The sequence below is a fragment of the Megalobrama amblycephala genome, linkage group LG2 (genome assembly GCF_018812025.1).
Source record: "Megalobrama amblycephala isolate DHTTF-2021 linkage group LG2, ASM1881202v1, whole genome shotgun sequence".
In the NCBI taxonomy this organism is placed as follows: Eukaryota; Metazoa; Chordata; class Actinopteri; order Cypriniformes; family Xenocyprididae; genus Megalobrama; species Megalobrama amblycephala.
The window spans coordinates 25,353,261-25,641,618 of record NC_063045.1 but is presented as its reverse complement, the minus strand read 5'-3'; the positions used below and the strand labels follow the sequence as shown (position 1 = coordinate 25,641,618).

At 37.1% G+C, this 288,358-nt stretch overlaps 7 protein-coding genes and 1 long non-coding RNA gene across 21 annotated transcripts in view; 4 read left to right on the top strand and 4 right to left on the bottom strand.

The window, feature by feature from the left end:
* Positions 1-65,248, top strand: part of zranb3 (zinc finger, RAN-binding domain containing 3) — a 77,645-nt gene extending 12,397 nt beyond the window's left edge. The window contains exons 4-22 of one of the 2 annotated variants that reach the window (XM_048168173.1): positions 8,549-8,567; positions 8,652-8,830; positions 11,141-11,372; positions 14,747-14,832; positions 18,514-18,685; positions 25,298-25,414; positions 27,693-27,812; positions 30,153-30,272; positions 35,042-35,221; positions 35,539-35,703; positions 36,090-36,498; positions 42,880-43,125; positions 44,152-44,258; positions 49,362-49,463; positions 49,558-49,700; positions 50,760-50,897; positions 58,961-59,300; positions 64,450-64,581; positions 64,881-65,248. In XM_048168173.1, coding sequence (XP_048024130.1) covers positions 8,549-8,567; positions 8,652-8,830; positions 11,141-11,372; positions 14,747-14,832; positions 18,514-18,685; positions 25,298-25,414; positions 27,693-27,812; positions 30,153-30,272; positions 35,042-35,221; positions 35,539-35,703; positions 36,090-36,498; positions 42,880-43,125; positions 44,152-44,258; positions 49,362-49,463; positions 49,558-49,700; positions 50,760-50,897; positions 58,961-59,300; positions 64,450-64,581; positions 64,881-64,979 — 3,106 coding nt within the window. In that variant the 3' untranslated portion in view covers positions 64,980-65,248. The remainder of the gene's footprint in view (positions 1-8,548; positions 8,568-8,651; positions 8,831-11,140; positions 11,373-14,746; positions 14,833-18,513; positions 18,686-25,297; positions 25,415-27,692; positions 27,813-30,152; positions 30,273-35,041; positions 35,222-35,538; positions 35,704-36,089; positions 36,499-42,879; positions 43,126-44,151; positions 44,259-49,361; positions 49,464-49,557; positions 49,701-50,759; positions 50,898-58,960; positions 59,301-64,449; positions 64,582-64,880) is intronic. The other variant, XM_048168178.1, reaches the window with a different exon arrangement.
* Positions 65,249-82,567: 17,319 nt separating this feature from the next.
* On the bottom strand, positions 82,568-96,237 carry ccnt2b (cyclin T2b). Of its 5 annotated transcripts, XM_048168115.1 has the most exons (9): positions 96,077-96,237; positions 95,328-95,409; positions 95,000-95,128; positions 92,269-92,329; positions 92,121-92,183; positions 90,782-90,827; positions 87,885-88,048; positions 85,019-85,089; positions 82,568-84,850 (listed from the first exon to the last, which is right to left on the bottom strand). In XM_048168115.1, exons 1-9 carry the CDS (start codon positions 96,235-96,237, stop codon positions 83,927-83,929), a joined length of 1,701 nt encoding a protein of 566 aa, XP_048024072.1. In that variant the 3' UTR covers positions 82,568-83,926. The 5 variants fall into 5 exon arrangements, 3 of the variants coding, with proteins under 3 accessions (XP_048024072.1, XP_048024089.1, XP_048024081.1); XM_048168132.1 differs by lacking the exons at positions 82,568-84,850; positions 85,019-85,089 and adding an exon at positions 88,144-88,257 and having other exon boundaries at positions 87,908-88,048; XR_007181559.1 differs by lacking the exons at positions 82,568-84,850; positions 85,019-85,089 and having other exon boundaries at positions 87,917-88,048; positions 90,478-90,827.
* tmem163b (transmembrane protein 163b) lies at positions 96,192-132,699 on the top strand. Of its 2 annotated transcripts, XM_048168146.1 has the most exons (9): positions 96,192-96,330; positions 97,785-98,105; positions 98,889-99,008; positions 110,974-111,017; positions 111,113-111,204; positions 117,052-117,148; positions 125,470-125,581; positions 127,081-127,222; positions 130,752-132,699. In XM_048168146.1, the coding sequence occupies exons 2-9, from the start codon at positions 97,919-97,921 to the stop codon at positions 130,810-130,812; spliced, it is 855 nt and encodes a 284-aa protein (XP_048024103.1). In that variant the 5' UTR covers positions 96,192-96,330; positions 97,785-97,918; the 3' UTR covers positions 130,813-132,699. The 2 variants fall into 2 exon arrangements, with proteins under 2 accessions (XP_048024103.1, XP_048024113.1); XM_048168156.1 differs by lacking the exon at positions 96,192-96,330 and having other exon boundaries at positions 97,639-98,105.
* Positions 100,628-117,118, bottom strand: LOC125253908. The gene is made up of 4 exons (XR_007181568.1): positions 117,033-117,118; positions 114,449-114,604; positions 110,065-110,413; positions 100,628-101,296 (listed from the first exon to the last, which is right to left on the bottom strand). It is a non-coding gene; the product is annotated as an uncharacterized LOC125253908 (long non-coding RNA).
* On the bottom strand, positions 132,630-214,575 carry mgat5 (alpha-1,6-mannosylglycoprotein 6-beta-N-acetylglucosaminyltransferase). Its single transcript, XM_048168102.1, has 17 exons — positions 214,393-214,575; positions 203,440-203,862; positions 195,705-195,872; positions 172,271-172,347; positions 169,624-169,713; positions 169,078-169,149; positions 165,937-166,098; positions 163,981-164,150; positions 163,763-163,897; positions 161,375-161,508; positions 150,311-150,444; positions 145,072-145,221; positions 141,200-141,346; positions 140,991-141,107; positions 136,424-136,498; positions 136,102-136,259; positions 132,630-135,304 (listed from the first exon to the last, which is right to left on the bottom strand). Exons 2-17 carry the CDS (start codon positions 203,678-203,680, stop codon positions 135,106-135,108), a joined length of 2,229 nt encoding a protein of 742 aa, XP_048024059.1. The 5' UTR covers positions 203,681-203,862; positions 214,393-214,575; the 3' UTR covers positions 132,630-135,105.
* Positions 214,576-248,408: 33,833 nt separating this feature from the next.
* LOC125262858 lies at positions 248,409-251,130 on the bottom strand. Its single transcript, XM_048181706.1, has 5 exons — positions 250,445-251,130; positions 249,999-250,319; positions 249,621-249,761; positions 249,382-249,491; positions 248,409-249,253 (listed from the first exon to the last, which is right to left on the bottom strand). Exons 1-5 carry the CDS (start codon positions 250,467-250,469, stop codon positions 249,167-249,169), a joined length of 684 nt encoding a protein of 227 aa, XP_048037663.1. The 5' UTR covers positions 250,470-251,130; the 3' UTR covers positions 248,409-249,166.
* A 10,450-nt stretch (positions 251,131-261,580) lies between these two features.
* On the top strand, positions 261,581-270,313 carry LOC125253859 (ICOS ligand-like). 3 transcript variants are annotated; one of them, XR_007181557.1, is made up of 5 exons: positions 261,581-261,595; positions 264,153-264,423; positions 264,539-264,749; positions 267,951-267,991; positions 268,074-268,171. XR_007181557.1 is itself a non-coding variant. In XM_048168073.1 (4 exons), the coding sequence occupies exons 1-4, from the start codon at positions 266,943-266,945 to the stop codon at positions 268,826-268,828; spliced, it is 624 nt and encodes a 207-aa protein (XP_048024030.1). In that variant the 5' UTR covers positions 266,119-266,942; the 3' UTR covers positions 268,829-270,313. The 3 variants fall into 3 exon arrangements, 2 of the variants coding, with proteins under 2 accessions (XP_048024030.1, XP_048024040.1); XM_048168073.1 differs by lacking the exons at positions 261,581-261,595; positions 264,153-264,423; positions 264,539-264,749 and adding exons at positions 266,119-266,953; positions 268,602-270,313 and having other exon boundaries at positions 268,059-268,403; XM_048168083.1 differs by lacking the exons at positions 261,581-261,595; positions 264,153-264,423; positions 264,539-264,749 and adding exons at positions 266,137-266,953; positions 268,602-270,313 and having other exon boundaries at positions 268,074-268,403.
* A 4,506-nt stretch (positions 270,314-274,819) lies between these two features.
* On the top strand, positions 274,820-277,957 carry LOC125253839 (ICOS ligand-like). Of its 6 annotated transcripts, none has more exons than XR_007181554.1 (6): positions 275,108-275,258; positions 275,362-275,465; positions 275,561-275,701; positions 277,162-277,199; positions 277,294-277,620; positions 277,780-277,957. XR_007181554.1 is itself a non-coding variant. In XM_048168041.1 (5 exons), the coding sequence occupies exons 3-5, from the start codon at positions 277,190-277,192 to the stop codon at positions 277,941-277,943; spliced, it is 501 nt and encodes a 166-aa protein (XP_048023998.1). In that variant the 5' UTR covers positions 274,820-275,100; positions 275,362-275,701; positions 277,162-277,189; the 3' UTR covers positions 277,944-277,957. The 6 variants fall into 6 exon arrangements, 4 of the variants coding, with proteins under 4 accessions (XP_048023998.1, XP_048023981.1, XP_048023990.1 ...); XR_007181556.1 differs by having other exon boundaries at positions 275,558-275,701; XM_048168041.1 differs by lacking the exon at positions 275,108-275,258 and adding an exon at positions 274,820-275,100 and having other exon boundaries at positions 275,362-275,701.
* Positions 277,958-288,358: the final 10,401 nt, after the last annotated feature.

Sequence of the window (288,358 nt, the reverse complement as noted above, 5' to 3'; positions counted from 1 at the left end):
GAAAATAAATAAATAAATAAATTATATATATATATATATATATATATATATATATATAAAATATAGTGTAAAGGGCTATTGTTTGCATTTTCTTCTTTGAAAACAAAATAGCAGCGAAATTTCCATGAATGGAAAGCGTTTGTCCCGCGGGCAGCATTGTTTGAACTAGCAGCAGTGATTCAATCTGCGTCCGAGGAGATTGTAGACGGGTGTTATTTGCGCATGCACCAGCGGGTGGCTCGCGTGAGTCATCACTGGCAATAGAACCAGGAAATACTGTATAATCAAGCAGCGCTTAATATGTATTATGGCAAAATAAAGATTTATTTAGTTTTAAATGAAATGATTGTAATCCTGATAGTATCCCCCCCTTTTTTCAAAATGTAACTGTAATCTAATTACTACGCTTTTTTACGTAACTGTAATGAATTACAGTTACTGGATTTTTGTATCCTGATTACGTAATGCCATTACATTTATTCCTTTACTCCCCAACCCTGACTGTAATAACATTAAGGTGTTCATAAAAGTAAAAACAAAGCATTCCCACAATAGTAGAAGTCATCTAGACTGGATATACTGGTACAGCATGTATTATTGCTGTTTATTTTACGATTTTTTTCCCCACAGAATAGACTAGCCAGTTAGCATAATGCTAATTTTGTTCTCTGTGCATCACAAGAGGTAGAAACCCACGTTTATCAATGCCGTGCTAACGCAACACCCTCACGCTACATTAAAGACGCTAGTAAAGCCGTAATGCAGCAGCGTATGGACTATGACTAAATGTTAATTCATCATATTGGATGATGAAATGCTACGCGAGGGCGGATTAGCATATGCCGTGCTGACACAATTATTGCGGTTTAATGAGCCCTGAACTCTGAACCACCAATCAAAGTGCTACACCATGAGCCACCATGTGGCACACAGGAGCTAAGCTATATCTGTCTCTGTATCGAGCGGCGTGGCCGAGACGGTCGATAGACATTGATCTGAGATGGAAGGCTGCAAAGAAGGGATACTGTACAGCCGCTTATAATTGCATCAGAGGTGCAAATGAAGGCATGGAGGAAGATTAAGAGATTATTCAATATTACACTTGTAATGAAAGTGAAATAACAAAGCAAATTAGTGCAAATTAAGTTGTCTTCACTAGTTCATGTCAGGGGTGTGTGGACTGTAGTTTTAAAATGCCTTGAGAAGGTCAAGGATTAAGGTTAAGGATGTGCAGAACTATATATATACATATTTTGATATTTGACTAGTTGCTGGATTTGTGACTTTTAGTCTATGTTGGTTAGCTTTGATGTAACAAATGTATTTTCACTATTGTGAATTAGGAAACTTCACAAGCTGAAGCAGTAACATTTAAAAACATACTAGAATTAAGTTCACGGTGTTGCTGACAGGCAAATCAGACGGGGCCCTCCTTCAAGACACAGCGGTGCGTCGGTTGCAAGCGTCGTTATTTAAAGAACAGTGATTAATGTGTGAAACGACACACGCACACACACCTGAGAGCCACTCGAGGCATGTGAGAGCACATTACACAGCGCTAGCAAGTGCTCCAACAATTTGAAGGCAAAAAAAAAAAAAAAAACACCGTCAGGACAGAGGCTGTTAATCATCCTTTCACAGTAAGGGAGGAGAAAACAAGATGAAGAGGGCATCATAGCTGTCTCTCTCTCTGTCTGTCTCTCACCTCTTTATCTTTATTTGCTCCTCAGTTGCTCCCAGACATTTCAAGTGGTCACTTTATTCTTCTATTGATACTGAAAAAAAAATATCATACGGTTAAATTAGCTTATTTTTATGCCTTATTACCTTTATAAAAAGTATTTGGGCCATTTCATAATACAGTGTCATTAATATTATGGTATTTTTTATATATATATATATTTATATTATATATATAAATAATTTTTTTGTACATAAATAACATATTTCTCTTAAATATATACATTAATTTGTGTGTATTTATATATACATATTAATTACACACATTACTCACACATATATTATACAAACTCAAACTTTTATTTTGTATGCGATTAATCGCGATTAATCGTTTGACAGCCCTATTAATTTTATTATCAGTATTTATATTTATTACTTTATTCAAAAATAAAAGGAATTGTCACAAAATATACATGTTGCTTCCATAATATCACAACAATTCCAGTACTTTCAACATTATGGACTATAATGTCCAAAAAAAAAAAAAAAACAGTAATACTTAATAAATTTTCATACAAATGAATAAATTAAGATGGATTTGTTACTGAAATTGTTACAATACATTTTGCTGCATTAGCCTCCAGTGTAATGTACTATTGTTTGGAAAATACACTGTATTTGTACACTGTATGCAAATATCGAATCAGCATTAGCTAAATGCGCTACTTGTCAAGGGAGCGCATTTATAACGACTGTCCCGTATGTCGTTGCCATCCAAGGCGTTGCTGGAATCCGCATTAATAATAAACCAAAAAGAGCAAATAAACAAAAAAGCCAAAAAAAGATGCAAAGCTCTTTCATTTTGTGTCCCTGCATGTATCTGCTTCATTTGTTCCCAGTAAATCCTTGAACATCGCCTGACGCATGAGCAATTAAATTTTTTCCCCTGAAAGAATCCGCAGAAGATCAGTGTCTCTCGGCATTACTTAAAAAAAGAAAGAAAGAAAGTGAGATGAAAAAGAGGAAACATCTCCCCTCTAATGAGTAGATCCACTGTTTGAACAATGGATACGGGCGACTCGTGGAGCACTGTGACATTTCAGTAACGAAAATGAAAAAAGTCTTGATGCTTTGCTTTCTTACTGGTATCACCAGGATATAGACAAATGTTGTAGGCTGTTTTACTATATTTATTTGCATCCGTCTTCAGGTGGCATTCGAGGAAATTTGAGATCTTAGTAGATTTATCATACACTAAACACTAGGAAAGAGATGACATGTATACAAGATGTTCATAAAACACTTTTATGTGTTATTTTCTTTTGAACAAATGTACTATGTAGAGATATTATAATGATCAGAAAGCTGTCTCAAAAAATGTCTCAGATCATTCATTAAAACTAAACTGCAAAAATTATTTACTCAAAAATGTCAATAATGCAGATATTGGCAACCAAGAAATTATAATGTCTCGGTTACAAAGGTAACCCTCGTTCCTTGAAGGAGGGAATGGAGATGTACGTCGGACAAACTGACGAATAGGAATCTCGCTAGAGAAGCCAATCTGCTTCGAGTGTAACTAAAATGAGCCAATGCACATTGGCATGCAATCATATGCAGCAGCTGCTCGCCTCGCAGCACGGGAATTTAATAAGCAGCAGGTGCATTGCATCTTCAGGTTTTCGATGAGGAGCCGAAGAGGATAGGCGGCAGCATCAGTGGGGTACAGCGACTGTGGCGACGGGACGTATGTCTCCGTTCCCTCCTTCGGGGAATGAGGGTTACCATTGTAACCGAGACGTTCCCATTCAGTCGGTCAAGTTCGACGTACGTCGGACAGACCGACGAATAGGAATCCCTACCAAAGCGCCACAGGAGCTGCCCCCTTCCAGCACTCTGTTGCAAGCCACCTGAACCCCCTTGCCTAAGGATGGTGGGACAGGGCTAACACAGAGAGTGTCGATCACTGCTGTTCCCCAAAACCCACTCAGTGAGACTATTGGATAACATTGGGAAAGCGTACCCTTTCTCTGGAAAAGAATGCTGCGGAGTCACATCCTTCCCCGAAGGAGTTATGTGGAGAAGTACATATGGACTAACCCCGTAGGGCTGTACTACATATGGAAGAACTGGGGTGACTCCAACCCGATGAGAGGTGGGTTCTCCCAGAGGAAAAGACACGGACTTTGCTTAGGAGCAACCGTGGAACTAAACATGTGGGATCCCTGTAGGGTCACATATATGGTACCCAGCCTAAATCCGGTTCTCAAAGATACAACGGATTATAGGCCTGGCTCCAGACGATCCGCCACGTCGGCTGCCAAAGGGAGATCAGAGGACCCAACAGGGTCTGCCTTGTAGGGACTCTCTGGAGTAAAAAGTGCATGTAAGCGCAGCAAGCCGACACTAAGCCGGGGTCTCTCCGTGCCTCTGACCTGAGGTGAGAACACGCGAGGAGACCGGCTCGACATGAAGGCTATAGAATCTAGCGAATGTGTTAGGTGTCACCCAGCCTGCAGCTCTACAAATGTCTGTTAGCGAGGCGCCACGAGCCAGCGCCCAGGAGGATGCAACACCTCTCGTGGAGTGAGCATGCAACCTGAGCGGGCAGTGCTATGGCGTTCACTATCCAGTGGGCCATCCTCTGCTTGGAGACAGCTTTTTCCTTTCTGCTGGCCTCCGTAACAGACAAAGAGCTAGTCTGAGGTCCTGAGGTTTTGAGTCCTTTCATTGTACAGTTGCAAAGTGCGAACTGGACAGAGCAAAGCCAGGGCTGGGTCTGCTTTCTCCGGGGGCAGCGCTTGCAGGCTCAACCGTCTCGCCCCCCTAAGGAACCTGATGACCAGATCGTGCTTACCAACAGACTTGCCATCGATGTGGTCGTGGTATGCTGAAATTGCGGCAGCATGAACTTTGAGGGTGGAGGGAGACAGCCTACACTCCAACCCTTGCTGCAAGAACGAAAGCACGACTCTGATCGAACATCTTTGGGGTTCTGCTTGTCAAGAAGAGCACCATTCGATGAACAGGTTCCACTTCAATTCTCGTAGACTGTGCACGTGCCGAAGTGATGGTTTTAAGTACCTCGGGGGTAAGTCACCTAGAACCTCCGCGTCCTGTCCAGGGACCAGACATGGAGTTTCCAGAGGTCTGGATGCGGGTGCCAAAGAGTGCCCCGTCTCTGAGAAAGAAGGTCCTTCCTCAGAGGAACGTGCCAGGGAGGGGCTGTCGCGAGGAGCGAGAGTTCTGGGTACCAGGTCTGGTTGGGCCAATAGGGCAACTGCTCCTCATCCTCCCTGACTTTGCACAAGGTCTGTGCAAGTAGGCTCACTGGGGGAAACGCATATTTGCGGGGCCAGCTGTGTGCCAGTGCATCTGTACCGAGTGTTCCCTCGGACAGGGAGTAAAACAACGGGCAGCGAGAGGTTTCTGGTAAGGCAAACAGGTCTACCTGAGCCTCTCCGAACTCCCTCCAAATCAGCTGGACCACCTGGCGGTGGAGTCACCGCTCTCCCGGCAGCGCAGCTCGTGAGAGCTTGCCGGCCACACCAGGAACACGAAGCGACCTCCAATGCTTCTGACTCCAAAGGAGGAGATGGTGGACGAGTTGCGACATGTGACGGGAGCGTAGACCACCTTGACGGCTGATGTACGCAACAGTCGCAGTGTTGTCCGTGCGGACCAGCACATGCTTGCCCTGTAACTGCCCTTTCAGGCAGCACAGGGCAAGGCGTACTGCTAGCAACTCAAGGCAGTTGATGTGCCAATGCAGTTGGGGTCCCGTCCATACCCCTGATACTGCATGCCTGTTGTACGTGGCACCCCGGCCGATGGCAGAGGCATCTGTGAACACCACAGCATGCCGGGACACCTGCTCTAGGGGCACTCCTGCCCGATGAAACAAGGGGTCCTACCACGGGCTGAAGGCTTGGCGACACTCCAGAGTGATTGCCACTCAGAGCGTGCCGTGTTGCCACGCCCATCTCGGGACTGGGCCGTGAAGCCAGTGCTGGAGCGGTCTCATATGAAGCAAACCGAGCGGGTTTACTGTCACTGCGGCTGCCATATGCCCCAGGAGCCTCTGAAAGAATTTCAGTGGGACCGCTGTCCTGCCTTTGAACGTATTCAAGCAGTTCAACACCGACTGAGCACATTCCTCTGTGAGGCGTGCTGTCTGTTCTGAAAAGAGATCCTCTGCACAGGGGAGAGTTTGCTCTTTTCCCAGTTGACCTGAAGGCCCAACTGGCTGAGGTGACTGAGCACCAGGTCCCTGTGTTCGCACATCTGATCCTGAGACTGAGCTAGAATAAGCCAGTCATCGAGGTAGTTGAGGATGCGAACACCCTGTTCTTTCATGGAAACAAGGGCTCCCTCCACGACTTTCGTGAAGATGCGAGGAGACATTCGCTTGTACTGAAATGCTCGACCCTCGAACGCAAAGCACAGGAATGGCCTGTGTCGAGGGAGAATCGAGACATGAAAGTACGCGTCCTTCAGGTCGATCGCTGCAAACTAGTCTTGGGGACGGATGCACTCAAATGCGCTTCTGCATGAGCATTTTGAATGGTAGCTTGTGCAGGCTCCGATTCAAAACTCGCAGATCCAAGATCGGTCATATCCCACCACTTTTCTTGGGTACAATGAAGTAGAGACTGTAGAACCCTTCGCCAGAAGGACCGCAATCTCCGCACGCAAGACATGGGCATCGACAGCTTTCACTGCAGTGACGTGGACGCCTCTGAACTTGGGGGGGGACGCCAGGCGAACTGAATCGCATAGCCAAGCCTGATGGTCCAAATGAGCCAGTGAGACGGACTGGGGAGCGCTAACCAGGCTCACAGAGACTGTACAAGCGGGATCAAAGGGACCGTAGGCATACCCGCAGTGGGGCAGCGAGGTGGAATGCAGGGACATGGGTCTGAGTGTGCTGAGGAACACTTACCTGGTTCACAGGAGAGGCTTTGGTTGCCTTCTCGAACCACGCACTGCTGCCCGCTGGCAATAGAAGAGGGGGATGAGAGTGGAGAGGTTCTTGCTCTCTCACTACTCTCCGAGCCCTCTTCGGACCCAGAGATGAAGGAAATTGCTCTTCTTTTGAAAATTTGGGTACTGCTGGCTGTTGAGCCAGCAGTGGAACAGAAACAAAATGAAACAAAGAATTTACCACCTGGCCTCGGTGACGAACAGGCTGAGGTGCTGCCGGTGGCTGACTGCCATATCTTAAAATATGTCAGTCCCATTGTTTTGTCTCAAAATGCACACATTAATGTTTTCTTTTGTTCAAAAAAGCTGCTTAAATATCCTAATTGATCTAAGGCCTAATCCTGGCTTATTCTAAACCCTGTCTGTGAAACCGAGCTATTGTGTTATATTTTAGACACTATTGTCTGTTTTTGTTCAAGTCTGTCAACGAAAATATTATTTATAAAGCCAGAACAAAACTGTTGTGCATCTCATCTCAATTTACCACCACCTACTGGCAGATATTTAGAGTACTCAAATATTTTTAAGTATAATGATGAGGAAAGATAAAGTCTACTGGTTGATTTTGAAAATGGAACTAGGCAGGTTAACCTCTTTTGTGAATTGTCCAGATGCACAGAGTTATCGGTCGATTACGAAATTCTCAAAATGGTCAAATATCTGCCAACTTGTAAAGTAAAGTACAGTAACAAAAACAGCTTGTTTAATTTGAAAAAGCCCCATTCACACTGCCAGCGACAAAGTCACTTGGTCCTATTCATTGTCAGTGGAGAGCTGGCGACACGAGCGACAATGACCATTGCCGTCAGAATGTAGGTGTGTCAAGCGACGAGAGTCACGTAACAAAAGTTCAGAAAAGTTTATGCAAATGAGCAGAAAATTTTATGAGCAACAACCAATATGAGTGAAGATTGTCAGTGGAGCTCACGTCACCGTCTTGAGTGCAGGCAAGACAGGACAGAGTTATGGAGCGATTTCACTGTTTTATATGATTTGACTGTAACCACATATGTGGATATAATAAAATGATGCATGGAAAAGAAACTGTCGGCAGTCTTACTGAGTTTGATTCATACATTGAGAGTTTGTGTTGTTAATTAGCCTATATGATGCAGTGAGTTTTAGCACTGCTGCAGTCCATATTACAGTTTCTCCTGCATTACGTTGATTGTTAGGGACAAGAAAATGTATTATTTGTCAAATTCAAGTGACGTTTTAGTAATTTTTGGCAGTACGAGTGAGTTTAATTCACTGTCACATTGTGAACGGGGCTTAAGGTTTATCGAGCAGTGTAAAATGGTCACATTCTTCACATTTTTGGTTGACAATTATTAAATTAAAATTGTAAGGCTACAAAAGTGTACAATATGGATCTTTTTAACTTCTTGTTGCGGCACTTATTGGGAATCAAGTAGCTCATATCTTCCACGACAACATGCTGAGCTCAGGATGTTGGTTAAATTTAATTTAGAGGAGCAGCTTGATTGATTCAAGGCCTATATTAGTTGTTTATTGGGGTCTTAAATAAATGGCTGTTTTAAATAAACCCCTGTATGCTGCAGTGGGGCTCCACACGGCTCTGCTTTGGGATTGAGTTTTTCTATGCCGTCTGGCTGCCAGTGCGAAATTGGTCGTTGAGTTCAGGTGTGCGGGAAATTATATTGAGCAATGTGCACTGGCTAGGAATCCCAGCTTTCACAATATTGCCTGGATCAATATGTCCCTCTCCAGACAACGGTTTAGGGAAGAAATTAAAAACGTGATACAGAAGGTAATTATTTAGAGCATGACTTGAAGATGTTCTGGTGTCTGGGTAGGTCATCGTCACTGAACTCTGAAACCGTGAGTTCGATATGCCTTATTAGATTTTATTTCTCTTTTGCAGGTGTATGATTGCAGATGAGGTAAGAGTGATTTGCTTTTCTCTACTCTGATCAAATTCGGTTTTACCAGAGACTCCTAAGACCACTAACCATTTTCGCCATCAGATGGGTTTGGGAAAGACGATCCAGGCCATTTCTGTGGCGTATATCTTCAAACAGGAATGGCCTCTGCTGATTGTGGTACCTTCATCTCTAAAATACCCTTGGATTGAAGAGCTGGAGAAGTGGATTCCAGAACTCGACCCCAGAGACATCAACTTGGTGGAAAGCAAGACCGATACAATGTACGACAACTTTAAGTTCAATAGAGTACATTACTTGGGAAGTGAAGTGACAATCACATTTATTTTCTCCATAGAGAAATTCATTCTTAGCGTTAACATCTTAAGTGATTTACATTTATACCTTTAATATATCATTTAAAAAAATTAAAATAAAATAATTAAATATTGAATATTTATTGAATATTTATTACTGAATATATATTATTATTATTATGAAAATGTATTAATTCATTTATTCAACCATTTGCTAAGTGCGCACCATCTGGAAAAAAACATTGCATGCTATTTTTAGTTTAGAGTTATATTTTTGTCCACAGATTAACATACAATCGAAATATTACATGTCACGTAGACATCTTAATGTTGTTAAAGTGAAGAAAGTTTAATGCCTTGTAAATGTTAGCTACATTTTGACAAACACCCAATGGGCATCTTGGGTAATCGATCGGTTAAGTTTGTTTTGCAGTCCCTGAAAAAAAAAAAAAAAAAGAGGACATCGGTTCGTAATTCATTGGGATCCAGTGGACCGTACTAGAAGACGTCTGCACTGGTGGCCGAGAAATTTTTTGCTCAAAATGAAAGATTGATTCTTTCAGACTGTGTGTGAGTTTAATCATAGTGGCAAAATTGATTCATGAAATTTATGACTGAGTATGACTTTGCAGAAGCCTCCGGAAAAGTTAGGAAGAAATCTCTTGATTTATTTTTTTTCCCTCTTTGTGTCACACTTTTATGAGTAGCTTTAGAAAGTTATGAAAACCATTCTTGCAGATTTTCAGCCTGTAGAAATACAAAACAGAAGTAAAATCTCCTGTTCAGTGACTACAAAATTACACCACAATACAAATTACACCCCAGACATATGAAATCAAATCACCTCCCTGGAGAGATATTAAACAAATCCTAAATTATCTCCCCTTTTATGGCTACGAATCTTCCATGACGAATACTTTAGCTCTATCTTAGGATACAGAGAGAGCTTATGAGAGCTGCCCTTCCACAGAGGATGCTGGGATTGATTGTACAGCCCATGCAGTCAGAGGGTCATGTTGTCTTTTTGCCTGTTATTGATGCTTCTAAAAAGAGGCTCACAAATTGCTCTGTTTACCCTGAGAATTCTGGCCCGGGGTTGAGACGACCTGTAAAGTCGTTACCATGGCAACATCTCCCTCCGAGCTTGATGAAGCCCTGTCAGCATGGTGAATGATATTTTAACTCTAATGGCTCATAGTGCACAAACACCATTTCCTCAGCATACGGCTGGTGTATTTACACACTCTGTAACTGAAAACAATGAGGCTAAAAATCACAAAATGCTTTTATGACCTTGTGGTTCCAATAAAAACACTAATATTATGAAGTATTATAAATATGTTTAAGTGTACACAGTTCCTGTTGTGACAGATTTGTAAGTTACGACTTACTAGTGTGTTGTGAGCAAAAATGGGTTTTGTTTTAGACAAAAAGTAATGCAAAGTTCAGCTAACCATATAATAATTTATAGTTATTTTTGACATTTGTTCGCCAAAGCTTTTACGTCCAGCTCCACAGTATTTTGATGCATTTTTACAGGTTTGTTTTTAGAAGCAAGATACATTTTTGTAAACATCAACATGGGGATGTTGCGTGAATTTTTTATTTTTTTTTGCGTTAAATTTTAGCTTAGCTTGTCTTAGTTGTATATATTATGTATAAAAGTGAATTTCACTACGGAATTTCGCAAAACGTCTAACTTGACGCATTTCCAAGTACGTTTGGTATTTTTAAAATAGTCTTAAATAAAGGAAGCTGTGAGGCTACAATGTATTGCAAATTTTCCATTAAAATTTTTCATAATCTTTTTAAGCGTACACAAATCCTACAATTTTTTTTATTCAGTAAATAGTAGATAAAATGATTAAATATTGCTAAGTAAATGACTGTTAGCTGAAAACTTTAGCTATATTTTGTGATATTGTGTATAAAAGCGAGTAGTTAAGTCTTTACAGACAACAGACAATGTACATTCACAACACAATTTTCGTAATGTGACATTTTCAAAATGGAACTGGGTGGGACTTGATCTAATCAGATTGGATTGTGAAAATTTAACCATGATGTTATTGGTTAATATTATTTTTTCCGCATCCGTCACCTTGGTTTCATCGGCAGAAATGTTTTTTTTTTTTAAGAGATGGAGAGCTGCCATTTTGTTTTTTAGCATTACATGCATTGATAACTCATACACAAGAAGACCAGGTACGTTTATTGAGAAAATAAATATAAATTTGTTGCACATTTGAATTAAGTTGTTTTATTTTTGTTTTGCAGGAGTATCAGCACTAGCAAAGTGACAATACTGGGATACGGGCTGCTCACGACAGACGCACGCCCCCTGCTGGAGGCCCTGAACAAGCAACGTTTTGGCGTCGTCCTGGTGGATGAATCCCACTACCTGAAATCTCGCAACGCAGCTCGTAGTAAAATACTAGTGCCAGTCATTCAGAACGCCAAGCGTGCCATCCTTCTAACTGGCACCCCGGCGCTGGGCAGACCAGAGGAGGTACGGTTTCCACCAAATCTGTTTGTCATTTGCTTTGATTTATTAAGCCATTTGGTAATATGCGGCATGGTTTTGTTTGAGCTAAACCAGGAGGAGATCTTGTCATTAGCTGACATATTTCCCATCCTCCAGTCATTAGTCATGTCCCCCAAAATTGCAAGTATGATAATATCATAAACTAAAAGTTTTGATAAGTTCCCCCCTGAATATTATTACTAAGTTATTAAAATCATTTATTTTACAATTGTACTACTACTCACTATAAAATGATCGGATTATTACATGAAGTTCTTGTTCTGTGCGACACATTAGTTTACATTAGGCATAAACATGTATAGTCGTTCTCATTTCTTTTGTAAAGTGACAGCTTGGAATTTGTCACGCAGTTACTATCTCACTGTTCTAATGACCCACTCGCAGTGAAATTAAATTAATCAATCAAACAAGGGATCATTTTCAACGTTTATCCTTTTATATGACACAGCCCAGTAATTTGACACCAGTGACATCCCATTTCATGTGGTTTTGTCCACCTTGTTCTGTTTGCTTCGATATTACGCTGGCGTGGGTGTTTATTTAACCCAGTGACCTCTATTGAGGGGGAATATCAATGCCAAGGGGTGATGTGAGTAAAAATGAGGGAATTTTAAGTGATTTTTAGAGCAACGGCTCTGAATGAGAAGGAAGAAAGTGAGAGAGCTCTCTTTCTGAGGTCTCAAAAGCACAACGCTCATCTCTGCTGTTATTACTCTGTCCAGAGGTGTGCCAGCAATATTTGTAGTTTGCACAAACGCCCTCATCCTTACACTGTCTCGCTCTGTTCCTGTCTCATTCTCTCGCTCCTTTTTTTTTTTCCAATCCCCTTCTCTTTTACATTGTCTGTCTCTTTGCTTTCATGTCCCAATCTTTATTCACAACAGCTTTAGAACTACAAGAATCAGGAATTCTAATAGATTTTAATCAGGGTGGACAATATATTTAAAGTGTCATGAAAAAGACTCAAAAAATTGGCCTGTAAAAATGTGGAAAAGTGGGAGTGTAGAGTGTGGGAAGAGGGGAGACAATCACCAATAAAACACAGACCTGCAACACACTCATTATTCAGATGTATAAATAATATTTTATTCGGAGAAAAAAAACAACAGAGTTGGGGGCACCTTGATGTATTTTTAAAAATATAACCCTATTGCAACAAACTCACAAAAATCTTATCATTAGAAACTACTTACAACTATCATGAACAAATCAAATACTTTTGTTTTTGAATGCAGGCCTTTATTCACATATAAACATTGATCAGCGAACATAAGCAAAAGCTCAACGAACCTGCTTGACGCGCAAGAGCAAACCTCTTGCGGAAGTTTAGACGTGTTGTGTAACACACGAGAATGAACCTCATTGGTTCTCACATGTCAAGTGAACATGCTTGAGGTTCTGTTTAACTTAACTGATGTGTGAGTTGATGAATGTTTTTATGTGAATGTAAGCCTAAATTCAAACTGTCCATCATATAAATCGATCATGTCTCTTCAGAACATTTAAAACCGCTCAATTCATATGGATTAGTTTTACGATCTCTTTATGGACTATTTGAGGCATCAAAGTGTCTGTTGCATAGCTGTCTATGGAGGGACAGAAATCCCTCAGATTTCATTAAAAATGCCTTAATTTGCATTTCGAAGATGAACAAAAGTTTTTTGGTTTGGAATGACTTGAGTGTGAGTAATTAATGACAGAATTTTCATTTTTGGGTTAACTAACCCTTTTAATAATAAACATAATGAGAGTGCGGGTTGTTTTCATTGATGTACAAACGGTACATATCTGTTAACATCTCAAAAAATGTGTTTTAGGGTTTTATGACCCTTTAAAATTGAACCAATCAAAAGTGATGGTACAATAATACGTCACATTGTTTTGAACTTGGATGCCAATCATTCATCTATTGAAAAAATATATTTTTCTATATATTTCAACAGAAAGCATGGCCAATTAATTTTCATAGACTTTGGCCAGGGTCAATGTCATATTTAATTTGAAGTATACGAAAATTATAATTTAACAGCATATCACGTTGTTGCATGCATAGGTGTTGATTGTTAATTAATTTTTTTTTTTTTAAATTTAGCAATTTGTGCAAAATGTTCTGAAGACCATTTTTACAGGCAGAATGAATTTCTTAAATCGTTCGCAAAACCATTCTTACAAGAATGAATTTGTACAAAATGTTCGCAAAACCAATTTTTACGAGTAATGTGAATTTGTGCAATATGTTAGTAATTTTATTCTTATTAGCAGAGCAAATTTATTTGCAAATTGTTCTGGAAACCATTCTGAAGAACATAACAAATCTTTGTGCCAATCATTCACAAAACCATTATGAACTACAAATTCTGTGTGTAAATCATTAAGAAGACACTGTTACAAACAATTTTTTTTGCAAATCGCTCTTAAACCATTATGTAAAATAAATAAATTGCAAATTATTGCATTTGTAAAACCTTTCTTACAAGTAGAACAAATCACTTTACGAACACATTAGAACATTACGAACAGACTGAATTTCTGTATAAATAGTTACTAAAACCATTTTTTATGAAGTGTTTCATTCAGTTGGCAAAAATGGTTTTCATTCTGCTTGTTTTATGAATGAAGCCCACTGAACAAACTGTAATTCCACTCCTAACAGCCTTGGTTTTATTCACGTTATATTACATATTGTGTTTACTCTGACTGTTTTTTTTGTTTGTTTGTTTGTTTAAAGTTGTGCTACCAGTCACTGATGGCCAGTTAATTGACCAATGCTTTATGCAGGAAATACTTAAGGCGTCATTTTGAGGGATGTTGCATTCTGTGTACTTTCCTAGTATACTGTGAGAGCTGCTATTTTTCTTCTTGAAAATGTTCACCAGACAAAAACGTAAAGACATCTCAAGATGACCCTTGTGTGTATATTACGGGAGTCTCAACCTCTATTGCTTCCCTAATTCCCCTAAAAACGTCTTGCTGGACTTCTTATGAAAGACAGTGTTTTCTTAATTCATCAAGATAATCGCTGTTTAGTTTATACTAACTGAGCATAATGTGCACTGTGAGACTTTCTCTTAGAGGAAACACATTTGCATTTTATGAACTTAATACCTGATTTAATCAGCAGAGTATTCGTTTGCACCAGCTATAAACAGAAATTTGCTGACCGATTTTCAATAAACTCATGATTGCAAAGGTCCAAGATCAGAACTATGAAAGTGTCCCTCTTTTTAATGCCATTTGTTCCCATTTGGAAGTTGCTACCGTAAAGTTAGTTTTGTATATGACATTGAGGTTGATGTATGACAATGTTTGATGTTTTGACATCCTGCCCTATCTTTCAGCTCTTCATGCAAATCGAAGCTTTGTATCCACGGAGATTTGGAACCTGGAGCGACTACGCCAAAAAATACTGCAATGCACACTACAAGTAAAAACCTTTCTTTTTTAATGTACAATATAGCATCCAAACGACAAATTAATAAAAATCATGCAGTTTAAGTACTATCCAAACACTAAAACACTAAACATTCCTACATTTATTTAAAGGGGACCTATATTGCCCCTTTCACGAGATGTAATATAAGTCTCTGGTGTCCCCAGAATGTGTCTGTGAAGTTTCAGCTCAAAATACTCCACAGATCATTTATTATAGCTTGTCAAATTTGCTCCTATTTGGGTGTGAGCAAAAACACACCGTTTTTGTTTGTACCCCCTTAACTGCAAATGAGCTGCTGCTCTCGGCCCCTTTCCAGAAGAGGGCGGAGCTTTAACAGCTCGTGCTTCGGTTGCTTACCAACAACAAAGCTGGAGAATCTCACACAGCCAAAATGACAATTGTCAGTACAACGGTGTTCAGCCTTTGTACGAAGTTACAACTTTTAGAATGCAACTGGATGTTTCTGATTGGTTAGTGGATACATTTATGTAGTTGCTGTGGAGTTGATTCAACTCATCGACTAGCATGTGCCGTAATGTTAACCTTTTGTGCAAATCCAGCATTGAATTGACCCTCTTTTGTGAAGCAGTCCAGCTTAAAATGACAGCATGGTAACAACAATCTACTACAACAACTCTTCCTCAGGCCAACCTGGCCTCGCCCCCTCGCCCCCCTCCCAGGGGCAGGGTTTGTGATGTCATCAACTTGGGAAGAAGCTTGTTGTAGTCCTTAAAAAGTGATTTCTGTAAAAGAAAATTAAGAGTTCCATTGCAAAAACTTTATACTTCTGTGTCGGACCTACACCGGAGCCTCTGCACCGTATTCTATGCGTCGGTTTTCATTTATACTTCTGTGTCTGTGTTGTCTGCTTCAACGTGCAACATGCAGACCGCTAGTAGGCAGTGTTCCCAGTCATGTTGAGTATCAAGGCAAAAGCCTAAGAAGCAGCAGCTTGTCATGTACGTTGTCAGAGAAGCTTCAAGGGTTAATTCACCCAAAAATGAAAATTATGTAATTTATTACTCACCCTCATGTCGTTCCACACCCGTAAGACCTTCACTGGTTCATGTAAAACACTGCCACAGTTTGATACACGCTCTGAACCACTGATTCGAAACAAAAGATTTGTAAAGCTTCGAAGCTTCATGAAGCAGTGTTTTGAAATCGCCCATCGCTAGATATTGTGGAATAAAGTCCCTATTTTGTTTTTTTTGGCGCACAAAAAGTATTCTCGTCGCTTTATAATATTAAAGTTGAACCACTGTAGTCACATGAACTGTTTTAAATATGTTTTTAGTAGCTTTCTGGACAATGAAAAAGGGAATGTTATCGCTGGCGATGCAGGCCTTACTGAGTAACCGGATTTTATAAAAAAATTTTTTAATTTGTGTTCCGAAGATGAACTTAAGGCAGGAACACACTAAGCTGACGGTCAGCCGTCAGGCAGTTTTTCTTCGTCGGCCGTGTGTTTTTCTTTTGTCAGTGTGTTCCGCACCGTCGGCTGAAGTTGGTCCTCGTCGGCCTTTTTTCGGCCGATTCGACATGCTAAATCGGCGTTGGAGCTTGTCGGTCCGTCGGGCCATTGGATCATTCTGATTGGCTGTTCAGCTACTGCCGCCTGCTGTTTCGGAAAGGCATTTCATCTCACGCAGGCGCAGAACTGACGTGCTGCTTGGTCATCGGCTGTTTAGCGTCGGTTTGATGTGTCAGGGCAACTTTGGACACAGATGCTGCCGACATGAGCAAACCCCGCAGTCTGCTTTCGTCGCCACTAGTTCGTCGGCGTCGGCTTGGTGTGTTCTGGCCTTTATGGGTGTGGAACGACATGAGGGTGAGTAATAAATTACTTAATTTTGATTTTTGGGTGAACTAACCCTTTCAGCAGTGATGGCGACAAATAGGCAACAACTTTTGCAGCTTGACGGCGTGTGTCCCCTGAAACAAAGCCAAGCGAGTGACCTGAGCGTTTTTTCATTCTTATGGAAGCTGTTTTTTGACATGAGGGCGGGGTTCTAGCAAACCAATCACAGCGCTTGCAGTCCGTGTAGAATTGATGCGTTGTTACATTTTTGGAGAGGTGCACGTCAGGCTACGTAGCTACGACATGTCTGACATGTTGACATGTTTTCTTTTAAATGAGCATTTTTTACCAGGCTCCTATGTTTAGGTTCAGTAATTATACTTTAATGGCAATGAAAAGATTATTAGTCAGTTATTGAAATGCCTTATTTTCATAAATGTCACTTTAGTCAATTAATTGGTATTTAACAAATTGACTGTCTTTTGCTGCAAAACAAGCTAAGTCCATGTGTGTTTTTTGCAAAAACCTCTAAGTCCACCTCTTTGGACAACAAGACATAGTAAAACGTCCGTTTTACAGCAGCAAAAGGAACACTATTGTGTGTACTTGCTACTCGCAAAATCCTGTCATTGCCACTGTAACGATGGACAAAACATGATTAAAAAACTTGGAGCTCGGCAGTTGAGAACAGCGCATACGCATACCGTTATTCATCTTGAAATCATATAATTCGATTCACGTCTTCCAGTTGGTTCTTCTGCGGATTTAGAGGCTTTTTCTGACAAAATGTGAAGTGGCGTTTAGCGGTTTCTGCAAAGAAACGGTATTTCTGAATGGGCTGACGGTAAGATTTAGCGGATTTGAAGAAATATCTCTCTTTGCATTGAACTTTGAGCGTCGTAAATTTTCAGATGTTGTTTATGCTCAAGCAGCAACATTACACACTAACTAAAGTTAAAAAGTACAATCATAATCAAGGACACCTTTAATTAGAAGACATACAAATAGTTGTTTTGCGCTTAATCTATATGCCATTTTATTATTTATTTATTTATTTATTTATTCATCAGGCAACTTTTTACTGAGAATTTAATTAAATTGTGTTTGGTTTTTTTTAAGATTTAGTTGTGGGAATTTTCTGCTGATTTAGTTCCACTCTATGATTTTTCCATGTTGAATATTCCTGATATTTTAATTAATGATATTTTTAAATGTATATTTTATTTTTTTATTATTATTAATTTTAATTATGCTTTTATTGACATTTTTCACTGGTTTTATCACAGTGCGTTCTGGGATTGTTTTCTCTAAGTATACATGCGACTAACTTAAAATTTGGTAAAGAAAATATATATACCTTTTTAAATAGATTTTGCGTTGGTAACACATCTCTATGATGCCTTGAAATGTAGACGGCTGCCTGGGTTTTGGTGCAGAGCTAATTTGTTTACGTGTGTGTGTGTAGTAGCAACATTAATGTGAAGCCAAAATATGAGTTGTGTCATGAAGATGAGTGGTGTTCAGAACATCTGAGAGGAGTTTTGTTCCTCTGTTCTTCTTATCAAATCTACAGTGGAGAAATGAAACGACAGCGATTCACACAAGGGTCTCCGAGTACAAATGAATCTACTGAGGAAAAAGCTCTGCCACTCGAAAGCGTGCGCACAAGTTCCTGTCAATCATTCGTATATGCAGCAGTAAATATAAAATATTCATAATTAAATCTCTCGCACACACGTACACACACACATATTTAGGACTGAAAGGGTCTCATTACAATGGTACTACCTGAGAATTGTGGTGAAATGAGGTGAATATACAGCAAAAGTGTGTTGTATGAATAAGTAAAATGCCTGTGTTTTCTTATGCAGGTTTTTTGGGGCCAGACGGCAGTGGGACTGTCGCGGCGCTTCTCATTTGGACGAGTTACACCAACGTCTGAGTGAGATTATGATTCGCAGACTCAAAAATCAGGTGCTGACTCAACTACCACCCAAAATACGTCAGCGAATTCCCTTCGACCTTCCCAAAGATGCTGCCAAGGTATGCAAAACAAGTTTCTCAAGTTCCCACAGCTATACACTTCAGAATATAAAAACATGTTACCATAGTCAGTACCATGCTTTTTGAATATGTACCATGCTAATACAATTTTTTTTTTTTTTTATTAATATTATTTTTATTTATTTACTTTTTTGACCAGACCAGTTTTTCATTGTAACATTACGGTAGTCTTGGAAGTCACTATCACAGTTCATGAATTTCAGTGGCATGGTATTTATCAAAGTAACCAATATTACAGTTTTTCTAGTGTTAATTATACTAAATTAACACATTCAGTTGATAGCCCCAAAAATAATTATTATTTTATTTTTATTTATTAATTTATTCATTGACTTTTATACATACTATTTTTTAGATTTTAGATATTTTTACTTTAATTACTGCTAAAATGTTTGAAGGAAAACTTGCATAAAACAAAATAAAAAAGAAAAACATTAAGGATTATTTTTATGTAGTTTCTGTATAGTTTTATGTATGCATTAATTTTTCTAGCAGTTCAATTAATAATACCTTAAATAATAATAATTAAAAAAATATTTTAATGGAAAAACTTGCATAAAACAAACAAACAAAAAACATTGATTACAAAAACATTTTTAAATAATTTATTAATTGATTTTTTAATAAAATAATTTAACTTGCATAAAACAAAATAAAAATAAACAATAATATCTGCATAGTATGCATTAATTTTTTCTAGTAATTTTTTTATTTTTTTATTTTCTAGTAATTCAAATAATACATTAAATCTAAAAATAGTTTGAAGAAAAAACTTTTAATTTATTAATCGATTTTTTTATTTATATACATTAATTTTATTACTAATTAAATTAATAATTCCTTAAAAAATAGTTAGAAGGAAACATTAGAATAAAATGAAATAAAAAGAAAAACAATAATAATTACATTAAAAAAATTATCATCTCTGAATCGTTTTTATGTAAACATTAATTTTGCTAGTAATAAATGAATACCTTAAAGGTGCAATATGTAAAATATCCAAAAACCACTAGGCCAGTGTTGTATATTTTGTTCACTTGAGTACTTACAATATCCCAAATGTTTCCAACTATTTGTAAATCATGAGAAAATTGCAATTTTAACCAAGGCTCCGGGACTATGGAAGCACATGTGTAGCAATAATATTCAATTTAAAATATAATATGTAAAATGGCAATGAATTTCTTTATTTAAATTTACATTTTCCATATTATATGTGCAGTGTTTGGAGCAAAATGATCATTCAAATTCAATAATATAATTTACATTTGCTGTTTCCTGCACTAGTTTTAAAATATAATTTAAACATATATTTTAAAGCTTTATAAGTTGCAAAATTAAAATTAAAATGAATTACAGAAATGATTATATATGTTTAAAATGTTCAAGCAAAAATTGTAGCAAAATGACCATTTTATAAACAATAATCAGAACAATAATCAGAATAAACATGAATAAACAATAATCAGAACGATAAAAAGAAAAAAACATACAACCATACTGATACTTCATCTGCCAGTTTATGCCTCGCTCTTCTTAGCTCTGCTGCTGCCATGTTTTCAACACCTGGCCCCGCCTTGACACAGTGATTGGCAGGGCGGAAACGTGATCGGCTCAGAATGCATTTTCAAATCCACATTGAATTTTGCTACATTCATTGAAGGGACATTTAATGAAAATGCAATCGCAAGTGTCTTAACTGTAAGTGCAAATTGCAATTAAAAAAATAACATTTAACTGGTAATTTTGCTATAATTTTTGCTTGAACATTTTAAACATATATAATCATTTCTGTAATACACTTTAATTTTAATTTTGCAAATTATAAATCATTAAAATGTTTAAATTATATTTTTAAAACTAGTGTAGGAAACAGCAAATGTAAATTATATTATTGAATTTGAATGATCATTTTGCTCCAAACATTGCACATATAATATGGAAAATGTAAATTTAAATACATAAATGCATTGCCATTTTACATATTGCATTGCCATTTCGAATATTACATTTTAAATTGATTATTACACATGTTATTATTATTATCATGTTATGATTATTATCTCATGTCCATACGGGACGTGTGAAGAGTCTCCTGTCAATTGCGTCATACCTGCGTTACCCTCGGTTTCCGGTTTTATTTTGTAGAAACCATGGAAACCCCAAAGACGCTTTAATATTTACATTTTAATAGACAAGGGAACAACTGTTTGGTTACACTTATAGACAGAAAACTAATTGTTGTTATATAGCTCAACACGTTTAGTCATGACCGGAAAAGCGGAAACGGCCACTGTGTCATAATAAAAGTCCCGCTGCTCGCGGCGTGTGTTGCGCAATCACTCCAGGGGCCTCGTTCAGCTCCCACAACACTCGGTCCTGCTCTGCTTCATACTACAGTAACGTTAATAATCGCATCCATGAACATGATTTCTTCCCGAGTCCTATCCCGATTATTTCCACCGGCTGTGAGGTGAAGACCACATGTCCCAAGATTACGTGCTCAAAGTTAGCGTCATCAAGCTACGCCTTTGTTTTGAATAGGCCTCTAACGAACAGAAAATATTACATATTGCACCTTTAAATCTAAAAATAGTTTGAAAAACACTTTAATAAAATAAAAAAGGGAAAACAACAATGGTTACATTAAAGAACAACAGGCGAAAGAACAAACAAATATAATTAGCAGTTTTTCATGTTATAAATGGCATTATCATCCTTTCCAAGTAGTTTTTTTGCTCTCTCTCTCTCTCTCCTTTACACTTTTTTTTCTATCACTTGTTCTGAACTAACAGAACAAAAGCAGTTAAATATAGTGATTTACCCCAGTATAACCGCCCCATGCCTGTTGCTAGGCAATAGTATCCGATTAACACAAATTATCATTTCATCTCACTTGTCTCTGATCACTCTCTTTTATTTCCACATCTTTTTTTTCTCCTTTGGCAGCCGAACAAGCTGCCAGCGTGTTATTCAAAGAGGAATGGACGTTAGTAATCATCACATTCTGTTCCGAGCCGTCGCGTTTAGCAAGGCTCGGCTTATAATTGCTGTGTCGTCTACAAAAAAAAAAAAAAAATTCAGAGGTGCTTGTTCCTCTGTTATTTCATTTTCATGTGAACTTTCTGTGGACCGGGCCAGCATTGTGTGAGAATCCTTCAGTCTGGCTGAAGATAAAGCCATTTTTTCCCTCTATGTATCTTGCTGCCTCTTTTTCCTTGTGATTATTTCGTCTGTCTGTCTCTCTCACTGTCTCTCTCTCCAAGTAATGAGTGTGTGTGGGCAGGAGTGCTTGTACAGCAAGTTTTGAGTGTGTGTGTCAGATTTCAGAAACACAAAGAGCAGCTCACCTGCTGTAGGACCTCATAAATCATCTGCTGTCAGCACACTCTCTCTCACACACACACACACACACACACACTCACACAATCTAACTAGTTTACACACACAGATCCAGGGGACAGATGTTCAACTTCAGCTACCACCATAACCCAGATCTCACCCAGATCACTTTTAAAATTAACGACCTGTGTTTTAACGAACAGTTGGGCCGAGCAAACACACACCATGTGACTTGTTTGCTAGCTGACCTCACAGCTGAATTTACACATTTATATTTATAAACACGCTAGCTGTTCATCCATCTATCTATCTATCTAACTGTCTATCTATCCTTCTGTCTATGCTTCTGTCTCTATAACTGTCTATCCTTCTGTCGGTCTATCTATCTATCTATCTATCTATCTATCTATCTATCTATCTATCTATCTATCTATCTATCTATCCTTCTGTCTCTATATCTATCTATCTATCTATCTATCTATCTATCTATCTATCTATCCTTCTGTCTGTCTATCTATCTATCTCTCTATCATTCTGTCTGTCTATCTGTCTATCCTTCTGTCTATCCTTCTGTCTGTCTGTCTGTCTGTCTATCCTTCTGTCTCTATATCTATCTATCTATCTATCTATCTATCTATCTATCTATCTATCCTTCTGTCTGTATGTCTGTCTATCCTTCTGTCTATCTATCCTTCTGCCTGTATATTTGTCTATCCTTCTGTCTGTCTATCCTTGTCTCTGTATCTGTCTATCCTTCTGTCTGTGCTTCTGTCTCTATAACTGTCTATCCTTCTGTCTGTCTATCCTTCTGTCTCTATAACTGTCTATCCTTCTGTCTGTCTATCCTTCTGTCTCTATCTATCTATCTATCCTTCTGTCTGTCTGTCTATCTATCTATCTATCTATCTATCCTTCTGTCTGTCTATCTGTCTGTCTGTCCTTCTGTCTGTCTGTCTATCCTTCTGTCTATCTATCTATCTATCTATCTATCTATCTATCTATCTATCTATCCTTCTGTCTGTATGTCTGTCTATCCTTCTGTCTGTATATCTGTCTATCCTTCTGTCTATCTATCCTTCTGCCTGTATATTTGTCTATCCTTCTGTCTGTCTATCCTTCTGTCTCTATATCTGTCTATCCTTCTGTCTCTATATCTGTCTATCTATCTATCTATCTATCTATCTATCTATCTATCTATCTATCTATCTATCTATCTATCCTTCTGTCTGTCTGTCCTTCTATCTATCTATCTATCTATCTATCTATCTATCTATCTATCTATCTATCTATCTATCTATCTATCTATCCATCCTTCTGTCTGTCTATCCTTCTGTCTGCCTGTCTGTCCTTCTGTCTGCCTGTCTATCCTTCTGTCTGTCTATCTATCTATCTATCTATCTATCTATCTATCTATCTATCTATCTATCTATCTATCTATCTATCTATCCTTCTGTCTGTCTATCCTTCTGTCTGTCTGTCTGTCCTTCTGTCTGACTATCTATCTATCTATCTATCTATCTATCTATCTATCTATCTTCTGTCTGTCTATCCTTCTGTCTGTCTGTCTGTCCTTCTGTCTGACTATCTATCTATCTATCTATCTATCTATCTATCTATCTATCTATCTATCTATCTATCTATCTATCTATCTATCTATCTATCTGTCTGTCTGTCTGTCTGTCTGTCTGTCTATCTATCCTTCTGTCTATCTACAGTGCTCAGCGTAAATGAGTACACCCCCTTTGAAAAGTAACATTTTAAACAATATCTCAATGAACACAAAAACAATTTCCAAATGTTGACAAGACTAAGTTTAATATAACATCTGTTTAACTTATAACATGAAAATAAGGTTAATTATATAACTTAGATTACACATTTTTCAGTTTTACTCAAATTAGGGTGATGCAAAAATGAGTACACCCCACAACAAAAACTACTACATCTAGTACTTTGTATGGCCTCCATGATTTTTAATGACAGCACCAATTCTTCTAGGCATGGAATGAGCAAGTTGGTGACATTTTGCAACATCTATCTTTTTCCATTCATCAAGAATGACCTCTTTTAGAGACTGGATGCTGGATGGAGAGTGATGCTCAACTTGTCTCTTCAGAATTCCCCATAGGTGTTCGATTGGGTTCAGATCAGGAGCCACTGAATCACTTTCACCCTGTTCTTCTTCAGAAATCCAACAGTGGCTGAGATGTGTGTTTATGAAATGCAGCTCCCCGACACCAGCAGCACTCATGCAGCCCCACATAAGGACACGGGCCACCATGTTTCACTGTAGGCACCATGCATTTTTCTTTGTATTCCTCACCTTCGCGACACCATACAGTTTTGAAGCCATCAGTTCCAAAAATATTTATCTTGGTCTCATCACTCCAGAGTATAGAGTCGCAGTGGTTTTCATCTATCTATCTATCTATCTATCTATCTATCTATCTATCTATCTATCTATCTATCTATCTATCTATCTATCTATCTATCTATCTATCTATCTATCTATCTATCTATCTATCTATCTATCTATCTATCTATCCTTTTGTCTGACTATATATCCATCTATCTATCTATCTATCTATCTATCTATCTATCTATCTATCTATCTATCTATCTATCTATCTATCTATCTATCTATCTATCTATCTATCTATCTATCTATCTATCTATCCTTCTGTGTGACTATCTATCTATTTACATTTCTCACCTCAATATTACTGCCATGCTATACAATGTGAAGCTTATAAAAGAGCTCTGGGGTGAATAATGGTTGTGTGTCTTTTACATGCTCTGTTTGCTTCATTCACTGCTTGACTTCCTGTCAGTCTGATGTCCAAACCATGGCAGCACCTCTCGGGTACTGCAGGAGTGTTTGTGGGAAGGGAGACGGTGAGGATCTGCATTTGTTTTAGGGGCAGAGCAGGACTCAGTGTGTGTGCGCGCACAGGAGATTTATAGCGCCGGTACGGTGTGTTTCCATCTTCCACTGCTGCTGTCACTGTAGCGCTATAATTGGGCAGGTCACATGACCCAAGAAGTCGTTCTGCAACTTCAGGGAATTGTGTCTCCTTCCTCTCGCTCCCTCTACCCCTCACTTTCTCTAGTTCACACTTCATCTTTCTATATTTTCTGTTTTTCTTGCTGCTTTTTGCCAAACACAGGGAAAGTAGGACAGTTTACGATATCATTAATTGTGCTGCCCTTTATGGATTCACTCTCTTTCTCTCTCTCTCTTTCTCACAGGAAGCAAGTGCTAGTTTTGAGCAGTGGGAGAAACTGATGAGCTCTGAGAGTGAGAATCAGTTTGTGGAGGTGATGAGTCTCATCACACACATGTATAAGCAGACTGCCGTTGCCAAGGTAAAGCATGTGTGTAAAATCCTCAAGATGTTTATTTCTCGTTTCACGTCGCCCTAAATGTCTAAAATGGTTGTAGATCTTGATGCTGTAGGAATGTCTGTGTATTTGTTTGTATCTTTACAGGGTTGTATAAGAGTTTTTTTGTTCCTTTGGGCTTCAAAACACTGTGTGGGATAGATTTAGAACCAGAATTTTTTTTTTTTTTACAACAATTGAGCACATTTCTCCGCAATTCTCATTACTATGGCTTGGGTCCCTCCTTCAATGTTAGATTAAGAAATGTATCATCCATCAGGCAAAAATCAGCAAAAATCTAATCACTTAAAAAGTAATATCATGCCTTTCCTCAACAAACCTTCCTTTAAAACTAAACATTAATGTATTATATCTACCTCGGATCTGTTATTTACAGTTTCTGTGTAAATGGAAAAGGACGTCAGTCCTCATTTCAGCTTCAGCTCTTTTTCTGAATGCCATCAGAATAACGGCCATCTGCAGTGAGTTTCCCTCTCTCTCGTTCCCTCTCTAACGATGAGGGACAGCGTGATATCGCCGCTAACGACCACCATGGCAACCAGCCCTTCTGTTCTCCACATCAAACACCGCGGCATTGCCATGGGAACGAGCTCCAGGGGGGCCGGTCCAGTGCTGAGCCGACCTTAATGCTGACCTTTTTGATTGCCCGACATCTTTTCCTGCAGATCTCGCTGTTTCAGAGACTTAACAAGGTGTTTTTATGAGCTCCAGACGAGACCTGCCGTAACTTTTTGTGATTTTTGCATCACTCGGGGAACTTTAACGTCACAGTTCGGACAATAAAGTGACTTCGCACAGTTTTGTCATAAAAAAAGAAGACTACCAACACGTTTGCTTTCAACCAGGAGTATTGGACGTTCTTTCTTCTCAAACTACAACCACTTTATATCATCCTCCTGAGCACAGCGTGTGTCTTGAATGAAGCTTTCCACTGTGTGTGTGCATCAAACCAGCCCATGTGTGAAAGCAGTGTGCGTCCCCGACGTGCCACCGTGAGCGTGTGTGTTTTTTTTTTTTTTTTTAATTTGTCAAACCAGTGTGTTCTGGTCCCTGCTGCTCTTGTCCTCCTCACTCTTTCATTTATTGTTTGCCGCTGAGATTATATCCTTTCGCTCTCTCAGGGCAGAAATGTGCGGTGTCAGGAATGGTGTCACTTTTTGAAATCGCTGTTTTTGCCAAGTGAAAATGAGTGAACCGGAGCCACCACACACACGTACACTTGAAGCTGTAAAAAAAAGCCTTTGCGCTCCTTCACAGACAGTTTTGGGCGCCAATTAGGCGATATTAAAAAGGCAAAACTCTTCAGTAATGAGAAACCGGAGCGCAGCTTTGAAACTCAGGAAAAGAGGACTGGCTTCCGGCAAATGACTCGATACACTGTTCGTTTAACAACTACGCTAGTCATAACGGGCATTAGCCATCGAGTTCATCTCAAAGTTAGGGATTTTGAGGGGTTTCATGTTTTTTTTTGGAGAGGGAAAAGCAGGTAAAGGAGGATAAAAGGAGATCTGTGATTAAACTGGCAAAACAGCACCCCTTTAAATGTGGTAAAATAACAGTAACACACATAGCATACTGCAGTTATGAAGTGTGGCAACTAAAATGTTTTTAAAAAAAAAACACCAGTGTCTTATAAATAATTACATTAATGACTATATTTTTACAAAAGCTCCTAGGAAGATTGCCAGGGCATTGCTATGCAGTTGCTAGGGTGTGCTGGATTTTATATACACACAATTTTATAATGTTACAAAATATTTCTATTTTAATTCTTTAACTTTCTATTTATCAAAAGATAAAATGTATCAGGGTTTTCACAAAAATATTAAACGGCATTGTTTTCAGAATTGATAATAAAAATAAATTCTTGAGCATCATATTATCATAATAGAATGATTCCTGAAGGAACAAGTGGTGCTGAAGACTGGAATAATGATGCTGAACATTCAAAGGGAAATCATAGGAATAAATTACCTTCAAAATATGTTATGATAGAAAACTGTTACATTTTGGTTTCACATTATTTTTTACTGTAGTTTTGGTCGTATAAATGCAGCTTTGTTGAGCAGGATCTTAAAAAAAATCTTACTGACCCCAAACATTTAAATGGTATTGTACATAAATTATCTATTTTATAATTAATTTTGTGTCACATTAGTTGGAATTCCTAAACGGCATTACCTGGCTGAATCACAATGTGTTTTTATATCCTTATTTTTCTCTTTCTTTCCGTCTCTCTCAGGCCGGAGCGGTGAAGGACTATATAAAGATGATGTTGGAGACCGAACAGCTGAAGTTTCTGGTCTTTGCTCATCATCTCAGCATGCTGCAGGCGTGTACCGAGGCTGTCATCGAGGCCAAGGTAGGGGTGTGTGTGTGTTTGTGTGTGTGTGTGTGTGTGTGTGAGTGTGCTGAGACTCCAGTGAAAGCAAAAGTATGTCAGCACCTCAACACTGTTCATTAAATCAGTAGCAGCAAAGCCTGTCACACTGCCTTCCCAACACACACACTGACCCATTCAGAGAGAGAAAGAGAGGTGTGTGTTTATGTGTGTGTGTGTGTGTGTGTGTGTGTGTGTGTGAGCTGAATGAGAGATAAGGCTGAAGAAAGTGTTTGTGTGAAAGAAAAAAAAACAGAATGAAAGGGCTTGACAGGACTAAAGGAGGTGAAGGAGAGTGTGTTGATTCCCTGGGTAGAGTTTATTCTTTGCTTTAACACATTCCCTCAGTAGGGCACTGGTTCATTCTTACGGGAAAAGAATGGGTCAGAGTCTTGCTGTCAATCAGTTGAGTGTGTGTATTTGAACTACTACTTTAAAGTTATATTTAAATAAAAATTCATTAGAAAACAAAAAACAAAAGTCAATTCTGTCTTTATTTACTCACCCCTGTTGTTTAAAACTAAATGACTTTCTTTATTCTGATGAACAAAATTATAGACATTTTGAATATTGTGCCATTGTAAAGATTTGGAAAAATTCATAAAAGTGTAATAAAAATCGTCCATTCGGCTCGTGCATTATATTTCCAGTCTTATGAAATCATCTTGGCTTCTTGCACTATGTCTGATTTATGAATGAAACATTCTCTTGCGTTTGATCTTTGAGTCAGTGAGTTGAATTTGAGAACCTAAGTCAGATTTTTAAATGAATCGTATTTTGTGAACTGGATCAAATGATTCAATATTTTTTCTATTGTTAAAAAGTGAGTTGAGTTCGAGAACCAGAAAAGTCTGGTTGGAAATTAATCATTCAAACTTGTTTTGTGAATTAGATCAAGTGATTCAGTAATATTTCCTTCATTAAAATTTAGTTGAGTTCAAGAACCTGATTAGTCTGATCTATAAAATTATAAATTATTTAGAGTGATTTTTTTGTTTTTGTTTTTTGCTTTTTAAACTAGATCAAATGATTCAGGATCTCTCTTTTTTATATTTTTAAGTATATAAATTTATATTTAAAAAAAAAAAAAGTACTTTCAAGGATAAAAGTGACTTCAAGGCCTGGAAAAGTCATGGAAATTTATTCAATTTATAAGATTCTGAAAACAGCATAAATATATAAACTATGGTTTATTTAAATTTTTATAGTTTTGCTCCATTTAAAAGTATTTCTTTGGCTTAGATCTTTAGATTGAATCAGTTGGTCCAGAACTGAATGGTTAATTTACAAGTCCTCAAATTCAACTCACTGACTCCAGGTCTGACAAATCCATCATAAACTTTGGTATGACTCAGACTTGGGTGCACTTCTAATTCGTATCAGCCCAAAACTTGCATTGCATCACTTGACAAATCCATTTTTGTTGCCTAACAGACATTTCATCAGAGCTGTCGATTCATCTTTTACCACGATCCGTTCTTTTTGTCCCTGTTCACACAGCGGCACGCTAAAAACACTTTGCACCCTAAAGAGCACGGCTGGTTGCCGACACGGTGTCTTCACAGATGTCTCACTGTTTTAATGAGAGCTTGTTTTGTCAATTTCCTCTTCTTTTTGGCCCCCAGCCCCCTATCTTTTCCTCCATCTCTCTCACTTTCTTGTTTTGCTGCTCTCTGGCCAGACGTTTGATCCCAGACACTGTGAAAATTTTCTTCCTTTTTTATCCATCCTGCCGTTAATTGGTGCTTATGAATCTCATAAGGAAGAGGGGGCCTCGCACCAGCAGGTGTGATCGCATGCAAACGGGGCAGCGTATGCGCTCCCTACATTCTCACACCTGTCATGCTCCTTGCACCCCGAGCGAGAGATGGGAAGAAACGTTAGGCAGGAAGCTAAAATTAACACGGGTGAGAAAAGTTCTGAAGTTCTGCCAGGCGGAGAGAGAGAAAGGTGTTGTACACTGCTTCACCTGTGTTTTACAGCTGTCAGATGATGGTAGGAAGAGGCTAATGCCCAAAATGTACTTCAAACGCACTAAAAAGTTGACAACTCTGGATGTCACTTTGCTGCAAGTTTTGACTTGAGTGCGCTAATCCTCTCTGAACAACCACAGATCTGCAAAACTCAGTCTATATGGCATTGATCGATAGTTATGAAGGGTTTTGATACTCCTTACAATGCTTTGAGTTGGAAGGCATTTTGATTTATGCTGTTGGTGCTCTTAGTAATTTTTTCTTTTACACATAAAAAAAAAAATAATAATAAAAAATGTTTCAAATCAAAATTTACTTTGGACTGTCTCTTTTCCACGTTCTTTTATAGGCTAGTTATATCCGCATCGATGGCAGTGTTCCATCTGCAGAGAGGATCCAACTGGTGCATCGTTTTCAAAATGATCCAGATACGCGTGTGGCCATACTAAGTATACAGGCAGCTGGACAGGTACGGAGTACTCAACCTTATAAACAATGTTGTAACACCTCAACTTCATGTACATTGTACTGCTCTTCACACAACCATGCAATACCCCAGTTTTGTAAACAACGGATTGTTCTTCTTTATACTTCACGCAAGCTCATAACACCTCAATCTCGTAATCATTGTAAGTCTTTTTGAAATGCTTCACACAACCTTGTAACATCTCCACCTCGTAAACATTGTAACATTCCTCTATACAGTATGTCATACAACCTTGTAACACTCAACCTTGTAAAGTCCCCCTGTAGTCAATTATTTTATCCCTTAAAACTCATCTTTGATCACCAAAATGACATTTAAAAAAAAAAATTATACATTAATATACATGGATCAATAAATATTCAAATTAGCCCTGCCTAGTGGCTTAGTGACAAGCAATTTGTTGTTTGTGCTGTGGATATTTAAGAAAAAAGCTTGCTTCGCTTCGTATATTCAGTTTAATTTCTGACACTTAAATTGTGTTTTAAATTATGAATTGGTAAAACAACTTTGCAAAACGGTCTGAATCTACTTGCATTTCTTTGGACTGCTCTCTCACTGAATCACCTGAAGCGATTTCTCAGTAAAACAGACAGTATCGAGAGAACAAGCAGCTGTTTTCCTCTGTGAACATGCGTTTAAATGGATGTTTGACAATTTCGTTTCTTTTTGGAGTTCAGATTTAAAAAAACTTTCAGATGAAATCCTGCAGGCTCCCGTGCCTTCTCCGTACATGAAATCAATGCACATCCTTGAATGAGCGCGGATTTCCAGCGTATTTACTTGAACTTATCAGGTAGGCTAACATCTATGGTTTGATCCATTCCAGAGGCGGCCAAAATCAGAATTTATAATGGAATGAATAACTCTCTCAGAACTTGACGTGCGAGGACACACCGACTGACATATGCACATGAATCACGCTCACACCCACATGCCCAGAGCAATGTTGTTTTAGTTATGTTTTATAGTATTAAAATTCGAAGGACAAAAACATGAACTTTATTGGCTTTACTTCAAGTCAGCTGTCACTTTACTTTGGCGCGAGCCTCTATGTGCCCTTGCGTCGGTTCTGTCATTAATTAATATGAATTAATATAGATAGCCTTTTGCTTGATTATGTTATAAAACAGCTTTAATGTGTTGCTAATGTTACACACACCGTTCCTGTTCTTTATCTCAGAGTCAGACAGCTGCCTTCTAACAATCAGTATCCTTACAAATGCTTTGAACAACTCAGAACGTCAGTGAAGAAAGGCATATAGTTCATCATAACATCGTAATAGACTCGCTATATTGCTAAATCTACACAATAGTTCAGATCAACAGAAAATTTACCAGGGTAACCTGGCTTCTCTCTTCTGCTTCAGAGCGGTCATAGTTAATGATATGCTAAAGCCTGCCGGCACGTTGTTGTGATTGGTTACAAGGTAGTCTGTGACGTCACAAACACCCATGATTTCACACCGCGGGTTTTAGACTGTCTTTGGTTTACTGCAGTTTCAAACATAAAATACTCAGCAATGGTGCTGACTTATGAATTTGCACATGGTTTGTCTTAAAGCATATTAAAAACACTACATAGACATATAAACAACATTAAAAACTTGATTTTCACCACAGGGGGTCTTTAATAGTAGTACATCACAACCTCATAACAATCAACCATGTAATCATTTTAACATTCCTCTATACAGTACATCACAACCATGTAACACTCAAACTTGTAAACATTGTATTGTTATTCTTTACACTTCACACAACCTTGTAACACCTCAACATTCAAAAAATTGTTATGCCCCCATTATACGTCACACAGTCTTGTAACATTCAACATTGTATAGATTGTACTGTTCTTCTTTATAGGGCTGCCCCCCAAAGATTTTTCTAGTCGACTAGTAGTCGTTTATTTAAGCAATTAGTCGACTAATCACACGTTTATATAAATAAACCATGTAAATCATAATAATGAGCCCTTAATCACCTATATACTGTATAATACATAGCCTAATCAATGCTCAAACACACTTAAAGCCTGCAGCAGCACACCGGCAAACGTAATGATTATGAATGTGGCATGAAAAAACAGAAGGAGACTGTCTGAATATTTTAATAATTTATTGATAAACTGGTGTTTTGTGTGTTTTCAGCTGCAGAGATGAAGTCAACGATGCTGACTCATGATCTCTGCAGTAGTGGACGATATAGGTTTCATAGGGATTACATAATCTGAGGATATCTATTTTAGATTTGAATCGGTTCAATTAAAAGTAGACATTTCAATACATTTCATTTCAATAGTTTTCCATAGATATATTTCTCATGTCTGTGAGGCAAGTATATGCTGAGTTTTGGTTCATTTTTGTGGCGCGCTCAAGTTCACTTGAGACCAAGACGGCAGAAAATGCATCCTGTTTGTTTTCATTATTTTACAAAAGCACAACGTTTTGTTGTTATTGTGAGTTTACAGAAATAAATGCGAAATTATTCTTATCTGTATGACCAAAATGACAGAGTATTTTAAGTTAAATGCAAGTGATCGCAGATCATCGCACTTGCTCCTCCAAGTCATGCAGTAAGCGCACTCTCCACACAAACAGTTGGATATGCGTCAAGCACATTTATCTAGGTTAACGTTAGAGCGAGCGGAATTGTAAAGTTGGTACTACTCACATATTTCAAGTGATAAGCCATACTTGAGGTCGATGAATGATGAATGATAGGCGATTGTTTGGATTTCCTGCCGTTAACAATCTGTTCGTCACAGACTGCGTGATTTCTCCACTTCCTGTGGAGTTTTTTTTTTTTCTGCGACTAAACGACTAATACCAATTTTTGATGACTAATGGTGATGATACACAGGGCAACATTTTGAGTAATGTTGTCTAGCGATGTTGCCGAGCAATGTTGCTTGGGCACTTTCCCATTGAGAATGGGCAATTAATTTCGATCTAAAGTATCCAGATAGAAATGTGTTGCCCATTCTCAATGGAAAAGTGCCCAAGCAACATCGTTAGGCAACAATGCCTGTATACCGTATGTATAATTGCCCCGTATATCATCGCCTTAAGCCTTTTCTAGATGAATAATGGTTAGTCGACTATTAGGGGGCAGCCCTACTTCTTTATAATCAATGCAAATTTGTAATAGTATCCTTAAGAGCATAAACATTGTAATGTTCCTGTTGGCACATCACACAGCCTCGGACAAATTGTAATGTAGGGCTGTCAAACAATTAATCGCGATTAATCGCATACAAAATAAAAGTTTGAGTTTGCATAATATATGCGTGAGTAATGTGTGTAAATAATATGTATATATAAATACACACAAATTAATGTATATATTAAAGAGAAATATGTTATTTATGTACAAAAAAAAATATTTATATATAATATAAATTATATAAAAATATAAATAAATACATATACTTATAAATATTTCTCAAATATATACATGGATGTGTTTGTATTTATATATACATAATAATTACACACAGTACACCCACATATATTAGGCAAACTCAAACTTTTATTTTGTATGCGATTAATCGCGATTAATTGTTTGACAGCCCTACATTACAATTTGTCCGAGGCTGTGTGATGTGCCAACAGGAACATTACAATGTTTATGCTCTTAAGGATACTATTACAAATTTGCATTGATTATAAAGAAGTAGGGCTGCCCATTATTCATCTAGAAAAGGCTTAAGGTGATGATATACGGGGCAATTATATATATATATATATATATATATATATATATATATATATATATATATATATATATATATATATATATATATAAATTTATCATACAAGCAGACTGATTTCATGGCAAAAGTTTAGAGATCGTTTAGTGATTGTCGAAGATGACTGAATGAATTCAAGGCGTACATTTTCATTACGCAAAACTGTTTGAACTTTACTAAACAAATGTTCGTGTGCCACTCAAACCAGCAACAGATAAAGGAGCAATCGATCATTTAATTCAGATTGTACTTTGTTGTTTGATGATCGTGCAAAAACAAACTAAGATTACAGTTGTAAACCGATGTCTCAGAGGTGAATATATGCTGCAGTGATTGATTTCCATATTTTTTTACCTGAGAAGTGTGACCCATGTGAATTGAAATTGTGAAAAGACCTCAAACAATTACTAAATAAACTACAAAAAGTACTAAATAAACTACATTTTCTTAAATTTACTTCATGCATGAGTTGCTTCCGACAGCGCCACACGAGTTCGCTGCGCCATCTGCGGGACACGATGTTAGCCAGGGTTCAAAGCACCAAACTCGTTGCGGCCAATAAGCCTGATGAAGGCTCATTGGCTGCAACGCGTCAGTGTGCGGTTACTTGTTACCTGTTCTTAAATGACTAAGCCATGATTGAATAAAGGCTGTATATTTTTTTTTTTTTTTTTAATTCTTGAGTGCCTTGGGTTGATATGTTTTTTATCGTAAACACTGTACTTTGTACTTCACACAGCCTCAATACACCATAACTTTGTAAACAGTGAACTGTTCGTTTATACTTCACACTGATGTTCACACAACTTCGTAAAACCTCAACCTTAAAAACTTAATTTAAAACTGTAATTTTTCACACAATCTCGTAACCAATGCACTGTTCTTCTTTATTCTTCACGCAACCTCGTAACACTCTCAAGCATGTCAACCTAAATAGCTTCACATTTTTGGATGACATGCAAATATTGCTGTAAAACTGTATGATGTGTCCATTTGCTCTCAGGGTTTGACATTTACAGCAGCGTCTCACGTGGTCTTTGCCGAACTCTACTGGAACCCAGGACACATCAAACAAGCAGAGGACAGAGCACATCGCATAGGGCAGACCACGACCGTACACATCCACTACCTAATTGCCAAAGGAACCTTTGACACCGTCATGTGGGCCATGCTCAACAGAAAGGTACAGTAGATTGGCTGTCTCTTAGCTTCAGATAAGGAAAAATGTTTCCTTCAGTATTCATAGACACACTCAAAAAGTTTCACAGTCTTTTTGTGAACATTTTTATAGATTACCTTAAATTTATACATTTGAATTGGTAAGAACTTAGTTTCCAGACTTTCCAAACGACAGTACTCTTAAAATAATTGATATATAACGTCTTGGGACTAAATAAAGAGGCAACACAATAACTACTGTAAGCTTTGGTGTGTAAAATAAGGGCTTGTTTGGAAAATTTGCTTTCATTTGTTGACATTCTTACAAATGATATTGGACAGGAAACAGTTACGGGCAGTGCTCTGAATGGAAAGAAAGAGTATTTGAAGGCTGAGGTGGGAGACCAAGAGAAATGGGACTTTCTGAACTTTGCTCAGGCATGGACGCCAAGCGAGACCGTGAAGGGTGACTCTGAGGATGACAAAGACGGAATTTTCTTCTCTCACGTACGTAAAATTTTCATTGCCACAAATTAAACGTAAAACGTGACTAAAACTCGGTCACGTTCGCACAGCAAAAATGAATATGCTATATGCAAAAATTCAAAAATATACATGAAAATTCACAAATTACACTAAAACAATGTGCTGCAAAATTCATTGTTTCCATTATCGCTATCTTTTTTGATTGAATCGACATTGTTAGTGACAGAACTGGTACGTTTGACACCCCTAAACATGACTAGGCTTCCGATCTTCCAATCCTGAACCTCACAAAGTGCTTTTCTTTCAGAAGTGTCTGTGGTTTCATCACTTTGCTGTCATGAGATGAAGTTTCACTTTGTGTGTCACAAAAAGCATTCTTTTTGTACTTTTCTCCCTATCTACCACAGTTTGAAAGGGACAAGCAGCACGACATCCGATCATTCTTTTCCCCCTCTGTGAACAAAGAAAAGAAGAGGAAACGATCTGGGGATTTACCCTCCGACGGATCTCCTCTCCCCCAATTACCAAAGGAGGCGGAGCCTGTTCAGACACCGGAGATCCAGAGTTCTGATTTGAAGGCCGACCAGGCGGAGGATTTTTCCCCGCAGGTGAAGCGCATTAGGCAGGTTAGCCCCTTGTTGCGACGTGGGGGTAAGAAGAGCTCCCTGTCGCCCTTGTCTGCCCCCCGCAGGCTCTCGGCGGGACTGCAGGCTCCGCGCCACAATCAGAAGTGGAACTGTTCAGCGTGTACGTTCTCCAACAGCGGACTGCTGCTACGCTGTGAGATGTGTGAAAGTCCACGAAATGTGCAGAAAGGTGATATCTACAAACAAACCATGTCCATATGTGTTTACATTCATTTTATTTTACATGTCAAAGCAGCATCCTGTATTTAGACAAACTTATGTGCTTAATCCGTTCCCCACCGTTCATGATACAGACGTGGATAATCGCTTGTTGACGTTCAGCTTGTTGGATTTACACCTGGTGTAAATCACAAGGAGAGATTAGAGCCATTGTTTAACTTGCAGTGACTTCTTTTTAATTGGGTCAATAAGCTATCACCCCTAGCAACCTCATAGCAACGACCTGACAACCTCCTCGAACTCCTTAGAGACCAAATAGCAACATGCTCAAAGCCTCTCAGAACAATTTAGCAAGTGCATAGCAACATCCCTGGCAACCACCCATAGTATCCTAGAAACCACAATATACTAAAACTATTCTGAATACCTTGACAACTGCTTAGCAACGTTCTAGAATAGAGTGCCTCAGGGATGACGCATTTTTGTAGGCAAAACCCGGAAGCGAGTTAGCATTTTAGGACTTCCGGTTCCAACGCCGTAAAGTCTATGGGTTTTTTGAATGGGTTTTTGCTAAATCGCCTGAAATAAGGTCTGTGGTTAACAAAGCCTCTAAATACTTTCACGTTTTGATCTATGACATAAAACACGCCAGTTATAACCCACTTGTGATTTTTTTTAAACTTTTACTGTGTCTTAAAATCGGCGGTTGCTAACAAATTGCTAAAAGGGACTACTTCCTTTGGCGGGGACTTTAGACGTCATCATTAAAAACGGGACATTTGGACAGCATTTCTCATAAAAAAGTGGAAAAGTATTCATAACAGCACAGATCATAATCAGCGAGCATGTTTATAAATAAAGTTGTTTTTTTAAATACAGTTTGAGGAAGCTTGGTGGTGACGACGTTGATCCGCGACCATGGTGTGCTGTAGTCCGTTTATAGTCTACTGTTAGCTTTTTATATCTGACGACTTTATTTATGTTGTTTTAACTTGTAAAGATTATCTTGATAGACAAAACGTGTAAGTGTCATAACCCTTTGTTAAACACAGAGCTTATTTTCTGCGATTTTCCAAAAGTCTATGGGAAAAATGCATAGGCTTTCAACCGAGGGAACCCGTGCGCCACTAACTTCCGGGTTGGCCTACAAAAACGCGTCATCCCTGGGGCACTCTATTATGTCGGTGAGTTTTGAGACTACTCACATTTTCTTTGTTTATAATGAGGTCTAAAAGTCAGAGACAGTGAAAATGTTTCTATTTGCCTTTTTTATTTAAAAAGAAAAAATTAATTTGTCGAATAATCATATCTAACAAAGTTTTTATGCAGTATATATTTGTGTGTATATTTATATATACATAAATATTTATAAACTTTTATGTTTTTATGTTAGATGCAAATCGATTTTACAGCACAAATTAAATATGTGTGTGTGTGTGTGTGTGTGTATACACATACATACTGTATAAACTAAACATAATTTAAATAATTTGAATTATGTATATTTTATGCATAATATATTTTCATTATATTTTATTTTTTGTTTTATTCTTAAGCTTCAGTTTGTCAGCATAATAGTTTTAATGAGAAGTTCAACTATTTTAAAGAGTTTAAGAATGTCTTAGAATTTGTATTCTTCTTTTGTGTTAGTGACAGCAGCACTCAAATCCTAAAACATTGTTTATTTCCAGGTTTAAATTAGATTTTGAACCCCAGATTTTCAGTTTGGTCTCAGACTTTTGGACCCCTTTGTATTTGATCGGCTTTATAAAGGCACGGCTGATCCAAGGCCCTGATCCTTAGTAAAGCGGCGTCGAAACCTTCTTCTCCTCTGTTGCAGAAGTTATGAGAGAATTCAAATGCGAAAGAACAACAGGCAGAAATGTTTTGACGACAAAAGAGGAGGTGTGCACGGTGAACGACAGGAATAGATCAGATTGAAAATGATTCATTATCACGGCCACGGTGAGGCAGAATGGATTTTGGCACCTGTCAAATCAAGAATGCCGCTTTCATTCAGTGTCACCGCTGGAAAAGTTTGTGAAATCTTCGTAAGCTTTGTTTTCGCCATCAACTCCAATGCCATCGATCAGATCATCAGCCTGTCCTCTGACAACAGTCTGGTGATGCAAAATCAAACACAGAGATATAAGCACATACCAGGCCAGCTGCTGCTGTCTTATTACATCTGTGTGTGTTTGAAAACCACAATCTGCACACACATACAGTTAAAACACACTGTTTATTATATGTTTTATTTGTTCTTTAAAGGAATAGTTCAACTAAAAGAGAAAATTGTGATGATTTATTCACCCTCATGTCAATCCTAACCTTCATGACTTTTTCTTTCATGGAACACCAAAAAGAGATGTTTAGCAACATTCTCGCTGCTCTTTTATCATTTAATGAAAGTGAAAGGGGACTTGAACATTAATTATAATAATCATTTTAAAATGTGCATATTATAAAAAAATATATAAATGTACAAAAAACATACATTTAAAAACGTATATATTTTAAAAATATACATATATATTATTTATTAGTATTTATATTTTATCTATTATAATCTTTCTCTTTTTTCATTAATATGATTTTTCTATAACTGGATACATTTTAAAAATATATATAAATAAATAAAAACTAATTTCTAAAATGTATATATTTTAAATATGTTATAATCTTTCAATTTTTTTTCCCAATCTTTTTACTAGATTTTTTTTTTTTTTTTACAAAATATGTACCCGTTTTATTATTATTGTTAGTTAGTATTATTATTATTATTATTATTATTATCATCCTTATTTTGTATTTTTAGACTATAGTGAAGTGGCATTTAACTGTTTGCCCTGTACTTTTATAGATCTGCAGATCACAAGTTTGCAGAAATGTATCATTTATATTATATTATTATATTATATTATATTATATTATATTATATTATATTATATTATATTATATTATATTATATTATATTATATTATATATTATATTATATTATATTATATTATATTATGCTAGATGTTTTTAACAAAAATGTGGTTGGTGCCATGCAAAACTCAACACCATAATGTCAAGGCATTGCTAATCAGTTGCTAAGGTGTTCTAAATAGCTTTAACATGTTGCTATGTGGTTGCTAGGACGTTACTATGCGGTTGCTAGGGTGTTACTATGCAGATCAGTGACTGCGGCAAAATTAACAACTGTAAAGCCTATAAATATGAATTATATTTGCTTAAAAAGTAGGACTGTCAATAGATAAAAAATGTTTTAGCCGTGATTGATTGCACCCTTTTTGTGCGATTAATCACATACTTATCATGAAATTAAGCATATATCATTTATCTTGTTTAACACATTTATTTTGTTCTCATTTGCTGTATCCAGCAAAGTAAATGATCAGATTGAAGGAAACTCACAAAACTGTAGTTTCTGCAAGCTTTTAGGTAAAGGTAAATTTAGATGTCTTTACAAAAATAGGACACCAAATAACCAAATTATATAAGGATCGTTGGACTGAAAGAGTTTAGCGGCTTAAAATAACCTGATCACAAAGAGAGAAGTGAAATCGGGTTAAAGGGTTTGAATAGAAATTTCCACCTACCAGGGTTACAGGTATTGCACCATTGTAGATGCTCTCGACTTCTAAGATCATCTAACTGCGTGACGTAAATTACATTAATGACACAATTTCACATGCTTAAGGAATTTATTTGCTTTAAATTGTTTTAATGCCTTAAGGATTTTGAATTAATCACATGCATTAACGTTGACAACCATATTAAAAATAATAAAAACATTGACTCGTATGAATAATTAAACACTCACTTTCTCACTCTCACAGCAATTGCTTGCACACACAGAAACAGACCCAACTCTGACACCACATCATCATAGATCAATCATTTGCAGCAAATATCTGATTCTCTGTGACTATCTGCTTAATTTGAAGCGTAAAACAAACATGCGGTGCGCTGTGTCTCTGTCAACTCAACACACACCCATCAAAGCACAAGTGAAAGGCTGTGATTTGAAAACAACAGCGACGGTATGTCAAGACTTCACTCAAAATTTGTTTTCTGAGAGAAGCCAGACAACATTCAAACTCGCAAAATCAGACACCAGGAATATTGATCTAAATGCTGTCATTGGCAAATAGCGCATATAAGTGTTTACGCTTTCAAAAATTTCAGTATGTTCTGCATATCATTCACAGGAGTCCTCTGAAACCTCTCATCATACATCAGCTTGGCCTTTGGATATTTGATAAACATTTCTTTCTTTCTTTCTTTCTTTCTTTCTTTCTTTCTTTCTTTCTTTCTTTCTTTCTTTCTTTCTTTCTTTCTTTCTTTCTTTTTTTCTTTCTGTCTTTCTGTCTTTCTTTCTTTCTTTCTTTCTTTCTTTCTTTCTTTCTTTGTATTTTTAGACTATAGTGAAGTGGCATTTAGCTGTTTGCCCTGTACTTTTATAGACCTGAGTCACAAGTTTGCAAAAGGTTTTTTTTTTTCTTTTTCTTTTTTGACCGTTTGCCTGCACTGTAAAACCGAACAGTGAAATTAATTAAATTAAATGAGTTTGTTTCACTCAAATAATAATGAAAGTTCATTGTACTTAATAGGAAAAAGTTACATGAACTCAAAATTTCATTGTAGTAAGCTGAACTTAATATGATTGAGTTGAGCTGCAGCAGATTTCTAATTCCCAGAATTGTTAGTGAAAGACACCTGTGCACCACACTGGCCTTGATCCGCTTCCATGGCTCTCAGCCCTGCCCCACTTGTCACAAAAATTTTAAGTTCTACCAACTTAAAAAAAAAATGAGTTAGTTTACTTAAATGTTTTGAGGTAATAAGTTTCCTCAAATGTTTTGAGTATTCTGAACTTGTTGGGTTTTACAGTGTGGTTATATGATCACAAATGTTGTAGATTTGCAGAAAAATATTCTTTCATGTACTGCTGTCCTCATAAAAATCCCATCCAGTCCCATCGGTTTATTCATTTAGACCTTTAGTAAACCTTTTTTTCCTTCCATTTGATAAAGAAAAAAACGAAACCACGAAGGTGGTCGTTTACGAATACAGCACTTTTTACCTGTTTGGCCTTGACTTTTGCAGATATATGGTCATAAATCTGGCGTCAAAGTAAATTGCCCCAATATACACAACTCATCCAAATATCATCCACTTTCATGTTTCGAAAACGGAGCATGATCTGCATATTATTCACAGCAGTCCTCAGTTTGATCGTTTGCACCTTTGAACAACCTTTCTGCTTTTCGTTTTTCCGAATGAATGCAGCGAGTTTATGAATACAGGACTTTTTATCCTTCCGTCCTGGACTGTTACAGATCCGCGGCCACAAAGGTGGAACCTTAGAGCACTCCAGACAGTGATAAGGGTTCAGATACACAGCGGGAGTTGTTTTCTGCTAGTGTCTGGCTTTCTTTCTGCAAGCCCGCTCGTTAAGAGACAGCACAGCAGTGAAGCTTTTATTCAGCTTCTCACAAATTCAGCTGACATTTTAGAAGATCCATACGAGACCTTTCAGTGAGAGCGAGAGTGAGAAGGAGAGGGCGAGAAAGAAAGAAAGGGTAACGCAAAGCTCGGAGGGGATGGTGTGAAAAAGGAGCGATAGAATCCGAAAAAAGAAGGCAAATGAGCGAATCAGAGGTGTGGAAATTCATTAGCGGCCTCGAAGGAAGACAATCGCAATTATCAAACTCCTCCACAGCCTCGCAGATCCAAATAAACTGCATCAAAACTTCGTCATTACGGTCGAAGCGCCGTCACGTTTTTGAAGATCGTCCCCTTGGGGAGACGGTGAGACAACAGCTACGAGACAGATAATGCATTTCAGCGCCTCAACATCATAAAGATGCTTTTCTGAGATGGAAGGGCACAAGGGAGGTTTTAAATGTAGATCGTATTTTTTTTCCCGTGTGTCCCGTGGCGCCATATGGCAGAGAGATGTGAAACTGCTGGTCTGAGGGAAGGAAATCAGTCAAACGCAAAACAGACAGCATCTGTTCCTCGCTCAGCGTGCTCGACGTTAACGTCGGCGTGTGTTCATGTCCTTCACATCAGACGACTGAGGAGAACTGTGACGCCCCTCTCTGGGTATGAACTCATCAGCCAAAGGCCCAAAGTAAAAGGAATGGTTTGTGAGATAATAGAAAAATTTGGTCATTCAAACGCTCCCAAAACGAGAACTTTTGAATTCTGTCCTGAATTTTCATTTTTAGGTGAAGTATCAGTTTAACCAGACTAGTTTTATGTCATAAAATGTGGTTAATTGGCTTATGAATGTTGTTTACGACAGTGGGCCAAGATTGACTCCATCAATGCAACTTATCCTCTATTTCTCTCTCTCTCTCTCTCTCTTCTCTGTTAGCTCTCAGCCCACCTTCCTCATTATCGGACCACCCCTCATCCTCCTCGTCCACATCGCTCACTACCATCTGCATCTCCGATTCAGACCATGAAAGTGAACCAACCACCCCCAGCACCCCACAAACTCTACGCGCGCGTCCGAGCCAACGGGCCAATCAGGATGTGGCGGAAACGCACCTGGATGTATCTCAAGAAATGGAACAAAGTGACGAATTAACCCCACAAACACTCTCTAGCAGTAATCCAGGTCTGTTCCAAACACACTGATGTCACTTTCAGTACTTGTTGCTAAGATGTTAAAGAAATAATTCACCCCTAAATGTAAATTCTATTATTATTTACCTCAGATTGACAGATATTGTTTGTTTGTGACCGAAACTGTGCCGATACTGTTTTGATTTTTTTTTTTTTTTTTTTTTTTTTTTAATTGCCCAATAACCAATATGAAGAACATAACTGAACTAAAGCACTGATCACTACATAGACAGATAGATAGACAGATAGATAGTAAATTGGATATTAAAAAATTTATACAAATTTAAGTAGCAGCTTGGACATTTTGCAAAACATCTCCTGTTGCGTTTTCCGTTACGCTTTAAGAACAAGTATTAGCCCTCGATGACAAAAATACCTTCTAAGAACAATTTTACAGTTGCGTCACTGCAGCTAAGAGAACGACTATATGAAATATGGATAATAACAGGCCATTTTAAAGCTAGACAATCGACATGCATTCACCTTTCTTATAAAGAGTGCAATTTTCAGACACTGCTGGGTTTGTCTTAACACCCACCTTTACGGTACCACACACACACACACACACACACACACACACACACAATCCTTGCTTCCCACCAGCATACAGTAAGCATAATGGCTCTTTAATAACATGGTGTGATTGGCCAGCCGGCGACGGCTCGGCTATTTTAGTCCACAGTAGGGTTCTGGTAACTAAGCCTCATGGGGTGCCTTTACAGCAAGCCTGACCCAAATGAATGTAGAACAGCTCTGTGGGACGAATACTGGACAAATCTGATTTCTTAGAACAGCAGGATCGTTTCAGGTCACTCCGTACCTGGTGAATATAGTGTTCGTTAGCGTCGTTAGAGCGCTCGTTTCTGCTGCGCTCCATCTGACCTTTATCAGTCGTCGGTACGGAGCATAATGATCATCCGCTCTTCTCGTCCTCTCATTGCCCTCTTCTCTTTTTTCTTCCTTCTATTAGTCATTCCGACTTTCTCATCATGTCTCCCTCCCTCTCTTTCTCTGATAGCTAATGAAGATCAAACTCAAAAGGAGTCGGACGACTCTGTTCGCGTGTACGACTGTCTGAAGTTCTGTGCCAGCAAAAACACGGACAGGATCTACATCTACGACAAGGTACAGAGGACTATAAAACCAAACACCCCTAGAGCTGAAGTATATTGAATATATTTGTGATATATTCTCAATGATTTTGCTCTCAAACCTCATGAATATTGAGGTAAAGCATCTAATTTGGCGGCACTTCCTTGTTTGGTAATTCGTGAGCATTAGGGGTGTAACAATACACTCAGCTCACATTTCGATAAGTATCACGATACTGGGTTCACGGTACAATATGTATTGTGATATTTTAAACAAAATTTAAAAAATTAAACAGATTTATTTCCAAAACAATTTACATACAACTTAATAAAGAATTTACAAAATTTCAAGATTTAATTGAACCTTTTGTATGTAGGCTAAATTAACAATTGACTAAGTGTGTCACAGAACAATAAAACAATTTTAACATGAAATTAGAATTAGGATAGCTGAAACCTAAGCTAACCTAACTTCTTTAATCAGTAAAACAATGTGATGGTGACACCAGAATAAAAATATTCATGATTCTGAATCTGAAAATACAAAATTATACTTTATATACTGTATTAGTAATGTAAGCCCTTTTTTACTGGTAAAATCAGACATTTGGTAGGACCCACAAATTTTGCCCCATTGCATTATTATACATTATATTCAACATTAAATATAGTAGTTTATTGTTTTTTCTAATGCATCACACGCGCGTTCAATGCAGGAATTCGTTGAATCTCTTTTACACAGCCACCCGTGCAGATTATACGCTTACATGATGAGAATAAACAATCTAAAACGCTTTGAATCATCATACTACCAAATCTAAATACGTGATACGGTGAGTTAAATTATGCTTTCACTTCAAAGAGTGCCGCTTTAAATGTTTGCGCTTTCACTTTTAGGAGCGCTGCACGCGTATGCACTTCAGATGGTCAGTTCTAATCGCAAAGCGGTTCAAAATGAATATTCCCAAACTTTGTTCATCCAAAAAATTTAAATTCTCTCATTTACTCACCCTCATGTAATTTTCACGTGTCACGCACACACGTACATTTGAACATCTTTGTTTACTACAGTATGTGTGTTGTAAATCTGTTCATCATATAAAGCCAACGTGTCTCCTCAGAAGACTTGGATTTGGATTAGACTGCTCTAAAATAATTGATTATTTTTATGATGCCTCTATGACCCTTTTTAGAGCTTTTAAGTTTTAGGGGAATCAAATTTAAATGGAGGGGCAGAAATCTCTCAGATTTCATAAAAAATATCTTCATTTGTATTTGGAAGATGAACGAAAATCTTATTTAAATGACACGAGGGTGAGTAGATGATGACAGAACTTACATTTTTGGGTGAATTATACTTTATAAATACAGTATGCTGAGTCTTGGATAAAACTCTGTATCGTGATTCATATCATTTACATCAACGGTACATATCGTCACATTTTTATATTTCGTTATCTCAATGTAATGAAGTTTTAATAGTGTATATTATTCAAACTTAAGTAGCCAAATGGCATCTCATCTCTGTGAATCAGTTCAAATGAATTGTGCGTTTCAGTGAATCGTATTAAATGTTTTGATTCAATGATTCTTTTGCTGTATGTAGAGATTTTCAACTTTTCAGAGAATATTTGTTGCATACTAATAGTTGTAAGTTACTTTTAGACTGTCTGAATGAATAGTTTGATCTAAATTTAAACCCCTTTTAAAAAAAACTAGATAAACTCGTTGCTTTCACTAGTAAGGATTTTTAATAAGGATTACACTAAAGTAAAGAGCAAAGATGTTTTCTGCTGTCTCGGCTGAGCCAAGAATTCAGATTTATACTTTCCATTTTTTATTTAAATATTTTTGTATTTATTATTATTATTATTTTTATTTAATTTTATGTACAGAAATTCATAATTTTTTATATTTTTACAGTATAATACATTTAAATGTATAATTTCACATATATTGTTTAACACTGTATTAAAAAGATTACTTTTTATTTAAAAAATAAATAAAAAGCATTTTAATAATATCTTTAAAATAATATACAGTACTGTGCAAAAGTCTTAGGCACGTCAGTATTTTCACCCCCCAAAAAAGGTTTTAAGCCAGTTATTTATATCTTTTGCTGTAGTGTGTCAATAGGAAATATCCGTTCACATTTCCAAACATTCATTTTGCCATTAATTGTAATAATCCAGTGAGATTTTTGAATACACAAGGAGTCTGACAACAGCCGGTGCTCCTCACAGTGATCTGATCTCACCATCATCGAATCCGACTGTGATTACATGAAGAAACAGATGAAACTGAGACAAACCAAATCCAGGCGAACTGTGGCCGTGTCTCTAAGATGCTTGAAGAAACCTGCCTGCAAAGATACAGTACTGTGAAGAGTTTTAGGCACTTGTGTAAAAATGCTGTAAAGTGAGGATGTTTTTAAAATATACTGTTATAAATAGATTTTATTTATCAATTAACTTATATTAACTAAATCAACAGCTCTTGTCCAGGTACACTTGGTCATCATTTTTCAGGTAGCTTTGGAGGCAGGTTTCTTAAAATCTCTTGGAGACACGGCCACAGTTCTTCTGGATTTGGTTTGTCTCAGTTTCATATGTTTCTTCATGTAATCACAGATGGATTTGATGATGGTGAGCTCTGATCTCCATGTGGAGCACCGGCTGTTATCAGTCTTATTGTGTATTCAAAAATCTCTCTGGATTATTACAATTAATGGCAAAATGAATGTTTGGAAATGTGAACGGATATTTCCTATTGACACACTACAGCAAAAGATATAAATAACTGGCTTAAAACCTTTTTTGGGGGGTGAAAATACTGATGTGCCTAAGACTTTGCACAGTACTGTAATTTTAAAACAAATGTACAATAATAGCTGAACATTATAGAATTCATATAATTATATGGAAACTCCAAGACACACACACACACACACACACACACAGTACATGCTGGTTTGACAGTACGAGCTGGAAGGCCTGCCAAGAGAGCATTACAATAGTCCAGACTGGACAGTACAAGAGCTTGGACAAGGAGTTGTGTAGCATGCTCCAATAGGAAAGGCCTGATCTTCCTAATTTTGTACAAGTCAAATATGCAGGACCGGGTGAGTCTAGCATTGTGGTCTATGAAGTTTAACTGGTCGTCAACTCCAAGGTTCCTGGCTGTCCTGGAAGTAGTTATGGTTGATGAACCTAACTGAATGGAGAAGTTGTGGTAAATTGTTAGGTTGGCTGAGACCACAAGCAGTCCTGTCTTTTTAAGGTTGAGTTGAAGGCAATGGTCCTTCATCCAGTCAAAAATGTCTGTCAGGCAGGCTGAGATGCGAGCAGCTACCATCGGATCACCTGGATGGAATGAGAGGTAGAGTTGTGTGTCATCAGCATAGCCATGTTTCTGAATGACAGATCCTAGTGATGACATGTAGATGGAGAAGAGAAATGGTTCAAGCACTGAGCCCTGAGGCACCCCAGTAGCTAGATGTTGTGACTTACCTCACCCCTCCAAGACACCCTGAAGGACCTACCTGAGAGGTAAGACTTGAACCACTGGAGTGTCATTCTTGAGATGCCCTTTGTCATGAGGGTTGACAGGAGGATCTGGTGATTATTACATTCAGAAATATTGTAAAATACTGTTAAATAAAATAAACTCCTTACAACCATAAAAACTATAATCACATATTTTAGTTCCCTTCACTCCACAAAAAAATCTTAAATTTAACAGTATTCAGAACAGGAATTATATAAGTATGAAACAAAGATAAATTACAGTGGCATTCATTATAAACAACATTTAGTATAAATGGCAGATGATAAAAAAGACCAGGGACAGAATAATGGATGTGCCCAGGACACTAGACTAGAGGGGTTCCCAGATGTGGGGGCAGGCCTGGCACTGTGGCATTATATCCCTCCAACCCAAGCAATTGGGAATCTGAGAATTCGTATGGATTTCTTTCATACTTAACTCACTCAGATCTGCACCAGTAGCTCTAGTGTGAAAACAGCCTTAAATATTAACTTGATCCAGAGTCCTGAACGCACGCTTGGATGGCCAGAGTTTCCAGTGTTAATCTGAGGGCAAATAAAGTGTTGAAATCTCACAGTCCTCGTTTGTACAGCGTAACACTGGGATTCTTATAGTTCTCTCCAACTGTATTAAATGGAAGCAGATATAAGCAGGGGGCCCCTAATTGACTTTGATTGAGAAATATTATCCAGGTTCATTTTTAATAAGAGCTTTTCCTGAGGCGATTTCAGCCGAGCAGTGATGAATGGTGGAGTTTAGTAAGAAGGCAGAGGAAGAGCTGGAAAAGAGGCCTGCCGTAGGCTGGTAATGTAATATTTTCTAAAGGGCCGAGTGGTTCCCTGTGGACAGACGTTGGGGGATGGAGGTCCAGCTGGTGTATAAGGACTGGACCAGTGCCTATAAGGGCCGTACTTGTGATTGGCAGCTCTTTAACGAACATCTCCAATTGGTCGACCACAGCTTGCTGTCATCATGACCTTGAGCGACGACCTTTAGGTGTTCATATTCGTCATTTCTCACTTAAAGAAACGGCCATGTTGAAATTATTTTAGATTCTCTAACTGTACTGTACTGACTGTATAATAATAATAATAGGTATTAGATTTGTGGTATAGTGTAGTAATATTGTTCAGTCTAAAAGTAACTTTTTAATAAAAGAAATTTAAATGTTGAGATCAAAATGTTAAATAAAAATTGTTGGGCATATTTTCTTTATTAACGCCCCACAGAGGCTTCTCTGAACACTTTTGAGTGAAGACTCAAATGAATCACTGAATCATTTTGCACCAATTCATTGAATCTAGCAGTTTGAAAGAAAGATTCACAGAAATCAAATTTCTAAACAATATTGGCCCACAGGTGCTGGGCCCGAAACTAGTCCACTAGCACAAGTCTTGAGGAAACTTTAAAAAAAGAAGAAAAAAAAAAGTTAAAATAGCTCACAATATTCACAGTGTTGGTTAATTTTATATCATCAACAAAATAATAAATTGTAAATATTCAATATATATGGTCGCTTTGAATGGAGTTTGATGAATCACTTGTGTGTGTGTGTGTGTGTGTGTGTGTGTGTGTGTGTTTCTCTGTACAGGACGGCCTCCCACTCCACTGTAACTTCATTCCCTTGGATATCAGACTGCAGAACTGGGAGGAACTGCCACCAGAATTCAATCACAGCGAGAACAGGAGACAGGTGTGTGTGTGTGTGTGTGTGTGTGTGTGTGACGGGATCTTCAAGTACTATTTCATCAGATTTCTTGAAACACATCTGTGTGTGTGTGTGTCAGGTTGTGCGATTCGTGCGTGAGTGGAGCTCTCTGACTGCGATGAGGCAGAGGATGGTGAGGAAGAGTGGAAGAGTGTTTCACAGCTCCATCCTGCTGCTGGAGGAACTCACACAATCACAGCGACGGCACAGCAGCACCTCCAGGCAAGACAACACACATACACCATCAAAGCTGGTGAGGATTGGGACATGTGGGCGGATCTCAATCTGATTGGCTCACATGTGGATGTCAATCAAATTAAGCTGTTTCTGTTTATTTAGTTTTGCCCCACACTCAAACGTTTTAAACTTCAGAGTCATGGAACCTTTATTTTATTTAGAATGTATGTATTTTATTTAGTTAAAAATGTAATAGGTAATGAATTATTTATTTTCACTTGTAATGCAAAATTTTTTAAATGTAATTTATCCCTGTGATCAAAGCTGAATTTTCAGCTTCTTTATTTTTTCCAGTCTTCAGTGTCACATGATCCTTCAGAAATCATTCTAATATGCTGATTTGCTGCTCAAGAAACATTTATTCACATTTATTCTTATTATCAATGTTGAAAACAGTTATATTTTAGTAATATTTTTCAGGATTCTTTGATGAATAGAAAGTTCAAAAGAGCAGCATTTATTTGAAATATACATTTTTGTAAACACTACAAATATCTTTATTGTCACTTTTTGATCAATTTAATGCATCCTTGCTAAAGAAAAGTACTAATAAACACTATCATGCAATAGTTAAGGGTCAGTGATTTTTAATTTTTATTTTTTAATTTTAATTCTATTTTTTTTTTTTATTGTATTTGATTTGAAATGATTTATACTTCTTTTTTAATTATTTAAAAAATATGTAAAATGAAAAAATATATGTATAAATAAGTATTTTTTTTTTACCACCCTTTGTGAATCATGTATTGGTTTGGTGGTTTTGATTTTATTTTCACTTTTTTTTTATATTTTTTGGTGGGTTGAAAATACTAACGTGAGTATTGCACAGCATGTCATAAGGTTGTGAATCATATGAGATTATTGGTGATGAGGTTTTTAATTTGAGTTTTATTTGAGGATTACACTGAGTCAGTTTGTTGTTCTGTTATACAAACATCAGCTCTGAGTTTTGTATGGTAGCAGATACGGTACTGCCCTTTATTAGCACCATGATGTTCCCTTTATGGTACTCAGAGTTTCACTCTGGCTTGCTCTCTCTTTCAGGTATCTCTCCAAACAGGATGTAGCTCAGACCTCTATTGCTGTGGCCCAGAAAGAGGGCGGAGCCCTCCGCATCATCAACAAGGACAACGTTGCCTCGAACAGAAGATCCACATCCAAACCTACTGACCACACCAACAGGTTTCAGTATTGAATGTTATCGCAATGCCCTCAAGAATGTTATAGCAGTTAAGAATGTTAAACTCCCACAGAATCGTTTAGTACACAATCGTTTTGTGCGATCGTTTTGTGCCATGTTCTGCTTTGTAACTTTGTGAAACTTTAGTAAACTTTAGAAAATCACACATCTTTATGAAGAGCAGGTTGTCTCGATTCAAACGAACCCATGCACAACAACATGATGCGTAGATCTTGAGAAAATCCTCGCAGAGTGACATGACATGCTGCTTGGCTAAAGCTATAGCACTTCCGGGATCTGATCACATCGCGATAATTGCGCAGCATTTTCAAATATCATTTCAAATTTCAACCAATGGAAACTGGATCTCGGGTATGGTGGCAAGAGATGATGTGTTGAGACCAAGCGTGCCTTACAAGTCCTGAAAAGTGAAGCCAAAGCGTCTCAATTGCCCCCAGGTGGCTGGTCCCAGTATAGGTCATAAAACCCGCCCTTTCCAAGTATTCCAACAGGACGCGAGACAAACTAAACAATTAAATTACACCTCAAATACATATTTTCGGAAGATTATTTCTGTCATTTTATTTAGTTTTTATCATGTTGATGTACGTTCAAGTGTTCATTTTTTTTAAATAAGTTCGATTTTATTTAGTTATTTGATCCTATAAAAAAGGGAGTGTGACATCATGATTGACAGCTGAGAATGACAGCTTCTCTGAGCGAACCGAGGCGCCAACTGACTTTTTTCGGGAGGAGATTGGAGCTATGATTTTAATTTATACATTTTCCATAACTCTTTATTTCACACTGAATAATAATGGGTAGTTCTGCAGTAATTTTGTGCTTACGATTGTGGGAGTGTGGGCGGGACCTTGATCCCGTGGCTCCACTTCGCTCACTACTGCTCAGACCAGGGTCCTGAATCAGCGCAAGATAACTTTTGAGTGTTTTGAGATAACAACACAATATTTGCCCACATGCAGTTGACATGATTGTGAGCAAGCCCAAGCTTCATTTTATGACATATCATATATAATTCTAATAGTTTTCTAATAGTCATGTCAAGCATGAATAATAACTAGTTCTGTCAATCGATTAAAAAAAAAATTAACTAATTAATCACACATTTTCTCTGTAATTAATCGCGATTAATCATAATTAAAAACATTGGAGTTTTTATTATTTTTATATTATAATAATTTCACAGTTAGTTGCTCTCCAAATTAATCTAGAAATAACTTAAAGACAGTATATTTTAAATATTTGTTTAATGGCACCTTTTTATGAATGAAGGCCAGTATTTTTTAAACATTAATTCTAGACATTCAACATTACAGTATAACTGAAAGCTATCAATTTATCAACATTAATTAGGCTTAAAAAATAACTTTTAATTTAAGTGAACTTCAAACAATCTTCACATAAACCCATTATAATAAATGTCATATTTACCTGTGGCCTTACCTGTCTAACAGGTAGGAAATATACAGAAGTTGAATAAAGTTATCAAACACTTTAAAGTTTTCACTGCATAAATTATAAATTAAATATAAATTAATCCTTATTAAAGCTACAATTTTCTGTTACCTTTGTTCTTTGATTAAGATTAATGACAGACATCACAGCAACTGGTTTATTAGGATGCTGTCACTTTAAGAGCTGGCATAATTCTGCGTGTTATTGTTTGTTCAAGCGTGAAAGAGAACTCGATACTGGCATGCGTCTTTTTGAGCACACAAGTCGTGTGTGTCACAGACACAACATTCACAGACTTGTATGGTTTAAAAGCATTTGCATAAATAATAGCATGATCATATGATGTAACGCTAGCCAAATTATGATGGAAAAAAGGAATGCTGCATTAATTGCATTAAATTTTTTTTTTTTTTTTTTAATTTTTGAAAAAAATTAATTGCATGCGTTAAAGGTGCAATATGTAAGAATTTTGCAGAAAAATATCCAAAAACCACTAGGCCAGTGTTATATATTTTGTTCACTTGAGTACTTACAATATCCCAAATGTTTCCAACTCTTTGTAAATCGTGAGAAAATTGCAATTTTAACCCTTTGAGCGGTACGGTCCCACATATGGGATTTTTATTTCTGTGCCCCTGGGCGTACGGTACCACATATGGGATTTCGAACGTTCAGCGACGTCACATAACTGCCAGATTCAAACTGTGCTTTCGCGCTCTGGCTGCGAGACGGACGCGCGCAGCTCTTGTCATATATCACAGCTATGCAGCGTTTTCAGCCACATAATGTTTCTTTTAAGGTTTCAGACATTTAAATATGCATAAGCACCATTAAAACAATACATTAAGAGTTTTATAAAATACACACTGATGTCCGACATCAGTGGAAGCAGCAATAACAAATATAATTTGCCGACATTTATTCATATCAGACGCACATAATGGGCCTAAGTAACTATAAAGTTTACTCTATTATTCTTCCAGTTCACCAGCCACTTACTTGCATATATTTCGGGAGAAATTGATGAATTCACCTGCTGTAAATCTGACTGACAGGACTCTGTGAACTGCAGCGCAAACTAAGATGGCGGCGCCCATCTCGCATTATAGATCAAGATAAAGATCATTTATAAAGGTTTTAAAACGACAAAGCACACTCACTTACACATATTTGAGAATCGGAATATCATATAGTTGATGACATGGTAAGCAATTTTGCGAATATTTTAAATATAAAAGGAAAAACTAAATAATAGCGATCCATCTGTCATACAGTGTTATTGTTGCTGCGTTCAGCGCTCGTGACACGCAAGACGCGTCGCCATGGAAACATTAAAGGCAAACGTTCTAAAATAACGGTCGCCTTAAAAAAACTCACTCTGGGGGGACAGTTAGAATATTTTAAACTCACGATCGAAAGGGTTAACCAAGGCTCCGGGACGTGTGAGGAGTCGCCTGTCAATTGCGTCATACCCGCGTTACCCTCGGTTTCCAGTTTTATTTTGTAGAAACCATGGAAACAGCAAAGACGCTTTAAAATATTACACATTTTAATAGACAAGGGAACAACTGTTTTGATATATTTATATAGCTCAACACGTTTAGTCTTATTGTTTAAATCTAATTTTCTTGATTTTTTTTGCGAGTACCATGCTTTACCATGCCTCAGAGAAAAGCACTATTTTGTGAAGTAGCTAACATAGCATAATCAGATGCAGCTTTATTTTTAGTAACAGTAATACAGCATTTTCTCCATCATACAATACGTTTTAAAATGTATTGCATGCCATTTATCAACACAAGCCATCCAGCATTTAATATGATATTCTAATATCAGTCTATCTTACTGCAGTGTGTAACAGTGTCTCACAGCAGCCGCAGTGTGAACGCACATAGTAACGTTATAACATCATTTTCAACACTCTCAAATGTATCTAATATGATAAACAGAGCTGCGTTACCTCATACTCATGACTGGAAAAGCAGCGCCTGTGCGACTGTGACATAATAAAAGTTCTGCTGCTCGCGGCGTGTGTTGCGCAATCGCTCCAGCGGCCTCGTTCAGCTCCCACAACACTCGGCCCTGCTCTGCTTCATACTACAGTAACGTTAATAATCTCATCCATGAACAAGATTTGTTCCCGAGTCCTATCCCTATTCTTTTGCACCGTCCGTTGAGATGGAGACCACATGTCCCAAGATTCCTCTCTAAAACTTGGCTTTTGTTTTGAATAGGCTTCTAGCAACCTCTAGCGGCCAAAATTATTACATATTGTACCTTTAACGTGCTAATTTTGACTAGGGTGAACATACGTCCTCTTTTTTCCGGACAGGTCTAAATGTCCTAGTTTTGGCTTTGTTTTCATACTTGCTGAATGTAATGACTTAAAAGTAATTTGACCAATAGCATGCAGGCAATGTACATAATCAACCAGTCGTGGCTTGCGAGAAGGCGGGATCTACAGAGAACAAAGCATTGCAAAACAACATTTTAATGCATAAGGACTGTCGACAGGAACATTGGCGTGCACAGACCTCCGCATAGAAAACGCGTTCCAAAATCATGTTCCGGGGGCACCCCGATACGACCACTTTCACGATTAAAGGGCCATTTTAGGCTATTTAGAAATCCTGGACTTGTCTGGGAAAAAGAGAACATATGGTCACCCTTATTTTGACAACACTAATAATAACAAAATAAATCAATAAATTGCATCACTTTTTCTGGTTTTTCAGCGTTGTAACATAAGAACATCTAAACATGATCAAAATCTATTTTCTTCAAAATGGATTTTCTATTTAAAAAAAAAAAGGTTTTCTGTCAAATGAGACCAAGTACTTGATAATACCTGTTGTTGTTGTTTTGTAGAGTTATAAACCATTACTTTTAAGTATGCCACTTAGATGTGAAATCATTAAAATTGCCTTCAGGGTGTAAGGGGTAAACAGGGACAGTCAACAGAGAGCTTACATATCTTATATAAAGATTGAATGATCGGGATCAGTATCGGCTGATCATGATGACAAGAAATCGTTAGTCTGTATCAGCTGCAAAAATTCTGATTGGAGCATCCCTAATGACAACATCATAGCAATGCAGTAAAAACCACTCATAACACCCTAGCAACCACATAGCAACACCCACTTAGCAAATATTGAGTACTTCAAACATGAAATCTTTTGTAAAATGGAAAAACCCTCTAAACCTTCTCCACATTGAGTTTGATGAAGCGACCACACAAATGACACAATCTCAGCGAGTTCTCGACGGCGCCGCTCTGACAGGAACAAGAGAATAACGCCGCAATCGCTGATGAAGTCATCAACACGCTCACACACACACACACACACACACACCCTGTCAGCCACGCCGTGGCTTTTTGATCATATGTGACAGCTGTTTCCTCTCGTACTTTGTTGGTATGTGCAAAAGTCATCAGACTTTGTTCTTGTGCGATGAGATCTCGCGCTCAGACCTCAAACCACGATGGCTGCTACCCCAGGTGTATCTAATCCAGAAATGGAAATGAAAATATATATATTTTTTTTTTTTTTTTTTTTTCACTTGGCTTTTGGATCATCAAATTACTTTCCCCCCATGGTCAGGGTGGAGACTGTCGCTGACAGATACATATTTATGAATTTGCATCGCTCTTGGAAAAATACATATATATATATATATATATATATATATATATATATATATATATTGCACAGCAAGTGACAATTTATTTTGAAAGTGCATTTCCGCATGTAATTATGTGTGTAGTAGCGAACGGTTAACCTTGTAAACCTGGGATATGAGTGTGTGTGTGTGTGTGTGTGTGTGTGTGTGTGTGTGTGTAGAGTGTGCTCAAGAATGCTTAGTGCAGAGGATAAGAGCTTAATCCACACACATGCGAGTGCTGCGGCGTCGCCATGGTAACCGCGGGAGGAAAAATTGCGACGTACTGAGCGCTGTCTGGGGCTGGATATTTTTAGGAGATGGAGAGAAAAGAAAAAGAAACCAGAGAGAGAAAGTGAGAACTAATGGAGTACTAGAGAGAAAGTCTTTCCAGATGAACTTTAGACTAGTTAGTGTGGTGAAGACTAGTCTCATACATACACACTTGATCACACACTTATTATATTTGGGAGACAAGAAATTAGTCGGTGAAAGAAGGGCTTGGATGTTTTGCCCAACTGGTTGGATGTGGTGATGCCAACCTTTGTGGTAAAGTCAAATGATGCTGGAGCCGAGGCGTTTTGAGATGGACAGATTTTTTAATGACCTATATGACAGATTATTTGGGTTTTCGTGACTGAAAACGTATTCAGAGGTGATTTTTATGTATAGCTTTTTGATCAATAATTATAATTATTATTATCAGCAGTAGTAGTGCCATGTTTATGCAGTTTTTTTTGTTTGTTTGTTTATTTTCATAGTTAAAAATGACAAATAATTATGCATTTTTGTATCATTTTATGCGTTTTGGAACAATACAATTGTATAATAATAATAATAATAATACTTTTTTTAAGTCCATGTAGTTTTTTTGCAAATCTAAATAGTTATAAATTATTATGTTTTAAGTGTCCAATTACTGTTTTGTATAACCAATTTTTATTTGTGGTATTATTTCTGCTTTTTTAAAAACAATAACTGCATTTATATAATAATAACTTATTATTATTATTATTATTATTATTATTATTAAAGCTATTGTTATTTATGCATTTTTTGCAATATAATTAGTCACAAATTACATATTATTGTTATGGTTTATGTTCTGATCATTAATGCAAAATTTGTCATTTTTACATTTGCTTTTTAAAACAATAACTACATAATTATATAATAATGATATGTGCCATATTAATGCATTTTTTGCATCATAAATGGTCACAAATTAGATATTTGATGTTTTTGATAACTGGTGCAGAAATTACTTTCTATTTGTCATTTTGTTTCTGCTTTTTGAAACAGTATTTAATAAATAATTATTTTGCATATTTATGAGTTTTTTGCGATCAAAATAAATTTAGATACATTTATTTTAATCTTTGAGGTAAAAGTGCAGATATAGTGGTCAAACATTCTCATTTCTCACAACAGACATTCCCATTTATCATTTTCCATCAAAAATTTATATTCAAATGATTAATATATTATTGAATTTTGAATTATTTTTCATATTGAATGTTGTGGCAACACCCTGTCACCAGCCAAAACACCCTAGCAACCATGTAGGCAACCATCAAGAACATCATAGCAACTGCATAGCAATGCTGTAAAAACCACTGCTGAACACCCTAGTAAAGGCCCGGGTATACTTAAAGGTGCCCAAGAATGCTTTTTCACAAGAGGTAATATAAGTCTAAGGTGTCTCCTGAATGTGTCTGTGAAGTTTCAGCTCAAAATACCCCATAGATTTTTTTTAACTGCCTATTTTGGGGCATCATTAACTATACACTGATTTTTTTCAGCGCGCCGCCCCTTTAAATCGTGTGCTCCCTGCCACACGAGCTCTCGACTATATTACAGCGCATTTACAAAGTTCACACAGCTAATATAACCCTCAAATGGATCTTTACAAGATGTTCGTCATGCATGCTGTGTGCATACATCGAATCATGTGAGTTAAGTATTTATTTTGATGTTTACATTTGATTCTCTATGAGTTTGAGGCTATGCTCTGTGGCTAACGGCTAATGCTACACTGTTGGAGAGATTTATAAAGAATGAAGTTGTGTTTATGAATTATACAGACTGCAAGTGTTTAAAAATGAAAATAGCGACGGCTCTTGTCTCCGTGAATACAGTAAGAAACGATGGTAAATTTAACCTCATTTAACAGTACATTAGCAACATGCTAACGAAACATTTAGATAGACAATTTACAAATATCAGTAAAAATATCATGCTATCATGGATCATGTCAGTTATTATTGCTCCATCTGCCATTTTTCGCTGTTGTTCTTGCTTGCTTACCTTGTCTGTGCACAGATCCAGACGTTAATACAGCCTTTCCTTGTCTAATGCTCGAACATGGGCTGGCATATATGCAAATATTGGGGGCGTACATATTAATGATCCCGACTGTTGCGTAACAGTCGTGTTATGCTGAGATCTGCGTGTTTTCCGGAAGTCTTTTAAACAAATGATATTTACATAAGAAAGAGGAAGCAATGGGGTTTGAAACTCAATGTATGTTTTTTCCATGCACTGAACTCTTGCTATTCAACCATGCCAAGATAAATTCAATTTTTCATTCGAGGGCACCTTTAATTTTTCACGTTCCGCTTCGTCTCGCGCACAGTTGAGCCCACAAGCCCTTCAAAAGTATACTTTGACCATGAATGTGGAAAGACACATTCAGCGCATGCGCACTATCTAGTGAATTTTGTTTTCAAGTGTTCAAGTCACTCGCACATGTGCTGTTGTATTCGCACCGTCCACACAGTCACAAAAATTGGGCTGCACATTGAGCGCGGACGGCCGAAGTATACTTTGGGCTTAACGGTAGAGCAGTGTTTTTACTGACCATCACCAGTGATATATCTTCAGAAAATGTACAAATTTGCTTTATAATGTGTGTTTTTGTCCGCAGCAAAGCTGAGAGCTCCGTGCATATTGAGACAAACACTACGGCCGGTTACCTGCAGGCTGTGGACTCGGCAGGTACCCCCCTGTGTCTGTCCTGCCAGAAGCCCAGCGGGGAGCACCGTGGCTGGGCAGGAGGGTTCTGCAGCCCTGCCTGTATGGAAGACTTCCAGCTGCGCTCCAATCAGGGCTACATGCGCGCCCGTGTGCTGGAGACGGAGCAAGGTGTGTGTCAGCACTGCGGACTGAACGCCCACCAGCTGTACATGCAGGTCCGGGATGCCCCGCACACACACCGCAAGGAGATGCTGGACAACACCTGGCTGGCACAACTTCCTCTCAAGCAGGTTGAGCACATTTCTAGGATCCTCATGCCCTCATCTGCATATTTGGCCAGAAATATTACCAGCAATACTATAGCTGCATTTTACATTGGCCTATGGTTTCTTTTTCTTTTTTTACACTGAAATATTGCATACTAAACTTGCTCAAATGCTTAGTGAATTCACTCAACATGCTTATTCTGGTCTGTTTTAAAACTGCAATGCAATGCTCTCTACATTTTCCATATTCTTTAACCTTAAAGCAATCACTGCACTCTCCCAGCTACTAGGTGTCAAGACCAAAATAATTAATAAATAAATAAACAAACAAACAATCAATAAATAAAGGCACCCTACACTATAATTTTTTTATTATCCCTATTGTGAATTGTATAAATTGTGAATTATAAATAAAAATAGAGTACAGACCATCATTATTATTATTTTTTTAGTATCAAAATGTATTGCTTGCATAAATATGCAACAATTATTATTATTTGTTGTTAGTAATAATAATAATAGCTATTATTTTTATTATTATTGTTAAAATAATATTAATGATCATAATAATAATAATATTTGTGGAATATTTTTATTATTGTTAGTTGTTAATAATAGTAATTATTATTATTATTATTATTATCCGTAGTTATTATTATTCGTTGTTGTCATTGTTGTTAATAATAACAGTTATTGTAATTAACAACAAATAATAATAAATACGCCACAAATAATAATGATATAATAATAACAATTATATTGTCATTAATGTTAATAATAAAACAAATAATAATGTTGGAAAAATAAAATAAAAATTTTATCAAATATGCCACAATTATTATTATTAATCTTGTTGTTTTTGTTGTTAATAATAATAATTATAATTATTATTATTATTATTATTTTTATTTTTTTTTATTATTGTAATGATGAAGTGGAGAGAGAATCAACATGCAAGCACTACTTTATTAACAATACAAAGAGAGAATCGAGGGCAAACAAAGAAACTCAGGACAAGAGCATATTACAGCAAACAATAACTGAAAAAAATACAAGAGAAACACAAGGGCAATTTATACACAATGTAACAATACGGTGTGGTAAATTGTCATGGGAACACACGGGGGTAACTAAGGGAACTAACAAGTAGGACTGGGTATTGCCACAAATTTCACGATTCGATTTGATTTGGATTCACAGGCTTGCGATTCGATTCGATTCAAATCAATATTGATTAATTTGGATATATATCAGGTACAGTACATGGCAAATTTTCTTAAGGAAAAAAAACCTCAGCTAATGCTGTAAACTATACATGTTAAAATTAACTGATTTGTACTTACATTACACTCAATTAAGTTTTTATAATAATAAACGTATAATACTAACTTTACTATCACAATTATATTTTCTAACCTACTTCAATTAGTTTTTTTTGAAATATAAACATTTAAATGGTGGCTGTCATAAAAACTTTATGGATTTATTCAAACATCCATTAAATATTGAAGAACATTAAAAAATTATAATGAATATGTAATATGGTGCATATATTTAGCAAAATGCTCCTCTCTAGAGTTAATTTTTCAAGCTGACCAACGAGTTTATGGCCACTGAATATGGTTTTCCTGAGGTAAATGTGACGTGACATATTGTCTTATTATCGACGTCTTTCCGTGGTTGAAACACTGGTTGAGCTATTACATGAGACAATACGGATTTCGGTAAGTTGTACTGTATCTTTTAACATACCTTCAGATGTTCATTCATGTTTATTTCACGCTGTAACTGGTGTTAAAGCGCAGGAGATGATCAGTTCACGTGCGCTTCTCGCTGCCTCTTCGCTTGAAGTGAAGCACTACAGTGATCTGTCACGCCACATTAAACTGCCAAAATGCTATTTATTTTTCGTAATAAAATGGACAGAATGAAATCTGAGACTGTTTCATATTAAATGTAACAATGCACAAAGCTTATTGCGATTTATTGGACGGGAGGCGCACTACATTGTTCCGTTCATTCATTCAAGTGAAAACAGGATAGACTAATCAATTCTTGGGATTTAAGAATCGATATCGGTTCGTAAAAATGAGAATCGATTAAAATCGAGAAATCGATATGGGGAGACTAATCAACTTGGAAAAACCACGAAGAACTACAAAACATGGCACAAGACAGGAAATAACACAAAAAGTTTTCACACAAGACAGGGGAACACAGGCTGGGATCATGACTATTATTATTATTATTATTAAGCAGAAGAATAAGAATCATCAACGTCATTATCTGCTCTCCAGAGAGAAACAGAGATATTAACAAGATCACAATTGTTTTTTTTTTTCCTCGGAATTTCAAAAACTTCCTCTAGAAGGATCTGCGTGAGGTGTACAACTAGGACTCATTTTGTCTGGGAAGTTGGCCAGGGTTTCCGAAAATTGTGCATTAGTTGCTTCCAAAAGCACATTAGCCAGAATTATCCCCAAACATTTGAAAGAAGCTCGGCAGACGCTGCATTTTATTGAAAAAATATTGCTTACAGAGAAAGATAAATAAAGATGGCCTGTTTAGCTTGCAGAGGCAATAAGAGCTTAGCGGCCTTGGGCGTCTGCTCTCTGACTCTCTCTATAGAGTTATCAGTGGCGTTCACACTCACACACACACACAAACCTGGCCTCATAGTGTAGCACACAAACACCCGCCGTCCTTTCCTCCCAGGAGCATCCAGCCTTAACACAACGCCTAGTCTGTCAGATTGCCATTGATTTTTCCCACAGTGCATTGCTACGAGGTGCAGGTTTGATTTTTGTTTGGCTTTTCTGTTAGAGCCCCGAGCGGCAGCGGTCTGATCAATAACGCGCTTTAAGCTCCAAGTGCCCTCGACGCACAAACAAGCTCGCTGTCATACATACGAAGGATTGTTACGGAGACACGTTTGTGTGCATTTGCCGTTTCCTTGTATTAGCATGTGTACATGTTGACTTATCGACTTCCGAGGTCTACTAAGGAAACTTCCCACTCTCGTACTGGGAGGTTATCGTCCGTGCCGCGACCCCCAGGGCTCCTGAGAGATTTAGGATAATTATTGGCTGACTCTGTTGAGAGGGAAGGAGAGGATTGATTCCTAGCGCTGCGTTTTTTTCCCCAGAGACCGCGAGTCTAAAAACAGACGCAGACTGAAATGCCAGCACTTTGGCTTCGGCCTCCTCACGTTCCCACCGCTGATCTTCCACTTGTGATTCCCGCTTATTTCCACTCGAGCTTTAATCCTGGTGAAACACCTGAAGTCCTTCGCCACTGCTGAGCGGTTTGGAATGGGGGAATTATGTTTCGTAGAGTTCCCGATGGGCTATTCAGAGTACTTTCATGTAGCTGTTCAATAAAACAATAGGAATAAAAAGGATTTACACACAACAATGACACTTTTAAGACACTTGACAATTTTAAGACTCTCTTGGGTGGTGGTGACTTTCAAGTGACAAAACGACAACTGGTTTGACTGATATTTGTAATCAGCATTCATACTTTTGCTGCATTCACGCCACCGCGTAATTACCGTAATCTTGAGATGACAACACGTGACATTATATTCGGAACTCTTCACATCCTCGGACTGGGCATTATGCGTTTCTATGGGACCACTGTCAACGCCTAAATGAATCTACAGCGGTCAGATGGTACAGTGGCCATGTGGTACACATGGTAACTTTAAGAAAACTCCCAGCTTGCAAACTGTAATTACAAGCTCTACAAGGACGTGAGCCAGCATCTCGTAGTTACAGTAATTACGATATTAGAAGGTGAACGCACCTTTTTTTACTTAATCGATTATTGGTTCTTCCGTTTTCAACAAGACACAACATTAACTGATATAGAGGGTATGCATTAACGTCACTTTCCCGCCAGAACACGCTCTCTGAGCTGGACTGAGTGGCAAAAGAACCTGCGGCATGACTGGATTTAATAGGGGAAACTGCGAAAACACGAGTAAAAAAAACGATTACACTAAAGGTTGGGCTCAAAAGCATTCGTTATAACATGTCAAATAAACCTAATCCATGGATATTGACATGCAGCCAGGAGTCGTGTTTACTGACATTTATATGTGCCTGATTTCGACGCCGAGGAAATACATAAAGCAAATCTGCCTGTGAACGCTTTATATAACTACAATAGGTCTAAATCCGAGTGATCGTTTATATCAATGTTATATATATATATATAAAACTTGTATAGTTTTTGTCAGTGTTTATTCAAAAACGCCTAATTATGCAGAATATAAGATGGTAAATATTTAATTGATGAGTTGTCAACACAATATATAACAATACAATATATATAGGGTATGATTTTACCCCAAAATCCATCGTTTCGACACAAAATGATAACTGCAAATCCATGTTTCTCTGCCTAGGGTCCAGCTGTTTCTCTGAATTTCAGCGATCCATTTGCTTCTTTTTTTCTGTAGCTTTTGGCAGTCTGTAAAAATATAAGTCAGATTTCTTAACAAATCTATTTGTACAGTCAATTGCAAAGCTCTTTCCCGTTTTGTATGTGTTTTGTATGTTTTTCATGGCATTCACGCTGAAAACCAATGCTGCCACTCAGTGGGCGTAACCGCAGTCATAACGGTCGACGGTGACGTCATGTGCATACCCTCTGTAGCCCAAAAATTATATATATATATATATATATATATATATATATATATATATATATATATATATATATATAAAAAATATTATTATTCAAATATTTTTATTATTAATAATGATTAAAATAATGATTAAATATTTTTATTAAAAATGATTATTTTTGGTGGTTAATATTGTTAATGAAAAAAACACTTATTATCATTATTACTGATGGATTCCAACAATATTTGTATTGTTGTTAATAATTATAATAATATTTCAATTCAAATTAATAATATTAGAATATTTTTATTATTATGGGTGATGGTTTAGTTATTGTTTTAAGAAGCCGCAAATAAAATCAGTAAATAAAAACCGATTTCTCATATCGTTATCAGAAATGATCTGCATTATATCGGTCATGAAAAATAAATATTTGTACTTGTATTTTCCATTTTAGGCTGAATTCAAACTCGAATTTGATCATGTTGTGTTATCTGATGCCAAAACAGCTGTTTGATTTGTCTGATGTTGTGTTGCAGCTGAATGAGATGATTCAGAGTCCCATGGAAGGACAGTTTTGGCAGGTGGACCACATTAACCCTGTGTACAGAGGAGGAGGACAGTGTTCCCTGGAGAACCTTCAAACCCTTTGTACCGTCTGCCATCGTATGGTACAGTATCTCATCCACGCAAACACGTATACACTAATATTTATGTATTTATTCCATTAAAAAAAAAAAAAAACAATTTTAAATATAAACATACATGTTAAATAAACATGTATTTATTATATACATAAATACATTTTAAATGTTTTATAGATAATATTTATGTAAATAATAATAATTTTATATTACATTAGTTTGTTATATACTGTTAAGTGGAATTGAATTACCTTTTTTATTTAGGATTTAAAAAAATAAAATAAAATAAGATTTGGTGGTGAATTTGTGGATGGTTTATTTTGCAGAGGACCGCACAGCAGGCCAAAGACAGAAGTCAGATGAAACGACACCAAGCTGCCTCCAAACTGGCCTCTGACATCACAAGATTCTTCGTTAAGAAATGAGACGCACTGTCTGTAACTATTAAAAACATATTCTGAGCAGAAAGAGCCGTTGCCTTGGAAATGAGCCAATTGCGTGTTACATGTCACAGGCGTTATTTACAAACATCTGCAGTTTTTGAGAATTGTTATTTCTGTGAAAACGAGTTAGTTGATCAAATGGCTGTTTTTAAATCACTGGTCTCAGCATCAACTTTTGAAACTTTTATATTTGATGTATATAACGATACATTTAAATAAAATCACCAAATAAACATGCTATATTTAAAGCACAGATCTCATGCACTCATGAAGTTTTCGTGGTGTAGTGTTATTACTCATGCTCTGACACTGAGCTGTGCTGCTCATCGCGGGCTTTGCAAGTTCTGGCGGTGATCAGTGATCCTGTTACACATTTAAACATTCAAAGAACTGAAATTCTAAGAATTTGCTGATGATTTACTTTAGAGTGAATGTTCTTTTCGTGGAAGGTTCTTTTGGAACATGCATAACTTTTTTTTTGGATTGCAAAATATTTGTGTTGCAGGTAAAAGGGTTAGGCTCTTCAGACCACCGCAGGATTTGTTGGCATGAGATGTTTCCCAGTGTCCTGTTGGGTTTTTTTCGGGTCAGTGCAGAGATAGAAGGATGTGTGGAGCAGGCTGGACAGGACATTTTGCAGGCCGCATCACTTTCATGAGTGCCTATACAGCGGGATAAAGCTTATCTCTCCCACTCAACAGAGTACAAGACAGATTGGCTTGAGACACAGGGTAGGTTATTCTTATACTGCTGAATACACTTAGAGGAAACTGCTATGGTAGTTACATGGACATTTTAGAGGTCTGCAAAGGCTTTAAACTGAAGCCCCTACCAGAGATTGTTAAACCCGACCCAACGGTATAGTTACATTTAAAGCCCAAATCCAGCCCAAACCCGAAATCCATTTCTCACAGAAAATACCTTTTTGCAATGCATCTATCAATAAACGAATACATGTAAACAAACACAGTTTCATCAAGACACAGCAGCCCGCTCGGGTTTCTTTAGTTACAAACCCAAACCCGACCCTAAGCTAATTATAAAACACTGACCCAAACGTGACCCGAAACCCACAGGACCCATCTAGCACATTTGTGATGTTTTCACATTTTTTTAAATTGTAACCTCTCGATAGTGTTTCGAATTTTATCAAATTTAAATGGAGGAAAAATAAGGCCGACTGAATGAGTGAAATAAAAGCTTTCTATATTTTATGTACATAAAATATATTTTTAATCATTTATAGTATGATTTTATAATTACACACAATCAGGCATAACATTATGACCACCTTCCTAATATTGTGTTGGTCCCCCTTTTGCTGCCAAAACAGCCCTGACACATCGAGGCATGAACTCCACTAGACCCCTGAAGGTGTGCTGTGGTATCTGGCACCAAGATGTTAGCAGCAGATCCTTTTAGTCCTGTAAGTTGTGAGGTGGGGCCTCCATGGATCGGACTTGTTTGTTCAACACATCCCACAGATGCTCAATTGGGTTGAGATCTGGGGAATTTGGAGGCCAAGTCAACACCTTAAACTTGTTGCTGTGCTCCTCAAACCATTCCTGAACCATTTTTGCTTTGTGGCAGGGCGTATTATCCTGCTGAAAGAGGCCACAGCCACCAGGGAATACCGTTTCCATGAAAGGGTGTACATGGTCTGCAACAATGCTTAGGTAGGTGGTACGTGTCAAAGTAACATCCACATGGATGGCAGGACCCAAGGTTTCCCAGCAGAACATTGCCCAAAGCATCACACTGCCTCCGCTGGCTTGCCTTCTTCCCATAGTGCATCCTGGTGCCATGTGACGCACCCGACCATCCACGTGATGTAAAAGTAAATCTGATTCATCAGACCAGGCCACCTTCTTCCATTGCTCCGTGGTCCAGTTCTGATGCTCACGTGCCCACTGTTAGCGCTTTCGGCGGTGGACAGGGGTCAGCATGGGCACCCTGACTGTTCTGCGGCTATGCAGCCCCATACGCAACAAACTGCAATGCACTGTGTATTCTGACACCTTTCTATCAGAACCAGCATTAACTTCTTGAGAAATTTGAGCTACAGTAGCTCTTCTGTTGGATCGGACCACACCGGCCAGCCTTCACTCCCCAAGTGCATCAATGAGCCTTGGCTGCCCGTGACCCTGTCGCCGGTTCACCACTGTTCCTTCCTTGGACCACTTTTGATAGATACTGACCACTGCAGACCGGAAACACCCCACAAGAGCTGCAGTTTTGGAGATGCTCTGACCCAGTCGTCTAGCCATCACAGTTTGGCCCTTGTCAAACTCACTCAAATCCTTATACTTGCCCATTTTTTCTGCTTCTAACAAACTCATCTACTTTGAGGACAAAATGTTCACTTGCTGCCTAATATATCCCACCCACTAACAGGTGCTGTGATGAAGAGATAATCAGTGTTATTCACTTCACCTGTCTGTGCTCATAATGTTATGCCTGATCGGTGTATATAAACAATATTGTTCAAACAATGATCAATTATATTATATTATATTATATTCTGAACTATTTATTCTGATTAATATATTCCAAGGTAGATACATATAGTGAAATTTCAACTATATATTAAATGTATATAATTTAAATGCACATACAATTCAAAATATATATTTTATTTAATAAATAAAAAAATTGTTACATAATTTATATATTAAAAAAATTATTATTAATAATTATTTTATATCTTTTTACTATTTGGTCCAACTAATGCTTAAAAAAATGAATAAACAAATATTTTAGTTTTGTAAAGACAATTCGTTTGTTAGTTTTATACTTGTCTACAAAATTGATTTCAAGAATTTAAACAAAAGTTTAAATGTTTATAGATGAAAATGATGAATCTTCGAATAGAAGTATGAGTGTTCTGAAGATTTGTGTGTGTGTGTGTATATATATATATATATATATATATATATATATATATATATATATATATATATATATATATATATATATATATTATGAAAATATAGTCATAAATCCTGATTATGTAGTTGTGTATGTTAAATATATCTTTGTCGCATGTGTTGAGTTGTGAAATGAGATGTAATCCTTCTTCAGGCATCACAGAAAAGAAATTGTGCTGCACCAAAACTTTGTGTTATTTTAATCTGTCTCTCAGGAGTAAACTCAATAAAGGCTGGGGGAGGGAGGACAATACTTCCGTCGCCACGGCAACAGACTTGAGTGATGCATATTGCCAAGGAGATAGGGGCATTTTTACAATTCGACTGTCTGTTCACAGTGATGCTGCCAGACAAATTAGCCGCTTAAAACCCATCTCCCGAACACTCCTCTGCCATCAGCGTTGTTACCCTCTGACCAAATCACTCGCTCAGAAATGACGCACCTTTCATTATCACGAGACAATGGAATAAATAAACTCAGGTATGATGAGGAGGGAAAACGTTTGTTTAGAAAAGATTAGGTTTTCAAAATCTGATGTCGACCATGCCGTTCAACTAGGCGTTTGTTTGGAGAACTTCCACACGTAAGAGACGTTTCAGAGTATGATTAACACAGTGATACAGTGTTTCCAAAGTAGACAGAAACATGGTAATTAGTGTGATATTCTCTGGGAAAAGTTGAATGTTGGCATGTTACTTAGAGCGTTATGTTCGTGTAGACATAACAAGCTAATATTTTATTTTAAGACACGTGCAAATTGCATTGGTTGGCTTATGAAAGTACCTGTTTGGATAATCATGATGTTCTCTGTCTCGTTCGGCACCTCTGAGTCTCATTTCGCTCAGGTGTGAGATACGCTCGAGTTTACGAGTTAATGAGGCACAACCAAAAACTTTTTTTTTGTCTGCCACAGCTTATATAGACACAGCTGTGTGCTTTTATTCTCTTTACATCTCCGTTTTATGAGTAGCCAGGCAGTCTTGAATGGACCAGAGACTGAATTTAGAATAACAAGGACACACAAAAACAGGCAACCAATCATGGGTGATTCCCTTGGTTTCCTGTCCTTTGAATCCCGTTTATTTGATCTTCAGAGAAAATGTAGCCTCTGACGTCTGAAGCCTTAACAAACCACGCGTAGTGTGAACTCCTAAATTTACACATCACTGATGATGAGCCTGGAAACGCATCACTGTCATAGGAAAAAAAAATGGATCATAATGGCAACAATAACAAGTACATTTGGTCTCCACTTTTATCTCTCATAACCCAAGACGTACGTCAAACATAACAACTAGCAGGTTAGCATGCAGTATTTCAGCAACATCTTATTGACTAAACACTTGTGTATATATACATAAACATTTGTGGTCAGAATTATTGGCACCCTTGGTAAATATGATCAAAGATGACTATAGAAATACATCTGCATTGTTTATCCTTTTGATCTTTAATTCATAAAATTAGCAAAAATCTAACCTTTCATTGAAGGAAAAGAATTGAAAGTGGGGGGAAAATCACATTATGAAATTAATTTTTTTCTTCAAAACACGTTGGCCACAATTATTGGCACCCCTAGAATTTTTTATGAGTAAAATATCTCTGAAATATATTCCCATTCATATTTACATTTTTTTTTTTACAGTTTAGGGTGATCATGAACATGAAATTGTCCAGCCATGACTTCCTGTTCCACAGGAGTATAAACATGAGGAAACACAAAGGCCAAATTCCCTTAATCATTCATCACAATGAGTAAAACCAAAAAAATATAGTTCTGATGTGCAGCAAGAGATCGTTGAGCTTCACAAAATAGAAAGTGGCTGTAAGAAAATAGCTAAAGCATTGAAAATCCCCATTTACACCATCAGGGCAATAATTAAGAAGTTCCAATCAACTAAAGATGTTACAAATCTGCCTGGAAGAGGACGTGTCTAAATCGTCCTAATGCACAGTGAGGAGGAAAGTTTGAGTGGCCAAAGACTCTCCAAGAGTCACAGCTGGAGAATTGCAGAGATTAGTTGAGTCTTGAGTCTCAGAAAGCCTAAAAATAAATTATCAAACAGCACCTACATCCCCACAAGTTGTTCGGGAGGGTTTCAAGAAAAATCATCTGCCCACAGTAACAATCTCCAGCATATTCAAACAAGACTGGACTGGTTTCTATGGTCAGATGAAACTAAAAAAATAGCTTTTTGGTAGCAAACCCACCAGATGGGTTTGGTGCACACATGGATAAAAAGTACCCCATGCCCACGGTTAAATATACTGCTGGATCTTTAATGTTGTGGGCCTATTTTTCTGCTGGAGGTCCTGGACATCTTGTTCAGATACATGGCATCATGGATTCAAATCAAATACCAACAGATAAAAAAAAAATCAAAACCTGCTTCTGCTAGAAATCCAATAATGGGCCGTGGTAGGATCTTCCATCAGGACAATGATCCAAAACAAACATCAAAACCAACACAAAAATGGGTCACTGAGCACAAAATTAAGCTTCTGCCATGGCCATCCAAGTCCCATGACCTGAACCCTAAAGAAAATGAGTGGAGTGAACTGAAGAGAAGGAGCTGGAATCTGAAGGATCTGGAGAGATTCTGTATGAAGGAATGATCTCTGATCTCGTCAGATGTTCTCCAAACTCATCAGGCATTATAGGTGAAGACTCAGAGCTGTTATCTTGGCAAAAGGAGGTTGCAAAAAATATTGAATAAAAGGGTGCCAATAATTGTGGCCAACGTGTTTTGGAGAAAAACATTTAATTGATAATGTGATTTTGAATCATATTTACCAAGGGTGCCAATAATTCTGACCACAATTGTATATATATGTGTGTGTGTGTGTGTGTGTAACCTTATTAAACATATATATCATAATATAATAAAAATATGATATTCAATCTTGGAAACAGATAATTAATTTTATCAGGCGTTACACTGTATATCTTGCCTTTAAGTATTTTTATGCACTTGTGATAATGGCCCTCAATGGTGAGACAATAAGTAGAGGATGTGGCAAAACAAGTACACTCATACAGCTATAAAGGACAGGTATGCGCTGACTTTGAAAGAGCTCTTGGGTCATTGAAGGGTTGTTGTGTCCGCCATCTCTCTGTAATAAGGCACTGCTGTCAATACGCTACAGCCCCGGTGAGTAATGGCCATTACTTCTCTGCCTGTCAAAGAAATCAGAGTTCACACCTGCGTACGTGGACCTATGCCACCACCGGCACGTCTGCGCAACTTTATTACCGACGAGAACAAAAGACTAGCCGCAACACAACAACTTTAATAATGCAGAGACTGAGAGATATTGAGTGGACATCAAATGAAGGCACGCGTCTCGACGGCCCCGGGGGATCTCTGAAGGAGGCCGGATTCAAATGACTTATTGTGTTTCTTGTCGGGCAAACACGGCAAGGGAGAAATGCGGACTAAACAATAAAACAGAAGAAGGTAATAAAGTAAGTGACGTTGGGCAGAAGTAGCGCTCCGGGGTAGGAGACCAGCTACTGTCTGTCAAAGTCAAGGATGTGCGAGAAACCGCTTCTATGTCAGATGGAAGTTGATCCGCATGGAAACTTGTTTCCGCCACTGAATAAAAAAAAGGTAATTGTGACTTTTTATCTCACAATTCTAGATTTTTGTCCTCTCCATTGTGAGATCTGTGAGACTAAACTCAGAAATGCGAGGTATAAACGGAGAATTCTTAGGAAAAAAAGTCAGAATTGTAAGATTAAAAAGTCACAATTACCAGTTTTTTACTTTCTTATTTTTTTCCGTGCCAGAAACAATCTCCGTACCGTCCTCGTCCTTGAATGAGTTTCTGTTTTTTGAGGGTATTTTTGCCACCAGGTGTCAGTCAGGTATAGTAACATAGAAACCGTTATGAAAGAATGTGATCTGTAAAGATGAATTGCAGTGATCTGAAGGATGGTGTCTGTTTCTAAGGGAACGCAAAGCATCTTGGCACATTCTCAAACTTTTCTCTGTGCATCAAGTATTTGCCCTTTAGCTACTGACTGAAGATCAAGTTATTCAGAGCTAAATTCTTAAGTAACACAGCACAAGGTTTTTTTTATTACTAGCTGTCGTCTGGAAGTGTAGCATTGAAATGAAAGCTAAATCAAGACAAGACTAAATGGAATAATTATAGCAGAACCGTGGTTCAGTGATGGTATCAGATGCTAATACCATGTTAAATGGGATGGGTTGCAGTGGTTAACTAGTCATCCAACAAGTTTAGTGAGGTCAAATAATAACATAATAATAACATTTTAGCAGCAATGCTGTAAGAGAATAAATGTAGAGACGCAACTAAATTTGGCTGGAATTTCCAGCGTCTCGCTTGTTTGGGAGGGAGAATGAAGAATCATTTTCACACATGAATTGGCACCTCTTGAGTCCAGACCTTAAATTCATTGAAAGTGTTTGGGATGTGCTGGAGCAGACTTTGCAGAGTGCTCACCTCTTGCATTGTCAGTACAAGATCTTGACCAATGAATATAAGGTCTGGACTCAAGAGGTGCCAATTCATGTGTGAAAATGATTCTTCATGATCCCTCCCAAACATTATTTCACAATTTGAGCCTGATAAATCTTGGCTTTGTCATCCTGGAATATGGCCATGATGTGTCTTCCTACACACTCCATCAGTTAGGCTTAGAAGAATAATAATCTGCAATATAGACACTTAATATCCAAATATTGCCCCCCCCCCCTTTTATTTGGAGGGGGGGATTGTGAATTTTGCATACAAAATTCACAAATTTTGTATATATGCAAATTGTATAATATCCATACACAATTCTAGTAATTGTGCAGTTAATTCTCGTATTGTATTTTCAGACAGTTATATTATTTTTATTATATATTTATTATATTATAATATTTTTCATCTCCCCAAATTGGTCACTACCAAAACACTATAATATATAATTTAATAATAAGGGTTATATTGACCTATTAAGATTTTGTTTACATCTACCTAAATATGTTTTGCTATTTTATTTGAAAAAGTTTTCTCAGATAAATCAATAACAATTAAAATGTTAACAATATTTCAAGTGTAATTTATGAGGTTTGTTGTATTTTGAATCCAATCTTTGTAAAAGGCATAAAGTTAATTGCATACTCAAATTATGAAAAAAATGGAACTGGCATCGTGTCAGTTAAGCTTTTTCCGTAAGTTGAATGGGAAAGGTGTAGGACGTAGCTTAAGCTTTTTGAACTGCAAGAGTTTTACACTTTCTTCGTAAGTAGAATTCGGAAGGCGGTCTGGCAGGAGCTAGATATTTTACTTCATAACTTGTTAAATATGGATTTTTTTTTTTTACACACAAACGCATCCCTTCGCTTCTGAAGGCCTTTATTAACCTCCGGAGCCGTGTGGAGTACAAGTTTATGATGGATGGATGTGGATGGAGACTTCAGCTCATACTTGTTGATCCTTGCTCACTGCCATTATACAGCTCAGATGCGTCAGGATATTTATTAATATTTCTCTGATTGTGTTCATCAGAAAGAAGAAAGTCATATACACCTAGAATGGCTTGAGGTTGAGTAAAGCTTGGGGTAATTTTTCATTTGAAAGTGAACTAATCCTTTAATTGCAGAAAAAATGTGTTAGCTAGTGATGTTCCTTAAAGTTATACACAGATTTCAGACGTTTGAACATAGGTCCCATCATTTTGAGGCAAATATCTACTTACCGGCTGCACCCGAAAACAGCAGCTGACTTGTTGCCTCGCTGCCTTATAGGCAGTGACTCTGCAGTCAGCGTTTGCACATGAAGGCACTGATTTCGGACAGACCAAGCTTTGGTAAGAACTAATCAAATATTTAATTACTACAGTAATAGTTTCTCAGAAATTAAATCAGAAGTGGAAAACGTTGACACAAACTGACCAGAAACCACAACTTTCAGAAGCCATCTTTCTTTTTCTAGCAAACTGTCACAAATGGAATGCAGGATTGTAGGATATCAAAGGCAGTGAAGGACACATCTATGCTGCCTTCAAAAATCGATCAGATGAAGGTATCTCAGGAGACGGGAAGTGAAGCTAACATTGGATTAGGATGTGCCTTGATGCCTTCCTACCTTGGAATGCGTCCTCTGAAGGCAGCATTTTTAAGTTTTTGGGTGCAGCCATGTAGCTAGAGAGGGTTAAAATCAGTCTCAGTCAATAGACTAAAATATACACTGTTTCGGCAGTGACATGAAAATGCGGGACATTCTTTTTTAACTTCACTTTTTTTAAAAATCCAAAAGATATTTTTAAAAACAACAATGGAATAAAATGCAAAAATTATTTAAATCAATAGATAATGGAAGGATCTTAGTAAACATCTAAGATTTGAATACTTAAATGCTTTTTAAATGTGTTTTTTGGTTGTGGGACAGCAGTTTGCACCAATTCTGTAGAATATATATTTGTATACACACTGATCCAGAAACAGTCTTCACTGCCCCAATCCCAAACCTCTCTGATAATCAGACAATGTCTAGAACTGATCCCAGAACAGCACGACAGGAGAATACTCCCCTCCATCCAATTAATTACAGTAATCACTGCGGAGAGCGTCGAGCGTCCCTGCAGGCGCCAAACCGACACACAAAACAAGCGATCGAGGAAAGGGGCAGGAATAAAAAGCATTAAAAAAGGATGGACGTTGGGTTTTAGGAAGACAGGAACGGCAGGTGTGCAGCCTCTGGTGTTTGGGATGAGTTTTTTTTGGGGGGGGGAGGGGGGAGATACGCACATAATTTGTTCTTCTGATACCTCGTTCCCTGCGTAAACCATTAATCTTCCTTAAACTCCCATGCAGAGGAGAACTCATTAGTTAACCAAAAAAACAGGCGAAATTTGCTGCGCTAAGCACATTATCTCTCACACGCACACACAAACATGGAAATTTGGAGGCCAGTTCTCACTAAATGAGTTTCTAATGACATCCAGCACACGGTTGGGGAAGCATCGTGTTGCGGACGCCAGCGTCCGCCCCGAGGAATAAAAAAAGACTCTGCGATGTGTTCAAAAACTGCCTAATGGGTGTCATTTGCTAATGTGATTATATTTACAACAGGATGACTGCCGTTTCTTTACAACACTGGTGGTGGTCTCTGTTTATTTTACACGCTCAGATGTTTGCGCGCAGTATGCGTGGCTTTTGCTAGATAATGACCAAAAACACAATCAGTCCTATCGGTGGGGATTATACACGAAAATAAGGCTGTTTATGATTCACGCTACCTGCGGCCGCTTAATGGATAAGGCTCCGGCTGTTTTTCTTATGCGTCGTATTATAAATTTACACTTCAATTACGTCTCGCCACAGACCGTATTAGGGGCGGAAAGGACGTTTTTGACAGCTCAAAAGCCCCATGACGGTGCTGAGAAGGTGTCTGTGAGTGTGAAAGAGAATATGGTTTTGCATTGATTTATGAAGCTGGCAATTCTGCCACAGAAAACAGCCATTTACTACAAAATGGCCAGCTGAACTGAACTGCAGCGGTGGATGGATAATTGCGTGATGAAATTCACTGGCTGTTGTTTTAAGGTGTATCACTATTAATATTGCTCATAATAGGCTATATGCACGGTTACTTTCTGGTTGTCGTCAAGCCAGCTCGGGCATTTCCGGTGAACTGTTAGCTGTTCATTCTGTACTCGCTGTACATCGACACAAAACCATCAATGGTTGACTTTTTAATGCTGTATTCATATTTTAATGCAGTTATCACATTTATCAATTTTCTGGATTTTTTTGTGAGTACCATGCCTCAGAGAAAAACACTATTTTGTGAAGTAGCTAACATAACATAGCATAATCAGATGCAGCTTTATTTTTAGTAACAGTAATACAGCATTTTCTCCATCATACAATACGTTTTAAAATTAATTGCATGTCATTTATCAACACAAGCCATCCAGCATTTAATATATTTTAAAATCGATCTATCTTACTGCAATGTGCAACAAGTGTCTCACAGCAGCCACCGAGTGAACGCACAGAGTAATGTTATAACATTTTCAACACACCCAAATGTATCTAATATGATAAACAGAGCTGTGTTACCTCATACTCATGACCGGAAAAGTGGAAGCGGCGCCAGTTTCGCCGCTCGCGGCGTGCTTTGCGCAATCGCTCCAGTGGCCTAGTTCAGCTCCCACAACACTCGGTCCTGCTCTGCTTCATACTACAGTAATGTTAATAATCGCATCCATGAACATGATTTCTTCCTGAGTCCTCTCCCGATTATTTCCACTGGCTGTGAGGTGTAGACCACATGTCCCAAGATTCCGTGCTCAAACTTGGCGTCATCAAGCTACGCCTTTGATTTGAATGTAAAATATTACATATTACACATTCAAAGATCAGACCAAACCTCTAACCTGAAGTTGTCCTCCACTGTTTGTGCTAGATCGGACATGAATGAGGCTTCAAATCATGTGGTTTGTTGAGAAGAGTGATTTTTATTTACAAGTGGTTGAACTTACAATTTTCAACAGGCAGATAAGTCAGGCCAGAAATCCTACAGAATAGCTAAATGCTCATTCACATGAAGAATGGTCATTTTATTTGCATCCACTCCAATGCACAATAAAGTTCTGTCTATTAGTTTTGTCATCTGCCATTTTTAATTGGGGGTTCTGCGCAACAATAATAATTTAATTTGTTACATTTATATAGCGCTTTTCCGGGTACCCAAAGCGCTTTACATATGGAAGGGGGAATCTCCTCAACCACCACCAATGTTCAGCATCCACCTGGATGATGCAATGGCAGCAGAGGAGACAGAGTGATGAAGCCAATCAGTAGCCTATATGGGGATGATTAGGAGACCATGATGATGGACAGAGGCCAATGGGCAAATTTGGCCAGGATGCCAGGGTTACACCCCTACTCTTTTTCAAAGGACATCATGGGATTTTTCATGACCACAGAGAGTCAGGACCTCAGTTTAACATCTCATCCAAAGGACGGTGCTTTTTGATAGTATAGTGTTCCCATCACTATACTTGGGTGTTAGGACCCACACAGTGCCGGCCTCAGCACCCCGTGCTGGCCTCACTAACACCTCTTCCAGCAGCAACCTAGTTTTCCAAGGAGGTCTCCCATTCAGGTACTGACCAAACTCAACCCTGCTTAGCTTCAGTGGGCAAACATGCAGTCTTGGGCTACAGGGTGATAAAACTTCCGTATTCTGTAAAACTGGTCGCATTGCTTCTGGTTCAGGTGTTTTATATGTGCTTTGTTAAACATAGAGCCATTTTACTCTAGATACCTTCAAAGGAGCGAGCAAAGATAAGCATAACCGATGTCCATCACATATGCAGATTGATATCTATGTTGTAGTGTTGAGTTTGGGACATTCATATTTTCTTCAATAAAACATGCAAATCAACTTTTTGTCGTTTTCTATATACAGTAGTTTGTCCCTTCAAGGAAACCGCCACTGGAGTTGGTGGTAAATTTTGTAGCTGTGGTAGCATTTTTCAGCGTAAGCTGGCTGCCAAATTTACACGGCAAAGGTGGCACAGAAGCACTTCTGAGCTGGCATTTAGGTGTCTTTACACAGACTGTTTATATATAGACTACTGCTCAGAGGTGGCATAAATGCATTTACACAGCAATTTCGACTGCATAATTTTATATAGAGGTTGAGGTGAGTCAGAGCAGGCATAATTTGGTCTGGCTTTTATGCAGCATTGTCTTTACACAGAATTTTGAGCAGGCACAGAGCAGCCTTAACTCATCTGTGTAGAAGCCATTATTAAGCTTAATCTCCAGCTGCGGAAATTGTATAGTTTATTTTTATGATATATTACTTTTTAAATGTATTTTTACAACATTAATCAATATTAATAATAATTAGCTGTCATTATTTTCATCTCTCTCATTTCTCCTTGTCTGGACTCTAGAGATTAACGCAATAAGATGTGGCACATCTTACCCCACTCTCTCCTATCACAGCACCAGATGTGCCTCAACCAATAGTGGAAAAGTTCAACTTGAAAGAGTTTTCCAGGTTATTGAGTTCTTGATGTTCTGTGGTTGAGCACATCACACATGTACCTTCTTCTCTCCTCAGAGTGTTCGCTTTAGTTTTGTTCCACACTCAGAATTAGTTTGAGAGTCATCGCAGCTGTTTCGGGGTTCAAACCCCCTGGAGTCGTCGCTACGGGAGGGATGTGTCTCTCTGCAGAGCACAAGATGAACTAAATGGGTCAGTCTCTTAGCCATAATTAGTTCAAACGTCAATGCCTCTGAATTATGGATGAGACAGGAAGTCAATCAAATTTTTTTGGAAGTTTAACCACCTTTTTTTTTTTTTTTTTAATTGGAGAATCACTTCCATGACCTGATTTGACTAAACTCTGCATGTACCATAATGACAAATAATAAAGTGCATTTTCATGACATAATTGTGTAAATATATATGATAAAAAATATTTCACTTCAAATTTTTAAAGACAGAAATCAAAATATTTTGTTAACCACAATTAAGTGAACTTAAGTGTAGATGAATAATTTCACTACTTTAGTTTGATGTTGCTATTTTTATCAAGTCCCATGGTACTGCACTAACTTGAAAAACAGTTTATTAAGAAATATTCCAGGTTTATCTTCAGTTTTTTCTTTCTCTAATGAAAATGTTTTGTGGGAACTTTTCATAGTCTTTTGTAAAATCTCTAACTACAAAAGCCAGTTCCTTAATGACAACTTCCTGCAGTGGAAGTGACAGCATTTTCACAGGAAAACAAGTATTGGTAATGGATTTAGTGACTTCTGTCACTTATGTTTTGTGGTTAGTTTGTTTGTGTCACTCTAAAACACATGGATACTCACACACACTCACCATGGTACACCTTGTACCAGGTTGGTCCCTTCAGAACTGCCTTAATTCTTCACGGCACAGATTCAACAAGGTGCTGGAAACATTCCTCAGAGATTTTTGTTCGTATTGACATGATAGCATCACGCAGTTGCTGCAGATTTGTCGGCTGCACATCCATGATGTGAATCTCCTGAAAAACTGCTCTGGATTGAGATCTGATGTCTGTAGAGGCCATTTGAGTATAGGGAACTCATTGTCATGTTCAAGAAACCAGTTAGAGATGATTTGAGCTTTGTGACATCGTGCATTTTCCTGCTGGAAGTAGCCATCAGAAGATGGGTACACTGTGGTCATAAAGGGATGGATATGGTCAGCAACAATACTCAGGTAGGCTGTGGTGTTTAAACGATGCTCAATTGGTACTAAGGGGCCCAGAGTGTACCACGAAAATACCCCACACACCATTACACCACCACCAGCAGACCCATTGATACAAGGCAGGATGGATCCATGCTTTCCTGTTGTTTACGCCAAATTCTGACCCTACCATCTAAATGTTGCAGCAGAAATCAAGACTCAGCAGACCAGGCAATGTTTTTCCAATCTCCTATTGTCCTATTTTGGCAAGCCTGTATGAATTATAGCCTCAGTTTCCTGTTCTTGGCTGACAGGTGTTGCCCATGGTGTGTTTGTACGTTTGTTTGATGTATCAATATACAATGGGTTTTTGTTAAGCAGTAACAAATGATAGGTATTTTATCATTTAAATAGTGTTTTTGTTAATGTTAAGTACTGTAGCGTTTGATGTAAAAAATACTTAAAATTATACTAATTGTGGGTGATGTAATAGTGTCAGTATAGCTTCAGTAATTGTTGTAATCTGGCAGAAACTACCATGGTAATTCCTATTAATCCTATCAGGGTAAAACATTTTGGAGTGGGATTGCAGATCCAGAATATTTTCAACCTGTCTACGTTTGTTGATTCAGCAGGGACAAAGCGAAAACTGAGCTCGGATCAGCATATTGGCTCTAATATACTGGTTAAATATGAGCTCAGCAGGTCCCAGAGCAAAGCTTTGATTAAATCAGCGTCCACAGAGAGGCTGTGTTTTCACACAAATCTGATTTCTTCCCTCCAACTCCTTTTTCCGTATCGCCGGGGCAAGAAAACCACCAACATTGTGAAAAGATTATCTCAAACCTCATTCCTAAACAAAACTCCGCTCGAAAAGTTCAAATCTCAGGAGGAGAGCTGCTCGAAGAGGCTTCCAAGACATATGAGAAAAATGACGACCGTGGATCCAACTCCGTCTAAATTCAATATAAATTCTTATTTTAGACAAACTGATGAACAACAACGCGGCGTCTGTCACGTGACGCCACGTACGAAATGTACTATAATTCTCCGGCAGAGCGGAACAATGACATATTTACGCTTTATTTCCGAAGACGGAGTAATAATTTGTTTCCTTTTACAGTCTGAAATCTCTCTGTACTGTCACCAAACTGTCTTGTCACATATATCAAAACTAGATCTTTGACTAATGGTACTTCAGACTTGACAGAAATGGTTTTAAATTGCTGTGTAACGCAATTTGCGAGTACTTAAGGTCAGGAACCGCGAAACTCGTTCTCGGTCTGACAGAACAAGAAAATGTCTACTCTGCCTACCATTAGGAGGAACAGAAGAAACCGCTTTCAATGGAGCTGTCAGTCAAAATCTATCTGCAGAGGGTATTATGAACATAATCAGTGCTGAGTAAGTTGTCCAGCACTACCACACACACACACACACACACACACACACACACACACACACACATGACTTTACAGACATATATAAACACACACACATCATTGCCGTTTCAATCAAGGCACCTTGACAGCTCAATATTGTACTGAAATGTTCCCATCTCCATTCATCGACAAGGAAGGTAGAAATGGTGAGGGGGGAAAGGGAGAAAGGAAATGACAAAAAGAAAAGGAAGGGAAGCATAGAAATGAAAAAGCTAGGAGATGTTAAATTAAATCAAAAGAGAATTTTCTTACTTTCTTAAAGGGCCCATGAAATTCACGATTTAGGAGTGCATTATTTCAGCCTCAAAGCTAACACATAAGGCTATAGGCCTTAGTTCAATTGGGATATTTACGTAACTTTTATGAACGTACACTTGAAAAAAAGAAAAGAAAAAACATTACTGGTGTGCATCTTGAGATAAATCATTGGCACTGATATATTTTAAGATATGTCAATACAAGTTTCTTTCAGGTAAAACAGCTCAAACATGCATTTTAGTCTATGACTAGCTTAAGCCTTGTCTGTGAAACTGGGGGAAAGAGTCTGAATGTTGTCTTAACAAAATACACCAACTTTCACTGCCTTTGAAACAAGTGCTAATGTGTTGGTGGGGCACGTTATATTAGCTAATAATATGTTATGCTAACTTTTCACAGTCCAATCAATTTCTGAGGCTAAAATTATAGTGGCTAGTGGTTAGCAATCTCCAGATATTATTGATGTCTTTAAAACCCCAAATACGCAAAACTATTAGCTTGCTCTACAGGAGGAGTGAGTTATAAGTGTGTAAAATGATGAAATTGCATTTTGAGGTTAGAAGCTGATGGGGTGTATGCTAACAGGCGTGCGCGTCAAAACACCGGTTTGTTATTTTCTTTTTCAAAAGACCTGCCTGCCACATTCAAATGATTTAACGTAAAAAAAAAAAAAAAAAAAAAAAAAAATTGACGTTCTTCAATAAACCAGTTTGAGAACGAGGCCGTTTTTTTATGTCTGGATCAACCTTCGGACCACATATCTGAACCACTGGATGCTGGAGACACGCGACTCAGGAGCTCCATCTGGTGGTCAGGAGAGGAATTGTACTGGTTCTACTGGCAGCTGCTGCTGAATTCAACACATTGGATATATTTCAAAATGGCATACCATACTACTATTTGTATAGTATGCATGTTTTCTCCATGTATATAAAAAATGACCTACTACATTTGCCAAAATGTGCAGTATGCAAAATAAAAAGCAATTGACCTACTGATTGCTTATCAGCAAAAGCCTGTATGCTTATATTGCAGTTTAAACATGTCAGTTTTGAGCCTCCTCTGTGCTTTGGGATAAGGAAAGCTGGTAGGATATGACATCATGATTTAACAGAGCTGTTTTACTGGGACTGCAATCTTATAGCAGATATGCTGATCTTCAAAACGTCGTTCATAGGGAGCTGTGTAAGCATATGGTGTGCGCGCACCAACAAAATCCTGCAGTTATTTTTTCTTTTGAATGACCAGGGTGATATTTTCATTTTTTTGCAATTATGTAATCAGTGTAGTTTCATACAAAATTAATAATAGTGATTATAAAAGGGAACAATATAAACTTTGGTCAAGCATTAACCGATAACTACTAATAAAATTAACTATGGCCAATATGACATTTTATATAAGTATATATATCATAAGCATCACATGCATGCTCATGTAAAATCAGGCATCAAACATTTAACATGCATCACAAAAATAGAAAACTCTTCAGTACAAAAAAAAAAAAAAGAATTAAAAAAAACAAAAAGGAAATCCAGCATACAAGTTGACTCAATAGGTCATTTTAAATTTATTAAAATAAATTAAAATCAGCAGTAATACTAGCTTACTTAGATCAAGACCAATTTTGTTTTTTTTTGTTTTTTTTAAAGAATAGTTATTTCATTAAACTTTTAAACCACCATAAAAAAAAAAAAAAAAAAAAAGGACATAGGCAAAAAAAAAAAAGACAAAGCAATATTTGATATGCAATTTTCTTGGATGTTTATTACACGATCCAAAACATCATCCATACAGACTCATATCTAATACTATAATAAGAACTGTGGCATTCCAAATAAAATAAAATAAAAAGATGGAAACGCATAAGTTTCATACAGTTCCAACTGTGGGCAAACACTGAGGCACAAACCTTTGGTATCTGGTGAAAGGAGGTTATAACAGCACAACAGAGTCTAGGCCACATCTAGAGCGAATGTCTCCTCTTTATCCCCATCAAATTGGTCTCAAAGCCGAGAACATGAAGTTGACCGTTGATTCATTTGAATGGCAGCCCACTTATTAGCCAATCATAAACAGCAGCCAAAAAGGGGAGAAGTCAGGAACAGAAATCAAATCTTAAATACTGAGATCATAGAAAATGGGACAGATACACACAGGCAGCTAAAATCTCTATCATACAGTTTTAAGGCTCAATGTACACCGCGATGAACAGATCAGCTGAGAATTCTGGGATGCCATCTTGACCGTTCAAATCTGGCACACAAAAAAAAAAAAAAAAAAAACACCCACTTCTTGCCAAAAAAGGCATTTTGCTTTCCACTACTGTAAAGGGTAATAATAAAAAAAGGAATTGCAAGAATAACATCTTCAAAATCATAAGACATAACGTTACTAAGCAAGGGACCCTGGGTACGATGATGTCATCAGTTCAGCTTTCTAACAGAATAACAAAATAGATAACTTAACAGTACATTAAAATTTACAATATATGGAAAGCAATATAAATGGAATCTGTGTACAGGCATTTTTGTGAAATTTCAGTTATATTTCTCAGTTATGTTTCGACTGATGTTTTTTCACTTTTAATAACCTCCAAACCTGAGCATTCGTGAAGTATAATTATACATAGATATAGCGATACAAATAACAGTGAACAGATATCTGCACCTTCCTTTTGTAAACAGTCACACATTGTTATTTTCATCCCTTTGATTAACGAAAAAACAAAAAAAAACATTGTGAATCAAGCATGAAAAACATATACATTTTCACATCACATTGCGTTGCGTTTTTCCAACTAAAACAAGTTAAAATTGCCAGAGGCATTTTGCAATCTCTCTTTAGCAAGCTCTACGACTCTAAGAAAGTTTTAAAATCGTAAATACACAATTGTTGTTTACACGTTTACACTAAAACGCCATTACAACCTTCACTTTGTAGTTTTTTTTCCTTTAAATTCAGTGATAAAACATGATTAAATCAAAGAGAGAATATGACATGTAACGGACGAGTGATTCTTGCATAAAATTAGCTCGAGAATGAAAATCAGCTTTTTTTGAGGTTTTATGTAAAATGTTAGATTTTTTTTCCGCTAGTTTAGAAGTTGTGTGCATTTAATAGGGAATCAAGCATATTAAAAGTGTCTTCATAATCCATGTGTGGACCGTTATTTATTAAAGCAGCATTGGGCTCAGAACTCTGCCCCTCCCCCAGCCTCCTGTCAATCTTCGCCAAATGAGCATGGCCTATCGGTTGATTGACAGAGACAGAGGCAGAGGAGGAGTGGCTCTTGGAAGATCGGTGAGATTTGGATGAATGGTGGTGATGGTGGTGGTGGCTACCGTGTGAATGCGAGGAGTCGTGTCTCGGCGCTTTGTGTGACGAATGCTCGCGATGCTTTTCGCGGCTGGAGCGCGGACTGTGACGGCTCTTACCGCTGCCACTACTACTTTCTGATGAAACCTTGATCTTCATTTTCAACTCTTCTTGACTAGAGGAACCGTTCTCCGATGAGGAAGGGTGGCGTCGTTTGAGCGAGCCGCTCTTCAGCGGTCGCTCCTGTACCTGTTGGGAATACTTCACCCTGATTGATGTAGACGGTTCGGACGATAAATGTCCGTGCTTTCGATGCTGGTCGCTTTCCTCCTCTTCATGTCGGCGTCTATGCTCTAATTCGGCTGCATGTTTTTCACGGTATTTCTCTAGAGTTAGTTTCTGAGGGGCGAGAGTTGCTGAGCCATGTCCGTGTTTGCTTGCCGGCGCCCCCTGGAGCGCAAGAAAAGGATCTGCGCTCTGGGAAATCTGTGCAGGAAAGCTGAAAGCGGAACTTGTCAAGTTCGATAAGCCGTTGAGTGACATTGATGCCCCATCCAACGGGAAAGAGGTGGAAGGTTCAGAATACATGCCCCCTCTGATGTCACACATGCCTCCCATCAATGAGCTGTCCTGGCTCAGAGCTGTCTGGAAGGAACCGTCTAGTGATTGGTTGTCGAGTTTTGGTTTCTTGGCAGCTTGCGTGGCCTAAAGCAAGAACAAAACTAAGTAAACCTTAATTTGTCCAATACTTGACTGTTTGCAATCAAATATTTATCCCAAATCTAAACAGACGTGTTTTATTTTGGGTTGAAGCTGTAGGTTTCTGGCTTAGCATATGCTTTTTTTAATACAAACAAAAGTATTTGTACATACCCGCCAGTTTCGGATTCTTTTTAATCTGCTTGGTGTTTTTTCCAGGATCTGTAAAAACTCGTGAGTCAGGTCTACAAAAACAAGAGACAAACTTAATATATAAAAACCTTTGCTAAACGCAGCAATTATTTTTTAAATATGATGGAAATATTAGGGGTGTAACAGTACATGTATTCACCCCAAACCGCCATAGTCAGGGCCAGGGCGTGCCTATAGGTGAACTAGGCAGCCTCCTAGGGCACCAGCACAGTCAGGGCGGCAAGAAAGAGTGGGATTTAGTTTTTAATTAATTTATTTTTTTGGAAATTCGTTTGGAATTATTTCACTTGTATCAAAAAGTTATCACCTGATTAGTTATTCTAAATCTAAATGAACTTCATTCTATCAAATATCACAACCCGCCCCGCCCCCTCCCAAGACTGGCATATGCAAAACATCCTGATGTACAGTGCACAGCATAAATGAATGCACCCCCTCTGAACAAATACAAAATATGTATTTTCTTTATGATCACTAATACAATTCAAGGAAAGATGGCAAATCTAAAATATATTAAACATATACGTAATAAAAACTGAGAAATATGTCATTAATAGCCATCTTCTGTTTGTGTATTAAATTACACAGTGGGAATTCATGACAACATTGATAAAGCACAACTCCCTCACACCTTCAGCACTCATACTCCCTATATAAGAGCTTCACTACCACTGAACTTTACTGTGGGAACCAGGCACTTCTCACTGTACTCCTCCTCTAGCAACACCATAACATTTTGGATGCTGTTAGATCCAAAACAATTGATTTGGTCTCATGAGACTAGAGTATTGATTCCCGGAATCTATATTTTGTAAATATGGGGTTTGGAAATGGCTAACTGACTTTATTGTGCTTTGGCTACAGTAGGTAGTTCCAGTGAGAACAACCACCATGCATGTCATTTCTGCAGGCTGCATCTTTGTGAGATAAACAGTCACTCTTTTCATAGCTTTTGCTGGCTCTGAGACACTCGCTTGGTATTTCTCCTGCTCTTTGTCTAGCAAAAGATCCCTCATCACTAAATGAAAGCTTAAAATGAAGGCCTGATTATTTTAGGGGCCTTGTCACAAGTCCATTGTTTTTGAATTTCTGTGTTACTTTTGCTATATTTTTTTTCACACTTAAAACAATGATTTGGTAATCCTCTTGTACCACAGTCCTCTTTTGTGCTAAGAAATAAGGCTTCTGACAGTTCTCTCCCAAGTGCTTCCATTGTTGTCAGCATGAAGTCTGAGAATGAGTCAGTGGGCTATATAACACTTTTAATAGTCGAGAACATACTTACCTGTTGATCAAACATTGCTTTAAACTTACACCAGAAAAATTTTATTTCGATTTAGTAAGTAACTTTTAGGAGGGTGTACTCATTTTTGCTACACAACATTTTATCTCCTTGATAAGAAAATCCTATTTTCCTGAATAATTTTGACATTCATCTTTGGCAATTGATTAAGCAGACTTGCTGGAACATTATATCTCTAAAGAACCCTAACATGTCTTCTAAGTAATTGAGTAATTGCTGACTTTCAGAAGTTTCAGAGGGGGTGCACTCATTTATGCTGTACATTGTACATCCAAAAATGTCATCAAAACAAATAAACCTACACAGACATGAATACAAAAGATGACAACTTTTACTGCCGAAGATGACTAAACAGCCTACTATTGAGACGCAGACACTGTCTTTACAGCACACGGAGTGTGATAATGCACAAACGTGCCAAACAGACACGAAGAATATAACCAATTTAAGTGCCATCACTTCAAATTGGTTCATAAATTTAGCTCTTAATGAAAACTCTGTAGTCTCACCAATAAATCACCAAGACCGTTTAAATATTTTCATGACATTTAATTTGTAAAAAGATTGATTCCCAAACTGGTTCTTAGGCTTGGCTATCTATAACTGTTACGGGAAATACTTTTACCCAACGTGGGTCATTCCGGAAGCCAAATACCCGGTAGTGTAAAAGGCTAATGCGAGCACTGTGTGCTCAGGCTCTGGCTGACCTGTTCTCAGCACCGTCAAAATAAAAGTCACAACAAGTGCAGTTTACGTCACTTCAGGCCCTAGTTCCTATATCTAATATCTGTATCTATTGCCTGGCTAGTTCCTATATCTATGTTCTAAGAACAACCCGGCGCAAAAGCACCTATACCATGCATGTGTTTACTTTTTTTTATTATTTAAAGAAGAAACCAAACCAATGTATAGTTGATATTTGAGGCTTAATGCTATAGAAAAGCAATAAAAAAAATTCAGGAAGAGTGTTTTCAGCTTGTTTATTTTTATATAAAAATATGGCATGCAGTTGCTTCAAACAATGGTATAAAGCTATTCAAAACATCATTCAATGCAAATTGTGATAATTAATAATCGCAATTACAATATCTTTCTTTCTTCGTTTGTTTGCAAAGAGACCATGTACAATTTAACAAATGTTTTCATTCCATGCATTGTACCGGATTTAGCCAAAGGCTAATTTTCATCCGCAGTCCCATAATTACATGCACAGTTATGACAATTCCCTTGAAATAATTGACAATTATGATTGTCATAACTGTGCAGCCCTACCTAGCACTGGGGATTAGTTGCTTTTTCTTGTTGTACCAAACTCGTATATAACTGTGACCCCAAAACCGAGGTACATACTGAACAGTGACTTCTGTGTACTGTTACATCCCTAGAGTGTGTGTGTATAATTTTATATATATAAACTAGTATCTTGGTTTGATACTAGTATCAAAATATTTGAATGAACAATTGTGAACTATCTATTGACAGGGTTGTTCCACTAAATGTGATGTCAAGTTGTGTTTGACTGACCGTCAAGCAACTGCAGAGTCACAGCCCGGTCCACATATTCCCACCAGTGTTTCCCATCTGAAGAAACAGGAATCTCCCAGTTGGACCACTTGCAGGCCAGGTGAATACAGACACACGCCACCACTGTGGGTTTGTGCTGCAGACAGAAGGTGGTCAGGTGCAGACTGCAAGAGAAAGAAGAAAAGAGAAAAGACAAAACACTTAATTACAAACAGAGGACACAAGAAATGCTTCCCTAAGAACCTAATTCAATAAATACTTCAGTTAATTTCCATTCTTCTTAGTTCATCATAATAATCAGGATTATTTCATGTCAAAGCTGATCATAGTCCAGTCGGATGCATGTTTGCTAGAATGTTGTTTGTCTGGTCGGCTGTAAAACAAAATGGTATGTAATGCATGAAACGGATTCAGTCAAAAAAAACAAAATATAACTTAATTGACACTTGGCATCAAATGCACAACACTCAAATGGTAGAGCATGACACCAGCAAGTGTTTTCCACTCAAAAGCTTCATTTACAACCTCTCAGTGAGTGGGCATTAACAGCAACTCAACTTCCTGCTTTAATGACCAAACCAGCTCAAAGTCATCTGACTAGCTTGAAATGATCTTTTATGCCTCGTTTCCACCAAACAGTTCGGTACAGTACAGTTCAGTATGGTATGCAATTTTTGCTGTTTCCATTGTCAGAAATTGTGAATGGTACCCTAATACCAAACCGCACCACTTTTTTGGGACCCTTCCGTTGGGGTACCTAGCACAGTAGTCCGCTACTAAAGGGTAGAGCTAGACTCACTGCAGAACGTTGACTGGTTGGCAGAGAATCATCACTTACGCATACTACAAGGGTAATGACAACACAAGATGCGCTATTTTTTAATAAAGTTCATACACAATACCATTTCTTCTTGTGACAGCCACATATCGAGAAGCTCTAACAAGATCTGCTGTGTGTCCTCCATTGTTGTTTACAGTATCGCGTTCTTCTTTGCACGAGAATGACATCGTAAGGGCATGTTGTTGGTGGTGGAAATGCAAGCCAGATCAGAGTTTACCGTCCCAATTTGTACTCAATTGTACTGTACCGCTCAGTGGAAACAAAGCATAAGACATTTCCATTTAATCAATTACCAGACGCTTTTATCCAAAGCGACTTATGAGAATAGAAGCAATCAAACCAACAACAGTGCAACAATATGTAAGTGCTATATCTATTTAGTCTAGCACAGTACAAGTAGCTAGTTTTTATATATATATATATATATATATATATATATATATATATATATATATATATATATATATATATATATATATATATATATATATATATAAAAAAATAGAAATATAATAGTGAATGTTAGTATTAACAGGTCAACAAAAAAGTTGCATCTTTAGCCATTTCTTAGAAATAGCTAAAGACTCAACAGCTCAGGTTGATTTAGGCAGGTCAGTCCACCAGCAGGGTACAGTCAAGGTAAAGGTCCATGAGAGTGATTTTGTGCCTCTTTGGGATCGCACCACAAGGCTCTGCTCACTTGCAGAACGCAAGCTTCTGGAGGGCACACAAGTCTGCAGTAGTGAATTTAGGTACAGGGGTGCAGAGTCAGTGGTTGTTCTGTAGACAAACATCAGTGCCTTAAATTTAATCCGAGCGGCAATTGGCAACCAGTGCAAGTTTTTGAAGAGAGGTGTGATGTGCGCTCTCTTCGGCTCGTTAAAGACCACTCTCACTGCTGCATTCTGGATCAGTTGCAGAAGATTGATAGTACATGCTGGAAGGCCTGCCAAGAAAGCATTACAAGAGTCCAGACTGGACAGAACAATAGCGTGGACAAGGAGTTGTGCAGCATGCTCCGACAGGAAGGGCCTGGTCTTCCTATTATAGTCGCTAAATCGGTGACAGAAGAGGATGAGACTTCAGCACAATTGAGTTGTTTTAGGATGGATAATGAGATGCCATCTGATTGATTAAAGATTCAAGCTGCTAATACAAAGACTGCAGGTTGGATCTTAAAAAGGGAGCTGAGGCTACGTCTACACTAATCCAGATACATTTTAAAACGCATCTTTTTCTTTACGTTTTTGCCTTCCGTCACACTGAGATGCCATTTTTGTCCTGCAAAAACAGGGCTTTTTAAAGATGCTCTGAAATTACAATAATAGTGTGCTGGAGGCAAGCCAAAGTGCAGTACAGGACCTTCCCTAAATTAAGTTGCCAAAGATAAAAAGCACTGGAAATAATTACAATACAGGAGAAATTAAGTTTTAATGTTAAGTCAATATTAACGGTGCCTAAGACCAACAAAACATATTGTAAACATAACGAAGTCGTTCACAAACCATAAATATATAAATTGTAGATCAATTCTAAATTTCTTTCAAGAATTATTCTATAAATCCATACGTCAAAACAACAAACCCTCTCTAAAAAAAATACTGTAAAGTTGGTATTATGCTGTATCATCCTAAATAAATAAATAGAATATCTACGCTTAATTTTTATATTTAAAATCTTTAAAAAAAAATTTTAAATAAAGTTTAGAGCAAAAATTCAACATGAAAAAGAAATGTGGTCTTTGGTACTTACCGTGACAATCTCTAGTCAAGTTTACACCTTTGAACTCTGAGCTGATATTCAGGCTACCAATTGAGTTATTGACCTATGCACTCAATCAAGATATCTCTATTAGCACCTCTACACTCCAGGCTGCGTATTCAACCTTCTGCGCCAACAGCAAGCCCTCCGTACATTACACCGCACTGCGCCAGGCCAGGCAGACAATCGCCCCGCCCAGGCGCGAGAGGGCGTTGGACACAGGAAGGAGAACCCTGCCTAATAGGAAGTCATAGGGTGCCATGGCAGTGCAATAAATAGGGGTCAGGGTAACAACCTGTTGGTAGCCATGAAATAGGAGGTCTGGGCCAAGTCCTTGCTCGCTGTGAGGAGAAAGAGAGAAGACGTCGTATTCAGATGAAATATGGTAAAAGTCTTCAGTGACTAATGATCCTTCAAAAAATCATTCTGATATACAAATTTGCTGCTCAGGTAACATTTATCATTATCAATGTTGAAAACAGTCATGCTGCTTCATATTTTTGTGGAAACTCTGCTACTTTAAGATTCTTTGATGAATACAATGTTAAAAAAAACCAAAAAACAACAGCATTTATTTGAAAGAAATCTTTGTCTTTACTGTCACTTTAAATCAATTTAACTTCACCCTTGCTGGAGCATTACTATTAAAGGATTAGTCCACTTTTAAATAAACTTTTCCTGATAATTTACTAATTAATTGTTAGACTATTGAACTAGCATATTGCATCTAAAAATTAGTTCAAACTTTGACCTGTGGAGGGCAGTAATACACTTAGCAGCGTCTACACTGCTGGAATTATAATAGAGAAGAAGAGAGCTAGTTCAAGATGAGCATTTCTGGTTAAATTGTATAAAATTTTACTTATTTTTTTTTTAGAAAATGAGTGATTGTTTCTCTAAATAAGACCATTATTTCTCGTCTGGGATTGTATAGAACAATTTGAAGCTGCAGTGAAATTAATTTTGACCTTCAACTGTTTGGTGCCCACTGAAGTCCACTATATGGAGAAAAATCCTGGAATATTTTCATCAAAAACTTTAATTTCTTTTCAACTGAAGAAAGAAAGACATGGACATCTTGGATGACATGGGGGTGTGTAAATTATCAGGAAGTTTATTTAAAAGTGGACTAATCCTTTAAATATATATATATATATATATATATATATATTTTTTTTTTTTTTTAAAGCAAACATACTGACTTAAACTTTTGAATGGCAGCATATTATCACTTATATAAGATATAATAAATGTAAACATTTGAATGTAATTTCTGCAAAGAAAAAAAAAAAAAAAATCTGTCCCAAAATTGCCACCTACAGAGAAATTGGCACAAAAATAGAAAGACAAGTTGTAGTTTAAATGTAAAATTATTTAGTCTAAAAGGTAAAGTCAAGTACTTTTTTCTAGGAATATACTGAGTAAATGTGCTTCCACTGCAGTTTATGCATTATCTTACAGAATAAAACATTTAACTTAAAAAAAAAAATACAAATCTTGAATGCACATTTTGGGTTTTCCATACAGTACATCATCTACAATGCAAAGCCAAAAAGGCAGAATGAAGTTGTGAGTTTCCATATATGAGGCAGTAAAAAGAGAGAAAGAGATGAAGAAAGACTGGAAGCATCTACCTCGCACTAGCTGGGAACATCTGACCACATCTGTGTGTGGATGCTCTATAGTTATCTCAAACCCTGAAACAAAACCATCGATTAGACAAGACTCATGTGTTCACCATCAGGCACAAAGACACATTTTAATAACGGACTTGCCACTTACCAAGTGTCTGCAGCACTATGGTTTCCAACAGCACCAGCTCTTGGGCCTGCTGGAGGTACATCTGCGGTTCAACACAATCACACCAGCTCAATGTTTATGATGATGGCATAACATCAAAACTAACCAAATAATAAGTCAATTAAACGTTTATATAACTTATGTTCAATTCACATAATTTTGTATAACGTTATAGGGCTGGGTGATAAAGCGATAATTACCGCAATATAATTTTCCCAAATTCGAACAGAAGTTTGATAAATGTTCAATATAATGTTTATGCACCAAAAGCAGAATGAAACAGTGCTGCTCGTTTGAACCAAGCCACACAGACCATTTACCCGCTCAGCTTAAACGGCAGCGCGAGCTTACTTGAGCAGATGTGTTTACTTGCTGATCGGTCTCGATCACGTGACCACTAAACAACACTGTGAGATCCAATGAGAAGCGGCTAAACTCAACGAAGAACAAATGCCTCTGTGATTCAAACTAGTTTAAACCAGATGAAACAGCACTGACAAACATGAGAAACACTGTCATGAACAATACAGTTAGAAGGCTTTTCAGTCTACAAATCACCCTCATTTACCATGGATTTACTGTAGTAACAACTGGCTGGCCCACATTGTATAGCGGCCCAGCGGGTGTTTCAGATGGCCAGTCCACCCCTGAACTACACCACTGTTTTGTGAAATGTGGTATATAATAAATCAGTTAGTATTACATTACTGTAGACATGTATTAAAGGAGTAATGGAATATACAGTATTTTTTGTTATTAAAAGGTGCAATGTGTAAACTTTGAGAGGATCCATTGACAGAAATGCAATATAATACATAATTGTTTTCAGTTGTGTAAAAAGACCTTACATAATGAACTTATGTTTTTATAACCTTAGAATGAGCCATTTATATCTACATACACTGCAGGTCCTCGTTCATGTAAAGTCATCATTTTGCTCCAGCATGTTAACCCTAAACGGACAAACACTCTACAGAGTGTAAATCATTCATGTTTTTAGTGCCAGCTTGCATCGTCACTATGTTGAATACACACAAAGTAGTAGTAGTAGTTGTGGTTTGGTTTATTAGAAGCAGAGATCGTTCTTTGTTAGAAGTAAGAAGAAACCTCATTGCTTGACTGGCTAATGTACTCTCTGCTGTCTCAGATGACGACATCTTTGTCTTGTGTCGGCCAGACGGCCACCGTAGCTTCTCAAATCACACAAAGGGGAGGGGTGAGCTGCCGTTGGTTGTAGTTCGCAACCTCACCACTAGATGCCACTAAAATTTACACACTGCACCTTTAAAGGGATAGTTCACCCATAAATGAAAATTTGACATTTATCTGCTTACCCCCAGCGCATCCAAGATGTAGGTGACTTTGTTTCTTCAGTAGAACACAAATGATGATTTTTAACTCCAACCGTATAAACCTCAAATAATGCTAGTGGATGGGAACTTCTACTATAAGAGTAAATAAAACTTGCATAGACAAGTCCAAATTAAACCCTGCGGCTCGGTTTGTGCGAGAAACCGAACAGTATTTATATAATTTTTTACCTCTAATACACCACTATGTCCAACTGCATTCATCACTCGATTCGTTTGGTCTGATCGCGCTCTGACATCAGCAGTGATGTCTCGCGCATATACTTCAATAAGAGCGAGACATCACTGCCGCTGTCAGAGCGCGATCAGACCTTACTAACGAGTGCTGAACGCAGTTGGACATAGTGGTGTATTAGAGTTTAAAAATGATATAAATACTGTTTGGTTTCTCGCACAAACCGATCGTTTCGTGTCTTAGGACATCAATGTGTCGTCACGAGCCGCAGGGTTTAATTTGGACTTGTCTATGCAAGTTATTTACTCTTATAGTAGAAGTTCCCATCCACTAGCATTATTTGACTGACAGACGGCAACGGTTGGAGTTAAAAATCATCATTTGTGTTCAACTGAAGAAACAAAGTCACCTACATCTTGGATGCACTGGGGGTAAGCAGATAAACATCAAATTTTCATTTTTGGGTGAACTATCCCTTTAAGCTAAAGCATTTGGATTTATAGTCAAAACTGTAAAAAGTTGTAGTCTGTTTTTCATAAATACCATCGAAAAAGTTACATTTTACCATGGTAGTGAGGTGCTATATGTGTGTGTGGTTTTTACCTGTGGTTATCATGATCTAAATGTATGATACTATGGATGACGAATGATTAATTTTAATGGTAACAGTAGAATCATTACTCAGAATATTTGAATTTTACCCTATGAGGTTGTTTCAATTTTTACAGATATTACTGTTTTTGTTAATAAACATTTACATCTGCACCTCAACTCAAGCTTCCTGGGCACGATATTTCTTTTGTTAAGTAAAAAAGACTGCAAAAGGATTTTACTTAAGTTAACTTAAGGATATTTTGATGTAGAAAAAATATATTATAAATATTTCTACCTCAGATTTGTGAAACGTTCACCTGTTTGGCAAGTGTTTGTCATGTTCTGACAATAAGGAGTCGTTTAAAACCACAATCAACTGTCTGGTTTCTACAACTTTCAATCAGGAGCAAAAATCTGCCTTTAAACATGATAGAAAAAGATGAAATTTTTTAATGTTAATTATCAGTATCAACTGATAGGGAAAAAAGTTATCGTGATTATTTTTTGGCCATATCGCCCAGCCCTAGAATAAAGTAGAGTGAGAAACTAGATTACCCATAAGCATCACACTCACATTGCTCTTGGTGTCCAGCGGAGGGTCTTGAGGGTTCAGGCAAGCATGTGCTACTTTAATAACATGTTCAAGTTTCCTGGGCTGCTCCTCCACTTTAGCAGCCAGAAACAAAGTGGTGGGAGAGATGATCTGATCGAAGACAGCAAAGAATTAATATACCTTTCAAAATATGACAAAAGTCAAACAATCAGGTCACGTATGGGACTAGTGCTACCAATTAAATTCCAGTGAAATCCTAAAATTCTTGTGCATAAGCAGGTCAACAAACACAAATAAATATGAAAATTAAGTGTGATCAAAAATCAATAAATCAAAAATGCATACTCACATTTCTATGGAATTTCGTAAAGGAATTAAGCATGTAAAATCGGTGCATATAGACGATGGCTGTGTTGATCGTAAGCTGGGATCTGCACAGTTTGATCAAGGAAGAAAAACACTGCAAAATAACCTATTATATGCAGCACAATACACAAAAATAAAATCGGCTACTATTAATATATAACTACTTTCAAAAGTATCAATCAAAACCAAACCAAAATAGCTAAGTGCCAAATTACACTAATATATGTGATGGCACTGAGTAATATAGTAAAACTATTAAATATTAAAAGCAAAAAAAAAAAAAAAGACATTCAATAACATTTATATTAAATAAGACAACGTACAACGAAACATCTTGTTTAGCCATTATATTACACTAATTATATCTCAAAATCAATCTTAAACCCGCAAAATACACAAAACAGCCCTACTATTATAGTTATAATCAGATTAAATTAGGCAAAAATAATATTAATCCAGAAATACTGTTTAGATAAAGCATAAAGAAACTGAATCACCTTCCTGTCATTCACACAAGCCTGTTTCACACAATTACTCATGTTATACCCCCCAAAAACACTTTATTATGCATTTAAAACGCGAACTATGAAAAATATCTGGTGTTTTGTGTACATTTTAACGCATAAAACACCGTATTTTATCCGCCACATTTTCCACTTGATCAAAAGCGGCAGCGTGCTAATGTGCTAACGGCTAACTCTGTCACATCTCTGCTGTTTTAGTGAAGGATACACGTTTAACCTCTGTCCCATGTCCTGAATTAGGTTGGCGGCTTGCTGTCGGTATGAGAGCTCGCGGTCGGGCTCGACTCCGCAGCGGCGGGACGGCGTGTTTTCGAGCTGTTCTCGGGTGAAGAGCCATTTGCTGGAGCCCCGCTGCACCGCCGCCATCATCCCACCCGCTTCCGCCCGCACTGCGCTCTACATCACTATGACGTCACTCAACGCGAGACCAAGCGCTGCAGCGACACGAGCTGGATGGAGGCGGTACGTGACATTTTAAACCTTTACTGAATCCATACATACATATATATATATTGATAGCATTATAATATTTGATATTATTTTCTTCTATTATACAGATGTTTTTATTATTGTTTTATGTATGCTTTGGCAATATTGTATGATTTACAGTCATGCCAATAAAGCAATTTTGAATTTATATATATTTATATATATATATATATATATATATATATCACAAAAGACAATAGGAGAACTGCACATCTCTATCTGAAGCAACTAAATCCATATATATATATATATATATATATATATATATATATATATATATATATATACAGCTATGGAAAAAAATAAGAGACCACTTAACATTGATTTCTGAACTTGGAGTGGTCTCTTAATTTTTTCCATAGCTGTATATGTGTGTGTGTGTGTGTGTGTGTGTGTGTGTGTGTGTGTGTGTGTGTGTGTGTGTGTGTGTGTGTGTGTGTGCAAAAAAAATCAAAATGAGCCATACCTTATTGTGCACGACTCTACAGAAAAAAAGTTTATTTTTAAAATCTATTAATGTAATAAATTTCTTTGAAAAAATCGTATAGATATGTAATTTGACAGACCTGGTGTAGTGTTTAGTAAACTGCAGTAATGACTTTTTCACACAAGATGTCGCTAATGCACTACTACTGAATTGATTTGATTTGTAATTACTTTCAATTTGAAATACACACATAAGGAATCTATCTATCTATCCATCCTTCTGTCTGTCTGTCATCTATCTATCTATCTATCTATCTGTCTATCCATCCGTCTGTCTGTCTGTCTGTCATCTATCTATCTATCTATCTATCTATCTATCTATCTATCCATCCATCCTTCTGTCTGTCTGTCATCTATCTATCTATCTATCTATCTATCTGTCTATCTATCTGTCTATCCATCCGTCTGTCTGTCTGTCATCTATCTATCTATCTATCTATCTATCTATCTATCTATCTATCTATCTATCTGTCTATCCATCCGTCTGTCTGTCTGTCATCTATCTATCTATCTATCTATCTATCTATCTATCTATCTATCTATCTATCTATCTATCTGTCTATCTATCTATCTATCTATCTATCTATCATATTTTGCCAAATAAAATCCATCCCAATTTATCCTAAGTTTGATGAACACTTAAAATTGAAAAATAATGCCAAAATTAACTAGCCTTTTTCCTTTTTTTTTCATTTATTTTCTTTCTATTTGTTCCTTCAGATGTATTCAAATAAGTGGTTTCTGAATGAATTGAAGTGTGAAGTGAGACGTGTTTGTTTAATATGAACAAATATGTTAGGTCACATGTCACCAGATCTCCCAGATGGATTCTCCATATTTTCACTACTTTTATTTAATGATAATAGTGTTGAATTATTTTAAAGAGCAACCTTTGTTTGTAAAGTGTACGAGGTGCTTCACACGTGTGTGTTTTTAATTAGAGTGTGTGTGCGTGCGCGCGCGCTCGCGTGAGTGATGCGCTGAGGCTCTCCAGCAGTGCGCATCTTCTCCGCTCGCGTCCAGGTGTCACATTCTTCGGATGCTTCTGACCATTTGAACCCGGGACCGAATCATCATGACGGACCATTCCTCTGCTGCTGACCCCACTGCTGGTCCTGTAGACCCCGGTCCAGGTCCTGCTCCTGTCCCTGATCCAGCGGTAGTGGAACCAGCATCGATTCCCTCAAACGGACACCATTCGAACCAAGCAGATACTTTCAACATGGAGCAGCAGATGAAAATAGGAGAGCCGGAAGACAACGGTACGAGTCCTGGTTTAAAAAGCATACTTTGAATAGAGTTTATTTGCATTAAAAAAACATATAGGCTAAAGCGGAGCACGGGGCAAGTTGTCACACGTTTACTCCAGTGAAAAATTATCAGGGTGGGTTTATTTTTGAAAGTCAGTTTCTGTATTGACACAATCATTAAAGTCTTGGCTACAAAATTATATTAAATAAAGCATGTTCCACAACATATTAAATTTCTTTTTCAATGGCTAAAATGTTTTACATTATAGCCTATTTTATTACAGAATTTTTAAAAATGAAAAGAAAAAAAAAAAAAAAACTATTCAGCAAAAATATAGTGAACATAAAACACAAACATAAAATCAAACTATTTTTTTGCATAAAGTGCAATTAATTCATTGGTGAAGTAACAACATATTAATCGCGTGTGACAACTTGCCCCGACCATATTCTGTAAACACAGATTCATTCATTTACTGGTATATAGCGCTGGTTATTTTCTGAATGAATTCTTCAGTGATTTTATTGTGCTCACTTGTCAAATTTGTAGTTTGGAGAACAAAATTACCAAAAATATCCTAATTTAAGATATTTTCGAACAATGGATGCTTTAAAGTCGGCATGAACCGGAAATTGCGGTCGACTTTTGAACCTTTGAACCAGACTTTTCGTCTGTTTCATAAACTTTATGGACTTATTTGAGAATAAATGACATTAAAGTTCTCTGAGACACATGTAGGATGTTTAGATGTGAGGAAATATGACGTAATTTAACCGAGCGCTGTCCCTCAGCAGGTCTTCTGGAGAGCAGTATGCGTCTGAAACCCCACGAGGCTCAGAGTTACAGAAAAAAGGCATTATGGGTATCGTGGGTCTCCATTGTGGTGACGATGATCTTAGCCATCGCTGCGTTCAGTGAGTATCCGGCCCCTCGTCTCTAGAGCATCATGCATCTCTTGATGATACATACCATATATCCTGTTTTCAAGATGAGCTCTTCATTCTTTTGGGACTTTGTGATGCAGTTTTAAAGGACGAGTTCAGAGTAGTTTCTGTAGCTGTTTGATTTTTTTAAATCTTATTTTCTATCTATACTGTATATATATATATATATATATATATATATATATATATATATATATATATATATACACACATTTTTCTTACACATTTTTTTCTGGGTTATACAGCCATCTAACCCACAGCTGTGTTGTTTGGTTCAGTGCCACAAGCTTGATACACAAGATCAGGTTTGACTAGTTTCTTTATGGTTGTTCTACAAGATTACTCTGGTAATCGTCACTGAAAGAAGTTGCACAGGATAAACACAGACAGACAGAACAGTGACAAAAAATATTTATAGCACACTTTATTCTCAGCTACAAATACAGAATATTCTCAGAGGTGCAAAACTGTGAGACTGTAAAAATAGTCATGGAAACATGATTTTTCTTGTTTGTTTTTTTTTTTCTTGGATTTTTCTTTTCAAAAGAGTTTAATATACTGTAGAGGCCTTTTTATGTTCTCAACAGCATACTGGCATACTATCCTTATTTCTGTAGTATATAGTATACTGTGAATTTTCAGTATGCATGGAATACCTACAGTTGCCGTTTTCTGGAATACTGTATCATAAATTGCAGTGCACTTAACTTGACCTTCCATTTCCAAAAAGATCTGAGAGACGTTTTAGGTTTTAATCAGCATTATACCACAAATGCTTTTGATAGAGCTTAACTTGAACCTGGAATATTCCCTTAACTCTTTAAGCTGGGATTCTCAAGTTTGGCATTACGCAGACTATTGTTGTTTTCTCAACAAAAAGTGTGGTTAATCATTGTGTAGACCGCTTCCAGGCCATGTGGTTTAATTTTGGAGTAGCTGGTTTTAAGCTAACAGAAGCCCTGCACTGGATTTGATGTATGATTTTGAAGGAATGGTTTCTTACTCGGTTCTCCATCCCTCGGGAACTAAATGACTCACCTTACACTTCCAGAGTTGGACGGGGACCCTGGGACTCACGTTGCCAGGCTGTGAAGATCCCGTCACATAGCAACTCCAGAACAACGACGCCTGAGAGATGCTGTCATTTAAACTCCCCTCTATTAGTAATGGCAACAATTTAGCGGAAATGATTGTAGACAGCTTGTGAGGGCAAATGATTGAGATGAATTAATGTGTGAAAAACACAAAATATTTTGATTTATTCTACATTTATTCATGGTGCTTGCTAAGGGCTTTTTGACTTGAGCCATTAAGCAACCACCTAGCAACACCCTAGAAACCAGCCAGAACAGCATAACATCCACATAGCATTAACAGTCACTCAGGCCTTGTTTCGACTCGGTATTAAAATGCGTTTTGGTCGATCTGATCACAAGTGGACGAGGGAAACACATGCTTATTTCCACCTGGTATTTTAATCTGTCTCTTTTGTTCACTTTCAACCACTTCTGTCCTGATTTCTTTGAGGGGAGGGTCTATGGGCGGGTAAATTAATGGTTTTTTTCAGATCTTTGGATCTAATGGACAAAATAAGCTTGTGCAATTTACATATGAATGCGCCCGGATACAATGCAAAAAAATACGAAGAGCATCAGCTTTAGTTTCTGCTCTGACAGCCGCAATACCATGCCGAACGCCATGTAGAAATCAGAATGGTGAGAGAACATTGTGTTTCGTACGTTTTTCGTCTTGAAACCAAACGGTCTTGGGTCCTATAAAGTGTAAATCCCGTCTGGCTAGTGCACTTTCCATGTTTACATATTAGGTCAGTAGGCAGAGAGAAGGCGGTCTTTAGCGGCTGTTCGAAAACATTCGACCACATGAGCGTTTCCTCTATGAAAGCAATCCAGTCTAATGCTTTTTCAACTCTGGAAGTGGTCGAAAGTGGACAAGCTCAAAACTTTTCACACCCTGTTTACACCTGTATTTAGCGTCGTTCACTTGGGATCCGATCGATCGATTGTTTGCCAATTTTATTTTGTGATGAGCAGTTGACTTATCCTACATAGTTACAAAATAATTAAATAAATAAATAGACATAAATATTTATTTGAGTTGAAATGATTTTATTTTGTGAGAGGAGTGCAGAAAGAGTACAGTTTAGTGTTAGCATTAGCATTTAGCATAATTCTATAAAAATGCTTGACAGAAAGCCTCACTTCACTCGCCAGCACACTCGCTTCCTGTTCTTCATTCTTCTGCACATGTAAACACAGAAAATTGAGAACTCCTAGCAAATATTGATATGTGAACACATTGGAAAACAAAATATTTGACTGTTAAACAAAATGTTTAAGGAATGGTTTGACAAGATGAGGTATCCTATTGATATCCTGAACAGCAAGTTGACGCATAAAAAAGTGGGTCAAACTTCTATGCTGAGTTAAGTAATTGTTGCTGTTAGATTGATATGTTAGCATGTGAAAAAGTCAATGCCACAGTGCTACAGTGTTGTAGGTGTCTGCTATAACATTGCAATGTGGTTCCTGGGGTGTTCTGGGTGGTTGCTAAGATGTTTGTATGTGGTTTTATACTTGTCCATGTCCACCCCCAAGTCTCTGTGATACTGTACTCTCTAGATATGACTCTCACCCCTCTTTAATGTAAGTCTGTGTGATTTGTTTCGCCCATTTTTTCGTCCGTCTCACATAAGGACGCTTAAACACCACTTAGTGCTCTAGCATACAGAAACCTCAAAGTTACTAAACATGCACTAAAAGCCATGAAAATCCCATCTCGACTTCCACATCTTCAAGAGCATCAGCGTTATGTTTGGGTAGCGTGCATTTGGGTCAGTATGGGTTTTGAGAAGATCAAATCTATATTTGATGTGTGGATTATGGTTTTAACCGAATTATCCTCGAATCTGTTCAGATAAAGTGTCTGATCAGTTTACCGCCGGGCGATCTGAGTCTCCCTATCTTCGCTGAAGCGCTTGTGAGGTTACGCTATCTGAAGTGTAAGCGGGACGGCTCATTTTTCATTAACAGCTGCGCTACTCCTGTCAGCCTAAAGGGACCAAAAAGGCGTGTGTGCGGCGAGAGTTTAAGTTTTAGAGAAAGGGAAGGCATTTGGAAACTGATGAAGGCAGAAAAAAAGAAGGAAGGAAGAAAGAGAGAAGAAGAAGAGAAATGGCCTAATATATGCCAGACTGTGAGATCTGTATTCCCAGATGTCTCACGGCTTCCAGTGCAGCCAATTAACACGCTCTCAGCGACAGAGTGTCTTCTGCTTCACACACATGCACAAATGTGCTCGCATACCTCCAAACCTAATAAACATGTCCAGAAATTCCTCTGCTGCAGGGATGTAAGCGCTATTCGCTGCAACAAAATTTGTATAAATGTCTGTTCTAGGAGGATTAACTGACTTCAAACTGAAGAAAAGTAAATTAGTATGTGTGTGTGTGTGTATGGAAGATTTTCTTGCGGCACAGAATGTAAATATCACACCGAGGAGAGGTCACAGATAGAGGAGGGGTAGTTCACTCTCATATTAATGCATTCAGCACTACCAGCCTGTAAAAGCCAGCATGCCAACTCCCATAGAGCCCCGAGTCTAAAAATAAAAGATGGAAGACAGATAGAGAGAGGAGAGAGGTGGAGGGTGCTTTGCCCTCTCTGCACCTCCTCTGTTTTTTTAAAACATCAACACAGTGAGTCAAGTAAACGGGTTTGTGAAAACAACTAAGCTAAAAAAAAGTCACTGTCTCATGGATTGCAGTTCAGAGTTGGTAAACAGTCTGATGAATATCTGGAATACTGGAATAGAATAACTTAATATATTAGCTTTAACATGTTAGTTTTAGCATTAACATTACAATTAGCATCAGTGTAAGCAATAGGCTATATAAGGTTTTATAGTACAACGGGGCTAATGGCACACCTTAAGAAAAATGTGCTTTTTACTCCCATAGTGCATGATTGCTGAAAAAAAAAAAAAAGTAATACATTTTGTATTACTTTGTTTTGTTTAAAATCTTAAAGGTGCCCTAGAATTAAATATTGAATTTATCTTGGCATAGTTGAATAACAAGAGTTCAGTACATGGAAAAAACATACACTGAGTTTCAAACTCCATTGTTTCCTCCTTCTTATATAAATCTCATTTGTTTAAAAGACCTCCGAAGAACAGGCGAATCTCAACATAACACTGACTGTTACGTAACAGTCGGGGTGTACGCCCCCAATATTTGCATATGCCAGCTCATGATCGAGCATTAGACAAGGGCAGGACGTCTGGATCTGTGCACAGCTGAATCATCAGACTAGGTAAGCAAGCAAGAACAATAGCGAAAAATGGCAGATGGAGCGATAATAACTGACATGATCCATGATAACATGATATTTTTAGTGATATTTGTGAATTGTCTTTCTAAATGTTTCGTTAGCATGTTGCTAATGTACTGTTAAATGTGGTTAAAGTTACCATCGTTTCTTACTGTATTCACGGAGACAAGAGCCATCGCTATTTTCATTTTTAAACACTTGCAGTCTGTATAATTCATAAGCAAAACTTCATTCTTTATAAATCTCTCCAACAGTGTGTAATGTTAGCTTTAGCCACAGAGCATATTATCAAACTCATTCAGAATCAAATGTAAACATCCAAATAAATACTATACTCACATGATCCGATGTATGCATGCAGCATGCATGACGAACATCTTGTAAAGATCCATTTTGAGGGTTATATTAGCTGTGTAAACTGTGTTTATGCTGTTCAAGGCAAGCGCGAGCTCCGGGGGCGGGGGAGCACGAGAATTAAAGGGGCCGCAACCTATATATCGGTGCATAGTTAATGATGCCCCAAAATAGGCAGTTAAAAAAATGAATTTAAAAAATCTATGGGGTATTTTGAGCTGAAACTTCACAGACACATTCAGGGGACACCTTAGACTTATATTACATCTTTTAAAAAGAAGTTCTAGGGCACCTTTAAAAATGTATCACCGTTGATTAATATCACATTGTTTAAATATGATGGTTTCATTATAAATATGGTGATTATCTCTAAGATGGACACTCAACTTAATATATGATATTTACCATCTGAATCTTACCATGACCTGTCAACAAATGGAAAAGTCAGCCAGCTTTTAATTATCATGTTAATTATTGTGCCTTTAGCCCAACAACAGGGGCGCTTTTTACCCCAAATTTCATTCTTTTACATATTCTTCCATTATTGAAAAACTGTTGCTTTAATTAACTTGGAACAAAACCATTAAAATCATTAACAAGACCTTCTCAAAATATATTCAATAGTTTTTGCGATTCTCATTTGCTACTTAAATCTACAAATTAAAAAACATCAAATATTAGATCAAATTAGCACAGAATCAACTTTGCTGTTGCCCGCAATCGCGTCAAGGATCTGCCAAATTTCCACGTGCATTTTGGAAAGTGCTGCGGCAAGTTTTTGTGGCATCTAGTGGTTTAGAAGAAAATAAAATCAAATGCGGCTTTTACCAAGGTGTACCCTATTAACAATAGTACTTTTATTAAAATTTGTTGTAGTATCTGATATCAACTAAAATATACTCATTCATTAGCTTAAACATATTAGTGTCACAGTGGGTGGTAGAGAGTGCACAACAAAACAAGGGAGTATCCAAAATAAACAGTCTTCCACAAATCCACAAGAACAATCAAGAGATCGCAGGAGCTTAAGAAAACACAACCAAGTTTCATAGATACCAGACACAGAACTGTACACAGAACTAAAGAAACTCAGGACTCAGGACTTATAATTGTAAATTATAATTAACACAACCAGGAACATGTGTGAGCTAGTGTTGTCACGATACCAAAATTTTGACTTCGATACGATACCCAACTTAAATATCACGATACCGATACTTAAATGATACTATGGCAAAAACCTAAAACAGCAGGAAAAGTAAATAAATAACATATGACAGAACTTCTTTCTTCACCAGTGTGCAGGCTGTTAATTCTGGATTTGAGCTTCATTGCCATGAAGTTAGAGTTAGATTTAATATATATATATTTTTTTATTTTCATGCTCAATAAAATTGTAAATTATTTGCTGTTACGCTTTTTTACTTTTTTTTTTTTATACATTTAGGTGTTTTTGACAGTAAGATTATTATAAAAATGATATTACTGTAAATAATTAGAGCAATGTTATAAAAGCATAAATTGGTTTAAAATAACTGTATATACCCTTCACATATTTATATATTTTTAAATTAATTTTATTTTTGCAACCAAATATCACTTATTAAAGTAAGACTCAATAATACACCTCTTTGCGGAGATCTGCTTGCACGAGTAAAATAAATAAAAAACAGTCATTTAATGTTTGAGAGCATAAACATAATGCTGGTATCACACTAACCTGCCGCTCTTTAATTTTTTTGTACAAATCGGAATGTTTGACAGCAAGATGCTTTTGACTCCCTTCGCTTGCGTCATTTTGTAACATCTGTGGTGTCCGTGGGCTTGCCCTGGCTGTCGGCAATGTAAGCAAAATAATGCCATATTTCGCTTTGTGCATCTGCTTTCTCAACAATTTGTGGACGGTCTGCAAGAGCACCTGTATTTGCAACCATACCTCTCGTTTCGTCACCATAAAAGCCGTTGCGCAGTTGAGAGGAATAAACACGCACTCAATGTGCCTTAGAAGCAGTGCGCTGCACGCACACTGCCCCCTGCTGTCGCACATTGGGAAATACAGCTGGCACTCAAAGTACCGGTACTAATAAAATGAAGAACCGGACTGTTTTTAAAAGCAGGGTATCACGATACCTTTCTAGTACCGGTATATCGTGCAACACTAGTGTGAACTCAATCAAAAACCATAGAGACAAACTAACAAAGGGAACACAGGCAAACAGGAACAGAACACAGAGAAAACAAAATCAAAACTGACTGTACACATTACATTACACACCCTCTCCACCCCGGGAAGGCACATCCTAAATGAGTCTAACTGAACAGGGAGGGCGGAGGCTCTGGAGGAAGACAAAGGGTTGGTTAAGAACAGGGAACCAGAGGAGTTGGTGGCAGGAGAGACCAGGGCAGCGCTGACAGTGGGAGGAGACAGGAGCAAGAGGAACCAGGTAGGAACCCAGAGCGCAGCCAGGAAGATGGCCCACGGCGGAGTCGAGGGAGGGAGGAGCCATGGTGGAAGCTAGGCTGTCAACACAAAGGGGATGATGGATGGAGATAGCAGAGCGACATCTAACCAAGGTGGAGCTGGAGGGACGAGAAAGCCCGGTGGAGCTTTAAGGCCAATGGTCTCTGGTGGAGCCGAGGTAGGGAGGAGCCAAGGCGGTGCCGAACAGATCAACGGGCTGAGATAAAGTGATGGGATCCGCTGCTGGAGGTGGTGCCGGGGATCCTCTTTACTAGGCGGAGCTGGAGACTGGAAGACCAGGGGCAGTTGCACACTGTAGAGGGGCGTCAGATGTGAAGCTGACCTTGGAAGAGGAGGCGGGAGAGGGAGGCTGGGGAGGAACTCTGGAGACACAGGAGACTTTTAGCTGGACGGGACCAGTGGGAACGCAGGAGACTTTGAGCTGGGTGGAACCAGCCGAAACACAGGAAACCTTGAGCTGGACAGTACCAGCAGGGATGGGAGATTCAGGTAAACATCCTCTTCAAAATAGTCATAAGATGCAGAAAGCTTCAGAGGTCAGCTTCAGCTCACCCTCAGTAGTGGCAGTGTGGGTGGGGTCTTCCTCCATTTCCTCAACCTCTATTAGCATCTCATGGTGGGACATGAAGTTGCCTGCTCGCACACCTGGTCAGACTCACCATGGGGCTCAGGCTCCAGGGCGATGTTTGGCTCAGTCCTCATGTCTGACTCGTTCATCACAGCAGGCTTGAGCTCTCCTTCTGCGATGGGCTCTGGCATCGAATGGGTGATGGCTGGCTGGGCTCTGGGTTCGGAGTGGGAGTATCCAAAATAAACCGTCTTTATTCAATCTACAAAGAACAATCAGGAGATCACAGAAGCTTAAGAAAACACAAACTCAATCAAAAACCACTGAGACAGACTGTTTTTTTATTTAACTATTACTATTAACCATGTTACAGCTATGTTAGTTGCTACAGGTATTAGCAATACCATTCGTTTTTGTAGACTAGTATCATAACAACGACTGACCAGTCAAAAGTCTTTCTGACTGCAGAATTGTTTCTTGAAAACGTCCTGTAAGTGATAACAACATGCAAATTTATTCACCAACTCTGACACAGAAACTAGATCACATTCCCTGTTTTGGTTTGTGTGTGTGTGTGTGTCAAAAAGACAGACCGAGCGGAAGACAGGTTTTTCAGAGCAGCTGTTGTGTTGGATTTCAACATTCTGCAACTCACCATCTATAAAGATTCTGCCCTATTTTCACAGAAGAAACACCTAAAAAAAAGCACATAAGACTAGCAAAAAGGCTTCCTTACGCAGTCAAGGACAAGATCTTCAAAGAGTTTTATACATCATGCACCACTGATACATCTGAGAATAACTGTCACAACACAGTACTTGCTGCATAGCAGTTACCAGACCAATATTGTGGTGCCGCAGCTTTATGAGCTACGATAAATTGCACAATAGCTATGGACAAAAAGGTAATTGTGATTTTTTTAATTCCCTGGCAGAAACAAGCTTCTGTGAATAGTAGGTGACTTGTGTAACTCATAAGCTCCTGTAATGAAAAATATTGCAACATTGACTTTGCAACAATTTTCTAATGCTGAAAATCACGCTGCGCATACAACAATTTTAGTTTAATACCAAACAAAAAATAAAACTCACATTAAATGCAAATACATCTGAAGATAAAGTGTTACAAAATTGTAATATGTCCTACTTACATAAGTTTAGTTTAAGTTAGCGATAATCTTTGGAACAAAATTGCATTTTGTGATATGTTGATGGAATTCATTGTCCGTTTAAAGTGTTTTCCAACAAAATAACAGTAAAAAAATGCTAAACAAATTTACACTGTAAAATAATGTTTTCCATAAAATATACCAAAAAAAAAAAAAAAATGCATTCTGGGTAATATTTGTCATTTTAAGAAAAGAGGACTATAAGATACTTTCTCAAAAATGACAAATAATATTACCCAGAATGCATTGTAATATACAGAATGCATTGTAATATACTGAAGTAATATACTGTGAAAACAATGCATGCTGGGTAATATTTGTAATTTTCAAGAAAGTAGCCTATAGGTTACTTTCTCAAAAACAACAAATAATATCACCCAGAATGCATTGTTTTACGGTATATTACTGTTTCAATGGAAAACTGTATTTTACTGTATACATTTCTTTAGTGTTTTTACAGATATTTTTTAGAGTGCAGCTAACAAAAATACGTCTCTGAACATTCAAAACATCCATTGTTTTAAAAATGTTTTAAAAACTTTTTTTTCCCCCTTGGTAATATGAATGATAAGGGCACATTTCATTTTCTAATTTTGCAAACATTATGGGAACGTTACTTTTGAATGTTCTCTGAACAAGTTTTAACATTTAAAAAATGTTAGATGAACATCCATAAATGATGTATGTTTTTGTGCTAATGTTTTGAGAGCATTATTAAAGACCCAATAACTTTAAACAAATGTTCAATTAATGTTACTAGAAGAACGTTTGTTCATAACTTTGAGAGGATATTTCCAGAACGTTAGACAAAGTTCTGAGAACATTCCCTGTTAGCTGGCTTGTTAGTTAAGTCTGCATCTGTGACAGACTGAAGCTGATTTACCCAGTAATCCTGCATACACTCAATACGTCATTGTGATCCTACGATATCCTACGGTTTTACAAGCTTCATAATTTTCATGATCGGCTTGGGCCGCAGTATCAGCACTCCTTGTAGAAGCTGCTGACTTCACATGAATATCAGCATAAATATGACTTCCTAATGAGCAGGGAATGGTTTCGGCTTTCCGCAGATACACAACTCTCCATAAATCCTTTCCCATTACCCACGATGCACTGCATGTGGTACAGCTAAACTCCTGCAAACGTTGTTCACAAGACAATGTGTGTGGTTCTTTTGAGCGTGTCCGATTGGATTCTGTAGGACAATAAATGACTGCACAGATTATTTATTGGCAATGTCGATGTTTCTTGAGTTTGGCCTCTTGAGGACTTGAAATCGGCTGGCACAAGTCATCTAAAACAGAGTGGATTTCACTAAAAGGAACAGAATTTATATTTAGAAACTGCTAAATCTTTAATCTCATGCCGCAGCAGCTCCGTTATTCATTTTTAACAGTGTTCCTGAGGAACAGAGTGTGTGCGTTTGTTTTTGAGTAATGACTTTTGCCATTTGAATGTGTGTGCAAACTTTAGCTAAAGACTTTTAACTTTGGCTAAAGACCCGTTCTCATCATGGACGATAACTATACAGTAAATATCGTTTTAAAAATCATCCTAAATTTAACACAATTATAACAACAACAGCACAGAGGAACAATATCATTTGAATCACTTTCAAAACCATTTTTTCCAGGTGCTGAATGATAAAAACATTGACAGCCAATCAGAATCCAGCATTGAAAGTGGGAGACTACACTTATAATAAAGAGAACATTGTCCGTTGGTGTGGACGCTAATATAGTTATCGTTCTTGGTGTAAAAAGGCCTAATGTGATTATTTGCACTATATTTCAGAACTCTGGCAAGACTGGACATTTGTGACATCACCTTAATTTCATCCCTACTAACAATTTGTGGTTCCCAATTCATGGTTACAAAAAATAGAACCTAAAGAGAACATTTTTAGAACATCATTTTCAGAATCATATGCTAACGTTAGGGGACCATTCTGATACTTCTGCACCACATTTTAAACTATACTGTCCCATACTACACTCGAAATTATTATACTTCACCATACTGTAGTGTATTCTATAGTGTTGTACTGTACAATCAATTGAAAAATAGAAGCACAAACAGTCCTGAAATGCAGATCTGGGTACCTTTGAGAGTTTGGCTGACCCTGTAGAGGTGGATGGAATATCTCAGATCGCTCATCCAGTCTCGGGATAGAGGATTCAGGTGCATTAGAGGTCAATATTAGGTCGATAACTGGACACGAGCCACAGTGTCGTTTGGGTAGCTCAGATCCACAGCATGTGCTGACATCACAGTGTGAAGAGATGAAATCTGATCCCGGACACTTTAGCTGCTGGAAATCATTCAATGCAGTTTTACAGCAGAGGAATGCATATTATATATAATGTTTAGATGTATATTTGAGACAAACACTTATCAAAATCAATATTAACAACATACACTTGCCTGAATGCTGGAGTGGATGGGCACAGGCTGTGAAAAGTGAAGAGAAATTAAAATGTTCATTAATTCATAACATTTTCATATATCTATCTATCTGTCTACTTCACATTTAATGAACTACTAATTTGTAAACTATATGAAATTATTTTAAATAATTTTTTTTTAAAAAAAGATTAACTAATTAACTATTTTAATAGAAAAAAATTATTTATTTGTTCATTCATTCATTCACTTTTTATTTATCATTATTGTTAAATAAATATATATATATATATTTTTTTTTTTAAAGTTGACCAACTAATGAACTATTTTATGTATTTAATTAAATAAAAATATATTTTAATAAACACTTCACATTTAAAGATAAACTGATGAACTATGTAAAGGTAATTATTTATATAAATGTAATTATTTAGTATGTTCTTTTTAAATAAAAAATATATATAAAAAAATTACACTACACATTTAAAGTTTGTCCAACTAATTTTTAAATGGCGAAACTTATTTATTTAAAAAAAAAAAAAAACATTAAACGCTTTAAATTTGAAATCTTCTTCATTTGAACTAACATTTTCTCATTTCTTTTGCAGCTGTTTCTGTAATGCGGCATAGTGCATCAGCATTTGGGTTTGCTGTAAGTCTTACACTTCATATAATTAAATGGTCATTATTTAATAGTCTTTAATGTTTTAATGCTCCTCTTTATCACTGTTGTTCATTTGTTTGCAGTTTGACGCCACTCTCGACGTCCTGTCCTCCATTATTGTGATTTGGCGATACAGTAACGCCGCAGCCGTCCATTCAGCACACAGAGAATACATGTGAGTACATGTGATCCTTCCTTGTTTAAAGAAAACATGGGCAATGCGGCGTGACTGCATGGAACTGCATTTGAAATCACATACTCTCTTGAGTAGGTTCTTATTTTGAATAATAATAATAATTGAGGTAATTCAAGACCGCTAAAAAGTATGTTCTATTAGAGTAGTATGAATGTGTGTAGTATCATGTGACCTACCGGGGTCAGTTGTGTCACTTTACTGCCATTCACAAATCTTCTGGCCGTGGCCTCATGGGATAGTAAAGTGTCCATAGTATGCACTTTTCAGAATCTCGCAGAAAGAAGTAGGTCTTCCGGGTACTTTTTGCCTACTCTTTTATACTGTGAATTCTGACATACAGGTGCTGGTCATATAATTAGAATATCATCAAAAAGTTGATTTATTTCACTAATTCCATTCAAAAAGTGAAACTTGTATATTATATTCATTCATTACACACAGACTGATATATTTCAAATGCTTATTTCTTTTAATTTTGACGATTATAACTGACAACTAAGGAAAATCCCAAATTCAGTATCTCAGAAAATTAGAATATTGTGAAAAGGTTTAATATTGAAGACACCCGGTGCCACACTCTAATCAGCTAATTAACTCAAAACACCTGCAAAGGCCTTTAAATGGTCTTTCAGTCTAGTTCTGTAGGCTACACAATCATGGGGAAGACTGCTGACTTGACAGTTGTCCAAAAGATGACCATTGCCACCTTGCACAAGGAGGGCAAGACACAAAAGATCATTGCAAAAGAGGCTGGCTGTTCACAGAGCTCTGTGTCCAAGCACATTAATAGAGAGGTGAAGGGAAGGAAAAGATGTGGTAGAAAAAAGTGTACAAGCAATAGGGATAGCCGCACCCTGGAAAGGATTGTGAAACAAAACCCATTCAAAAATGTGGGGGAGATTCAAAAAGAGTGGACTGCAACTGGAGTCAGTGCTTCAAGAACCACTACGCACAGACGTATGCAAGACATGGGTTTCAGCTGTCGCATTCCTTGTGTCAAGCCACTCTTGAACAACAGACAGCATCAGAAGTGTCTCGCCTGGGCTAAAGACAAAAAGGACTGGACTGCTGCTGAGTGGTCCAAAGTTATGTTCTCTGATGAAAGTAAATTTTGCATTTCCTTTGGAAATCAGGGTCCCAGAGTCTGGAGGAAGAGAGGAGAGGCACACAATCCACGTTGCTTGAGGTCCAGTGTAAAGTTTCCACAGTCAGTGATGGTTTGGGGTGCCATGTCATCTACTGGTGTTGGTTCACTGTGTTTTCTGAGGTCCAAGGTCAACGCAGCCGTATACCAGGAAGTTTTAGAGCACTTCATGCTTCCTGCTGCTGACCAACTTTATGGAGATGCAGATTTCATTTTCCAACAGGACTTGGCACCTGCACACAGTGCCAAAGCTACCAGTACCTGGTTTAAGGGCCATGGTATCCCTGTTCTTAATTGGCCAGCAAACTCGCCTGACCTTTACCCCATAGAAAATCTATGGGGTATTGCGAAATGCCAGACCCAACAATGCAGAAGAGCTGAAGGCCACTATCAGAGCAACCTGGGCTCTCATAACACCTGAGCAGTGCCACAGACTGATCTACTCCATGCCACGCCGCATTGCTGCAGTAATTCAGGCAAAAGGAGCCCCAACTAAGTATTGAGTGCTGTACATGCTCATACTTTTCATGTTCATACTTTTCAGTTGGCCAAGATTTCTAAAAATCCTTTCTTTGTATTTGGTCTTAAGTAATATTCTAATTTTCTGAGATACTGAATTTGGGATTTTCCTTAGTTGTCAGTTATAATCATCAAAATTAAAAGAAATAAACATTTGAAATATATCAGTCTGTGTGTAATGAATGAATATCATATACAAGTTTCACTTTTTGAATAAATGAATATTATTGAATAAATGAATTTATTTTGAATAAATTTGAAATAAATAAACTTTTTGATGATATTCTAATTATATGACCAGCACCTGTACTTCTGTCACATACAGTTTTTCGCCTACTATATAGTATAAGTATGTGATTTTGGATGCAGCCATTGTTTGTGCTCTGTTGGGATTCTGGGTAGTTTCAGTTGCCAGTTAGATGTTGTTTCTGGGCAACAAGGAGAGCAGAAGGTCAGACTGATCTTTCAAGGTCCTGATGTTGCGATTTTGACATGTTCCTCAGCTGAAGTAGAACATTAGTGGGTTTTTTGTATTCAAACAAGCACACAACTAATTACCTAACCAAACCATAGTCATTAAAATGATAATTTAAGGATTGTTTTCAGATGCGCTGTTCCTTTAAAGCTGCAGTCTGTAAGTTGTGCCTCTTTGTCGCCATCTCTGTTTGAATCCTGAAATTGCAGTTATTTGCGGAATTATTATTTTACATGGGCTGTGCATCGGCACAAGCAAGTAACATGTCTGCCGCTTTTGTTCTGACCAACTGAGAAAAAAAAAAAAAGTTTTACAATAAATCTAATGGTGATTAAATCTAACGATCACAAAGTTAGCTCATATCATGTTAAACCGTGCAAATTATTATTATTGTAATACTTTGTTCTCAAATTGTTAATGTTAACAATATCAACATTGCATGACTATGTGGATTTAGTGTGTATTAGCGTTATCTAATCAACATTATCTACCCAATAAACCATTAAAATGTCTTACCTGTCCAGCAGAAAAAACAATCTCTGTGTCCATTTTTAACCCGTTCAAAACAGAGTTCATGCCACCTTTCAAAAGCCCTGCCGGTATTTTTATTCTTGTTTTGCACGGGCCTGGTCGTATTCCCTTTTTTTGCTGTTAGCCACTCCGCAATCCGAACTCCGAAGTCTTTTTTACTAGGCCTACTGGTGATTCACCATTTGTCAATGATGATGGTCATCTTTACCGTTCTTGATTACAATCCGCCATCAAAATGACAAGCTTAATTATTACAGCTGCTGTAAAAGAGTCTTAAAATGATCCGTCACCTGCAGCATCCGGTACTCCTTCTTTATGTATACAGACATGACGTAATGACACAAAGGCAAACTTGTATTTCCCGTGAAAACCTACCAGCTCCTCTCATATTAAAAAACATAATTATAAGCTTACCGTTGTGAATCGGGCTAAAGTAAGGAGATCATTTTGAACACTGGCTGGTTATGTACTTGTTTAAAAAATTGATTTTGGATCATTTTTAACTAACAAAAAGTTACACACTGCAGCTTTAAAACAAACTTAGCATAATTTACCTCAGCAGGTTAAAGTTTCCTAAAGACCACCAGGTTTGATGGATGGAGGCCAGGCAGACAGACTCTCTAGTCCCTTGAGAAGTGGCCCCGCTCTGGGTTTCATGTCTAAAGAGGGTCCTTAGACAGTCTCGCCTTGTGTTCGTCATCCCTTATCGACTGAAAGACAGAATAGAGATGGCAGAAGGGCTTTGTGAAGGGAATGAAAGAAGAGGAAGCCGAGAGAGAGACAGGACAAAGGCAGAAGTGTGCTAGACAGCAGCACACTCAGACCTGTAGCATACGTACAGTACAGACACACACACACACACACACACACACACACACACACACACACACACATAATGAATCCATTTCTAATGCGCAGGCCAGTGAAGAATCTGTGAGCCGGGGCCCTAGGGGAATCTGCTGGGATGTGGATCGCCGTGGAGACAGATTACATCATAACGCAGACTGCATTAGTGAGATGACATATCTACTGGACTAGTAGAGTCTAAGACTGTAAAACACTACAGACTCTCACTGTTTGAGAATATAATGACTTACAGATAGATTCTGCATTTTGAAGAACATCAGTGGTGCTAAAATGTTGCTAGGTGGATGTTATTGTGTTCTTCATGGTTTCTAGGGCATTGCTAAGTGGTTTCTTGGGTGTTTTGAGTTGCTATGTGGTCACTAATGCTAGAATGCTAGGGAGTTGCTATGAGGTTACTAAAGTGTTCTGAGTGGTTGCTAGGTGGTTGTTAGGGTGTTGATATAGATCAATTTTGTGTTTGCAAACAGCAATGACATTTTTGTTTGCGGAGCCTACCTGGTGGTAGAAAATGGCAGTTGTGCAGTAGCAGGCTGTGAAGCAATGGAATAAAAGAACCAAAAATTGATTTCATGTTTATATCTCACACAATTCTGACTTTTTTTCCCCTCACAAATCCAAGTTTATATCCCACAATTCTCAGAAAGAAAAGAATTGTCAGATATACTCGTTATTCTAACTTTTTTCCTCAGAATTACGATTTTATATCTCGCAATTCTGACTTTTTTCCCCTCAGAATTGTGATATAAACTCACAATTGCAAGTTATAAAGTCTGAACTGGTTGATATAAACATGCAAATGCAAGAAAAAGAGTCAAACCTATTGTTAGGTATAGGTTTAAATATTATTTCGTGCTATAACTGCTATGTATGTATGTCCCCTATGAACTGCATATGTGAATATTATGTAGACTTACTGTTTACATCAAATTCATGTTTTAATAGAAGACTAATCATTTCAGGTTTCATCAGTCCAGTCTGTGACTTGCAAAATAAACATCTGCATTTAGCTTCAAAGGCCGTCTTCAATGACAGTATTCAATAAAAATTAAGACTATATTTTTTGCATTCCGATTCTGACATCCAACGGCACAACAAAACATTTTTCCATTATTCTGTGGATTTTGCCCATTTTCCTCCACTTGTTACCACTATTTTTCTGCCACCACTATGTGTGCTCAGGTGCAAGTGACGTAACTGTGACATCTGCTCTAAATTGGTCTATATGCTGTTATTAAAGTGGATGCTAGGATATTGCTAGGTAGTTGCTATTGCTAGGTAGCTACATTAGATTATTGCTAGGTGGTGTTCTGAGTGATTTCCAGAAGGTGTTCTAAGTGGTTGCTAGGGAGTTGGTATGGAGTTCTTAAAGTGTTCAGAGAATGTTGCTAAGTGGTAGTTAGTGTGTTTCTATGCGGTTACTAAGGTGTTCTGTGTGATTGCTAGACCAATGTTAGCGAGTTGCTATGTGGTTACTAAAGTGTTGCTAGGGGATTGCTATGGAGTTGTTATGCAGTTACTAAGGTGTACTGAGTGGATGCTAGGACATTCTTTAAAAAAAACAACCCCAAATTAGCAGTTAGCTTGCAGATAGCATGGTTGTCAGTCAGAACCTGAAAATAAACATTTCATTAAGTTTCTAATAAAATGCAAATTCACAGCTTTCTAGATTGAACTTGGATTGAATTTTTTAATGTATGTATGTATTGATAAAAATATTTGGAACACACTAAATATTAAATTCAGTCGACCATCAAAACAAACATGATTAACCTAGCACACAAACGTCAGCATCAGTGGGGATCTTCCTTGGCCTGATTACTAGATAAACTAGATTAAATTAATCTGCATGTCTTAATTTCATTCTAATTTGATCTCCGGAGACTGTAGCTGTTTGTGTTTGTTTGTTTGTTTGGTTTGACTAATTAATCACTAACCAAAAAAGAAGATTTAACAGACTGAGCTCGTTACGATCCGTGTGTGAGAAACAGAGCACACAGAACAGAGACACTAAAACTTTAACCAAACTACCTCTGTGCCTGAGTAAATAGTGGAACAGATCTTGCCTATTAACCAGGCTTAATTAGACAACCACAGCCCTCGCCGCCTTCATTTATAAACTGAGAGCTTGACAGGCCTAATGGGAATGAGGCACTAAATCGAGCGGAAGGTTCAGAGTCGTGTTTTATTAACTGACTCAGACACAGGAGGGGAATTAGACCGTGAACTCAATAAAGCACCAGTTGAATTGATGCTGTGGGTTACTTAATGTACCTGTGTGTATGTTTTCCAGAGCATGTGTTATCCTTGGGGTCGTGTTCATCTTGTCGGCCATCACTATCCTGGGGAAAGCGATCCATGATCTTGCCACAAAAATGCAACCAGAAGTGGTAAGAAAACAACAAACACACAATTGACTCAATGATTTATTCATGGCTTTAGTTGATTCCTTAGTTTGTTTGTTTGTTCATTCACTCACCGAATCATTCATTGGATTTGTTGATTGATGGGCTGTGTCCGAAATCGCCCCCATACCCTCATTCGCTATTCCCTACGTTACTCCACTAATATAGTTCACTTCAAGGAGTGAATGAAAACGAGTGAGTGAATTCGGACACTGAGTGTGCCGGACAGTCTCTTTTGCATCGTTTTGCATTGCAAGTAATGAAAAGATTTATCTTGAACTCTGTCTTGGAAACTATGTGTAAGCCTTAATTAAACTATTTAACAATCAATTAAAAAGGAATGGAAAATGGATGGATGATTCAGCTGCGAGCGCCATCTTCTGGCGAGACACAGGAATTCATTGCTGTGTGACTCTCACAGTGCATTATGGGTATTCTCTATCTGTTGAACATACATCAGTTGTACACTTGTTATTGTGGTGCTGTAGTGCCATTGGACAATAGTGCCCTATTTAAGGGTATATGGGGCGATTTTGGACACAGCCTTGGTTCCAGTGGTTGATTTACAGTATTTGTTCATTCATTCACTCACTGATTCATTCATTGGATTGGTTGATTGATTGTTTCAGTGGTTGATTCTTTAAAGGTGCTAAAGAGGATGTTTTGTTTTATACATTTTTGCAATATTACTTGAAACTGTCTTTACTAACTGATAAAAGACTATTTATTAGGTGCACTGAAAGGAATAATATTAATATACATCATCTGTGCACGAGGTAGGGCCTTAAAAACATCAGCCAATCATTTACGCGATCATTGCGTAAACGATTGGCCCTCTGGCTTGTCAATCACTGCCATGACATTCCTTGTGAGAGACGTGCGGCTGCACGCTCCAGTAACTTTCCACACTCCACAGGCGCCGCATGCAATGTTTTTGTCAGGAGACAGGAGTAACAACTGCAGATTATGAGTTACCTGCGGTGAGTCCGACATAATGAATCCAAAAAACATGACACAGCGAATGCTGGTGGTAAACACTCGTGTTCCAATACTCGTGCACGAGTTTTGGGAGGCGTTCCCTCGAAATGAGTTGTGAAGGAGGGGGGTTGTTCTTACGCATGCGCTCATTTCAAAAACTCACTAACAGTCTTTGGTTTCTCAGTCGACGAAAAGATCCTCTTTAGCACCTTTAATTTGTTCTTTCACTGACTCATTGATTTATTCATTACATTGGCTGATTGATTGTTCCACTGATTGATTCATTTGTTCATTCTCTCACTGAATCATTCATTAGATTTGTTGATTGACGGTGTGTTCTAAATGGTATATATCGCCCTCCGAAGGGCACTTCGGAGTGATAATAATCATGGCCGTCATATTGAAGGGTCGTTCCAAACCGAAGTGCTCAAAACTGGCCACTTTAAAGGGCCCTTCGGAATGAAGGATTTTGAAGGGTACAACTGATGGACACTTCGGACCCCCATGATCCTTTGCACAGGGAAGTTGTTTGACGTCACAGAATGGGTACAGGAGGCTCGGAGTTCGATTTTAATTATAAATGTAGCCTATGTATAATATTTTTCTGTATATTACTGTAATATTTATACGAGTTAGATTTGGTACATTATTATGGTCAAAATGACATTGTACTTCAACAAAAATACTTTACAGCTCCCTTATCAGTCCAATCAAATGTTTCAAATACATAGACACAATATAAATTATATTTAACGCAAAAGACCGGCAGTAGCTTATAATGTTACTACAGTAAATTAATGCGTATTAATACAAAGACTAAACCAGGGGAAAAAAGACGAAGATGCCTCCTTGATTGTCTTGTTAAGATGATGCAGAAATGCATTCCAAAAAAATAGTTTTTTTGAACCCTACACCCTTCATCCCTGCGAAGCTGTCAATCCCTTTGAAGGGATTAGGGCATAGGGATGAGCCCTTCCGAATGGAACGCGGGTTGATAGTTCCAGCAGTTGATTCATTAATTCTTTTGTTCATTCATTCACTCTCTAATTCATTCATTGGATTGGTTGGTTGATTGATTGTTGCGACCAACTCTTATTCTATATTCTAAGTGCCTAATTGATTCAATTTTGTCATTTTCTAAATATATTTCCATGTTTATTTGCTCTAAGCATTCATACTCTCGCATCTTATTTCCCCGCTGACTTTTTATTGACTGTAAACTCCATTCAAGAGTCTCTCAGAAAAAGGACGCCACACGCAAACACAACACTTCATCTTTTCATGTCGCTGGTTGTGTGAGTTTTCCCTAACGGCGCCTGCTAAACAGCACAAGTGTAAAGCTGAATGAACACGACGGAGACGAGGTGTGAAGTCACAGACGAGATTAGAATAGTCTGATATCGCTGTTGCCAGGCAACATCAAGAGGGGAAATAGTTTTCCCTAAACCAGTTACCCCTCCACTATCACTCACTCTCTTTCTCAATCTATTTCTCCATCCATCTTCCTGTGATGAAATGAGACACCTAAAGCCTCGGTCTGGTACTGCATCTGTGGTGTAAAGATTCCACTTCTTCACTCTTTAAAATAAAGGTTCTTTATTGACGTGTGTTTCCATGAAGAACCTTTAACATTCATGGAACCTTTCCAGTGCACAAAAGGTTCTTTATAGTGGAAAAAGGTACTTTTTTAGATTATTTAAATACTCTTTACACTAAGACAAAAAATGGTTCTTTTAAGTACTGTTCACTAAAAGGTGGAACCTTTTAGTCCCTTTGGAACCTTAATTTTTAAGAGTGTACATTCATAAAAGTTAAGGAAATAACCCTCTTTTTGATCAAGAACCAAACATAGCACATTATGAACTTTGTTAATGAGCCATGCTTCTAGTTTTAAAAATGAAATTTTCTTGGGTTCTTGAAATAAGTGCATACATGTTCTAAAAAACTATTTTGGCGTGACAGGAACTTAAAAAGGGGCACAATTGGTACTAAAAATGGTTCTATGACAATGGGAACAAAAAAAAAATGTCTATGATGACATAATGAGAACTAAAAAAGGTTCTATCATGATATAATGAGAAATAAAAAATATTCTATCATGACATAACTGAAAAAAGGTTCTACTTAATGTATGACATAACAAGAACTAAGAAAGGACTGAAAATGGTTCTATTATGATATGTGAACTAAAAAAATTCCATAAGGACATTATGGGAAATAAAAAAGGTTCTATTGATGACGGAACTTTAAAAGATTCTTTTAATACTGTGGGAACATAAAAAGGTGACATTTGAGAAGTTAAAAAGGTTCCGCCATGTAATTTTCTGAAAGGCATGAGACTGTAAACCTTTATTTTAAGTGTGTAGCAAACATAATTAGAGTGTAGAAGAGAAGACGATAACCAGATGAGAGATACAGAGGAATAGGAGGAAGCAGAGAGAGAGTGAGACGCTGTGCTGATGTTTTAATCAGGACTCTGGCTTCTCTCTGGAGGATTCCTGTTCCTGTCTCAGCGTGTAAAGCTTGGTTTTGGCGCATACAAGCGCAGCCTAAAAATAGATCCAATATTTCTCCCTCTCTTCATCTGCTGCTGATGTCAGAAACACTTCCCCCTTCTTTTCTCTCTCATTTTTTTTCTCACATACTCTCTCTCTCATGCTCTTTCATTCTCTAATTAAATGTTAATAAGCTGTTCTTGAACAAGGTGTTTGAGATTGACTGCCCCCTTTTGCAATTCCATGCATGTTTCTGAGAAAGACTGACCGTTTTTCAGGTGCCATAAAATCAATACAACAATCTTCCACTGAATTCCTGTAATAGTCCTCATCTGAGCCATTTCCACTTCCTATCGTGAACCTGTAAAATTAAGGCAAGCCACTACAGATGAATAGGGGAAACATTTTAACCCAAGTTAATTAATCACAGTACAGTACCACATTAAATTTTGTATTACAAGTTTTCTGAAATGTTGTTTACATATGCAAATGAGGCATTATCAGATACTTGTTTTTAAAGGTGCCCTAGAATCAGAATTTGAATTTACCTCGGCATAGCTGAATAACAAGAGTTCAGTACATGGAAAAGACATACATTGAGTTTCAAACCCCATTGTTTCCTCCTTCTTATGTAAATCTCATTTGTTTAAAAGACTTCCGGAAAGCACTCGGATCTCAACATAACACCGACTGTTACGTAACAGTCGGGATCATTAATATGTATGACCCCAATATTTGCATAATGCCAGCCCATTCGACGCATTAGACAAGGAAAGGCAGTATTAACGGCTGGATCTGTGCACAGACAAGGTAAGCAAGCAAGAACAACAGCGAAAAATGGCAGATGGAGCAATAATAACTGACATGATCCATGATATCATGATATTTTTAGTGATATTTGTAAATTGTTTTTCTAAATGTTTCATTAGCATGTTGCTAATATACTGTTAAATGTGGTTAAAGTTACCATCGTTTCTTACTGTATTCACGGAGATGAGAGTCGTTGCTATTTTCATTTTTAAACACGTGCAGTCTGTATAATGCATAAACACAACTTCATTCTTTATAAATCTCTCCAACAGTGTGTAATGTTAGATTTGGTTTAGCCACAGAGCATAGCCTCAAACTCACACAGAATCAAACGTAACCATCTAAATAAATACTTTACTCACATGATTCGATGTATGCACACAGCATGCATGACGAACATCTTGTAAAGATCCATTTGAGGGTTATATTAGCTGTGTGAACTTTGTTTATGCGATGTATATATAGTCGAGAGCTCGTGGGGCAGAGGGAGCGCATCTCTTAAAGGGGCCGTGCTGAAAAAATCAGTGCATAGTTAATGATGCCCCAAAATAGGCAGTTAAAAAAATTAATTAAAAAAAATCTATGGGGTATTTTGAGCTGAAACTTCACAGACACATTCAGGGGACACCTAGGACTTATATTACATCTTGTAAAAAAACAATCTAGGGCACCTTTAAAGAAATCTTGTTTTATTTTGTTGACATATTAGAGTTGAAGGTTGATTTTGAATATCTCTTTTTATCACTCAGAAATATTGTCAACTGCCAGAAATAAAATACATTTTCACCATGTTTTTAGGAATAAAATGTTGTATAAAATTAGGCAAATGATAAATGATCAAACCCTTAAGTAAAAACCCTCAGAATATAGAGAGGAATAACTATTTGGTGTAAGTGCTGCTGAAATGGAGATAAAAACTCATTTTGAAAAAACAAAAAGATTAAAGATTTGTATTGTTATTGAAATCTAAAATATTAAGTAAGCCCAAAATCAAAAAACAAACAAACCCAAAAAAAAAATAAAAATAATTTTTGCCTGTAGACAAAATAAAATAAACATCTCACATAAATGGACTGTTCAGATTATCTAGGCAGCTAACCTCTGTGAAAGTGATAAAAACGACTCAAAAATAAAGCCCTAAATGATGTTTACAGGTTTTATTAAAGGCACACAACCATAAAAAAATGTTGATAGTGCAACTGCTACCAAATCCCTGATTTCTCACTGAAATGGATAATCAGAGACGTCTCAGAGAGAGACATTGTAGGATGTTTGTGGGCAGACAGACAGCGTTTGTGATAAATGCGAGGGCATGTGGTTGTTTTTAAACCCTTCTAAGAGGGTTAGAGTTGTTCGACACTTTCCGTGAGACACAAACCTCATTGTTTTCTGCTTTCTTGACATCAATATTGATGAGGTTTTCTCGCCAGAAGATCCATCATACCGTTTTATACGGAGGGAATAAATGATGCATTGACTGACCGTTTGTGTGTGCGTGTTTGTGTTGGACGTTATGTTTGATGGTGGGAACCTTGCAGCGTTGCATTTTTTCACGTCTGCAAGGCCAGCGCACAATTTTAATGATTCTGCTCAGGCTGAGAAGGCAACTCTATTCATCTTTTTTTGCATCCTTTTATTGTCTCTGCGCTCCTTATTTCCATTCATATTTACTTTCTAACATATCTATAGGTGCTTCTCATACAAGTTTTGCAGTATGCATACTATAATTACTTGCATGCATGGAATACCCAGATTTGGACTTAGCATACCATTTACTGCACACTGTGAAGTATGTACTATGTACTGAAACTGTATGAAATATGCAGCAATAAACATTTCAACCGTAGTATGCTACATTATCATCAAAAGACCGGATTACCTTGCATGTCAGCAAGTGTGCAGTATGCAAAGATTTACAATACAGTACAACAGTAGTATATACATTTTTGTATGTATAAAATAATGTGGCAACAATTTAGTATGCTACAGTTTGAAATGTATATTGCATTCTGTTTTTTTTATATAGGAAACAGTATGCAAGTATTCCATTCTAAACGTATCCCATAACTTTGACTGTGTTCTGAATACTAATGTACTACTTATTGCATACTGCACAGTATAACGTATGCTGATAGAATATGTATTATGCAGCAATGGACTGCAGCAAACTTTACTGTCAAAACATCCCATTACTGTGCATGTTTATTACTTTGGCAAGTGTGCGGTATGCACATTTGTATGCCTGAGATAACTGAAAACATGCACTTAATGTGACAAAAATTTAGTATGCTACTATCTGAAATGTTTACTTATGCTTACTGCATACTGTTTTTAATAGGAAACAGTAGGCCTACTCTAGTATTCAGTTCTGAACATAGCCCATAACTTTGTCCCGGAATAATAATAATGTACTACTTACTGCATACAGCGCAGTATATACTGTATACTGAAACAGTATTAAGCAGTTTAAGACTTTTCAAACAGTAGTACACTACATTATTGTCAAAAAACCTCATGTTCACCGCGGCAAGTGCACAGTATGCAACTTTTTTTCTTAGCAATCGACCCTTCGCCGGGAGTTTGATTGACAAGCGATCTAACCAATCATAATGCAGAATCCGCAATTTTGTCAGACAAAGCGCTCATGAATTAGAAGATTAACCTCAGTGGACTTGAACTTAAAAAATGGTGTGTATTTACGTCTTTCCGCGTTTTAAACAACATTTCTTCCGATGTTCATTCATGTTTATTTAATGCTATAAATTAATTGGTAGGAAGAGATGATCGGTTCACGAGCCTCTTGAGCTGAGGCACTACAGCAATCTGTCACAACACGTTAAAGAGCCACAAAACGGTTCGAATTTCTTTAAAAAATTACAAATTTTAAAAGCTGGGACTTTGTTTAATATCATAAGTAACCTGCTCTGTCTTGTCTGTCGACGTATTGTCAGTGTCCTCTTTGCTCCGCGATGTATTTTTCACTCTGTGTGGCGTGACAGTGCCACGGCTTGTCGGACAAAGCAACAGTAACTATAGACCTTATGTAGCCCCGCCCCTTTTCAGCGCTGCGCTCGTTGTCTTTTGACTTCCGGCTTGTATTTCCACAGCTATCTTATGTATTTATGAATGAACTGCTCATTTTAAAATCTTCCCGGTCTACTGACATTTGTTAAGACATCTGCTTTAAACATAACAATGCTCATGATAACTTTCATTAACTCTACAACACGTAAATCCACTTCAACAGCGATGCCATAGAAATATACAGGGCTACCGCAAAAACGGAAGTTCAAAGACAATATTCTAAAGATGGCGGCGCGCATGTTTCTCTGGAAAATAATGTCTATAGGGGGACGGGTCTTTACGAAGGGTCAATTTTATGCGAGGAATAATGTCACAATTTAGTATGCTACAGTTAAAAATGTTTACTGTTGCATACAGTTTATAAATAACAAACAAACAGTATAGTATTCTATTCTGAACATATTCCACAACCTTTGCTAGGTTCAGAATACTAGCATACTTCACTACTAGCATTTTACACTTTAAAAACAGATCCTATATTACATGGTATGTACTGCATACTAGACAGTACTGTATTTATGCAGTAAGAAACACTTCAAACAGTAGTACGCTACATTATTATCAGAACATTTGGCTACCAACATGTTAAGTTCAGCGAGTGCACAAGTATACATACTATAGACTGCTGAAATAGTAAGAATAGTATGGTTGTATGCTATTCTGAATATATCTCATGACTCATTATTTGATCAAAATTTTCATTTTTTACACAAAATTGAATTAAAGATACAAAAATGCTGTATTGACCATGCACTATAATGAGGTAATGTGACAACAATGTAGTCCTGTTACCCATTTAGTATACCTAAACGCAGCTCTTTTCCCATGATTTGTTCTACAGTGATTATATAAATTACTGTTGAATAAAACAGTGCACTTGACCTTTGAACATCATGTCTTGCTCAGTATGATAACGTCTCAATCTTTCTCTTTCTCCAGGATGACTTCCTGTACAGCGTATCTATTATCAGCGGGGTGGTGTGCACGATTCTGTCCATCTGTAAGTTCATGCTGGGGAAAGTCCTCACCAGCAGGGCCCTCATCACTGATGGTACGTTTCCCCGGAAACCCACCGGGTTACCGTGGTGATGGCCAGCCTGATTTATTATTCACAGTGCCATGGCAACGTGTCTGGTCTTATTTCACCTTAGCTCCTCCCTTTTTAACTTCTTATGAGCTAGAAGGAGCAGGATTTTACATCTGACCATATTGGCTTAAAAGCCAATTCAATCAACTCCCAAAAATTATTTAATTCCCACTGAATTTAAGATTAAATACATTAAGTTTACGCTTAAAGGGATAGTTCACCAAAAAAATAATCATCATTTACTATGGTAGTCATTGAGATCTCTTTGGTTACTGACATTCTTCCAAATATCTTCCTTTGTGTTCAGCAGACAAAGAAATTTATACAGGTTTGAAACTAATTGAGGGTGAGTAAATGATGACACAATTTTCATTTGTGAGTGAACTATCCCTTTAACAAATCACATTATGGATGTACTTTTTTTTTTAACAGATGTTTAGTAGAATGTGTTTTTTTTCCATGTATTGAAAGATGGAAAGATGGTCAAGCTTCAAAATGATAACAAATATGATTTTATGACTTAAGACAACATTAAATACATTTCACACGTGGCATGGCCGCCTTTTAGGGTAGTTTTATGGCATTTTTGTTTGAAAAAAAAAAAACACTGAAAAAGAAAATGCGACAGACGAGTAGATAGACAGATGAGCAGATGGGAGTGCAGAGACAGACATATATATATATAGACAGATATGAACAGATGGACATGTACACACACACGCACGCACACACACAGTTAAAATTAAATCATGTGGCTTTGCTAACTGAGCAAACTTTTGTTTGTAATTTTTGTAATCGATATCACACACACACAAACATAATTTAAACGCCCTTGGTGTAGGATTTACTTTGAAACAATTTTCACTAAGGAATTGCTAGTCAATTTCACAAATAATTACAAAAAGTAGAAACTAGAAATGGTATTTTCTTGTAAAAAAATACTCCAATAATCTTAATTTACAACTTCGTTAACATTAAATGGAGCAAACAGTGTACAATACTTTTGCATGTTTAACTGGGATTGGTTAATATCTGTCACACGGTGTGACAGTAATTGCTAATGTCAAGCAACGCTCTTCTGTGTACACCAACCGTCTCAGTAGCGCAAACACACACCCATCGTGGAGCCGCTGAATCGTACGCGAGATAAACACATGTGAAATTCACCATCTGTCCAAACATCCAAGACTGCTGCTACATCAGCTAGTTATCACATAAACTACTGATTATCTTAAAACAGAATGTCAAGATTTATAATCTGTAAAGATAAGGAATTGTTTTTGTTTAATAGTAAAGTTTGCTTAAAAAAAAAAAGGAGAACATATTGTCAATTTATTCATTCTTATGCTGTTCCAAACCTGTATGACTTTCTTTTTCCTGTGGAACACAAAAGTAGAAATTTAGCAGAATGTTCATGCTGCTCTTTCTGATATTTTTACATTTACGTAATTATTTATTTCCAGGTTTTAACTCCCTAGTTGGAGGTGTCATGGGATTCTCCATCCTAATCAGCGCCGAGGTGTTCAAACATGAACCTAGCGTCTGGTTCCTGGACGCGTCCATCGGGGTTCTGATCGGACTGATCATTCTCGCCTATGGAGTCAAGTAAGAGTCCCAATCCAGCTCAAATATGAAAACTTCAAGGTGCACTAATACATTTTGAGTAGTTAAGTGTAAAAAGGGAAACGTTACTTTAACATTTAACTCTTTTTTTTTTTTTTTGCCAGTCACCACCAGCATTTTTGATAATTTTCCAAAAAATTTCATGGCCCCCAGAATATTTTTTTGTAAGAATATCTGAACATGCAATATATCAAAAGAAAGAACAGAGCCTCTGCTTTTAAACAAAGAAAAGCCGTTTTATTCTAGCTGCATGCATTCTTTTTTTATCAACACTTGAATGTGGATAAGTTTTTTAAAAAAAAGCAACATTTTGAACAAAAAGCTGAGAAAATCGTGTTTTTTTTCTTTCTTTCCAAAGACTACAAAATGCAAAAGCAATGTTTTTATCACAAATGTCTGCTCTTTTTTTTTGCCTGTGTTTTGATCTGGAGATTCTCTACTCTTTCTGAAGATAGTAATAGCGCCTCCTACCGTATAACAGAGAAAACATGGAAAGCTGGAAAATTACATCAATGGCGGGGAAAGAGTTAAAAGACATAAAACAACATTGTGTTACTCCCAAATGAATTGTACCTGTAGCTAGTTTACTGAAAATTCTCTCAGGATAAGAAAACAGCTAAAATCAGTTAAATTAAACTAAAACTACTAAAAACTATTTTCATTACTTGAAATACAATAAACATTATTTAAATAAAATATAAAAACTTATACTTATTTTTTATTTCAGCTAGTTCAGAAAAGTCAACATTTCTTATTGTCATTTAGTTTAAGTTGAAGTACTAAAGTAGCCTAACTAAAACAAAAACTAAAAAACTTTTTACTTTTTTTTTTTTTTTTTTTAAAACAAAATAACTTTAACTAAAATGAAAATGAAAACAGAAAACAAAAATAAGACCTAATTCAAAATATTAACAAAAACTATAATGGTATACAAATAGTAGTATATAATTATACACCTATGATGCTAATACAAATATTTTTGAAAAGTAGGCTACCATGTTTCTTCAACAGCACAAAGGGGTTTTATAAACAGTCATTTAATAATGTACTTGCTCACTTGAGGGATTTCAGGCATGACTCTGTTTGTCTTTGGTGCAACTGTAAATATGCTTGAGGGTTTAACTAAAGCCTCTGATAGGGAAGCTAATTATGTAGCATTTTGGTGGTTAAATAGCACATTATGCCAGTTAACGTAATTTCAAGCAGTTATTATAATATCATAGCCTAGAGACTGTAATTAGTGTTTGACTTATTGTAATGGAAATGAAGACGTAACACGTACACACCAAACATTCAGGGAATTGTATGCGTATACATCTGGAACATTTCCCACTGAAAATCGAATGACTTGTTGACAGAACTTTGAGTGTAAATGCAAATATATAAGCTGTAAAATTCCACCTGCTGTGTCTCCTTTCCTAAAAGCACACAGTGTTCCATTAAGCGGAGGTCATTTAGTTTGAAGTGACAGGTTCGTCCTTGAGAGGTCCAGAGCTGTATGCTGAGTTTAGCCGTGTCATTGTGGCATACTATGTCAGTGTTACATTTACAGTTTATTGTAACTTGCACACAGAAATTTTTAGACTTTCATCATGCATCATGTATCATTAAAGGATTAGTCCACTTTTAAATAAAAATTTTCGGATAATTTACTCACCCCCATGTCATCCAAGATGTTCATGTCTTTCTTTCGTCAGTCGAAAAGAAATGAAGGTTTTTGATGAAAACATTCCAGGATTATTCTCCTTATAGTGGACTTCAATGGGCACCAGATGGTTGAAGGCCAAAATTACAGTTTCAGTGCAGCTTCAAAGGGCTTTAAACGATACCAGACGAGGAATAAGGGTCTTATCTAGCGAAACCATCGGTCATTTTCGAAAAAAATACAACTGTATATGTTATATATAAACAGATGATCGTCTTGCACGTGTTTCTGCTTTCCGCATTCTTCAAAACACTTACGCCGTATATCCTACGCCTTCCCTATTTAACTTACGGAACGAACGCGGCGCCAGTTTCATTAATGTATGATGGACAAATATGCATCACATTAAGTTTATTAGTTTATGTATGTTAAAACTGAGTAATCCAAATGAATGGAAATTTTATATGCAATTCAAATACATAAATCTTAAATTTAAGATATGTATTGAGGCCTAAATTATAGGAAATAACAGGATTTAAACGTTGCAAACCAGTTGCACTAATTACTAGATTTTACATCCAAATGTAGATTTCAATGAAATTTCACAATTGAAAAGCCAAACATATAGAAAATGAAGTGGATCACGCTGAATGTGCACAAATTGAAGTTATGTTGAAACAATTTTACTAAAAAGTCCATTTAATAAATTGAAGAGGTGTTTAAATTAAATTTAGATATCTTATTTTTTTTTCATGTGAAAATATTTTTTGATAAACCAACTTAATGTCCACATGAACATTAAAGTACACTCAAAAAAAGATTTTTTGATGCTGTTCAGTTTAAGCTATTTATTTTGATTCAACACCATTGTATCTGGTGTCTGTTTTAAATGTGATTCATTCATGTTAAATTGACTTGAAACGATTACTCTTTGACTTAACTTGATGTTTTCATATTGGAATAACATGTTTAAATCAAGTAAACCCAACCAGGACTCAATCAAACAGGATTTTCACTTCCCATCATGCTTTGCAAAGGGGCTGAACTAGGAAATAAAGTGTTATTTTAAGCAGTTTTTAGGAAGATGAGAAAATGGAAAGACTTTTTAATGTTTACTGTTCTATTATGTTGGTATTTAAAAGTTTCTGTTAATTACTAGTTTTAGGGTTACCATTGTGGTGAATTGTTGCACTTGTGCTTGGGTTGAGGACCTGCTAACAAACTTTCAAATTACTTTAATAAGAACGTAATCACTGTGGTAGTGCTCTGGGTTGCATTTCCCAAAAACATTGTAAGCCTATGTTGATTGTAAAACCGTTGCCACCAATGGACTTGATGATCAATTTAGGCTTTACAGTGTTTTTGGTTAAGGCAATTTAGGATGAATCCAGTATCACATCTAGATTTCTAATACAGAACATCACAAAAGTTATATAAATCACAAAATTAAACAAGAAGAATTAATTGTAAAAATCAATGTATATGAAAACAATTTATTTTTAATTTTTTTTATTTATTTTCCAAAACATTGCAAATTAGTTGGGCTGACACTATTAAATTAACCTGTGCCCAACCATAGTAAATAAGTTGAATCAACCTTAATAAATTAAGTTGACCCAACGTAAGTACATTAAATTGGAATAACAGAATTGCATAATGCTGAAATAAAGCAACTTAATCATGTGGAAATCCTTTCCATGATTTTTTTATGTTCGTTCAAAGAGTTATTTTTTTGAGTGTTTAATATTATTTAATATTACCAAAAACACACTAATTATCAGGCCATGGCTCTGACCTCTAAACTTAGTAAGTTTTTTTTCTGGTCTGACATGAGAATGAGTGACACTTGTCTTTTTTCTTTGCCAGGTTGTTAAAGGACATGGTCCCGCGCGTCAGGCAGACGAGACATTACGAGCGCTTCGAGTAGGATTCTGATTCTGGACAACTCAACACACATAAACACTCGTGTGGAGATTCTCCTGAGTGGGAAAACACAACACATACACACACTTGTCCTTGCCTCAGGGCAGACGCAACCACAAACTCCCCCTGTAAATATGGATTTGAAAGGGAAAACTGACAATTGCATATATAAAATGTGTATTACTGTATTGTTGGAACTGGCAATGAGCCGTGGAGCTGAATCAAGACATCTCAGAATGTGGCAACCAATTTGACATCTGATATTTTAAACCCAGATTAAATCACATTCAGTATGTGTCTCTGAAGAAAAAGGGATTTATGGATTATGATTTGTGCAGATTATCAAAAGGAAAAAAAAATATTTAACATCTTTAATTGTTCAGGTTATGGGGGGGGAAGAGGTTTATCAGGTAAACTTAACACAGATTGTAGTTTTTGATTCGTTTGTTTTATTTATTTAAGTTTATTTATTTTATCTCGTAGTTCTTTAGTAGAAAAGAAAGGTTTGCCACGTTTGTGGAAACCTGTAAAAAGTAATAGACAATTCATTAGCTGTCTAACATATGATTTCAAAATTTTTAACTTTTACATTCAAACTTAGATTTCAATAGTTTCACAATAGAAAAGCCAATCATATGACTAAAAAACCAAGTATAGATGCACAAATTTAAGTCATGCCAAAATAATTTTGCTAAAATGTTAAATTAATATATTGGAAGAGGTGGTGAAACTACATTTTTACAGGTTTTTTCTTTATGGGGACCTTGTTAAAACTTAAATTTGTTTAGTTTTTCCTTGTTAAAAACGTGCCATCTGATTGCCTACATAAACTTTAAAGTATAATATTACTCAACACGGCATTTTCATATCTAATACTTTAATATTTATTGTAACGTACTTGTCAATGTCAAAACATAATACATGAAGAAACTTTCAATACTTAAAGAGCACTAGTCTTAGACTACAAATCAACTGCTATCATTAGAATAAAAACATGCCGTTTTAGAAACGCTTCATTTGCTAGAATAATGTCATTTCATCTTCCGCACTCCATTGAAACAGTAAAGTTCTGTGAAGTTCAGTTGTTATAGCTTAATCCAGCCTCGCATTTAGCTTTTGGTGAAACGTGTAACTATTAAATGGCACACGAACGCGTTACTCACAGTAACAAAGCCTTAAAACTTGACCCTTCATGATGTGAAGTTATAAGTTCTGAAGTATTACATAGACTGTTGTAATTTTGCCACAAAATTTGGCTATTTAAATGTGTATTTGGGACAAGCCAAGTTTCTAAGCATTTTATGTAGCAAATATACCGTAGCTCCGCGGAGCAGATGTACGTAACAGTGACGTTACAACCAGTCAGATTACGTATGTGCTATCCAGTGGCAGTTCGTAGTTCGATTGTAGGTGAAAAGCACATTTCCGCTTTAACGTTTGTGCTTTTTTTGAGAACTGTATGACTTACGCTGTTTTTTCAGGTGTGTGGTCGAATTTACCGCTCTGTTATTTATTGACATGTTAAATACCTTGAGCCCTTGTCAGAGGTACTTGGCACAAGCACACGCCCTTGCAGATGGGACTTTTTCTTTGCACAGTTTCTAAAACCACATGTAGAAGTGTGCTGAGGACTTAAAACAGAGGCCCAAAAATAAACAAAAGATCGGGGCCACTATTTGCATCATCGCTCGAACAAAACGCTGGCAAAAGCCGATGTCAATCCACGCCGGGGCACCGTGGAATCCGAATGTCATGTGATACATGAATGTATATACAACTGTGTTGCTGTGGAGTACACATGTATATTTACACAGACATGTCTGTTGTCACAGAAAAAAACTTTATTTGAAAAATAAAGATATATCCTACTGATTCCTCAATGAAAAACAAATTATGTCAGTTTATTTATTTTTTGAATGTCTTAAAATCTTCCATAACCTATGTAAAATCACCCCCCAAAACAAATCAATTTACAAATCAGTCTGATGTGTGAATGCATTTCAGTTTAAAACAAAATAAAAGCGACCATTATTAACAGCAAAGTAAACCAGAACAGTTGTAAAAAAAAAAAAATAATTTGTGTTTCATTCCAATTTTTCCAATATAAATGGAATTACTGGCCACGATTTTCATTAAAGTAATCATTTGAGACCGTCATTAATATGAAGACCACAGCTACAGCTAATCCGTACGAACACAAACACTCTTAAAACGGTGGCATACGGTCCTTCATACTGTAAACCAAGTGTAACGACTTCAGTCAGCTAAATACATTTGTTTAATTGTGTGATTTTGCGTGTCAACAACCACGAAACGTTTGGCAAAACTATCTCATGCTAAATGCCGACTCTACTTCAGCTATTCGACTACTATTTCGGCTTTTAGCTAGCTAGCGTTCCGCCTTCAACGCTTTTTATTTCGTAAAGGAAAACAAACCAGACAGTTCTAGTAACCATCAGAAGGCACATCATGTAACGAGAGGAAACAATAGCTTGGCTGAAGACCATCATTTTCACGTACAAACGTACAGATCTCGACAAAGAGCGGAAACGCAAACGTAAAACTATCGTATAAGTTAAGAGTGGAAAACTAGAAGAGAACCATCTATATTTACAAATGTGCAAATGTTTACAGAAATCATACACTGGATAAAAACATCAAATGAGGTTTTTGCTGGCTTTTGCAATTAAACTGTGTTCGCAGTGCTTGTCCAGAGTATCTACAATAAAGGGAATTATGATATGCTTTGCTGTACTATATTTATATGATGTTAAGTAAAATTTTACAGCTAAACTTTACGTTTTATAGTTTTCAAAAACAAATCGAAATGTACTCTTTTGTACTCTGGACAAGCATATGCGCTTACATTTAAATTAGTCTGATAAATAAAATTTCCCTCTATAAAGAATTTTGTTTTCTATAAATAGTCACATAAAAATCAACAGGCAGAGATAAAGATCTGTATACAAAATAAATTAAAAAACAAACTTTAAAACAATTGTACAGTGTGTTGTAATATCTGGTGTCAAACCTTCGCTATAGTGCATTTTCATTCCAAAACACAACTAATACATTTGTTGTCCTTATAATAGGCAGGCAAATTCAAGAATATAGGCATTTTAAAATAAAAACCAAGGCGGCCAATCTGTTTTTAAACATAAAATAAAAATAAAATCAAAGAAAAGAAAAGAAAAAGTATTCTATACTTGTAATGTACACTTTGCTTTTATACAGATATCTTTTTTATACAAATAAAGATAAAATTTTACACAAAATTTCTGCGATCCTATTGGGTATTTACTTTATCCACATATATTCGGGTAAACTGAGCCTCTTTTTGGCAACTCGATAGCAAAAAGTGACCCAATTTAGTGGAACTCAATCTACTAGCTTGTTCAGCTGTTAGTTTGGTCAACTGGTGTGTGTTCTAATTTATACTGGCTGGTTTGCGATGTGCGTAATTCACCAAAACATCTAACCTGGCAGTTCTCCGGTGCAGTACTGCGATATTTACCGTGAATAGTGACCAACACTGAAAACTCCCAGTGTTAGCATGTGCTGTTACAAGTTGCCGTTTGCGTCACAGGAAATAAACTACCATGCAGAATAAAGCGGTATCTGTTATTTACATAACTGTTATAGCCAATAAGTGGAACGTCCGTTACAGTGTTAAACTCAGGAGGTTTCTTCACGAAGTCTGCTTCCCTATGACTTTAAAACTACAATTGCATTCTCACACACAAACACACGCACAAACGCACTGCAAGTTTTCACTCTTCAAAAGGGTGAAGTTTGTCAAAGAGTCAGACCGTCCGACTTGGAAACTTGGTCCAATGATAAAAGTCGTTCTTCAGAGAGAGAAGAAAAACAGAACGAAAAAGCAAAACAGCAGAACGATGAACTGGGGAAATAAATGTCAGTACAGTGTTTCCTCCATGCCTGCAGGTGGCAGTGTAAGGTTCTGATTCCCTGCACTCCGCTTCAAGTATGCCAGGCAGAAACTTGTTTAAGTTCACGCAAAAAATAAATCCAGCAAAATAAATGGTTTTCTCCTCTCTCCATCCGTCGTTATTTCGGCGAGATTGATTTCTCTTAGCCGAGAGCTGCCGCGCTCCAGCGTTTCCGTTCGAGATGCCTGTTTGTGTGTGTATGGGAATAAAACAAGAGTTAAATTACTCTGAATTCTTTAATTGCATCACCGCGCATTAAAACACTGGCACTGTCCGCAATGCACAATGTAACAGTCCGATCCTGTCCAGTACGGCGGGTTTCGAACACCGCGTCTGGTGTGCGTGTGTTATAAGCAGTCCTTGCACAGCGCCACCTGGCCCTTCATGTAGTCTCTGCAGGGACAGATGCGTGTGAGGGACTGATGAGCCCCCGCGCAGCTGAAGAGCAGCAAGTCGGACTGGAACACGCAATGCTGCGCTGATTCGCTGAAGGCGGGGACCACGATATCGCTGGCGGACTCCACCGTCTTACACACCACACCATACCTGCCACAAGAAATGGAAAGAGGGAACGTCTGAAGATATGAAATGCCAATAAGTACAGTACCATGGTTTATAGAAAGATACCATGGTAATGTCATGGTGTTTCAGACATGCCGCAAGATAATTCTTTTTTTTTGGACATTGTATGCGATAATACCATGTTTTTATGTGTCATATAAATAACATGGTACTCTTTGCAGCATCTTACAGAACCATGAAATCATCATGTTTTTAATTAATGCAATATCATAGAAAATATACAACAAATATGCATATAATAAATATAATCAAATATTAAAATAAATGTAAATATATACAACAAAATATTTTATAGTTATCTAATAAAGTATATATATATATATATATATATATATATATATATATATATATATATATATAATATATAAAAATAAAATCTGCATCTAATACATAATATTTATAATTAAATATTAAAATAATATTTAACATTATAAAATATATGAATTTAGTAAAAAATACATATTTAAAGTATATAAATTGCATTTATGGAAGATAAAGGAAAACTACATTAAATAGGTAATCTAATGGTAGATGCCTATGGAAATATATATTTAATAATGGACATTTTTACAATGAAATCCATGTTCAATTTGTTTACAAAAATAGTCCAAATCTAATGCAAATTTTACGCAAATCCCACCACAACCTCAGCAGGAGCAATTAAATTCTGATTTTTAATTCTAAAGCAGAAAGTCAATAAAAGCCATGTGAAAAACAACATTGCCCTCTGCTGTTTGGATGGAGAACTGTGGTGTCTGTACCTGGCCAGATCCTTGTCTTTATTGAGATGCTGGAAGAAGGAGGGTTCACAGATCAGCTGCTCTTCCTGACACACCTGTTTGCAGGATTTCCCTGCCGGAGCGAACTTCACCTGCATAGCGCTCAGAGGAGGCCACATCACCTGACCGTGACAGAAATCCTACAGACAGAGTTTAAACAAGGGCGTACCTTAACAGATCAAGCGTGCATTCTTTACAGTTACAAACATGTCAAGTCTAATGTCATCTCGTGTGTTTTCAGCTGAGGTGGAGCAAATCACGCTCTCACGCGAACCTTGTATTTCCACTAACACTCAAAAGGTACCTGGTTCTCGATGAAAGCGTTGACCCGCTGTAACATCCCCTCACACGTGAACTCATACGGCAGATACGGCTCAATCTGAAACAAAATATAAAGAAAAACATCAGAATTGACTGAGATATAATGATAGGGACACTACTGCCCTCAGAAGTGAGCTAAATATGACCTAACCTCCAGTTCTGATCTCCTGAACAGTAAAAATAATTAACGTATAAAGTAAATTATGCTTAAAAAAAATACTACAATGTGTGTACGTACATTTGTAACCTGGCCAGGGATGGGCAAAAATACATCAAAATGTATTTTAAAATAAAATACCAAAAATACGTTCATTTTAAATGTATCAAAATTAAATACAAAATACAGCAGCCACACCATGTATCAAAATAAACTATTTTGAAAATACTACAAAATACTTTTACAAGGGAGCATGAAATTTCTTCGCAAACCTTCCATCAGTTGGCCCATTTGATCCATCCCTTCATCATTACACTGACTTTATCAAGTAAACAATGTTTGATAGCAACAGCTTTTCTTTGCCCGAGTCATGCAATAAATCTGACATATGCATCCAGTTAAAGGCACAAATATGTAGGATTTTTAGATTAAAATATTCAAAAAACACTAAAACAATGTTATATTTTTTGTTGACTTGTGTACTTACATTATCCCAAATGTTTCCAAGAAATTCTAAATCCAGAGAAATAAGCAATTTTAACCATGACACACACCGTGTCCGTTTGTCACCTATCAATGACATCATTACCCTCGATTTCCCATTTTATTTTGTCGAAAAACCATGGAAACATCAAAGACACTTTAGTACATAATATTATGAGTTTTATCAGACAGGGGAGCAACTGTTTGGATACATTCATCGACAGAAAACTCATCATGTTATATCGCTTAACACATTAAGGGCCAGATTTACTAAACGGGAAAAAATAGCGTGAGAGCACAATTCCACAAACGTGTTGATGGGAGTGGCAAGTTTTGCACATGATCTGCTGACATGCAAATTAAAGAACACAGACACAGTCAGATCATTTACATAATGACTATCTGCCAAGAGCAGTGCAAATTAGAGTTGGGTCGTAAATAAACAGAGCTGAATCCTGATGCTGATGTTCTCATCAGGTGTGGGTCAACACAGGCGCAACTTAACATGTAATCTGACAAACACATACACATACACTGTATAATATAGTTTGCCAAGCCACGATGCCCTATAGATATAGGCAAATGATATGTTTGGATAAGGTCTTACTCTGGAATTTCAAAGAAATTAATAATCCTTCTATCATGTGCTCTCTGTTCTCTGCGGTGTCTCCTCCTAACAGCAACAATTGCAACCATGTCACAAAATGGGTTCAGACATGCTTTTTAGCGCGTTAAATAATGGTGTAAATACCAGTAAATTGACTAGCGCAAACATTAGTAAATCGCATTGTGTGATTCATTTAAATACTCTCCTCCCATAAATTTTGCATCTGAAAGGGAAACTCCTAAAAATGCATATGTAATAAGGTCAGCCGCAAACACAACTCAGTCCACGCGTTTTCAGCGTTAATTTTACACTGCGTGTCTTTAGTAAATCCCAACACTAGTTTTTTGTGCGCTGGCACAAGCTGTTAGTGAATCTGGCCCTAAGTCTTTTTGTTTCAATCTCATTTTCTTGATTTGTCTTGAGTACCATGTTTTACCATGACTAATATCGATCTAGCTTACTGCAGTGTGCAACAAGTGTCTCATAGTAGCCGCTGAGCACAGAGCAGCACTATACCAACTTTCAACACACAAATGCATCTAATATGATAAGCAGCGCTGCTTTACCCTACGTGCACATGACCAAAAGAAGCGGAAGCAGCGACTGTGGCATAATAAAAGATCTGCTGCTGTCGAGCCGTGTGTCGCACTCGTCTCTCGTTAGTAATCGCTCCAGTGGGCTCGTTACTGCTCTGCTTAATGTAACGTTAATAATCTCATCCATGAACATGATTCCTGTCTGAGTCCCATCCGATTCTTTTCCACCGGCTGTAGACGTGAAGACAATACATCCCATCGTTACGTGAAATAAAGGTGTCAACGTGCTTCGCCTTTTTGAATTAGCGATCTTTAGAGGCAAACATTTACATATTGTGGCTTTAACAGATCAAATATTCATATATCCCTGTGATCTCCCAGATGAAGGTTAGTTTTAAAGTAACCAACAGTATAATGTTTGCAAATGACTCCTAATATATGTATCCTAATTTAGTTACTTGGTGTTTGGTAACAAAGGGCCTACTTTGCATCAGCAACACTGACTCAATGACAACAACTCATTTATAAGAAGACAACTGATGGCACCTGTATTCATAGCAACTAGTTTTTAACCAATTAATCATTTGATTGTTAATCATAAACATAGGGGGCTACTGCTCGGTAATGTTTTCAAGAACATTATGTAAACTGGTATACTATTTAGCCTAGGCTACCAAAATGAACACCAAAACTTAACACGAACTGTTAAAATTTATAGCAGTTCATGCTAAAAATTGATGGAAAGCTGTCAGCCTGCACGTTTCTTGACCACCTTCTTCCACATGGATCAATTTTCTGTTCTGATCGCAAGTCTCAGCAAACTATTGAGTATAGACCTCTTTGGAGCAGATGTCACAATTACGTCACTTGCAGCTGCGCGCGCATAGTGGTTGCAGAAAAATAGCGGTAGCAATTGGAGGAAAATGTGCAAAATCCACAGAATAAGAGAAAAACGTTTTGTTGTGCCTCTGGATGTTGGAATCGGAATGCAAAAAATATAGTCTTCATTTTTAAAGAAAACCATCGTTGAAAACGTCCTTTGAAGCTAAACTGAGACGTTTCACAGACTGGACTGATGACACCTGCAAGGATTAATCTACTATTAAAGCAGGAATTTGAAGTAAACAGTAAGTCTACATAATATTCACATATGCAGTTCAGAGGACATACATACATAGAAGTTACAGCATGAAATAATATTTAAACCTATAACATTTTACATAGATAACTTTTAAACATAGTCTATAAAATTTTTATTTCACAATTCTGACTTTTTTTCTTGCATTTGCGTGTTTATGACTCCCAGTTCGGCCATTATAACTCGCAATTGTGAGTTTATTTTACAATTCTGAGGGGAAAAAAGTCAGAATTGCGGGATAAATTGCAATTCAGAAAAGACAGGATAACGAGTAGGCTATATATCACAATTCTGTTTTTCTTTGTAAGAAATGTGAGATATAAACTCAGGTTTGCGAGAAATAAAAGTCAGAATTCTGAGACATAAACTCGAAATTAACTTTTTTTTATTCTTTTATTTCGTGGCTTCCATAGACTGCTACTGCTCAACTGTCATTTTCTGCAACCAGGTAGGCTCCGCCCATAAAAAAAAACGTCATCGCTGTTTGCAAACACCAAATTGGTCTATAGGCACCAATCAGAGGCCGCAATTTTATGATGTCATCATGTAGACTTCTTACAAATTACTATTTTACAGTATTTTAAAAATACAAAAATACAAAACACTAAAGTATTTTGATACAAAATACAAAGCCATTTGCATCAACCCTATCAAATACTAATTATAAAATACTATTTTGTATTTGAAATACATGTATCATAAATACTGCCCATCCCTGAACCTGGCCATACTTACAGGACAAATTTGCTGAAAAATGTCCACATAATTGACAAAAACTCCTTTAAAAAGTGTCCTCATTGAGAAAATGGCTCAAATGAAGTAAACAATATTTAAAGTAATATTTTGACACTTAAAATTCCTTATATTTATGATAAACATGATTTATAGATATTATATAATATTACTTAAAAAAATTTATATGAACATTATTTATGAATACATAATTTATTACTAAATGTAAAACAAAATCAATATATCTGTTTTATTCCTTATATTATTATTAATAATACTATTATAATACATTATATTATATTAGCTAAATATTATGTAAAAGCCTATATCAAATTTGTTTTTATATTAATATATACTTTATTATTCATCATGTAAAACAAAATATGAATATATTGATTTTTATTTTTATTTTTAAGATTATTATATTAAATATTATGTAAAATAAAAGTAAAAGAATGTACTTTCATTTCTGGGGACTAAAACATGTATTTATGTGATATTCAATGTGTACATGTAGCTAAAGCCTATATTAAATTATTGCAATATTAATACATAATTTATTATTCATAATGTAAAACAAAATAGTAATTGGACATTTTTTATATTCCTTATATTTATAATAAATATGATTATTTTTGGATTATATTATATTATATGTACAATAAAAGTAACAAAGAATGTACTTTTATTTATGAGGACTAAAACATGTATTTTATGTGATGATCAATGTGTAAATTGAGCTCAAGCCTATATTAAATGTACCCGTGATGTGATTCTCTGTCGAATGTTGGATTTTGGCAAGAATTGGTCCTAATCTGTGACCGTTTGTGCATTTTTTGACAAAGATAATCAGAAAGTGCAAGAGACTGTCCAGTGACGGTATGTGTGTGGATGTACCTTCTGACTGAGAATTGCTTTAATGGCGTTCTCCACCTCTGCAGGATCATCTATGTTCACAGTCCAGACGTGTGGCCGTCCGATGTACACCTCAGCATAGGGGTGCTGGGAGGTCAGCTGGGGTCAAAGGTCAAACGGACATCAGATTCGACCAATGGGGAACAGTAAAGACTCAGCAATATAATGATAAATGAAGAAGAATGAAGTACCTCTCTGAGCGTGGGTTTGCCCTTGAAGAAATCAGTGTTTTTGCTGCTTTTAGACGGGTCGAACCTTGGGTTCAGGAAAGCGCAGCCATTGGCTATGGCCTCCAGAGGGGCGGGGCCCTCGTAAGGAAAGGAAAGCCCGACAAAAAGCTGGAAAAGAAACAGAGAATTGCAGTCAAATGAAGTCTAGTCATTTAAACCTTATCGGTATGATAAAACATTGTTATATTATATAATAAATATCACATAAATTAAAGTATCAAATAATTCTTTGACTTCTGAGAACTGAAACATGTAATTTATGAGATGTTTAATATGTAAGTTTAATATGTAAAAAAAATCATATTAATATACAATGAAAATGATTAAAAAAATTAATAAGCTATAGAGTATATATATATATATATATATATATATATATATATATATATATATATATATATATATATATATATATATGCTTCAAATTACCAATTACTTTATTAATAAAGAGTTATTAAATTGTTATATAATTTCATCATCCCGAGCTTATAAATTACTATTATTATTATTGTAATTATATTAATATACAATTTAATTAATAACAAAAATATTTAAATATGTTGTTAAACATACTGATATAGCATTAATATTATTAGATTAATATACAGGTATTTATAAATGTAAAAAAATAAATAAATTAATATCTATCAATATCTATATATATCTATATCTATCTATATCTCTATATTTATCTATATCTATCTATCTATCTATCTATCTATCTATCTATATATATACTTCAAATTACCAATTACTTTATTAATAAAGAGTTATTCAATTGTTATATAATCACTCTTATCAATAATAATAATAATAATCATCATCCCGAGCTTATAAATTACTATTATTATTATTATTATTGTAATTATATTAATATACAATTTAATTAATAACAAAAATATTTAAATATGTTGTTAAACATACTGATATAGCATTAATATTATTAGATTAATATACAGGTATTTATAATGTAAAAAAAAAAAATTAATATCTATATCTATCTATCTATCTATCTATCTATCTATCTATCTATATATATATATATATATATATATATATATATCTATCTATATATATAGAATTTAAATGCCACAACAAAGAATTCACTTCCACTTCTGAGGACTGAAATATGATAATGAATAAGGAAATGCAGACCAAGCCTATTTTAAATTATTATTATATTATTAATATACAATTTTTTATTCATAATGTAAAAAAAAAAATTAATATATTGATATTGTCTTTACAGTATGTGTTAAATAAACAATGATTTTGAGCATGTGCAATGTGTTTCTGTTCAAACGATTTAACATTAATGTTCGTGTGAACATTAATTTTGATACTTAAATTTAACACAGATTTAAACAAAATCCATAAGCACAAGTATGAGCGATAATAATAGTGATGCTAGATTAGCAAACACCACTAACAAACACATTTACACGCTCTTGAGGATGTAAATGTGATTTTGTGGTATTTACGGTGAAATTTAAGTCTGAGCGAATCAAAGTTGCTTGGTTTTCTCATTAATAAGACCTGATTTCCATCTATAACTCTCAGCATCTCAGCATGAACAGGTCTGTTTTTAGACAGATAGATGTATTAAGTTGATTCTTGGGAGGGAATTCAGGGACTTCTGGGATACTTTAAACAAGCTCGCAGAGGGAAACATCAAACAAACGATCCATTGATGGAAACTTGACAGCTGATTCCCAGAGCCAGTGGCGGCAAAGCAAATCTGCCAGCAATAAACTCTCATTTGAAGAGCTGCATTGCAGCAACCACTGTAAAACTAATCAGAACCTCAAAACGCCAGCTCTAATAATAATAATCAACAGTGAGAACAGGTGGAATAACGTCCTCCTCAGATCTTTCTCTCAGGCCGGGTCGCTGGCTTCTCTTTGATACACAATCCCACTCTCAAGCCGCCGTACAATAGTGTTGTATTCAGCTAGATGACTTAAGCAAATGTTTCCATGTGGCGAGCAGAGGCAGTGCGGCCCATCGAGACTTTCACAATAATGTGTTTGTGGAAGTGTGTCGCTTCACCGGACAGACAATGGCTGATCTGTGCTGCGGCGGACAGATGACCACGCGCTTCAGTCGCTTGTGTTAACCAATCAAATTAACCCCTCGTGCACCGTTCACGGAATCATTTCATTTATGAATAACGTTAGTTTAACCTCATTTACTTCGTAAAAAAGAGCTTAAAAGGAGTGTAAATATACTGTTTTACTTCTAAAATTACAGTTATTCAGAATTAGCTAACAAAAATAACATTAAATATATAAAATAATAATGTATAATATGACTTTTAATCTTAATAAAACACAACAAATATTTTAATTATTTAATACAATATTTTATTTATTTGTAATATAAAATTACAAATTATATACTTTATTAATTTGTTATCAAAATGATCAAAGAAATATATAACATTATTGTTAATATTAAAAATTAATTACAAAATTTATTACGAACATTACTAATTACTTTATTATTAAAGTGGTATTAAATTGTTATCTTATCAAAATTATCAATAATAATAATAACAACATTAATAAAAAGTAAAGTTTAAAATATGAACTTTGATATTACTATTAATATGAACAAAACACTAATTAGGAGAATTACAGTTAGTCTTTAGTATTCATAATTATCTTCATTTGCAAAATTTAACATTAAATATATACTAATGTAATGTTAAATAATAATGTATGCTATTACTACTAACACGAATAAAACACTAATTCTAAAAAAGTTTTATTTAAATTACTTAAAATAATAATAACAAAATAACTAACAAAAAAGCAATAAATATATAAAATATGAAGTTTATTATATATAATATTACAATTAATATTAACAAAACTAATTATAACAAATATTTTTATAATTATTTATTTGTATTATAAATTCCTAACTAAATTGTTATTTAATCAAAATGATTGATAATAATACTAAAGTAACAATAATAATAAAAAGTTACATTAAATATACAGAATATAATAATGTATATTATTAATATTAAAACACTAATTATGAAATTACTACTATTATTTATATGTATTATAAAATACTCATTACAATTGTTATATAATCACTTTTTTATAATAACAACAATTATAATATAATATATTAACAATATAAATCATCATTGTTATTTATAATTTTGATTTATTATGATTATTATGTATAAAAAAAAGTGTAAAAGATTTATGTTTACGGTTTACGGTTTACTTCTATGGTTTACCAACAGGAGGCAGCAGAGAGGTATATAAAAAAAACATGCTCAAAGCATGCCAGAGGAAGACGGAAATTTGACTTCTTTAATGTGGTAGAAGCAGCAGTCGGCGAGGTTAGCCAACATTTGCATGTCTGATGAGCTGCCGGGTGACTTTGCTTATTTGTAAATCTGAAGACGAGTTCACTCTCCCTGTTCACTGGATGTAAATGAAGCGGCCTCGCTCTCTTTGGGACTTGATATATGAAGTAGGAACAAGAGGAAAGTTAAAATTCAAGCTCCTCAAAGTGAGGAAAAGGGCTGAGGCCAGAGGAAAAAAAGAGCTGATAGAGACTTAGAGAAACAGAAGCACAAGCACATCCTCTTCATGTCTGGCACTGGCCACAAAGTGGTGAATGTCACCATGCAAGTGAAGTGAAGCCTTCACACAAGTTTCAAGCAACAAGTGGGACGTGCTTGAGCTATACAACCTGAGCTGCAAACACAAGGTAGAAAGTCCTAATAAACAATAGTAGATGCCACATACAAATCTACCAGTCTAGTTTAGTGAAAACGTGGAGTTTGTTTGTTGTTCACATTTTCTAACCTTGGTCTCGCGCAGGAGGAATTGGAGGTCGCGTCCGCTGAGGATGCCGTGGTTCTTCACGTAACCCGGCAGGTGGACCGTACTGGTGCCGTGGACTGTGCCGTGCACTTCCATGTATGAATGAATGATGTCCAGGTATTTCTTTTTATCCTAAAACACAAATAAAGACACATACATGTGAGAAATGAGCAACATTGGTAGATAAAATGGAATTAAAATGGTCTTGTTGTGCACAGTTTAAATACACTGAAACTATTTTTCTTTTCTGCTGATGTAAGCAAGATCATGTGGGTGGGGCTAAATATTTTTGAACTTTTATATATATAAAAAAATCAATAATAATAAGAACAATAATAAAATAAACTAACATTAAAATTATCATTAACAATATATAAAATATGAAGTATAATTTAAAAAAATAAAATAATTTTTTTTTTTTTCTGCTGATGTAAGCAAGATCATGTGGGTGGGGCTAAATATTTTTGAACTTTTATATATATAAAAAAATCAATAATAATAAGAACAATAATAAAATAAACTAACATTAAAATTATCATTAACAATATATAAAATATGAAGTATAATTTAAAAAAATAAAATATATTTTTTTTAATTTTCTGCTGATGTAAGCAAGATCATGTGGGTGGGGCTAAATATTTTTGAACTTTTATATATATAAAAAAATCAATAATAATAATAAGAACAATAATAAAATAAACTAACATTAAAATTATCATTAACAATAAATAAAATATGAAGTATAATTTAAAAAAATAAAATATATTTTTTTTTATTTTCTGCTGATGTAAGCAAGACCTTGTAGGCGGGGCTAAATATTTTTAAACTCTGAATTCAATCATAGTACAGAAGTAAAATGTGTTGCGAAAATCAGTTTTAATAGTAATATTGTACAATCTTATTGGAAGCCATGAAATAAAGATTTCTGCAGGGATATTTTGCCTGCACTTCACTGATTCAGATGATCTGAATCATACTGAGTTATCCTGTCACCAGATACTGTGATTTCACAGGCTCAGCCATCGAAAAAAAAAGAGCACAGGAAGCTTAAAACACACACACGTAAAGGCGTTTTTTTTTTTTTTTCAGCTCTCAATGTGAACTTTTTTCACTTGAGCAGAAGTGCTAAAGCAGACAGGAACAGTCAAAAAGGACTCTAGGGGGAAAACCATGAGATCAAGAGGATAAAATGAAGCTTTTTCTTTACAAACGCTGAAAGAATACAAAGACGCCTACTTCCTGTCAGAGAGGGTGGAAACAGAAATACAGCCACTGGATTTGTGTGTGTGTGTTTCACAAGGTCGCAAGAACAAATGAGAGTGAAAACACTATCAACAAAATATTTATAAAACAAAATAAACCATAATCATCATTAAATAAATAAAAACCTAATATATATATATATATATATATATATATATATATATATATATATATATATATATATATATATATATATATATATATATATATATATATATATATATATATACACACACACATACATATATACATTTGAATTTAAATATTTAATACTTTCACAACAAAAATTATGTATGCGATTAATTTAGATTAATTAATCACAGAGTATGTAATTAATTAGATTCAAATTTTTAATCGATTGACAGCCCTAATATATATATATATATAGCCATTCTCGTGCGCGCGAGCTATATATATATATATATATATATATATATATATATATATATATATATATATATATATATATATATATATATATATATATATATATATATCAATGGCATACATTTAAGTAATGAATAAAACATAAATGTAGTTCCCGAATCAACGTAATAACTGAAATTATGAAAAATACATAATTAGAACCAAAAATATGAAATATTAAAAAGTATTATTTAAAAATAGATAGATTTGGGAATAAATCATTTGAATACATAAAATACTACTACTAATAATTAATTAATTAAAAAAAAAATCAATTACATGAAAAATCTGTATTTTCAAATTCTATTCTTTAGTCTCATTGTTTAGCTGGATTCATGTCTGAGTTATCAGAACACAAACTACCAAACAGATTATCAATGATCTCCTTGTTTAATCAATTAATTCCTTCTTTCATCGACTAACACACATGCAACGATAAGATCATGGGAGCTATGAACAGGAAATGCCAAGACAGCATGCAAACACTGTGTTACTGACAAAGAGATACTGACAAAGAGATCGGGAACTACAAAGTGTTAAATGTGCATTGTTCAGGTGTTTAATTCATGTAGTGCACCAAGTTTTCATCTCAAATGCAAGCCGTTAACATACTTAAACACCGTTAACATCTGTGTTTGAGAGAAAATAAATGCATATAGATGCAATACATGTGAACTTGTAGTAATAATGCTATGAATGTATTTGTGTGTGTGTAAAGACAGCCAAGACTTTATTTGCATTTCAAAAGCCTATACACATATCCTCTGATCTCTAGACGACATACACACACACACACACACACACACACACACACACACACACACACACACACACACACACACACACACACACACACACACACACACACACACACACACACACATTCCCTGATTCAGGGTCTATGCTCAAGTTTGTTTCCATGGAAACCAGTACTTGAGAGGCTGTGCAATAACAGGAGCCTTTCTCTCCTTTCTCTCGCTGGGTGAAGAACGGCATCAGTGAAATTGCATGAGGTTAAATGCGAATGCACCATCACTGTAAATGCCTCCATCCCCTTTCTGACCCTTTGAATTTAACATAAGATTTTTTTGATACTGTACCTTTAAGATATGTAACTGAGCATTGTTGCAATTAGCTAAAGTCTTCATTTCATGTCCACGAGAGAAAGAAAATATATCTTGTTATCCGTATTGTAATATGACCCTTTCATACCACATTGTATGCCAAATATGCAAAATCTTTCCTGAGGTTAAATGCAAATTCATTGTCTTTAGCTACGTTTCCATCCAAATTTGCGGATTTAACTTGTGCACAAAATTGGAATATTGCATGAAACATTTGCGAATAGAGCTCCGTTTTCATCCCATGTGTTCAAGAGAACAAAATCGTCACTTCCTGAGAAAATTGGCACAAAATAACTGTAATAAAAAGTTGCTGCAATCAGAGAAGAAACTGGCTCTTTTTTTTCTCCATCATAAATGACTTGCGCCTCAGAGCGCACAGACAAAACTTAAACACTTTCAGGTTACCTTGCATTCGGAGGCAGATGCCTGGTGTTTGGGAACGCAATTGTGTAATGCCCGAGATACACTGCACGATTTTAGCAATCCTATAAGATCATTACAAATCACATTGTGCGACATGGATCTACTAAACTTGGGTACGACATGCATGTAGGCTGTACGATGATGGAACCTATTGATTCGTAGGCTACGATGCAAGTGTCTATAGAAGAATAAAATGTCATCAGTATGCACTAGAGGTAAACAAAAAGACCATGTTGAATCACAGTTGCAGTTTCTATGTGTGCTGAAAAAAAAAGGAAACGGCAAAGGAAGAAGGGAAAAGAGCTTGAGGTAAGCAGTTTTAAGTTTTAGCGCCATGTCAAGTTGATTTCATGTCGCATTTTTATTGGCTGGTCAGTAGACGTAGGTCGCAGCAGCAAACAGACTGTGAGATGATCGTGCTGAATTTCTGACACTGCCAGAAAATTATCGTAGGCTATCTTTTATCGCAAGACCGGGAAACCGGCCGTCTTTGAACCTCTCTCACTGTATGACATAGGACCATTGATTAAGAGCCACGATCCCATCGTTTCACGATGGCAGTCTTTCGTCTGGGACAGCCAAAAATCATGCCGTGTATCCCGGGTTTAAGACAGTTCTGGGCGGTCATTATACAGTACCAAACCAATTTGATGATAGACTTTGGCTTAGGCTTTTTAAGAATGATCAAAAAAACATATGAGATGCTGTGCAATCGGTCCACTGATTATCCAGTTATCCAATCCAAGTCATGTGAGATTTTGTTGTGCATTGAAGAATTATCCGGTAAACGTGTTTCCATTGAAGTTTATGCACGTCTTCTTATCAGATAAAAAAAAAAGAAAGATCCATTTCGACTGAGAGGATACATTCTTTATACACATTTTTTTTAAATTTATGCGCATCTTGGCATTTCCATCTGGTAAACCAAAATATGTGAATGGAAACATAGCTACTGTAAATTCATCAATCTTTCGCAACTTTTTGCAGAACCTATTTTTAGTTACTTTATCTTTAAGATCTATAAATGAGCTTTTGTGCGATTAGCTAATGTCTGTGTACTGGCAAACTTTCGTTTCATGTCAATGAGAGCATGAAAAAAAAACTTGTTATTATGTGTAATATGACTCTTTTCATACCACATTTTATGGAAAAACATGAAAACTTTACCTGAGGTTAATTGTGAATGCCATGGTGTCATAAACGCATCCATCTTTCGCAGACTCTTGCTGACCCTTGCAATTAAACAGGCTGTTTTTTTGTTACTTTACCTTTAAGATATGTAAATCAGCTATTTTGTGATTAGCTAACATCAGTGTATTGGAAAACTATATGTAATATGAGGATTCATACAGCGTTGTATGGGAAAAATGCAAAAAGTTTTCCTGAGGTTAATTGTGAATGCACCGTCGCTGTAAATGCATCTATTTTTTGCAACCTTTTGCTGACCCTTAGAATTAAACAAGCTGTTTTTTTGTTACTGTACCTTTAAGATATGTAAATTAGCTCCATTGTGATTAACTAATATCTGTGTAATGGCAAATTTCATGTGGAAACTTCCTTCCATAATATGACTCTACATTCCACGTTGCATGCCAAAAAACGTGAAAACTTTCCCTGACGGGCATTGTAGAAATGGATTGAGAATTCAAAATAAGGTCCCTTCTGGGAGAAGTGTGTGGGATTAAATGTCCAGAACTGTGAGAGCATACAGAGGGATTCGTTTTTCATGTGCGCTCTCTGTCTCTCTCATCACACCATCCAGATGGGCAGCGAAACCGTCTCTGCAGGAACATCTTAGAAGCGGAACCGGCCTTGACCTTGCGAAGGGGAAACGTTGAAGTCATCGTCGTCGAATTGAAAACACTTTTGCTGGCGTGCAAAGTCGGAAAACGTGGCAAAGCAATTTGGCATATAAACACAACAGAGTTTCACATGTAAACAGCCAAAAAACGTTGGATGTGACTGTTGTTTGACTAAGAACTCACCTTCCAGAAGTTGTCCACCTTGCCATAAACTAGCGACTGGTTTTGTCGTTTGATGTCGTCGATGTGCTTGACGTCACTGGCGTTCAGGTGCTGTTCCACCACAAAGCCCAGGAAGCTGTTATCTGGAGTGTGAGCTGCAGGGTAAACAGAACAACCAATCAGAAATCAAGCCAATCAATATAAACTTGAAGGGTTAGTTCACCCAACAATGAAAATTCTGTCATCATTTACTCACCCTCAAGTTGTTCCAAACCTGTATGAGTTTCTTTCTTATGTTGAACATAAAAAGAAGATATTTTGAAGAATGACTACGGTCAACTGTCTGGTTACCTACATTCTTCAAAATATCTTCTTTTGTCAACCTGACAGTGACTAAATGATGACAGATTTTTGATTTTTTGGGTGAACTATCCCTTTAAGAAACCCACCATTAGAAATAGTCATATAGAGATGTAAGAGGAAGTGGAATAAAAACAATATGCATTATAATACACACTTCCCCACATAAAAAATAAACTCAAATCAATATTTTATGTACATTTATTTATTTGCTTGCATACTCTTGCAACAAGCAGAGAAATTCACAGTTAGATGGTCATTATCATAAAATAAACCCATTCAAGATGATATAAGACCAGATGACTGTACTTTATCCCTTGCATATTAATTATCTAGTTCAGTCATGAAACTCTAGAGGGCGCAGGCTGATAGGTCCTTTAAAATCCGCAAGCAATCACATCATTATCACATGGCACAAGCTGATTGGCCAATGAGATTGCTTGCTTAACATTTAAATAGTCTGGTTCATTGTTTGCTGTAAGCCAGATTTAAGATTTCCTCTGAACCCCTCCACCTCCCCCAGCTCCACCTGCCTAGATCTGCAGCAATAATCAACAGCAGCAGTGGAGCAGATTTAGTCCAACAAGACCTAATACATTAAAATGTCCAAATTCAACAACATGCTAAATCTATTCTGAGTGCTGACATGATTGATTATGGCTAATTTTTAAAGCAAGAACAAATAACTCTTTGTAAATATGAATATGAATGTATTAAAATAGCAAATAAACAAACTCACACCTTAAAGGTGCTAAAGAGGATCTTTTCGTCGACTGAGAAACCAAAGACTGTTACTGAGTTTTTGAAATGAGCGCATGTGTAAGAATTGAGGGAACGCCTCCCAAAACTCGCGCACGAGTATTGGAACACAAGTGTTTACCACCGGCATTCGCTGTGTCGTGTTAGTGGATTCATTATGTCGGACTCACCGCAGGTAACTCATAATCTGCAGTTGTTACTCCTGTCTCCTGACAAAAACATTGCATGCGGCGCCTGTGGAGTGTGGAAAGTTACTGGAGCGCGCAGCCACGCTCGTCTCTCACAAGGAACGTCATGGCAGTGATTGACAAGCCAGAGGGCCAATCGTTTACGCAATGATCGCGTACACGATAGGCTGATGTTTTTAAGGCCCTACCTCGTGCACAGATGATGTATATTAATATTATTCCTTTCAGTGCACCTAATAAATAGTCTTTTATCAGTTAGTAAAGACAGTTTCAAGTAATATTGCAAAAATGTATAAGAGCAAAACATCCTCTTTAGCACCTTTAAGGCAAGTCAATTATATAATTAAACTTGATTTAAAATGAAAAATTACATTTGTGACTCGTGCTGGCAAAATGAGTCGGAATGTGCACTGGCTAATTTCGAGCTACAGGCAAAACAAGTGAAAAATGTAAATTCTGGTTGAAATTAAGGTTTTTACAAAAATTAGTTCATTAAGCCCTGTCTAGCGAACACAATGCTCCAAATAGCAATTAAAGGGGACTCAGTGATATTTCAAATCCACTGTTTGGAAGTCGGGCCTAGTCCAAAACAAACGTCTAACCAATCAGCATTAGGGGGCGCATGACGGTTGAGGAGAGAGAACGAGCAAGAGGGAGATTTGAAAATAAGAAAAAAGAAGAAAAAAAAAAACTGCAGAACAAGAAATGGGACACAATATAAAACAGCTCAAAAGAATATCACTGGGATGAAGGTTTATGCCTGGGCAAGTGCTTTAGGACCCAGTTATATTAGAAAAGCTTTCCAGCTCTGGAGAGAGCTAAGAGGGAAGGCCTGAAAACTGCTTTGATCCCGCTTATCATGTAAGTAACACTGGGTTTTGATTGTCTGGAGCTGCTGTGCTGTTTGCGACTAACAACAAACACTTTGTATTTACTCGTGTGTACTGTATGTTCATTTTTTGCAGGGTGGTTAGAATTGGAGTGTGAGTTTTGGAGGCGGAGCAATGAAGATAGGGGTGTGTTTGTTGTCCAACAGCGTAGTTCAAATACTACTTACTGCACCTTTAAACATCTAAAAGCATCTTTATTTGTATGTTTTCTGAGAGGAGTACCCTTCCTTTGACCATGAAAAATGCCATTTTTCTCTGCTTACTTTTGGACGACTGCCGCTTCCCCTCAGCACAAGTTTGGTATTGTTGTAAAACGCAGCATTCCAACTTTGTGAATATTCATAGGGAATTCGCGATGGTCTGAGTCTGAACCAATGAAATTTGATTTTCAAACTCATGCTGAACAAAACAATCTTACTCGCGCTGACTGACAGATCAGAAGCGCGCGCACAAAGACACCGAGATCGTGATATACACACATATATTCACGCAAACATTATCTGTTATATCTTAAGTGAATGTTTGGTTAACTGTTGGAGAAAAACATCTGATGTTTAACATTATATTATTAATATAGCCTATATCTTAATATATAGGCTGTCTGTTTCATTAATATTAATCAAACAATTGTGGAATCATTGAAAAAATGTTGATATGGGTTTTCACTTGGTTTGGTGGTATTACCAGGGATTTTAAGGTTTGGTTGCTGGTGATTTTGTTTTGGAACTTTCAGAAAACTAACTTGATTTTTCACAAAATTGGCTTTTCTGACTATTGACTTCAAACAGGTGTAGCTCAGTCAATTTTTGTCGAATTCCAACAAATCAAACATTATTTTGAAGATTTTTTAATAGAGATTGTGAAAATAACAACTCAAATTTGCCCTCATTTTGCCAGCACGGGGTCACACTTTTTTGTTTTTTTTACAAATGTCAAGTTTGGGCAAGATATCAGATGGTGAAGATTTAAAGCATGTTTTATAAAGAAACTGACATGAAAAATAAAATAAATTATTAACAAAACGAAAAAGAATAAAGTTTTATTAAATACTGAAGTATTATTTCGGTAACAATTTTCACTTGTTCCATTTGTTAACATTAGTTAACTACATTAGTTAACATGAACGAACAATGAAAAATACTTCTAATGCATGTATTAATCTTAATAAATGTTAATTTCGGCATTTACTAATTCATTATTAAAGTCAAAAATATTATTTAATGGACCTGAAATAACATGAACTAACAATGATCAGCTGTATTTTTATTAGCGGACATTAGCAACGATTATTAAATACTGTAACAAATGTACAGCTCACTGTTTATTATATTATACATTAACAAAAGGAAAGTGTTTGCATTTTTTCTTTCCAAAACAAGAACATCTATTATCTAGCACTGAACATCAGGACTGTAGTGCCTGAAGGAAAGATGTTCAGATTAATTGTGTACGAGAAAGATCCGTGTGGGTGTCCACGTTGCCAAGCGAGGAGTTGTTACCACGACAACGGTAGTCCAAGAGGTCGCCAAGGCAACGAGGCTTGGCAGAGAAACACCTGAATGCCATCTGTCCGAAAAATTCAATCCTGAGATTAAGAATTCTTATTTAAACACACACATGCACACACACCTCAAACGCGAGGCTTAGAGTGAGTGAGTGTGTGTGGTTATTGCCTGTGGGAGCAGCTGTAGTGTGTTGTCACGGTTACCCGTCAATTCCAATGAGAGTGCAGGATGAAATTCAGAACCCAGGCGGCCCATAATGCAATTTGCGCAATTTTGCAGAAACCATAAATGGAGTTTAAATGGAACACAGGCCTCTTTCTCTCCTCCTCGCTATAGTTACTGTAAATAGCGCAGATTTGTAAGAGAAAATGCACACACATACACTCTAATGTCACCTGTCAATCACAGCAATCACAGTTATCGGCTTGAACAACATTCTTTTTGTAATTCTGCACATACAAGATCTGTTCTGAACGATAAAAAAAGAGGAAGGTTTGTGATTTAATTGTGAAATACAAGTCTAGACCTTACAAACAAGCACCTACGTCCTTCAGAAGACCGTTTCAAAACAAGCAGCAACAACACACAGAAATGCTGAAGAGACACATTACACGGTTTGCAGGCGGCGTCATGAAGATGTTGTCAGTAATACCTAGGAATGCGGGGAGTTTGTGTGTGTGAGAGAGAGTTTATTAAGTCTAGTAGTGGAAGTATAGGAGTGGAAAAAAAAACAAAACCTCAGCATATTTCAAAATACACACACACAGTAATTCTCCAGTCACTGCAGCGGCTTTAATCGGAGATAGACATCTTATCCTGATGAGTTTCATACACTAATGTGCTTAGTTTGAGTGTGGATTAGTTTCTGAAAGCCAAAGCTTTGTTCTTATATAAAAATTACAGAACAAAATGATCTCAGGACAAAATAAGTGTGTTGGGGTTTTTATATATATATAAAAATGAATTAAATATAAATAAAAATGAATTAAACTTACATAACATATTTTCACATTAAAATAATTATATTTATTATAAATAACTACACATATATACAGTGTCCTCCATAAATATTGGCACCCTTAGTATATATGAGCAAAGGTGGCTGTGAAAATAAATCTGCATTGTTTATCTTTTTGATCTTTCATTCAAAAAAATTCACAAAATTCTAACCTTTCATTCACGTAAAACAATTGAAAATGGGTGGAAAAGCTCATTATGAAATAAATGTTTTTCTCTAGTTCATGTTGGCCACAATTATTGGCACCCAATTATTGCAATGTCCTTTTCCCAAGATAATAGCTCCGAGTCGTCTTCTATAATGCCTGATGAGTCTGGAGAACACCTGAGGAGAGATCAGAGACCATTCCTCCATACAGAATCTCTCCAGATCCTTCAGATTCCCAGCTCCATGTTGGTGCTTCTTCTCTTCAGTTCACTCCACTCATTTTCTTTAGGTTTCAGGTCAGAGAGCTGGGAAGACCATGGCAGAAGCTTCATTTCGTGCTCAGTGACACATTTTTGTGTTGGTTTTGATGTTTGTTTTGGATCATTGTCCTGATGGGCGATCCAACCACAGCCCATTATTGGATTTCTAGCGGAAGAGGTCAGGTTTTGATTTTTTTATCTGTTAGCATTTGATAGAATCCATGATGCCATGTATCTGAACAAGATGTCCAGGACCTCCAGCAGAAAAATAGGCTCACAGCATTAAAGATCCAGCAGTATATTTAACCGTGGGCATGGGGTACTTTTTATCCATGTGTGCACCAAACCCATCTGGTGGGTTTGCTGCCAAAAAGCTATTTTTTTTAGTTTCATCTGACCATAGAAGCCGGTCCCATTTGAAGTTCCAGCCTTGTCTGACAACTGAATATGCTGGAGTTTGTTTTTGGATGTGCAAAGAAGGATTTTTCTTGAAACCCTTCCGAACAAGTTGTGGGGATGTAGGTGCTGTTTGGTAATTTTTTTTAGGCTTTCTGGAGACTCAAGACTCAACTAATCTCTGCAATTCTCCAGCTGTGATCCTTGGGGAGTCTTTGGCCACTCAAACTTTCCTCCTCACCGCACATTAGGACGATTTAGACACACATCCTCTTCCAGGCAGATTTGTAACATCTTTAGTTGATTGAAACTTCTTAATGCCTTGATGGTGGAAATGGGGATTTTCAATGCGTTAGCTTTTTTCTTATACCCATTTTCTATTTTGTGAAGCTCAACGATTTTTTGCTGCATATCAGAACTATATCATTTGTTTTTTCTCATTATGATGAATGATTACGGGAATTTGGCCTTTGTGTTTCCTCATGTTTATATTCCTGTGGAACAGGAAGTCATGGCTGCACAATTTCATGCTCCTAGTCACCCTGGTGTGCTAAAAAATGTAAATGTGAATGGGAATATACTTCAGAGATATTTTATGCAGAAGAATTTCTAGGGATGCCAATAATTGTGGCAAACATGTATTGGAGAAAAACATTTATTTCATAATGAGCTTTTCCCCCCATTTTCAATTCTTTTCCTTCCATGAAATGTTAGAATTTTTTGAATTTTTTGAATGAAAGATCAAAAAGATAAACAATGCAGATTTTTTTTCACAGCCACCTTTGCTCATATTTACCAAGTATGCCAATATTTGTGGAGGGCACTGTATACTGTGTATATGCATTCAAATAATTATAATAAATATAAAAGGTGAACAATTTGCGTATCTGGGAAGTACTCTCACTTCCAGCTATGATCTATCTTATGAAATTCAACATTGAATTAAACAATCCTCTTCCTCTTTTGGTCTGATGCAGTGGTGCATGTCAACAAGAGGCGGGATTTATCTCACAAACCAATCATATCCAATCATAACCAATTACATCCAATCATAGCGCGATGGAGACATTGCCTCCTCTCACGTGACTTTCCCCCATTTATTCTCAATTACCCCCCACAAAACCCACTGCACGCCAATGCTCTAATGAGTGGAAAGGGAGGCATGACTCCTGCTGTAACTTTACCTGCAGGTGTCGCTGTTGGGCAGTGTTCCTTAAGAAATACGAGTGACTTGCGCTCTTTTTAACGTCATAATTTGTAATATGTGTGTTGTTTTATATGTAATATGGATTATTTTCTCATCCTATTTTTTTGAGGAGGCACTGTTTTTAAAAATCTGATGCACCGGGTGTTCCTAAATCGCAACTTGGTCTTGTCAACCAAGATTGGAGTGTACAAATCAATTTGCCTATCAGCTCTTTGGTATGGCTAGACACCCAATCGCCACTATATCAAAGCACTAGAAGCCTTCCATACCCATTGCCTTCAAAACATGCCAAGCCAACATTGCCGCTTTGGAATATATTCTTTAGCAGAGACAACTGTGCTGGGTCGGTCACGTTATTAGATTGTCCTCTGACCGGATGCCACTGCAACTGCTGTATGGTGAGCTCTTGCAAGGACAGTGACCTGCGGGCCGTCCTAAAAAACATTATGCAGACCATCTGAAATTTATACTGAAGGCCTGTGGCATAACAGGAATGTCCCTCGAAGTTCTAGCGGCTGACAGAGTTGCCTGGAAGTCCACCTGTAAGACCGGTTTTAAGGCCCGTTCACACCAAGAATGACAACTATAAAGATAACCATAACAATAACTATATTTGCGTCCACACCAACGAACGATAACGGTCTGTTTATTAAGCTCACGCGCTGCAGTTTCAAAGTGTGTAGAACATGTTTCTGCTGTTCTTGTTGGATTTTGAAAGATTATGTGTTTTTTCATTATCTTTAGTTAGATGCATTTACATTGTGACTGTGCCTCAGATGCAATCAACTCTGTGTTTGTGTTTGTAAAGGTGTGAACCAAATGGCCCATACAGATGTATGGCCCACAGAAACTGATGGGTGTGAATGACAAACAAACAGCATTGCTCAGAGTAGATCGCAGGGTAGATCGATCTCCTGTGGGAGGTCCTAACAGTGTTCTATTGTTTGTAGCCCTTTTGATGTCATGTATAAAGTTCTGTCCCACAGACAGAACTTTGGGTTAAGATGTTTTGAAGGCCGACACGCTGACATCACTGCTGAAGAACTGTGCTACACTATTACCTTCAATAAAATCTTCTCCCCATAAGAACTCTGGTCAAGCTTACTTATTTTATGTATTAGAGAAATCTAATACATTGGCGAGCCAGCCAAACGACTGCACAGCCAAATACAGCAAAATCTAACAATTTACACGGCTTTAACCAGCAAATGTCCTCTGTTTTGAGTGAATAGCTAGTGTAATCGATCTAATCTAACAGTGAATTTAGCTGACAAAGTCAATATAGTGGAATAAAAACAATGCCTACTCTTTTTCACTCCAAAGTCAAACGAAGCAAGACACAGTGGTCGAAACTAGAAAACTAAACATTTTTTATGTTACACTTTTTGCTAGCCTGGCATAATGATCTTATCGTTAATACTTCTCACTATTTATGCTGAGGGTATGACCGATTGATTTCCTTATATCCATTTTCTTTAAAGTATCCTTGAAAAGAGGGATACTTTAAAAAAAAACTCTTAAAAAAAAAAAAAAATGTGAATACATTATACAAATGTAACTAATATATATATATATATATATATATATATACATACACACACACACACACACACACACACACACACACACACACACACACACACACACACAGTATACAAATACATACACACACATCTTTTTTTTTTTTTTTCAGGCCAACTCCCTACCTCCTCTTGAATTAATAATTCAACAGCACAAACAGATGACTGTGAAATACTGACTGTGAGGGAAGCTCTTAATTAGGCCAAACGCTAAAGGAGAAGTGCTTTTAAATGCACATTGTGAAACAAGACACAGACTGACCCTCCTACTGACTCTAAATTTAAGTGTTCATATTTTATGCATTAAGACTTTAATATTTATATTCATATTAATGGTTATTCCTCTCAGTAGCCAGGGGCATTTTGTTTTTTGTTTATGAACGGTATCTATACAAGTGAACAGGAAAGAAAACAAAACTTTTCTCAGTTCGCATGTGGCGGCACCAGTGTCATGCAAACGAGAGGAAGTTGGTTAGTTTCGAAAGAGAGTGAATGTTAGTGTGTTTTTTCAAGCAAATGATTCTAGTGTAAGGGCGTGCGTGAAATTGTCTCTCAGTTTTACTCTGGAAACGGGAACTTTCTGCCATGACAGCAAACCACAAAGCAGCCGCAATGACGTCATCTTTGCTTAGCAAACTTTGAAAAGCGAAACAAATGATATCAAATGGGAACTGAATTATTCCAGGAGCATAATGCTATAATGAAAGCGACTTCCTCCCTCGGTCTCGAAGCGCGCCGGCAATTCCCTCATCTGATATGTGTGGGAAGTGTTGAGAACAATATCACCTGCAGGACGGGCGGCCCGGAGGACGTTTAACTGTAAAGAAACCGGGCATGTCATTATGGTCTGTCATACAGACAATTTATGAGGTCAACAGAGAGCGCCGAGATTTTTATCAGCTGTCATTTTGTGTGCAATGAGATATCGCAGTGCATTGTGGGATGCGTCTTGGGGACAACAGAATAAAGAGTTTTGACTGACAGCGTTAAGAATGGAGGGCGTATACGCACACGTGCACATGCATCTGATGTAACCGGGTCGCAATATTTGAAGCGTGCGGTTTCAGAATTGCTTGAGTTTACTAATGCGTCTGAATCCCGAATTGACTGACAAGACAGACAGGTTATGTGTCACTCTGCTGTCAACGTTCATGTTCTCAGAGTAGTTTAGATGCCTGTGGACTCACGCCAGGGTCAATTACACACACCTGTCAAGGCTCCGTCTTCTCCAAATCGAACACCAGGAGATCAGATACACAATACCACACACACACCACACTATCAAATATGTAGTTGAACTCGGATGTCGAGAACATGTACAGGTCATATTTAACTTGAAAATCCAATGAAAAACAAAGAAATCATATTTGGCATTAAGATGTTTTGCAATTTAACAGTTTTTGCATATTGCGCCACAAATTGTCATTACCGTAATCCAAAACAATGAAATATTATTATTTTGTCAAATATTAATATATTAATTTGTACTGGCTTTAAATTTTTGATGATTGTAATAAAGATATTTTTAAAAATATCGTTTATTATTATTATTATTATTATTACTTAATTTCAATCATTTTTAACAATTACAAAAACTCACAATGGCAATGAGCTTAATTGAAATGAAAAATGTCAAAATGTAAAACAAAACAATTATATAATTTATTTATATGTAATTATTTTCATGCCATTTGCGTATAATTCCCCATAAACTGTCATTACCATAATGCAAACCAATGATATATTATACATCAAGTTCTACAATTTATTTTTAAGTCTTCAATTTATCATGATAATTTTATAAGAATTACAAAAACAAAAGCAAATTGCTGGTTGTGTTATGGTAATAAGAATATGGTGGGAAAATGAGCTTAATTGTCATGAAAAAAAAAAAAAATACATTTACAAATATTTTTGTTTTGCATTTTTAATTTTTTTTCAGTCTTTTTTTTAAGGACTATCAAAAACGCATTAAAACTATTAAAGGTCTATTAAAAACATTACTTTCAAGACAAATTATGTTAATGAGAAAAAGGAAGAAAACGGTACAAAATGGAACAACCCTAACAACATTAATAATTATAAAATTAACAATAATGATAATAATCTGCATTTTGGCTTTTTTATTCGAACAATTAGGTACATTTTTCCAGCCACTATAACTTTACTTTTTGTGAACAAATTTGGTATTTTTGGTTTTAAAAACATTGTAGTTAAAAAAATTACCTGAAATGATAAAATACTATAATATAATATTTTTGCTAATATTTTTATTTTATCTAATTAATTATTTTATCTAATCAATTTTTATTTTTGCATTTTTTGTAATTAAAATAATGACTGAAATTTAAAAAAAAATACTATAAAACTATAGTTTTCTTATCTTTTTTTTTTGTGGCAAAATAATAATAATAATAATAATAATTTAATTATTATTATACTAATTAAAAGCCCCTCAGCTGAAATCAGCAGGTACAGCTCTGCTTCACTACACTGCAGAAACACTTCAAACATGTGTTCTCTGTGAAACTAACCTCTGCTCTCAAACAGGCTTAATCAGAAATAAGAGCAGTTCTGCTTGGAAAGCTGCGAGTGTTATGAGAATGTCAAAGTCTGTTGGTAAACAAAAGAGCTATTCAGAGGCCGAGACGATCGGAGACGCCACCCAAAACCCCCGGAACCCTGATGCAGTCCGGATAAAGTTTCCATGTCCAAAGGGTAAAGCAGAAAAGTTAAACACACACATAACAAAAAGCCTCTCTCATGCACACTTACGAAACATGGTGTTGAACTGTTGGGGGTTCAGGTTCCACTTGCCCCACGGAGTTTTGTGACCTTTCGACTGGGCGTAGTGGGCGTGGTTAAACTCCGGCTCGGTCCCGAAGGAGTCCAGGACCCTCAGCATGCACCTGAAACAAATGATCAAAGCTTGAGTGTTGGCAAATAACAGCAGCGCACACGCTAGATACATAGAGCTGACGTCTGTACATGAAAAACAAGACAAATCAGAAAAGAATATTTACATATATTTAAATAAATAAACCATAAATAAATAAGAAAAAGCTCAAAAGTAAAACAAACAAACAAACAAAAAAAACTCAGACACATTTTGTTAATGAGTATATGGCAAAAAATTGTGCTAAATTGTCATTGAAAAAATAGGTCAAAATTGAATAATAAAGATAGCAATAATAACACTAATAATATTGAATAATAATCAGCATTTTGGAATTTTCCCATGGGAGTTAAGCACATTTTTTCCACCAAAAATCTTACTTTTGATAGAAAAATGAATTATTTTTCTGACTGAAAAAAATATATATAATACACTATTTTTTATATTTTGGTAATTTTACAAGTTTTATTTTTGAGTATTTTTGTATTTTAAAAAATTGTATAATTATTATTATTATATGATTTTATATATATATATATATATATATATATATATATATATATATATATATATATATATATATATATATATATATATACACACATATATATATATATATATACACAGTACAGTCCAAAAGTTTGGAACCACTAAGATTTTTAATGTTTTTAAAAGAAGTTTCGTCTGCTCACCAAGGCTACATTTATTTAATTTAAAATACAGTATAAACAGTAATATTGTGAAATATTATTACAATTTAAAATAACTGTTTTCTATTTGAATATATTTCACAAAGTAATTTATTCCTGTGATGCAAAGCTGAATTTTCAGCATCATTACTCCCGTCTTCAGTGTCACATGATCCTTCAGAAATCATTCTAATATGCTGATCTGCTGCTCAAGAAACATTTAATGTGTACAATGTGTATTTGTGTACATAATTTTTTTTCAGGATTATTTGATGAATAGAAAGTTCAAAAGAACAGTGTTTATCTGAAATCTAATCTTTTGTAACATTATAAATGTATTTACTGCCACTTTTGATTGATTTAATGCATCCTTGCTGAATAAAAGTATTCATTTCTTTAATTTCTTTTCAAAAAAATAAAAATAAAAATTCTTACTGACCCCAAACTTTTGAACGGTAGTGTATAATGCTACAGAAGCTTTGTATTTCAGATAAATGCTGAAGACTGGAGTAACGATGCTGAAAATTCAGCTTTGCATCACAGGAATAAATTACTTTGTCAAATATATTCAAATAGAAAACAGTTATTTTAAATTGTAATAATATTTCACAATATTACTGTTTTTCACTGTATTTTTAATTAAATAAATGTAGCCTTGGTGAGCAGACGAAACTTCTTTTAAAAACATTAAAAATCTTAGTGGTTCCAAACTTTTGGACTGTACTATATATATATATATATATATATATATATATATATATATATATATATATATATATATATATATATATATATACACACACACAATAATAATATTAATTTACTTTCATATTTTTTTAATTTGACTGAAGTTTTATTTTTGAGTATTTTTGTATTTAAAAAACGAGTAAAATTAAAGCAAAACAAATATATACATAATAATTATTATTATTATTTGTGTGTATATGTATGCGTTTATTATATACATAAACAGACATACTTATACACAATAATAATAACAGTAATAATAATAATGAGCATTTTGGCATTTTTTTCATGACAATTAAGTAGATTTTCCACCGAAAGCATAACTTGAGTATTCAGGAAAAATTACTAAATTAAAAAAAAAATGAAAAACATTATAATACAACAAACACTGTATCATAAATTCATAAATATCTTTTTCAAAAGACGTGGCCAAATCTGTACTTACACACAGAGGTTATAAACAGTAAAATAAAGGCGGTCTATAACCCTAGAGGAGGTTATCCATTAGCAAACAATAGTGTTCAGTAACAGCTAACAGATCTGGACAGACGACCCTGATTACTCCATAATAACAGCTCGATTTCACTTCGGCGCGTCAGGACGAGATCGACCCCGAGGATCTGTCTCGCTGTCTAAAGGAGACTGAAGATGGAGATAAAATCAGGATCTCATTTATAACGGCTTTACTTGGTCTATAATGACCCGCCGTCTCAAATGAGTCTCAATTTCTCAACCGGGCTGAAGAAAACGTGACAGGGGAAGGTCACGGCCACATATGGAAGTTATTAATCAAATACTTCATACTAAAACACAAATAGGATGTGAACGTACTGGTAATGGACCCAGGACGGACCCAGAGTCTTCTTGAACTGAGCCAGACCAACGATGTCTATGTAGATGAGCTCCACAATTTTATCACCCTTTGTGGGGCAGCTGGACTTGTTGCCCATAACCTTCTTCATGATCCTGGAGAGAGACAGAGCTGAATTAAATTGAACTGAACTAAACTGAATCGATACTTGAGTACACAGAGGGAGGCAGTGACTCACTCCTTAAGCTCGGCGAGAGACGCTGAGATGCGGATGTCGTGTCCGAGCAGGTACAGGGTGGTGATGAGGTCACTCCACTGAACCAGCTCCCCCAGAGGACCCCCGCTGAACGCGTTCTCCGCTATTTTAAAACCGGACTCCTTCGTCAGGAGACCCAAGTGCACCAGGATCTAAAAAAGAAAAAAATATATTATTTGTCTAACATAAACTGAGTTTAAACATTTAAAATTAATATATATATTAAATAAAATCACTCTAAAGTGGGCAATTAATTAAATGATATGGTGAGTAAGTGATCATCAATATATACATTTTTATTAGAAAATATAAATTCTTTATTAGAAAGAATTGATTATTATTATTATTATTAAGATTATTAAAGGATTAGTTCACTTTCAAATAAAATTTTCCTGATCATTTACTCACCCCCATGTCATCCAAGATGTCCATGTCCTTCTTTCTTCAGTCAAAAAGAAATTAAGGTTTTTGATGAAAACATTCCAGGATTTCTTCTCCATATAGTGGACTTCAATGGGCACCAAATGGTTGAAGGTCAAAATTACAGTTTCAGTGCAGCTTCAAAGCATTCTACACGATCCCAGATGAGGAATAAGGGTCTTATCTAGAGAAACCATCACTCATTTTCCAAAAAAAAAAAAAAAAAAAAAAAAAAATGCTCATCTTGAACTAGCTCTCTCTATTAGAATTCTGGCAGTGTAGACACTGCTAAGTGTATTACTGCCCTCCACAGGTCAAAGTTTGAACTAATTGTTATATACTTGCACTAGCATATTGAATATGACAATATAGTTCAAACTTTGACCTGTAGAGGGCAGTAATACACTTAGCAGCGTCTACACTGCTGGAAATTAAATAGAGAAGAAGAGGAGAGCTAGTTCAAGATGAGCATTTATGGTTAAAACGTATAAATTAAAAAAAAAAAAATTTGAAAATGAGTGATGGTTTCTCTAGATAAGACCCTTATTTCTCATCTGGGATCACGTAGAAAGCTTTGAAGCTGCACTGAAACTGTAATTTTGACCTTTAACTGTCTGGAGGCCATTGAAGTCCACTATATGGAGAAAAATCCTAGAATGTTTTCATCAAAAACCTTAATTTCTTTTCAACTGAAGAAAGAAGGACATGGACATCTTGGATGACATGGGGGTGAGTAAATTATCAGGAAATTTTAATTTGAAAGTGAACTAATCCTTTAATGCAATAAAAATGCAATGCAATTCATCTTTTATTTGCTTTATTCATTAATCCACAAATGAATATTTTTAAAAAATATAAAACTTTTAATATTAATATTACAAATATATTATTTTCTAAAACATTGATATATGTGATTAATGAATAAAGCAAATAAAAGAGTAATTGCCTTGCATAATCTTAATAATAATAATAATAATCACACCAAATGAATTAAACGTTCCATGAAATTGAATGGCTAATATCAGCCTTAAATGTGTTTTTTACGGTCTTAAATATCAGATATGCTTATTGTGAAGGAGTAAATGGAAAGAGAAGTTTGAAAAAAAAAAAAAAAAACTGGGTTGCTATATCCTAAATTCTCGTTATGCCAGTATCTGCAGTCTTCTATTTTTTTATTCATAGCATTTGTTTTAATATTAATTTGTCAAGGGACTCATACACACTCACATTTTTGTGGTGGATAAGTATCACCAGAGGATAATGGGTAACAGTGACATGCTTTTAAGCTCTAAACAACTGAGGCTATTTAAGGTTTGACATCAGGCGATCTCTAGAGAGACTTGCACGTGTGGTTTTGGGTCCCGCTGCGCCGCCTGACTGCAGGTGACAGAGAAAGTCAAAGACGCTCTTGGGAAAGTGTATCTGCAGTTGTGTGAATTATTCATTCGGAAACATGGGCTGCATTATTAAAGGCTGCCATGTAGAGTCAATACCTAGATTCCCACATTTCTTACCCACCTTTTTGCGCTTGTGGTTGGCGAGGTTCTGTTTGGAGGCGAGGGAGCGAACGGCACTGACCCACGGCTCCTCCATGCGCTTGATCCGCAGCATCATCCAGCGAAACTCCTCGCGCCGTGACATCACACGATACAGCTCCTCGAAACTCGTGCGGATCTCCGTCTGCGCAAAAAATAAATAAATCACTCTGTGAGTTGACATGTCGAGCATCACGTAAAGCTTTCTCTTTCTGTTTCCTTTCTCTGAATCAGAGCCCATTACTGTACACTGTGGTTAAACCTCTGAAAACAGCTACAAAAATCACATAGATAATACAGTTAGCTGGCTGAATGAGGACATGTTTTTATGGAAAGCTAATTTTAATGACAAAAGACTAATCCAACCACTATCCCTAAAGAACTTTTTATTTTTTAATTTTATTTTTAGTAAATAATTTATTATTTTTATTTTTAGCTTATTTACTTTTAATTTTTTGTTATTTATATGGATGTATTTATGGACGTTTTGTCATATAACTGGATTTAATTTTAAAGACACTACACCTAAAATTAACATTTTAAATATATATATATATATATATATATATATAATATATATATATATATATATATATATATATACATTTAATTTTTTTATTTTTTATGGATGCATTTGTGGAAGTTTTATCATATTCTAGAGACTATTTTATCCCCAAACCCTAGCAATTTAATTTTAAAGGGGACCTATTATGCAAAATTCACTTTTGCATGGTGTTTGGACATAAATGTGTGTTGGCAGTGTGTTTACACAACCACCCTATAGTGATAAAAATCCACCCACTCCTTTTTTTTTTTTTTAATGACCATAAAGGCCAGAACACATCAAGCCGACGCAGACGAACTAGTGGCGATGAAAGCAGACTGCAGGGTTGGCTCACATCGGCAGCGTCTGTGTCCAAAGTTGCTCTGACACACCAAACCGCCACTCGACAGCCGACGGCCAAGTAGCATGTCAGTTCTGCGCCTGCGTGAGATGAAATGCCTTTCCGTACCAGCAGATGGCAGTATCTGAACAGCCAATCAGAATGATCAGATGGCCCAACGGACCGACAAGCTCCGACGCCGATTCAACATTTCGAATCGGCTGAAAAAAAGCCGACGAGGACCAACTTCAGCCGACGGTGTGGAACACACTGAAAAAAACTTAGTCGGCCGACGAAAAAAAAACTGCCCGACGGCCGACCGTCGGCTTGGTGTGTTCATGCCTTAAATCATAAGCAGTGTCTCCAAATGACCAGCCACGGTGCTAATGTGACATCACATTAGCCACAGGCCCCGCCCACGACCGCTGACTGACAGTCCTGCATTACCACAGTTTCCGCCCTCAGCGAGCTGTACGCTGTCCGCCATTTTCTCCGCGCTCGAGCAGCTGTAGCGACAACAATGTCTGATAAGTAATTGAGATGTTTTGTTGTTGGATGTAAGAGTGAACATAACAGTCTTCATTTACTGATTCACTGCGAACGCAGCGGATTAGTTTTATTTTTGAAGGGAATGCGCCACAGATCTAATATACACATACGATTTCTGTAACCTTGCCTGCTATTTACATTCACAGACATAACTGACTGTGTTTATGTGAACTGTGTGTGTTTTTGACAGAACCTTGTGTGTATTTGACAGTTTAAACAAAACAAAAAATGTGAAAGAGAAGTCACTCATGAGACTTGACGTCTGACAGCCAGCTGTCTGTGTGTGTGCTTCAGCTAAGTGCGCTCAGAAAACGATACATTAGATGTTTAAACTGATATAGCTTTAAAACGTGTGGAAATAATAAACTTTAATGATGAAAGAAGAACTATGCTATCCGTGAGAGTGATCGCGATATAGATGATAATCAAAACCAAGCAGATGTCTTGTTAATAGTTGGCAGAGAATCCGATTGAAGCAGGAACTGTGATTGTAGAGAGTGGGCGGGGCACAGCAGCTCATTTGCATTTAAAGGCACATGCACGAAAACAGCCTGTTCTTGATTGTAGTCAGAAATGGGTAATTACAACATGGATTTATAAATGATCTGTGAGGTATTTTAAGATGAAACTTCACAGACACATTCGGGGGACACCTGAGATGTGTAAAAATGGGCATAATATGTCCCCTTTAATGATGACAGCCTAATTCAGCCACTACACCTAAAATATAACATTGAATCTATAATTTAATTTATTAAAACACAAATTTGTTTAATGAACAATTTTTCTTATTCTGAAGAGTATTTTATCCAAAAACTATAATTTCATTTTAATAACAACAGAATAATCCAACCACTGCTCCTAAAAGAATACCCTTTTTAAAAATTTTTAAAAATATGTTTTTGAATTTTATTTTTAGTATACATTTTTAAAATTAAATTTACTTTTAATTTTTTTCTTTTTATTATTTATATGGATGTATTTATGGACATTATATTGTACTGGATTGTATTTTAAAGTCACTACACCTAAAGTAAAACATTTTAAAAAGGTTTAAAATATATGTATTTTTATTAAATAATTTATTCATTTATAATTTTTTAATTACATTTTTTTTTGATGTTTTTAATCAACATTTCATCATATTCTGAAGGCATTTTTATCCCCAAACTATAATTTAATTGTAATGATACAGTTAAAAATTAAAGTGCATTTATTTTTTTTTTAATGTTTATTTAATTCATTTTTTATGGATGTACTTGTGGAAGTTTTGTCATATTCTGGAGACTATTAATCCCCAAACCAGAGTAATATTAAATATTTAAAATAATATAAATATATATAGATTTTGTATATGAATTTTAATCACTACAGACTAATCACACCACTACCCTTAAAAGAACATATTTTAAATGTTTACAATTTTATTTTTATTAAATCATTTATGAAATATGTTTTTTTTTTACAAATGTTTAAAAAGATATGTATAATTTTATTTTTAGTAAATTATTTATTTTATTTATTTTTATTTTTATTTTATTATTTTTATTTTTTATTTTTATTTTTTTATTTTTAATTAATTTAGATAAATTTGTATTTACACACACACACACACACACACACACACACACACACACACACACACACACACACACACACACACACACACACACACACACACACACACTGACCTGTGTATTCCTGTCTATTTCATCAGCAATATTCTTGATCCTCCACAGCAGGCGAGGGCACCAGTTTTCAACCTAGCACACACAGAAACAGCGAGTTAGCGTGCGTCCGAGCTAATGATCAGACATAAACCGAGTGTGGAAACAGACATCTCGCTGCTGCTCTACATTCCATTTCTCCAAGTAGCCTTGGGTATTTACATATCAGTCAGGTGTTTAACTATCTAAACAATATTTAAATTACACATCAGCTGCTAAGAGAGAAAGAGACATGGAAAGATATGGAAATGTATGCATGTCACCATGGCGACTCGGTGTGTAGCACTTTCTAATGAAATTCACACGAATGCTCAGATGGCAAGTATCTTAAAATACTATCAAAATATTATGGTACATGAATATGACAACCATTTAGTATTGTGGTTTATATCAAAGTACCATATTACCCCCTCCCCACAAAAAAAAAGATGAAATCTATATATATAAAAATTAAAAATCATAATTTTGTGGGTCTGTAACAATTAGGCCAACGTTTCTGTCACGTCTTACCTCACTCAGATAAATAAAGAACGAACAGGTGGATCCATCCACTCCATAGTTTCCGTAACAGGGGTCCGAACGCCACATGTCCTTCATCCACTGAAGATGAGGAAAAAAAAAAAAAAAGAGGAAAAAAAAAGAAGAGTATGTTAGATCAGATAAAAACAAAGTTACCCGAGTCTTAAGGAAATTTAGCGGTTTTGAAAAACTACTACGTATACAAAATCCACAGTTGATCTGATAAGCAGTTGTGCAGGAAGCTGTGTGTCAAGTACGCAGTTTTATTTCCTGTCAAAGTTGGGTCTTCTCCAGGATATTATTGAACTTCTTAGATCAGCCTGACCTTCAGAAAAAAACATTGGTTTCCTCTTCCTGTATCTAATTTCTTCTCACAGTGACACTCTAGCACAGAGAGGGACTTATTGATCGCAGTGTGTGGTTCAGATCACACTTATCGATCTGGATTTCTGAAAAATATGGCACCTATGCATGATTAATGAGTCAGCACTTGATATTTTACATTGTCGATGTAAAAAAAGTAGAAAATGCATAATTGAGTCCACACAAGTGAGTCCACACTTGAAAAATCTTTTTTTTTGAGAACAAAAAACTCAGATTAGCATGAAGACAAAATATTTTACATGGTCTATGTACAAAAAAATTAGAAAATAAGCAATTGTACTGTGCTTAATTTACATACGTTTGCATATTTACATTTGTTTTTAATGAGACAGCATGTGATGACAAAAAACTTGGATTCGTATGAAGACATTTTACATTGTCTATGTAAAAAAAGCAAGTTGAAAATATGTAATCATATTGCATTTAATTTGCATACATTTGCATGTTAACATTTGTTTTTTAATTAATCAGCATTTGATGTCAAAAAGCTCAGATTCGCAAGATGACGAAACATTTTACATTTTCTATGTACAAAAAAATAAAAAATAAGCAATTGTATTGTGCTTAAATTGCATACTTTACATATATTTACATTTGTTTTGGTGCATAAATAGCCAAATAAGTCACATTAATCACAGAAAGTTGATTGAAAAAGAGTTTATCATATGGTTTTACCAAATGATTCGGGATGGCTTTTGACTTTCAAACTAAACATTTAAACACACATTATCCTGATATCACCCTCTTTTGTTTTGTTTTTCATTTGCACTTTGGTTTAATGGATAAACAAAACTGTTTTTAGACCTTCTAAGCTTCAAAGTCAAACTAGAGTCAGGCTAAAGTCAAACAACTTGGTTAGGCTGTTCTCACTGCTACTGTAGCCACATTTTTGTTTTAATTCTACATGATTTTAAGAGGATTTCCATATCTCAGGAATTTCCATGAGTTCTAGGACCTGTGATTGTTGTGACGGAAGCCAAGCTCAGGTCTGATCTGGCTGAAAAGGCCAACGTGATTGGCCGACTAGCTTCAGTGTGCTCTGCTTGATGCTAAATCCCACCTAATTGGCCCCTTCTGGCTGCTACATCAACGTGCTGTAAAAAACCCAGAGGGACTCGTTCTGAGTATCAGGTGAGGTCATTAAGAAAAGTGGCGTTCCAGGAAGGAAAAAGCATTTTCACATGGTAACACTCGACTCTGAATTCTTTAAGGGATTTTAAAAATGAGGTTAAGTAATGTGAGAGAACACATTTTAAAACGTTAAAAACACAATCTATTTCTGTACAATTAAATTTTCAGTTAAATTAAAGTGTTCCTATTATGCTTTTTCAAATACTATCCTTTCATGTTATCATGTTTAATATAGTTGTTTGTGAATATAAAAGGTCTGCAAAGCTTTAAAGGTCAAAGCGCACAAAAGCTATTGTCTCCTAAAAGAAAGAATAGATTCTGAACTGCCAAAACGAGTTATCAGATTTGCATAATGCCAGACGCTTTTTTCTGCACTGCGAAAGAAAAAATCCACCTTGCATTCATTTACCAAGGATGAGGACTCGATCTCGAATTGATACGGTAAAACTGACACCGTCATTACTTCTCATATCACTGTGTGTCATGTGCTGAAGACGATCCGGAGCTCAAATTCAGATATGGTAATGGGCATTTGGTTTCTGACACGCACTGTAAGCAGTAGACCAATCACAACAGACATAATATATAACATAATAATTTATTATTATAAATAATAACATATTTATAAATTAACAACAAAAAACTGAAAGTTGAATAAAATTACAAACCTAAGCAATGTTAGCTTTTTCGGCACATGTGCACTTAGCCAGAGAAAGATATCAATAATCCAGTTAACACGCCAAATTAACACAGTATGAAATTAACACTAGGCCCAAAAACCCACATCCATACAGTCTGTAAACCACATTTTCCAAAAAAATCCAAAAGAAAATTCTTTTCTAACCTTTCTCAAAGCCCACGATTCTTGTAGTACTCTGCTCATTAATAACACAATAGCAGTTAAAAGCTTTCAAATATGTCTCAAAACAAATCAATATCTTGCTGTTAATGTTTGTAAGGGGAACGTCCCACAGAGAGCCTTTAATTTTGGATTGTCTGTATTCGGGATGAAAATGGTTTCTAAATAAAGAAAGCCATCATGGGACAGCAGCAACCCAAAGTAATGAAAGAGCAACTCCAACAAGTTTCAGATCGAGAAGCTTTCCTCAGCAAGTACACTTACCTTCAATTTGCCTTCACAATGCGGAAACCCATCAAGCGAGGGTAGTTCGCATTTCTCCTGTGCTCCGTTCAGCAAGTCTGGACACAGAGAAAAAGAGAGAAAAAAAAAAACATAATGAACACACAACAGTCCCAAAACTGTACAAATCACAGCTGAAAATCAACAAGCTTGTTCAGCACACCGGCATTCGACTGATAGATCAATACCATCCAATTATCACACAATCCACTCTCAAATTAACTTAAATTAAATTAAACCCCAAAACCACATTGTGATTTCAAAGCATTCAAGCCGTCTCTAATAAGCAGTGTTGCCTCATTTGAACTTATAAAAACAAACCTATGTTAGCCAAGTCATCAAGTTTTGCGTAGATGTTTTTTTGATACAATGGGCCTTAATCATGAAACACAAGCATAACAAATTTGCTTGTAATTTGTGAGTCAAGCCATTCCTATGTAAATGTTCCCATTTATGCATAAAAGTAGATGCGAAACTTATGTAAAACATCATGAAAAATGAGATTCATGAATGATTTGCACACAAATTTGTTCTGCTTATGTTTCATGAAAAGGGCCCAATGTGTGATTGTTTTTTAATAATAAGTACATCTTGTTATTTTTTTTTATAGCAATAACATCTTGTTTATTAATGTAAATGATAAACTAAATATACTGCCAACTTCAGACTGAATACTACACGATGACAACTGAAAATCAACAAGCTTTTTCGGCAAATGGGCACTTGGCCGGAGAAAGAGATCAATAATCCAGTTAACACGGCAAATTAACACAGTGTGAAATTAACACTAGGCCCAAACACCCACATCTTGCCAAGTGCATTCAAACTATCTTCAAATAAGTTCTGTTGTCGCTTTGCACTGCAGGAGAGAGAGAGAGAGAGAGAGAGAGAGAGAGAGAAAGAAATCGATGCACAAAACAAAAAAAAAATCTTAAGTCACACACTTAACCTATGTATAATACATAATAATGCATGCATTTTTTTTTTTAAAAGTAATTAAGGCTGATAATATCAGGACTTACTGGCATCTTACAACTGTTGTTACATCATAGTTGTTTGTCTTTTTTACGAGAAATCTACAATCTTTTTTCCGGTTGTATCGAGCAAGCAAAACAACTTTACAACAAAGTTATACCAGTGAAATCAACTAAAGAAAGTGATAAAATAAAGCAAGGAAGTCTGTAGTTCATTTCAAAATTTACTTCAAATAAGTTTCTGTTTGCAAGTTTTAAAACATAAGAATACATTAAACAAAACCTTGTCAGACAGAAAGTCGTAAGTTTCGTAATTTTTGTGTAAAAGTCTTTCATCTAATTTTAAGGGTGATGAGATTAAGGTCAATTTTACGATTGTTTTTTTGTTTTTTTTGTTTTTTCATTCCTGTTTTTGAAGCAAGGTGTTTACAATAAAAAAAAAAAAAAAATCGGACTTCTAGCTGTTGTTAACGATAATATAGGAGGTAATTACATGTAACAAATCATAAAAATGTATCATCTTTTATTGGAAAATTAAACAACGTTTTATCAAATTTTGATAATTGCCTTTGTTTTTTAAACTACAATGATATTATCAAACTACATTTTATAAAACTTACCTGTCAAGTTTATAATATATATTACATCAGCATATGAGAGTCAAATTGGACGACTACAGGGGCTCATCTCAAGATCATTCATTTAACAGTTCATCTATTGCCAAAATTATGGAAAAAAGATCAGTCAAGAATAGTAAATTATTGAAAATATTAATCAGAATCAGAAAAAATGTCAGTCAAAACCAACACATGTTGAACGATGTTCACTAACCCGGCGAAGTAGGGCTGCAACGATTAATCACGATTAATCGTTTGTAAAATAATATAATAAATAATTACCTAATATATATGTGTGTGTTCTGTGTATATATATATATATTTATTAAAAAATACACACACATTCATGTATATATTTAAGAAAAATGTTATATTTATATATAAAATATTTATGTTTATATGTAATATAAAATATATATAAATATATATATTTATAATACATGCATATATTTCTAAACTTTATACCTGTATGTGTGTGTATTTATATATACATAATTATTATACACAGAACACACACATATATATTACGTAAACACAGACTTTTATTTTGCAAACGATTAATCGCGATTAATCGTTGCAGCCCTACGGCAAAGTATTTCAATTGGATTGGTGTTTATTCTCTTTAGCATGCGGTGTGAAGTATTTCACTCAGTTCCCTGATGATTCAATTTCAGCGAGTGAAGAACAAATTTATACTCATGGACATGCTTTATGTATTATGCATGTTTTTGTTTCTAACAGACAGCATGTTGAATCCACTCAGGCAGCCATTTTCTTCTCGGAAAGCAATGACGTAGTCAAAACATCCGGTAGTGTGGATTTTCCAGGAAATGCGTGTACTCCCTAGACCTCTTCTCGTAAATACAACCGTGTATTGAGCACGTTATTTTTTGACAGACATGGATGTCATGATATTCAAATGTGGATTTGAAAACAAATGGATCGTAAGGTAATAATTATTTATTTCCTGGCCGGTAAGTATTCATTCAATGTAGTGATTGATGCTCATGAGTGCGTTTGTGTTTTTAGTTTTAATATTTCAACCGTCAGCCAGCTTAAGTTTTTGACGGACATGATAACGTGCATAAGGGGTGAACTATGTTGGATTTTTGGGTAATTATAAAACGTGCTGGAGACATTCTAAATGCTTTTTGCATAGTTTATTATACTTATTTTATGGAATGAGGTTTATTTTGTGGGTTAAAAAAATTGCATGTTACTCAGAGACTGACATGTTTGGCTTGTCAAAAATGTTACATTCAACTTTTTTTTTTTTTTTTTTAACCAGAAAAGGAGTGTTCTGACACACAGTTTTTTTTTTAAATTGTCTCTTACAACAGAAATCTTTTATTTAAAACCATGACAATGCAGATCCTATTGTAAATAATAAATGCTGTTCCATTATTACCCCTTAGCAGATTTTGACTCCTATCTGACAGCTGCCTTTTGTTCAACTACAATCTGCACTGTTTGCACATGGTATTTTATATATATATATAAAAGATCATAAAAAGGGTTAGAATGAGGACTCATCAGCTTTTAAATAACGATGGCACAGCTTTGTACTTTGAACTTTCACTTCTAACTTCCCTTTAGGGGCAAACAAACACAATCAAACCTTGCTTTTTCCTTTCTCTCTGTCACAATTTCTGTCTAGCCATCAAATTCCTAAATCTCCTTCCTTCTGTGAAACTACTGATATGGATTTAGTCAACAAATATGTCATGAAAGAACCTTGGAGCATGAATGCACTATATGCACATTCAAAAGTAACAAATCTTTAGGGACATGAGGTGCAGCGGAAAGTAGGCACACATAATCTACTGTGCAAGCAAATGTGTCTCTTTCTAGAGACAAACCCTGATCCAAGTACACTTTCACGGTCAGTACAATCGCTCAGGTGGTCCCAGAAGTAAAGTGCCATACTCAAGGGCATAATGGAGATAAGAAATCTCAGTGACTCAAGTTACAGAGTTTAAACTGCTAACCAATGTAGAATATCAAGCGCAAGGCTGAGTATATGACGTCATCCTGCGGTGATGCCATTTGTCAGGTCCGCATGTAAGTGTTTGAAACATTGCAATGTTTTAGGCTTAAACAGCTATTCATATTTTACAGCTATTTGAGGTCATTTAAATCATAATATCATAACAGAAAGAACCACAGAGACTTTTGTAATTTAACTTGAAGTCACATGATTCTAGCATTCGACTTTAATGCGACCCTGACATTTTTGCCACTGATAATATTCTCCTGTCTGTATTAGCTCTAAAATCCTCGAGGAGATTAACAGGATCCATAGACCCGGATGTCAGAAGAAGATTCTTGAAGCTTGAGGAGAGAAGAGGAGAGGAGACGAGAGGAGAGGAGAGGCGAGGAGATGAGAGGCGAGATGAGAAGATTAGGGTTGCAAAATTCCAGGAATTTTCAAAGCTAGACACTTTCCATGGAAATTAACTGAGAATTAGACTATAACAGGGTACGTACATGTAGTTGGAAAAAAAAAACATCTTGCAGCATAATTTTGGTTAAAACAACCAGATTGAATGCAATTTCAGTTTAATTTTTACACTGCACATTCCTCAATCACATTCACACAGAACACTACTTACTGCAGGGCTATTGAGGCCACACCCCCTGAATGCACTGTGCATTCCCCCAGTCCATAACATTCACATTTGATCAAAAATACAGAAAAAAAACTGTAATATTGTGAAATATAACAACAAATTAAAATAATATTTTTCTATTTTAATATACAATAAAATATGAATTATTTCTGTGATGCAAAGCTGAATTTTCAGTGTCACATGATCCTTCAGAAGTCATTCTAATGTTAATTTGATACTTAATTATCAATTTTGGAAACAGTTGTACTGCTTAATATTTTTTTTTAACCTGTGGTACTTTTTTCAGGATTCTTTAATGAATAAAAATGTAAAGAACAGCATTTATTTGAAATAGAAATCTTTTGTAACAATATACACTACCATTCAAAATTTTGGGATCAGTAATTTTTTCCTTTTTTTTAAAGAAATTAATTCTTTTATTTAGAAAGGATGTGTGAAATTGATAAAAAGTGATATTAAAGTGATATTGTTAGAAAAGATTTCTATTTTGAATCAATGCTGTGGTTTTTTACTTTTTATTCATCAATGAATCCTGAAAAAAGTATTACAAGTTCCAAAAAAAAATATTAAACAGCACAACTGTTTCCAACATTGATAATAACGGAGCATCAAATCAGCATATTAGAATGATTGCTGAAGGATCTTGTGATACTGAAATAAATAACATAATTGCTGCAATAAAAAATATATTTATTTTACATATTTACTGAATTAGAATTAATTAAATGCGAAAAAGAAATGTTATTTCATGCTATGACCAAACAAAATGTTTGTATTTATGTTTGTATATGATACATTTTATATAAATCTCATAAATTTATATAAATTTCCCCAAATTTCCAATTAATTCCCATAAATTCCCTTAAATTCCTGTTAAGTTTCCAAATTGGAATATTTCCAAAATTCTCCAGGTTAAGTTTCCATGGAAAGTTTCTGGAAAATTACCGGAAACTTTCCACCCCTTTGCAACCCTAGACAAGATGAGGCGAGACAAAAGATGTAAGATCATGAGGTAAGGAAACAAGATGAGGTGATATGAAAGGAGAAAAGACAAGATGACATTAGAGAAGATGAAATGAGGAATCCAGGTGAGTTGAGATGAGAGGAGATGATACAAAATGAAAGGAGAGGGATCCAGGTGAAGTAAGAAGAGTGGAAAAGAGTTGAGATGAGTTGAGAAGAGAAGAGCTGGAATGAGAAGAGTTGAGAGGTGATGCAGAGGAAAGGAATTTGGGTGATCAGTTGAGATGAGTTTATAAAGATGAAGGGAGAGGACAGAAATACAGGTGGGATGAGGACAATTGAGATGAGATGAGGAGAATTGAGATGAGTTGAGGAGAATTGAGATGAGATGAGATGAGTTGAGGAGAATTGAGAGGAGAATTGAGATGAGATGAGATGAGATGAGTTGAGGAGAATTGAGAGGAGAATTGAGATGAGGAGAGATGAGATGAGGAGAGATAAGATGAGGAGAATTGAGATGAGGAGAGATGAGATGAGATAAGAATTGAGAGGAGATGAGATGAGGATAATTGAGAGGAGAGGAGCTGAGGAGAATTTAGAGGAGAATTGAGATGAGTTGAGGAGAATTGAGAGGAGAATTGAGATGAGATGAGGATAATTGAGAGGAGAGGAGATGACGAGAATTTAGAGGAGAACTGAGATGAGGTGAAATGAGATGAGGAGAACTGAGATGAGTTGAGGAGAATTGAGAGGAGAATTGAGAGGAGAATTGAGATGAGGAGAATTAAGATGAGGGGAGATGAGATGATGAGAATTGAGAGGAGATGAGATGAAATGAGATGAGGAGAAATCAGAGGAGATGAGATGAGGAGAATTGAGAGGAGATGAGATGAAGAGAATTGAGAGGAGAATTGAGATGAGGAGAGATGAGATGAGGAGAGATGAGGAGAATTGAGATGAGGTGAGGAGAATTGAGATGAGATGAAATGAGGAGAATTGAGAGGAGATAAGATGAGGAGAATTGAGATGAGGAGAGATGAGATGAAATGAGATGAGGAGAATTGAATTGAGATGAGATGAGATGAGATGAGATGAGATGAGGAGAAATCAGAGGAGATGAGATGGAGAATTGAGAGGAGATGAGATGAAGAGAATTGAGAGGAGAATTGAGATGAGATGAGATGAAATGAGATGAGGAGAATTGAATTGAGATGAGATGAGATGAGATGAGATGAGATGAGATGAGATGAAATGAAATGAGATGAGGAGAAATCAGAGGAGATGAGATGGAGAATTGAGAGGAGATTAGATGAAGAGAATTGAGAGGAGAATTGAGATGAGGAGAGATGAGGAGAATTGAAATGAGGTGAGGAGAATTGAGATGAGGAGAGATGAGATGATGATGATGAAATGAGATGAGGAGAATTGAAATGAGGAGAGATCTGATGAGGAGAATTGAGAGGAGATGGGATGAGGAGAATTGAGAGGAGATGGGATGAGGAGAATTGAGATGAGGAGAGATGAGATGAGATGAAATGAGATGAGGAGAATTGAAATGAGGATAGATGAGATGAGGAGAGATAAGCTTAGATGAGATCTGATGAGGAGAATTGAGATGAGATGAGATGTGATGAAAGGAGGGGAAACTAGGTGAGATGAGATGAGATGATGAGATGAGTGGAGAGGAAACAAGGTGATGTGAGATGAGACAAGTATAGACAGGACTAATAGAGGCCAGCAAGATAAGATAAAAGGAGAAAAGAGGAAAGAGCAGACAAGAAGAGATTAGATGAGAGGAGACAAGTGGAGAAGAAACCAGATAAGATGAGATGATATAAAAGGAGAGGAGATGAGATGAGAGGAGACAAGGTGAGATGAGAAGAAACAAAACTATAAGAGAGGAAACAAGATAAAATGAAAGGAGAGAAGAAAAGAGAGGAGACGAGGAGTAGAAACAAGATAAGGTGAGATGAAAGCAGATGAGACAAGGATACAGGACGAGATGAGATTGAATGGAGGGGAAAAGAGATAAGCAGAGAGGAGACAATATGAGCGTATTGGAGATAGATAAGCAGAGACAAGACGAGTCTAGAAGAGCGAGGAGAAAAGGAGATGGAGGGAAAGACGAGATGAGAGGAGACAAGATGAGATGAAGGGAGAGGAGACAAGGACACAAACTGCAGCAATGAGAAGGGTGTTAGCCGTGTAATTTCCAATAATTTGATTTGAAAGTATTGGATCATCTTTCTGCTCTCTTTCTCTCTTTCATAAAGCATAAGACATGATGGCGCTGTAGAACAATGGCTGGCCGCAACCTAAATAGAACAGCAAACATTAAGAGCACATCCTGTAAACTAACACCCCGCTGAGGGAACACCAAACTGTAAAGGATGTACGTGCCATTCACAAATCCACATCATTTAAGGTCACATGCTAACAAAGAATTTAGACCATTTTGTGAGTCACATGACACAAATAACACAATGGTCGTGGGGGAAACGACCAAAATGGCTCAATGAAGGACATCAGCACTAGCCGAAATACAGCTGAAAAACAGAAAAAGAAGGATGACTATGAAGAGAAGACAAAAACAAGCTGTGAAATTGGTCTCCGTTCAGCATGATCATGTCATGAACACCAACTCAATCGGCTGGTTGGGTGTGTTTAACAAACAAACACAATTTAGAGCTAAATTAGACCTTAATCATGCCTTAATTCGACTTAATTTGACATGAATTTACAAACAAACCCTGATCTGTTTCACATACACACTGGACATACTCATCTACCGCAGAGGGATTGTTTTGCAAGACAGAATCGAATAACATGAAGGCCTATGCAAGGCATTATGGGATGCAGTGAAGCCATCAGTACTGATACCAAGTTTAAATCTAGGCTAAATTTGAATAACCACATGCTACTTATATATATATATATATATATACACACACACACACCATCTTTTTATAGTACTACTATTCCAATATTCTATTCTGTATTGAGCCCTAATTTGCATTGTAAGAATAATAAATAATTTGCACTACTGGAATTGGAGTCCCAAATCATAACACATTAGAAAAAGTACACCAACATTGCTTGGATGGTGCACGATGTTACCCACAATCGCTTAATACAATTTGTTTGCAGTGGTTTTCTATTGACTTTTTCTGATAAGAAAATGAAAAGAAATGAGATTAGACAAGACAAGGCATTCTGGGATGCGGTGACATCATCTGTACTGATATTAGCTAAACCCAATTTAAAATTTCGCATGCTGTCCATACAAAACAGTATTTGATATTGAAAATAGCATGCCAAAAATCATATATTTTTTTTTAACAGTTGAAATAGTACGCCAAACTTACTTGGGTGGCATACTATTTCCGATGGATAATATTACCCACAATCCTTTCAGTGCTACCAAAGTGGACTAGGTTGTGGTGGTTTTTGGGACCTTTTCTGTTACAGAAACACATTAGGAATTCAAGATCCAACCCAAAGTTTTATGATAATTAACATCAATATAACAAAAGTAAACAGAACATGATAAAGAAGTCCAGAAGTCCATATTTAAGACACTAGATTATGGCATCAAAATCACATCATCACGTTTAATAATTGTTTGGCTGATACCGTTACCGTTAGACATACCGATACCGTTAGACATATCAGTAGTTGCGCAATTTCTTTTCTTTCATGAACTTTATTGAACTTCCTTATTACTGTCAGATGCAAAAACAATGATTAGCTGAGAGGAAGGGGGGGGGAGGGGAGAGAGAGAAAGAAACAATTTCGACTATTTCTTCAACATGTGCCACTACATAGAGTGGAAAAACAGCTGTGCTTGACACAGGCTTAACATACACCCTTGTAAACCCTCAATCTCATAAACACACACACAGATGGGCGTTTTCAGTCACATACTCCTCCGGGCTAAAAGACCCTGCATGGAAAACACAACAATCATCAAGCAGACAATGAGTGTGTCTTTCAACGAGATAAAAACAGCAAGAAATGTAGGAGCGAGAGAGGAAAAGCACCCAGGAGAGCTGTCTCTCTCTCTTTTGCGCTTCAGTGAGACACATTTGCCTCAGAGCAGTGAGTGTTTGTCTCTCTCACGCCAGAAAACACACACCGAGGGCACTTCTATGGAGCGTGAATGTACAGTGCTGTGTGTGTATAATCTCTGTTCTAGGCGATTTCTGCCAAGCAGGAAGGGTTTTACTGAAGCTTTCAAATGGATGTGACTCACACACGTTTAATTTTAAATGAGGACAGATCATAGATGATTGCTGTTTAAATAAAGGTGAATCTCATGTAAACAAGTCCAGGCCACATTGCACATACTGTATAATGTATATAAAGAGACTTTATTTTTATTAAAATTCTAACAGATTTCAAACTATCGCAATCCATCAAAATATGCTTCAGTAATTATGGATTCTGGCACAAGGGGCATGAAGGAGGATCTTCTAGGTATGTAGGTAGGTTGGTATTTGGTAGAAAAGCGAAGTCCAAGAAGTGAGCTCAGTAATGCTGTGTGGTGATCCGGAATGGCCGTTTCAAGCAACACATCCCAAAAATACATGAGCTGAACAGTTCTGGACAGAGAAATGGGTCAAAATTACCCCACGTCGCTGCTGTAGGTCTGATTTGCAGATAAAGAAAAGGTTTGGATGAAGGTAAACTAATTCAAAAAATGCTAACTTGCTAATTTGCTAGCATGTTAACAACAGCATGGTATAGCACTTGCTGAATGAGTACAGCAATAAAAAGCAGTTAACATACTTGCTCTCAAACCAAACCGCATACACCGCTTGTCACCATGATGATATCTCTCCAAAAACACACATTAACAGAAACTCTTCTAAATTAGCATCATAAAACATTAAATCACTATTAAATCTCCCATTTAACAATAATCTGGCACAAAAAACCATTATATAACACTTAATTTTAGCATTTACTCTGCCTTTCGAGTTCCATGGGAAAAGCATGCTGGGAAATAGAAATCCCAGCTCAGTTTCAGTTAAACTTAAGTTCGTCTAAATGAAAAGAAATAAGTTCATAAAACTCAAAACAATGAAACAGTTCAGTTTACTGAAAATATATCAGTTCTGTGAACTTTAAAGAATACTCATAAAAGTTAATTTGACTTAACTAATTTGTTTAATTTAAGTGTGTCCTTCTCAAACCAATTATTTATTTTCAGAGGAGGTTAAAGTAGGCTATACAAACGTTGTGCGCAATGGCGCACACGCACTAAAGCCTGTTTCACACATACTCTGTTTGCAGTGCGCATTTTTGTTCTGTGCCCATATTAACGGATTAGAGCGTTCACACTGCATGCGGATGCGGTCTGGCAGTGCGTTCCAGGAGCGGTGCGTCTGCAGCAGTGCAGCGATCGATCGTTTCCGCGTCGAGTCTATTTTTGCTGTGCTGCACAGCGCTGAATTAAAATGATAGCGCATTGTTCGCATTAAAATAAACGTATTGACGCGTACTAGTAATTTCTAGTAAAAACTAGTAATTTCACCATAGATGCATATAATTGAAAGTCTCTGTAACACAGTTACACATGGCTTTTTTTAGTTCGGGTAAAGCAAGGAAAATGACACCTTACCAGGCATTTAGTTGAACAAGGAAATATAAACGATAGCACTCGTCTCTTCGTGAAGGTGGAAAAAAATGACCTAAGGGATTTCTTGTAAAAAGATTTAAAAGGAAAGACGAGTCTTGCCAGTTTTTGTCATTTTTAAGTTTTAATTTAAAATGTTTGTGATTTTAACATAAAGCTTATGTTTAAATGTTTTGCCACTTGTGTGAGCAACATAATATATAAATCTAAAGTATTACTTTATATAAATATAAAGTAATGAAATTAATAAAACGTTTAAATGTAGTGCATTTAAATGTGACATTATGAAATATAGTGTAGCTATTCAAAGAGAATCGCAATTGCTGACACGTCATGTTCAGTAACAACTTTTGGATTTGAAATAAAAATAAGTAAATGTCGTGTTTGTGTTATACAGCCATGGATCAGTTGCGCACTGCAAACGCTGCATATGTGAAAACAATAGCGCGTGCTGCATATTATGTACTGCAAAGGCATGACGGTGGTGCTTCTCCGCTATCCTTCGCTGGCCTCCCTGCGTTGTCTTTTTTGGTTGATATTAACCAACGTTTCTTTTCGACAAAAATAATATCCAAAGCTTAAAGCCTAAAGAATTACCTGTGTGCACGTCTGAATGTTTAACAAGGTGCTGTAAATTGACCTGCTGCATATGATGCTGTTGCTAATATGTCGTTAATCTGTCGTAATCACCTCAGGAGTCACGGTCGAGGGGAAGGAAAATCGAAAGGTTAATGGCTTTTTTTATTTGCATGGTTTTTAATTTAACTACTATTTTTAGTATTTTGTTGCAATTATTGATAAATATGCTATTTATAATTGTTTAAAAAAATGTTTTTATTTTTTTATTTCTGGAAATCATCTTGCGACCCCCTGGGGGGGTCGCAACCCCCACTTTGGGAACCACTGGTTTAGAGTGCAGAAAGCATTTATTTATTTATTTATTTTTTCACTTTTTACATAGGGATTACTAAAACAGTAACCAGACAAACCTTTATTTTACATTTTGGGCCCTTAATTAAGTTCCACTGTTTGCTGGCCATCTCTCTGAATCGGATCATTGCCCCACAGGAGAAAAGTCCAACACAATAGGTCTTTCAGTACCTTGCAATAACTATCACTATCACATTTCTGACTACACAAGAGCTGAAGACTCCAACAATGTGACTGACAGACAATTAGTTACACACACATGGAGACAACAGAGGTGTGCTCTCTTTATCAGCAACATACTGCTTCATGACACTGCACAACAGCATCAAAAACGACAGATGAAACTCAAAACCAGACCCTCCGGGACCACACACACAGACCGAAGACAAGTTTGTGTGTGAGCCTTTCTCTTAAGTGCCATTTGTTCATTGCCATGAATTGCCAAAGTGGATCCCAATGAGGTAACAGACACAAAATCAATCTATCAGTTTGTACATCAGATAGAAGCAGGGCCGTAGCTGGGGTATCCGGGGCCCCCCTAAGGCCAGGGTGCCTAGAATCTTCAACCCCTTTCGCTCCACTAGCAACTGTCCTGGATTGAACTGTGTTTGTGATGTACTCACAATTATGGGAAAAAAAAATTGCTAAAAACATCTCCAAAAAATGGTCCATAAGCTGACTGACTAAAATACTATCTTTAATCATTTCTAAACATGCTAAACATAATTTATTTCAAAATCTAGAATGTCTTCTTTCAAATACAAAACAGGAAGTCCCCATCGTGGTTGGCTTGTATGGTGGCAGAGAAGAGCTTTTGCGCTCAGCTAGTTGTGGTTAGTGTCACTGGTTCAGCTTGTTCTCTAAAGGAAGAAGCCACATCCGCCCCGGACGTATGAAACCAAGAGCAGGGACGCTCCACACCCAAACACGGCCTCTCTGGAGACCTCCAGTTCTGCAAAAACAGGTGAAAAACATCCAGAACTGGGAAGTTATGAGCAAATGTGTGAATCTGCTCTCTACATTGACTAAATAATCCGAACCACCAAATAATCAGAAACTTTTTCACAACAATATGTTCACTCTAACCGAGATGACAGTTTCCAAATTACAATGGTATGGGAAAACAAATGTTAAATATTTAAAATTATCACTGTTGCTTAGAAATGAATGGTATATCAGTACTATATTGTTTTTGAAGAGATTTTTAAATTGAACCTACCAGTAGGGCTGGGCGATATATCGCATGCGATTGTCACACGCATTTTGTCAGTAAAGCCGGTTCCCTGATTACCGCTAAATCGCCATCACCTGCTTTCAAATGGAGCGGCATTTAATAGACAGAGCTGTAGATCACTGACAAGCTACGCAATATCGCGTTCATTATCGAAGGCGATCATCTGCAATAATGAACGCGATATTGCGTATCTTGTCAGTGAACTACGGCTCTGTCTATTAAATGCCGCTCCATCTGAAAGCAGGTGACGAAATGCGCGTGACAATCGCATGCGATATATCGCCCAGCCCTACCTACCAGTATTGGTTAATATTGGTTGAGTTCTGTTTCCCTTGTAGAATTTAAAACAATTGATTTAGCTTACAATATTTTATTTTGTTTTCATTCAGTCAAAAATTATAACTTTTAATATCACCCATTTATCACTCAAAACATGAACATAATCATCGGCCAGAATTTTAATATTGGCGCAAACCCTAAGTGGGTTAAAAAAGATAAAAAGAAACCCAAACTAGTACTTTGGTCAGACATTATCTGAAGAAAGTGACAAAACTTGGCAACCTTGAAGTTAAACTGAGCAGGACATAAAATTTGATGTTTCATTCATGTCTGTTTAGCAAACATGTCAGATGAATTTACTTTAACACTTGGTGATAGAGATAAGCGTTAAAGCTAGGGCTGCACGATTTGGGGAAAATGTCATATTGCGATTATTGAGGTCAATATTGCGATTGCGATTGCGATAGCGATAGCGATATAATAAACAAATAGTATCATGAGTCATCTTGCTTGGTTCTCTATGAAAATGCACACACAGATTACTGATAATGCTGAAATGTGTATTTCTTAACTCAAACTAGCAACAACAACAAATAAATGCACAGTGTTTTCAAATTAAAATATTTTTACAAAATTAAATAATAACACCTTTGCATTACTGCAAACTTGTTATAATTCCATTTAAGATGTTTGTTTCTTTACTAATCTGTGGTTCAACGGATCACAAAACTCACGGTTCGGATCACATCACGGTTATGACGTCACGGATCGGATCATTTTTCGGATCAGCACAAAAAAAAAAAAATTGGGGGATGGGGGTAACTTAACTTTGCATGTATTACTTAGCCCACTTAAACTACTCTGATACCACAGCATAAACTACTAGCCTAAGTAATACATTATTAAAGGCAAGTGAACAGACTGTAAAAAGAACAAATACTGTACACCAATTACAACAAGCATAGATAAATACTACATAAAGTTACAAATAAGGTCTAACTGTAGTATTAATTTTCATGCACAGAAATGTAATAATTAAATGTAAAATGACACTGGTCACTGTATAAATTTAACCCTCTACAGCACAGCGTTGCCCTCAGGCAATGGAAAGTTGTCTTAAGCCCTATGTTTAGTAAATATTTCTTTAAATGATATCAACCAATTAGAAAGGTAGAGAAAGTACCAAATAACAGTTCAGTAAGGTGTTGGAGTCAATATCAAGCACCATTTAAAGGTGGGACGTCCTGTTCTGACACATGGTCACAGGAGCACATGGTGTGAGAAGAAGGCAATATTATTTGCTTTAGTAATCTTATTTAAAACGACATGAACTGTACATAAAAAATATGTGTGTGTGTTTGAAGGTGTAGAGAAGCCTTTTGTCAGGTTTTATGAAGTTTTTTTTATTTTGCATGTTCAGAAATTCAGTTTTTCTTTTCGTTGTGCGATAAGGGGTACTTTTTGAGGAGGTTTTAGACAGTACCTCTCATTGGCAACAATGTATTATAAGAAGGGAAGATGCAAGATTCCTGGGTGTGCAGGAACACCCAAAGTGATGTGCAAAAATTGTAACATACACCACTATGTCACAGCAGAGAAGAAGTGCTTTTTGAAGTTCCGTACAGAGTGAAATCTTATTACATGAAGTACATTATATTGCATAGCACACTACATGATACAGACCTATGCATGTATCAAATTCAATACATCAATGTCTTTCAAGTGTTTTTCCCTTTTTACTTAATGATTTCTTGAATTTTTTTTACAAAAAAAAATGTATTTTGATGATAATTTTCTCTATGACTCTGTACCATTGTCGCACAACGTTGCCCTGAGGCAACGAAAAAATATTTTTTTTAATCAATAAAATGTTCCCAAAAGAACCAACAAATTATGTGGAATATTTTTTTTCATTTGCCATCAACATGTGTGCAGTAGGGGGTTAATATAGATTAATCTTTGTTAAAGCTGTGTTTTGTTGTTTGATTTACATGACAGACAACAGCAGATATTTATAGGTTGCTGTCACTTTAAGAGTAAGACATGCACGCACACATCAGATAGATACACATCTGAATTCTCACCTCCTTCACTTAAGAAATTAACCGAAAGTGTTTACGAGAAGACTTGCTGAGAGAGGTATTTTGACTGACATAATGCGTGTATGTGACCATCCAAGTGCATTGAGGACGCGAAAGAGAAATCAATTTGGAGCTATAACGCGACTCTCTCTCTCTCTGTGCGCGTGAGCCTTGTATGTATGTGCGTCATGTGCGCACCGATAACAGCGCTGCGTGCGATACCGAATTAAATCCTTTTGCCTCTTCTAGCGCGCTGGAATGGTTTTATTATATCTATTTAATGTGTAAACTAGCAAGACAAACACGTTCAAATGATAACCTTTTACTCTATTGCGGTTAAAGTTGCAATTGATCCGCGAAACACATGCGTCCCGAACCGTGGGCCTTGGTCCGTACGGATCACGGATCAACAACGATCCGTTTAACCACTGCTAATCTGGGTTTATAATCTTATAGCCAAAATATCGCCATGCTACCATACAGAGGTAGCATTTTTTCTTGCCACCAGTTCAGTGACCGTTTGCTCCGCATCCATCTACCCGTTCTCTGCGCTGCACACCGGAAAAAGTCATGACATGACCATGCGCGCCACACGTGCCACTGCTTAAACTGAAACTGACTGGTCTTCTTTTTGTTAGCGGTGTATAAAATGGGCAAACGGCTCTCAGAGAATGGGTTGTCGTGTCCACACATGTATTTATTTATTTATTAAATTATTATTATTATTTTATTTCATAAAATCGCAGCATTTTGCGTCATATAATCGCACAAGCTTGACATCGCGATTGCGACTGCGATATGATTAATCGTGCAGCTCTAGTTAAAGCACTAAATAAAATAAAGATACAAAATAAAGAGCCATTCACATCAAGGACAAAAACTATAACAATTACTATAACAATAAAGTTTTAATAAGCCTTCTAATTCATTAAGACATGGGAAGTCCACAACATAACTATAATGATAACGATATAAAGGAACAATATCGTTGGAATCACTTTCAGAATGATTTTTTTCCAATTGATGAATGATAAAAACAGCCAATCAGAAACCACCAACTTTAAATAGCTTGACCATTTAAAGTGGCAGACCCATAACTGCAGCAGTATAACTGCACATATAATAAACAGAACTTAATTGTGCGTTGGTGTGGATGCTAGTATAGCTATCTTTCAAGTTAAAATTCTTGGTGTGAACAGGCCTTAACTAACTTTAGCTTTACGTCTCTTCTAGCTAGCAAGGATGAACGTTGTCTTTGTGTTACTGTTCCTAGCCTGCAAGTGTTTAGCTTATTAATTACACGTTGGCCTTGCGTCCACTTTATTGTCCATTGGTGTGGATGCTAATACAGTTATCTTTATAGTTAGCGTTCTTAGTGTGAACAGGCCTTAACTGTAACTTTAGCTTTATGTCTCTTCTAGCTAGCACGGATGAACGTTGTCTTTGTGCTATTGTTCCTAGCCTGCAAGTGTTTAGCTTATTAATTACACGTCGGCCTTGCGTCCACCAGCGGCATCTACAAGCACAATAAGGCAAGCCATTCTGTTTGCTAACAGTGGGTATCTCTGTCTGTGTCTCTCGTTCTCCCTCGCTCTCCGAGGAGTCTCTAGTCAAGAGCCAGAATCGTAGAGCGTGCCAGCGGCGTCATTTCAGCAGTGTCCAGAGAGATGGTAACAGACACCGCTGGCGCAAACAAACGCACACACATAGACACACAAGCCACAGGCCGCACGAACACCTGGGCTCTCTTGGCTGCTGGCACGCGAAACCGATAACCTCTGAGAAAGAGAAAGCCTGGGTGAAACGTGCTATGTTTGGATAGATAAAATCGGCGGGCGACGGTTCAATGGTTTTAATCGGGTGAATCCACAGACACAGATGTGAGATAATGCCAATCCAGGTCTGATGTTATTCTGAAAGTGAAGACAGTGGGAATCATTTATAACAGGATCAAAAATTAACCTATTACGGGTGCCAAGTGTGTCATTTTTGAGCTAGCACTAGTGTCACTAAATTTTCCAAACAAGTCTCCCAAACATCCCTGCCATCTTCTGTATATTTAGGCATAGTCAGGATTCTCAAACAAACAGAGCAATATTTTGTGCAATAGTGTTTATATTTCAGCAAAACAGCCTACTATGGGCTTGCTTCTGCATATTTTTGAAAAAAATAAACACACTTCACCTTTAAGGTTTCTTTAATCTTCGTCCGTGTATGTACTGAAAGTTCACAGATAATTTCAACAGATCTCTTAAATGTAGCCAACTGACATACTTATATTAACCTTCCACACTAAAACTATTATATATTATATATAATATTTTCTTCTATTTGGCGCTAGTTTCTGGTGACAAAGCCATTTTAACTGTGTTTTACTATTGTTAAAAACAACAAAGAATTTGGTAAAAATGGTTCTAGCTTGTGTTGAGCTTGCGGCATTGAAAATAAGTTATTTTCTTTCATGACAACTCTCGGAGTGTTTGGATGTATATGAAATGTATATAATATGTTTGGTATTGTCAGAATAGATCTGTTTTGCTGCTGATGCTGCAGAGCAACTATGGGACTTTCTATTGTCAATACATACACTCTGCTGTTAGCAAGTAAGACATGCTGCTGCTGTACAATATAGCATACATGAATTACCATAGAAGGTCTATACAGGTGGAGCTGGGGAAGGTGGAGGGTTTCTGAAAGCATGCTGCAATTGCTACAGCAAATGCTGATCAAGTATCGAGCTCACTGGCTACTGATATAGCAGAAACAATCAGCTGTGCCCTATAGAGAATGCAAGCAACTTGAGTTAAGGACCTGTCAGCCTGCGCAATCTAGAGTTTCATAAGAGAACTTTGTATTTCTAGTATCAGGTGGCACTTATCATATTTGTTGATGCAAATGTAACATGCTAATCCAACTCTGAAAGAGACAAGAGTGAGAATCCTACACAAGAAAAAGGACAATCTTCACATTTAAAAAAAAAATGATATTGAAGAAAATATAAACAGAAAATAGCTGGCTGAATATTCATACAAATAATAGATTCTTTCAATGTAGCTGGGTAATCTTTCTATGCTGAAAATAATATTTTTTATCCTTTCTGTGATAACTACAAGCTTCAGTTTGTTGTGACAAATATTATTATTCATGTTTACGAAAAAAAACAGCTAAGCTAACAGGCTGTTAGGCTGTTAACAGGCTAAGCTAACAGTTAAAACAACTGTATGCTCCCAAAACAAACTCAACAAAAGGTCTCTCTGATCTTTTAATAAACATTTTTTTTTTCAGCCAAACAGAAGATGAATTCAATCGTACGTTGGTTGTCAACTGAGAGAAAAAAAAACAAACATAAAAAAAAAAAAAAAAAAAAGTGTCAAACACTGCAGCAAAGAGACTTAAGGTGTACTGCCAGACAAAAAAAACCCTTCCATTTGTTCAAGCATTAAACGCACCCATTGAGAGGAACTCAGCAAGAACGAGCAGAGGGAGAATGTTCTCTGGTGTGGGTGTTAGAGTTCACACGTACATTCGCCGTTTTACAGTTCCAACATCAAGACCACAATGAGTCTTTGTGCAGGTCTCTCAGACGGTATTGCTTAGATTTGTCATCATGTTGATGGAGTATAAAGAGTCGTTTGATAGTTTTGAGAAGCAGGACTTTTCTTTCTTTTCTTCACTAGCTGCCAGACCCACTCTGTCATTCGTCAGGAAATAATAGCGCTTTAGAGAGCTTGGGACTGCATGTAAAGATTCAAGTTGCTGTCATCCTGAACTATGACTTACATCTGAAAGTGTTGGTTTGAGTTCTTAGAAACATCTAAAGCACGTCGACCATGTCGTGTAGTCTTAATAGGTCTTGTCTGTTAAGAAAACAGAGACCTAATAGACGTTTCAACACTTTGCTAATTCATTTGAAAACTCGGTTATAAAACTAGCATCTTCTAGGTGGTTTTAGCACATTGGTAAGTGATGAATTGGATTTTTCTGGTTGTTTAAATGTGTTGTTCAGAAGTTGGTAAAGTGTTGTGGTTTAGTTTAGTGCGTCGTTTTGCGGCTGCTAGTGTGGCCTGGATGGTTTTAGCACATTGTTATGCAGTTGCTACAGTGTTTTTAGTATTTTTAAGGGCCGTTCACACCAAGAATGATAACTATAACAGTAACAATAACTATAAAGTTTTAATAATTGTTCTAATTCTATGAGAATAGGGTAGTCCACAACACAACTATAACAATAATGACATGGAGAAACTATATCATTGGAATCACTTTCAGAACAATTATTTCCAGCTGATGAACAATAATAATAAAAAAAGAACAGCCAATCAGAAGCCACCGAAATTTAAGGACCTCAAGCACTTAAAGCAGTAGATGATGTAACTGTAGCTTGTGCTTATAATAAACAGATTACTGCCGTACTTTGATGTAGATCTTTATAGTTATTCTTGCTGTGAACAGCCCTTTAACATGTTGCTTACAAGTAGGGATGTCAATTTACATAAATTCACATAATCGATCGCTGTTTAAATGAACGATTAATCAATTAACCTTAACCTATTAAATCTGAAGCAGGGCACTATCATCACATTACTTAAACACTTTGCTTAACTAACACAAAATAGGTCAAGTATAAAAGCTTTGTTTACAGTTATTTGTTTCAGTTAGGGACCAAACTATACCAAGAATTTGTATGAAAAAGTGCCGCCAACGCACATGTAAACAGTATACACATGATGTTTTTGAGCCACATTCTGTAACTTCACAAAACATTAGTGAACCATAGCAGATCACATATCTTTATTTAGAGCAGATGGTCATGAATGAGCCAAATAAAACATAAGACAATGCATAGATCATGGAGTGATGTGACATGATGCTTGGATAAAGCTATAGGACTTCCGGGATCTGATCGCGTCGCAGTTCATGGTGCAGTGTTTTTCAATGTCAATGTAATGTTCAGTAAAATCACTTGTTTGTAGGGTTTTTTGAACCCTTGGTTAATTATGTTTCAAAATAAATGGCTAGTTTAGAACACGTAACTACCTCAAAACTAGCATTTTAATGATGACCTTCGATTTAATCTTCAATTAATTGTTAGCATCTCTACTTAAGCCCGAAACACACCAAGCCGACGCCAACGAACTAGTGGCGACAAAAGCAGAGTGCGGGTTCGGCCCGCGTTGGCAGCATCTAGGTCCAAAGTTGCCCTGACACACCAAACCGACACTCGACACCTGACACCCGACGGCCAAGTAGCGCATCTGTTCTGCGCCTGTGTAAGAAGAAATGCCTTTCTGTACCAGCAGGTGGCAGCAGCTGAACACCCAATCAGAATGATCAGATGGTCCGACTGACTGACAAACTCCGACGCCGATTCAACATGTTGAATTGGCCGAAAGCTGACAACGGCCAACTTCAGCCGATGGTGCGGAACACACTGAGAAAACTTAGTCAGCCGACGAACAAAAACTGCCCAACACCGACCGTCGGCTTGGTGTGTTCCGGGATTTATAAGTCAAAAAAGGTATATGCTACAGCAAGTTCTTTTGCCAGTTTTATCATCTGCCAGCAAAACTCACAAATGTGTTACTACTGAATATGTTACTACTTTACAAGGTGCCGATTTTGTATGAATTTTACGATTTTCAGAAAAAAATTAAGTATGAAGGTACTCCTCTATCCCCACCCCTAACCTAATTAGCAGATCTTACAAAACCAAACAAATGATATTGTACAAAGTCATACTAACTCGACACCAATTTGCCAAAAAGTAAAATAGTTACGAATTGCCAAGAGATTGTGTTGTTTGTTCACATCTTTAACCCCAATTATGACAGTAATTCTTTGCTTATCAAGTGCTGTTTATAATGGTGAAAAGAGCTAAATTATTTATGTTCTGTGTAATCTTCGTAAATCAAGTTAGCATTGACAGGAAAGTAAGTGATACATAACCTAATGCTATAATAACACACCATATTATTCATCCCATATTGTAATTTTAACCTGTCTTTGCTGCTTAATGTGCCTTATAAAGCAATTTAGCTCAGTTTGAGATATAAACAAAGATTGTCACCAGAACTGTTATCACAGTGGGTCTGTCAAAAAAGCAGTCAGAGAAAGAGAGAGTTAGCGATATCCAGGCGCTGTCGAGCACCACGACTCAACAGGGGTTTGGCCTATATTAAGCATAGTGAGTCAGAAGCGATTATCACATCCGCACACACATCAAGTCGAGCGACGGAGAAATCACACACACACACAACCTTTACAGAAAAGCACAGGCGGTACCATGTTACAATGAATGCATCAGATGGTAATACCATAGTATTTTTTATATTAGCACGGAACTTGTTGATTACCACATTTTACATGGTAGCTACCTCAAGGTACTTCTAACACTATTGTAGGTTTCCCAAAAACATTTTTACCATAGCAAATGTCCAGTGATACACAGTGATACTACAATTGTAAATGCACAAAAAATAGCATTACTATGGTAACTGTCCAAAAAACATATTACTTAACCAAATACTTTGACATTAATGTGACCATGTCCAAATAATGGTATTATTACTGTATATGTACAAGAAAACATGCTATTGCTGTGGTAAATATCCTAAGGCAATGGATGGCAGTGCTTCCCACACATAGACTTTACTTGGGCGGGCCGCCCACATATAATAACGGCCGCCCAAGTATATTCGGAGACACATTTTTGCATTTATTATTTTTATCCTCTTATACTTTTATATCCGCGCAAGATAATGAAACCATCCGCGATCGATTAACTAGTCGTTTCGTACCTGCTCGTTATGTGTGCGTCAGAACTGTTTCAAACGGGCGCTGCATTTTGCAAAGTCACAAGGGGGCGCTGTTGCGAGTTCAAAAACAGAGTATTCAAAAACATGGTAATACTGTGGCAAATGTCCAAAACCACTGTATTTTAGTTGGACATGTATAAAAAAAGCATTTAATTGCTGTGGTAAATACCCAGAAATCTTTTTACAATAGCAACAATAGTTCAACTATAGTATTTTTAGTGAAACCAATCTGACTAAACAAAACATGGCTACTAGAGTTTAACTATAATATAACACCATGATTAACTGTCATGTTCTAAAACATGGTATTACTGTGTGAAATGTACAAAATGATATTGATACCCTTAAAAAAATGACTGTGATGTTACCGGTACAGTACTGGTACAAACTGTGATAGTACGGTGATTGCAACAGTTGGTAATACGGTTGTATTTTGGTATATTCCATGGTACTAAATGATAAGAGAATACCATAGTTTTGCCATGGCAGATGTCCAAATAACCATAGTATTACATTCACATCATTCATTTGGTCAATGACAGTTTCCCAGATGGCAGTGTGCCTACAGGAACACACACACAATCATCAAACTTCAATGCTGCCAAGCCAAACTTCGCTTTAGTGACAAAGTCAAGCTACATTGACTCTCAGCTGTCTCACTACAACCTGAAACAACACTACATCAGTGGATTAATAAACACAGATGTAGTAATAATCAACTAGCGTAACTGCAAATCACAAAAACCACCTAAGCAGAAAACCTCATAGAGGTGCACGTGATCCTAAAGAAAATTACTTCTTTTAATGAAAAAAATCACATAAAAATGAACAAAGCGAAGCCCCATCCTAGATTTTTTGCTGATGAATATCCCATTGTCTTTAAATACAAAGCTACCACCCATATAACCAAGCCCTTTCTTTCTAGCAAACACTTGATGGTGAAACTACAAATAGTTTGTTTTCTAACATGGTCATTAATCATCTTGGAACTGAAGGAAAATCAATGGAATCCAATAAAGAGGGCAGGAACTGTGAAAGAAAACCATGTATGTGTGTGTGTGTGTGATGCATCCAAGAGTGTGTGCTGTGATGTGTAAAGAGTGCCGTGTTTTCTCAGAGGTCTGCGGAGGGACACTGACTTTGGAAACTGGGGGGTGGTCAAGGAGAAACAGAAGTGCTGAACTGCTCAATAGGAAGATTAGCAGAAAATATATCAGTGCAAAAAGTAGAGTATGATGAGAAAGACAATCTGTACCTGCCACATTGACTTTCTCTGGGTTGACAGGGTTCGGTCCAGGTGTCCCGGTTCCATTGGTCAGGTTAGTACTTGTTCCGTTGTAGATGATATTGTCCACCTTAGACTCCAGCTTTGATAATCTCTGCATTATATTATCCAGAAGAACAGCTAGAGTCTTCTTCAGATCTGCACAACAGAATATGATATACATATGATTAACTTAAAAGATTATATATATATTAATTTCAAAAATGAAACGTGTGGCAATTGGATGCAAAAATAAATGAAATGAAATGAAATGAAATGAAATGAAATGAAATGAAATGAAATGAAATGAAATGAAATATATATATATATATATATATAATATATATATATATATATATATATATATATATATATATATATATATATATATATATATATATATATATATATATATATATATATATATATATATATATATATATTTATTATATTATATTTTTATTTTATTTTTTTTGCATTCAATTGCCACACGTTTCAGGCTAACATTTATCCATCTTGTCTTCTGAGAATAGAATCGAATCGAACATAATAGATCATTATGATGAAGAAAAAGGCATGGTGCCCATTTATATTTTCAATCCTCACACACCTAACCGAATGAGGTCAACACACCTCCAGCATTTCAAACAGGCTTTATTATGACTTCAGCTGAAACACAAGCTTCCTGCAGAACAGTGGGATTAAGAACCACCCATATGCTCAATAACTCAATAACCTGGAGTTTCATCTTGATAACACACTGTAAAAGATGATTATGTTCAAATGCAGAGAGAGTCAGAGAGGACGAGTGGGGCGTGGAATGATCCAAATATAATTATGAATCAAAATCCTGAGATTCATTTAGTAGAGATTGATTGTTGATTCAGTGATTCAGTTTTAAAGAATGTAATAAACAAACAAACCACATGTAATAGGCAAGGCAAGTTTATTTATATAGCACATTTCATACACAATGGTAATTCAGAGTGCTTTAAACCATAACAATATAGAAGAAGGACGGATAAGCATCATTCTTTTACCATGTCCATTTTTCCTCTCAAGGAGGACACTTCTGTCATTAACTAGATTCCTTTCAAATACAATTCATGGCGACTACTTGAATGAAGAACAAATATGTTTTTTTTCCAGTGACGTAATTCACAAAACCTTGAACTACTTGTTCCTGTTTCTAACTCAGAAAAGAAATGTACTTCTCACAATGCATGACTAGTGAGAACTTGCCCAATCCCCTCAAATCCCAAATGATTTTTCATGCAGAAATGTGTCACATTATGAAAGTTAAACTTGTTGCGGATGTCTAACTCATTTCATCTCTTTCTCTCTGGCTCAAAAAAAAAATAGTCCAAATCCGGTCGGATTTTCTCTGACAGATGGAGACGAGAGAATAATCCATATTTCTATGTCACCAAGTGCCACTGCTCTCAATGATGATGACGTCATGACATCATCACACTTCCCAGGACTAAATCCCTCAGAGAGCAGTAAACCCTTCGGGGCCAGTCGCATTCGTATAACCGGCATGTGACACTAAAATGTGTTGTATGTCACTTTTTTGACCGTAGTAAAGCATAAAAATACCATAATATGTTTTCAGATATTTAGGAAACATTTTAAGTTCAAATACTTGGGTAACACTTTACAATAAGGTTCATTAGTTAAACATTAGTTAATGTATTAACTAACATGAACAACACATTTGTTACTGTATTTACTAATCTTTGTTAAGGTTAGTTAATGAAAATACAGTTGTTCATTGTTTGTCCATGTTAGTTCACAGTGCATTAACTAATGTTAACAAGATTTTAATAATGTATTAGTAAATGTTGAAATTAACAAATGTGTAGGAATGTCTGTTTTCTTGTTTGTTTGTTTTTTTAGTAGAGATGCACCGGTCGACTGGCCATAAATCAGAACCGGCCGGTTCTTGCTCCAAACACACAGTCAGCAACCGGTTTTTAGTTTTACATTTTGGCTGGTCTTTATTTGCATTCAAACTGCATTGCAATCATTTCCTAAAATGTAATTTGTGTGGAAATATTACGAAGTCTGTAAACAGGATGTTAACAGAGGCCAGAGACGGAACACGCTGAAGACGGACACAAAGAAGAGAACAGATCAAATACTGTATCAGGCACAACAAGCTCACTGTTCGTGATGCTCAAAATATTAATATAAATAGAATTTTTGAATTGGGGTGGGCGTTTATATGAATGCATCTCTTAAGGGAACTGCCTGTCTTCAGAAAAGTTTCAATGGCATTTTCTTTTTCTCTTACTTCCGTATTAAGTAGTGTTTATAAGCGTAGCACTGCTTTGCGTACAAAGGTACCTAAAGAAACCTGCTGTTTCATAAGCGCCATCTACTGTTAGAGAATGAATTTGCATTTTCATTCAGTGGTTTTTGATTTGTGCAGGTGTGTCTAATCTAATTTAAATCAAAAACAACTGCTTATGCTACATGTGTGTAGCATCTTTTGTTTGGATCGCAATTAAATGCAGTGCTTGCCTCTAATTTCAAATAGCTATAGATATTTTTTTTGTTTAAGGCCAGTTTGCCAAGCCAATTTGGTTGTTAAAAAGAAAAGAAACATACTTTAACATTAAACAAAGAATGATACAATAAAAACATTAATAGAAATAAATGCTACAAAGGCATACAAAATTTTCATACAGGAAGGAATCTTAATAATTTTCAGTATTTCAAAGCTTTTACCATTCTAACATCAAACCACCTCTGAGGACCATCATTACAGTTTAGAGCAAGGGTCTCCAAACTCAGTCCTGGAGGGCCACTGTCCTGCAGAGTTTAGCTCCAACTTTCCTCAACACACGTGCCTGGAAGTTTCTAGTATGCCTAATAAGACCATGATTAGCTGGTTCAGATGTGTTTAACTGAGCTTGGGTTATTCCAGGATTGAGTTTCGAGACCCCTGGTTTAGAGGGTAAGATGGCACACAAAAATGTTGACACTGCATGTTTACATGCAACCAAATAATCTGTTAGTAATCAGATTGACAGCTCAATCGGACTAAAAAGCCTTCATGTAAACACCTTAATCGATCCAATTGAGCTCGATCCAAATTAAATTTCGATCGGATTAAAGGGGCGTTTTATTCCTTTTTTTAATCTGATAAAGAGAACATGTAAACACCTGATCGGATTAAAAACGGAAACTGGAAAGGACTGCGCATGTGCAATGATGTAGAAATGGCGTAATAACATATGATGCAAGGAACTCGTGTTAATCTAAAATTCTCCTAGCACTCATCGTCTGTGAAGTGGAGCAGAATCCCGTTAGTCCATACTTCATAATCTAGTCACAGGCACACTATTCTGGGGCGTTTTTACTGTTTGTTAAATATAAGCAAAACGCGGCACAGCATAACAGTTCATGTGCTCATCGCCGCTAATCAGGACACGAAATCGATTAATATTAAGTCTGCTCTTTAAAACAAACATTAATAAAAATAAAGAAGCAATGTAGGAAAATAGTATGTGCAAACAGTAGGAAACTGTATATTCGTGCACTGTGGGCATTGTCAAAAAAATCAATTCTGATTGTTCTGATTGATTTAAACAAAAGGTGTGCATGTAAACATAGCCACCGTTTCCAATGTAAAGTAAGGCGACCTTTAGATGAGCCAAACCCAGATCTGAAAGATAGGGCTGGATTTGTGATTTTACCCATCATATTACTGCAGTGAGTCATATGTGACCTTACATCTACCATTTTTGTCTTCTTCTCTAGCTCTCTTTATAACTTTCACTCACAAAGGATAATGCAAATTGATCTTTCGCTTCAGCCTGGTTTAATCATTTCTGGGTGTCTGTAATTCTCTCCTCGCTTGTCTGTCTGTCTGTCTGTCTGTCTCACTTGTGAACTGCAAACGGGATGCATTAATGGAATGCATTTCCTGGAGCTTTAGCAAGATGCGATGTAGACAGGAGACAATATACTGACCAAGATTAGATTATCGAGAGCAAAAAGCCACAGTTCTGGTTTACAGGAAAAGCAGAAAGTGGACCAGAATACAATACTTGGACATACAGGAAACTAACTACAGATGCAAAATTATACATGGAGACCAGATACATTTTTGTTCCTTGTTTTAAGAGAAACCAGATTCCATCACAGATGGCACAGTGATTGAATTTAATAGGTCAAACAGGAACAGATCAGGTTGAGACAGGAATCTGTTCTTACAATGAACCAAGGTTCATAGCAGTTCACAGCCAAACCACTAAGAATGATAAACTGTCGTTTGTGCTCGACAAACGTGTTTAACACTTGCAGATGATTTCTTATAGAAATGGACTTCACTTAATGTAAAACCCTGATTTGTTTTTCTTTTTGCCCGCATTCTCCACCAAGTGAAAACCGCAATTACTTGGCAAAGATTGTTTTCTTGTTTCAGAATTTTTTTAAATTCTATATCATTGTGTCTAAATACATTAAAAATAAAAAGAATAAACACTAATTTTAAAAAAGAAATTTAGGCATCACAACATTATAATGTATAATTTGTAGAAAAACAGGGCTGCTCCCTACTAATCGACAAAAAGAGGCTTAGTCAACCAAAATATTACTAGTCGGTTAGTCGCAGAAAAAAAAAAAAAAAAAAAAAAAACAACCTTCAGGAAGATTCGGAGCACAAATGAATCAGAGTATCGAATCTGCTGTTCGGAGCACCGTTGGCTGTTTGACACGCGATCTGAATCATGATTCGATACGTTGATTCATTTGTGCTCCGAATCTTCCTGAAGCAGTGTTTTGAAATCGGCCATCACTAAATAAGTTGTTATTTTGTTTTTTTTGGCGCACCAAAAATATTCTCGTCGCTTTATAATATTAATATTGAACCACTGTACTCACATGAACCGATTTAAATATGTTTTTAGTACCTTTATGGATCTTGAGAGAGGAAAGTCAGTCCGCCCTCCGTCGCGATTCGAGTCAACTCCAAACCGTACCATGCAATCAGATTCGTTTATTTTAGTGACGCAAACAGCGTCACTCTAGTGCGGCGAAAGTCCCTTCAATATCAACAAAGATTGCGCATGGGAGACCCGAGAGTTTGTTCTATTCAGCCGTGAATTCAGTTTTAAATGACCAAAAACACATTAATTATTTACTTTTCGCTGTTGACTCTCTTGTCGCTTTGCTAACGTCATATCCGCCCTTTTCTGATTGGTTTACTCCACTTCCTGTTTGCTCGGATTTGCTCCGCCCTAGAAATCGAATTGATTCAATGGCCGACCAGACTCATCCGCTGGTACAGTGAAGCTGGATTTTCCAGGTAAGCCTCACGGAGCCATCGGATTTCAACTAAAATATCTTAATTTGTGTTCCGAAGATTAACGAAGGTCTTACGGGTGTGGAACGGCATGAGGGTAAGTAATAAATGACAGAATTTTCGTTTTAGGGTGAACTAACCCTTTAATAGCAACTTTATGTGGCCACTTGCTCTAACGTTAACCTAGATAAATAACCAATCCAACAATAATTGTCCAGATCTTCTGCAACACCAGAGCCATTTTATCTACCAAGTGAAAACCACAATTACAATCACTACACAAACAACTAATTCTATACTACTGTGTCTAAATATATAAAAAATAAAAGACTTGTTTTAAAGCAAAAATCAGTTTAGAAAGCACAACATTATAATGTACAATATGCAAAATGTATATTCCTTTAGAGATTAGCCAAAGATAGCGGTTTCTGCAAAAATAAAATGTTGAGATCATACAATAATTGTCAGACCCCCTGCAACACAATCACGGATCCCCTGTTGAAGACCCCTGCCTTGAGAAAATGAAGTGCTTCCTCACACTGGTTGAGTTACCTCTAAAAGCATGGGCCTTATCACCAACCGACTAAGACTAATTCGTTAATGATAATGTTACCACGGCTACATCTTACACGTCTGACATTCACCTGCACGATATGCTATCGAGGTCAACTCTCCTACACAAAAAACTCAAAAGATACGTGTGTTTACTTGCGCCACACACCTCTGAATGTATCTTGAACCTGATAAATATATCAACAAATTGCAACCTCACCTGTAAAAGAAGCCATTTAGCACAAGAAACGGTGGGCGTATTGTTTGAAAGAAGCCGTGTGGTGTGTGTCTTTGCTTCTGGATCGATAGTCATCCGTGGGCCGTAATGAGGCCTCTTGCCCAACGGAGCGCCTCTATTAGCAGCATGAATAAGTTATCGACGGATGTATGCTGTGCTCTGAGAGAAAGGCTAAAACAGACACCGTTACGGCTTTCTTCTGTTTAAGAATGATGACATTGTCTCTTTAAACATAAGCTGTTATGGTTGCGGCCCATCACAAATGCATCTTCCGCATGGCATGGCTTATCAACTGCAGCCTCAGGTCATCATGGGAGCTAAATATAGGTTAAAACATGCAGTGGAAGAAAAAAAAACACTGGGAAAGACAAAGCCAGAGGAGGTGAGATATAAAAGCCGTAGTGCTGCAGCAGTGCAGCAGCCGTGTCGGTTTATATGACTGATATGAAAAACGGACTTCAAACTGACTGCTGGATTCAAATTGCACAACTGCAGTGTTCCCATCTCCCGCAGTTTCTTGGATTCCCGCAGCTTTTCTTCACAGTACAGCTATCTATTCCTCACACCATCGTCAAATTAATTAAAATGAAGGTTACAGGTTGTTTACGGAGCCGTATATGAGCAGAAAATGTTCTGAACTTCTGAAAGTAGCTTCAACGGTTGTGACTGAACACAAAGATCTTCAATGCTCCCAAGCAAAAAATGAGAAAAACCAGTGATGGGATGTCAACTAAGAAATAAATCTTACAATTGCAGTTCTCAGTTATTCAGGTCATAGGTCTGTAACTCAAAATGTTCACCACTCATTTAGGAGGCTTCAATAGTTGCGACTGACGATGAAGATCTTCGAGGTTTCCAACCAAACAAAAAAGAAATACGAATGATGAAATATCAACTACAAAACTTTGTGGTCAAAATTGACATTAAAGGATTAGTTCACTTTCAACTAAAATTTGCCTGATAATTTACTCACCCCCATGTCATCCAAGATGTTCATGTCTTTCTTTCTTCAGTTGAAAAGAAATTAAGGTTTTTGATGAAAACATTCCAGGATGTTTCTCTATAGTGGACTTCAATGGAGCCCAAACGGTTGAAGGTCAAAATTACAGTTTCAGTGCAGCTTTAAAGGGCTTTACACTATACCAGACAAGGAACAAGGGTCTTATCTAGCGAAACGATTGGTCATTTTCTAAAAAAATTTAAATGTATATGCTTTATATAAACAAATGATCGCCTTCCAAGTGCTTCCGCCAAAACCGTATTTTCGTACTCTTCAAAAAGCTTACACTGTATGTCTGTAAGGCGATCTTTTTTATTTGAAAGTGAACTAATCCTTTAATACATCAAGAATGGATCTTTTTTGTTAATTTTGAGAATATTACAATCTAGCGGGTACAATTCTTAGTTATCTAGGTTATAGTAGAATGTTCTAGAGGATGTATTCTGGATAACTGGATGTATTTCTGTAGCTCAAGATGTTCACTACACATCCAAATGGCTTCATCTTTGCAACTCGAAATGAAGATCTCTGACATTCGCAAACAAAGAGAAAAAAACTGATGAGATGTCAACCCACGAAACTACTAGACAGTATGCAATTTTGGATACAGCTAAGGACTCACCGTATGCCGTCATGGTGCCTACGTAGGGTCCGTCCATCACGCTCTGGTTCTCCTCAGCGAGGGCTTTGATATATCGCTTGCTGAGATCCAATATCTGCATGCGTAGCTGTGCACTGCTTTCGTGCGTCGCCCGCTGCTGGATTGTGAAATGAAGCAGCATCATCCCCCAAATGAAGCCGAAACTCACAAGAAAGAATCCCAGCTTTTGGGAGGACAACTTCCACAAGTAAACGGAGCCCATGGTGAGGAAGTTCGTTTGAGTGTGTGGAGTGTGTGTGTGATTCAGGATGAGTTGAGCCTCATGGTGCTCAGGGGGGTGCGGTCTCTAGTCTTTCTTTTCCTCACTGCAGTCCATTCCTTTTAGCTCAAGCTGTCAATCACACCAGAGACATGCCCACCAGAAGCTCCATCACAATGAAGACACTGTAAGAAACAAGGAAAGTCAAAATTAGTCTTGGACAAAATTAGTCTTAGGACTTGACTTGGGCCAGTAAGAAACCTGGTCTGCTGATAGACGCTTTCAAACACTTCTGTGTGCTTTCAAACGCTCCCGTGTGTTGATCATTGAAGCCAATCACAGACATATATGTTGAGTGCGTGAACACAATGGCCAATCAGAGGTGTTCAACAGCGTTCAAAGCGTCACATTTTCAAAATTTCAGTACCGACTTGGTATCAAAGTCTGTACTTTTGACAACACTACCCAGATGACCCTAGCAACCACTCAGAAGACCTTAGCAACCACCCAAAAGACCCAAGAAAACACCCAGATAACAGTAGCAACAGCATGCAAATGAAACACCATGTTCTGTCAGGCAATGTGACTACAACTGTGACATCATAATGGATGACCACATAACCAGGGTCACAATATGGTCTCTAGTGTTTCACATTGTTTGAATAGACGTAACAGATCGTGCGGTGGCATTTCAATGAGGGGATTGAGTCACAGCAAATGATGAAAATGTTAAGCAAACCTCGACTGAAAGGCATCCAGAGAACGAAAGATAAACAGTTAGGCCCATTTTATATGAACACAAATATACTTATTTGCGTTGGGGCACAGATTTAAATATAGTCAGCAGAAATGTAAGCCACTGACAATATGGGCACAAAGGCTGAATACACACTAACTGTTGACCTTCTGATGTGGTTGAAACATTGATGACCGTATAATTCCAGCGCAACCAGTTTTAGAAATGTTGCCCAATCACTTTACTCTCCTTTCAGACCTACTGTAAGTGACCTTTGATATTTAATAAGTTGTCATGAATGTTATTAAAGTAGAAAGCCACTTGATGTCAAGGCGTGAAGCAGTTCTTACAAACCTATTAAAATCACTGTAACGCACACCCTTGAGTAACAGTAACAGGATAAAGTTATAACCTAAATAGTTGTAGCTTACAGCTAAGCTTAATGTGAGACTATAGCTAGAATATATGTTATATTGTTTTTAACGTGACATTTTCTTTACCTAATATAGCAGATATTGTGCTGCTCTGTGAAATTTCGTTAGCAAAAATTCAACAGGAATCTGCGCGTTCAGGAGTTTCATGTGATTAACGAAATCTGCATTGGGAACATTTTCACCCTGTTCAATAATGTGTCACGCTGACCAACAGAAAGCTGTTTGGTTCTCTGTTGAGCTGTGCTTAAGCAAAATATTGCGTAAAAATATTGTAGCGATGTATGACTTTACTTTACTTTACTTTATTTGTCCCTGTTAAGGGAAAATTGTCTTGGGCAATACAGGTAAATTTTCCCTTAACAGGGACAAATAAAGTAAAGTTAAGTAAAGTCATACATCACTAAGATATTTTCACACAATATTTTGCTTAAATTTCACTAATGTGACCGCATCCTAAGTGTGATATTGCAACTGACATAAACATCATCGAAGCCCAGCCAATCAAACTATTCGATCTGCGTATCCACATTCTGATGAACAATGTTTTTTTGTTTTTTTTAACAATTCAAAGGGAATAAAATTTACATATAAGTAACTTATGAACGAATGTTATTGACATTGTTTGCTTACACTGTAAAAAATTTGTTGTGAATAAAACAAAGATTACTGGAGTATCAGTTTTCTACTTAAAAATTCATGTTAAATTCAATTTTCTAGTGACATTTAATAGGAGTTTGAGTGAAAATTTCTACACACAAAAAAAATTCTGTCGACAGAACTATAAACTTTAAAACTGTCATATTGAGGAATTGTTCACAACTCAAAAGTTTGCCGAAAGAGAATAACGCATATTTCGCTTTAAAGGCAGAACAACTCAAAAATCAATTATTCACAAGTGGTCGAAGTGTCAAATAAAATGCAAAAAGATAAGGGAAACAAAGGCATGTTTCATGATGCGGTCATGAAATACAACAAAAAGAGAAAGAGTTTATTTTTTAATGCTACAGTTCAAGAACGCACACACACATCAGCATGGTAAAATCGTTCCCTGACAACAACTGCCTTTCTTTGCGAAAAGAGACATGTTGGATGCACATGCAACCTCCCACACACACTCTCTCCCCAATGTACTCTTGTACAAAATATCAATGAATCTTAGATACAATTATTACACATATAACTTTAACCCTTAAAAAATGCATACCTCGGGTCTTTAGTGACCCGGGATGTCATTCACTACCCTCCTCCTCGTTCATTTTTTAAAGTAAGACATCAACCTTCTTGGTATTCCTCAATCAATTCATTATAAAGAATATAACAAGAAAAAAAAATCATAAACTGATAAAAGAATGCCTATTTTTGTATTCATTTTTTGTAAAAACTGTATAGGGTCACTAACGACCCGAGGTGTGTATCAGTGTACATATATTTTTTCTGCACAACAATAATTGAATCTTAGATGACGGAATAAGTACAATTCACCTTTATACCACAAGGTGGCAATGTCTGATACACAATGATGAAGTGACGATTCATTCAGACAAAAAACGAAAAAAGAAAAACATGAAATGGCTCAGCGATTTACTGCGGGGCAAGTACTAAACGCAATCAAATATGACTGTAACTGTCACTGGATGGATCTGGTGAAGCTGTTAGCGATCGAAATATTGATTTTGAAGATGGTGAAAATTATATAGTTTTGAGAATATGTTTGAGATCGCGAATGGGCTCATATTTGTGACCTCAAACATAAAACTAGCCCGTTATTTGCTGAATTTACTGGGAAATGAGCTCTGAGGGACAGTGATGATGGCATACAATATCTGCTCAAACTGAGCCCTTTTCAAGCTCCAAAAGGTAACAAAATATGATTTTATTGTTACTCTAATAACAAAGGAGTTTTATATTGTCGTGACAGGTAGAGATCCATCAGTGTTAGATATAGATCCGGGTCGATAAAGACCCGAATATGTAAGAATGATTGATGAAACAGTAATGCATTTAAGGGTTAATTTAAAAAAAAAAAAAAAACCTAAAAATCCACACTACAGTTGACGTGTATCGTGGTAAACAAGAATACATTTAGCAAAAAGCAACAAAAAGCAAAAGATGCCACATGACCACAAAGAAACCAGGTCAAGACCTATTTTTCCATTAGGTTAACAAATCTTACTAAATTTGATACTGATGAGAAGCAGGGGTAGATACAACCCCCAGGGCAAAACACATAAATACAAAACTACCCTACTCATATCACATCACATTTAATAATTACCAAACAATGACTAGTGCCCCGGAAAAATTATACATTACATAATTTGCTGCTAAAATTATCTATAAGAAAGTTACACCCTTCTATCGGTATTATGTTGGTATTAAGAGTAGGTGTAACACTAAACTTGCAGAGCATGTTTTATGTTTTACTATTGTGGTTTTACAGAATAGCAAACAAATACGGTTACTTTTTTTTTTTAAATAAAATGTTTTGTTCCTTATCCAGACTTGTATATCTGTTCAAATATTGCCTAAATAGGACAAAGCATAACGTAGGATGTTTTGTAATTGTTGTTAAGCAACAAACTTTATTAAGTATTGCTTAAAAAATTGTGAAAGGCGTTGAAAAATCAAGTCAAGTCAAGTCACCTTCATTTATATAGCGCTTTTTACAATGCAGATTGTGTCAAAGCAGCTTTACATTGATAATTGGTATATAATTTTTCCTTTTAAAGAATAGTGTCAATGCAGGCAGATCAAAAGTCAAGTCAATATCAAATGTCAAGTCAAATTAAATTAAATTAGGGCTGCACGATTAATCGTATTTTATCACGATAACGATATCTGCTTCTCTCGATTGATTTTAAATAATCGTCACGATATTGGCCCGCTCTATGAAAATGAACATAATGTGGAAATATTGGAAGTAATATTAGGAATTTCGCTGTTTTATCTTTTGAAGTTCCTAAAGGTTTTACCAGTTTTCATAATGTTGATCAGCTAGAAATGATTTTTCTTTGCTTTACGAATTTGCCGGGCAATTTGAATCTGGTTTGTCTTATTGCAAACGAAAAATCACAGAAAATTACTAGTAGGTGTGTGCAAAACTACATAATTTTAATTTATAATTTAGTCTTAGTTCAGGCTAAAGTGTCAGGGAGCAAACTCTGCTGTTCTTGTATAAACTACATTGTTGTTTTGCAAAACAAATTCTGTTTGCAATCAAATTACACATTTTTCAAACAATTGAAAGATGCTTTTAATAGATATTTTTTAAATTATAATTACAAATATCTATTAAATATAATTACATTGTCTTATATTATACCGATTTATAATTTGTAATTATAGACTTGCAAATATTGAAAAAATATGAAAAAATATCTTCCTGAGAGGAGAATATAACATTGAAAAAACTTTTTGACCTTTGTACATACTACCTTGAGATAAGCAAACATATGTTGTTATCTTATAAGCAGTATCTTAGAAAGAGCAGAAGGCGACCTAGGCTTAAATGCCTCTAGAATTCCTCAATTACATCATGATTATATTTAAACCTAAGCTGCACAGTATTGCAAATGGGTTAAAAAAATGACAGCACCTTTTTTGTTTTACAGAGAGAACTTTGCTCAAATTATATAAAACCACGATCATGGCCGACATAACTATCAGGCTAATTATTAATCTACACAACAAATGCATCTGCAAACACAAGGCTGAACTTTAGTTCTCAAATTCGGTTTAGTTGATTCTTCGTCAGACTTTGAATTGAATCATTTTGCCTATAAAGTAAATTTTCTATATGTTGCTTCTTGGAATTACAACATTATCAGAACTTTCAGAAATTCACACCCCCTTTCTTTGGAGTTCCTGACATCTTGTATCAAGACATCTTTTTTTTTTAACACAATCAGTGTTGAAATGCTGAACCGAAAAACTAAAATTCCTGCACTTCAGAGGAACCCTGCAGGGCGCAAGTGCCTGAAACAGAGTGGAACAGCATTCACAGAGAAGTGCCTTTTCCCTCGGAAACTTACGTAACCATAGGACAGCTATGGAAAACGCTGATGAATAATTTACAATAGGTTGAAACATTTTAAACAGTAGTTGGTCAAAGAGGATATTGAACAGTACTGAGAACATTCAAAAGGGTTAATCTGTTGTTCTGACAGAATTTAGTTCATCTAACTTGGGTGGTCAACACTCAAGAACTGATAGTAAAGTACTTTAGTAGTTGCAAATTAGTCCTGATTAAATTTGCACATGATAGGTTTTATTGCTTGTCAAACTACTAAAACTTTGCCCACACCTTAATGAAATTCTATAATAAAATTGTGTCAATATTTTCAGTCATCTTAATTTAATCACACTCACTGCAGAGAAATTACAATATCCTACGAATTCCAGCTGTAAGGATTCCTTTTAATTCATACTGTATGTATTGAGTAAACATAGGCAACTAAAGTAAATATCATCTGTTGAAGTAATCAATGGTTAGTAGTGTTGTGCCAACAATAGTTATACACTCAGTCTGTACTTAAACATCACAAGTAACATTGACTTTCATGCAAATTAATGTTATTTGCATCTAATTACATTTTGTAATAAAATGATGTACTATTTTTTATTTGTATTCTAGTTAACTCATTTTAATTTAATTACCGACTTCTAGGAATCGTGCTTGTTTACTGAATAAACATTGCTATAATACATATACCTGATACCATCTGTGAAAATAGTTAACAGAGTCGGGCCACATCACTGTATTTGTGCTTAAACATCACATGGAGGCGAGTTAATAAAACTGAGTGCTGTTAACATTTCAGGATTTGTTGATTTAGAATTGTAATATAACCCTATAGTTCAGAAGCAGAGCATTTAAAGTACATAATGGGCACGTACACACTACAGCTAAAATCGGCTGTCAGTTCACCTTTTAGTGCTTAATGGCGTTCTGTACACACACAGTTCAGTAAAATACGAGAGGGACAACCGCATTCTACAACCGTATTAACTCCCGAAAAATACAGGTAGTGACAACCGCATTTACAGAAATTCTATGCAGTGTGTACGGAACCGAACTGAACAACTAGTTGTTAATGACGTTTACGTGCACCGGTAACGTGTGTCTCTCGTGTATGCGCGGCGAATCACAGGGAAAGCACAAGCCTATCCAAATGCTTTATGCTGAAAATCGCGATTCATGTTTGCTCACTTTAATAACTCCATAAACCCGTTTGCCTTATGAGACGAGCTTAAACAACAAGCCCAAAAACGTTTATAGTGAGTGACCATGGCAACACAGAAAGAGCGCGCGCTGTGTGAAACAGGCTGTCCAAGCATAAAACACGACGCCTCCGTCGACAGTGTTAGTGTGTTTAAATTGCTGAAAATAACGAGTGTTTTGTCACTTTAACATTACTTTGGTCACGATAACGGATACCAAACATGAGAGACGCCAGAACGTCGCTATGGTTTCCAAGCTGTCAATCATCGCAGTTTCGAGAGTGAGTCGTGTTCCGTACACACATGTAACGATAATTTAGGGGATTCACTCCCGCATTTAAATGCGGTTGTCACTCCTGAAACTTACAGTGTGTACGTGGTCAATGATGCTGCCAAACGTCAAGGATTCAATTTTCATTTTTTTTTCTTGCAAATGTTTTGTTTTCATATCTTAGCATTTACTGTTCACTGTTCTTCCTGTTGGTCTTATTTCAGGCTTTTCATGTAAGTAAAGTTTGTTTGTTTTTTGTTTTTCCTTGATACAGTCACTGATGCCAGAAACATTCTCAAAGAAATTAACTATATCTCGCAAAAACTTGCAAATTACGCAAGCAAAAATCTGTCAGAAGAATTTAGTTTTGCTTTAGAGAATTGCTAATAAACACATCTCATTAAAAGAGTTATGTATACAACCATGCTGTTAATAATAAGTAATTTCCAATGCATAGAACATGTCTATCCACACTGGAACATGACAGGGAAATGCCTTTAGAACATTCTAAAACATGCTAATAACATTCTAGAACAGTTAAAGGATTAGTTCACTTTCAAATAAATTTTTCCTGATAATTTACTTACCCCATGTCATCCAATGTCTTACTTTCTTCAGTCGAAAATAAATGAAGGTTTTTGATGAAAACATTCCAGGATTATTCTCCTTATAGTGGACTTCAATGGAGCCCAAATGGTTGAAGGTCAAAATGACAGTTTCAGGGCAGCTTCAAAGGGCTTTAAAAAATACCAGATGAGGAATAAGGGTCTTATCTACAGAAACCATCGGTCATTTTCTAAAAAAAACTTTATATGCTTTATAAACACAAATGATCGCATTGCACGTGCTTCCAATTTCCGTATTCTTCAAAAAGCTTACGCTGGATGTCCTAACGAACGCGGCGCCAGTTTCGTTTTTTCCTGTAAGTAGAATAGGGAAGGCATAGGACATACAGCGTAGCTTTTTGAAGAATACGGAAAGCGGAAGCATGTGCAATGCGATCATTTGTGTTTATAAAGCATATACAGTTGTATTTTTTCAAAAATAGCCAATCGTTTCGCTAGATAAGACCCTTATTCCTTGTCTGGTATAGTGTAAAGCCCTTTGAAGCTGCACTGAAACTGTAATTTTGACCTTTAACCTGTCTGGAGGCCATTGAAGTCCACTATAAGGAGAATAATCCTGGAATGTTTTCATCAAAAACCTTAATTTCTTTTCGACTGAAGAAAGAAAGACATGAACATCTTAGATGACGTGGGGGTGAGTAAATTACCAGGAACATTTTATTTGAAAGTGGTCTAATCCTTTAAGTAAAAATATACAATGCACTTTTAAAATTTGCAGTCTTTCTCTTAAAATGAAACAAAACTATTGATGACATCATCCTGAACTACACAGCTTGTTGTCCAATCCAATCAAATTATTACTATTCAGAATAAAAATGTCCCAACTCTAGAAAATACATGGCTTTTAAGTTAAGACCTGACAAGTTTACTAACTGAAATCGCCATTAGTTACTAAACATATAATATAGGATTTTAGAATTGAGAAGTTTTTGTAATATGGCCCCAGGGCACGGATAACATCCTAAAAAAACATCAAAATACAGAACACAGCCTTTATGCAATCAGGAAGTTTTTAAAGGATTTTGCAACTGATATTTGACAGCCAAACACCGCAAAAGTTGATCCCAGTGAGCGAGCCCTTTACTCTGGGCAAAAAAGGCCTTCTTGGAACTCAAGAAGGCCTTTTTTGCCCACAACTTTTTGCGGTGCAGGCGAAATTATCCCTGTCAGAGCAATTTTTTTCTGAATATGAAATGTGTTTTGTTTGCTTCCACATTTTTTTTTAAAAAAACATACGGTTAGTGTCAGAAACATAGGTTCAGAAGCCATTACATAATTCAAAATTACAAGTTTTTTTTTTTTTTTTTTTATAGAGCTACCAGCTTTCCAGTGATTTTTTTTAAGAAACATCTACCAGCTTATCAACGTAACTGCCACAGAAATCCATTCTGGGGCAGGTAGTTTTAACTCTACCAGGGGAAAACAGGTTCTGAAGAAATGTGGTGTTTTCAGTGTAAACTTATTGCTGATGATCAGGTTTTCAAGACAATGCCAATAAACGTCAACTAAACTTAATCTTGACATTAAAATAAAGGCCAACAAGGGAAAACAAGTTAACATAATAGTTAGTTAATCTGGCTCATTCTGATAGGATGACATGTCATTTACATTAATAAAAAAAACACACATTAAACCTCCTAAACTGGTAAAACAGTCAATCTTCTCATACCTGAAAATCAGTCGCTATTTATATATAGTTCACACCCACTTTCCAGCTACCTAAAGCAACCCACACATCCGTTCCACAAATTAGCTTGCATAAAGGTTCTCTTATACAGATTTCAGCAGTCTGAACATAAAGAACGCATTGTGAAATACAGCAAACAGGGTGGAAAGGTAGGCGGTGCAGTCGAGAAGGAGGCAATATCGACTTGAAGTGAATGGTCAAGGTCAACGGCTATTTATTGATACCACCGATTAGATACTGTTCTGACGGTCTATTTACAGACCATCACATGTGAGATCATGCTCAGTTCAAGAACAGGAAGTTATAAAGATATTTACAGCAATAAATCACTTTTTAAGAAGATTTCTGGGACTGATACAACATGGATATTGTGCAAGTTATCGCAGTGTTTCTCTATCCTGTGAGGTCAACTTATTTAGACGTGGTGCTCGGAGTATAATTAATAGTCATTAACTGAATTTGAAAATAATTTATTTTGTCTCACAACAACAACAACCATAAAAAGTATTGACAAGTATGCACTTAAACTGGAAACTGATGGGGTAAGTGCACAATGGTGACTTTGAAGTGACTTAACATAGGCTGACATTGTTAGAAATACACCAGATTACTGTCTTTCCGTGTGGTGGGACAGAAGACTAAACACATAAATATTAGTGTTACAAAACAAACACTTCAACTACACATTATTACATTTTGCAGTGTGTTCTGTGAAATCCAGAGAAAGACAGTGATATTTGATGCAGAACAGGCAGTTATTCTTCATAACTGACAATGACATCTCAAAAAACTCTGTACTACAATACGCTCTAACTGATGTCTATAGGCTTTATGAATACCTCTGGGACTCAACCCTAAAACCTTCAGTTCATCACCTCAGCTTTCTAACTACTTCACCAAACGACCCAAAAATTACAATTAAAACTAGTATCAACAGCAGACCAAACCTAATACAGCTTAATTTTTAAAGGTCTAGGCTGGCAATCCAAAGGTTGAAGGTTTGAACCCCATAAGGTGGATCCAATCACCACTGTACAGCAAGACACTTAGCCTCAGGTTACTCCATAATACGATTTTAAAGGCTGTACCATGGTAAAATGATCATGAACTTACTTTTTAACCATTTAAACTAAATTAATATTACATTCTAATATCATAGTATTTACATGGTACTCCAATGTACTTCAAATAATACAATAGCATACGTTAATAAATAAAAAACATGCTAATGCGGAGTAATTTGTTGTATGTGTACATTTACAAAAATGTACAACCTGCGTATCAATGTACCAGAGTATTCTAATGTAATGAACCACATCTGATATAAAACACAGAAAAGTACGTTACCATGATGCGACCAGGATTGTTTGGTGTTATGGTGCTATGTCTTTTTAAACACTTACCATTTTACTACCATGGTATTCTCGGAAGTACCTAGAGTACAATGTCAATAGCATGGTACAGGAATTTCAACACCATGGTACATCAAAGTACGCTAGTATTGCCATCACTTTACGACAGATAAGACACATTATGTTCCTTTAAGGGTTATTTGTAAATTTATAATCAAATCACTGATAAAACACCTAACTGATTTGTGATCGCTAGATTTTAGTGAATAAATAACACAAATAAACACGTTTAACACATATGCGCGTGTTCCGCAGTGGACTGCAGCGCACCAAACGCGCCCCGCTTTCATTTCATACGCATTTATAAGGCAAACCAAACAAACACTCACCTGATTAAAGATTTAACGTGATGATATGTATGTTAAAGGCTGTAGAAAAGCCGGTGGTGGTGCTGTGATCGGCGTCGGTGTGGTTCCAGGCACCTGACAACGGTCTGTGTGTTTCGCTACGCTGTCTGATCACATTCAACACAAAGAGCGTAGAGACGCACAAGACACCGCAGGGAGCGGGGAGATTTTACCTACTAGGTTGAAAAACGTAAAACTGCGCTCGCTCTCGAAGGATCCCTAGCTTTGTAGGTGTAGGCCTAATCCTTTTTTTTTTTCTTTTTTAAATTAATTATTTAAATTATTTTGTAAATTGATTTCAAATAACATAAAACTAAATTAATCTCACCATGATGTTCAAGACTGTTTTTCCCCAAATATAATAACAGTAAATGGCTGAAAAATGCCCCCAACATGACATACATTCACAATAAAAGTATCATAATAATAGTATCATAAAAGTGGTTCACGTGACTCCAAATCTTTTGAAATAATATCGATCTTTTTGAACAAAATCGATTTTGTCCGAAGTCATGTTAGAGTATGGGCTACGCGAGAAAAGTGAATTAAGATTAATCTGAGTCTCATCTTTGCGATGACTCGCTCTGAAGGTGAATTATTTTTTTGCCTAATAACTGATGATCCGGGTCTCGAATTCAACTCACTTGTCCGATTTCAAGTTCAACGGTCAACCGCCCATTTAAAGGGAAGATTATCAGAGCATAATGACTTAGGGCCTAAATATCGACCCGTTCCTAACACAAAACTTTGTATGATTTCTGAGGACTTGAAATATAGTCATATGGACTACTTTTTGGACTTGACATCTTCAGTCCATTCATTGTCGTCGACATTCCACAGGGTTTCTCCTTTTGTATTCCACATAATAAAGAAAGTCATACGGGCCTGTAACAACTGGGGGGTAAGAAGGCTAAATGATGACAGTGTCATCATCATTTTGTGGTAAAATAAACATTTATTGTTAGTTTTGACATATGAGTTAGTGTTGGTGTATTCTGCCATCTACTGGAAATTCAATGGACTTGCAGCTTTGGATTGCCATTTTGGATTGACCTCCAAATATAATGATTAAAATCAATCTTGTGAAATCATTTAAATATAATGAGATAAAAAAAAAAATGACAATTGATTTCTTAAAGGATTTGTTCAGATTCATTTACTCACTGTCCAAAACCACAACTATTTTTCTTCCGTGGAACTTCAAGTTAACGTTGAACGAAATGAGGGTAAGTAGACTAAACTGTGACGGAATAGTAATTTTGGAGTCCCTTTAAGACTGAATTTTGGGCTTAAATTGAGGCCAATTTAAAAGTTAAAGGATTAGTCCACTTTCAAATAAAATTTTCCTGATAATTTACTCACGTCATCCAAGATGTCCATATCTTTCTTTCTTCAGTCGAAAAGAAATTAAGGTTTTTGATGAAAACATTCCAGGATTATTCTCAAAATTAGGTCAAAATTACAGTTTCAGTGCAGTTTCAAAGGGCTTCAAACGATACCAGATGAGGAATAAGGGTCTTATCTAGAAATGATCGGTCATTTTCTAAAAAAATAAAAATACAACTGTATATGCTTTATAAACACAAATGATCGCCTTGCAAGTGGTTCCACCATTCCGCTTTCCATATTCTTCAAAAAGCTTATGCTGTATGCCTTCCCTAATCAATTTATGGCAAAAAATGGAACTGGGCTGCATTCGTTTCGTAAGTAGAATAGGGAAAGGCGTAGGACATACAGCGTAAACTTTAACTGTAATTTTGACCTTGTAAAAATCTTGTAATGTTTTCATCAAAAACCTTCATTTCTTTTCGACTGACGAAAGAAGGACATGAACATCTTGGATGACATGGGGGTGAGTAAATTATCAGGAAAATTTTATTTGAAAGTGGACTAATCCTTTAATTCATGCTTTGGACGTCTAAATGTCTGCTCAAGCTGAAGTACTGCACCTTTCAGAAAAAATAAATAAACTCGAACAACGTGCTTTTGAAAAAAAAAAATCTATTTAAAACGGACATTGTTACTATGAAAAGTAGGCCTACTTCATGGTCCAACAATTCAGTCTGTTTCTTTTCTTCACAAATACAAAGAGGACATCCAGCGTTCCTTGAATGTCATAAGACAAGGGCAAAAGTTTAAACAAAGTAGAAATAAAATACATTCGCTGAAAAATGATTAATGAAAACTGGCCCGTGAGACACGGAATTCGGTCTCGAATGGAAAACTATCGTGTTGTTTCTCCCAGTTTCTATTTCTGTTTCTCTCTCACTTCCTTTCAGCATGAAAAAACACTCACATATATTAATCTCCCTCCTCTTCTTAACAGGTAACGGTCTGGACAAGTTCTGCAGAAGCATAATTACACATTTCACTGAAAATTATAGCTCCATTCCCAGACAGCCCACAATTCTGTGCACAACACACTTAGAGGACGTTACAGACCCTCAACATGGATCCAATTCTACTAGAACATGTTTGTACAAGGCTGCATGTCATATGATTTCATGTATGTTACAATCAGATATGTAAAATGTGTGGAAATGGCCATTGAACTCACAGTATCCTCCTGTATATTTATTAGTTTCCGTATTTAATGATACGCGTGCATGACTTCAAAGATGTGTGTGTGTGTGAGAGAGAGATAAGCTTTAGGTTTACAGTAAGGAATGAAGGAACCAGTCAGTCTTTTTTGGTGGTTTTGTTGCTGTGGAAATGGACAGTGAACACTTGGGCGAGTCTCCAAATCAAGCAGATTGTGCATACTTGCACTTTTGCATAGTATGAGATCTCATAAAAATGCTGGTATTTTCCTGGGGGTCATTTTAAAGTCTAAATATCTTCATTTAGTGAGGACTGTGGCCAAAATTTAATGCCAATCTGCTGTTTACTATTTAATTAGACAGATTATTCACTTTTTAGAGCTAAAATTTCATGTAATTGACACTTTTACGTCAATCTCTCTTCCTGTGCACCCCTATGGAGCATTTTATTGCTCAGGGGACTTAATGAAGTTCTCTGCTAAATATCAGCTCTGTTTCAGGTCTAAAATACCTCATGAAAAATAAAATAGACACAACTGTCGATGTAGAGTTTGAGTAGAGAGCTAAAAAATGTGGATATCAGATCAAATCATTTGGTCTTTTGACAAAACCTAATGAGAAATGCTTGAAATCATAATGAGAAATATGAGCACAGTTTGAGACGTTGTCAAGATGTCTTCTCTGTGAGAACTCTGTGAGATTACCGGAGTCTTTTTCTCAGAATAAACATGTTTTACAATGAATCTCATTGTGATTGATGAGAAGCTATTAAAGATATTAAAGAGATCTCATTTGTGTTTTTGTTCCCAGCAGAATGAGAAAATCAGCACCAAATCAGAAATAAAACATTAAAATGTTATTGCTCAGAAGCTGCTCTTTTGTAGCTCAGGAGATTTAACGGAGACCTCAGTTATGCATGCAAGTATACACTTTGTTTTAGATGTTTCTCCTCAAATACCTTTAGAGAGAAAAAAAAAAAAAATCAAATCAATTGATGAGAAATGTTTTCATGAGTTCATAGTGAGATCTCTGTCTTTTGATATCAGACTTTGGTACCTTGATGATCTGAGCACAATTTGAGATTCTGATGAGAAACATCTAAGCAGAAAACTTGCACAGAATTCTTTACTGTGCTCTCCATTTAATTTCATCAGTTAAGCCACCATATCAACATCATCATTGGTATGGGGAAACAAATTCCGACAGCTGGATTTCCATGTAAAAGATGCTGATTCTATCTTGTATGTGGGTGACTTATCCAGCATCAGTTTGATAAATATCAGAACATCTGTGTGTAAGAAACATGGGGGGAACAGAATCCGATGACAAGCAATACATCTGTCGGAATCGTCAAGTGCAAAGACCACAAGTGTGGGCATTGAGACAAGTGGTGTTCAGGTGTGTTTGGATTGGAGCTGTACTTTTGCAGAAAGGTAGATCTTCAGGGAATAGGATTGCTCACCAGTGGAATAGTGCTTTTGTCTCACTGCTGTGTTGCGCCCTCTATTGGATAAACACCATTTTTTTTAATCTGTGACACAGTGAACCAAAAATTATCTGGACACTTGAGCCACATTTAAAAATCACTTTTCATTATGTAACAAAATATCAACCCTAGTGCCATTTTTAAGCGAATTATAGCATGATCAAACCGTAAGTGGTAAGTGCCATGCAATTTGGTTTTCCAGAACATCACAGCATCATCCAGTTTAACTTTACTCAAATATATAGAGCAAACTGCAACTAAATACCAAAGACTCAAAGCAAAACAATTCCACTAATGCCACCAGAGGTAAACAGGTAAACAAGAGCTTGCTTCGAGTTTATGTCATCACCACTTCCCATTTCCTCTGCATTAATATTCAAGCTAGCCTTAAGGCCACTTCACACTTAAGAACAATAGTTTATTGCCGTTTGCACAGGTATATTACAGTACAGGTACAATTGGAATTCGTCATGTGTTTCTTCAGAGTCAGCTTTTGTAAAAGTTACAAGATAGAATAAAAATAATTTAAAAGAAAACAGAAGCAGCAAACATTTTCAAAAGTGCAAAAAAGAGACAATATGTACAAACAGACTTTCTAATTAAAATAGATACACATTATAAAAAGTAGTAAACTAAATAAATAATATTACTCATTGTAGACCTATACATAAGCAATTATTGCCACATATTGGATCGAGCATGATAATGAATGATGAAATTAGATGAATAATAATAATGCACATAGATTAATACACTGTTGTACATGATTGTGCATGATCGGTCACAGAACAAGACATTATATATGGGGATTGGGGGAGAAAGTGATCAGTGAGGTTATTTAACTGTCCAAAGTGTGAATGGGTTGTGGGATGAGAAATGTTAATTGTCCATAGGAATGAGGAGTGAGAAATATAAATTTTCCTGAGTGGGAGAGGATTGTGGAATAGGGTATTTCTTTCCCTCCTTAATGTCCTGTTCCACTAACTTAACTGTGGCTGGAAAGAAGCTGTTTTATAGACGGGCCTTGTGAGTGCTGATGCTCACAGACCTGCAGGTGTCTCAGGTTTGTAGCCTGTGTCCACCCACTTAAACTGAGCATAAACTGGGTGGTATTTGTCCCTGAGGATGCTCTGTGCTTTCTTCCTTGTAGCGCTGGGTGTATATAGTGTCCATGCAGGAGGAGGTCAGAGCCTATAGGCCAGTTATACACCAAGTTAGACAAAATAAAGTTATATAGGCTATATAGAAGGAATGAATAGGTGAAATGAAAGAAAAAATGCTATATTTGCACATGTAAAACTAACAAATTGAATTCTAATTTAACATAGCCTAATCTTGTCGGTCAGTTATCGTGTTGGTTCGGTCAGGAAAACCCCCCGAAAAGATCATCCTTATTTAATACCAAGGCAACATTTCCAATTTTTCTTTATTTTAAGTTTTTTTTCAGCTAATATTTTATTTCAGCTTTATTTCTATTAACAGAAATGTTTTAATTGTTTTAGTTTGCCTGTCTGAAAGTCAAAACATCAATAGAACTGCACACTGTCAATTTTCCAGCTGTTTATATTCAATAATATAATGCTATTGTGGGACACAATTTCAGGCAGGAAGTCTCATACCCATCCAGGCCACTCCATAAACCTTTACATTATCCTACTTATAAGAATAATGATACAAATGTTGGGAAAGTGATAACAAGGCTACCTTTTGTGTATAAATTGTCTCCACTTTCTTTTATCAGTTTTATTTTGATAAACATTCTGTAGCATTAATGTTACATGAAAAAAGTTTTTACTCTTATAAAAGCATTTTATGAGCATTAGTGGAATTGACCCTTTGCAGGGAGTTTGATTGACAAGCGATCTAACCAGTCAGAATGCCGAATCCGCCATTTTGTCCGACAAAGCAGTCAGCAGGTAGAAGATTAACCTCGGTGGACTTGAACTTGAAAAATGGTGTGTATTGACGTCTTTCCACATTTGAAACAACATTCCTTCTCATGTTCATTCATGTTTATTTGATGCTATTAATTAACTAGTAAGAAGAGATGATCGGTTTACTAGCCTCTTGAGCTGAGGCGCTACAGCAATCTGTGACGACACATTAAAGAGCCACAAAACGTTTTTTATTGTTTGAATTTCTTAAAAAACTACACAGTTTGAAAGCTGGGACTTTGTTTAATATCATAAGTAACCTGCTTTGTCTTGTCTGTCGACGTGTTGTCAGTATCCTCTTTGCTTTGCGATGTATTTTTCACTCTGTGTGGTGTGACAGCGTCATGACTTGTCGGACAAAGCAACAGTAACTAAGGGGGGCGGGTCTTTGCGAAGAGTCAGAATAAATTGTGAGTCTGTGAGTCTGTCAATCATTAATTAGCTGTCGTCATCAGAGCTCGTGCAGCCACCCTGGAGAAACCGCTAGACTGTAATCAGTCATCTGCTCGTGAACCGCTCTGATGGCATGCACTGCTTCAAGACAGGTGCTGATCGGTCTGCGCTGCGGCATATGAAGTCGAACACACCTTATGAATTAGCTGCACTCAGATGGAACGCACGTGATCCGCCAACTATTTATCTGTTAATGGTTTAAATAATTCACATTTGTTAAGAAAACTGGGGTCACAAATTATATCTTGGGGAAATAAACGCCGTAATGCCGGGCCTGCCCCCATGTATGGGCCCCCCTCAAGTCTAGTGCCGGTAGGCCCATGCATTAATCCGTCCCTGCTCTCCATAGACGGTGAGCATGTGAACCAGATCCCTGTATGATGACTCATACCACCCTCTAATGAGCTCAAGAATGGTTGTATCATCTGCATACTTAATGATGATATTATTGTCCAGGGTGGAGGCACAGTCATTGACAGTCATGTGTGTTCAGTAAGAAGAGTTTGGGGCTGAGGCAGCAGTACTGTGGGGCTCCTGTGCGCACTGTGAGCTCAGCGGAGACTTTCTTTCCCATCCTCACCACTTGTGGCGTGTCTGTAAGGAAGTTCAGAATCCAGTTACAGGTGGGTGTTGGTACTCCCAGGTCTGCCAGCTTAACGGTCAGCTTCACTGGCATGATCATATTAAAGGCGGAGCTGTAATCCAGGAACATTAGCCGTGCTATTGTGAGTGTCCAGGTGCTGCAGGATGTAGCGAAGTGCCAGTGCCACTGCTTCGTCCACTGATCTGTTTGAGTGGTAGGCAAACTGAGAAGGGTCCACTGTGTCTGGTACCACAGAATTTATGTGTTGTAGGACCAACTTCTCCAGACTCTTTATGTCAACCTGTGTAAGTGCCATGGGTCTGTGTACACCCCCACCAGCTGTTCTGCACAGGCCTTTAGAACACTCTGAGTCACACGATCAGGTCCCATGGCCTTGTAGGGGGTACACCGTCCTCAGAGCTAAGGACCTGTAAGTGTGTCACCTGGAGTGCAGTTTCCTCTAAGTTGTGAGCTTCTTGTTGTAGGTGGGCTGTAGCAGAATAGCAAGGTGATCACATTTCCCAAAATGAGGCTTGGAGACAACAGTATGCATTTCTAATGTTGCTATAGCATTTGTCTAAAGTGCTGTTTTCCCAGGTGGGGAAGTTAACAAAGTGGTGGAATTTAGGGATGCTTTTCCAGAGATCACCATGGTTAAAGTCTTCTAAGATAACAATAGCAGCATCTGGGCATGAGTTCTCGTGCCTTCTGATCATGTTGTGCAATTCTTTAGGTGATGATACGCGGGGTTTGTCTGGCTATCACCAGACCAAGCTCAATTTAAAATTGAACATTGGTCTGGGGAGTTTGCTATGTATTTCCTACTGCACAAGAGGTGTGATCAACGAGCATTAGTCACGCAATTGGATAGTCCTTCAACCAATCAGATCAACAATCTAGGTGATGTACTTTTGCAGAGCGATGTGAAAACTCCAGACAGGTTTAGTTTGTATTGGTTTGCAGCATTGATCATCGGTTTGCAGAAGCAGCAATGGCATCGAGCGATTTTTGCAGGTTGTGCAAAAAAAAAACTTGAAAGTGAGTGGTATTTACACCCAGTCAAGCGATTTGTTTGCTAAACTAAAGAAGTTATTTAGCATCGTTGAGAGGTTAAAAGGAATTGGATTGACTGTCATGCGAGAGACGTCATCGTGTTATACCCGCCCAGAGCCATAGAAAGAGCTCTGTACCCGCCAATAGCGAGCAAGGTGGATAAGCTAGTCTGTGATTGGTTCCCGCAAAAGTGTAACAGATGCAGCAGAAATGAATGTACGGGTTTCCAGACTGAGTTGCCGGGTGAAATCAAATCGCTGGCAGATCAGGCTGGGTTTACCCAGCAATGTTTGAGCAATGTTGCTGGGAAATGTTGCCGTCAACGGGCAACCTGATGAAACACAGGGCAACTAATTAGGGCAACGAAGAGTTGGCAGCAACCAATCAGAGAGGAGTAAATCTATTGCCAACCCAATAAATATTTTATTAATAAACACTTGTGAGGCACTTTATTTCAACTTTTCAAATATTTTCTTAATTTTTATTAAATATAAATGCCTTTCTAATCTGATTTGTGACAAGAAAAAGGAGAAGAGCGAGTTTGGCAAAAGGCGGATTCGAACCCGGTTTGATTACGTAAAAAGCTACTTTCATGTGCCATACTCTCTACGGCCTATGCCTATGTTAAACAGAATGCGTTCGATAGACAAATTACAGCCTATGTATATTCAATTGGATACTTGTTGGTATTTTAAGCATTAAATGAGGTAAATTCCCTGTTTTGGGTTGACACATGACAACTTACCAGCATAAAAAGATATAAGTCCACGCTCCTTTTCTTCGCTCCACTGCCGCTGAGAGGCCACCATCTCGTTTACATTTTTTTCTGAAATCTCCAAGCCGTTCACATGATCAGCTGCTAGCATTCTGATTGGAGGATCTCAGAAAATTGCCCACTACCTATCTAAAGTATCCAGATAGAAATTTGTTGCTCATTCTCAATGGGAAAGTGCCCAAGCAACATTGCTCGGCAACATTGCTCAAAAAGTTGCCATGTGTATCATCACCTTTTGAGTGTCTTGTCCTACATGGCTGTATGTTTCGATGTATTCTTTCTGTTCACTGTTTTTTTCTGTTGGATTTATTTTTCTGTTATTTTTTTCTGTTATTAAATTAAACTGCATATCTGGGGCGTAGAATTTATTAGGGACGCTAGGGACATGTCCCTACCATATCCAGTGACACTGATTTATTCCTAGCAATTGTAGCATATGCACACGTATCAGGATAATCAATAAACTTGGGAATGTTCAGAACGCTTTTAGCATGCTGGACTGGGTTGTAAAACCATCTCGGCTCCGAATAGTCTGCCATAAGATGAGCCCACTTGACACTTTTGTGGACCTGCGATGGTAAACAGTAAAGTCCAACTTCCTCTCTTTGGTGACTTCAAAAGGAGCACCCCCCCCAGAGACTGACCAGATCCACATTCCAACACCCCACACACACAGGAACACACAAAAGCACACACACAGGCACGTACAGAAACACACAATCATACATTTTTAACTGTATATGTGAACTACCACTATGCTGGAATATATATATGATATATTTTAGAGCCTATGCATGTTTCCTAGTGTTTAAATGAGTGTATTTGTGCTAGTGTGCATTTTAACAATATAATTTTGTCTGTAAACCATAACTTAGTTTCTATGCCTTTCTGACCTATCGAGTTTGATCTCGTTTCAAAGCTCCGGACTTGAGCCATTCATTGAGACATGTCACAAAACGGACAAATGCATTTTTCTATGTGTTTAATGATCCTGTGAAGAACACACCCCATCTCGAAATCCGATCTGATAGCCATTAAGTATGCAAATTCAGCTAGGAGACCAAACAAAGCAACTTTGCCCGCCAAATAGTGCTGCGCCTCTATTGGCTGCTACAATTCAGGAGGTGTGTTAGCTTGGGTTTCCATAAAGACAATGACACACACCTTCGCTCACTCTCTTGTTTTTCTCTTCGCGCCCTCTCTTCTTCTCCTTTGTCTCCCGACTGACTCACGAGCACCTCGTGCACGGACGCCTCAGGTGACCGCGCTTCCCAACCACGCGCGCAGCTCGGGAGGACCACTTCTTTAGACTCTCTCTCTCTTCGGCTAAGTTACTTAAGCTTAAACCTCTTTTGAAAACCCCGCCGGAGAAACCCTCTCTGAAAGGACCAACCCAGCCAGGCGCATTGAAACTGCTACACACGGACTTGAACCAATAAGCAAGTATTATAATTTACCTGAAATGTGTTTAAACTGATTTCTGTGCTGGCTCTCGCGAAAAGGTTTGACTGTGTAATTTGCCATTCTTTGATCATCTTTCTTTCCATGTCTTTTCTTCATTCTCACTCTTGTGTATATATATGTGTATACTTCTGTATATATTTTAGACGTATAATCTCGGTAGCCGTAGCTGCATATATTAAACACATAATTCATGCTCGATTGTTCTGTTGTTCTTTCAACTGAAGACCAAGTCACTTTAACGTTTTTCGATCGCTTTATGCTTTAGTTATTTTCATGGCCAGAAAATAACTCTGTTTATAATATTCTGTGAGGGACTTAGTTTGCTGGACAAACGAACAGTTTCTCTAGATAATTATTAAACCAGAACTAATCATATATGTAATTGATTATAATTCGTTGTAATTGATTCACAATATATGTTTAATTCCCCGTTGGGTTGATATATGAATCATAATTTATTCATAACCTTATGAATTATTATATTCATATTTCATCCATAAATTAATTAATAACTGTACGAACCGCTACATTCGTTACATATATTATTTGGTGGAGAATGCGGGCAACGTTTTAAACTTGGTTTTCGGTAAAAGAGCAATGTAGAATAGTTTTGTATGATGTAATGTGCATGCGCGCTTTATTTCAGTGAGACGACGCACGGGTCCTCACTACGCACCGTTAACAAGCTGCTGTTTGTGTCTAAAAACACTGCAGGCCTAGCCTTGGTTGACCGTGAAATACACTGCAGTCTATTGATATTTCAAGCTCGTATCTGTGAAGGACGACAATCTTTGCAGTAAGTTACAGTTTTGAATATTAATTTCCGCTTGAATAAACGAATTGAGTCGTATTCAGCGCTTTGAAAGATTTGTGGGACGAGTTTCTCCCACCTATCTCTAAAAAGGCCTTATTATTATCTGCCACTATTAAATCTGAATTAATTGTGTCGTCCAAATAATTCACAATAGTTGGCGCTCCTGGGTTACGTCGTTCGGCCTAGCTAACCAAACCACGTGATCCCCCTTACAAATCTAATCGGAGAGCAGTTCATCTGCTTTAACGATTGATGTGTGAGAGTTTGGAGCTATATCAGCATCCTGATCCAATGTTGATTTGTAACAGCGGCGAAGGAATCCCGCAAAAGTTACATATTCGCGTGCATTAAAGTTGCACCAAAGGGACTGATTCCCAGAGTTGTGTACCCGTGAGTAAGGAACGTGCATGTTTAGTGTCCAGTATTGGCATATTTCTATTAGTTGTAATCGTGATCGTGCAGTTAAAACAGCGTAAGGGCCAGAACCCCCACAAGCGCGTTGGTTTTTATATCACGAATTAAAGAAAGGGGATGCAGTAACTCTGACCAGACGCCAGAGGGCAGTCTGCTCAGGTGTGCCACCCCTCCCTACTTATTGGTTGTGTGGACTCAGTGACGCCACCGCGTGGACGTTCTGAGTTAAAGCCGCTCCATACTTTGAACTGAAATTATCTCCAAGTTATCTTTGCTTCTCTATACTGCGGGGAGTTGTAAAAGTAATTTGCTTTTGGTGGTTATGCTTTCCAATCATTGTTGGAATGTGGTTTACTGATTTAAATTTAATTTAAACACGTTTAAATTTTTAATTTAAATTAAGTTTCCCTTCCAACAAGGGAATTCACTTTCTGAGAGTGCGCCCCCTGGTGGACACTGCCAGATAAGTCAATTCTCTTTTCCTTGATTCTTTCCCTGTGTTCACCGATCTACTCTTATTTTATTCTAGTTTATTTTATTCTACTTTATTTTATTTCATCTATTCCCTTTTTGTCTGTTCTCTCTCTTCCTCTCAAGTTATTTCTTTATTTTTACTTTGGAAATTCATTCCCTTTTATTACTTAATGTTTTATTTTATTCACTCTTAGCCCTGTGTCCTGTTTGTTATTGCCTAAGTAATAACATTCACGCACACCCAAGCCTCCCTTATTTCATACACTTATTTTAAATTTAATTAAATAACATTTAATTGAATTTTAAAATTAAGTAGTGTCAATCAGTTGGCATTTTGCTCATAAAAGAAGCAATTCTCTTCAAGGAAACTTACAAATAGGGAAGGCTTTCTCCTTTCTTTTTCCCGTTCTGTTATTCTATGCACTCATTTAAATTTGACTGAAAAAGATTTCATTCAAATTTGAATCAAATGCATCTGAATTATCCTCGTTGCTTTCTCTTTTCCCATTCTGCTATTCGGCGCACTCGTTTAATGCAAATTTGAATCAAGTGCATCTGAACTATTTTGTTTTTGTTTTACCCCCTCTGCTCATTTCAGTTCTAGTTTAACTAGTTCATTCTGACTGTCATTGTAGGCTCATTTTCTTTTGTCATACACACTTAATTATTTAAATTTGGTTTAAACAAGAGTTAAACTGAGATTTAAATTTACAATTAAGCTGTGTTTGTGTGACCACTTGTGTATTTGCAGATAAGGCCCTTTGCCGCCTGGTGGTGAGCTGACGGTTGCTCCAGTGAGTTCCAGTGAGTGGAACTGCCTAGCCTAGCGTGTCTTACACTAACCGTGTGTGAATCGGGACATTCTGACCTCGTATCACGGGCAACACGCAAGGACATCGGCGAGTTGTGTATCAGGTACAGGGAGGCAACGAGACCCGGGGTGACAACAAACGGCAATTTTGTTTAATTTCCCTGCTCAGGCTTCTGCACGACAGAACCGCCCGTTTGGAGTAACTGCCCGTAAAGGGGACAGACTCTGAGTTCAGGGAAAACTCAATTTTGACTGGTCACTCGGGCCGTTGGCGCAAATACCTTACCGAAGTGCGCAATTGTGCCGATGTTCCCTGTTTGAGAGGTTGCACCGTGTTACAAAGGGGACAGGTGACCACGGACACCGCAGTGGAGTGTTTGAACGTCGAGGAAAGGTTGCCTGCCATTGAGTTCTTGTCTGAGCACCCACAATTCACCCAGGCCTAAATTAGTGACATACAGTCACTTCACCTAATTGAAAGCCACAGAATATTACATATTCTTTGATTATTCAGGTGCGGGCCAACCCTTATACTCTTGAGCCATACCATCCCTCTAGGTTTTATGACACAACAGTGCACTCGCCTGACACTGTCATAAACCCAGCTGGAATAGGAAATTTAAGTTTCACTTCTCCCCTCTAGCCCTTCTGTTTTAGTTTATTGCTATTCTATTTTTATTCCTTTCTATTTGTCTACTGCTCTATTTCTCATTTAATTGCATCCACCCTGTTCTGTTTTGCTTCTATACTGTGTTTGTTTCTTTCAGTTCATGTAAAAGCAGAGCCTGTGAGAGCCATCACGGAAAACTGAGTAATAGATAGACGACCAAGCAGCGAGAGTCATCAAAGGACTCTTAGGTCTACCGCCTGTCAAATTCTTTGTTTAAATCCGGCACTCACCCACACAAATTGACCCGTGGTCCTTTTGGCTATTGACAATTAAGTGTCTAGCCTACATTCCACTAACTGTCTGCACCAGTTAACTGGAACCAAACCAAAGAATTATATAATCATGCATTATTATAAGTCGTTAGTTCTGCGCGTGCTTGCATTGGTTCTGTTTGTGCTGTCTTTCTCTCGCCAACAGCAAGCTAACGTGTTCAGAGCAGCCAGCCCCAGCACCCACGGGGACCGACTCAAGACCTGGTTGGGCTCCCTGACCAGCACGTTCCTGCCCAACGCCGCTGTAGATCCCCAGCACCCAAGCAACGAGCAGCTGGACGACAACCTGAAACGACTGATGGCCCACGATCCGACGCCGAGCTACAAAGAATGGGCGAAAGTCATCCGAGCCATCGCCCACAACCTCAAGCTCCAGGCGGAGGATGCCCGGCGGAATCAGGCCCAGATTCATCGTCACCACGATCAGCGACTCGTCGAGACCCAGGACCAGCGTTGGACAGCGGATGAATCCAAACCCGAGCTACAGGAGGAGCTGCAAAGACTTCAAAAAGCCCTTGCAGAACTCCACCTGGAGGTGGAGCGTAGAGAACTGACTGAAAACTCCAACACAGCAAAGCTCCCCTAGCCAAAGCAGAGACTAAGCTGAAAGACAGACACACTAAAGCCCTGACCTGTGAAAATCATCTCAAACAGGCCCAGAAAGGAGCTATGGCTCCGAAACAACAAAGAGACTATGTGAATGAACTTGACACTGGTTACAGAGTACTGAAAAGTGGCATGGGAGGGGAAACACACATCACAGAGTTTCCCCTAACCAGTCAAGAAGCCCTAATTCCAAATGGGGTTAAAAGTCCACTGCCCAAAACGTCCAACGGCCAGGAAACTTTGCCAGCAGCTGTCACATCCAACTGCCAGCACCTGCAACAGGCTCTGATCCAAAAGCTTTCTGACCCTGCATCAGATCAAGGGCTCCCTGCTGCCATGGACCTAAAACGGGGCAGACTGAAAAAACCATACACTTGCTACAGCCGACTGCAAACGGCCTACTTCCAGAGCACGTGGTCAGCCAGCAATGGAGGAAGATTTCATCTTCAAAACTCTGTTTCTCCCAGAACTGCACCCTGCGGTGAGTGATCATCTGGCAGCCTTGGCCTGCTCATGCAGTATGTCTACTCAGCAGCTGCAAAACTTGGTCGATGAAGCTCACTCCAAGCAGAACACTGCTCCTGAAAAGACTGTAGAAAATCAAACCAGTTACACAGTCTCTGATCACTGCCCAGAAACCTGTCCTTACCTTGTTGAAAGACTGAGAAATGAAGCTGAAAGCCAAAATCAGACTCTCAAGTCACAAAGATGTGAGCTGAATGTGCAGTCGCACAGTCCAAATGAGGTCCATCTTGAACACACAGCTCCCACGCACCACACCATTGGTCGAGTGAGCCCGGTACCTCCTGTGTGCGTAGCGCAAATGGACACGTTTCTCTGTTTCACCCACAAAGACCCGCTAGACTGTTTTGAGCCCTTATTGAACGCCAGACCGCTGAAAATCTGGGCTCAAGTGTGTGAACTTCTGCCTTCCCAGTCACCCAGACCACCTGAGCCAGACGGTCAGGTCACAGAGGTCGCGGGAAATCTCCCAGCTAACCGCGGGAACCCCGTCTCAGAGCACGGTTCAAGTTCGCTACCCAGTGTACTTCAACTCACCATAGACTGTAACCCCCTCTGCTCCAAGGTCACGACAGACTCACAGCTGAATGATGTAACTACAACAGACATTATTCTCACACTGTGGGCAGACAACTCAGCCTTCAGCCACACGCTGTTAAGTGCTCTCAGTGAAGGGACACCGGACCTCCCATCTGTCAACATGCAAACACGCTTCCCATTGGACTTTCGTCTGTCAACCACGATGACCGTCAAGGCCACCTGTGTTGTGAACTTCAAATGGAACAACCGGCATTTAACCCATCACTTCCTGGTCCGTCCAGACCTCCTGATGCACTCTAATGCTCATACGGACAATGCAAATGAGTTGTTGTGGGCCCCAATGACTGTACAGCTTCCTGTTGTTCCTGTCAACACTGCCAACTTCCTGTCAGGCCAGACCACCCAACAGGTCTGCATCCTGATCAACATACAGGAACCTGTAGTACCACCTTACACCAAAGGGGGTGCTATTTGGATCAACATACAGGAAATTGTAGTACCACCTTACACCAAAGGGGGTGCTGTTTGGCTCCACACACAGGAAACTGTAGTACCACTTTACACCAAAGGGGGTGCTGTTTGGCTCAACAGGCAATGTGGTCAAACCCTAAGCCACATGCTGGGCTCCTTCACACTTTCACCTGAAGGCGTGGAACTTGGACTCACTCTAAAAGCCACACTGCTAACTGAAGTGTCACCCTACGTAGTTCACAGTTGGCTCAACGAATGCATGGTCACAGACAGCAGGCATTCCCAAAGCCTACCATCTAGACTGGATAGTGGACCACGGCCTCTATGACTTTAAACTCAGGTTAACAGTCATTAACTTAATACCAGCTGCCATGGTCCCAGAAGGAAGCTTAAGACACACAAGTTTCACAGCATCCTTCAAGAGCATCTCCATCACTTCCATCAAACTGGTACCCACAGAACAGGTGCACAGAACGGAGCTGATGGAGGACAAACACCTTGCAGTACCCACAGTCTCTAAACAGCCTGCCTGGGAAACTCAGGAAAGCGCTGCACCTCTGATAGCCAATCTGACAGCTAACACCACAACAGAGGAGCCATTCCCAAGGTTTGAGCCTAAAGGCCAACAGATCCAGAAAGATGCAAGTGCCCTAAAGAATGAAGCAGACTGTCAAAGACTCAGAAACGTCTTGCACAAATTCAAAGTGACATTTGACAAAGACCTTTTATGCTGTGGTCTCACTAAACTTCACACAGTGCATAGTGCAGCACACCCAAATGCTCCTCCCACCTTCATCAGGCAGTACGAAGGTCACATCGCCCCACATGACCCAGTGCAGGAGTTTGTTCATTCAACAGAAGGAAAAGGTGTTATCTGCCCATGCAACAGCACCTATTCAGTCCCTACCTGGTCCACTGTCAAGCCAGACAACAAGTGGCGACCCACCAGCGACTTCAGGAAGCTGAACCAGCAAGTGCCACTGCCACAACGTGCCAGAAAGCACAAGTCTGCACAGAGCAGAGATTCAGCTGCCTGCCAAAACGGCTATAACAGCACACCAGCATTGACACTGGAGATAATGGTACCCCAACAACAGCGACCAGCCTGTCACAGATACCTCAAAGAGAATGCGTGCCAAGGAATGCCCACGGCCTACGTCAATGGACGTTTCTACACCCATAAGGGCATCCCACAGGCAAATGCAGGGGTACGATGGTTAAGAAACCAACCCTGCCAACCACAGAACAGCAGGTGGGGTCCCCAGTCATGTCAGTATGGTGAAGCAGCAGCTACCCTCATAACCCTTCAAGTCTCCTCTGTCCATAACATCAGAGATCTCATGTGCACAGACTCACACTATGCTAGATCTCGTTTCACATGCCATCTTCTGGGCTGGAAACAAACTGGTGTCAAGACTGAATGCAACAAGCAGGTGGAACATCAACACCTGTTCCAGACACGTGATCACCTCACCCAAGCACACGACACGATCGCTTACGGGGAAAAGGTGAAAAGATGCTTAAAGCAACCAGGGCGTGACAAAGGCGTGAACGACCAAACTAATGCCCTTGCCAAGACTGGCACCCTGCATAACAAACTATGGTCACACCCACCCCAGTCACCCACCCTTAGTGTGGCAACAACTACCCGCAGCCAGCGGACTGTTCCCGCAACATTTCCCGCCTTACTGCCACTGCCACTGACAACCAAACTTGCCAACACTTCCATGCGAAATGCTTTGCACCACCACTCATACCCCTCCAACCTCCCGTTCACGGCATCTGGTCCCACGACGGCCCCTGGCCACAAACAACTACATGAGACCAACCACATGCTGCGTGTGGGAGTGAACTTTCTAAAATATGTCCCTGATGCCCTCACAGCGCCAAAGCTTGTACTGCCACAGGGCCAAAAGGGGGGTGAACGGATATACACCCACGACACACCATGCGCCAAACACCATGGCACCAGAACTATTTATGAGACTTTGGAACAAGTGGCGTACTGGCCCAGCATGCAGAAAGATGTGGCAGAGTATGTCAGAGAATGTCAGGTTTGCTGTCAAGTCCAAACTGTAAACCCAAATCACAGAGCTCCACTGCAAAACGCAGAGGAGTCACGTTTCCACGGTCAGTCGACCAGAAAGACTGGACTGTAAAACCTCATCTGATGCTCATGGCCATCACAGACACCATACAGGAGTCAACTCAGGTGTTCCCCACGGAACTACTGATGGCACGGCAGGTGCCACTGCCGTTGCACCTGTACCAACCAGGAGGCTCGGGTCTCATCCCAGCCTACCCCACTCATCAGCATCGCAACAAGCTCCGCCTACAGCTGAGAGAACCACTCGCAACACAGAGCCAAACCCTGCAAATCACCTGCAAATCCCGGAAAGGTATTGTGATGGTTCTCTGTAATCACAGCTTCCTGCTGATCCAAACGGCGAACTCAATGAAGCAACTGTTTACAGCCTTCCCAAATGACTTTGCCCAAAAGCAGCTGGTCATAGCTCTGATGACAGACCTGCTGCGAGAAGTTAGCTTCTCTATGGACAGAGTGGCTATGAATAGGATCCCTCAGTATCCTACACAAAGTGTGCTGGACTTTGCTACTGGCAGACCCACCAAGACTGTTCCAGCCCACCTCACTGACTCCCTGGGTGCTGCCATCCTACTGCACGTCGACCCTGAGCAGAATGAGTTGGCTGTCCTTCTCAATCTACCCAGCGGTGAACGAGATAACCTCTCCAGACCCAAAGACAAGGTCAATATCAGGTGGTGGCAACATAACACCCATGCCAAGAAATACACCTCAGATGTGGTAGCCCACCACAACAGCAACCCACGGCTGTGTCCTGGCTCCCCACTTTCGCAGGTGTGGTTTCACCAAAGACTTGCTGTACTTCTGCCCAAACCAGCTCTTCCTCAGAAACCACACTGAAGGAATGGGCCGGTTGCAGCTTATGACCAGCAACACACGCTGCCCTGCCGAGGCCAAGCCTCGCACCCCAGTCAGCAGAGCACAAGCCGAGATTGTGGGTGATCGACTGCTCGTCCACACCCCCACTCATGCTGCCATCCTAATCTACAATCAGCACAACACCGCCACTCGTGTCGGCCTGCCCATTCCAAGTAAGAGGATCCAGGTACCCCTGAGTCCCATCCTTCATCGCAGCCATCTGGCAGTGCACTGTCTCTCAAGCAAAGAGGACCAGTCAGAACTGGAAATCCCAGCTTCCTCCAGGGATCACCATCACACCTTAGATCCAGGAATGGAACTGAGGATTGACAAAGGGGGGTCCCAGCTAAGTGACAGTACTCCTATTGATGCAGCCCTCCAAGCACTCTCACGACTGCCTGTCCTGCCCAGCTCACCTAAAGCCCAAGCTTGGACTGCTGTCAACACAGTCCGTCGCTTCTCCATGGTAATCAAGTACACACTCGCCCTGGGCCTGGCCTTCATCCTATCCCAAGGGATCAAAGGGATGCAAGAGTCCATGAACAAGTGCTTATCGGCCCTCCCTCAAGGACCAGTAGGAACCACCTGCTGCGTGACCATCCGGATCCATGTGCCGTCGAACTTGGTTACCGTCCAACGAAGTCCGCACGGGGACTTCGTTGGCCGAAGGGGGGTCTGTAGCATATGCACACGTATCAGGATAATCAATAAACTTGGGAATGTTCAGAACGCTTTTAGCATGCTGGACTGGGTTGTAAAACCATCTCGGCTCCGAATAGTCTGCCATAAGATGAGCCCACTTGACACTTTTGTGGACCTGCGATGGTAAACAGTAAAGTCCAACTTCCTCTCTTTGGTGACTTCAAAAGGAGCACCCCCCCAGAGAGACTGACCAGATCCACATTCCAACACCCCACACACGCAGGAACACACAAAAGCACACACACAGGCACGTACAGAAACACACAATCATACATTTTTAACTGTATATGTGAACTACCACTATGCTGGAATATATATATGATATATTTTAGAGCCTATGCATGTTTCCTAGTGTTTAAATGAGTGTATTTGTGCTAGTGTGCATTTTAACGATATAATTTTGTCTGTAAACCATAACTTGGTTTCTATGCCTTTCTGACCTATCGAGTTTGATCTCGTTTCAAAGCTCCGGACTTGAGCTATTCATTGAGACATGTCACAAAACGGACAAATGCATTTTTCTATGTGTTTAATGATCCTGTGAAGAACACACCCCATCTCGAAATCCGATCTGATAGCCATTAAGTATGCAAATTCAGCTAGGAGACCAAACAAAGCAACTTTGCCCGCCAAATAGTGCTGCGCCTCTATTGGCTGCTACAATTCAGGAGGTGTGTTAGCTTGGGTTTCCATAAAGACAATGACACACACCTTCGCTCACTCTCTTGTTTTTCTCTTCGCGCCCTCTCTTCTTCTCCTTTGTCTCCCGACTGACTCACGAGCACCTCGTGCACGGACGCCTCAGGTGACCGCGCTTCCCAACCACGCGAGCAGCTCGGGAGGACAACTTCTTTAGACTCTCTCTCTCTTCGGCTAAGTTACTTAAGCTTAAACCTCTTTTGAAAACCCCGCCGGAGAAACCCTCTCTGAAAGGACCAACCCAGCCAGGCGCATTGAAACTGCTACACACGGACTTGAACCAATAAGCAAGTATTATAATTTACCTGAAATGTGTTTAAACTGATTTCTGTGCTGGCTCTCGCGAAAAGGTTTGACTGTGTAATTTGCCATTCTTTGATCATCTTTCTTTCCATGTCTTTTCTTCATTCTCACTCTTGTGTATATATATGTGTATACTTCTGTATATATTTTAGACGTATAATCTCGGTGGCCGTAGCTGCATATATTAAACACATAATTCATGCTCGATTGTTCTGTTGTTCTTTCAACTGAAGACCAAGTCACTTTAACGTTTTTCGATCGCTTTATGCTTTAGTTATTTTCATGGCCAGAAAATAACTCTGTTTATAATATTCTGTGAGGGACTTAGTTTGCTGGACAAACGAACAGTTTCTCTTGATAATTATTAAACCAGAACTAATCATATATGTAATTGATTATAATTTGTTGTAATTGATTCACAATATATGTTTAATTCCCCGTTGGGTTGATATATGAATCATAATTTATTCATAACCTTATGAATTATTATATTCATATTTCATCCATAAATTAATTAATAACTGTACGAACCGCTACATTCGTTATACAATAATTATATAAAATATATTTATATATAACCACTGTTGTTCGATTGTGTCTTGAGGTTTTATGTATTATTTTATTAAACCAGGAAACATCCCATTTAGACTAAAAATCTCTTACAAGAGGTTAATAGATCTGAGTCCTGCCTCCTGAACCAGTGTTGTCAAGTCCGCTGTTTCCTGCGGAATTGGGCTACTTCAAATCCTCCTCAGCCTCCTTCATACCCTCTTGGGACCAAACACGTTTGCTAGATTATATAGCCTTCATGTTGAGCTGGTATCCTCCTGCCTTCTCACCTCAAACAGGTAGAGGCACTGAGAGGTCCTGGCCTAGTGTCAGCTTGCTGCACCTTAATGTGTGCTTATTTTGCTCCAGAGGGCAAACCCTGTAAGTTCCTCCATTACCCTCAGCAGCCTGATGTGGCGGAGCATCCAACACTCAATGTATTCTTAAAAGCCGGTGTTAGGCTGGGTGCCCATATGTAGTGACCCTGAGAGGATCCCATATGTGTATTTGTACATGGTATAGCTCCTAATCGGAAGCCCGTGTCTTTCCCTTGGCAGAGTCCGCTCTGTCTTCTCTGCCACATGTAGCCTCCTCCCAATCTGGGTGAAAGCCACATGTTAGAACCTCCAAAGGAGGATGTGGCCTCTGCAGCATCCTTTTTCCTATGGTCTTTGACACCTTTTCCTATGAGAAAGCCTTTTCCTATGCTTTCTTAGTGTTGTCAAAGTTCACTGAGTGGCAGTGATTGCCTTCTCTGTGTAAGCCCTGTCCCATCTCCCAAAGGCACGGAGGGATCAGGAGGCTTATGCTGGGCACTGGAAGGGGCAGCATCAATGATGCTTTGGTAGGGATTCCCAATTCGTCTGTCTTCTCCGACGTGACGTCGAGAGTGACAGACAGAAAGGGAACATCTCGGTTACATATGGAAAGTGAGTCGCCAGCAAAGGAGAGTCAGTCATCCGCCGTGTGATGAAAGTGATTCCCTCATTAATTACTCACCCTCATGTCGTTCCACACCAGTAAGACCTCCGTTCATCTTCAGAACACAAATTAAGATATTTTTGATAAAATCCGGAGTGGTTTGGAGCGTGAAAGTCACAATTTCAGTAAACGAGGCTTTGTTACGTCATAAGTGTTTCGAAATTTCACCACTGGGGGGCATGAATTTGGCAGTTTAATACACGCTCCGAACCACTGATTCGAAACAAAAGATTTGTAAAGCTTCGAAGCTTCATGAAGCAGTGTTTTAAAATCGGCCATCACTATATATTGTTGAATAAAGTCGTTATTTTGTTTTTTTGGTGCACAAAATGTATTCTCGTTGCTTCATAACATTAAGGTTGAACCACTGTAATCAAATGAACTGTTTTAAATATGCCTTTAGTAGCTTTCTGGGCATTGAAAGTGTTAATTATCTTGCTGGCAATAGAGGCCTTACTGAGCCATCGGATTTTATCAAAAATATCTTAATTTGTGTTCCGAAGATGAACAAAGGTGAACTAAGGTGAACTTGTTTAAGGTGTAATTTTTTTAACTGCCTATTTTGGGGCATCATTAACAATGCACTGATTTACACTCGGCGCCGCCCCCTTAAATCGCATGCTCCCTTCCACATGAGCTGTCGACTATATTACAGCGCATTTACACAGTTCACACAGCTAATATAACCCTCAAATGGATCTTTACAAGATGTTCGTCATGCATGCTGTATGCATGCTTCGAATTATGTGAGTAAAGTATTTATTTGGATGTTAAAGTTTTATTCTGAGTGAATTTGAGGCTATGCTCCGTGGCTAACGGCTAATGCTACACTGTTGGAGAGATTTATAAAGAATGAAGTTGTGTTTATACATTATACAGACTGCAAGTGTTTAAAAAATGAAAAATAGCGACGGCTCTTGTCTCCGTGAATACAGTAAGAAACGATGGTAACTTTAACCTCATTTAACAGTATATTAGCAACATACTAACGAAACATTTAGAAAGACAATTTACAAATATCAGTAAAAATATCATGCTATCATGGATTATGTCAGTTATTATTGCTCCATCTGCCATTTTTCGCTGTTGTTCTTGCTTACCTAGTCTGATGATTCGGCTGTGTGCAGCTCCAGACGTTAACTGGCTGCCCTTGTGTAATCCCTTTCATAATGTTGGGAACATGGGCTGGCATTATGCAAATATTGGGGCGTACACCCCGACTGTTACGTGACAGTCGGTGTTATGTTGAGATTCGCCTGTTCTTTTTATATAAGATTTATATAAGAAGGAGGAAACAATGGGGTTTGAGACTCACTGTATGTCTTTTCCATGTACTGAACTCTTGTTATTTAACTATGCCAAGGTAAATTCAATTTTTGAATCTAGGGCACCTTTAACAGAAGCCACATGATCTGTGTATTCAAAAAGAGCAGCTTAGTTGTTCTTTTACTTCTAGAAGTGGTTTGCCTAGTTTTATATTAATATCTACAATGTTCATATAATACAATAATAAAAAAACAAATCAACAAATAAATCAAAATGCTGTGAGTGTTAGTTCAGCTCGTTCTCTATGTGGTTAAGGTGTCATTTACAGCTCTGTGGTGTTTCCAGTCAGAAAGAGATGTTTGCTGGGTAACTGCATAGAGGAAATAAGTCTAGGTTGAAGAATGATTGTACAGCTTTAGATCAGTTTCTCACATTTGAAAAGATTTGATTGGTTCAGTCATCAGTTTTCTTTTGATTATACATCTTAATAAATGTGTTTTTATTAGTGCTGTTAACTGGTTAACAAAAAATAATTAAACACACATTTTTCTGTACTTAATCATCAATAGAAACATTGAAGTTTTTAATATTTTTATATTGTAATAATTTCACAGTTGTTCTCCATATTAATGTAGAAACAACTTACAGAATATAAAAAAAAAAAAAGAATAACTAAAAGCAACTTGTACTGACATGTCTTAAAATATGTCAGTGCCATTGTTTTGTCTCAAGATGCACACCAGTGATGTTATTTTCTAGTGTACGTTTATAAAATCTACTTAAAGGGTCAGTTCACCCAAAAATGAAAATTCTGTCATTTATTACTCACCCTCATGCTGTTCCACATTCGTAAGACCTTTGTTCATCTTCGGAACACAAATTAAGATATTTTAGTTGAAATCCAATGGCTCAGTGAGACCTCCATAGGGAGCAATGAAATTTCCTCTCTCAAGATCCATAAAGGTACTAAAAACATTTAAATCAGTTCATGTGAGTACAGTGGTTCAATATTAATATTATAAAGCGACAAGAATATTTTTTGTGTGCCATAAAAACAAAAATAACGACTTATTTAGTGATGGCCGATTTCAAAACACTGCTTCAGGAAGCATCGGAGCACAAATGAATCAGTGTGTCGGATCTGCTGTTCGGAGCGCCAAAGTCATGTGATTTCAGCCGTTGGCGGTTTGACATGAACTTCTTTGACTTGTTCGATGCTTCCTGAAGCAGTGTTTTGAAATCGGCCATCACTAAATAAGTTGTTATTTTGTTTTTTTTTTGGCGCACCAAAAATATTCTCGTAGCTTTATAATATTAATATTGAACCACTGTACTCACATGAACTGATTTAAATATGTTTTTAATACCTTTATGGATCTTGAGAGAGGAAATGTCATTTCTCCCTATGAAGGCCTCACTGAGCCATCGGATTTCAACTAAAATATGTTAATTTGTGTTCCGAAGATGAACGAAGGTCTCACGGGTGTGGAACGGCATGAGGGTGAGTAATAAATGACAGAATTTTTGGGTGAACTAACCCTTTAAATATCCTAATTGAACTAAGGCCTAATCCTGGTTTAGGCTAAGCCCCGTCTGTGAAACCAGGCCATTATAATAAATGTCAAATTTACCTGTGTCTAAAAGGTAGGAAATATACAGAAATTGATTAAAGTAATCAAACACTTTACAGTCTTTACTGCATAAATTATAAATTAAATATAGAATAATCCTTATTTTCTCTGTTACCTTTGTTCTTTGATTAACATTAATAACAGACATTACAGCAACTGGTTTATCAGGCTGCTGTGACTTTAAGCTCTGCTGCTGCCAATTATGACACGGATCAGACACGCATCTCATTTTCTCACATCTCTTTAAGGTCATTTAACTAATGAGGATAATCAACAAAACTGACATTTTGGCATAATTCTTTGGTATTGTTTGTGCAAACGTGAAAAAGAACTTGATACTGGCATGCATCTTTCTGTGCACACGAGTCATCTTGTATGACTTAAGTGTTTCGTCACTTTCCCGGGGATTCGGAGTTCGCCACGAAAAGGGAGGCTGCCCTGAGATCGTGAGTGTGCTGCGCCATCGATCAACAGCATTGTTTACCGGGTAAACCACCTTTTCGGAAGACATCATTTTACACTGCCATCGGACGACAATGATTCGACACGAGTAAGATGTTTCCTTGTTTATTCATAAACCTGCGGATTAAGTAAAAGCAGAATGGAAATTTGAATAAACGGGAGAGATTGAACTGAAACACTTGTTACACATTTGAAGTGTTCTACAACTGGACTGCGTTGGATTTAACTGAATTAACTGAAATACAGAAAGCTGTGAGATTTGAAAATTGTTTTTCTTTTAAAGAAATAGAGAAATGTTCATTTGAATTGGGTGAAATTTGTTATGTGATTGTGTTATAGAGATTTATTTTTTTTATGTTTTCTAAAATGTTGAAATGTTTTCTTTAAGGGAATGTTTATTCCAAACTTTGAAAAGAAGTTGAATTAGCCCCAAGTGTGCATACATTGTTTACTTAAAAGCTTTCAAGAGCTGTATCTTTAATACATTTGTCATTATTTTCTTTGTTTCTATTGGTTGCTTGTGTTGTGAGTAGGCCTATTTGCAGCGCATTTCTGTATTTGCTTGAGTTGTGAACCGTTGCAGGCGTTTCTGTATTTGCTTGAGTTGTGAACCTTTGCAGGCGTTTCTGTATTTGCTTGTGTTGTGAACCTTTGCAGCGCGTTTCTGTATTTGCTTGAGTTGTGAACCTTTGCAGGCGTTACTGTATTTGCTTGTGTTGTGAACCTTTGCAGGCGTTTCTGTATTTGCTTGCATTGTGAACCTTTGCAGCGCGTTTCTGTATTTGCTTGAGTTGTGAACCTTTGCAGGCGTTTCTGTATTTGCTTGTGTTGTGAACCTTTGCAGGCGTTTCTGTATTTGCTTGCATTGTGGACCTTTGCAGCGCGTTTCTGTATTTGCTTGAGTTGTGAACCTTTGCAGGCGTTACTGTATATGCTTGAGTTGTGAACCTTTGCAGGCGTTTCTGTATTTGCTTGAGTTGTGAACTTTTGCAGCACGTGTTGTAAAACTGATGAAGATGTTTTCTTTATTTGCTGGTGTTTTTTCTCTTTGCATGTGTTTTCTTCAGTTACAGCGCGTTGAGCTCTCTCGGCCACTGTAGTTATCCTTATGAAAATACTCAAGATGGCATGAAGAACACAGATAAACCATATACTGTCGCAATGGTGTGAATTCTCTTCATGTTTATTCGGTCAAAATGTCTCTGTCTGCATTTTATTCAGCTACAGTGATAGTTGGATGTCTTTGCTTAATATTAGGGATTTCATGGAATGTCATAAGTTTTATTACTCATTTATTACTTTGTCTCACTTGTGGATTTTCTGCACAAGGGTGCCCTCCAGTGTCGAGTATGAATTAAACAAAAATTAAGTGAGAGAGTTTAGCATTCCATAAGGCTCACATCACCCTATTTTGGGTAAAAATAGAAAAAAATATCTTTAGAGAGCTGTATTTTAAGTAAACATACAATAATTCATAAGTTTTTATCTAAATGAGCACACTTTTCGACATCAGCAGGTAACAGGTTAATGTAACATTTACCGTTTCAGGATTAGCAAAATAATGGCAACTTACTCTCTGTATAGTGGGCAAATCTGCAAGATAACAGAGGTGGAGGTAGAAGAGACTAGAGGTCGGTGGTTTTGCTCCCATTTGCACTCACTGTTGATCGGCAAGTCCTGCAAACTAAGCTGATTATTTTTCGCGGAATCCAGAAAACTTCCACACTGGTGAGCTAATTCTTGGAGTGGGAATAGAGTGTCTTGTCATATCCGACAACATGCTTTTATGCGGCAATAGCTGCTGCGCTGTCTTGTGTTTTTTAACAGGTGGCAACCAGCGTTAAAGTGCAATACTTACACCTAATGTACATTGGAATATAAACCAGATATTGGTGCTTGATTATTTATGCATCATATTATCATATGTATACTGTTCATTTTAAATACTAATTTATACTGGTATATCACAACACTGCTAATACAAACACTACAATAAATAAAAATCAGGTGTAGGTATTTAACAACAGGAACAGAAAACAACTAAAAGGATTATTCTGTGGCTGAATTTTTTGATGATCCATTAAAATGATTAAAATTATCGATTAAAATGTAGGCTGCCAGAAATTTAAATGTGCTAAATTAAAGAAAATATTAGTACTTAGGCCTACTAATAGGCCTACATAATAAATATGTTATACAGCTATTCAGATTCTCAGATCAGATTCCAGCTGTGTTCCAAGATTTATGCTGCCTTCACATGCAATTGGAAATTTCCTACCTCTCCCTTCTGAAGTCATGATTATGAGTCATGATTGTCACGTTCAAGTGCTTTTTGTTGTAGGAAAGAACAGGAATCATGCAGGACACCAGGGTTTATTCTTGCATATTTATTGGAAAAATCTTATTAAAGCCAAAATGATATTAACGTCCCATTCATTGACAATCATAAACATTCATTGTGCTATCTAGATAGCTTGCTGGCAATTCTGGTATTTCGGTCAAATACTATTTTCACTGTGTATAAAACATACAGTATGCTTCAAATGATTATTCATATATGTAAATATGCACTGCTTTAATGATAAGGTGATGTAGCTGTTGTGGAAAAAACTAATAAAGAATAGCAGTCACAGCAGCAATCGATCTCCCCTCTGCCATGTTTATGGCACACCCAACTTGGAAACTTGGGTATCATAATTACCCCCGAGCTTCCAAGTGGTAAATATAACTTGAGAGGGCATTCATGTCCAATTTTTAGGAAACTCGTATTTACAACAATTCCGATAGCATGTGAAGGCAGCATTAGTCCAACAGCACTGGGACGTTTCACTGCATCACACTGCTTGTTTGTGTTTACAGCACTAGATTTCATATTCATAATCTAGTGTGCATTATTCTTGTATTTCTTTGCGGTTTCCCATGAGGCCTAGTTTTTGCACTCCTAGTACAACTTTTTTTTTTTCATCGGTTAAAGCCTCTGAGAATGACCCTAGATCAATGTGAAGCTGCTTTCACAGATGCAGTCTATTAACTGTTGGATGTTCATAGCAATATAAATGTCAGTATCAAGTGTGAAGGTGTTTTTACATGCATTAGCACTCTTGACAAGTTCACTGTGTAGATCTAGTAAACAAATAAGTCATTCATACTATAATGGTGATGTTTCCATTTGAGGTTTAGACAACTGTGAGAACAGAGATACATTAATGTATAATGGTATTGGAAAAACACTGCAAGGTTTAACCTCCACTCTAGATAAAGGTGAGAGACCCTGTCCACATTGGTTGCCACATATTGCCACAATGGAACATATTTTTGGTTTAGCACTTCAGTTGAATTCAGATGAAAACAAATTGACAAGTTGCATTGTCTGCATATATACTTATACAAAATATATATAAATATGACATCAATAAATATAAGTGATACTAATTTGAGGTGTAACTCATGCCAAGCCATTTCAGAATAACTTTGTACTTTGCTCTTTGCTTTGCTCTTTTTCTTTTCTTTGTTTTTAGTTTATTTATTATTCTGCAAAGGTAAGTGTCTCTGGTGATTGGGAACGAGTGGGTAGAGTGTAGAGGTCTGGTGCAGAGGGTGTGGTTGCCTCTGACACAACAAGAATATATATATATTGTCAATCGATTAAAATTTTTAATCGAATTAATTACATACTCTGTGATTAATTAATCTAAATTAATCGCATACATAATTTTTGCTGAGAAAGTATTAAATATTTCAATTCGTATTCGGTAGTGACAGACATGGTCATCCACACAAACAGTAAAAAGTGCCCTACCCACGTGATCTGCGAGCCCGATACTGACAATGAAGTACCCGTCACTCTCACTGTAATTCTTTCTTGCCCTCTTTGCAAAAAAAAAAAAAAGTGATTTTATAGCTTTGTAAGAGAAGATGCTTTTTTGCTAAACCTGAAAAGTATTAAAAAGTAGCATTTAGAAGTTATATTAACTAATAATATAATTTTCTACCATATACAATTGAATGCACCTAGCTAACAACAACTTGCTTTGTTCCCGGTTTCACCTCACTCCAGTCTAAACTAATTTAATGATTTTATAGGTAGGCCTAATTTACTACACATTGTCATTTAAATAACCTGAAAATATTGTGGATTATTAAGGCTAATTTTACTAACCACTCTTGCTAAATGGGGTAAGCACACTTATGTTCTCATTTGAGAGTTGTTCGAGTAAATTATTCATTATAGACCGTGTGGACAGATCAGTTGTTGTCATGATTCATTAAAATGAATCTGTTCAAATTAGTCATTAGGTCACGAATTGGACATTAGCGGACGTTGACGCGTTGCGTGCGAATCGCGATTAGGACATCGCAAAAGATTTGTCAACACAGAAAACACTTCACCACTGGATAGGATTTTCTTTTTGTTTACTAAAAGTGTGGTTTATGTCAGCTGCACGTGCAGGGCGCCTGTCAGAGAAGATGAGGTGGCGTTCTTTTGAGCACTATTCACACCCAGCGGTTATTCAGGAAAACATTCTCCGAATGCGCTTCGTGAAACATGGATTCGGTCTTAGGAACTTTTAGCATTGTGTCAGTTGATTTAGATTATTATGTGTGAGGTAGAGAGAGTGCGAAGACGACGCTTACTTTGATGACAAAGAGAGCTCGCGCGCACAAGGGAGGAGCTCTGCTCGTTCTGTCCGTCAGCTCAGCAGTCGTCTCCCTCCTTCATACAGTCGAATGGTGGCTAGAACCAGAGCCATAGAGAGATGGCTCTATATGGCTCTGGCTAGAACGGCTCCAGGTTCAAAGGTCATTACGGAATGGATTAATCTGCGTTATTTTTTTTTAACACGTTATTTTTTCTCAGATTAATTAAAGGTGCCCTCGAATGAAAAATTGAATTTGTCTTGGCATAGTTGAATAACAAGAGTTCAGTACATGGAAATGACATACAGTGAGTCTCAAACACCATTGTTTCCTCCTTCTTATATAAATCTCATTTGTTTAAAAGACCTCCGAAGAACAGGCGAATCTCAACATAACACAGACTGTTACGTAACAGTCGGGGTGTACGCCCCCAATATTTGCATATGCCAGCCCATGATCCCAACATTATGAAAGGCATTAGACAAGGGCAGCCATGAACGTCTGGATGTGCACAGCAGAATCATCAGATTAGGTAAGCAAGCAAGGACAATAGCGATAAATGGCAGATGGAGCAATAATAACTGACATTATCCATGATATCATGATATTTTTAGTAATATTTGTAAACTGTCTTTCTAAATGTTTCATTAGCATGTTGCTAATGTACTGTTAAATGTGGTTAAAGTTACCATCGTTTCATACTGTATTCACAGAGACAAGAGCCGTCGCTATTTTCATTTTTAAACACTGGCAGTCTGTATAATTCATAAACACAACTTCATTCCTTATAAATCTCTCCAACAGTTAGCATTAGCCATTAGCCACAGAGCACAGCCTCAAATTCATTCAGAATCAAATGTAAACAATATAACAGTATACAATACTCACATAATCTGACGCATGCATGCCGCATGCATGACAACACTTTGTAAAGATCCATTTGAGGGTTATATTAGCTGTGTAAACTTTGTTTATGCACTGTAAGGCAAGCGCGAGCTCCGTGGGCGGAGAGCACGATTTAAGGGCCGCAGAGCATAAATCGGCTCATATTTAATGATGCCCCAAAATAGGCAGTTAAAAAAATTAATAAAAAAAAATCTATGGGGTATTTGAGCTGAAACTTCACAGACACATTCAGGGGACATCTTAGACTTATATTACATCTTGTAAAAAAACGTTCGATGGCACCTTTAATCGAAATTAACACGTTATTTTGACAGCCCTAATATATATATATATATATATATATATATATATATATATATATATATACACTGCGTTCCAAATTATTATGCAAGTGACATATCAGTAAGATTTCTGTACAATAAACATTCAGATTTTAGTTTTTCTAAGAAAATGTTTGTTTGTTTATTTATCCATGTCTTTTTAGATAACTGGTATCAATCTCAGACAAAATAATTTGCCAGGTCTATGGAAACCCTACTTAGAGGTTGTTCCACATTATTAAGCAAGTCACAGTTCTCATGCAATATGGGGAGGAAGAAAGATCTTTCTGAAGACGAAAAGCATGAAATGGTGCAATGTTGTGCAAACGGCATGAAAACAACTAATATTGTGTGAAACTGAATGGAGATTATCAAATTATCATAAGATTTGTGAGTGATTTAGATAAAGGCTTATTCATGAAAGTTCCTGTCAAAAAAATGTATTGTATTAAAAGGGCAGCTATAAAAAAGCCAGTGTTGAGCAGCAAACAGGTATTTGAAGCTGCTGGTGTCTCTGGAGTCTCAAGAAGCTCTCCATGCAGGCTGGCAGTTGTGTGTTAAGATGCATTTTAGCCACTTCAAACCAAACCTCACAAGAGAAACATTTACAGTGGGTGTAGAAATACATGAAGACTCATTTTTGAATAGATTAATTCACTGACTAATGCTGTACTACAATGCATGGTCTAAATGGATGGATTTCTGGATGGTTGGTGAATGGCCACCACGTTCCAACAAGACTGTGACGTCAGCAAGGAGCTGTGGGTGATGATTTGGGCTGGAATACTGGGAAGTGAGATGGAGGGTATTAAAATGACTTTTGCAAGATATGTGGAGTTCAAAACTGGCCATTTTCAGCTATGGTATAAAAAGGAGGATAGTGCATAGTACAATGCACTATTGTACAATGCACTATGCACTATCCCATGCTGCAAAAAAACACCACAGCAATAAAACTGTTTGAAAATGTATTTCTAAAATCACTGTAAATGTTTCTCTTTGTGAGGTTTGGTTTGGAGTGGCTGAAATGCATCTTTACGCACAACTGCCAGCCTGCATGGAGAGCTTCTTGAGACTCCAGAGACACCAGCAGCTTCAAATACCTGTTTGCTGCTCAACACTGGCTTTTTTTATAGCTGCCCTTTTAATACAATAATTTTTTTGATAGGAACTTTCATTAATAAGCCTTTATCCGACCGAGTTCTGCTGTGCTCTAAATCACTCACAAATCTTATGATAATTTGATAATCTCCATTCAGTTTCACACAATATTAGTTGTTTTCATGCCTTTTGCACAACATTGCACCATTTCATGCTTTTCATCTTCAGAAAGATCTTTCTTCCTCCCCATATTGCATGAGAATTGTGACTTGCTTAATAATGTGGAACAACCTCTAAGTAGGGTTTCCATAGATCTGGCAAATTATTTTGTCTGAGATTGATACAGTTATCTAAAAAGACACGGATAAATAAACAAACAAACATTTTCTTAGAAAAACTAAAATCTGAATGTTTATTGTACTGAAATCTTACTGATATGTCAATTGCATAATAATTTGGAACACAGTGTATATATATATTCCTTTATATATATATATTATAAAGGAATGTTTTAAATACAGTCTTAGGGTGTTTTCACACTTGAGTCCTTCTTAAAAGAACCAAACTCAGAATCCTTTAAGTGGACTAGGAGGTGAACAAAGTGAAAAAGGACCCAGTTCTCTTTACGTTCACACTGTCCCTGATAGAGGACTCAGATCATTTTTTTGGTCCACTAAAGTAGGAATGTGGTCTCAGACCTGTTTGTGTTCATACTGTTGCTTTTTGGATCTAGTCCAGTTCAGTGTTTGATGGCTGACCCTATAGCCTTCAAAATTTAATCCCATTCACTTACATTGTATGTACCTCACTAACCAAGATATTTGTTTTTAAAGAATTATTATTATTAATTATTATTCTTTTGTAAAATGACATTGCTACAAATGCTGTTGAATGAGCTTATCTCTAGGTTGTTTATTTTTTGCACAAAATATACTTTTTTTCTTCAATACTACAGTACATCCATATTCTTGCACATTATCACACATACCTTTTGTAAATAACATTTATTTTAAAATGTTTTCTTTGAATAATGTTTTATTGCAGAAGACAATGCCAACATCCACATAGAAAAAACTAAAAAAAAAAAAATAGGACAAATATAATAAAAGAAAGATGCAAATGAAATTGCTTTAAATTTTCCAGGTACAGTAGGTATACCTAAAAACAGCATTCAAGTAAGAAATGGAAATAATGGAAAATTGTAATTGTTGTTTAAACGGGTGATAATTTGATAAATAAAATTGTTTAAAAAAAGAAAAAAAGAAATGGAATGGAATAATCAAATGAAAAAAAAAAAAAAAGAAGCATATTCTTCACTGTATAAATGTATATTGATTCTACTGATTCTTATTTTAAGCTGCTGTCACTTTAAGAAGTACAGTAATGCATGGATCCAATAATGAATATACTGAACATACATGATTTCTTCCAGATGATTACATTCACTTTATACCAAACCAACTGTTTATCTGTACCTTGTGTGTTTTGGCACTTTAAACACAATAAGACACTACAAATAATTCAGTTTAGTCAATATAAGTTCTTTAGTGTAGTACATGTGCTGTGACGGCTTTTTTTTTTTTTTTTTTACACATGCACCAAAAGTGTGTGCACTTGTAAAACCGTATATCAAAAAATGTTAAAACTGGCAAGGCGCGCAGCCGCATCTCTCCTACACAGTTTGGAAGCAGTTGAAATTACAGTAAACAAGTGTATTGTGAACAAATTGTAGAGATCTGAGAAAAGAAGCAGCCATGATGAACAGCCGATTTGTATGGAGGCATCTGATGGCCAAACAACACTGGAATTCGTGAATGGAATAATCAATTTTTTTTTCACCTCCGGAGAAGGTCTCGTTTGGTTCATTTTTAAAGGGTCTAAGATCGTTTGGAGTGTTCACATATGGGCCAAAAATCACATGAACCATGTTCAGACCCCTGAAAAGGACCAAGTGTGAAAACACGATATTCATATTGTTTTTTTTTTGTTGTTTTTTTTTAGTATCAGTTTAAAATAATAGAGTATGTTTAAAATATAAGGACAATGTTTTTCTACACAGAAAATATACATTTGTCAGCACATTTTTTTTTTCAATAATCCCACCAGCTGTTTAAACTCCCTAGAAGTTAAACCTTTGGTCAGTTAACTGATGCCGTTTGCTTTTTTGTACAAAATAACTGATGCAGTGATAAATCAAATCACATTGTTTAGTCCATTTTAACTGATTGTTTTAGTTTTTTTTTTTAAACTTTTCAGCGGATCCCCAGCATGCTTTGCTGAGAGCTGCCAAACAGTTTGTGGTTAGAAATTCAAGAAACAGTGATCAAAATAAGTAGCCCATCATACGCATAAGTTCATGATTTTACCGGCTTTAGTACAGCATAGGTGACTTGGCTGAACAGAAAGTTTCTACGTAGCTTGGAAAAATCCACCTCAGCATACTGAAAGAGCAGTGAAGAAAACAATATAAACCGTATCAACATGGATCAAAGTTATTATTTTATCAAACAAATGAAAGATAAGCAAGAATCTTACAATATTATCAAGAGCTTCATTAATAAATTCATACCTGAAACTGGTCCTGATGCTCTTCTATAACGTGTGACTGCTGTAGATCAGTGTTGAGATGTTGTGAGTGTTCTGTGGACCTTCTGTTTCCAACAAAATCCTTTACTAGTCCTAAAAATGGTAAAACAGTGAATTCAGATTCAATGTATATAAATGCCAAAAATAAGTTAAAAGCCTAAATAAAGAACTTGCACTATTTAACTTCAGCTGCCTATGGAGAACAGCATATTGATAACTCACCAACGATAACCACGATGACCAGAAGCCCGTTCATCAGACCAGATATTGTGATGATAATCTGCCATTGTGTCTGATTCTGATCAATACACTCCACCACTGTATGATTGTGACACTCAGTTGACTCAGTTAATTGAATTGGTTCTGAAAAGAAAGTGTTCATAATCTGTTATAGTGACAACTGCTAATAGTCTGGAGCACAATGACTGCAATTTTGTAGAACCGAGGTAAATATCTATAACATATTCAACTTTTGTGGAGCTACAATTGAGTGCTTTAGTAATGTTTTTATAGGTGCTCCAAAAACTGTAGTGAATTACAAATGTATAAATAAATAAGAGAAAATATTTATCATCAATATGGATTAGCAAATGAACTCACCGGCGATGTACAGTCTGGTGCTGTTGCTGAGTTTTAGAGGTGTGCGTGTGTTCATACAGTAATAAACTCCTAATTCATCAGCCGTGACATTATTTATAACCAGATGTTTAAATTGCAGTGAATATTTGTTTCTGAATGTTTTGTTTGAGTAAAAAGGTGCTGTTGGAACTGAGGTTGATCGTAGAATCACTGTTGGAGGATCTGGTGTTTTCAGTAAAATCCAATAAATCTCATTATCATCAAGATCACAGTTTATGGTCACATTTGATCCCAAATCAGTTAGTTGATTTGCTGCTGCAGCTCGACAACAGATTAATACATCTATAAGATAAAAATAAATAAACATGTATCACAAATTAATTTAAAATGTTTTAATTAGATGCTTAAAACTATTGTGAACCTTTAACATAAATATACACAAACATATTCATATGTTATAAACTCACAGAGCTGAAGCTGAATGATCTTCATGTTCCTGGATGAATAAAATCATTGAATCTAATGAAACCTGGTTCCTTCCACACATTTATGATGAAGTCTACTGCAGCTCTGAACCAGACAGAAGAGGAAGTCAAGTTTGCTCTGACCACATTGTAAATACTTTTTTTCAACACTTAACGCCCCACCACCACCATTACTTTACTAACCAAGTTAAACATGACAGTAAATTTCCAGATAATTGCAGTAACATCAGCAAACCTATTTGTCACATATATCCAACGCAATAATTTGTACAAGATGCTAAAATTGTGTGATATTATAAAGTATGACTAAGATTTTCCTAAATATTCTATAGTTATACAGTTTTTCCATATTACAACCATGGTCAGGTTTAGGTTTGAATTTGTATGATCTCGTACAAATTATTACGAATCCTCATGAGACTGGGTTGCTGTGTCTAGAAACACTGTGAAACAAGAAAAGAGTTAATAGTTTCTGCTAAGTGACGAAGGTTTGGTGGGTAAGCATGGTTTACTCTGTCACACAGTAGAGCCACCATTTTGCAACTGCAAGAGGTGAGGTGAAACTCACAAACATAACCTAATGAACAAGAAAATAACAACTGCTGATAACTGCTGATATTTTCAAAATGTCATTTTTTTCATCTGTTTAACAAAATTATTACAACAGTCATAGATTAGTGTCATGTTATATCTGGCAAAGGAGGCAAGGAGCAACATGTTCTCCAACCAATACGACCATATACTGTAGGTCATTTGTCACTTCCCTGAAATATGACCCATAGGAGTGTTTACTAGAGTGGCGCCCCTATTGATAACGGGACACTTTCATTTTAATTCATGAAATACGACCCATAGGAGTGTTTGCTAAAATTGCGCCCCTTTCGACAACAGGACACTTTAATTTTAATGCATTGTTCCCTTTTATCTGCGTCATGTTCCGGGTTTCGCGTAGCTCAATTGGTAGAGCATTGCAATAACAATATGCAATGATGTGATCATGTGATCGTTGGTTCGATCCCAGGGAACACATGTGCTCATAAAGTGTGTATGCACTATAAATCACTAAGGGTAGGTTTAGGGATGCTTCCTCCGTCATTCATACAAACCAAATCTATTTCCTCTATCACATCTTCAATTACCCTTCCATTTAAATCTGTGAGTGATCCCCCCCATAATGGACTATACACATTGAAATCTGCATACCACACCACTTTGCTTCTGTTTTGCCCTTGTACATATACCAGCTAAGGAGCTAGACACTAGGGTTAGATAATACTGACTCACCACCCATAGTTAAAGGGTTAGTTCACCCAAAAATGAAAATTATGTCATTAATGACTCACCCTCATGTCGTTCCAAACCCGTAATACCTCCGTTCATCTTCGGAACACAGTTTAAGATATTTTAGATTTAGTCCGAGAGCTTTCTGTCCCTCCATTGAAAATGCATGTACGGTATACTGTCCATGTCCAGAAAGGTAATAAAAACATCATCAAAGTAGTCCATGTGACATCAGTGGGTTAGTTTTTTGAAGCATCGAAAATACATTTTGGTCCAAAAATAACAAAAACTACGACTTTATTCAGCATTGTCTTCTCTTCCGGGTCTGTGTATATCCGCTTTCAATCCACAGTGACGCTGCTTCTTCTTCTTCTTCTACGACGGTTGGGATCCAGCTTATTGGTGCATTACCGCCCCCTTCTGCTCTGGACAGTGACGCGATTAGGACATCCGTGACATGCACACCTACGCACCATTTAAAAAAAATATAGCAATACCAAGATACAAACAATGTAGAATAGCTTGAATACAGCGTGCGTCTCCCTCAGACTGTAAACAAAGCTAGGGCGCACTAAATAACACGTCATCAGCGTCACTGTCCGGAGCAGAAGGGGGCGGTAATGCACCAATAAGCTGGATGCCAACCACCGTAGAAGAAGAAGAAGCAGCGTCACTGTGGATTGAAAGCCGGAAGAGAAGACAATGCTGAATAAAGTCGTAGTTTTTGTTATTTTTGGAACAGAATGTATTTTCGATGCTTCAAAAACTTCTAACTAACCCACTGATGTCACATGGACTACTTTGATGATGTTTTTATTACCTTTCTGGACATGGACAGTCTACCGTACATACATTTTAATTGGAGGGACAGAAAGCTCTCAGACTAAATCTAAAATATCTTAAACTGTGTTCCCAAGATGAACGGAGGTCTTACGGGTTTGGAATGACATGAGGGTGAGTCATTAATGACATAATTTTCATTTTTGGGTGAACTAACCCTTTAAGTTAAATTTTGTGCTTCTTCCGTCATTCATACAAACCAAATCTCATTCCTCTATCAGATCTTCAATTACCCTTCCATTTGTGATCCCCTCCCTAATGGACTATGTATATTAAAAGCCACATACCACACCGCTTAGCTTCTGTTTTGCCTTTGTATATTTAATAGGTAGTATTTTTATTTTTATTTTTAGTAGGTCTGTATTTTTCTCATAGAGAATGACTGAGAAAACTAGGCTTATATAGGGTGAGCTAAACAGGCTAATGAGACAACTGAAAACAGTGCTGATGAGTCTGGGCAAGGATTATGGGTAATGTAGTCCTTGATGGAGTGACAGCAGTCTGGGGTGAAGTTCCCTCTGATGGTAATCACTGGGACTCTGTTGTATGTTGGTGAATAAGGACGCTACACAAACTGTGTATTAAGATCAGTGTATTGTTCTGTTTCAGAACTGACATGCACAACAGTAGAACAACACTGCTGACTCCCTGTTACATGTGAACGATACCCAAATTCTCCACAAGGTGGAGCTGCTGCCTAAGCAGTACAACAGGACACCCTGTAACATCTCCCTTCCTGTAGTAAGATATCCAAACTATAAAAGGCATTGTCAACAAACCTGAACTTAATTAAACCGTACCTGTTAACTCTGCAGCGAACACCCCGACTTGATAACAGGCTATTACAATGAACCGGAAAAAAACCCAATTTACCTAACAGAGCTGCTAACAGCGTTCTTGTTTTCAAGTGTTCACTTCATTTGTTTAGTTTGCCCCACTTAAAGGTTCAATCTATCCCGAGGCTTAATTAGCCTGCCACTCCGGGAGTATGTCTGGCCCTGCTCCTCTCGGTGTGGTGTGCAAATGGTTTGTGATGAATGGGGTGCCTCCCCATGACTGGTGCCTGTCTCTCCACTGCTGTCCTCGCTCGCAGAGCCCCCTTCTGTTGCATGTGTGTTCCCGGGATACTCCAGGGAACGTTCTAGATGCCCTGATGACAGAGATGGGACTTTCTCCGCTGGTCTAAGATCGACCCTGTTGCGACGGTATGTTGTCCCTTCCACATTAACAACATAGGACCTGGGGCCCGCCTGCTGCAAGCACACCCCTTTTCTCCACCGGCCCGTCCTGTCCCCAGGGAGTGGTTTCATCCTGATGGGCTGGCCAATATTCAGCTCAGGTAAATCTTTGGCTGATCTGTCATAGTTCAGTTTCGCAATCTGCCGCTTCACACACAGTTTTTCCGGTATCTCAGTGATGACCCGGGGCATCAGAAGCTGGTCCGCCACAGGGAGGTGCGTTCTCAGTCTCCGTGACATCAGCCGCTGTGCAGGACTGCAGTGCAGTCCTTCCGTGGGCGTGTTTCTCCAATGGAGAATAGCTTTCCATGGGTCCTCGCCAGCAAATGTGGCTCTTTTGCACAGGTTTTTTACAATCTTCACTGCCGACTCTGCTTTGCCATTGGCTTTTGGGTGTCTTGGTGATGAGGTAACATGCTCAAAGCACCACTCTTTCGCAAATGCCCTGAAAGCTCCACATGCAAACTGACATCCGCAGTCAGAAATTACCCGGTCTGGTATGCCATGGCGTGCAAACTGAGCCTTGCACCTCAGGACCGTAGTTTCAGCTGAGAGGTCAGGAAGCAGATCGACCTCCCAGAAGTCAGAGTAGTGGTCCACCACTAGCAGGAAATCCTTTCCACCATGGTTGAACAAGTCCATGCTCACTATCTGCCAGGGACGTGTGGGTAGTGGGTGTGACATCATGGTCTCCTTTTGTTGTTCATATGCGTACTCATTGCACACAGAGCATTGATGCACAAAGTCTTTGATTTCCCCCTGCATGTTGGGCCAGAATAGGGTGTCATGGGCTTGCCTGTAGCAAGCTTCTCCCCCTACGTGGCTGTAGTGAATCCGTCTCAGCATTTCCGGTCGCAACGTTTTAGGAATGATAACACGCTGGCTTCTGAAGAGTACGCTGTCTTGCACACTAATTTCATCTCTGATGGCCCAGTACCCTCTAATTACTATAGGCGTCTCCTCTCTGCAGTCTGGCCATCCTTCAAGCACGACAGTCTTGAGCATCTGAAGGCACTCATCCTTCTCTGTGTGTTGTCGGATTTGTGAAAGACGTTGGCTGGTGACGTTCAGATCGCTTTGGTGTCATACTGTTCCTGCTGCAGGCTGCAGACCATTTCCCGCCTGTACTGTGTGTCTGTGCTCTGTGGTGGTGTAGCAGCTCTGCTGAGCGTGTCACTGATATACATTTCTGGGCCTGGCTTGTACACCACATTGAAGCAGTAGTTCTGGAGCGTAAGGAGCATGCTTTGGAGGCGCTTTGGTGCACTGAGGAGAGGCTTACTGAAGATGGACACTAACGGGCGGTGATCTGTCTCTGCTGTAACATCACCCCTCCCATACAGGTAGTAGTGGAATCGCTGGCAGGCAAACACAATGCTCAGGCACTCTTTCTCTATTTGTGCATAATTTTGCTCTGTTTGTGACAATGCACGGGATGCGAATGCAACTGGCTGTCCTTTCTGAAGCAAGCAGCAGCCCAGGCCTGTCTGGCTGGAGTCGCTCTGTATGGTGACCGGCTTGTTAATGTCATAGTACCTCAAAACAGGTACCGCTGTGATCAGTGCCTTGATCTCCTTCATGGCTGTGTCGTGCTTTGGCAGCCAGTGCCACTGTACATCCTTACTTGGAACTTGGATAGGTAGTTCACAAACCCCACAAAATGCTGCACACCTTTAGTGTCTGTGGGGTTGGGCATGTCTAGAACTGCTCTGACCTTGTCAGGGTCAGCTTTGAGGCCCTTGGCCGAGAGGACATGGCCGTGAAAGCGGACTTCCTTAACTCGAAATTGCAGCTTCTTCAGACTTAGCCTCAATTTCACTTTCCTGCATCTGTCCATCAGTGCGGTGAGGTTGACGTCATGGTCTCGGATGGCTTCCTCCTCAGTGTCGCCACAGCCCACTATTAGGATGTCGTCAGCTATAGGCTCAATTCCTTTCAGGCCCACCAGAAGCTCGTACTGCTTCCTCTGTTATAGCTCTGGTGCTACCGACACGCCGAAAGGGAGTTTCAACCAACGTTTTCTGCCCCACGGCGTCCAAAATGTAGTCATCAGGCTGCTCTCCTCATCCAGGCGGCACTGTAGAAATGCATCCCGTGCGTCCACCAGCGTGAAGATATGTGCTTTTGGCAGTTTGTACAGCACATCATCTAAGGTGGGCATAAGGTAATGGGACCGCTTGAGAGCACGGTTCAGGGGTCTGGGGTCAATACAGAGCCTAAGTTTCTTTGGCTTCTTTACTATGACCAGGTTACTTATCCAGTCAGTGGGTTGTGTGACTGTGACTAAGTGTCCATCCCTTTCATACTGATCCAACTGCGCTTTAACGGCTGCCTTGAGGGTCACTGGTACGTTTCTGGGAGCGCACTGCACAGGGGCCACAGTGCTGTCCAGCTCAAAGTGTAGGTCGCCAGGTAGAGAGTCAATGAGGCAGTTGAAGACATCATGGTACATGCTGATTAAGCTCTCTTTAGTCAGCATGCTCAACTTGCTGTGCTCTACACTATTCAGCTCCTCAGGAATAGTGAAACGAATCAGACCGAGATCCTCGCATGTGGAACCTGAAAGTAGTGGCCTCTGGCTGGATTTCACAATTTCAAAGTCAAGTTTGTGTCTCCTGCCTCTAATGACGCACTGAGTGCTGAACAGGCCCATTGAGTTCATCCAGGCACTGTTGTAAAGTTTTAGTCTGGTGAGACTAGGCTGAAGAGGCATCCTAGGTCATAGTCTCATTTTATCCTTAATGCTCATCACGTTGCAGGTTGCTCCGGAGTCGAGCTGGCATCTCTGGGGCCCGTTCTGCAGTGGGAGGTTGACAAACCATTTCTTCCCCTGTGTGTTCACTGCTCCTATACTCATTGCTGTGTATATCTGGCCCAGATTGCCACCATCATCATCATCTTGGTCCTCTTCAGAGGGGGCGTCCATCATGTGCAACTGGCGTGTGTTCTGGCCTCTTTTCATGCATACTTTAGAAAAGTGATTGGGGGTGCCGCACGAGCGGCATGCTTTCCCAAATGCGGGGCACTGGTCCCGCCCACGTCTGTGTTGAGTGCCACAGTACCTGCACTCGCCTGTTCCTCTCATGCTCTGTGCAGGTTTGGCGAATGGCTCAAATGGCCTGCTGGTAGGCCGCCGTCGCTGTCCCTCTGCCACATTAAGGCTTTCCCCAGGCCTAGAGTGGTCCAGCGCCATAGTTTTCAACTTATTGTCCATAATCTCTGCAGCGCGGCAAATATCAACCGCCATTGCCAATGTGAGGTCTTTTTCTCTGAGCAGACGGCGTCTCGCGCTCTCATCAGTTATTCCAAGAACAAGCCTGTCTCTTATGAGCTGGTCTCTTAGGATCCCATAATTCACATGTTGCCGCTTTTTCTCTCAGTCTCGTAACAAACGCATCAATAGTCTCACTCTCCTCTTGTCTAAGATTTCCAAAAACGTACCTCTCGAAGATGACATTTTTTGTGGGTGTGAAGTAGGCTTCAAGTGCGTCCAGTATGGCTTTTTCATCTTTCTGCTGGTCTTGTGTGAGACCCAGGTTGTGCTTGTATATGTGTCGGCACTCACTGCCCATTAGCCATCTTAGTGTTGCCGCTTGCACGTCCGCATCTTTCTTTACATAGTCCGGTCGCCAGCAAGTAATCATCAAACTCTGCTCGAAAACTTGCCCAATTGCTGCTCAAGTCACCGGACATCTTCATCGGCTCAGGTGGTGGAATGGACGATGCCATCTTCCATTCGCAATGTTAGCTGGTTTGCCGCGAATGAACGTAAATATAACTTAACTTTCTAGTAAATAAACCAAACGCGTCGCGTCAGCGACTGGCTACATAAGCTCACTTTTGGGTCCTAGCCTATCTGACACCATGTTGTATGTTGGTGAATAAGGACGCTACACAAACTGTGTATTAAGATCCGTGTATTGTTCTGTTTCAGAACTGACATGCACAACAGTAGAACAACACTGCTGACTCCCTGTTACATGTGAACAATACCCAAATTCCCCACAAGGTGGAGCTGCTGCCTAAGCAGTACAACAGGACACCCTGTAACAGACTCTGCTACTGTGACAACTGCACAGGCTATGTCTCTATTTTTGTAGGCCTATGGCAGTAGATGTTGATAATGTTTAATTTATATAGCACCTTTCTCAAGCTCAAGGACGCTTTACAAAAGCATTATCATAAGACAGCCATTTCGCATAGTTACAGACAGTCATTTCACATAATCAATTAAGTGGACAGTAGACATTTGCCCAGTCCCGAAACAGACATGATTGCAGTTACATATCATGATACAATTAAGTACAAAAGCAGAACGAAGTGATCAAGAAGGAATGTAAGAAGAAAGTAAATCAGAGAGATAGCAAGGAGCAAGGCCATCAAGTGATTTAAAGGTAATGTGAGATGACACAGGATGTTGCAAATAAGACAGGGGTGATATGAGCAGATAGTTTAATATGGGTTAATGTTCTTGCAGCAGAATTTTGAATGTACTGTAAGTGAGAAATAGAGTGTGCTGTAATCCAGCAAAAAAGAGCATTACAGTAGTCGAGGCTCAATGTAATAAAAGCGTGCACTGGTAATTCAGCATCTTTTGGGCTGACATAAGAACAAAGTTGGACTATACTATGAATGAAACTTTGGAAAGTTTACTAATGTAAAAATCCAAGGTTAAAGAGGAGGATCAAGAGTTTCAAGAAATTTCTGATGGTGGCAGATGGAAAAATTGTTGTAGGTTAAAGCTGGGAACTTTAGTTACCTTCATGCCATGTTCTGTTTATTTTGGTTTTCATTCGTCACATTTGTACCTTTGTTCCAAGTTCCTGCCACTCATCAGGCACTATGGACACTAACTCACTCACAGCTGTGCATCATTAGTTCACTGTGTTGGAATTACCTTTGATCTTCTTTGTCTGTTTGCCAGTGACAACACTTACATAATTTTTGGTCAACTAAAATAAATAAATAAATAAATAAACAAACAAACAAACAAATAGCACATTTGTGGTAATATAAGAATTTAATTGGTGTGCATTTGGATAAAAATCTCATCATCATATCCAACCCTGTTCTTGTAGATAGTCCTACAGTTAAAAAAAAGTAATTTTGAATAGTATCTGAGGTATCCATTGGGTTTATATGGGGGTAAAAATAACAATTGCAGCCTCTTGAGGGCAGCAGAGAAAACATATTACATAGATGTGTGTTGCGTCTGCTCACGTGAAGTGAATGTTAAGTTCGAATTTCCACATCAAGCACCACTCCTTACTAGTGAATGATATCTGGTCAAACCTGTGCTTATCACGATGAAAAATCAAACCAAATGAATCAAACTGATTTATTTCAGAAACGGCACACTGACAAAACAGACATCGAAATCATTTTGTCCATATAATAATAAAAAAAACATACAAAACAATATTCAATAATACAAACAATACAAAATGCTAATACATACAATATAGAAAATACATCAAAAAGAAGAGAAACGCAAACCTGGCAGCCATGAGAAGAGGAAACATCAACAATGAATAATATTTAAATAACAAAACAAATCACTGTGCACATTTTTGCCTTTTATGTCTCATTGTTATTATTTTATCTGTAAAATCTGAGTTTTATCTGAGTTTGGCGGCCACTCTGTTTCTGTCGGTGGGTCTGACTGGCACATCCGTTTGACACAGGCATTGTCGATTATGGTTTGTTTTGTTTCTTTTTTTGTTTTGTTTTAATTTTTGTTTTTTGCATTGCCTGCCTCCTCCTTTCGCCACCTCTGCCGGTGTTCTGGGTCAAACATCTCTGTTGGGTTAAACGCTGGCTAGGGCACACCGCAGTTATACCCAAAGAATATAATTTAAAATGACTCAACTGATAAATTGAACACCAGGAATTCACATAAGAATAGTCAGTTGTTGGGTCACACCCAGACAAGGTGAGCCTTGTCTGGAGGTGCCTGACACTGGCACGAGAGTCTGGTATGTCCGGGGGTGTGAAGGAGAGATAAGGCGAATCAGAGGCGGGTTTGATGGTTGTATGGACGGGTCTATCGATTGTGCTTGCCACCAGGAATGGAGTGGCTTCTGAACCTAGCGGGATATGGATTTGTCTGTAATCATTTCACTGACTAGTCCAATTATTATTATTATTATCATTAATATTATTGTCATTATTATTATTATTATCATCACTACCAATGCTACTGCCATTACTTCCAATCCAGCACAGACAGCTACTGCAACTACTATTATTATTGTTATTATTATTTATTATTATTATTATTGTTGTTGTTGCATTACATTGTATTGATATCTATTTATCACTGAGCGCAGCCACTTCCAGTTTTTTTCCCCTCTTTCTTAATCCCTACAACAAGGAAAGCTAAACAGTAATTACTAATACAATTCATGAAATTGACTTAACTGATCTTTGTACCTGTACCTGCTGAAACTACTACAACCATATATCTATAGCCTACTCTTTGTCTCTCTCTTCCTGTCTTCTTCTGTATTTGTATATGTATATAACTGTCACTGCTTTTTTCTTCTTTAGCAACTGTCTTTTTGCTTAAAAAAAGAAAAAAAAGGCATATTCATGACAAGGCTGTGTTTGCTTTCTCTCTCTTTTAGTTTCTGTCAGAATGAGGATGCAGTTTAAACAAAACCACAAAACACTCTGCACTTGCCCACTCACCTGCTCATCTAGTCTGACTAGAGAAACTTGAAGTTTCAGACCCTGATCAGACCGTCAGGGAATATCACCTTTGAATCTCTTCACAGTACATTCTGTCAGAACGAAAACAAGGGAGAGGACCTGTGAGGCAGACCTTTCTGGATTGAGCACAGATATAAAAATAAAAACAAACCAATAAACAACAACAAAAAACAGGTAATTTCACCTGAAGAAACAATCATTTGTGCTGTAGGTGGTGGGACAAGTCTGTGGCAAACCTCAAGTATTTTCCATACCATTCAGAGCAAAAAGATGATCGTAGCAATTGTCAGAGGCACAAAACAAATTTGATCTTTAGCAAAGTGCCTTCCATCATAATCCAATCAGAATTTAATTAATAAATCTTTTGACCAGACCTAACTGTGATATATAGTTTATATATTTAGATTATATGTGTTTGCGCACATTGTTTCAGGAAGGAATTTATACCCACATGACGACAGGGAGGTGAAAGTGGTGCGTAAATCGCGTTACCCCTCCTACTTCTGCTAGTTTTACTGAGATGTCTTGTCCCGTGAGAATTGGCCAATTAATATTACAGACGTCCTGAAGTAAAATTACTTTGTAAAACTAATCCCGTCCGAATAGACATGATTGCAGTTGCATATCATCATACAATTAAGTACAAAAGCAGAGACACATAGCGTGGTATAGAGTAAACAAAATATAAAATGGATAGAATAAACAACAAACACGCAAGACAGATACATGTAACAAAAATATTCTGAGGAAGCATTACAACTGGGAGTACAGGATTTGGAAAGTGTATGGAAAGGAAACTTATTATGACTAGTATTGGGTAAACAAGTAGGTTTTAAGTTGTGATTTGAATTCAGAGTGAGGTTATTGTCCTTATAGTGCCAGTCGTAGTGAGTCCCATAGCTTATGAGTCATGACAGAAAACGACCAGCTGTTCATTGAAGATAGACGAAATATAGGTACAGTAAGAAGGGCACACCCTGAAGATCAAAGTGATCAAGAAGGAATGTAAGAAGAAAGTAAATCAGAGAGATAGCAAGGAGCAAGGCCATCGAGTGATTTAAAGGTAAGCAGAAGAATTTAGTAAATAATGTAAGATGACCTAGTGGAGGTTAAAAAAGACAGGGGTGATATGAGCAGATAGTTTAATATGGGTTAATATTCTTGCAGCAGAATTTTGAATGTACTGTAAGTGAGAAATAGAGTGTACTGTAATCCAGCAAAAAAGAGCATCACAGTAGTCGAGGCTCAATGTAATAAAAGCATGCACTGGTAATTCAGCATCTTTTGGGCTGAAAGTTGGACTAAAAAGTTGGACTATACTGTGAATGCAACTTTGGAAAGTTTACTAATGTAAAAATCCAGGGTCAGAGAAGGATCAAGAGTAATGACATTTCTGATGGTGGCAGATGGAAAAATTGTTGTAGCATCTCTGTGGAAATATGAGATTTAACTGGTGTGCATTTGGATAAAAATCTCATCATCATATCCATCCCTGTTCATGTAGATCATGCAACGTCAACTGGCGGCCCGCGGGCCAAATCCGGCCCGCCAGAGATTTCCATCCGGCCCCCAGAATAATACTGAATTCAGGAATAGCCTTGTAAGAGGAAAAAGTTTAGGGCTGGTCCGAATACCATTTTTTGATGAACATCGACTATTCGAAGCTTCGGAGAGAGGGGCTGAACATATTTTTCTCTCTAATAAAGGCAGGAATCTGTGTCTGTATATCCGTTTGCATTTTTATTATTTCGAGAACCGTTCATCCAATCGACTTCACAGGGGAGTGCAGTGTCGCATTTGGTGCAATATAGATGGACACGCGAGACGCGACACATTCAGAATTAATAAACTTTTAGTAAACTACAGTTAGAGCAGCGCGAGCGGGAAGCGGCGCACCTCACGCGGGCAGGGCTTATGCTCCGAGAACGGACACTGCACTAGTGATATAAAACGCACACACACAGGTCTGTTAAATTAAGCAATACTTTTAAGGTAGTCTAATAATTTTCTGACTAACAAATTGACACAGAAATTTAAACAAAGAAAAACGAAATTAAGTTAAATTAAAACGAGATTAATTTAGATTGATAATAACGGGTAAAAATGCTAATACATTTTGTCTATTATTCTATTTTCCACAATGTCAAAGCAACAAAACACAAGCTCAGACATGCACAAACTCCGCTGTTCTGCGCTCTAGCCAGAGAACACTCCCGTTGCTGGAACACGCGTCGGTTCTATTTCTAGCATGCACGCGTTTTCTGCATGGCTCGAGCGCGCCTGAGACGCGTGTCTCAGTGTGCAAACTCCAACCTGTTAAATATGGGAGCCGAAATAAAAACGGACACGCCACGCAGCTGAGTCGCTCACGCAGCCAGTGTGTCGCCGGCCTTATTCAAGGGGGAATGAGAACCGTTTTTTATTTTTAATCTAACGAAACAAAAAGCCTTCTGAAAAGTAGCTTGTGCCATAGCCTGCCTTCAGTCAAGAATGACGATAAACGCGTTCTCTCATTGAACATCTTTTATTGTTTCACGTGCTCATTTTTTCACAAATGTCAAAATTTTCCTTGCCTGGGATTTGCGCACAATTGCGTGACAGTGATGGACAGCTTGAAAGCCTCACAAATATGAAGCCTAAAATATCGCTATCGCCCCCTGGTGGCTTGCTGCAGTACAGGTAATATGTAAAAAATAACATAAATTTGGAATTAGAATTAGTATATCAAATAATAACATACAGTATTAGGATACAATTCGAATTTTATTTTATATTACGAGTATCTGGCCCTTACAGAGTCTGCAGTGAAAAATTCTGGCCCTTGGACAAATATAGTTGATGACCCCTGATGTAGATAGTCCTACAGTTAAAAAAAAGTTATTTTGAATAGTATCTGAGGTATCCATTGGGTTTATATGGGGAAAAAAATAACAATTGCAGCCTCTTGAGGGCAGCAGAGAAAACATATTACATAGATGTGTGTTGCGTCTGCTCATGTGAAGTGAATGTTAAGTTTGAGTTTCCACATCAAGCACCACTCCTTACTAGTGAATGACATCTGGTCAAACCTGTGCTTATCTCGATGAAAAATCAAACCAAATGAATCAAACCGATGTATTTCAGAAACGGCACACTGAAAAAACAGACATCGAAATAATTTTGTCCATATAATAATAATAATAATAAAAAAAAACATACAAAACAATATTCTATAATTCAAACAATACAAAATGCTAATACATACAATATAGAAAATACATCAAAAAGAAGAGAAACGTAAACCTGGCAGCCATAAGAGGAAACATCAACAATGAATAATATTTAAATAACAAAACAAATCACTGTGCACATTTTTGCCTTTTCTGTCTCATTGTTATTATTTTATCTGTAAAACCTTTTTACCATGCCAATAAAGCCACTTGAATCTTGAATCTATTAACATTAAAATAATGCAAAATAATAAAGCAAAACAAATGCATGTGTGCCAATGAATTCAAAAAGGTAAACTGAATTAAAACAAGCAGCACACAACCAGACCTACATTCTGATACTGTATGTTTATAAACAAAGTTTAAAGGCAAATTCATGACAAGGCTGTGTTTGCTTTCTCTCTCTTTTAGTGTCTCTGTCAGAATGAGGATGCAGTTTAAACAAAACCACAAAACACTCTGCACTTGCCCACTCACCTGCTCATCTAGTCTGGCTAGAAAAACTATTCTGACTAGAGAAACTAGAAGTTTCTCCTCCCATCAGGGAATCACCCTTGAATCTCTTCACAGCACAGCACATTCTGTCAGAACGAAAACAAGAGAGAGGAACTATGAGGCAGACCTGAGCTCGGATATGAAAAGAAAAAGAAAAAACAAACAAATAAACAACAACAAAAAACAGGTAATTTCTTGTTGTAGAAGATTCATTTGTTAATTAATTTTTGAAAACCATTTTTAAAAGCCAGACTGTATTTTCCTGTTGTTTGTCATTCTTTCTCTTTCTTTTTTCTCTGTAGGTCAGAATGAGGGTTATTTGAAATTCTGCGTTCTTGTCCTGCTCTTGCAGTGACAGTAAACTAAAGTCAAGATGTGACGGAGTATTAAGACTCGATGACAGCAGGAATATATCAGACGTCATTCAGAGAAATGATTCACTTGAGGATCAGGATCCGGAACACAATGTTTTCCAAGAGAAGTTTAAGAAAGAAGCTTCATTCTCATATTCATGTAAGTCTGAGCACATTTACTAATTTGAAAAGATCATCTATTATTATTATTATTATTATTATTATTATTATTATTATTAGGGATGTCCCGATCACGTTTTTTTGCCCTCGAGTCCGAGTCTGAGTCATTTGATTTTGAGTATCTACCGATACCGAGTCCCGATCCGATACTGCTATAATACATAAAAAAGAATAAAGAAGAGCGAAAAAACAGATCCATGATCCAGGAACAGTGCTTTTCAGGTTTTTCAGGTATCTAACAATCGTTTTCACGTACAGAAAATGGATAAACTAATCAAATATAAAATATCACTGCATATTATCTTTACTGTATAAAATAAATAAAGATTAATCATTATTGAAGTTACAAAAACTATTCAGTCAAGAGCAGTGAGTGATTTCTTTGTTATTTGTTGTTTGATTTAACATTAAAAACAGGCAGCAGGAATAGTTTTTTTCCCTATAAGACATGCACGATCCAGTAGGCCTACATATACTGTTACACATGTGCCTTTCTTTCTCGACTAATATACGTTCACTTAAGACATAACCGACTATGTTTGCTAGGATACTCGCTAAGACGGGCATGTTGACATAATTTTTGTATGAATTTGTCCGCTGAAGCGCAAGACTTGAAAGAGAACTCAGTATTTGCGCGCTGACTGAAATAAGCGTGTGCGCGCTTCGGATGAGCGCACACAAATCTTCTCACAGCGCGCGAGCTCTCTTTCGCGTCTTGTTCTTGAAGGTTTAAATCAGCAAGGCTTACATGGGTTAGTTTAAACACAGATAGCAGCGTGTGCTGTTCAGGTCTCACCTGCGCTCGCGCTATCAACGGCGATGACGGCGTACATGACTGGACATTAGAGCAGACGGCACTCGCAGTTAACAGTTTACAAAGAGTAACTGTTTTGTCCACGCTTTCTGATTATTGTTGTTGTAACGTTTTGCGCATCCATCGACTGGAACATACATTATCTGAACTCTGTCTGTCTGTTTCCCACGTTGCTATTTTAAACAAACCATATTAACCAATAGATGCGTCCTCATTCGAGATGGACCACGGTGCAAGTGCGTACCGAACCGTAAGTGGAGAACCGTACGGTTCGATTTTTTACAGAGAACCGTTGCACCCCAATACATATATATCCGAGTCCTGATCGGGAGGTAACGTCCGATTCCGATCGAGTCTGAAACCACGTGATCGGGCCCGATTTCCGATCGCGTGATCGGATCTGGACATCCCTATTATTATTATTATTATATATCAAACGTAAGTATTTTTCAGTGAAACTACTGTAGCACAATATTTTGTATACTGAATATGTCAAAACAGTTAAAACATGTCAACTGGTTAAAGGTACTAAGTTACCTTACTGTATATGACTGCAAATGTTTTTTCAACATCATATTATATGTAATTTTACTGTAAAATACTGTAAAAATGTATGGTTTGGACAAATAAAAAATATGAATAAGGTTATCTGATAATTTAGGCTGTTTAGGCAAAACAGTAAAAAGAACATTCCAGAATTCATTACACATCAGATCACATGATTACATTTTTTATAAATAATACTAATTTTTGTTGTCAGTAATGTTGCTACAAATAATAGTGTATTTTGTGTGACATTTTATGTAATTTAGTTCATGTTTATTGCATTATTTAGCCCTGGTATTTTGTCTTTGTGTTTGACCCTACACCGTACGCTACTAATCATGTTTTATGAAAAGGCTTCTCTTGTGCCACCTCTATTATTATGGTGGTTATTGGTACATTTTAAGGTAAAAGCAAATTTTGAAAGTTAAAGTAGCTATATTAACATAACATCACTTAATATAAGGTCAAATAAGCTTTTGTCGTCATTTATTGATTAATTAAAGTGCAGACGTGACAGACAGATGAATTTAGATCAGAACATGTTTTATATTAATAATTGTGAAAATTCAGCAAGAGATCAGCAGTCTTAAATATGCTGAAGTAAATTTGAGAAAGGTTAACGAATAACTGCGCATGTCTGATCAGTTCACGTGATTATTGTTGACGTCACGTGACGTACGTCTGATGTAGAGCGCATGGAACAGAGAAACGGAAGAGTTCCGATACATACAAAAAGTAGTATTTCATCCTAATTTCAAAAACATTTTACACAATATAGTCAAATAAAATATATTTTGATTATATGTGGCAGCCATGAATATCAGGTATGTTTGTTGAATGCAGAATCAAACGCTATATGGACACTTCAGCAAAGAAGGCCTGATGTAGTTTGATGTTTATGGTGGGCCTGCTGTGTTTTGGTTGATAAATGCTTTATTTAAACTAGACTTAAAAGGAAAGTCTTTCAAGTGTTGTTAAAACATTAAACACAAATTGGTTAATTAATGATTATAAAGTTTATATGCATGGTTTATCTGCTATAACTATTATTTTGATTAAGTGGTTAGCATATTAGCACCATTTTGCCCCCAGGTAAAAAAAAAAAAAAATACTATAGTAATTTACTATAGTTTACTATAGTGTTTTTGAACCATACTATAGTAAATTGTAGTATACTGTATATATTATAGTATTTACAACACTTTTTAATGAATGCTACAGCATACTGTAATATTAATTATAGTGAACTGATCAACTGTTATAAATACTTTAGTATACTTTAGTTTTTACTACAGTAAACTGTAGTGTATTGTAGTATAATATACCGTATAGATTAAATAAAACTTAGTACAGTATTGAGTAACATAATTTGTTTATATTACTATAGTTGTTATATTACCACAGCAACTATAGGATTACCACAACAAATTAATTCAAGTACTTTACTGTATGGTTCAAAAACTCTATAGTATTTACTATAAATTAACATAATATTTTTTCACCTGGGCTGGTAAGTTAGTTTTAGTTTATAGTAATTTGATTTGTAGTGAATTCAAGGTTTTACCAATAGGGTAAGATGGCTAAAGAAGCTACCTTAAGAACATTTACTGCCAGTTTCTAATATATTTAGAGATGAATTTAGTGACATCTGTGATCAGTAAGAAAACCAAGTATGGGAGGACACCCTGTCCTATCTTACCCTTTTACCTGTATTAAGTGTGTTATGTGGGAATCAAACTCATGACTTTAGTGTTGTTTGTACCGTGCTATTCAAGTTGAACCAAACGAAGTTAAATGAACTTGTTTTCTCTGTCTCTGCAGTTGTGGCTTCATCTGTGTGTTTGCAGTGCTGATAAATAAAGGTGAGCACCTGAACAAGCTACATTTGAAAGATAAATTAATGCCTGACTGTTAAAGTTACAGTTAAAGTTTCTCTTGTTTCAGTGTTTCTGCAGGACACCGTAGTAGAGGCTGTTATTGGCGGTTCTGTTGTCCTTCCATGTTCTTCCACTGAACAATATCATAACCTTCAAGATATTCATGTGTTTTGGAGACACAATAGCAGCAAGATTGTGCATGATATAATTCCCAGCAGTCATTCACAAGAGAAACAGGATTCAGAGTATAGAAACAGAACCGAATCATTTCCAGAGGAGTATGAGAGAGGAAACTTTTCCATCAAACTCCACAATCTCATTTATGCTGATACAGGAGACTACAGCTGCCTCATCTCACACTCATCTGAACAACCTGCTGTACAGCTGATCATTAAGGGTGTGTGAAAGTAGAAGATTAGTGCATGAAGTTTTAATTTTACTACAGTTGTTTGCTTTAAAATCTAAATGCTGCAAGAAATTGACCCCGAGTTCACTAGTGATGTTTCCGTCTGAATGCTGCTGTTTATTAAGTATAGACGGGTCTTTTGTCTGTCACAGTGAGGTAAAATTATCTGTTATACTTTTTTTGTTGCAGAATCAACAGCAGAAACTGGACAAGAAGACCAAAGAATAACAAAATCAAGCAGTGTGTGGATATCATCGCCTTTGCTTTGGAGTGGCATTGTACTCGGTATAGTTATAGTTATAGTTATAGGTTTAATTTTAGTTTACTTGAGAAAAAAGTCCTCAAGCAATCTTAGTGCTGGCGGACACAGCATGAGATCAGATGCTCATGAGGTTGAAAACATTATGAATCAGTAAGAGCTGATAATAATAAAGCTGATAAGAGAAAGTTGTTACATGGCACAACTGTATAGCTTGGTGTACCGGCAACAATTGCATGAAATTTTGCGCTAAACACTGAGTCAGACGAGGATGTCAGTGCTTAATTTTTAAACAACTTAAACAACTTTGGATGGAAAAAGTAAGAAATAATGAGAAGAGTGTGCAAATTATTTGGTTGAAGAACAGGGAACAGAATGGAAACTGTTACTGTATTTCCTGCTGATCACATTAAGCCTATAACAGTTATATTTTACAGCCGTTAGGATGGATTTCATGGGAAATCATTAGTCTGCGCATGTTTTGTGTCATATCTGTAAATATAGGAAAGGTCAAGCTCTACATCTACATACAGTGGAAGTTTTTTAAAGCTACAAAAACGGAAATCAACATTATCCATAATGAAACGCAAATTAACCATCAAATAGCATCATATTTGCTGTGCATTGAAAAGGGCTACATTTCTCAAAAGCATCGTGAGCTAAGTTTATTGTCGAGACAAGGTTCTCAAAACAATGTTTATGTTGTAACATTGCCAAGTCAAAACAACAGCAGAATATAAATTATCTGCTCGCAAGTCATTTTTTAAATATCTGTTTTTTATTATTTATTTATTTATGGGGGAGGGGGTGTTGTTAGTGACATTTGCACTGATAAGATGCTCACCTGTAACCATGGGCTCAGTATGTAGGCCCATTTCTTGCACATAAGATCATAAAACATGAGATTAAAAATTTGAAATTCTAACGTAAAATGTCAATTATGGAATAAAAAGTCATTATTATGAGAAGAAAATCAAAATTATGACTTTAAAAAATTTAAATGACACAAAATGTCAAAATTGACAAAGTCCTAGCTGTAAGTGATGCACGTCAAACCATCAGATTCATGTGTGCAGAATAACAGAGCGACTCGCAGCTCATGTAATTACCAAACCTAATGTTCCTCCGCAAGTAGTTTTATGCTGCAACTGCTAAAGGACCAAGTTACATATTCTGGCTTTAATAACTATTTTTATATTTTGTACCCTTTATGATTATCACTTTTAAGTCAAGTGCTTTAAATTAATAGTGTGTATAAAGTGTTCTGTAAATAACCTTGCCTTGTCTTTCCACATTGTAAGTTTAAAAGTTAAATTTAGGTTTTATAGTTTTTACAGTTTTATGATGCAAAAGACGCTGTTTTGTACTGTTAAATTCTTGCCTTATTCACTGCATTCTTATTGTATAACATAATGAGATCTTGAAATAGGCTAAAGTTAAGACAACATGAGTCAATATGTTGCTGCCTTAAAAATCCTGTACTAGTAAACATTCATATTGAAAATGTTGTATTTGTAGGAACTGTTAATTATGTTTAAAATATATTTCAAAATTCTCAGGTATAAACAGAAAACAAGGCTCATTGTTTCATTGTATTTGCATGATCATTATATTCAAGACCCAATAAATTGTATTGATGAAATGCATCTGTCAAAGTTGTATATTACAAACATATTACTAATCTTACACTTTTTACTAAAACCAAATGTTTTACATATATTCATTTGGCTGATGCTTTTATCCAAAGTGTGAAAGCAAGTGTGGCTTCTGGTTTAAAAACCAGAAAACAAAAAATTGTAGTAAATTGTGTGCACATTTGGAAAAAACTCAGTGTCTGAACACCACTATCTCCTGATCATCATATCCTTCCCCTTCCTCTACATGTTTGGTGTGTTTTGAGGCAGTGCACTGGGGCTCTTTGAGGGACCAGTGAGGGTTTTAATGTCCTCTAAGGGCCCCAGCCGTATCTCAGCACCAGAACATCACAATAAACACATGGGATTGGGCTTTTTCATGTTTGTATGACAAACATCCTGGTGCTCAGAGTTTCCACATCAAGCACAACTCCTTAAAAGTAAATGAAACGCATCAGATAATGGCATCAGGTCACAAAACAAACTATTCAAGAAAAATCAAACTGAATGCCTCTGTGTATTTCAGAAACAGTATGATGACAATAGGCATCAAAAGCATTTTATCTATGTACTGCAAAAACACGATACAAAATGCTGTAATACATACAATACAGAAGAATATGTCAGAAAGAAGAGAAATGCAAATCTGACTGTCAGGTTTGTGAGGTCCTGTCATAAGAGTATGAAGTGCAACAGGACAATAACATCAACCCTGAATACAATTTAATAACAAAACAAATAATTCTGTACTTTTTTGCCTTTTCATTGTTATATTTTATCATTCTTTTTTAAAAAATTGTGTAAATAATATGTCTCTTTCAGTTTCTCTGTAGGTCAGAATGAGGATATAACAAGATAATAAACAAAACCATAATGTGACCATGCAAATGTTACATACTGCACCCGCCCACTCGCCCGCACATCTAATCTGACAACAATCCTATCTCAGTCTCTCTGAATCTCTCCTCCAATCATAAAATACAGTCTCTTACTGCCAGGATGAAAACAAGAGAGAGGAATGAGGAAGATTTTGAGCCCATTTGAAAGGCAAATTCATGAAAAGTCCAGGCTGTATTTCCCTGTTGTTTTCAGTTCTCTCTCTTTCATTTTTCTCTGTAGGTTACAATAAGGATATTGTAACTCTGTAGGTTACAACATCCTAGTTGTAACCTACAGATGTTGAAAGCTCTGCAATCGTGTTCTTCCCTTACAGTGATGATAAACACAAGTCAAGACATAACATTGTATTAAATGCACAGTGACAGCGGGAATATATAAGACATTATTCGAAAAATGTTTTAAGTGTAAACGGTTGTAAAAGTGTAAAAGCAAAGGCTGCTAAGATGTCCAAAATATCCTCAATAATATAGTTAAACTTGTAAAACACCAACTAGTGAGCTGGATCTCACAAGTTAAAAAAGGATTAGAAATGTGTGAGATTATGTTTCTATAAATCTAGTGTTTTGCACAGGTTTCTTTGAGGGTTTTATTCAGGCAGGGATGTCCAGCTTATCAAGGACTTCAGGACTTCCACCCAGGGGAGTTGAGCTATACTCTACAGGAAAGTGGCCTCCAGGAACAGGATTCACACCTGTAAGCATATAGGGATTGGGTTAGGTAATAGAAAATATCATTAAACTAATGTGTGTGTGTGTGTGTGTGTGTGTTAGAATGTTTGCTGCACCCCTGGTTTTATCCTCCATTAACAAATAAACATAAACTCTTAATTTCCAACATAAAATAAGCTGTCAGATCACAATTATCCACTGACAAAACATGAGATCATTTAACAACAAGAACATCTTATCCCGTTTATGCAGGAATCAGACTTTAACTTTGCCATTATTATTAGTGTCATGATCTTCTGTTTGAGTTGCAGTTTCTTTTACTTTTTTCTGTTTTTGCAGATGCTGCTTCATTTGTGTGTTTAAAGTGCTGATAAACAAAGGTGAGCATCTGAACAACACATTTAAAAGTTAAAATCATGCTACACAAATAAATGCCAGACTGCCAGCTTGGACTTACAGTTTCAGTGTCTCTGCAGGTCACAGTAGAAGCTGTTATTGGTGGTTCAGTTGTCCTGCCTTGTTCTTCCACTGAACATGATCATAAACTCCAAGACACTGATGTGCATTGGAGAGACAATAATGACAAAATTGTATAATTGAGGGTAAAGATTCTCTAGCAGAACAGAACCCAAAGTACAAGAACAGAGCTGAAACTTTCCCTGATGAGTATCTGAGCACAACAATCTTGATCACACTGATGCAGGAAAATATATCTGCTACATCACAACCCCATCTTATTCAGAAGACTGTACTGCTGATCATCAATAGTGTGTAAAACTGGTTGATTAATATATGATTACTTTAATTTCTTTGTCTCAACTGAAGAACAAACAACAGTGCCATAAAAGACAAACAGGTCACTTTTTTACTTTAAGTTTTTCTGATTATTATTATTTTTACTTTTATCTTTATTGTTAGATCTTGCATTGCTTCTTGCTGGTGCAAAATACACTGTACTTGTGCTGTTATAGTCTTGCCAAATGCACTGCATTGTTTTTATCGTGTAACACAATAAGATCTTGAAACACTGAATAAGGAACATGTTTTTGCTGTATCTAAAGGAAATTACTCAAAATGTTGCTGTCTTTACCACAAGTGTTCTTTCTCATGTTGTGTCTTTGTAAAAAGATAAAAATGTGCTTAAATCATTGTGGTCAGTTCAGATCTGCTACACAGCTCTGAACACTAATGCTGGAAAAGCATTTTATATTTAGAATTTTATTTCTTAAGATTAAAACTGCACATTGTTTAGAAAAACATTGATGCATTAATTCTTGAATGCATATCAAATTATTATTTTGTTCCAACTCCCATTATGACTTTTCTTCATATCTCACATCACTGATAGCAGGCTACTTCTTCCTTGTGTGCTGACTATTGCAGTATTTTGGCACATATGTTGTCACGCACAAGGATAACTGCTTAATCAGAAGAGGAACAGAGCTTAAACAAATTATCAGAATGTCCTAGAGACATGGTGTTGGGCTCTTAGAGCTGAGACTCTTGATGGCTCTTGGAGGCCCCGGCCGTGTCTCAGCACCATAAACCTGTGGAGAAATGGGACCGGACTCTTCTTACTTGTGGCAGTATTTATAACACCAGTATCCTGATGCCACAGCAACACTATTCTTGTTTAAAACATCAAACAATGGCATCAGGTGATACGCCTTTGCAAACTAAATGAGACACATATGTATTTAGGAACCAGACTGAGCACTATGAGAACTGGCTTCATTGTTCATTTGTTTCAAATACTATACAGTGCTGTAATGCATACAGTACAAATGCTCTGCTTTTGCACGCAAAGTTTTCTTAGACAAAAAATGTGTAAAATTGAAGTCAAACGTTACTACAAAAATGTTGCTGGAATTAATGTTTGTAAATGTTGATATTCCTACTAGTGGACTGATGCAAAATATATAAACAACTGTCTTAAAACAATTTTATCTGGTACTAACATGCATTAAACTTATGCACAGTACTGTATGTTTACATGAACTGAGTATATCAGATGCCAAGATTGATTCATTTGCTAATAACATTTTTAATAATATCTTAAATGTGGGACATTTAAAGTGTTTTGTGTTTTGATAAAGTGTTTAGTGCTGTAAGTGTATCTTGAAAATTTTTCTAGCCTGTCGTTTGTTCACTGTAATTCATTTATGAGCATGTTTTTTTAATTACATTTGTGTGTTTATTATTTAATAAAAAGCTTTTATAACCAGGCCTTTTATTAATTACAAATAATAATAAATAAATAAATAAATAAATAAATAAAATACATGGACAAATACAAATTATTTTATTAAGGATTTTAACTAGACATTGTTCTGAGCTGGAGACATGGTGTCAGCAAGACTGTGTGTGATATAATTCCCAGCAGACAGAGAAACAGGATTCAGGTTATGTGAACAGAAAAGAAAATTTCCCTGGTTATTATCTGTGAGGAAACTTCTCTCTCAAACTCATCGATACTCTGCTGAAGGAAAATAAATCTGCTACATCACAAACTCATCTGAACTTCAGCAGAACTGATCATCAGCAGTGTATGAAATTGTGTAATTATTGTATTAACTTTTTAATCCAAACAGTTGTATGCTGTAAAATTACAGACATACATGTTATCTTTAAATCTACTTCAGTATTCTCAGGTATATTCAGAGGAGGCAAGGAGCCTTGTGTTTCAGTGTATGTGGACAATCTCTTTTTCATCTGTTTATGTGGATGTTATATATTAAAAAACACCACAAGAATTCTCAGTGTTAGATTCATCAGCTGGAGTGCCCTTGAAAGCCATTAGGGGGCACTCCACCCCAGACTATCCTCACTCTCTCACTACATACACTACATTCCCCATAATCCATTGCCTGGACTTATCACTGATTGTCTTCATCAGTCTCACCCTATTTAAAGCCTGGTTTCTCACTCATTCTCTTACTTCACTTGTACAGACTGTCAGGATGAAAACTGATGAACTAGAAGATTTTTGTGGATTGAGCCCAAATATGAAATAAACAGAAAAAACAAACAAGCAATTTCTTGTAGAAAAAGTCATCTGTTTGTTTATCCATTTTTGAAAACCATTTGAAAGGCAAATGGCAAAAAAAAAAAAAAAAAAAAAAAAAAAAAAATCCCTGTATTTTTCAGTTTTCTTTCCTTTTCTCTCTAGGTCATGAATGAGGATGTTGTTGGAACTTCTGCTTTCCTGTTCTTCTCTTTCAGCCTCAGTAAGCTGACATGACAATGTACTAAGACACTGACCGCAGGAATATATCAGACATCATTCAGATAAGTTATTTACTCGAGGATCATGATCCAAAATACAATGTCTTCCTAGAGGAGTGTTACAATAGGACCAGCCAGGAGACAGAAGATAGGTTAACAGGTAGTTTATTGAACACAAGCAGAGTATTAGGATGACAACAGGTGAGTAAACAGATGCAAGTTTGTGACTGATGAATGATGACACAATCCTTTTGTGGTTGCAGAGTGACAATGGAGAATGATTCTTGCTGAATGGAGTAGATGACTTCAGACAACACTTCACACCAGATAGACGACAAGGAAAGGAGCTTGGGTACATGGAGTACAGGTAAGTAGCAAGAGGAGTCCTTGAGGTAAACATTTAGGTCCTTTGATGCAAACAAGACCAGACAATGTGACTGTGTGTGAGTGTGTCTTAAGTAGTGCTGGTGATGAGTGTGCTGATGAGGTGCAGGTGACGGTGATTAGTATTCCGGGGATGGTGTGCGCTGTGATTGGAGGGTGCTGGAGCCTGGCGTGTCTGTGACAAGGAGTTTAAGAAAGAAGCTTCAATCTCATATTCATGTAAGTCTGAGTACATTTACTCATTTCAATTACTGCTGTTCATTTTACTTACAAGATCATACATCTCATCAAACGGAAGGACGAATATAACTAACTACTGAAAAGACCAACTTATTTTTATTGTTATATATCAAACCTGATTATTTTTCAGTGAAATTAGCACAATATTTTGTCTATTTTTTTTTGTCTAGCTTTTGTCATGTCTTTAGATGAATTAAAGTCCAGACATACAGGTGACTGGAGGTACAATGACTAAGATCAGAAACATGTTTGATATTAATAATGGTGAACATTCAGTAAAAGATCAAAAGTCTTGAATATATTGAAGTATATTTAAGAAAGTTTTACTAATATCTGTGCATGTCTGACCAGTTCATGATTACTCCACGTGACTTACGTCCGATGTCTTACGTAGAACGCATGGCAAATGAAAGAGTTACAATAGATTCTGTTGTTTCAAAGTATTTCAACATATTTATGTGCAATATATGTTTAAATAATACATATATAGTGCCACTATGATGATCAGGTATGTTTGATGAATTCTGAATGAAATATCAAATGGACAAATGCATTACTTCTCAGCAATGAAGATCTGATGTAGCTTGTTGCTCGTGTTTGCATTTGGCCGGCTGTGTTTTGGTTGTCAAAACTAATAAAAAATGGAAATCTTAAGCATCATTAATATATTAATTAAACATGAATTATTATAAACCTGATTATCAGGTTTATCTGTTTTATCTGCGTTCTTTATTATTTGGATTTAGTGGTTATCAGTTAGCATTAGCATGCTGTATTTCCATCTTTTGTGTTCTGGTATGTGCAGCAAAGAGGACACTGACAGAGTGCCAACAGATAAGACAGACAAGTTACTTTTGGTATGAAACAAAGTCTCAGCTTTCAAAGTGTGTCATTTTTTTTAAAAAGAAATTCAAACAATTAATACAGTTTTTGTAGCTCTTTAACGTGTCCTGACAGATCAGTTCAGTCTCATTCACATGAACCGATCATGTCTTCCTACTAATATTAAACATGAATTAACATTAGAAGGTATGTTGTTTCAACCGCAGAAAGACATCACTAAACACCAAGTCAAGTTCAAGTCCAGGGACATTAATTTTTTAACTCTCCTATCTGGTTTGTTTGTTGGACAAAATGGCAGATTCCGTATTATGGTTGGTCAGATCGCCTGTCAATCAAAGTCCCGGGGAAGGGTGATAAGCACTTTTTTCTCCATTAAGACAAGCGATGCATACATAATTCCCTGAAAGTTTTGTTTCCTATCTATTCTGCACATATTTTTCATGTGTGGGGCTTTGATGGTTACCTGTGACAGCTGAGATCATTTAACAACAGGGACATCTTATGCCATCTGTGTGGGAATCAAACTTTGACTTTGCCACTATTACTAGTGTCATGATATTTTACTTGAGCTTGAGGATTTTATTTTGTTTCTGCAGTTGCTGTTTCATCTTTGTATTTGTGCTGATGATCAAAGGTGAGCATCTGAACAACACATTTAAAAGTTAAAATCATGCCACATGTATAAATGTCAGATTGTGTCTTTACAATTACATTTTCTGTCATTTCAGTGTCTCTGCAGGTCACAGTAGAAGCTGTTATTGGTGGTTCAGTTGTCCTGCCGTGTTCTTCCACTGAACATGATCATAAACTCCAAGACATTGATGTGCATTGGAGAGACAATAATGACAAAATTGTATATAGTATAATTGAGGGTAAAGATTCTCTAGCAGAACAGAACCCAAAGTACAAGAACAGAGCTGAAACTTTCCCTGATGAGTATCTGAGAGGAAACTTCTCCATCAAACTCAATAATCTCACTTACACTGATGCAAGAAAATACATCTGCTACATCACACAATCATCTGAACAGAAGACTGTACAGCTGCTCATTAACAGTACGTAAAACTGGTTGAATGTATGAGATTTTAATTTAAAATGTTTTTACACAATCTGAATACAAGTGCATTTCTGTCAAGTAGTGATGTTCAAGTTATAGATGGATCTGTTGCTTTTATCGCAGTGCAGTAATTTTTGTCTTTGCGTTTTTGTTGTAGATTCAACAGCAGAAAAAGTAATCAAATCCACTGAACATGAAAACCATGGAAAAGATAAAGGAGCAAACAGTGTAGAGACATCATGGCATGGGATTGTATCACATTGTATCAGCTGTATTATTGTTTATAGTGGTTATAATGTGTTTCTTCATTATTTACTATAAAAAAAGGAATTCAAGCTGCCTCATTCTCTTATGTCAGACTGAAGGAGAAAGAACAGTGACTAAAGGTCTAAAAGTTTCATTATCTTAAACTGCAGTAATCAATGCCTGACACAAATAGATGTTGAATGAATTTGCCTAAATGCTGACTGCCAGACTGCCTCTGAGACTACACTTCCAAATCCTCTTCCCACTGTTCCCTTAAAGGGTTAGTTCACCCACAAATGAAAATTCTGTCATTTATTACTTACCTTCATGCTGTTCCACACCCGTAAGACCTTAGTTAATCTTCAGAACACAAATTAAGATATTTTAGTTGAAATCCGATGGCTCCGTGAGGCCCAGGGGCGGCGCCAGCCGATTTTGCCGGGGCTTCAGCCCTGAATGTTTTGACTCAAGCCCCGAATGTAATGACTGTTATGATATAACTAATATGACAACTTTGGCACATTTGTCAGCTAAACATTCATTCAGTGTTTCCCAATGACCCTGTGCCGCCGCTACAGATCATAAACCGAAAATTTAAAACATACAAAGCCTAAATGGTCTCTAAGTTGTATTTTACAAATTAACTAAAATCGAAACCGAGATATGGCGTTGTGCCTTTATAAAACAGCAAAATACAGTGATTAAGTATATATAGCCTACAGTCTGTGCTGCGCGTTTTAAATAGAAGTGCGCACATTTGCGTACGCGATCAGATGGTGATCTGGTGATCAAAATAAAAGCTCAAGGATTTATCTTTTAAAAAGAAATTAGTACAAAATTGTTGCAATTTCCCTATACTGTTGTGTAAAGTAAGTAAGTAATAAAAACTAATAAAAAATAAACTAAAATAAAATTTGCACACTGTATGGGCTTAAGCTCTTAAGTTTTGAGCTCTCAAAGTGCACCAGATTGATGCATTTAACCTTAAAATGTACAAAATTTTCTCCCGGGGGAGCATGCCCCCGGATCCCCCTAGGTAGGAGGAGGTACACCCAACAAACTGTTACAAATTACAGTGCCAAATAATGTGCATTTTCTGAACAACAATACTACAACAAAAGCTCCTTTTATGTCAGTAAAGCTGTTAACAGAAAATTAAAATGTCATTGGACAAATATAGATTTGGGCTAAGCCCCGGATGTTTACAATGTCTGGCTCCGCCCCTGGTGAGGCCTCCATAGGGAGCAATGACACTTCCTCTAGAAGGGTCCAAGATCCATAAAGGTACTAAAAACATATTTAAATCGGTTCATGTGAGCACAGTGGTTCAATATTAATATTATAAAGCGACGAGAATATTTTTGGTGCACCAAAAAAACAAAATAACGACTTATTTAGTGATGACCGATTTCAAAACACTGCTTCGGGAAGCATCGGAGCATAAATGAATCAGTGTGTAGAATCATGATTCAGATCGCGTGTCAAACTGCCAACGGCTGAAATCACGTGACTTTGGAGCTCCAAACAGCAGATTCGACACACTGATTCATATCCGATGCTCCGATGATTCCTGAAGCAGTGTTTTGAAATCGGCCATCACTAAATAAGTCGTTATTTTGTTTTTTTGGCGCTCCAAAAATATTCTCGTCGCTTTATAATATTAATATTGAACCACTGTACTCACATGAACCGATTTAAATATGTTTTTAGTACCTTTATGGATCTTGAGAGAGGAAGTGTCAATTGCTCCCTACGAAGGCCTCACGGAGCTATCAGATTTCAACTAAAATATCTTAATTTGTGTTCTGAAGATTAACGAAGGTCTTACGGGTGTGGAACGGCATGAGGGTAAGTAATAAATGACAGAATTTTCATTTTTGGGTGAATTAACCCTTTAAAGAGGTGATAGGCTGCTCTTTGAATCAGACATACACTTTAGATATCAGACCTCACTCAGATGCACCCCAGTTCAAGAACTCCTTGATCTAACTATGAGATGGAGGAGTCAAAAGGGTACTGAAATATTTTTTGAGGCTTCGTACCTGCAGATATCTGTGAAAATTAGTTTTAGGTATATCAAAATCTTTGACCATACATTCAAAGGAAATAAAACTATAGCCCTGAAAAATATTTCTTACACATCTGACTCCCTTTCTAAGGTCAATTAAGGATGGTGGGAACAGTGCATTGGACATAATGGGTAGCAAAGAAAGAGCTTGTTTTTTCTTAAAATGTGACCTAAACTGAGCCCATATTTTTAATCGACTGGTCACCAAAGAACTGCTTGTCAGATACTTCCTGTTAAGTGTTTGCGGGGGACAGAGCATTGAAAACAGAGAGACTGGCCTGAAAGATGCCTATTCCATCTCTACCCAAACAGGTTCATTCTCCTGATTTAAATGCTCTGCCCAGTGAATAAATTTAGCAGTATTACAAGACCAATAATAATACATAAAGTTGGACAATGCCAGTAACCCTGTATCTTTCCACATTTATAAAAATGCTTTTCTTTATTTTTGGAATGCTTTTATTTCATATGAACAAAGATATATGTTTGCCTAACTAACTCTTTAAAATCTAAAACGATGAAAGTGGACTTGATTTAAAATAGTTAAATATTTTTAAAAAAAATAGTCACACTTGTGTTGAAATGACTGCCATAGAAATGAATGGGAAATATGAAAAAGAGCAATTGTTAGGGGGAACAATCTACAAATTAGCCAGCAGAAAAAAAGGTGCACAAAAAATATCTAAACCTTGACAAAAAGTAGTCTTTGAGAATGTCTAAATATATATCCAAATCCACAACCTAATAAAAGTAAGTTTTTATGTCTCAAAACAACTATAGAATTTACAAGCCTCTTTATATAGAGTTATATAGGAATCTAGAGGTTACACCATAGCATTAAAAATTGGATTTTAAAAGCCTTGTCTCTATTTTAACATGAAATACAGCCTCAGTTGAAAAAAAGAAGAAGAAAGTTTTTTTTTTAAATCATAATTATTGCATAATTATTAATTAGTAACATAAAATTCTCTCAAAATACAAAAAAAAAAAAAAAAAAAAATAGAACAAAAATATATTACATTGATTTTACTGAAAATAAAACAAACAAAGAGTCACATTTCAGGTGTTCGGTCACTTTTCACCTGAGCAACACTGGAAACTTAACCTTAACTGGAAACACCAGGATTTTCGAAGTCGTCATCTGGTTGGCAGAATTCTACAGGATGTCCGGGATACATGTGTGTTGTGTTCTTTAACCCTAAAACAGGCAATGTGTACCACGAGATTCATACTCTTTAGTGTGTTGTTCTGATCTTGAGTATGCTGGTCACATTATTTGTTTCATGTTTTCTGTGATCAATTAGTCAGTCTGACCTAAATCCAAAATGGGTGCCATTGTTGCAGGAAATTCAGATTTTGTGAAAATTAAATATTTATTAATCTTGTTTTTTTCAGAAAAAAATGCAAAACAACTGCTAATATTAATTGTGAACATTATCTTAAGATGTTGAAAATGAAAATTGAGTTATATGTTGCTCATGCTGTTATTTACCGCATTTTGAAAAGTATGGATCTCCTGAGATATATTGCCTGTTTAGAGTATAAAAAAGGGATTATCCACAGTATTGACAATGAATGGTGTTTCAAGGTAAACTGGGCTTCCTCTACTGGTCATTGCATTATTGTGAATTCCGGGGTGATGACTGAGAGGTGGGTTGTGGGAGGGCCAGTAGAAATCTCGTTCCAGGACCGGGGCCCCTAGGGAAGAACCTTATAGGCCCTCCAGGCCTCTTGACCCACTGTACAAAGTCCCCCTTCTCAATCTATGTATTTTGAGTAAAAAAAATGTGCAAATGTTAATATTTACTCGTAAAACTGATATTATTATGTTTAGTTGACTACACCTTTGCATTTTTAACTAGATATTTTCTTGCAGAGTTTCACACAGCTAATTTTATGGAGGAACAGGGGTGTCCAACCCTGTGCCTGGAGGGCTACTGATCAAACACATCTGAAAAAATCTTAACGCAATATATACAATATATAATTTTCTAATAAGTAATACATAATTCTGAAGACTTTGGTAATATTTTTCTGGTGTGAAAAAAAAAAAGGATGAGGCTGAGGAAGAAAGGATGGTCCTCATGTCCAGAATCTGTTCAGTGAGTCATATTCACCAGTCTGTTCCAGCGAGAGAAATCCACCAGTCTTTTCTAGTGAGAAATTCATAAGTCTGTTCCCGTGAGGGAAATTCCAGAGCCCATTCCAGTCCCTGAGTCAGCTCCTGAAAATGCAGCATTGACCATTATGGCCACGGCCATTTTTACGTGTGGGCTACACACACAATGGCTCCATCCCCTGACCAGAGTCCAGTATTGGCTCCATCCCCTGACGTTCCAGTCCCAGAGCTCAACCCAGTGATCACGCCAGTCTAAGAGCTCAACCCTGAGCCTGCACTTGTCCCAGAGCACTTCCAGGTTTCGATCACATGTCAGAACTCAGCCAGAGAGCAATGCACTGCCGTCCCTCCGAAACAAATGATCTGACCTTCTGTTCTCCCTGCTCCTTCACTGCGGCTGAGGGAATCTCCTGTACTACCATCTTACGGACTCATGGGTCCCTGAGCTACCTGTACCACCATGGCTTCCTGAGCTGCCGGTGACTCCCTGGAGCTCCAGGACCCATCCTGGAGTTGTGCCAAATCACCTGCCTGTCACCTGACATCGCTCCAGGACGCCCACCCTGGCTGAAATGTATTTTTTTTGCATGAGGTCACACCTTCCTGGAGGGGAGAGTACCGTCACCAGCTCCATTGACCTTGCCTGTCTCCTCAGCACTACACTTCCCATCACTTTTACCTGCAGATAAAATACCAGTGATTCGCTGCTTGCCTGTGTTGCCCCATCCGTTGTCACATAATCATTTGAGAGAAAACATATAGGGTGGTATGAGTTGCATCTTGGGTGCATTTAAACTTTTTATTTTATTTTATTTATTTTTTTAACTGTGATAATAGCCTGCAACATAGTTGGTGCAATTTTGCTCATTTATTTCAGTGAAAACTTCGCTCAAAATTGGGGATAGTTTGTGTAAACGTTCTGTAAAATTCAACTATAAATCCATTGGGGCCAGGCACTTTTCCACTTTTCATTGTGTAACAGCTTATTCGATCTCCACTGTTGATTTGGATTATTCAAGACTTTATCATGTTCACTGATAGTAGGTATTTCTAATTTGGTAAAAAAAAAAAAAAAAAAGCATGCTGTTCGCACTGTCACTTGGCTCTGACGTGTATAGCGTCTCATAAATTTTTATTTTGTATTTTTGTATCCTTGTTAATGTTCAACTGATCTGTGGTTATTCCATGTGATGTCTTTTTGTTATATAACTAGCTGGCCTTTTCACCATACTCTAATTCTTGCTGTTTAGATCTCAGATATAATCTCTCCAAGGCCTCCATGGTTAGAGTATCTAGTTCTGACGGTGGGGATCTAGAATGCTGTTGATCTACATCATTTGTAATCTGATTGACCCACTACATTCTTTTTCCATCATGCACGCACTATACTAAATTATTTGTCTTCGTTGTCTCCCAGAAGTTACACTGAGTCATACCCGGCGACGTGCGGTTCGTTTCAAGAAAGTAATCTGATTAGATACGAAATCAACAGACTTCTCCTCTGCTAGAGTTGAGTCTCCGCATACACTGAGACGGTATGTTGTTTTGAAAGCAGAGAGTGAATACTACAGGTATATGGTCAGAAATGACAATGCCTGTGTATTCACAATGGTAACATTGTCTTGTCTGTAAAGATTAAATCAATCCTTGAAATGGATCTGATGAGCTGCAGAAAAATGCCTCAATGTTGGGTTTTTAAATTTCCATGCATCAACCATACCGCAAGTATGCAGAAACTCATTGACACATCGAGCTGGTTTAGTGCTGTTATATTGTTGCCGCTTGCACTGCATTGTACATTGTACAGAATGAGATTTTAAAACACTGAAAGAGGGAACAAACTTTTGCTAAAGGACAAAAGAGTCAGTATGTTGCTGCCTTAATTCTGTATCTTTCTTCATGTTGTTTGCTATTAAATCTATTTTGTTTTCTTTGTGTTATTTCATGATTGTTAATTAGAACTGCATATCATTTACCAAATCTGACTCATCAGTTCAAACAAACTGAGCAGTGTTCCAGGATCAACATCTTTGTTGGTCTTGGAACAACATTTAAATCAAATAAACAGTCTTACTGTACACCGAACACAAACCAAACCCCTAAAATCTGTGGACAATTACTGGTTGATTAAAAATGGAGTACAAGCCCTTAATGTTAACCCAAGCCTATAACATCAGCCCTAAACCTAACCCTAAAATCTGATTGGTTGATAGGAATGTTCTTCCAGGACCAACAATTATGTTGATCGAGAAAAACTGTCCCCCTTGACGAAATTACATTAACTCTATGTACACATCCTTAAGGGATAGTTGCAAATGTGCTTTTTGCCACGTTTTCAATAAAAACAAGATAAAAGATAAGTTAAATTCAAGACAAATTCAACTGAGAATTCAAACTGATTAAAATGTTATGATTTGTTTTCTGAGAATTTACTACTTCAGTTCAGTCATTATTGTTTAAAGCATAAATATAACAAATACAGTGCAGGTATGCTCAAAACAAACAAACAAACAAACAAACAAACAAACAAACAAACAAAAAAGATAGAAATAGAAATGCAATGAATTTGGTCATTAACTGTCATTCAAATTGCAAACCTTTCTACTATTCTTCTAAAGGAAGGAGCCTCTTTCTGAGGTGTTTGTAGGCCTGCGTCTCACTGTTGTGTGGCGCCCTCTATTGGATAAAGCTCTGAACTTTACCTTTGAAATATTGAATACAGTGACACTAAAAGTATTTGGACACCTAAGCCACACTTTAAAATGTCATTATATAACAAAATATTAAACAAAATTACATTTATTTTAAAGAAATAAATAGCACAAGCACACTGTAGGCCTATGTAGATTTACTTAAGTGAACTTGTCCTTTTGTTAAGCCAGAAACAGCATCATTCAGTCTAATTTAAATCATAAAGCACACTGCAAATGCCAAGAAAAGACATAACTTTCCTGCTGAGAGCCTACTGCAAGTTAATACTATGGTTTCTTTCCATTTTAACGTACAAGCTAGCATAAGCGCTATAGTGGTGAAATCAGAGTCCATCTTTGGGATGGTTAACCTCTTCTTTTTTCTCTCATTATAAATTTTTCTGACTCTGTCTGATCTTTCGTGTTGACTTAATCCCTGAGCTCTCAAACAGCTGTGCCATGAAGGCCAGGCCCTCACATTTAATGTAGGACTTTCCAGCAAAAGTGTAAAGAAGTGTAAAGAAGTGTAAAGGGTTTATAGAGCTGCTTATGAACAGTGGAGGTGAAGCCCCGGAAAGATGTCCAGATTGATTGAGTCTGTGAGGATGCGCACTTCACATGCGCCTACGAAATCGGGTCTTGCAAACACGTAGCTGCCTATGATCAGTCCATATGGCATCAAGAAACCCAACAGGATTTCCAAACAGTGCTGGAGTATCACCTAAATCAGAGTGAGGTCATATGACAGCATGTGTAGAATAATTTAACATGATTTCTCCTCATGCTTACGTTTCTAAGGCACAGAAACACAGGAAAAAATTCAAATAAAATAAAATAATGACTTAGCCTATATAGTGATGGCCGATTTCAAAACACTGCTTCAGGAAGCTTCGGAGCGCTATGTATCAGCGTGTCGAATCAGCGGCTCAGAGCGCTTTGAGTGTTTTGAAATCGGCCATCACTATATCAGTTGTTATTTCATTTTTTGGTGCACCAAAAACATTCTCGTTGCTTTATAATATTAATATTGAACCACTGTACTGATGTACTGATGAACTGATGAACTGATTTAAATATGTTTTTAGTACATTAATGTATCTTGAGAGAGGAAATGTCATTGCTGGCTATGCAGGCCCTACTGAGCCATCGGATTTCACCAAAAATATCTTAATTTGCGTTCCGAAGATTAACAAAGGTCTTACGGATGTGGAACGGCATGAAGGTGAGTAATAAATGACAGTATTTTCATTTTTGGGTGAACTAACCCTTTAAAGTTAATCAAACGACAAAAGACAAAGAGAAAATCACTTACTGTTCTTGACTGATCAACTCCTGTAACTTTAATTGATTAATCTGTATTTAATTTTTACAATGAAGTTTTATCCAATGTTATTTTACATTTGATTACTTTGTTTCTTTATTCAGTTTCTTACCTGATTACTATTGTTAGACCTACCTGAAAATAGAAAGCAGTCTATTTAATTTCTATCTTTATTCTATTGTATTTATTTGTGCTATAGTCAGTAATTTGTTCATTTGTTCTTATTTTATTACTGTTTACTTGTCTTTTTTAAATTAAATTTACCATTTGAAATCAAGCTTCCTAATGCTGTGTTGCAACAAAATTACCCCATTGTAAAAACAAATACATTGAGTTAGCAAATATTTGTGAGATCATTGTAATGGTAACTGATCAACGTTTATATATGAGAAAATAATTTCTTGTGTTTTGGAGAAAAACATTTATTTCATAATGTGATTTTCTCCCCACTTTCAATTCTCTTCCTTCAATGAAAGGGTATGTTTGATAATTTTATGAATTAAAGATCAAAAGAATAAACAATGTAGATTTATTTTTACAGTCATCTTTGATCATATTTACCAAGGGTACCAACAATTTTGTCCACGTCTATATATATATATATATATATATATATATATATATATATATATATATATATATATATACACACACACACACACACACACACACACACACACACACACACACACACACACACACACACACACATATATATATATATATATATATATATATAGTAGGGCATTTGTGTAAGCATTTATTTAATTGGTTAAAGCCTTTGAGAATATCCCTAGATTCATATGTCATATGAAATCGCTTTGAGCTTTCAGTTTCCGTTTGTTGGACATTCACAGCAATATAAATTTCAGTATACATGTTGTAAACATGCTTTACATGCATGCAATGCTGCAATGCTGCTGTTTCCATTTGAGGTTTAGACAACTGTGAGAACTGAGCTACATAAGCATAAAGGCATTGGAAAAACACTGCACTTGTTTCACAGTTAAACCTCCACTCTATACAAAGGTGAGATTCATTGGTTGTCAAGTGCCATTTCCAAAGGACCACTTTAAAGTTTTTACTTTCTTTTTTAGTTTAATTATTATTAATTTACAGAGAATCTGGCAATGGTGTTTAATGTGTGTCTGTGTTCAAACAGTCATAAACTACTAATTCTTAATGAAATTTCATCGACTGTTTACATGAGGAAGTATAATATTATCACTAGAGGGACTGTAGTAATAGCTAGACACCTAAACAAATTTCTCGTATATTATTAAAAGTGACCTACTCAAAAACATACACACAGACAAAAATTGATTTATTCATAATGAAGCAACTTCATAATAATGGTAGATTTTAACTGAACATTTGAACTGTGTTCTCAGAATAAGGGTATTTTTCATAAATGTAAGGTCGGGACAAGTTGTCACATGTGTTTCAAATATTATTTTATATTAAACTATTTATGTATTGTGAAATGGATGTAGATCTAAGAACAGAATTTATTAAATGCAGTCATATCACTTTATAATATGTACAAAATTTGTACATTTAAAGTAAAAGGATAATGTTTTTCCGTCTAGAAAATATTTCTGACATTCATTTGCTAGAGCATTTTTTTTTATTTGACCAAAATACACTAATAGATGTTTTCTCAGCATAAAATACATTTTAAAAACCCAAACAGACTCACTCTTCACACATTCACTTTGTGAAAACACAAGGTAAACAAATGCAAAAACAACAAAAAAACCCTGAGTGCAGAGTTAGACAAAAGTAGGTTGACAAACCACAACATTTCAGTTGACTTACAATAACAGACTTTTTGATTATCATAATTGATCTGATTCTGTTTACTTTATATTCTATAACAATTAAACTCTTCTTCATCTAACAGCATGGAAAACTTCAAAAAAAAATAATCCTCTCCATTCTAAGATCAATGTATAGTATTAAAAGAAAGATTTATCCACTGTGACAACCACTCACAAAAGTTTCAGCAGATATAGATTAAGGCAGCTATTCTAAAACAAAAGTCTTCCAACTAATAAAAACGAAATAGATCAACTAGCAAACATAAAAGTTCTTAAACACATTTCATCTGCAGCAGGGGTTTTCAAATGTTTTGATGCCTTGACCCTCAAATACGATTCACTTGCGGGACCCACTAAAATACATAGGCAGGTATCCTGCATATTTTCTTGTATAAAACATTCATATAGTATTCATAAAATAAAAAAAAAGGGTGTCCACTTAATAAAAATTAAATATTTTCCAGGTAATATT

Excerpts from the sequence above, each read along its gene's own strand:
- mgat5 (XM_048168102.1), bottom strand. The coding sequence starts at position 203,680 with ATGGGCTCCGTTTACTTGTGGAAGTTGTCCTCCCAAAAGCTGGGATTC. Across the intron at positions 169,714-172,270 it reads ATTGTGAAGGCAAATTGAAG|TGGATGAAGGACATGTGGCG; the intron begins GTAAGTGTACTT and ends CCTCATCTTCAG. Across the intron at positions 163,898-163,980 it reads TCTCTCGCCGAGCTTAAGGA|GATCATGAAGAAGGTTATGG; the intron begins GTGAGTCACTGC and ends GTCTCTCTCCAG.
- LOC125253839 (XM_048168041.1), top strand. Across the intron at positions 277,621-277,779 it reads TGTACAGCTGCTCATTAACA|ATTCAACAGCAGAAAAAGTA; the intron begins GTACGTAAAACT and ends TTTTTGTTGTAG.
- LOC125253859 (XM_048168073.1), top strand. Across the intron at positions 267,992-268,058 it reads TGCAGTGCTGATAAATAAAG|TTTCTCTTGTTTCAGTGTTT; the intron begins GTGAGCACCTGA and ends TTACAGTTAAAG. Across the intron at positions 268,404-268,601 it reads TGTACAGCTGATCATTAAGG|AATCAACAGCAGAAACTGGA; the intron begins GTGTGTGAAAGT and ends TTTTTGTTGCAG.
- LOC125262858 (XM_048181706.1), bottom strand. The coding sequence starts at position 250,469 with ATGAAGATCATTCAGCTTCAGCTCT. Across the intron at positions 250,320-250,444 it reads GATCATTCAGCTTCAGCTCT|ATGTATTAATCTGTTGTCGA; the intron begins GTGAGTTTATAA and ends TTTATCTTATAG. Across the intron at positions 249,492-249,620 it reads GGTCATCGTGGTTATCGTTG|GACTAGTAAAGGATTTTGTT; the intron begins GTGAGTTATCAA and ends TACCATTTTTAG.
- ccnt2b (XM_048168115.1), bottom strand. The coding sequence starts at position 96,237 with ATGATGGCGGCGGTGCAGCGGGGCTCCAGCAAATGGCTCTTCACCCGA. Across the intron at positions 92,330-94,999 it reads CGCTGGACACCAAGAGCAAT|ATGTACCTCCAGCAGGCCCA; the intron begins GTGAGTGTGATG and ends GTTGAACCGCAG. Across the intron at positions 90,828-92,120 it reads ATGTTCCCAGCTAGTGCGAG|CGAGCAAGGACTTGGCCCAG; the intron begins GTAGATGCTTCC and ends TTCTCCTCACAG.
- tmem163b (XM_048168146.1), top strand. The coding sequence starts at position 97,919 with ATGACGGACCATTCCTCTGCTGCTGACCCCACTGCTGGTCCTGTAGAC. Across the intron at positions 111,205-117,051 it reads TCAGCACACAGAGAATACAT|AGCATGTGTTATCCTTGGGG; the intron begins GTGAGTACATGT and ends TATGTTTTCCAG. Across the intron at positions 117,149-125,469 it reads CAAAAATGCAACCAGAAGTG|GATGACTTCCTGTACAGCGT; the intron begins GTAAGAAAACAA and ends CTCTTTCTCCAG.